The following is a 288,358-nucleotide window of genomic DNA, read 5'->3' on the forward strand; positions in this document are numbered from 1 at the left end:
TCTATCTTTCAGACTTCTTACACATTTCTCTCCTTTGATCAGTCTTGGTCCTGGCAAGTTGGTTTATTTGTTCATCACACAGTATGTTTAATCTCCTATCTCCAACACTGAACTGGTTGCCCCTCATGACTGGAATGGTCCTCCTTCTCACACTTCTGAGAATTTTTTGTTTCTTTAAAGATTAAACTCAAGGACCATCTCTGGCACAAGGTCTGTTATAGTCCCCTTGTTGCTACTGTCTTCTCCTTAAAAGTTATATGTCCATCTACTTTGCATGCACACATATATGAATATATTACCATTCCAATTAGAATATAAGCTTTTTGAAAGCTTTTTGCTGTTTGTTTGTTTGATTATTTATCCCCACATTTACCACCTTGTTGTTCACTAGCTGATTCATTTCCATCTCTGTAATCCCATGGACTATACTGTGCATAGGGTTGTCTTAGTAAAGATACTGGAATGGTTTGCCATTTCCTTCTCCAATGGATTAAGATAGAGATTAAAATATGTCTTGAAACAGCATCTGAATTCAGGTCTTCCTGATTCTTGGCCCAATATGTCCACTAAGCCATGTGGTGCCCTTAGCACAGTATCTAACAATAGTAAGAACTTTCTACCTTCTATAGGAAGTCAACCCCTCTTAATTCCAGTTCCTTCCCTTTGTTAATTATATTTTATTTAACCTATCTATAGCTTGCTTTATATATGTTTGTTTGCATGTTGGCTCTTGTATTGGGCTGCAACCTCTTTGAGGACAGGAACTGTCTTTTGCCTTATTTTGTATCCCCAGCACCTAGCACAGTGCCTGGCTCATAATAGGTGCTTGATAAATGTTTATTGATTGATTTGATTGATTAAATGTCTATTGACTGACTGACTTAAGTAACTAAGGGGGAATTAAGCTTCTTCTTTTTTTCTCCTTATCAGATGCCAATATTTTAAAAAAGATATTGTTTCATAACCCTAAGCACTAAGGACAATATATTCCATTTTTGAATAGCTGAGGATTCAAAATTCTGAAAAATTGCATTTTGTAACTGACAGAGAGACATAACTTAGTGTAGTACATCAAGAGTCAGGCTCTGAGTTAAAAGGACCTAGGTTAAAATATTGCTTCAAATATATATTAGTTATGTGACTCTTTGTCAGTCATTTAACCTCTGCAAGCAGTTCTTGATTACTAAGTTATAAAGTAGTTGCTGATCAGCATTAATAGAGGGAGTTAAAATTCACAGATCCAAACAAACCTGAGCCTTATCTTTCTTATCTGGAAAATGAAGACAACAAATTAGAAGATCTCTGACATTACATCTGATTCTGATCCTATAACTGTGGTCAGATCACTGGATGTGATCAAAGCCCAGAAGTGAATAATTAAGAAAATATCTGCAATCCTATATCTCTCAGCAACCAGAAAAAACAGCAGAACAACATCTGAGAATCACCAAAGGACCCTCAGATTCTACATTCTGGCACAGATGACATTCTACACTCTAGAAAATACTAGTTTTCCTAAACCTCTCCCATCTAAGATATATCGATCTTTCCTCGCAAACAAAAAGGGGAAAGAGGTGCAAAAATAAATACAAATAAGAAACCCAGGTGGAACTAGTATGAGGCATCCCTTTCTACATCAGTAACCCCAAACTCTCACCAAAATTAGAGAGTTATGATTGGCAGTAAACCTCCCATGTTTTGACCTCTCAAATAATTGAATTTTTTTTTTTGCTGTTAATAATGGATCATACTTTCAAAGTCACTTCTTCACAATAATCTTGTGAAGTAGGTAATACAAATAATATATACATTTACCAGACAGATTCATGGTCATAGAGCAAGGAAATGTTGGAGGTGGAATTTGACCCAGATCTTTTGATTCTCTAAGAACAATGCTTTTTACAGCTATCCTGTACTAATAAATAAAGCACAAAAATTAATTAATTTTTTCCCTCATGTGGGAGTAAGAATTTAAATAATGTACTAATATAGTTTCAATACATATTTAATTATGTTAATTATAGCAAATAACTCTACAATGGCCTGATTTTGCCCCAAGAGAGCTCTGACATTTATCTAATGACCTATGGAACAGCAAACAGTAATATCTAGTATTTATATAGAATTTTAAGTTTTGTAAAGTGCTTTATATGTATTATGTCACTTGATCCTCACAAGAACCCTGAGAGGTAAGGATTATTTTACATCTACATTTTACAACTAAAGAAATTGAGTCTGGGAGTTTTGTGACTTGTTCAGTTTCACATGAATAAACTATTAGGGAAAATTTGAATACAAGTCCTCCTAATTCCAAGTGCTACATTACATCTGCTTCCACTTTTTTGTATCTTTGTAATACAAAATGATGGGCATAGTGTTGACTTCCTATGGCGAGTCTGTTTGAGAGCCCAGATGCCTATAGTGTCTAGATAAAAAGTGATTGTGCCTATCATTCAATGCTTACTTCATTTAAAATTTCAGGGATCCATGACTCATCATTATGGGTACTTCACTGACCCCTTGTTCCTTAATAGAGAGATGTGGTGAGTTAGTAAGGTTAGAAAAATCAGTGTCTAATAATCAACCTTGAACCAATACAAATGCTGGCTCTTGGATAATGAAACAATCACCAAACTTGTACTTAAAAGCCTTCTTAAGTTGAGCTATTGGAGTGTGCAGGTCACCTCCACATCATTATAGGGCATTGGAATGGGACTTTGGTGAATATATCATTTAATATTTATCTATAAAATGATGAGGTTGGATTAGAGTTTCTCTAAATCTACTTCTAGCTTTAAATCCTATGATCCTAAAATAAAAAAGGATGTATTTTTTTTGATGAAATTATAAACTTTTGTGATGTAGCTTACAAACTTCAAAGAAACAAAACTGAATCCCACAAAGCAGTTTAGCTAAATAGGATAAAAGAATTGTTGTTACTCTAAAGGTTGTGTAAATGCTAAGAAAAAAGATATTATTTTATAATAAGCAATGATTAAGCCCCAAATATACGCTAGGGATAGAGATAATATATATACATGTAAGAATATATATAGTGTGTATATATATATATGTATATGTATATGTTTACATTTTTAAAAAATATTAAGGAATTTTGATTAAGGTTACGCTAAGCTATAAGAATCTAGGATTCCTATAGAAGTTGACAATTTGAATGGAACTTTGATAGTAACTGGGATTATAATTGGGCAGAACAGATTGAGCAAAGACATAGAGATCAAAGACAGACTTTCAATTGTGAAAAACAAGGGAAAGAAGTCAGTTTGATGAGAACAAAGGATGCATGAAGGAGTAGCTATATAATGTGAACTTTACATTACCAAACAAGAGTTTGTATTTGATCTTAGAAGTACTGGGGAGCTACTGGAATTTTTGAAGCAGTAGAATAATATGTTTAGATCTGTGATTTAGGAATATCTCTTGGCAGCTTGTGAAGGATGCATCTGAATGATGAGAGGCTTGAGGCAGGAAGATTAATTAGGAGTCTATTGTAATAATCCATGAGAAGATTTTAACTATGTGAGTAGAGAAAATAGGATGAGTGTGACAGATAATGTCAAGGAACATTTCAGGCTTTAGTAAATGATTGGCTATGTGGAGTAAGGGAAAGTGTATGATTCTGAAGTTGAAAACATTTAGGTGAATAAAAAATGTTGTACTGTGAGGAAAAAACCCAACAGAGAAGTTTGGAGGAGGCAAATAGTGAGTTTTATTTTGGACATGTTGACTTTGAGATACTGAGAGGATATCCAATTGAAATTCCCAATAGACAATTGGTATTGTAGAACTAGATTGAGTTTAAGAGAATGATTAGGACTGGGAATTCAGATTTCAGGATCATCAGCATTGAGTGAAATCTGAACTCATGAGAGCTGATGAATTGCCAAGAGGAGAATAGAAAGAAAAGAGTGCAGTACATCATTAGTTAAGGGAATAGATGAATGGATGGCAAAGGAGACTGAAAAATAACACTTAGGTAAGAAAGCAAGAATGAAAAGTTACTGAATAGAGGGAAAAGAATCCTTGGATTGGATTACATGTGTAAGATACCCCCCTTCCCACATCTCCTTCCCTACCTGCCATCCTTGTGTGTTCGGTCTCTTCAGAAAAAATGTCCTCCCCTTTTGTATTAATAACCTTCATCTCCTGTATTCTTTTCCATCTATTATAAAAACTGCTCTTATCCTCAGGGAGTTCATAGTCTAATCTCACTAATTTATTGTTTGGGTTTTGATGAGTGAGTGAAAATAGCAATTTTTTTTTTCTGCTGTGGCTAGAAACTCTTGAGATTCTTCTCCCCAAAAAGAATCTTTTGTCTCAATTCTTGTTTGTTCTTGGTTCTTGAAAAGGACTATGATATAAGAAGGAGATGCCATGACGTGCATGTGAATTGGATTTAAGTGAAGGAGGACTGTGCAAGGTCACTTACTTCAGTTTTGCCTCCAGAGCCTCTTGATCCAGTAGCCAGATATAGATCAGAACACCAGGAAATGGCTCTGGATGCAATGCAAAACCTGGGCCTTTTTTAACTAAGGTCTTCAACAGGTCTGAGTTTGACTGAGGTTGCACTCATTCAGTGTTTAAGGTCAGGTAGCAATTGAGGCAAAAACTGTCCTCTTTCACCTAGTCAAAAAAAAAAAAAATCTAAATAAAAGAATAAATAAATCGAGGAAGGGAGGACCCTCAGGTTTCTGACCAAAGTAGAAATTTTTGCTATTTATATTTTGAGTCAATCAGGACCCATTCCTTACCTTGTCTTTAATCACTGAATGTGGATGTTGCCTCAGACTAACCAAGACCTAGAAAAGACCTTAATTAAAAAAAAACCAAGTCTCCCACTGGGCAATAGGCACTCTTGACTTGTAACTGGCCACAGGAGCCCACTGACTTGGGAGGAGTGGGTCTGACGACTTTGCACAACTCTACCTCACTCGAACCAATTTGCTTGCAAGTCATAACATCCTCCTCCTGATGTCTTTGGTCCTCTTCAAGAACAAAAGATGAACAATAGCAAAGTACTAGACAATGTGCCATCTACCAGGGATACAAAGAGATAAAACTGCTCTTGTCCTCCGGGAGATTATATCCTAAAGGAATCCCATACTCATAGATATAGGCATAGGGACTATGATTCCCTTGCTACACTTAACACCTGGAAAAACTCACTCTAATAATTCAGGCTGGCACTTTCTCTTCACCTTATATAATCTTAGGGAGGTGTGGAAAACCTTGAGAGAATAAAAAAACTTGCCTAGGTTCTAATAGACTGTATGTGTCACAGGCAGTACTTGAACTCAGGTTTTATTGGCTCCCAGGCAATTTTCCATGATTCTTACTATACACGTTCTTAGAATATCTAATTAAATACAAGGTAATTTCAGGGAGGAAGTACTAGCAGTTTGAGGCAAGGGGAGACTCTCTGAATAGGTGCCTCCTTTCATGGTACCTTTAGGAAGGTTGTATTTTTTTTTTCACTTTGTGTGAAAAGGAAATGATTAATGACTTTACTAAATAAATCATTACTAAATACCTTGATTTGCATGAGCTCCCTTATTTTTGAGCAGAAATTGAACTAACCTGGGAATCAAAATCTGCCAATCAAGAGGCAGATTAAGGATTTCTCAAGGTTGACATTGGAGAGCCTTTGCAATGTCCATCAATTAGACATGGAAGCTCCTCTGTGTACAAGCAACCACAGATCTGGCTCAGACCAGCCTCTAACAGACAGAAGTCTTGCACAAACATCCTTGTCCAGGGTCTCTGGAAACTTACCATTCAGACCCACATCCTTATTCTGTGCCCTAAGGTGTCTTAGGATTTCTATGAAATGACCCTGTTCTCTGGTCAATGGAAATTGAACCTAAGAAACCATGCCAGTACCTGTTTGGGCCACTATGCGATCATCCCTAGCTAGCCTTGTGATCTTTTTATAATCCTTGCCACCTAAATCCCAGATAAGTTCAGTTCCAACTGCAGCTCTGCATATATACTGCTAGCTTGAGAGAAAATGAAGCACACATACAATCTAATAATTTTTCTCAGAACTCCGAGGTTGACATTTGCTATACTGTTTAATTAAATGCCATGCTGGTAAAGTATATACTTTGGTGGGAGCTTGTAAATCTTGTTTCTAGTGTATATTTACCCAGAGAATTCCTGACACCTGGAGTAGCTTTGAGCTACCTCAATACAATTCCCAGTTGTTCCCAATTCCCAACAAAGTTCCCAATACAAGTACCCATGTGGTACATTTTAATGAAGATTCATATTTTGGTACTTAATTTGGTATCCTCTGATTTAGAAATAATTGAGATTTTCAGAATTCTAATTAGTTGACATTTTACTTAATCATCAAATAGGAACATCAAGATTTTTTAGACAATTATTTCTCTGGGGAAAAATAATGTAGATGCAATGCTATCTGTGGTACAATGAAAAGAACACTGAATTTAGAGTCAAAAAATTTCAAATCCTGACTCATTTTTCTTTTCTGTAAAATGGAAGCATTCAAATATATGATATCTAAATTCCTTTTTGACTCTAAATCTATGACACCATGGATCTCTGGTCATCTTGGCAAACTTTAATCTATTACTGCTCCAGCATGTTAAACAGTGGAGCAGATTAGTTCAGTCACCCTTTAGAATGAGATCTAGGAATTCTAAAAATATGTCTATGTCAGATTTAAATGATGGAGCCTCTGTATTTTCAGTACTCACAGTTTGGAACTTAACAGCACTGTGGCAGGCACACAGCAGGTGCTCAATATATAGCTGATGATTACAAACTAAAAATATCACATTGCAATAAATCATCTTGTTACACGAGACAAGTTATTTCAGGCTTAGGAAAACAAGTTATATAGCAAGTGCCCTAATTTTTCATTTATAATGATAAGTGATAATTTTTTTACATGGAAAATACTTCAGGAAAACTTGGAAATAGTGAAAATTATAATTTAGGGGCTGTTCATATCTAACATTATAATAGCAAAAAAACATCTATCCAGTTTCTCAGGAATTTTCATTGCCTCCTTTAATGGGAATGGGGGTGGGAACAAATCTAAATACCTTGTGAGTGTATGATTGAATTTATTTCAGTCCTTCAACAGATTAGGGATCTCACTGGAAGGAATACTTCCTCCAACAGCACAGGTGCATTCTCATTCTTATTCATATCTCTACATACTCAGTGCTTTGAAAAACTTGAATTTTAAACAAATCTTTGGCAGAATGCTTGCAGTAAATTCCTCTAAATTATTATTTTAATGCCTTTTGACAAACAATGAGGTTCATTAAAAACATATATTCTGTTCATCTAGTATGCCTCAATCTTATTACATGATATAAGGCCCATCTTTTTTCTCAGCTATGTATTCTGGATGGTATTTTATATGTTGCTTCTTATTCTAACATATTAGAAATGGCAATAATCTTGGAGGCAATACAGTATAATGGAATTGTTTTATTCTTTGCATGTGTATTTATACAGTACTTGTCACATGGTAGATACTTAATATTTTTTTGTTTTTAAATCCTCTGCATTTCCAATGTGTCCCTCTTTCTTCCCTACCCAAAGATTTATCTCTTGCAAGAAGAAAAAAGGGAAGAAAAAACAAAAAGTTTGACAAAAGAAATATACCAGTCAATTTTGAAATTACATGTAGTGATTCTACATCCAGAATTCCTGACCTCTGAAAAGAAGGAAAGTTAGCTGTCATATCTCTTCTTTTGGGTCAAGCATGGTCATTACAATCTCCCAACTTCTTGCTCTTTTGTTGTTCTTTCAGTTGCATTATAGTAATTTTGTTTTCCTGGTCGATTTATATAAAGGTGGGGGATGAGTTAGAAAATCAACTCACCCCCTCTCACTAGAAACAACTGATAAAAGACCTGCCCTAAATCAATCAGTGAATAGTTTTAGACTAAGTGTCTTTGATTAATTAAGAAGTCCTTGATAATCATTGGATGAAACATTTGTTGATGCCCTAAAAGGCTTTTATGAAATCAAGAAGGTAGTTTAGATAGGATTTTTGTGTCTGAAAGCATAAAGGAGAGTCCTTCTAGGTAGGTCCCTAAGAAAGAATTGCTGGGAGGCATGAGAGGGAAGGGGAGACAAAGAAGTGGTACCAGGAGAATGACACCTTAGCCTTGGTCCTGGAATATCTTGTGAATTTCAGAGGGTAATTAAGTTTGGGCAATTCCCATTATAGTCCCGGTACCATCCCTGAAAAAGCTAACATGATTCCTAGACAACTAGAAACAAACTAGACAGACTTAATACAGACAGTCCAACAGAGGAGAGATATTACACTTAGGAACTTCACAAACACTCCACAAAAGGGAGAAAGGGATTTCCAGTAAATTGAACTCGGCATATAATGCTCTCTGAACATTAGTTCAGTCTGGACTCATTATATACTGGCAAAAGAGTATGTCTCATACTTTTGGGGTGATGTTTCATACCAATGCTTCTTTACCACCACTGTTAAAGTTACCACATCAGTAACTGTATTTTGTAATGCTATTTTATATACTGCTTCTTATTCTAACATATTGGAAATAGCAATACTCTTGGAAGCAATATGGTATAGTGGAATTGTTTTATTCTTTGCATGGTTGATGCAATTGATACTAAAATAATCAGTAAAGAAGCAAATTGTCAGTGGCCTGAGAACTTAAAAGCTTAAGCCCAGAATTCTGAGGGGAAATGTGGCATCGAGGTTCTGGTCACCCAATCAATCAGTCTGGAGCTTTGGAGTAAGATAATTCGTTTTAGAACTTGTGCTACAGTATCCTTTATTTTATTTATTTGGGTCATTCTTCTCTATTCATCATAGATATCATTTCTGAAAGAAAGACACTATTCCATAACTTATTTAGTGATTCATTTAATGAGTACATATATTTTTTTAAATAATTGTAATTATTAAAAAATGGTTTATACAAACTTTTTTTTGGTGTGTATGGGCATTTTAAAAAAATTATTGATCTTGGAGCAGCTAGGTGGCGCAGTGGATAGAGCACCAGCCCTGATGTCAGGAGGACCCGAGTTCAAATTTGACCTCAGACACTTAATACTTTCTAGCTGTGTGACCCTGGGGAAGTCACTTAACCCCAATTGCCTCAGCAAAAATAAATAAATAAATAAATAATTGATCTCTCTAGAATATGTAACTTGAATTCTAAGGTTTATTGGAATATAATTGTGTATATAAAGCTTTAGTACCTACACCCTATATAATGAAAAGCTAGAAAGCCAGAGTCAAAGCTGATACCAAGCAAGTTTTGACTTCCTTCTTCCTCACTGTAGGACATCACAGACTCCACAAAAGATACTTGGAGGGTCCAAGCTCTAGCTAGAACTTCTCTCTCATCTATCTTATAACCCACTTCTAATTTTTCTGTTAATCATTCCTTTCCTGTTTCTGGCCTGACACTGACCCCCACATCCCCACCCTTGCCAAAGGAACTCAGAACCCTCTCTATGATTGGTTTATTTTTGTAAGGCAGACACTCTGATTAAGTCCTTGAGGACTCCTGGGCCTTGCTGAACCCTTGGGAACTTCAAACCTTTCTATTATGCTAGCAGCTGAACTTATAAAGACATCTATTGTCTTCTCTAAACTGTCATTTCCTGTTTGCATCCTTGGTGCTTCATTGTTTGGCAATGATTAGCATTTAATACATACTTTTTTTTTTTTTGCTGAGGCAATTGAGGTTAAGTGACTTGCCCAGGGTCACACAGCTAGAAGTGTTAAATGTCTGAGGCCAAATTTGAACTCAGGTCCTGATTTCAGGGCTGGTGCTCTATCCACTGGCCACCTAGTTGCCCAATACATATTTTTTCATTCATTCATCATTCAAGGTCTGAGTATTCTAAAATGTGAATACCTTTTTTTTCTTTGTTTTTTTTTTTTTAAGTTTTCTATTCTAGCACAGAAATTCAATTTTTAAAAAAAATAAATCAGAAATAAGGATCATAGGCCTTTAGAGCCATAAAGGTATCCAGACAACATCAAAGCTGAGCATTTGTAATTCCTGATTTGCCATAATGACAATTTCATCCTTCAAAAGTTAGAGAAACTATGAGGAAATATTATTCTATATCTGATTTTCACCAATTAGGAGAAACTGGTTACTGGGGTAAAAATGATGGTAACCTACTAAGCTAGTAATTAATCCTATCTTTATGATAGAGAAAAGGAAAGCTGGGAACAATTTGAAATGCCCTAGATTTGTGGAAAGAAATCAGAGGGTTTAGATAAAGAATGGGTAAGATTGCATAGATTAATATTCTATGGATATAATATAGTCTGTTCAAAAAGCACGAGAAGTTATAAAGCAGGAGTATGGAACTTTTTTTTTTGCCATGGATCATTTGGATATTTATAACATCATACATAGGCCATATAAAATTATCAACTTATATAATTCAAGCAGTGGGAGGTTGTACCTAGCTTTCAGCTCATCATTGTCTGTGGTTGCCTTAGCAAATGATTTCATGGGCCTTATATAGTCTGTAGACCAGATATTCCCCACCTCTATTCTAAAGAGTGAAATTCTCTACACAGACAAAAAGAATCCTGATGAAAGAACAGGAATTGTGCAAAGAGACCTATTGAATGCACCAGGATCTCACCAATTTAGTTTTATAAACACACATATAAAATGGAAAGAGGGAATGTAACTAAGGGCGGAAAAAAACTGCTGTGCGAAAAATGTCAGAATTTTTAGAGCTAAGATTGGCAAAGGAAGCTAACGGTAACAAAATGGAGTGTTTTTTTTTTTTTTTTAAAGCAACATTGGATCAAAGAATCAAAGAAAAGATGACAAGACAAAAATGTCTGATGATGAAGAATTATTCAAGTTTTACTTTGTTTTTATTTTCTTATGACCTTTGGACAGGGAGAATAAATATGAAGTCGATACTTAAAATAAGTAAGAAGAAAGAGAACACAGAGCTACCCAGAAAGATTTCAAATTACCTAACCCAGATGAATTACATGCTTAAATACTGAAAGAACTGGTTTCTGAAGTACCATCTCATACCTCTCAGATTGGCTTAGATGAGAGAAAAAGATGATAAATGTTGGAGGAGATGAGGGGAAATAAACACTAATGCATTGTTGGTGGAGTTGGGAACTGATCTGGCTAATTCTGGAGAGTTATGCCTAAAGGGCTACCAAACTGCATACTCTTGGATCCAGCAGGGAGCAACAAAAAACAAAAAGTGTCACATATGAAGATGTCACCTAGGTGAAGCCCAATCTTTCAAATGCAGAGTCCAAGCTGAGTAGAAAGCAGAAACGTTTTTGTTTTTTGTAAAGGAAAAAGCCCCAAGCCGAGGAGAGGGAGGGGAGATCTATGCTTGAAAACTACAAAGTGGAAGTTTAGGGAGGGGCTGGGGAAAAAATGGACAATCTTTTCCATAAATAGGTAAGACACAGAAGGGGAATGTTTTACAGGAGTGAGTATCACAGCTCAGCAAGGTTAGCCAGTGAACACACAATTACCTGGGAGTCAAGACTTTGGCTCACTGCAGACTTGTGATTGGCTCTTTTCAGAAAAACAGGCTTATTTTGTGGTAAGGTAACAGAAAATAGATACTCTCTGGGGTACTTCCAAATTCTGCCCTTTTGATCAAGGTGGGTCTAGGGCCCACAGCTGATCAAGGAGGTATGTTCTGTTACTATCTTGTGTTATTTTCCCTTGCATAGATCTAACAAGATGTGAAGTTGCCAATTTTTGCTAGGGCTTGAAGTGAACTCTTGAGGAGGTGTGAGGTTACTTCCCCTCCCTTAGCAATAAGGAAGGCAGAAAGAAGGAAAAAAAAAAAAAGAAAAAAGGTGTTCCATGATAAAATTAACAGGGTCCAATTAGATTGGATCACAGACTATATAATGGGTAGAAATGTATGATAAAAAGTAGGTTAGGGCTGGATTGTAAAGAACTTTAGATGTCAGAGAGGATTGCTATTTGATCTTAGGTATGAATGAAGATTATTGACCAGGAGAGTGATATGGTCAGATTGTCTCTAACAAGTTCTGTGATCTTGGGCAAGTTGATTACTTCTTGAAGCACTTCAGGTCACTTCCTTCTGTAAATTCTACAATTCTTTTCCAATTTCAAATCCATTATCAACAAAACTAAGAGGGAGGGATCAGACAGCTTTTAAGAGCTCTTAACAGGACTGAAATGCTGTGAATCACAGGCATTGTCACTGAACCACTGTTATCTGAGCTCAGTCATCTAGACTTTTCAGAAGGTTGCTTTTAATTAATATTTATCAAGCATCAAATATATGGTGTCATGATTTTCCTTCAGAAAAAAGCCATGATTATGTGTCAACTTTAGAAATATGAACTTAACATATACATAGTTATTTTGTTTTATCTGTATGAGATCTGTATGAGTATGGCTGAAAGATTGTGAATTAGTGAGCTTAAGTAACTCTTTTAGATTTACAAAAGTCTTAAGCAGTATATTAATGATCTCATTTTATCAAAAACTAAGGTCCAGTGACTTTTTAAGGCAATTATCAAGAAATCTGAATCCATTCGCTGGATTCATTCTACTATATCATGCTGCATATAGCATTTAAACATGAAAGACCTGATTTAAACTTAAATCTATGAGAAACCATAACTCCATTTTACAAGTACCAAGAAAGCTACAACTGAGAGAGCATATAGATGCAAAGTTTGTCAAAAAAGACTTTAATGAAATCACAGAATGTATGCTTATATTTATACATAAAAATATTTCAAGGTCAATACTGAAAACTACTACAATATTGCCGTTAGGTTAACCAGTTAAATTATTTTTTTCTCTTCTACTTTACATACTTACAACTTATCTGATCAATGATCTATATTTTCAAAATATTTATTTATAAGTAGAAGGAAATGATTGTGTTTTCCAAATGACAACATTTCCTGATGGGGGAAAGAGTCATTCATAAATTATGAAATACTAATTTTAGGTGCAAAATAAAACAAAAAAATTTACCTTTTCCCATTAAAGATGTACATTTTTCACCCCATCCAACTTCCAATCAAACAAAAATGAAGCATAATCAATTCATCCCATTATTTGGAAGATTTTAATGAAGTGAAGGTGGCAGTGGACCCTCCCAGGCCCTTACAACTAACAAGTTCTACATAGGCCACATAATTCCTTTGAAAGTTAACAACAGGTTATAAACAGTGAAACTTATTTCTCTTATTAACAATGTATACACTTGAAAATAAATATACAGAGTGTTTCAAGACAAAATCTTCTGCAATACTCAAAACAATGGTTTTCTAGGAAACTAGATTCAAGCCCCTGGCATTTCTCAAAGATGAAGTTTTCTTTTCCATCAGCAGTTATCCAAGTCTTCACATCCTCTAGGTGTCTTCTAAGATAGTTTTCTTTTTTAACAAGTGAAATCTCTCGACATTCCAGTACAACTCACTTTCATTTTCTCCAATACTAGAAAAAAATTAAAAACAAAATAACAATGCACTTAGTTTAAATGTTTACATACAATTATGAGATGTGAATTTTAGAGTTCTAAAACAAAAGGTTTAAGGAAGATAAGGTAATACACACACGCCTGAAAAGACTGCATTTAATACAGCCTGTTAGCTGGTTGAGTTAATTGGGTTAATTTTAAAGTGCCTAAATTATGCTATGTGATGATAAATAATGGACCCCCCCCTTTTTTTTTTTTTGCTGAATGTAGAAACATATCTGCTTTGAACTAAAGCATTTGCTGGATTTCTAAGAGTTTTATCATTTAAATAAGGAAATTAAGGGAGAGGCCAGCCTTGATTTTCATGAGTTATCTTTTATATTCCAAAGTAATACCTTAATATCTTTGTTTACTGAACTAAAATGAAGTAGCAATGTATATGGAAAAGACCTGATAGTTCTGTGCCCCTTTAAACTAGTCAAAAACTAATGAAAATTTTCAGGGAGAAGAATCAACATGTCTGTATCACAAGAAGAACCAGTCTGTCATGGACCCTACCTCAATTTTTATTTCCTTGGAAAAACCTCTTTCTAACCATCACCTTCCTATACTGTTCTGAATCAGTCCTACTATATGGCTGGTATAGCACATAACCAAGTAGTATTCAGCTAGGGACTAGAGTATGATCTGATATAGCATCTGTTTTCCCTTTCATCCCAGAAACATGTTGCTGAGAAAAATGGATATACTGAAAAATAATCATTAAAGTTTTTACATCAGGGGCAGCTAGGTAGCATAGTGGATAGACCACTAGCCCCAAAGTCATAAGGACCAGAGTTCAAATCTGGCCACAGACACTTAATACTGCCTAGCTGTGTGATTCTGGGCAAGTCACTTAAGTCCAACTGCCTCAGCAAAAAAACAAAACAAAACAAAACAAAACAGGATACTTATCAAAACTGCATATCAATTAAATCAATTAATCAATGTTACAAGCCTATATATCAGAAATTGTACAAATATAATGAAAGAAATAATCTCTACTCTTAAGAATATGTCATTCTAACAGAGAAGACAAATCTAAATATAGGTATACACTGAATAAATAGAAAAGAGAGTAAAAGCAGTTGGGGTCCAGAAGGTGGGCATCAGGAAAGACTTCATGACAAAAGTGCTGGTGAAATTGTATTTTGAAGGGGAAGGGATTCTAAAAGGCTGACAGGAGAAAGGGTAATAATTCTAAGCAAGGATAGTGGCCAGTACAAAGGTAGAGAGACTGGGAAATGGACTATTATGTGCGAAGAACAGAAATGAGGCTAGTTGCATCAGAGATTGCAAGAGAAGGGGAGTTCAGTTCATTAGTTTTTCATTTAATGTTCGACTCTTCATGATCCCATTTGAAGTTTTCTTGGCAAAGCAGAAGAGGGCATTGTGAGGTGATTCTGGACAATCTTTTTTTTGGGGGGTGAGATGGAAGCAATGGGGTCAAGTGACTTGTCCAGGGTCATACAACTATTAGTTGTATGAGGCTGGATTTGAACTTAGGTCTTCCTAATTTCAGGGCAGGTGCTTTATCTACTGTATCACCTCACTTCCCCAATTCTGGAGAGTCTTGTAAATATTGCATATACTGAGGAGAAAGAGAGAGAGAAGAGAGGAGAAAGAGTGAGTGAGAGAGAGAGAGAGAGAGAGAGAGATAGAGAGAGAGAGAAAGAATGAGAATTAATTTCATGGATATATTTGGTTAATTTTCTGATACACATTTTACATATATTTCCTTTCCAATAAAAACAGATTGGGGAAAAAAACAACAGAAAGAAAATAAATAAATACTTGGCAGTTTGAGAGTATTGCAAATTCAATGAGTCATTAATAGTGTGTAGCATGAATGCCAGAAATAAAAACTTCATTGTACTAAAAGAAATATGAAATATAGACTCAGGGAAGATCACAACAGTCCCAATATACTACATTTGGTGGACTGCATTTAGTCTTATTCTTAGAGGGTTATGAGAACCAAATTACATAACATATAATGTCTTAGCACACCTAAGAGTATCATGTAAATGCTAGATATCATTATTATCTAAGGCAAAACTTCTTAAACTGTGAGTGTCATGACCCCATATAGTAACTCATAACTAAATGTGGAGGTTGTGAAATTACAATTTATTATCAGTAAATGTTTAATTTGAATATCTTTTATATAACATATTCCCATATAAAAAGGGGTCATGAATGGAAAAAGTTTAAGAAGCCCTGGTCTAGGGTACTAATCTTTTTTTTTTCTTCTTAATAGCTTTTTATTGACAAAACATATGCATGGATAATTTTTCGATATTGACCCTTGCAAAAACTTTTGTTCTAACTTTTCTCCTCCTTACCTTCACCTCCTCCCCTAAATGGCAGACAGTCCCATACAAGTTAAACATGTTAAAATATATGTTAAATACAATATATGTATACATATTTATACAGTTATCCTGTTGCACAAGAAAAATCGGATTTAGAAAGAAGGTACAAAATAACTTGGGGGAAAAAACAAAAATGCAAGCAAACAACAGAAAGAATGCAAATGCTATGTTGTGGTAGGATACTAATCTTAAGAAATACACAGACATCTTTTGGGAATTTCTGCAGAAGAAAATCTCCATCAGGTCTAGGTTGAATTAGATGGCTTCCTACATCTTCTAACACTGTCTACCCAATTAGAGAACTTTCAGAAAAAGCAACTAGGATGGTGAAGTGGCAAATCTTATGAAAAATATTTGAAAGAGTCGAGAAAACTTATCTTGAAAAAGAAGAAATGGGTAAAGAAACGGATGTCTTAAAATATTAGAAAGGCTGTCATTTAGGATTAAACTGTTTAGTTTCAGAGAGCAAAACTAGAACAAAAGAGTAAAAAGGCTTTAAATTATGCCCACATTTATTAGTTTATATCCATCTTAATTTTTTAGCAGAAAAAACTTCAAATCTTTTTCCAGCTAAAGGATCTTATTTGGAATTTTTTAAAGAAAATTGCAGAACTTCATCAGAGAATGTATTTACATTTACCAGAAGTTGTAAAATCATTATAGAATAATTTTAAATTATAATCCATTAAGAAAACGAAGCCTTTAGAAATGTAATTTGGAACATTTTCTTGTCCATCAAATGTGAAGATGATACCATTAATTTAAAACCACTACTACATGTATTTTAATATTTTTATAGTGCAAATAGAAGATATTCAATCACTACTTTTTTTTAAGTCTCCAAAAGTAATGGCTAATTTTGAGAAATTTAATAGGTGCTGAAAGTACTAAATATGTTAAATATTGCTTTGTTTTTATTAATGCTTTAATAACCAAATAAGAGAAAATTTGCTCAGACTTCACAGCATCAACAACTCCTCCCTTCTCTTTTCTTCTACAATCTTCCTCTTCTCTCACTTGACCCTCCTGCTGAAGGCCTCTATTCATATTTGACTAAAAGAAATAAGACCATTCACTGAGAGCTCCATTGTCAATTCTTGACAAAGGGGTGGTATTTCCTTTCATTTTCTCCAAAAAGATTACTCCCTCTGTATCTCTAGTTCTCATTTTTTCTCTGTTTACTAATTTTCTTACTAATGACTACAAAAAGGTCCAGCTCTACTATCCTCAAAACCAAACATGCCTCCTCTCACCCCATAATCTTATTTATTTATATCTCTTCACCTATTTGCAACTACACTTCCTTGAAAAATCTATTTATAGTTGTATCTCCTCTTGTAAACTCTCTGCAATCTGGTTTCCAATTCAACTGTTCAGCTGAAAGTGTTCTCTCCAAAGTTACCAATTTTCAATGATTTGCCAAATCTCAGCCTTTTCTTAATAGCTATCCATCTAGACCTTGTACAGCCATTGGATCTATTGATTATTATGCTCTCCTTCTGGATATTCTCATATCCAGGTTTTTGTAGCATTGTAATTTTTAAAAAATTTCCTTCTAACAATTTGACTGTTTCTTCTTAATTTGCTTTATAAGATATTCAATCACTACTTAGTCATTAACTATGGATATACTCCAAGGCTCTGTCTTGGGTCTTTTTATTTCTCATTTGATTGCATCGCTATATTCAACCATTCTCCCTCCCCACATCCCATACCACAAATTGCCTACTGAAAATTTCCAGTGAGTATCCTGGAAATATTTCAAACTCATCACATGCAAAATGAACTCATCATTTTCTCAGAAAATCCAGAAAGCATTGTTCCAACTTCTCCTGTAATGTTGAGGCCACCATCATTTTTCCAGTGACCCAGGTTCATCACTTCAGCATTATTCTCTCCTCCTTAATTTCATATCAGTCAAATAATAGATATTTATTAAATGCCTAATGTAAGACAGACAATGTACCAAGTTCTGGAGATACAAAAAGAGGCAAACAGTTACTGACCAAGGAATTTACAATCCAGTGCAGAAAAGAATAAGCAAACAAATATGTTCAAAAAAGCTATATTCAGGATGAATAGGGCATTGTTAAAAGAGAAAAGTCATTAGAATTGAAAAGTTGGGGAAAAATTCCTACAAAAGATAGGATTTTTAATTGGTATTTAAAGGAAGCCAGTAAGTTGAGATAAGCAGAGAGAGCATTCCAGGCATGGAAGAGCATTTCAGGCATGGGAGACAAAGAAAATGTCTGGAAGAGAAAGTTTTTCTTTGTGGGACACCCAAGAGGCCAAGGTCATTAGATCAAAGAATATGTGGTGGGAAGTAAGGGATAAGAAGCCTGGAATGGCTGCTTTAGGAAGGGCTCTGAATGCTAAACAAAACATTCTTTATTTTATTTTGGGGTTGATAGAGAACCAAAGAGATTTATTGAGTGGGGAGGATGATTTGATCAGAGCTGTGTTTAGAAAAAATCATTATGGTATCTTGAAAGAAGAAGGAATTTGAGTGAAGAGAGCCTTAAGCTATTATACAATAGGGATAAGATGATGAGGACCTGGACTAAAAAAGAGGAAGTGTCAGGAAATAAGGGGGCATATAAGAGAAATGTTACAAAAGTGAAATAAATAAGCCTGGGATGAGGGATAAGAGAATAAAGAATGAAACTTAGGTTGTGAGGCTGGCGGGATGGTGTTACCCTCAAAAATAATAAGTTGAGGAGATGAGGATTAGAGGAAAAGATCATGAGTTGTTTTTAAATTCTCAGTGGACAGCCAATTTGAGCTTCACAAGTGGCAGCTAGTGATGTGTGACTGAAGGTCAAGGGAGAGATTACAGCAGGATAGAGCAGGTAAATATGAGAATAGTCAATATAGATATAGTAAAATCTATGGGAGCTGATGAGATCACCAAATGCAGTAGTAGTAAAGAGGGAGAAGAGAAAAGAGCCTAAGACAGAGCTATGTGGGAAACCTATGGTTAGAGGGAGTGATATGAAGGATCCAACAAAGGAGACTAAGGAATGTTTTATATCAGTTGTCAAATCCAGATATTTCTACCCCAATAACTATTTATCTGATCTCTTCTCTCTGTTCACACAGCTATTATCTCCTTTATTTCTCACTTAAACTACAGATTGTGGAAAGACTTGAATGCTGTTAAGAATTCTAGAGAATATTTCCCTAATCAAAACTACATCATGATTTATTAAAACACTTCATTTTCTAATTTTGTATTCCATAAATTCAAATGAGCAGTTCAGAAAGCAAGAATCAAAATAACAGAAAAGTTGTGTCAAGTGTGATGAGCAGAAGAAAAAAGAGAAATCAGGATTTTAAGTTTATAAGGCTCACTTGGTAAAGTTTTATAGAAAGGTATGGGAAATAATGATAGAAATGGGAAATGATACAAATAACAAGAAATACCTGCAGATTTATGACCAGGGAAATAATTTTTAAAAGCCAAATATGTTTTTAGTGGTGGCAGCATGATATAAAGTATGCTAGATTTGTTTTCAGAGGATCCAGATTCATATCTTGGCTCTGTTATTTATTAGCCATGTGATCTTGGTCAAGACTCTTTACCTCTTTGGGAATGCCTTTTCCACAAATGAGGAGATAGACTAGATGATCACTAACTTTCCTTTCAGCTCTCCATCTATGATCCTGAATGGCATTAAACAAATCAAACAAAAATAAAAATGAATAAAATATCTTGTAAGCTTATTTTATAAGCTCAATAAGGAACATCATATATATATATATATATATGTCTTTGATAATTTCTGTGGTAATACTATCTAGTGGATGTATTAAAACTTCCAAATATCTAAAAATACCTATAAAAATGAAATTTGTATTTTTCAGCAGCCGAGAAAACCCCTACACTTTCTATCCTCTTAACAGCTTTGATAAGAAATATACACATACATACTGTAACAACTGACCATTACAAAAACTGTTAACTAAGTAGGTGCAAGACTCCTTGATGATTATGTTCAAGTATTTGCAAAAACTTCTTTTGCAGACATAAGAAAAATAAATGTATGTGGATGGATAATAAAATGAAGGGTATTGTAAGCTAAAAATTTCAGGGCATTCTGCTAACCAATGCTGTTCCAATAATCAACCAATCATACAGCCTCAACACATTTGTCATGTAACAAATGCCTGTTAAGAAAAAGGAAAAAAAAAACATTATGGGTTTAATTACTGTTTTTTGCAGCAGTACTGATTACGGACACTGAGAGAATATATGGGCAAAATGAAATTCAAGATTGGTTTTGGACAATGAGCAAAACAGTGACCCCCCTCTATCCACCAACTTTTCCTGGCTGTTTGTGTAGCTGATGGGTATTTTTATTGGATGGTCAGATGAAAGAGAGAGAAGAGAAACATTAAAATGTCATTTGTAAAAAAAAAAAAAAAAAAACCCAGTGCATGTAAAATCTTCTTGCTTGTACTCAAGAATATTAAAGTATGATAAACTGTACTTTAGATTTATGCTAAAAAAAAAAAAAGAATGCCAGTTCCAACTCAAATGGTTTATGGTGGACTAACTGCTAAATTATACAAAAGTGATTTTACAAAATCCTTTGGTGTTACCTGAATGTTTTTTTCTTTTTTTAACATGCTGTTGGAAAAACAAAACAAAACAAAACAAAAAAATCTCGACTATACGGACAACTGGCACAAAATAAAAGTGATATGAGAGGCTGTGGAATGAATTATTGACCTTGGACCAACTTAAGTTTACAGCCAAGCTATTTCTGCATGGTCTTTGGACTCAGTGCTCTGTTCAATAAAATACTGCAAAATACCTGCTGCCTTTTATTCTATATGATTCAAACCTGTATGAAGCCCACAGGACTTTTGGTCCAAACTAGTATTGGGTTTTTTTTCTTCATTGGGGTAACATTTTCAAATGTGAAGTGGGTATGATCTTACCAATCAAAGTGATATGATATCTGTATAAGGGGTAAGCAATGTTTGAAACAATACAAATGAGGGATGGATTTGGGAAAATACTAAAAATAGATCCTACTGAAGAAATAAAAATATGCCTTTCCCACATGACAATGAACAGTAAATATTATTCACATTAGGAAAATTTAGGCTCCATGTTGACTCTAGATAGATCTGAAGTAAATAGAGCAAAAGTAAAAACAGAAAAGAGGTTACATTTGTGAAAGAAATAAATTATATATGGATCCTATTTATAGAAATAGAAAGGCTTTCAGAAAGATGATTAATTATATGATTTGATTTGAAAAAATCAGAAAAAAGTTGTTAATCAGATACTTTGACAAAGCAAATAAAAATCCAATTAAACAGTCATTTGAAACTTTAGGAAGTTATGTATCATATCAGAAACAGCGATATAAAGTATATATGCACATACATATTCACATATTTCATATATATATATGTATGTATTACAATAGTATATGTCACATCTAAAAGTCAAATGAAAGCAGCAAGGGATAACAGCAAAATGTTAAATTGTGATTTTAATACCATTTGTGAAAAAGTACCTGCAATTTTCACAAATTTGGTATTTCATACCTGAGACACTCAGTAAATCCTTCATGGACTGATTTTGCTAGGAAAGGAATATGGCCTTATTGAAAGCAATAATAACTAAATTATTATTAATAATAGCAATTTACATTTTTATAATGCCTTGCAGATTACAATGCAATTTTATAGTCAATTTTATTTTATTCTTACAAAATTATGTGAAATTGGTAATATAGCTGTTATTACCATTGCCCTACAAATGAGAAAAACTGAAGCACAGAAGGAATGACAGGACTGAAACATGGTCCTCTGACTCTAAATTCTGTGCTTTCTACTGTTACCATGATAAGCTATATAATTCATGCTGTTGTTACTTCCTTCCTTACAAAATAATTTGACAGTATTTGATCTTTAGCATTACTATAGCACAAGTTGCTAGTAGAGACTGTGAGCTAATGTTCAGATACAACCTACAGAAATACATTTTAAAGCCACTGTGAAAAACTGATAAATATCCAACAATCATAAATAAATAAGTAGATTATAGATTGAAATTTCTACTTTCAACATATAAGGGATTTCAGAATCCATTCAATTCAACTCATACTTAAGGAACTCTTCTATAAGAACAATCAAAAAGCATTTAATAAAAAGTATCTACAATGTGCTAAGCAATGATGATAGTGACAAAAATCAAACAGTCTCTTGTCTTGAAATAGTTTGTTTTACAGTCTACCAATACCCTTGGCTTGAAGATTTTCACTGAGGAGACATAGTACCTTTTGAGAAAGCTCAATTCACTTTGAGAAATATCTAATTCATATGATTTTTTTTTCCCTCCAAATAACTCTTTGCAACCTCCACTCACCATTTCTAGTTTTTCCCCCTAGAGCCAAGAATCTTTCTTCCTATAGCTATCAAATTTTCCCTAAGCCATTTCTTTTTTTAAGGTAAAACATCTCCAGATCCTTCAATCCATTTTTAATATAATATGATATACCTCTGTCCTAGTTTCTCTTTTATAAATGCTCTTTAATTTGTCAATGTCCTTCTCAAAAATGTCCAGAACTGTTTGACTAGGTCAGGGGTGAGAAACCCTTTTTCTGCCAAGGATCATCTGCATATTTATAACACCATTTGAGGGATAGCCAAAAAAACTTAAGAACTCAAGCAGCGAGAGGTTGTTGTCTTCCTGCTTTGGCATGTCCATAGCAAATAATTTTGCAGGCTTTATATAGCCCGTGACCTGGACATTCCCCTCCTCTGGACTAGGGCAACACTGTACTGGACATCATATTCATTTCTTCTACAACTGATTTCCTGGACTTCTTATTCTGTAGAAACTCATTACTCTGTAAGATGAAATCAACTCTTCACTTCTTTTCAATACATCCTGCCCCTGGGGTCAATCCTTCATTCTGATGGGACAGAGTAAAGGTGGAAATAAAGGCACCTTTATTGATATTCCATCATATAAGGAGGGCTTTCTAGGAATTCACTCCATCATTTCCAATTCAGCTACTTTCTCAGACTTCATGATCTTCAGAAACGTATTCTGCAAGATGAAATCAATTCTGAAACTTTCATCTTTATCATGCTCCTTTACCTTCCCTATACCTTGCAAACTTACTCCTTCTAATAATGGTCAGAGGAGAAAAAGAATGTAGAAAAAATAGTAAATAAATAAATAAATAAATAAATAAATAAATAAATAAAAAAAAAAAAAAAAAAAAGACTGTTAAAAATCAGAAGATATTGTTTAACTTCTAATTTCAGGACTAATGACTCACGTAGAGTATGCCCTTTAAGAGCCGTCAGAAAACTATTGTTTCCCTAGGACCAAATTCTAGATTATGCAGTTTCAAGGCCTACAAACTTACAGAACATTTTACAAATGTTAACCCAGGTATTAGCTATATGCACACATTTAATAAGGTGGAAATCTTCATCTTTAACACATAGATTTGTTGCTAAGTAACTAAATAGGCCATTTAGTTCTCCACTTTACTTAGTGAATTGCTTGGTGTAAGAAAACAAGATCTTTTAAAATTTCAATCTAACAAAATCTTTCAAGCCTTTAGGAAGTATTGTTTTGGGAATAAATCTTTTTTAAAGTTACAGAATTTGAGAATTGGAAGAGACTTCTCACAGCAGTCACCTAGTTCGATCCATAAGCAAAGAATCTCCATTAACCAATAAGTAGTTATCCAGTCTCTGCCTGAAGATGTCAAGAGAGGGAGGGCTTAGTACCTTTCAAAACAGACCATTTTTGAACAGCTCCAATTATTAGAAGCTTTATCCTAATATCAAGTCTAAATTTGTCTCTTTGCAACTTCCATTCACTGAACCTGTTTGTTTCTGTCTTCTGGAAATCAAATAGAAAAAACCTAATACCTTTTCCTCAAAACAGCCTTTCAACTACTTAAAGTTAGTTGTCATGTTCCTTTTAAGTCTTTTCTAGTCAATAATATAATTAGATTGATTGCATTGACTGATTGGATAAACTGGGCTCAAATATAGTTGTTAATGATTCAATGTCACCTTGACAAGAAGTGTCCAGAAATTTACATACAAGTTGGATAATTTTTACTGATGTACTGGATAAAATCATTTATGGCACAGTCATTAAGTCTGTGAGTGACACTTTGCTGGGAAGGATAGTCAACACATTACATGATAGAGTTAAGAAAATCTTAACAGGTTAGAACATTGAGAAGGATTTGAGAAAATAAAAATTCATGATTACTTATGAAGCTATTTCAATTTTTTTTTAAGTATGTATGTGTATTTGTGTATGTTAAATTGATTTGTAAGTTATCTGTGCAAATTGGTTAGACCTTTTAGGCAAACAGCAGTTTTTCTTGTCACTGAAATTGTTTCCATTTGTGTCTAAAGAGTTTCATTCTTGAGCATCTTCTCTCTTTACTGAGCCTATCCTGTGGTACTTTTGTTCACTAGATCATACCTGTCTTTCTTCTCAACTCTTGAAATCTTCTTTCAAAAAAATCTAAGTTCATGTCAGATTATGCTGAGATTTTCTTTCCATTTTTATTACAAAACTCCAGAAGCTATTAGTCACTTCCCTCCAATGTGCTCATCATTTCTACTTTGATTACCAGTTTCCAATACTAAAAATCAAATAAAAAACAGAATTTAGGCTTGTTGATTACTCTGACTTTTGAAGGATGAAATTATGACTAAAGTAAATCACGAAATTATAAGCTGCTCTGCTTTTTGACAAACAAGGGAACACAAGCAGATGTCTGCAGTTAGTAATCAAAAATTATATATTGTGTTTACAGTGGAATACATTGCTTTTAAAAATCTTATTTTGATGAACTGTCAGCTTGTCTCTTTAAATTAACCTGAGTCAAATTAAAATAATCCATCAATAAATATCCACTGACTGACTGATGCTATTACATTCATAATGTTAAGAAGTTTTAAAAATGATTTTAAGGGTCTTAAAAACTTCTCTTTCTCTTATAGCTACAGGTATGGTATATTAAAATAGGCAAAAGGAAATTGAGGAAGCATATGAATATTAGCTTGACTACCAAAATAGATGGCCAACATCAAAATTTGAGAGTATATGATTTATTAGTATCATTGCTTAGCAAATATATTAACTAAATGTAAGACTGATAGTGTGGTAGTCATCAAAGAAAAATGAACTTCCTTTCAAGAGATTAGTCAAAAACCAACCACTGTCACATATCATAGTGGAATAAGATTAATGTGCAGCTAAGATCCTATTTAGCATTTCTAAGCTCAGGATCTAAGCAAGGTTTTACTAAATTTAATATCTTCATGTTATAGCCATATTAATTCCTATTTTTAGGTGCACACTCCTATAGACAAAATGAAAATGAAAAAGGAAGTTGTAATATATTATAATATAGTATATATGTGTATCTTTTTTGAGACTATATTTACCACTAAGGCTGTGTTTACTATGGCACAAAGAACTAAGCTCTAATATAGGGAAGGTAATCAATTGAGACAGCTGAGTTGCATACAATCAATTCAATTTTAATCAAAATTTACTAATTAAGCACCTAACTGACACAATGTGGTATGTGAAAGTAAGGATAAAAAGATGAACTATAATAGTCTCAGACTAAAAAACCCTTACATTTTAGCAGGCAATAAATAAGTGGTGTGCAAATAAAAACAACATGAGATGGATTGTCTAAGTGTCTCATCATCAGAGCAACTTACAAGACATTAGGAGACAATGAAAATTTTTAGTTGGGGTGAGGGATGGAGAATCAGGGAAAAAATGATGGAATAGGTGGCATCAGATCTGCATCTTATAGAGAAGAAAACAAACTGAACAAAAAGAAATGAAAGAAATAGGTTCCTAGTATAGGAGGCAGTATATAAAAGCCAAGGAAAGTGAGGATAATACAAATTGAACTTAAAGAAAGGTAGGTAAGCCAATTTTGCCGAAAGATAATGTTAAAAGGTGAATTATGAAACCAGTCCAGAAAAGTAGGCTAAAACAAAATTGTAGAGGGTCTTGGCTAAGGTTAAGGAAAACACATGCATATATACACAATTCGTTTTGTTTAAAGGTACATTGGGGAAAAAAAAAACAATAAAAGAATAGATGAGATTACTGTTACAAGTAAATAGGAATGTGACAACAGATGACAAAGAAAACTATTTTAACCTTTTGATATTTAAAAAAAAAAAATCTACCAAGCAAAGTACTGCTGTATGAGAAAGAACAGAACAAAAATGGCTAAAAGGGAGTTAAAACCCAAGATAAGAAGGTAGCAAAAAAAAAAAAAAAAAAAAACACCTAACTTGCCTTGATAAATTCATGCTCAGGTGAACTGAAATCCAAGTTACTTAAGAAATTAGAAGTTGGGACTGACAGCCAAGTAGATACTGAAGAATGAGGTTAGTATTAGAGGATTGCAGAAAGGGAATGATGCTTTTCCCAACTAGCCATAATTTTTTTTTAATGGAAGAGAATAAAAGTACATATTAGAAATTTGATTTCCAATTCCTGGCAAGATTCTGTGAAGTATTATTAAAGGGTATACTAATACCTCAGAATAAAAATGGTGATCTTGATTACATCAAATTAAAAAGCCTTTGTACAAATAAAACTAATGCAAACAAGATTAGAAGGGAAGCAACAAACTGGGAAAACATCTTCACAGTTAAAGGTTCTGATAAAGGCCTCATTTCCAAAATATATAGAGAACTGACTCAAATTTATAAGAAATCAAGCCATTCTCCAATTGATAAATGGTCAAAGTATATGAACAGACAATTTTCAGATGATGAAATTGAAACTATTACCACTCATATGAAAGAGTGTTCCAAATCATAATTGATCAGAGAAATGCAAATTAAGACAACTCTGAGATACCACTACACACCTGTCAGATTGGCTAAGATGACAGGAAAAAATGATGAATGTTGGAGGGGATGCGGGAAAACTGGGACACTAATGCATTGTTGGTGGAGTTGTGAACGAATCCAACCATTCTGGAGAGCAATCTGGAATTATGCCCAAAAAATTATCAAATTGTGCATACCCTTTGATCCAGCAGTGTTTCTATTGGGCTTATATCCCTAAGAAATACTAAAGAAGGGAAAGGGACCTGTATGTGCCAAAATGTTTGTAGCAGCCCTATTTGTAGTGGCTAGAAACTGGAAAATGAATGGATGCCCATCAATTGGAGAATGGCTGGGTAAATTGTGGTATATGAATGTTATGGAATATTATTGTTCTGTAAGAAATGACCAGCAGGATGAATACAGAGAGGACTGGCGAGACTTACATGAACTGATGCTAAGTGAAATGAGCAGAACCAGGAGATCATTATACACTTCGACAACAATACTGTATGAGGACATATTCTGATGGAAGTGGATTTCTTTGACAAAGAGACCTAACTGAGTTTCAATTGATAAATGATGGACAGAAGCAGCTACACCAAAGAAACAACACTGGGAAACGAATGTGAACTATCTGCATTTTTGTTTTTCTTCCCGGGTTATTTTTACCTTCTGAATCCAATTCTCCCTGTGCAACAAGAGAACTGTTCGGTTCTGCAAACATATATTGTATCTAGGATATACTGCAACATATCTAACATATATAAAACTGCTTGCCATCTAGGGGAGGGAGTGGAGGGAAGGAGGGGAAAAATCGGAACAGAAACGAGTGCAAGGGATAATGTTGTAAAAAAAATTATCCTGGCATGGATTCTGTCAATAAAAAGTAATTATTAAATAAAACTTAAAAATAAATAAAAAATAAAAATGGTGATCATAAAGAGGTAATTGGGTTTCATCAATTATGAGTCATGAGACAACTTTTATTTCCATTTCTGTCAGGATTGGGAAACTGGTAGATCATGGAAACACCACAGATAAAACTCATCTAGATTTTAGCAAAGCAATCTGATCCAGTTTTCCACATTATTCTTGTGGATAAGATTGAGCAATATAGACGATTTCACAACTAGCTGAATGGCAGGGTGTCCACAATAAACATAAAGATACAATGTCTACTTGGAAGGAGGTCTTTAGTGGCATGCCCAGGGCATGTGTTTAACATTTTTATCACCTGACTAGAATAAAGATACAGATGGATTGCTTATAATTTTTGTAGATGATAAAAAGTGGTGCCTGCTAACAGGCTGGAGACAAAATCAGTTTCTAAAAAAAGGAGAGACTAGAATATTAGGAACCTATTTCTTTTATTTTTCTTTTTGTTCAGTGTGATTTTTTTCTTCTTTAAAATATAATGGTTCTCTGGGAACAGGTTTCTTGGGGAGATTTTCTGGAGGCAGCCTTAATTTCAGTTAAAACTAATAACCACCTCAAATGCAGCCAGGGATTAAAGTACAGTCTTTTATTGTCTCTTCCAAAATCTTATCACCTTCATTTGGGGCTTGGCTAGTTTTCTGGAGGCCTTCTCTCTCCTTGGTTCCAAGAGCTCTTGCCACTAGTCCTTTGCCTCTGCTCTCTTCAGCCTCCAGCCAGCACAAAGGTAGAAAATGGAATGAATCTCTTGTCTCCTTGCCTGAGGCTGAGCAGCTTTCTGGAGAGCCTTTCCAGACCAGCCTTGGTCTCAGTGGGGGAAGTGCAGGAGCCCAGCCACCACAGTGGTGTGAGATGAAGTGAAACTGGTTGCGCCTCCGAGAGAGGGCTTCTCCTGAACTGACATGATGCTTCCCTCTCAATCTTTTCAGCTGAACTCAGCATTGTTCTTATGCTATCTTAAAGGTTGACTCCTCCTCCGAGAGTGGGATTATGGGTCTCCTCCCAGAGTGCTCTCTGGCCCTAAGAGCTTCTTGCTTATATAAGCTCTCTAAAGGTGTGAACACAAGCATTGTTTCTATCAGTTTCACTTAGTACCTTGTTTCTTCTGGCCCATAACATTTCCTAGTAAGATCAGATCAATCATACTGAACCATGCTAAATTAGATAATTATCATCTCTATCAACTCTAAAGAGTTAACACTTTGTAAGGATTCCAACAGTTCAGGTTGTTTCCTTCTCTATAAGACTGCTCAGTTGCAACGAATTCCATGAATTTTTCCCTGATTTTTCAGGGATTCTTCAACAAAGTTTTCATTCTGTCTTCTAATTTCTTGCAAGCTGTTCTGATGATGTGGCCTTTAGACAACTAATGATTTACTAATAATCTTACAATTTATGTTCACTTAAAGGGTGGTCAAAAACAACAAATATTGTAGGTGCTCTCTCTACTTCATAATACTGTAATATATGGGTGAAAACTTAGATGAGGGGATGAGATTTTCATGAAATGAGAAAACAGTAAGGACATCAGTCTCACTAGAACAGGGGATTTTATTTATATTCCCTATCACAATATTTTGCATATAAACAAATATTTGCTGAACTGAATTAAATTGTGTAGAAGAATGGATAAATACAGTAGAACTATAACAAATCTAAATGATGAATTAAGAAACTTGTAATGGGAAATAATAAAGTTTTGTAGGTTAAATAAATCGATTAATTAATAAACATTTTTTATGTATCAATTATGTCCCACAGACAGTGTTGGACATAAAAATAAATGGTTCCTGACCTCAAGGAACTTATTAAGGGAGACATTTTACATATATACAAAATATAAACAGAGATATAAGGTAACAACCTTAAGAACCTGTAGGAAATCAAGAAATTCTTCATGTAGAAGGAAGAGTATGAACTGTTATCTGAGAACCCAGTTGATAAGGTTGCATAACTTTCTCCAATTCCATTCAACAACACATGAATAAGGAAGGAGGAGGTGAATGGTGGGTATAATCAAGAACTGGAATTCAGCAAGGGAAGAACATCAAGAGGAAGAAAGCAAAGGATGTGAGAATAGAGGATAGCATGGTGTTACACTATTTAAGTAACATGTCCAAGTTGGGAAATGAAATAAATGTAGAGCAAGATTAATAACCTAGAAAAGTCCTGAAGAGTGAAGGTCTTAGTAGAGGTCTTAGTGAGATGAAAAAGGTTTAGAATGAGTAATGTTTAGGGAATGTAAGATGGAAAGGAAGTTACACTTCATTAAAAAAATTAGAATTATTTGACTGTGGAAATGGAAAAAAAAAAACTGTGAAAAATAGCAACATGATGCATGTGACCATTCCTATGAGTAGGTGAGATAGAATCAAGGAATAATTGGTAAGAGTTAAGTAAGTTGAGCAACTAGAAATTAAGGATGCTTGGAAGAACATTAACATATATGCAGATGTTCCCTAGTACAAGGGCAGAAATTTTGGTAAAGGGGAAGACTATAAATAATATACTGAACTTCTTAAGAAAGTATGTTAGGTAATAGTTACAAACATCTTATAGAGTGATAAATGTGGGTAAAAGGGAATCTCAAAAGGTAATACTAATAGTGGAACTGATAAAATAGTGGTGATACTAATGATATCTGGAGATGGTTTATTATCTAGTAGCAGTATACTGGATGGATCAAAGAGGGTAATGACTAAAGACAATTAAGACCAATTATGAGGCTATTGTAATCTTCCACACATGAAGTACATACTTCCATAGGAGTGTAGCTATATGTACAGAGAAAAGAATTAATATGTCTAAGTGACATTGTGAAGAAATGAGTGATGCTCTTGAAGTATAATACTTAAAGTGACAAGAAATGCTAATTTAAGCTATGGATACCTATTATTCATCACTACCTTTAAACTCATACTATTAATGACTATTCTCAATGGGAATTAATCTCTGATTTTATAATAGAAGTCAAACATGAAAGGTTTCCTTAATAGAAATAATGGCACTTTAAACCTAATCTTGCTAATAAGAATCTTTTTCACAAAGTAAGGTATATTGCACTATAAAAACATATATACACAACTTACATAAATAATTTATTAATACTGTTGAACAAATTTCTGAAAGTCAGTTAATTTTTGATTATTCCAGGGTTTTGTAACCAGGGGGGTGATTTTTTTTAAACATTGCATCTTACTGTTGTAATTTCTTCATCTGGATTATCCATTCCATTTTTCTTCCTTAATTCTTCACTTTCTATAGACTCCCTTATAGTATACTATGAAAAAGATATTCCTCAGCTCATGACATGAAATATTCTTATTTCACCAACCTTACCTGTTACCCTTCTATCTTGAAGGAAAAAAAGTTCTATAAACTTTGACTTCTAGATATTAATAAGCCTTTTATCAGTTTTCTAAGATTTTAACAGTGAAGAATCTTTCCTTTAGGCCACAAAGTTGATAAGGATCAATGACAAAAACAAAGAATATATTGTCTCAGTTTTGAACATAACTTTTCTAGTTATCTAAGCAAAAAAAAAAAAAGGTTTTGAAAGCTTCTAAAAGATACATTTCTCTACCTTTCTGTGTTTTGAGGGATGATTATAAAGTTCCTCGAGGTAGGGGTAGAGCTCCCAATAAATCACTATACAGTACCCAAACTCATGGTATCACATGGCCCTGGGTTTAATTGCTGTTCAAAGCTGGGGGTAGACAAGTGTTCTGGGACCAGGATTTCCCCTCATACTGGTCACCCAAGGTTGAGCTTTCTTTATTTTCATTACGCTTTTACATCAAAAATAGTATTTTTTGCATCTCAATGTAAAAGGCAGAGATAATTACCACTGCTTATTTCCATGCTATGCTACAGATGGCTTGGCTAGTAAAAAACAAGAAAGTACAAACTATCAGTGATAATAAGTTTTCAGAGCAGCTAAAGTGCTTAGTGAATAGAACAATGAGCCTAAATTTAGGAAGAACTGGTTTTAAATCTAGCCTCAGACACTTACTAGCTGTGTGACCCTGGCAAGTCACTTAACATTTGTTTGAGGTTAATCCCCTAGGGAAGGAAATGGCAAACCACTTTAGCATCATTGCCAAAAAAATTCAATGGGCAGTACTGGCATGCTATGATCCATGGGGTCATGTAGAGTCTGACATTGCTGACTAAGTTTTCATTCCTTCAGCTAAATATTTACTTAACCTGTGTTTGTGTGTGTGTGTGTGTGTGTCTTTATGTGTAAGAGGTTAGAAAGGACTTATAATAACAATAACTAGCATTTCTATAGCACCTACTGTGTACCAGGCATTATGTAAAGTGCTTTACAAACAGTTTCTCATTTGATTTTCACAACAACCCTGAGAAGTAGTTACTGTTATTACTCCCATTTTGCAGATGAGAAATCTCAGGTAAACAGAGATTAAATGATTTGCCAACACTACCCAGTTATGGACTGGGGCTAGATTTGTACTTAGGCTTTGTGACTTCAGACCTAGCACTCTGTGCTATGATACCACCTAGCTGCCTCAGGAAGAGGGAAAGAACAAGGAACTGAACAAAATTGCAACATAGTGCCATAGCTAACTGAGGACTGATTTTAAAATCAGAAGACCTCTGCTAAAACCATACCACTGACATATAGTAACTATGTGACCATGTACAAGATACCATATCCCAGGCAACTCTAAGACTAAGTTACAAGCAGTATCGATGACGACAATTTTTCTAAAATTAAAAATGTACAAGTCTTTAGGAGAAACTGTTTAGGGAGAAAGGGCACATGTAATGGGCTGAGGCTTGAGTTGATGCACTGAGGTCCCAAGCACATGAGGCTAAATAATAATTGGACCATACTCTATTAATATATATGCTTGGAGAAAGAATGCCCCCCCACGCCCCCCACTCTTTGTGCAAGTCCTGATGTCTTGTATAGGAAATGACAATTTTGGTGGGTGGAAGCAGGGGAGTAGAAAGGGAAGCAGAAAGAGAGACTGCTGGCTGGCTTCTTGACGCAGCTGCTCGTATTGCTATCACGACCCCCTTTCACCTGCAATCCCCCTTCACTTCTGCTGTCTGGCTTCCTGTCGCAGCTGCCCATATTGCTATCGCAATCCTTCTTCACTTCTACTGAGAATAAAGATTGAAGATTTTCCCCTTAACCTGAATTCCTGACTCCAGCTGATTTTTAAATACGCCATCATCACAGGTACATATTTCTTAGATTCCTTTGACTTTCCCAATCATTTCTACAAAAGCCACATTTGAAATAAGATGCAGTTTTATGTGTAGGGATTATCATCGAAAAAGCCTGTTAGTCTCTAAGTTACTTTTTAATTGGGATGGATAAACAGAGACCACCGTAAATTGTGTGTAAGTTGTGGTAATCTTTGAATTCTTTAGATTCCCAACTTTTCTAGCACCACATACACCTTGGGCACTGATGCATGATTCCACACTGAAATCAAGCTAATTATGTTCATCACTGAAAATAAAAAGCATGGATTGATAAGCAATAATGGTAGTTCAGGAGGATGGGGGACTGTAAGAAATAGCTGATGTTATAAGAAGAATGTGGTTTAATGGAAGAAAGCAGGATTAGTCCAAGCCTATGAAGTGGAAAGTGGTGATATAATTAACTATAGCCTTAAATGACAAACATACCTGAGCAAACTTGTGGATCTGTTCCACCACTGCAGCAAAAAGAGCATGGACACTTTCATCAATCAGACTCTGCATATAGTGTACTGCTTCTTCATCAGACAAGTCTAAACGAAACTTATCTTGCACCTAGAAAAAAAGTTTGATGGCATCTTATATGCTGAAAAACACAGATTTCTCTAACAAAAGAGTCAAACCAATGAAGGTATTGTTATAATATACAGCAAAGTATTTCCAGTAAAGAGTAATGACCCATAACTTACAAGATACAATTTTGAATGCAGTATAAGAGTATTCCTTTGAATAAACATACACACACACTTCTTTCTATAACTGTAAATAATTAAAAAGTTTTATGCTTAAGACAAAATATTTACATAAAAAAGTTAATAAAAATAAAATTCTGGTAGGCCCTTCTAATTTAAAAGTAAAGCAGATTAAATTAGTTCTTTGCAATACATATTTAAGGGCTTATAATTAAAAAAAAAAAAAAAAAACACAGACCCACCATGCAAAAAAAACTGCAAGTTGTTGATTATATTTGCTCATGTTTCCCTTTTTTTCTGACTTTTTATTATGCAACTGTTACATGAGTAGGAAATTATATAAGTGTCTGGTTCTTAGTCTTCAAGAACCTTCAGAGGCTATGCATGAATATATTTACAGAAGCAGTTTAAAGTTATTGCAAAGAATTTGAAACAAAGTGGGTTCTCATCAACTAGGGAAAGTAGTTGAACAAATTGAGGAAATTTGACAAAGGAATGAATACTCAGAATAAAGTTAGGATAAGAGGATGACATCAAGGACCTGAATGATTGGAATGGTGGTGGTGTTCTCAACAGTAATAGGAAAATTTATAAGGGGGAGGATTTAGGGAGAAAAAAAAATGAGTTCTGCTTTGGACATATTTAAGATGGCAAAAGAATATTCAGTTTAAGAAGCTTAAAAGGAGGTGATGATTGTGATTTTTAGCTCAGGAGAAACCAGGGACATACATGGAAATCTGGGAACCATCTGCCTAGAGATACTGATTCTATGGATTTTAATCTCACTAAGTGAAATGGCACAGAAGGAAATTGTGACATGACTAAAGAACCAGTAAAGGGAACTGAGAAGTGGTTAGTAAAACAAATACAGAAAGTAGTGCTATAAAAATCAAGACAAAAACTCTAATACAGGATGACTAACAAGTAGAATGCTGTACAAAGATCAAGAAAGATAAGGGGAAATGGCAAAACATAATAGCACCTGCCCTTATGCAATTCTTGAAAATGGCAAGTTAGTTTGTGCTTAGGAGTTCTGAGCTTCAATAGGCTAAGTGTATTGGATTTCTGCATTATTTTTGGCACCAATGTTGTGACCCCCTGGAAGCAGGAAATGAAGCAGCAGCCAGACTGGGAAAATGGAACAACTAAAATTTCTTTGATAAACTGTAGTGATATCGGGATCTAAGTAGCTGCCGTACTTTCAGCTTAAGCAATACAGGGGAAGGGAAGGAGGGAGGGAGGAAGAAAGGGAAGAAGGAAGAAAGGGAGGAAAAGCAAGGGAGGGAAAATTGGATTTAACAATTAAGTGATCATCTGAAACTTTGGAGAAAGCAGTTTTAGTTAACTGATGAGGTTAAAAGGATTTAGAAGACAGTGAGAAGAAAGAAAGAAGAGGTATTATTAGTATGGCTTTCTTGAGTAATTGAATAGAGAAAAAAAAAGTGATCATAGCATGTGTTGATTTATATTCCATCTCCGTAGTTCTTTTTCTGGATGCAGATGGCATTTTCTATCCAAATTCTATTGGGACTTGCTTTGGATCACCAAACCACTGAGAAGAACCAAACCTTTCATAGTTGATCATCACACATTCTTGCTATTATTGTGTACAATATATTTCTGATTCTGCTTATTTCACTCAGCATCAGTTCATGTAAATCTTTCCAGGCCTTTTTAAAATCAGCTCGTTCATCATTTTTTATAGAAAAATAATGTTCCATTACCTTTATATACCACAAATTGTTCACTATTCCCCAACTGGTGGACATCTACTCAATTTCCAATTCTTTGCTACCACAAAAAGAGCTGCTACAACTATTTTTCTGTGTGTGAGTCTTTTTCCCTTCTTTATGATTTGACCCAGTAATGTCACTGCTGGGTCAAAGAATATACACTGTTTGATAGCCCTTTGGGCATAGTTCCAGATTGCTCTCCAAAATGGTTGAATCACTTCACAACTCCATCAACACTGTATAAGTGTTCCAGTTTTCCCACATCCCCTCCAATATTTATCATTATCTTTTCCTGTCATCTTATCTAATCTGAGAAGTGTGAGTTCTGACTAACATCATTATCATACCCATTCACAACTTTGATTTCTTCCTGATTCTCTTCTTCCTGCTTACAAACATTCCTTGGTCTCCCTCATTCTTAAGAAATCCTCATTTGATTTCACCACACTCTCTAGCTATCACTCTATAATGTCGGTATGAGGTGATGAGGGCTTGCTATACACTGTGGCAGTATCCAAGGAGAGAAGGGGGTCTACATAAAGAGTCAAGAAGATAAAATGAGTAGGCTTTGACAAAGAGTTGGATATGAGAAAAGAGTCTTTGATGACTTGGAGGATGGTAATATTTTCAAGAATAATATAGAAGGTAAGAGGAAGGAAGTCTTTGAAGAGAAAAACAATGAGTTCACTTTTGGACCTCCTGAGTTTAAGATGGCTATGAGGATATCTGCTTTGAAATGTATAATAATCAGTTGGAGAAGTGAGAGAACTGAGATCTGAGAATCATTAGCATAGAGGTAAGTGAATCCATGGAAACTGATAAGATCACCAATTGAAGTAGTATGAAGGAAGAAGAGGAAAGGGGTCATTACAAAGTGCTGTGTCAGACACCCACACTGACAGGTGGAACCTGTTTGAAGATTTAGCAAAAGAAACTGGTTAGGCAGAAATAAAACCTAAAACCAAGATAGAATACTGTCATGAAAACTTAAGAAATAAAAAAGGATCAAGAAGGGGGTGATCCATGTGTCACATGGGTCAGGAAAGGATGGTGAGAATAGCTCATCAATTAGGAAGAAACAGAATGTTTGTTTTAGTACAGTAAAAATCCAGATGAGATTAGATAACACAAATCTGTAGAAGTTCATCATGGTTTCATGATTTTCTCTATTTTATAGTACATGAATAGGGGCAAAAAAGAAAACAGTGGTTTTACCAAAGGCTTAATCAGCAGAAGGAGAGATAAGGAGATAGGGGATGGATAATAGTATAGATTCAAGTTAGTTGGCCAAGGAGAGATAGGGAGAAGAGAAAGGAAATCAAGATGAATATGAAGAATAGGGTTGGGTCATAATGCATAAGGAAAGCAGAATGATAAAAGATTATGATAAGTAAAAGAAATTTAGGAATATATAAACAAGGAAGTGGTATGACTTCTAGGTGATATTAAGATGCATCCCAGAGCCGGAGGTAGCTCTGGCTGAAGGCCTGATGGGGACCAGACAGAAAAAGGATGGCACTCCATGTAGCAAAAGTCCCCTTCCACCCTCCAATCCCACCACCTTCTCAAGCCCACTCTTGGCTCAGAGTTGCTCAAATCCAAGTAAGTATACAAGCAATTAATAATTCTTCATTCATCCATTATACTACTGCTATCATTAAGAAATATTTTGCTAAGATTTCTTTTGGGACAAAATGTTAAAAGCAATTCTCTCTCTTTGTCTCTGGAAAACTAAAGAAAATGGTGATGTGTGTACTACTATCATTTGCTCTTGATTTCATATTAAATGAATGACAATTGAATTAATATTAAAATAATAATGCAAATGGGTAAAAATAGATATATGAAAAAGAATAAAGAGCAAAAAAAAAAAAAAAAAATCCTAGAGCTTCCTAAGGCTGTTTTGTTTATACCATTTTGGCCTGTGTGGGAAACTTCTACTTGTTGACTGTTTCATTCTTTATCTGTCCTATGGCTATGTTAGTTTGAATCTAGTATAGGATGGATAAGGGATTGTGATATGGAATTCAAACTCTAGTTATGATATATCTCATTTCATACCCATATTAGCAACAATACAAGCTTATAGGTCTTGTCAAACAGGAGAAGCATTTCATATGATGTCAATGATCCCATTCTAGCTATTACTAGGCTTGCAATGACTTGAATCTTTTGATAACTCCTAAAAACTCCTACAAAAAAAATTATAAACTGATTGTGATCTATTAGTATAACAAGTGTCTAATGTCAAAATCGCAGATACTTTAAACATTTAAGTTATACTGAATGGCAAAATTGGCTGGCAAAATAAACTTATTATTTCCTGGGTAGATAAGTCACCTACTCTGTCTTGCTTCAGTTTCCTATATATAAAAATTCAATGATGATATAAGAAATTCAACAGATGTTTCAATTGCTGTAAGAAAAAACAAAAAAACAAACATGCAAAGGATTTCTCTCAAGAGGATGTAATGAAGAAAAACTTGAAACACTATAATAACAATGGTTCTGAATATTTGTCACTTAATTTGAATGATACTAGAAGGGATATAATTAATGATAAACACAACTGGTGACAGCTCCACTTTGAGACATTCAAATCTTACTTAAGATGCCAATTTTATACATAATAGCTCTTTTGACTTGAAAGGAAAGAACATTCTGTTGATGAGTTCTATACTTCCTGCTTGAAGGAATTTTCACTAAAAACATTCCCTAGATAGTACAGCATTTCACATTAGAAGAATGTACTGTATCAGTAGACATTCTTGTAGCTAACCTTAGGTAATGAGAAGAGTGTGCTCTTTAATACTTACATAATTATTTATATATCAATGAATCATTTATTCCTATATGTCTAATTCAAAGGTTATATTTATAATGAAAAACAGAAGCAAACTTTTTTGGGGGGTTTAAATTCCAATTGAAAACAGGTCTTTTCAGAAGTAGCCAGATGGCAAGATGGATAGAACACTGGCCCTGAAGTCAGGAGGACCCCAGTTCAAAGCCTACCTGGAACACTTAATAGTTACTAGTTGTGTGACCCCGGGCAAGTCACTTAACCCCAACTGCCTCACCAAAACCAAAACAAAACAAAAAAGCAAATCTCTCTCTCTCTCTCTCTCTCTCTCTCTCTCTCTCTCTCTCTCTCTCTCTCTCTCTCTCTTTTTTTAATCAAATCTTCCAAATGTTCCTATTAAATCTAAAGGACCAATCCTCATTGCATTTAGTTTTGAATTTGACCACTTAGTTGAAATTCTAACTCTTAAATTCAGTTTCAACTACACTGGAAAGAAATGACATTTATTGAAGCTATTAAAAAAACAAGGGAGAAGTCTATTCTTTTTTTTTTTTTTTAATGCTTTTTAATTCAATGATCTTTTAAAATATATTCAACTGAATCTCAACTGAACTATTCACCAAAACAGCCAATTCTCAATTATTGTTATTTAATAGATTTTAGAACATGAATATATATTCTTGCATATACACATATTGTATATACACAAATGCATATTAAATATATCTGTATATATACACATGCATATATATGTATGTGTATGTATTTACATATCCATGTTATTTATGTAAATAATTTGGTATAGAGAACATTAGTCCAGCCTTTAAGACAGAAAAGTATGGGTTAAATTCCTGTTTTTGATACATACTAATCATATGTCTCTGGGTGAGCAAGATACCTAACTTTCAGGTATCTTAGGAAACTCCTTACAATTATTTGCAGAACATTTGTTGACCTACGTTTGTAGATAGAGCTTCCTATCTTCCTACCATACTTCTTGACTTTATGTTATCATCTATCAGAATATTTGGGTTGTAATAGTAACACATGTGACTAATCACAAAATGAATGACTATATGTGATGGAGATTAGAAATTTCTGACATTTCTAGCAAATGTTTGCAGTGATAATCATATTAGGCAGAGTATCTTATTGTGATCCCTGCCTATTATTCCATAGGGGTTGCCTACTTTGCTCAATTTTATTCTTAACTCTGACTCTCCAAAAAATTGGTTATTGAAAATGCAACATAATCTTTGTATAATCTCCACTCCTATTGTTGAATAGGCCTAGTAAATTGCAAAATTACATTCCCCCACCAACAAAAAAGTAGAAGAAAAAAAGAAAGAAGCAGGGAAAGACCAGGAAAAAAAAAATCCTGAAAATGAATAATCACAAATTGAGTGTACACACACACACACACACACACACACACGTGTTTTGAAATGTGGTGTGTTTAAAATAACTACAGCAAGACATAAGGTTAAATGCAATTAACAAATAATATAATTTCAAAGTTAAATATGAGTTTTAATTTAGTTACCTAAATTCCGGATTAAACATAACCTCAAACATGATTTTCTCATTTCTGGAAATGCAACAGTTACATTGCTACTAAGTACAGAATCTTTCTTATTGTGTAAGACATTTCTGTGACTACCAATTCACAAGGACAATCACTGGAAAACTAAAGAAATAATCTTCCTTAAAATCTCTAGTACTGATACTCTCTTAGTTAAGTAGTAAGGAGAAATAAAATATTCCAGAAGAAAAGGGATCCAGTGTGCTAAGAAAGAATATAATGAATTATTATTGTATAGATGTTATTTTTGGTTCATTTGCTATCAATACTAATTCATATTTACTGGGGATTGGAAAGTGTACAAGATGCTAAAGGAAAACTACTATTTCTGCATTGGTGGTAGTAGAGAATACAGAATCCAGAGCAGAGAAAGATACATTAAGGAGATTGATATTATCTCCCTCCCAAACTGCAAATATGCATTTAATAAATAAGCATAAAGCTAAAATGCCATTTCTGAATCATAGTCAATTCTCAACTTTTGCAAAGGTAAAGTTTCTAGAAAATGGCACAAAATCAAAACCACAAATATTGATATATATACTGAAACCATGGGAAATAGGAGTCATTAACTTCCAATGACAGCTAAAACAATACACTTTTGCTAGATATCTGAAAATACACTTTTATCCATACAATTTTTAATAATTTTGACAATATGTGCTTTTCCTAAAAATGTAACCAAGAAATAACCAATAAAATGCAGTATACAAAATAAAATTGTTCGTGTGCAAAACATTTTTTGTTAGTAATCCTTTAGAGTTCTGTAATGTCTAGTATTAATGTCTAAATTAAAAACCAAACATTAATTTCAGGCAAAATTAATTTTTTCATAACATATGAAATATATATATGTCCTACAATAGATTTTACGTGCAAGCATCTTGTCAAAAAATTTTCCTACTATGTTATGAAAATGCTTGTTTTATTCCATAAATTTAAAATAAATCAAAATTAAAGTAACAATTCTCTTAGACAAATGTATATTATTGCTTTTATATATTCTTCCTCATATTCTACCATAGTGCTTTAAAAAAAAACAAAAAAAACCACTTTGATTTGAGCTGGTCATGCACATTTCAAAGCTTTGATTCCCAAAGTTTGGGATAAATAAGATTACCTTTTCCTATACTATATACCATTTCATGATTTTAAAGATGATAAGTTGCATGTCTAGATACAATATACAAACACAAAAAACAGATGATATATTATGGTGTTAAACTTTTCCATTTTTCTTAATCATGACGTTAATTTTCTCTTATTTTAAAGAATTTTAAATTTAATATTATAGGCCATGGAGTCTTTGAAATAATATATTTCATGCATCATTTCTATTAGCAGTTATATAAAAATGTATTTTCGAAAATAAGCTACATCCCAAAATGTATTGCACATGGCCTAGTTACACAGTGCTGACAGAACTGAACCGCATAGCCACACACACACACACACACACACACGCACACGCACAAATTCTTCCTAAACTAATAGCTCTGTATCCTTGATCCTATCCCTCAATCCCTCAAACTTCCTTCAGGATTTTTCTCTCGTCAGCCTTTTCTCTCCTGAATCCTCAGTATCTTTCTCTTTACTGCTGCCTACATATAATGCTCAGGTTTCCTTATCCTGTGGATTATTTTTTGGAAACATTTCCCAAGCTGCCTCATCTTTTCCATTCCCAAATTATTATCTTAGTTCAGACTGTACCACTGATAAGTACTATTCTACAGCATCTTGATTAGTCTTTCTATTTTCACTCTCTCTGTCCCAACTTAGAACATTGCAGAATACCTTTCTTATGACTAGAGGTTGTCATGCCTTTGCTTAGTGTTACCAGTGACTCTCAAATAAATTCAAGATACTCTACAATATGGTATCAAATTACCTTCTCAGCTCTCTCTCATTTCCTTTTCTGTACCTTATTCTAAAACCAAAATGACCTATTCTGTCCTCAAAATACTCTGCATTCTGATTGTTCTGCATCTGTTCATCATACTCTCTATATTCCAGGAATGACTTCCTTTCTTCTATTTACCTGTTGAATTTCTAAACATATTTTAAAGTCTGACCCAAATTCTCTTTTCCAAAAAGCCTTGCCGATTTCCTATGATAGTTATTACTCCCTCCAAGTCTCATTTTACTCATCTGTAAAATGGGGATAAGTACCTATTATGTGTTCCTCAGAGAACTGTTGTGAAGCTCAAATAAGATAATATATGAATCATATTTTGCACACCTAATTGTCAGTTATCATTATAATTATAATTTCATTTTTATTTTTTAATGGAATTCAGATAAAAACCATCAAGGAAAAGTTACTTTCCTGCTATAATTTTTTTATACTTACTGTTCTATAGGTTACTTCACAAATCTACAAAATAGGGGCTATTTTAGTCAATGAATAAAAGCATTAAGACAAACTCATTTTCTGAAGGTTCACTGTAAGTTTCCTGATTACAATTCCAGTAATAGAGAGGAAAAAAGGAATGACATATACCTTACCCTATTCCCCTAGGATTTTGATTTCTTCTGCTAGGTTTTTGAAAGTTTTTCAATCCATGCAACTTAAAAACTGAATATTTGCTATGATGATGTCTATTAAAAATGCTGCTCGTGAGGTCTTATGAATCAATATTATGTCTGAGTAACGATGTTCTATGTAACAGTTCTGTCTGTGATAATGATTAGGTTCCAGTACAGTTACAGATTAAATTCTTAAGGGTATTTTGAGGTCTATTTTTCAACAGGGGGGATTTGAAATAGACAAGTCCATAGAAGATAGCAAGCCTCTGATATACAGTACCAGGTCTTATCTACTAAGTATTTGGTAGGTGATAAATTTTTACAGCTTGAATTCAGGTGTTAAATAGTTTACTATCTCCTTGTATAATATATATTAATTTTGGACTCCCAAAGAATATTCCTTATGCAATTTTTGGGAGTAATGACATGGACCCCTGCCACAACAAACCTCTCAAATTTCATAAGCAAATGCACATGATTTAGCCATTGATTTGAGTCATCTTTGTATGCAAAATGTGCATGTTGCCCATGGCTCATGAAGATCCTTTTTCATATTCAACAAATTCAATGGTATATACTTATCATTAGCTTGACTTTTTCCTGCTTTGAAAATATCTGTTAAAATTTTCTTCTTTTCTTTAACTGCCACAGATTGTTAATAGACTCTGTTTCATTAATTTTGTATTGCATTATATTAAGATATTTTTCAATCAATCAGATTTATTTTACAGCTTTCAAATCATATAAGATTTCTATTATGTAGGTGTTTTTAAGCTTCAATTTTAGGATGCATTAAGTTTTAAAAGATTTGAGCCAAAGTCTTCTTAAAAGCTGTGTACTGAGAAGAGATTTAAGTATTGATTAATCCACTGGTTCAATGTGATATCTGTTCAAACACTTCAGTTTCTCTCTTTTCTTAGCATATATTAAAGCATTGTACACTTGGCAATTTTGTATTAAATAAAAATTTATATGAGATGAGAGAGGTATTATTATTATTATAATGACAAGAATCATGCAAATTTAACTAAACTTTAGGTCGCAACTAGTGCTTAGTGAAATCCCTTATATAATGCCTTTTTTTCCCCCTGAGGCAAATGGGGTTAAGTGACTTGCCCAGGATCACACAGCTGGGAAATGTTAAGTGTCGGAGGACAGATTTGAAATATAGTGCTTTTAGTAAATATATCCTGTGACTATTTATTGTTAAATATGATAGAGAAACTTAAAAAAAAAATCTGAACTGATCTTTTTAAATGAAAATTTTTTTTGTAATATAATTTTGTTTAAGCATCAACAAACAAAAATCTGTCCAAAAAGTTTGAATTTTTCTAGATTGGGATTTCTTAAAGTAGACAAATAGGAGACACTACAATCAAATTAAAAATATATTCAGCACCCATTTTGAACCCAGTACTGAACTGTTTTCAAATTTCTAACATTTTTGTTTTTAGCTTTATAAACTTGAATTTACATGCTGTCCACATTATAGGCCAATTACTTCTCTTCTGTCTTACATTTATTTCACTTATAACATAACTAGTATATCCACACTTCTGTAACAAAAACAATTATAACTAAAAGTTATAACTAAAAAGACAACCACCCACACCCACACCCAGACATCTAACATTTAGTAGTTTTTCTACTTCCAAACTTAAATTAATCAACTACACAATCCAAAAGGACTTTATTCTTTTTGAAAATTTTTTTTTAAAAAATGAGTAAACAATGACGTTTTCTTATTATACAAACTGTCTAATCTGTACTTACTTTTGTAGGAATAACATGACAAAAACTGGTATTTTCCATTCATATACTTCAACTAGAATATTTTACAGGTATTAGACAGAAGTGATGACTAGGCAATATGTTTTCAGTTACATGTGGAGGTTGATAACTTTTTTTTTTTTTTTTTTTAAGAATTTTGTACTTCTGGCAATTAGAGATAATTCCATCTCAGATGACTCCCCTGGCCACCATATTCAGGTATTAGACATTATTTAATAAGTTGGGAAAGAAACAGCTTCATTTTCCTACAGACAATCTGTAACTACTTAATCCATGTCTAATGGTAGAGAGCCTAAGGCTCATATTTTCTTTGCCTCAGTCAGAACTGTCTACTGTCTTTTTTTCATTCTTAGGAATTTACCTTATTTCACTTTAAAGACAGAAAAAGTAGCTTGAAATTCGTGATCTGCCTCAGAAGTATGTAATTTTCTTGTTACTAAAAGACTGTACAAGGATAGACCCTTAGAAAAACATCTCTCTTATTTATATTGAATATTCAACCTGTCTTTGATAGCAGGACAATCTATAAATTTGCTCTCTCAAGTCTTACATACTCAATATATAAGGTTATTCACAACAAACAAAAAGCTGAAATTCATTTACAGAGCTAAATTCATTATCTTTCCTGAAAAGTTTAAATGCAATTTTTACTCTTTTGACTACAAAGCTCAAAGCAGCATTTGAAAACACTATTTAACATCTATTAATACAAAAGGAGTTAAGATTTTCACTCGAAATAATTTATTGTTTTGTATCTCTTAAGTAATAATGCCTTTTAATAACATAATTAAAGTCCCCTTAGAAATATCCATATTAACAAAAATTCTTTCCTTCTACACATTTCCTAAAGGCTTAATCACACAGACACACAAAATACAATAACAAAACACAATTTTGATTCCTCAAGTTAAAATGAAAAGTTTTAATCTAATCATCATTTTCTTGCTGAGTTCACTTGATTATTTTAGCAGAACTAGATAATTTTTTCTCTTGCCTTGAATAAAGCCTAGAATCAAAAATATAGAACATTTTAACAGAAGCAAATGATTATAATTGAAGCTTTCAATTACATAAAAAAAATTAAACAAAAGAAGTCTCTTACCTGTCATACAACATGGATACTAGTGAAACAAAAAAGAAATATATTGCTAATCTTTCCATGAATATGATATTATGGTCTGAATGGCTATTGAGTTTACAGACACCAAACAGAATTTAATTTTACAAGTCAGTCCAAAATGAATCTTTAGCTAATTTGGAGTTGTATGAAATATATAGAGATTTTTTTGTTTAAATTTAAGAAATATTGATTCAGAAGCTGAAAACATCTATTTAATTCTTCCACAAAAAGTATAGTATTATCTTATTAAATGACTTTGAACAATCTTGTCATGGTTGAAAGGCTCATTCCTTATGATTCAAATTTATTATAATCTATGTTCTACCTTTGTATTCCTATATGAAGCCTTTATAGGTATTTTTTTTTTAATTAGAGATAAATTTAAGCACACTGAGTCTGTCTTTAAAACATCTACTATTCATTTTGTTCACACACACATAGTAATTCTTTGAAAACTAGTACTCCATTTACAATCTCCTAAAAAGAATATCTGTTCTTAATGGTATCACTCACCAATCATACAAAATAACAGCTTAGCACTGCTACTAACCCACTGACATATTTATTTTTGCACATTTTACTAATATGGGGGAGAATATGAATGCTTCATAAGGTGAATAGGCATGGATAGGTTGTGATGTGCATTATCACTGAAATATCTGTATCAATGTTACAGATCTATTAAGAGAATTAAGTTTTACACAAATCAAAAGAGCAGGAAAAAAATTCCTTAACAGGATAATACTTTTTGAGTGTATTCCATCTCAGATTTATCTGTTTAAATACTCCCTCCTTAAATGAAAGGATGTCCATCCATTGGAGAATGGTTGAGTAAATTGTGGTATATGAATGTTATGGAATATTATTGTTCTGTAAGGAATGACCAGCAGGATGAATACAGAGAGGACTGGCGAGACTTACATGAACTGATGCTGAGTGAAATGAGCAGAACCAGGAGATCATTATATACCTCAACAACAATACTGTTTGAGGATGTATTCTGATGGAAGTGGATCTCTTCGATAAAGAGAGCCTTAATTGCCTAGCTGTACCAGATCTAAAATTATATTATAAAGCAGCAGTTACTAAAACCATCTGGTATTGGCTAAGAAATAGACTAGTTGATCAATGGAATAAGTTAGGTTCAAAGGACAAAACAGCCAATAACTTTAATAATATAGTGTTTGACAAACCCAAAGACACCAATTTCTGGGATAAGAATGCATTATTTGACAAAAATTGCTGGGAAAATTGGAAATCAGTATGGCAGAAACTAGGCATTGACCCACACTTAACACCGTACACCAAGATAAGGTCAAAATGGGTTCATGACCTAGGCATAAAGAATGAGATTATAAATAAATTGGAAGAGCATAGGATAGTTTACCTGTCAGACCTGTGGAAGAGGGAGGAATTTATGACCAAAGAAGAACTAGAGATCACTATTGACCACAACATAGAAAATTTTGATTATATCAAATTGAAAAGTTTTTGTACAAACAAAACAAATGCAAACAAGATTAGAAGGGAAACAATAAACTGGGAAAACATTTTTACAATCAAAGGTTCTGATAAAGGCCTCATTTCCAAAATATATAGAGAACTGACCCTAATCTATAAGAAATCAAACCATTCTCCAATTGATAAATAGTCAAAGGATATGAACAGACAATTCTCAGACGAAGAAATTGAAACTATTTATAGACATATGAAAATATGCTCCAAATCATTATTAATCAGAGAAATTCAAATTAAGACAACTCTGAGATACCACTATACACCTGTCAGATTGGCTAGAATGACAGGGAAAGATAATGGGGAATGTTGGAGGGGATGTGGGAAAACAGGGACACTGATACATTGTTGGTGGAATTGTGAACACATCCAGCCATTCTGGAGAGCAATTTGGAACTATGCTCAAAAAGTTTTCAAGCTGTGCATACCCTTTGATCCAGCAGTGTTTCTACTGGGCTTATACCCCAAAGAGATACTAAAGAAAGGAAAGGGACCTGTATGTGCCAAAATGTTTGTGGCAGCCCTGTTTGTAGTGGCTAGAAGCTGGAAAATGAATGGATGCCCATCAATTGGAGAATGGCTGGGTAAATTGTGGTATATGAATGTTATGGAATATTATTGTTCTGTAAGGAATGACCAGCAGGATGAATACAGAGAGGACTGGTGAGACTTACATGAACTGATGCTGAGTGAAATGAGCAGAACCAGGAGATCATTATATACCTAAACAATGTTACTGTTTGAGGATGTATTCTGATGGAAGTGGATCTCTTTGATAAAGAGAGCCTTAATTGATCAAAGATGGACAGAAGCAGCTACACCCAGAGAAAGAACACTGGAAATGAATATAAACTGCTTGCATTTATGTTTTTCCTCCCGGGTTATTTATACCTTCTGAATTCAATTCTCCCTGTGCAACAAGAAAACTGTTTGGTTCTGCATTCATATATTGTATCTAGGATATACTGCAACCCATTGAACATGTAAAGGACTCTTGCCATCTGGGGGGAAGGGGTGGAGGGAGGGAGGGGAAAATTCGGAACAGAAATGAATGCAAGGGATAATGCTGTAAAAAATTACCCTGGCATGCGTTCTAGCAATAAAAAATTATTTAAAAAAAAAAAAAAAAGAGAGCCTTAATTGATCAATGATGGACAGAAACAGCTACACCCAGAGAAAGAACACGGGGAGATGAATATAAACTGCTTGCATTTTTGTTTTTCTTCCCGGGTTATTTATACCTTCTGAATCCAATTCTCCCTGTGCAACAAGAAAACTGTTCGGTTCTGCACAATATATTGTATCTAGTATATACTGTAACTCATTCAACATGTAAAGGACTGCTTGCCATCTGGGGGAAGGGGTGGAGGGAGGGGAAAAATTGGAACAGAAGTGAATGCTGTAAAAAATTACCCTGGCATGCGTTCTATCAATAAAAAATTAAAAAAAAAAAAAGAAAGAAAAAAGAAAAAATAATAAATAAATGAATGAATGAATGAATGAATGAATAAATAAATAAATGCTCCCTCCTTACCTCATTTTATTCTTACTCCTGTCAAATGCCTAGAACCTTCTTTCTTCAACCCAGACTCCTAAGATGTCTCCTGGCTACCCTTAGATTAAGAAGAGAGTTGATAGTTTCTCCCCTGTACCTTATCTCCATATGGAATACTTCTGTTTCTAACATTACTTTACAGTTTTATAAAGTATGCTTTTATTTTTTACTCTTTTTTTTTTGACCTATTATTGTTGTCATTATCAATGACAATAGCAATGGCTAAAGTTCATTCACGGGCATATCCATCAAGGATCTGTAAATCAGTGGACTGTGATTATGTGCAAAACTTTTCAACCTAGTGGTTGATTTTACTTAAGTACCCTCATTAGAAAAGGTTTGTGAAAGTGTATGGGGAAGAAACCTCAATATAAAATACAATATATTATTTTGTTCAGTTCAATAAGTGTTGTCTTGATGGGCTGATGATAGTTTCTGTGGACAGCATTAAACAGCTAAATAGACTACATAAAAGAGATCTGAAGGATAGTTTCCAAAATAATTTGCTCATTTGCAAAGTAACAGATGTAAGCTATTTAATGGACCTTAGATATAATACAAAATACTTTGCTGTTTACTTAATTGTTGATTAGATTATTTGGATATCCTTTCTCCATATTACTCTAAATTATAAAGAAGGTAGGAATTATTTTTCTGTAATTTTCTTGATTAGGAAAAAAAAAAACTGGTGGAAAATGAACTGCCATTTATTTATATGACTAAAGTTGGAGGGAGAAAATAATCATTTAAAGTTGTTATTATTTTATGCTTAGCCATCCAGTGAAGTATTAAAATACTGATGATGATATTGTGCTAAAGCCAGAAATTCTGTGGGGAAAAGAAAATTCTAACAAATGAGTTTATTCTGATTATATATCAAATACCACATACCACAAAGATGAATTACAGCTTTATAAGGATTATATAAGAGTTAGAAAAATCAATACATAGAGAAAATAAGCAATATTTTTAAAAGGCAAAGAATCTTGACATACTTACATATGAACTCTGCAAATGTCCTAGACTGAAAATGATCTCTTAAAACTGTATATCACTCTATAGTTTACAGAGCACTTTTTTCATACATTTTTATTTGAAATTCATAACAATTGAAGGAAAGAAAGTAGTACTAAAACTACTATTATTTCCATTTTATGTATGAGAAAAGTGAAGTTCAGAAGTTAAGTGATTTTTTACAAGATCATTTTAACTAATATAATTTATGTTACTCAAGGAAGGACTTTCAAATAAACTTGTTATGTTGCTTCAAGTGATATGAATAATTTGCTTTTTTGCCCAAGGAACCATTAATGAAATTTAAGCAGCAAAACTTGTGACACTGGCCTGGGACTCTCAAACACTGTTAGGGTGTCTCATCCCTCAATAGGCTGATTAGGAATGCTAGGCCCAGCTGTGCTTTAGAAACATGGCTCTGGGTGAAAAGTAACCAACACACCCCTGAGTGCAGAGACTCTGGAGCAGGAACACTGCTGGCTGTGGGCTCTTGCAGGAGGGTACAGCTCTTGGTTTAGAGTTCCTGGTCAGAGGGGAGAGCAGAAGGGAAGCTTGAGGCACCAAAACTGCACCCTATGATTAGAGGTTCAGTAATACCTCTTATTAAAAATAATAATAAACTGGCTAAGAAGAAAGAATTCCACCATAGAAATTTACTATAGAATCAGGGAAGATTAGGGTTCATTTTCAGAGAAAGACACTGAAGTAAAAAAAGCTTCTACCCCATAAAAATAACATGAAATGTTCCCTGCCTAGAAAGAATTTATAGAAGAACTCAAAAAAGAATTTTAAAATCAAATGAGAGACATTGGGGAAAAACTAAAAAAAAAAAAAAAAAAATCCAGGAAAACAAGAAGATTACAGTTTTAACCAACAGAAAAAGGAGGTACAGAGTCTCAAGGATGAACATAATTCTTTGAAAACTAGAACTGGGCAAAAAGAATTCAGAGTAGTTATGAACAACCAAGAAATAGCAAAACACTATTAAAAATGGGAAAATAGAACAGAATGTGAAACATAAGAAAAACAATAGATCTGAAAAACAGATCAAGAAGAGTAAACATAAGAAAATTTGTATTGCTAGAAAGTTGGGACCAAAAAGAGAACCTAGACTCAATAATGCAGGAAATAAATCCAAGAAAATCATCCTACAGAGATAAAACATGAAAGGAAAATAAAAATAGAAAAAATTTACTGATCACCACTTCAAAGAGATCCTTTGTGGAAAACACACAGGAATACTATTGCCAAATTTTGAAACTGCCAGATCAAAGAGAAAATTTTGCAAGAAACAAGAAAAAAACAATTCAAATATGCTGGGGCTACAATTAGAATTGTACAAGTCATAACAGCAGCTACAATAAAAGCTCACAGGTCCTGGAACAAGGGTATCTATCAACAATCAAAAGAACTAGCCTGTGGCCAAAAATATCATATCCAGCAAAATTGTAGATAAAATACACATTTGCAGATTTCAAGATTTTCTATCAACCAAACCCAAACTTTTTTTTGTTTGTTTTTTGGTGAGGTAATTGGAATTAAGTGATCTGCCTAGATTCACACAACTAGGAAGTGTTAGGTGTCTGAGACCAGATTTGAACTCAGTATCTCTTGACTTCAGTGCTAGCGCTCTATCCACTGAACCATCTATCTGCCTTATAAACCCAAACTTAACACAAAAATTAACATATAAGAACCAATATTAAAAATCAATTTTAAAGAACTCAACATGGACATACTGTTTAAATATGAACAAATTGTTCATGGTCTTTTTACATGGGAAATGTATACTCCATGTTTAAGATTCACATCAACAATAGGATAGCTCATTGGCAGAGTTAACATAAAAATAGTAATCATGTTATTCAAATGAGATGCAGAGGAAGAATAGACACAGAGGCATGGTGTGGGGGGAGGAATCATAATTGTGAAAACCTTCTCACATCAGGAATGGATTCAATAGGCAACACTACATATATATCATGAAGGGGAATACCATTCTCTAAGATCTATAAAGAAATAAGGGGGGGAAGGATGGGTGGATGGGGAAGCAAATGGTGAGGGAAGAAGACAAAGGAGGACCCTTGGGTGGGGGTGGTTAAGTAATAGCAAGACAAGTTAAGGAACAGAATTGAGTCAGGAGGCATAGGAAAGGTACACGAGCATGCACGTGCATGCTCACACACGTACGTGTGTGTGTGTGTGTGTGTGTGTGTATGATGGGGACAAAAGGGGAAAAAAAGAATAAAGTAAATAAGGTGTGCAGCAGAGAACCAAAAAACAATTTACAAGGAAGTAAAGAAAAAATAGATATTCATGAATATAATTTCTTCTACTAATATATACACTTTATTGATCTGGTAATTTCTTGTTTTATATTTTGAATCCTCCCTGATATTCTGCTGGGCACATGACAATGTTCTCTTTTTGTTTTGCTTTATTTTGTTTTGTTTTCCTTTTCTGTTTTTCTTACTGTTTTTTTTTTCAAATAAAATAAATTTTAAAAAAACTCATTTTGTGATATGATACATTTTAAAATATTCTGTCACATTTTCTATAACATCATTTTGTTGGGAAAATTATAGGATTTTAGCTATTAACAAAATGTATATAATAGAAAACAATTGTTTTCTTGAAATGCCCTCTTTGAAAAAAAAATTGTTTTAAAATCCATTTAACTGAGCCAAAACCCCAGAGATATTAGTAGGATGTATAGCAATAGAAAAAGTGCGTGCTTCTTCTAAAAACTATCAATATATATTTTTAAAAATTCACAATAAAATATATAACTAATCAAATATCTGGGAAAAAAAGAATATTTTCAAATGAAAAGGTTTTTTTTTCCCCCAAATTGAAATAGATATGGACCTAATAAAGAAGAGTACTGTATCTTAATTGGCAGAAGAAATTGGATATTTCACTTGACAAATGCTGTCAAGATTTTCATAAAAGACCTCAAAAAAAAAAAAAAAAAGAATACAATCAATTCGAGGAACAATGAGGCTATGACAGAGATGAATGGGATGAAAATAAGCAATAAGATAGACTAAAAAGGCAGCAGATGCCAAAAGGACAGAAACTTTTGAAATCTGGTGTAACAGCTGAATATAGTAAAGGAAATTTATATCAGCCAATTATATTTTTTGATGGATGAGCTATAGTCAATGTCAAAAAATAAAATTACAAAAAACAAAACATGTCAAAAGCCAGTGTCATGAATCGTCTATATGGTCTTGGCAGGAACACGCTTCTCTACTTAAACATCCACAAGTTGGATAAAAGAATTTATGGAATTCTGTATCATAATCTTAACTATAAGACTAAGAAATAACAAAAAAACACATTCCCAAAGTTACTTTCTGTCGTGATAAAAATGAATGCTAAGATGAGATTATATGAAAATGATATGTAACATAAAGGCAAAGTAAACATATAGGCAAAACACATGGCTGGGATAATAAAAGAGAAAATGTCCACTTTTATTTTATTAGTATCTAATACAGAGACCTGGAAACTATTTAAGCAGTTATATTAGGACTTGTTGATTATTTGCAATGAGTTCCACAAGCATTCTACCCAGGCAGCTCCATTCCTAAAGTCATGCCATCTTCTTTTGTCAATTTTACCATTCAAATAATCTTATAAATTACAACATCTCCATGGCTTTATCTGTTAATATTTTCTGAAAAAAGAAGCTTCATAGTTTACCTTTTTTACAGTCTTATCTGGTTCAAGAGCAATATCTGGAATGTTGGCATCCACCATAAGAGAAAACAAGTTCAAAATTAGGTTGGAATACCTAAAAAGATCAGGAATAAGAGAAGAAAGGAAGAAAAAGGTAAAGTCAGTATTCTGCATTTCTCTCATATCAACAATTCATGACATAGAAATAAACATTTTCTTTTTTAAACAATAAATAAACAATTTCTTTTTTTCTGGCAACCATCATTTCAAGTAAATTAAAAGATTAAATGAGAAAATAACTTGCAAATCTCAATGCGCAATATAAATGTTAGCTAGATAGCACTATAATTATTATTAAGATATCTAGATCATTCATAAAATACCTTTACTCTATGACAGCTTGGTACAAGACATTAATTATACTGCTATTCTCTAACTCTCTGGTGAATTGGAACCTAAACTCCTGGAAGGAGTCTTAGACCAAACATTACCGGGATAAATCCTCTCCATTATGAAGTTTGTCAGCATTTCTGGCAATGCTTGTTATAAAGGATGAAACATAGCTAATACATTCTCATAAGGACAATATTTAATTTCAAATGCATATTTGACAGCTAGAGTACAATATCACTTATTCCTGCTGAAAAGGGCCTTCTATAATACCAGCTTTTACACAGTTGAATGTAACACTTATGGCTGAAGTATGTGTCTGATAAACACTTGTTGACTAATAGAGTGGTGGAGGGGAGAATACCTAGTAAATTTTTGTATGCAAAGTAGAACCAGACAAAATATGACCTGAAGACATTAATATAGTTGAAGTATAAGTTAGAGAAATCAGGAAACTAAAACTTAACCTAGTAATGCAAGGGGAAGGAGATGGAAGAGAAAGAAAGAATTTGATTTTTAAAATCAAATTAGACATTCTTTTACATAAATCCTTGGGGAGGAAAATATATATCTTTAAGCATGTGCTTCATATGGATGTCTGACAGTAAAGTGCCTCGTCCCTAGATAAAAGTAGTACAAATTTTAATTTTATTCTCCATTTCTCTAAACTAAAAGGAGTTGATCATTTGGAGATATCTATTTTATGGGCATTTTTCATTTGCAAACTCACTATTGTAATAGTAGGTTTGTATTGAACTTTTTTCTTCCTTTAATAAGGAAGTTTAAATATTCAAAGAATGAAAAGTACAAGATATATCATAGAAGACTCCATCATAAATTAGTACTAGCGGAGAAAATCACTAGTGTATGATAACGATACTTGGAATATAATGGTAATGTAAGTTCTAGTAACAAAATGACCATCTAAATCCTAAATTGCCCATTTAACATTTTCAAAAATTTATGTTACCTATGAAAGTCAGCAAAGCCTATATTAAATTTTTTTATCCTGATAAAGTCTTTTAGTCTTCACTAAAAATAAACCTTAGGCAATTAACTTTTCTCTTACAGAAGAAAACATTACTTAGTAAATTGGGTGTAGCTTAGAGAATTTGGATCTCAGAAAGTGATTGACAAAGGATTTCTGTGTGAGGTTAAACCAATCACTCAGTTAATCTGAAGTTCAATGGCCACAGCAGGTATTTAAAAAAAAAAAAAGTACACTTCAATTATTTCTCCTTTTAAAAAATAATATCTAATAGCTAATTGTTAAAACTAAAGATATATAAACACAAGTTTTTCACAAATAGATTGTAGGCATTCTAAGTAGATGGAAGGAGCAAAGTAGGCAGGGGCTGGCAGAAAAGGAATGAGAACTATGCTTGTCAACTCCAGTGGTACTTCCAACTAGAAGTTGTTATTCCTTCCAGTCCTGTTTCTTTATATATATTTTGCATATGTATGAATGTATGTATGGCTTTGTATCACCAACACTTATTGCCTGCCTTATATTAAGAAGATGTCCAATAAATACTTGTTGAATGGAGTAATGTTTGGAGGGAATGAGTGATTGAAAAAATTATTGCATATTATATGATTAATTTAAGTATAAATCTAAATGGATGTGTTGATATATAAAATTAAGTTGGCTATAGGGTTTCACTGTATTTAAAAGTAAATATATGGAAAGACATTAAAACCCTCACTTTATTTGATATCTAAAATTGCCCTATTTTTTTAACTAAGATAAAACCTGTCAAATCAGTTACATTTTTCCCTTTTCACATCTGTGTTTATACTTTATGCCACTGTGTAAGCATCCCATTCTATCTCCACCTTATTTTTATTGCTTAGAATTGCTCTATGCTGATAATGGCTTCAAAGATTTCTAATAACCTTTAAATCTGTTTTTCTGGCCATGGCTGCTCCATTTAATATGTACTTTCTATTCTGTATCACTGCCCTCTCACTTAATGCTTTTACATCTGTCAGCATTAACTTATACTTTCCATTTATTGGACCAGTCACCAGTGCAATCCTCAGTGAATCTGTTGGTCATACTGTCTTTCATCATTAACTATAAGTTTTTTTTTTTTTCTCCCTTAAGTTAGTATACAGTTTTTAAATGGATGCTTTTGTATTGGATTTAATCTTTATCTCAGGCACATTTTTGAAAAATGAAAATAGAGAAAATATCCTTTCAGATACTATACTGAGGAACTCAGCATAACTGAATGGGAGTTTTTAATCATCTTTTTTTCTTTTTTCCTTCATTTTCCAATATATTTTAGAATGAAGTTTAAACATTTTGTTAATTGAAGAGCTTAATTAATAAGCTCTGTCTATCAAGGGAGAGTAGTATACACACATTATGCATACACACATTAATTACCCGTTTTAATTCTTGGTCCATTATTTAGAAACACAACATTTTATTAGGCATGTTGTAGCAGTGTTGAAAGGTGGACTAGCTATTTGTAATCTGATGTGGTCATTTAGCAGATAATGCTAGTTTTCTTGAGACTGGTTCCCTGAGGAAATATGGGCTATCAATGCACATTTTAAACACAAAAGAAAAAAGTACTGGATAATTTAGAAGACCTGGTTTCTAGTCTGATACTAACTAGCTATATGACTATGGATAAGGAATTTACCTTTCTGGGCCAAAGTTTCTCCAACATATATCATCACATTTAAAAAAAAAGTTATTTATATAGAACATATTGGACTATTAGACTTGTAAGGGAAAAGGGAAGCCTGAAGGGGGTAAGAATCCGGCATGTTTCAGCTACACTTGGCATCACACCCAGATCTTATCCTACTGCTTCTAAGCCATAGTAATATATAAATGTCCAATTAAATTCAACTGAATTTTTTTTTTAATTTGGAATTCTTTTAAAAGGCTATCCATTTCTAAAATTATTTTCTACATCAGCTGATTGTGATATGCTTTATCATCATGATATGAAAAATTTGGGGACAGAATGAAAAAAAAAGTTCCACCAAAAAGAAAGACAATAAAAGAAAATTACTATCACACATTGTACTTAAAAAGATGTGTTTCCTCTATGCTCAAAAAGTTATCAAACTGTTGCATACCCTTTGATCCAGCAGTGTTACTACTGGGCTTATATCCCAAAGAGATCATAAAGAAGGGAAAGGGACCTGTATGTGCAAGAATGTTTGTAGCAGCCCTCTTTGTAGTGGCCAGAAACTAGAAACAGTAGATGCCCATCAATTGGAGAATGGCTGAATAAATTGTGGTATATGAATGTTATGGAATATTATTGTTCGGTAAAAAATGACCAACAGGATGATTTCAGAAAGGCCTGGAGAGACTTACAAGAACTGATGCTGAGTGAAACGAGCAGGGCCAGGAGATCATTATATACTTCAACAGCAATACTATATGATTATCAATTCTGATGGAAGTGGCCATCTTCAACAAGGAGATGAACCAAATCAGTTCCAATGGAGCAGTAATGAACTGAACCAGCTACACCCAGCGAAAGAATTCTGGGAGATGACACAGAATCATTACATTGATTTCCCAATCCCTATATTTTTGCCTGCCTACATTTTGGATTTGCTTCACAGGTTAATTGTACAATATTTTAGAGTCCGATTTTTTTGTACAGCAAAATAACTGTTTGGTCATGTATACTTATTGTGTATATTTAATTTATACTTTAATATATTTAACATCTACTGGTCATCCTGCCATCTAGGGGAGGGAGTGGGGAGAAGGAGGGGAAAAATTGGAACAAAAGGTTTGGCAACTGTCAATGCTGTAAAATTACCCATGCATATAACTTGTAAATAAAAAGCTACTTTAAAAAATGTGTTCCCAAGAACTATTTTAAATAATTGTTATAACTTCTTGCCTGGTAATAAAGTTAATTTATTAAGTTTAATTTGGGATACTATGTATATATTTAAAATTCCTTTCTCAAAAATCATATTATATACCAATAATTGCTTTTTCAATAATCATATTTAATGTGGATTGAAAAAACAAAGAAAAATTATTTTTCTCTTCAAAACAGTATATCAGTTAATTTTCAAATTGTAGTTAACAAGTTAACAGATCATTCACATTTGTATTCTGAAAGTATTGGAATTCATGTTTAAACATAAAGGTCTGAGTTACTGGGGTCAAAATAGTTTAAATAAATGAAAAGCACACTTAAGACAAAACTCAAAAGAAATTTCCCAGCTTTTTTTATACTGAAAAATATAGTCTAAGGGGTGTGTGTGTGTGTGTGTTCTTCATCTACCTAGGTTTTCTGGTATGAATTATTAAGCCTGTTTTTTTCTAATGACCATGGATTTCACTGAGAAGGCCGGTACCATTCTGGAGCTTGATGTAATAAGTACAACACCATGCACAAAAGAAATGTGGAGAACTTTACTTTTTAAAAGGAATTTCTCTTCTATTTAGGCTATATGAAAAGCATTATACATGACACTTGTTAACATCTTTGTTACACATTTTCCTGTTTTATATTTTGCACGATAGTGATATTCAGAGGACAAATGAATAAATATAGTTCTTTGACATTCATATAATTTTTAAAAATGATTTTAACAGATTCACTGTATAGGTGAATATGAAGAGAGTCCTCAGATCTACATTTGCTCTTTTATGTCAAATGCTTTGTAATAAGTAATAAACACATCAGAGTTATATATTCTCTACATAGTTATTCCATTTACATATCTTTATAAAGAATATCCTTGGTGAAAACCATATTCAAAAAATATTTTATAGAGATAGAGAGGAAATTTTTGGATTGGTAGCTGTAAATGCATTCTTGTTTGGCATTTTGATAATGCCTTTTTACCCCTATGTTTTAAAAATAATGTGCTCTTTGACATTGATGCATTCAAAAGAATACCAGCTCAAAAATAAGATATATGTTCTATTCCATTCTGTAATACTTAAAACCTGAATGATCTTTATCAAGTTATATAACATCTCTGGGTCTCAACCCAACAGACAAATCTACAAATGGATATCATGAGATGGTCAATATTGAAATCAGGCTTATTATATACATTAAAGCCAAAGGGTTCAAAGAAGCTCTATGTAGTCGATTTTAAAAAGTCCTGGGACTCAGATTATGTGCTTCTTATTGCAAATTTCATTCTTAAGAAAATGAAGAAAGTTAGGGAAGAAATGAAGAAAATGAGGAAAACTATAAGACCACCATAGGTATGATCTAAGTAACAACAATATGAATACGAAGTGGAAGTAATGAACAGATAGATTTAAGGAATTAAATCTGGCAGATAAGAGTGCCTGAAGAACTATGTTCACAATACTATAGAGGGTACAGCAATAAAAAAAGATTTCAAAGAAAAAGAAAAGCAAGAAAGCAAAGTAGCTATCTGGGGAGGCTTTACAAACTGCTGAAGAAAGAAGGAAAGTAAAAGGTAAAGGAGAAATGAAAATACCCAATGAATACAGAATTCCGAAGAATAGCAAAAAGATGAAAAGATTGTCTTTAATGAGCAATCCAAAGAATAAAAGGAAAACAAGATCTCTTTAAGAAAAGAGCTATTTCTTTGGGTGTAGCTGCTTTTGTCCGTCATTTATCAATTGAAACTCAGTTAGGTCTCTTTGTCAAAGAAATCCACTTCCATCAAAATATGTCCTCATACAATATCGTTGTCGAAGTGTATAATGATCTCCTGGTTCTGCTCATTTCACTTAGCATCAGTTCATGTAAGTCTCGCCAGTCCTCTCTGTATTCATCCTGCTGGTCATTCCTTACAGAACAATAATATTTCATAACATTCATATACCACAATTTACCCAGCCATTCTCCAATTGATGGGCATCCATTCATTTGACAAAGAGACCTAACTGAGTTTCAATTGATAAATGACGGACAAAAGCAGCTACACCCAAAGAAAGAACACTGGGAAACGAATGTGAACTATCTGCATTTTTGTTTTTCTTCCCGGGTTACTTATGCCTTCTGAATCCAATTCTCCCTGTGCAACAAGAGAACTGTTCGGTTCTGCAAACATATATTGTATCTAGGATATACTGCAACATATCCAACATATAAAGGACTGCTTGCCATCTAGGGGAGGGGGGCCATCTAAGGGAGGGGGTGGAGGGAGGGAGGGGAAAAAAATCGGAACAGAAACCAGTGCAAGGGATAATGTTGTAAAAAAAATTACCCTGGCATGGATTCTGTCAATATAAAGTAATTATTAAATAAAAATTAAAAAAAAAAAAAAGAAAGAAAAGAAAAGAGCTATTGGGGCAGCTAGGTGGTGGAGTGGATAGAGCACCAGCCCTGAAGTCAGAAGGACCTGAGTTCAGATCTGGCCTCAGACACTTAGACTTAAAAACTTCCTAGCTATGTGACTCTGGGCAAGTCACTTAACCTCAATTGCCTCAAGGGAAATAAAAGAAAGAAAAAAAAAAAAAAAAAAGAAGAGCTATCAAGCACAGAGTTTCATGCAAAATGGGCATGATAAAAGTCAAAAATAGTAGGGACTTAACAGAAGTAGAGATTAAGAAAGGGTAGAAAGAATAACAAAAGAACTATACAAGAAAGATCTTGATATCACCAACAACATAATGGTGCAATTATTGATTTAGGAGTCACACATGCAGAAGAATGAAATCAAGTGAGATTTTGGAAACATTATTAACAATAAAGCTAGACACAAATATGAACTAAAAGCAATAAAAAAATTAAATCGAAGGTTTTAGGTTAAGATATAACTTATCTGACATAACAGGTATGACTAGGAAATTGTAAGGTGGGAATCATGAACAGAAGAGGTAAAAGTAAAAGCAGGGTAGCAATACAAACTATGAAGATATATTTTGCAATAAAAAATTATTATAAAATAAAAATTAAAAAAAAAAGAAGATATACTTTGATATTACTATTACTGTGACTAACTTATTTCTAAGTCATACAACTCTCTGGTAACATCTTTTCTTTTGATTTAACAGCTAACGTAAAAAACAACACTTCACATATATGAAAATTATACTTTGAAAATTTTGTTTTTATATTAAATATACAGATAACAGAAAACAACTAGAAATTGGAGATGTTTCAAAAAGGAGGTAAAGGTAACGTGAAATTATAACAACAATAATAGCTAATGTTTTGTAGCACTGCAGGGTTTGTTAAGCACTTATTTCCTTATTTTATCCTCACAACAACTCTGATAGGTGCTATTTTGACCATTTTGTTTTGAGCTTTGTATATCTGAAGATATACGTATATGTATGTGTGTGAAAGTATATGTGTATGTATGTACATTTGGAAATATATGTATATATTATGCATGTACAACTGGAGATATATACATGTATATAAATGTATATACATATGTGTATAGTAATAATTCAAAAAATCTATCATTTTACTGATATAGCTATGCTACCTATCAGTTCAGACAGCAACCAAATTTTTATATTCATGTCATCAAATATCAATGCACATTTTGCCTTGATTTGGAGGATCTTGTCAAAATTTTAATAGAAATTTCTACCTCTTTATTGTCTGTAACAGATGTTAGAATATAAGCTATAATTATCCTTAGGGTTAATCTTTTTGCTTATGTTCATTGTGAACATTGACTAGCAAGATAACCAAATGCTCCATGAAATTATGTGTTTTAATTGCTTTGGGGCATATAATGAAAATTTCACTCTGCCAATGTTTGTCTGAGGAGAAGATAAGAGACGCCATTGTTTTTCATTGCAACTTCCTTTTATCTTCTAAATTTACTTAATGTACAAATGAATAAGAATGTTGATGTAGTTCAGTTCTAACACAGATTTACTGGCAACTGGATAAAGAGTTCATTTAGATTATAACAGTAATATTTATAAACAATCTAAAATTACTATTATTATGAGATGCTTCTCACACCATTGCTACTTCAACACCACTGAGGAATCAAAAGGTCCAAGAAGGGTAGAGGATCGTTTTGCATTTTTCTTTTCCTTAAAAATTTCCATGCACGTAGAATTAGTGGTAATATAATAGATATAAATAAGTTAATGTCCACTGGGAGAAAGATTCTTAGTTAACTGGTCCTAGGGAGTTATGATTGGTCCTAGCAAAATAACTGGCAGATATAATTATTGAGCTGCTGTCAGTGACCTGAGAGACCTGAGAGATAATGTAGAGCAAAAGTACTACAGGAATGGGGAAGGAATGATTATCTTAGTTTAAAAAAAAGAAAAAGAAAAATGGTGTTTTATATAAAAAACACGAGTCTAATTCAATTTCTGACCAAATTCTAATTTTTTTGTTTGTTCCTTGAAAGTAGGTTTCTTTACCTTGCCTACAAGGACTACTCATGAGTTTGATCCCACTAATGACCAATATGGAAAACTCAACCTACTCGATATCCACTTGGGCCAGTTTGCCCTTCCTTAGGCAACGCTTTTTTTTTTTTCTGGAGCTTATCATATTTGTGCTTGATTTTTTGATGATACTTGATCAGCTTTAGTTCAATGAAGCTCAGAGTACCGAAGCACAAGGAGTCCTCCAGTTTCATTCTCCCCATTAGGAGAAATTGTAGCCATGTACCACTATATTCAGCTTTAAATTATTTGTTAAAAAAGGATGGTTATTAATATCTACAAAAGGATTATGAAGATCATAGAGAGCTTTTTTGCAATATTATAAAACTGGTAGATATCCTTTGTCTAGATTATGCCAAAATATTTAAAATGTTATTTATATGGAAATGCTGGAGAATTGGAAAAAGACAACAGCATAATCTGGAAGTTGTTTAATGACAAAATCTTCCAAAATTAATGGTTTAATAACAACTTTTAAGAGTGTCTTAGTGGAATGCAGCAGGGTCTGTGCTTGGCTCTAAGTTATACAAGATTTTTATCAATAGCCTGGATAAAGGCATACGTGGCATATTTATAAAAACTAAAGATGACATAAAGATGACCAAAGGCATAGATAAAAAAGAACATGACACAGGACTTAAAAAGCAAAATCAAGCTCCATGAAGATAAATACTATTTTTATTTTTGTATTCCTAGTACCTGATACATAGTAGGTATTTAGTGAATGCTTATAGAATTTAACTGAAAAAAGATTGAGTATGTTTGAAAAAGATCTGGGTATGTAAATAGTTTTCAAGGTATAAAGTAAAGCCATGTTTAGAATCAGGCCTTTTGACACCAAATCTAGTACTATGAATATTGCTATTCAAACATTTTCTAATGAGATAAGAAATGTTGTCACCTAGGTCACTCAGGAAAAAGAAATACAAAGAAACCTGAAGACTGTGCATGTAGGACCTTACTTTGATCTCCATATTGAAGGAGGTCATGTATATATCATGTAATATGTATAAGATAAGATTTTCAAAATCATCAATAGCATGTAGCTAATTTTACCTTCGCAGGTGGAGAAAAGCTGTATAACACTGTTTTCGGAACTCTTGATATTGCTCACTTTGTGTTCCTCCCATCCCTTCTACCATTTCTTTATTCAGCTTCATTGGAGGAGGGAGAGGCTTTGGATCTCGACCCAAAATATATCCAAAGTCAATGTGGAAGAGTTTACCTACATTTGAAGAAAAGATTTATTTCTATTAATTCTTTAAAATTTAAGAATTAGAAGCTTAATTCATACAATACTTTCAAAAATATTTATCTGAATAGAACTTATACTCTTCTTTTTATAAGGCTAGCTAGCTCATGGTAAAGTACATAAAAATTTATTGCCAAATAATCATGGGGTTATGAATTATCTTCAAAATTTTTTCAATTCATATCTCTAACCTTTCAAGACCACAATTATACCATAAGACAAGTGACTACCTTTTACTTTTACAACAAAGTCAAACACCAAATTCAGTATTTTTTAATTGTATTTTTTTTTGTTTAATTAAAAACAAAACAATAAGGAAAAAAAGAAAAACAAAAAAGAAATATAAAACAACAACAACAAAAAACAAAACAAAACAAAACAAAACAAAAAAACCCAGAACATTGTCATGTGCCCAGAAGAAAACCAGGGAGGATTAAAAATATATAATAAATTTTATACACACACACACACACACACACACACACACACACACACACACACACAATAAATTAATAAATAATTAATTGTCATTTATTATTAATAGTAATTCTCTACAAGAAAAGACACATTATTATTAATAGTAATTCTCTACAAGAAAAGACACATCATAGTAGAAGAAATTATATTCATGAGTATCTGTCTTTACTTTCTTGTGGGTTGTTCTTTTGTTTTCTGTTACCAATCTTTTTTCTTTATTCTTTTCTCCCCTTTAATTCCCCACCCTTACTTCCCCCAAGCAGGCTATAGTTAAGAACAGATATATTTATATATACATATATAGATATACACATGCACATGACTATACTCCTCCAACTCCCACATGTATGTTCACATATACATACCTATATCTATATACACAAAGCAACATGCATACATCTTTCTCTCTCTTTCATACATACACACATACCCCTTTCCTATCGTTGTTTAACTTTCTTTAACTTCCTCTTACCCGTGAATTCCTCCCTTGTCTTCTTCCCTGACCCTTTGCTCTTCACCCTTTAATTCTTTGTAGATTTAAATATATATAGATATACACACAGTATTGCCTATATTCTGATGTAAGTAGGTTTTCGAACTTCAATCTCTCCTCCCCTCTCTAATGCTTCTGTGTCTATTCTTCCTTTGTCTATTCTACATCATTTGTATAATTTAAATATTACCTTTACCTTAACTCTGCGCCAGTATTTCTTTTGAGTTACCCTATTGCTGTTGTCAATCTTAAATATATGGTATACATTTACCATGTAAAAAAATATAAATAATTTGTCCATGAATTAAGGGACACAAAAATTAAATACTTCCTGGCCTCAAAAAAAAAAAAATAATTTGTCCATGTTAAATTGATCTTACATGTTAAAATTAGCTTTTTTATGTTAAATTTTCTACTGAGATCAGTTTACATTGATAGGAAGTCATGAAAATCTCCAAGTTCATTGAATGTCCATTTTTTCCACAGTCAATATTATGGATAATTTTGCTGGATACAATATTTTTGGCCATAGGACTAGTTCTTTTAATTGCTGGTAGATATGATTCCTGGATCTGCAGTCTTTTATTGTGATTGCCAATAAGTTCAGTACAATTCTAACTGTAGCTCCAGCATATTTGAATTGTGTTCCCCCCCCCCTTTTTGTTTGCAAAAATTTTTCTTTGATCTAGGGGTTTCAAAATTTGGCAATAATATTCCTATGTGATTTTTACAAAGGATCCCTTTGCGATAGTAATGAATGGATTTTTCCTATTTCTACTCTCCCCTCTTGTTCTATCATCCCAGAACCATTTTCTTGAATTATTTCTTGCATTATTATGTCACGGTTCTTTTTTTGGATCACAACTTTTAGATAGTCCAATTACTCTTATATTTTTTCTTTTTGATCTGTTCTCCAGATCTGTGATTTTTCTTATGATTCACATTCTAATCTACTTTTTCATTCTTTATAATTTCTGTTTTCTTATTTCTTGGTCTATCACAGCTTCCTTTTGCCTAATTTTAATTTTCAAAGAGTTTTTTCATCTTTCAAACTCTGTATCTTCTTTTTTAATTAGTTAATGTTTTTCATAATCTTCTTGTTTTTCTTGGATGGTTTTTATTTTATTGAGTTTAGTTTTTTTTTTTTTCATTGTTTCTCTTTTTTTAATTCTTTTTTTCAGTTCTATAAATTTTCTCTGGACAAACAGCCATTTTACATTACTCTTTGAGATAGAAGAAGCTTCTTTACTTCAAGGTTCTCCTCTGAAGATGAACCCCAGTCTTCCCTGTTCCCATAAAGTTTTCATGGTTCGATTCTTTCATCTTTGCGTGTTCTTTTAAAAATAAATAAATAAATAAAAGTATTAGTATAAGCTACTCTAATGGTGGGGGGTGAGAGGATTATTCCTCTAGCTTCACTTCAGCTCTCCCCTCTGACCTGGAACACCAAATCAAGAGGACCCCAATCCTGCAAGTGTCCATAGCCAGCAGTTTCCTTGACCACTCACTGCCCAGTTCCTTCTTGCCCAGGACTGCATCTTTGCAGCACAGCAAGGCCTAGCATTTCCAATCAACCAAGGTTCACTCAGTCTTCCAAGAGTAAAACCATGACTGGACAAACAGTCTGGGAAGTGAAAGTCTCTGTGGTTCCTGGAGCTAATCCCAGGGGTGCCCTGGTTGTACAGAGGTAGCCTGGAGATATGTTAATCTCTTTCCTGGGAATCTTTGTTTGGATCTTTCTGGGCTGTACCAGGAGAATCCCTGTTTTGTCCCAAATCTTGATTTTTCATCAGCCTATGTTCCCCCCTTAAGTACAAATGTGATCTGTTTGTGGGGGAATCTTAAAAATTTGAAATTTACTGAGCTACTTCTCCATCTTCTCAGAATTCTCCCCAAATCCAGTATTAAAGACTACTTGAGCGAGCTGGAGCCAAAATGAGGAGTAAAAGCAGGGATTCACCTGAGTTCTCCCCTAAATCTAAGCAAATACCTTAAAAAAATGACTCTAAACTTACTCTAGAGCAACAGAATCCACAAAATGATGGAATGGAACAATTTTCTAGCCCAAGACAACTTGGTCGGCAGGAAAGGTCCGTCTCATCAGGATGAGAATAAGGCACAGTCCAGGACAGGCCACACCCCAGAAAACCAAGCAAAAACCTTGGGAATCTCTGAATCAGTAGCAGCAGCAGTGACTTTCAGAGTTCTCAGCCCAGAGACAGTGAGGGTTCTGACAGCTGGTCAGAAGGATTATGTTGCTTTGCTCATACTTGGATCCAGGTTGCAGTGCTGGGTGGCAGTCCCAGGGGGAGGAGGAGCACCAGAACACTAAAATTTGCAATCACAAGTGACAAAAAGTCACTGAAAAAAATAATTCCTTAAAAATAAGAACTGAGCAAATGGAAGCTAATAAGAAATCAAAAAACAATAAAAACAAAACCAAAAGAATGAAAAAATAGAAAACAATGGAAATATTTCACTGGGAAAAAGAACTGACCTGAAAAATAGAAACAAAAGATATCATTTAAAAATTATTAGTGTACTATGATCAAAAAAGGAGCTTAGACATCATCTTTCAAAAAACTGTCAAGGAAAACTAATATTCTAGAACCAGAGGGTAAAATGGAAATGGAAAGAATCCACTGATCCCCTTCTTAAAGATATCCTTCTAGAGCTCTCCAGGCTGAAGAAAAAATATTGGAAACAGCAAAAAACAATTAAATTATACTGGAGCCACCATCAGGATAACACAAGATTAGTAAGTTGCTTTTTTAGGGATAAGAAGGCTTGGAATATAATATTCCAGAGGGCAAAGAAGCTAGAATTACAACCAAGAGTCATTACCCATCAAAACTGAGTATAATCCTTTTGGGAGGAAAAAAAGATATTTAATGAAATACAGGACTTTCAAGCATTCTTGAAAAGACCAGAGCTGAATAGAAAATTTAATTCTCAAATACAATACTCAAGAAAAGCAAAAAAGGAAATAGGAGGAACAGCTAGATGGTGCAGTAGATTGAGCACTAGCCCTGAAATCAGGAGAACTTGAGTTCAAATCTGGTCTCAGACACTTAACACTTCCTAGCTGTATGACCCTGGGCAAGTCACTTAACCCCAATTGGCTCAGAAAAAAAAAAAAAGGAAATAGGAAAGGGAAATCATAATGGACTTAATAAAGTAAAACTGTTTATATTCCTACATGGGAAGATGATACTTATAAGAGCTTTCTCATTATTAGGATAATTAGCAGAAGGCACATGTGTTATCTGAATCAGATGGGATGATATTTTTTAAAAAATAAAATAAAATTAAGGGGTAAGAGAGCAATTTACTGGGAGAAAGGGAAAAGAAGAGATAGGATGGGAATAAATTATTTCACATAAAAAAGCAAAGAAAAAGCTTTTACTGTAGAGGGGAAGGAGAGAGCATGAATGAACGTTATTCTCACCAGAACTGACTCAAAGAGGAGAGAAAATATACATTCACTTTGGTGCAGAAATCTATCTTACCCTTCAGGATAGGAGAAGGAGGAGATAAAAGAATGGGGAGATGGAAATAAAACAGAGGGCAGATTGAGGGAGGGGATAGTCAAAAGCAAAAAACTTTTGAGGAATGACAGGTGAAAGGAAAGAAAGAACAGAATAATAAGGAAGAAATACAGTTAACAAGAGTAATTGTGAAAAAAATTCAATTAAGTTTTTCTAATAAAGATCTCATTTCTTAAACATATAGAGAAATGAGTCAAATATATAAGGAAAAAAAAGGCATTCACCAGCTAGCTGGTGTAGTGGATAGAGGACCAGCCGTAAAGTCAAGAGGACCTGAGTTCAAATGTGGTCTCAGACACTTAATACTTCCTGACTGTGTGAGCCTGGGCAAGTCACTTAACCCCAATTGCCTCAGGGGGAAAAAAAAAATCAAAAGATATAAACAACTTTCAGATGAAGCAATTAGTTATCTATAACCATATTTTAAAAAATGCTCTAAATCACTTTGAGTGGAGAAATGGAAATTAAATTAATTCTAAAGTACTACATAATACTTATTAACTTGGCTAATAAGACAGAAAAAAAATGAAAAATATTGGAAGGGATATGGGAAAAATGAGACATTAATGCACTGTTGGTGGCATTGTGGACTGATCTAACCATTCTTTACAGCAATCTGGAACTACGCCTAAAGGACTATCATACCATCATACCAAAGGGTATGTCCTTTGGCTAAGTAATACCACTATTAAATCTATATTCCAAAAAAGATTTAAAAAAAAAAAAGAAAAAAAGAAAAGAATCTATATGTACAAAACACATTTGTAGCAATTCTTTTCTGGGGACAAAGAACTGACAATTGAGATCAATTGGGGAATGGCTGAATAGACTGTGATGGAATACTTTTGTGCTATAAGAAATGATGATCAGGATGCCCTCACAAAAACCTGGAAAAAATTTCATGAGCTGATACGAAGTGAAATGTTTTGTATATAAAATAATAGCAATTCTGTAAGGTGATCAGCTGTGAATGACATAATTCCACAGCCTTCCCTCACTTAAATCCAATTCACTTGCATGTTATGGCATCACCTCTCTAATGTCATGGTCAAAAATGAAGGACAAACAACAACAAGAACAACATTCTCAGTAGTACAATGATCCAAGACAATTATGAAGGACTTAATGTTATTCACACCCCAGAGAAAGAACTGATGGTGTCTGAATAAAGACTGAAGTATACTTTTGGGAGTAATTATAGCTGATGATATCAAAAATGGAGAGCATGTGTATGTCAATAAATACAGATCCATATACTTCCTCATTCATAATAATAGCTACATTTACATAGTACTTTAAGGCCCAAAACTCATAACTAATTATATTTCATTATATTCTAACAACCACTATGGAACGCAGAAGAGCTATATCATCAGCATTTTACAGATGAGGAAACTGAGTCAGATAACAGAGGATAGTTAACTTGCTCAGGATCACAAAGCTACTAAGTTCTGGGGCAAGCTCAGGTCTTCATGACTCCAAATCAAGCACTCTGCATTGCTCTAGCTGGTTGTCTATATCTTATCTCTATAATAACCTTTATGAAAATGACCTACACACATAATGAACAGAAATGTAGTGAATTATAATGAAGGAAATATAAGAAATGAAACTAAAAGGCATAAATAAAAGTGATAAAGAAGAAATATATTAGACTAGCTAGAGGAAGTAACTATCCATTTCCTGGAACAATTCACAAAACTAGTCTCTAGGAAAGAAACTTCAATTATCTAGAGATTTGCTGGAGTTAAGATTTCCTTTATGAAAAATGCGAAGCAACTAATATTATTTACTTGCCTTATTGATAGTTTCTTCTTCCAGAAAGCAAAGAAATAATGTAGGACAATATACTGATTACAATAATGTAAATAAAAACAATACTGAAAAACAACAGAAGTCCAAGAAAATTCAATTAGAAAGATGCATCCATCTTCTGGGTATAGAGGCAAAGGGTTATGGGGGGAAGAGAATGTTTTATGGGTTGTAAAACATGGTGACTTTGTTGGTTAGCTTTTCATATTATTGTGTTTTGTTGTAAAGGAGGGTTCAACGAGGGGAAGAAGGAGCATATCTTCAAAGGAAATACTTATAATAAAAAAAATTTGTTTAAAAGATTTCCAAGAATTAATCTTTAAAAATAGGGGGTAGGGTAGGAATTAGGTTATTACACTGACATTCTGAATTTGACTCTACCCAATGAGGACCCAGAGATTGAGGATGTAGAAATAATAGGTAATTTGGGAGGGGGGGAGGAGTGACATGTCATCTGACATATAAAAAGTTCAAGAGTTTATAGAATAAACAAGAATTTTCATAACATACTATATAAAAACACATGAAATTAAATCTACTCTGCACAATTTGCTCTTGTAAATGTAATAAATTAAGGGTTTCATTCTTTTTATGTAAGAAATCTTTTAAGATGTAGATTCAACTTACTCTGATTTATTCAATTCCCAATGGAAATAGAGAATGTCATTACAGCTTCAAATACAAAAAAATTTTATTAAATCACCTCTCATATTTCTCTTCTCTATGCTGAGTAACACTTTCAAAAACTGGGAGTTGATTGTTCCACTATACTCTGCACTTTATCCAAAGCCATCTGAAGTATTGCCTTCAGTCCTGGGCACCACACTTTAAGAAAAATGAGCAGCTGGGGAATGTTGAGAGTATGGCACCAGAATACTGAAGTATCTTGAGTCCATGCCATATGAGGATCTAATGAAGAAACCAGGCATATTTAGCCTGAATTTTTTTCCCTCAAAGGGGTTGAGGAAGCAGAGAGATCATTATAGTTATCTTTGAGTTTGTTAAAGGCTGTCAGGTGGACAAAAGATTAGATTTATTCTATATGTTCACCCAAGGCAAAACCAGAAACAAGATATAAAAGTCAAAAGAGAGAAACTGCATTTTGAGGTAGGAAAAATTAGCTAGCAATCAGAGTTGTCTAACGGTGAATAATAACAATAGTTGACATTATGTATGTATGTAGGGGGGTTAAAATATAAGAATTATCCCCTTTGAGCCTCATACCTGTGAGTCAGTTACTACAGGGTATTATATCTATTTTGCATATGAGGAAACAAAGGAGCTTAAAAGTTAAATGAATTTCAAATCTTTTTTCCCAGCAAATTTTGGGCACAGAATTCAAATCCCTTCTGACTCTAAACATTCTGCGCAGCTAAGACTAAGTTTCAGACAAAGTATGAATTGCATTGCTTGTTTCCTCATCTGACAGTTCTTTCTATCAAAGAAATCAATACTTCAGCCCTTTCTCTATCCCTAAACTGGCAGAATAAGAACTAAAGCAGGCTGTATCTCTGTCTGGAATGATGTTAACAAGTAACATAGTAGATAAAACTGTCGTCTTTATTTTGGTTCTGTTAGCACTTAAAATGATAGCATAAAAATGGCAAACAGGAAACGAATACCCGATATAAGAAGGGCCAAAAGAAGAGGCTTAGCTGCTCTTGTCAATGATGCTCTTAATTGTCCAGAAAAATTACATGCTCAAGGACTGAAAGAATAGACATATGTACCTAACCAGTCATTATCAGTAATATCTGAGAGATTACAGGAAATCAAAGGGATACAAGAAGACTGGAAAACAATAAAAAAAATTTTAAGTAGTCTATAAATTCAGATCAATAATTTGACTTCAATTTCTGAGAAAATTCTAAAATGTATCACTAAAGATATGGTAAACTGAATGTCTCAAATGCAGTACATTATATGTAACATGTGAGTAATAATGCTTATATACCTATATCACAGGGAATCTTATGAGAAAAGTGATCCCTGGGAACTGTTCCCAGAACCCATCTGTTCTATTTAACTGCTCATACTGGTAGATACAATGGGGATCATCAATGCTATTTCTTTTGGAAAGCTGGAAGCCCATTGAGCTTTAGCCTACACTCTGTTTCTAACTCTACTCCTTTGGTACTGTAATCAGACCTATTATAGCCTAAGGACTCCTGGGCTATTTGCCCTGATCTTGAACTTCTAGAACTTCCCAGTCTTTCTATTTACCTTGGAGCTGATTTCTTTCATGTGTTGCAACCCTTAATTAGAATTTAAACTTGTTGAAAGTATGGATTGCCTAGTCTTTTATATTTGTATTTCTATGCATGGTAGACTCTAATCAGGGGTCCTCAAACTTTTTAAATAGGAGGCCAGTTCACTGTCCCTCAGACTGTGGGAGGGCCAGATTATAATAAAAATAAAAACATTGTTTTGTGGGCCTTTAAATAAAGAAACTTCATAGGCCTGGGTGAGGTGGATAAACGTCCTCAGCTGCCACATCTGGCCCACGGGCCATAGTTTGAGGACCCCTGCAATGAATGAATTTTTCATTTTTAGGCAATTTACTTATTATGTCCTGATGTTAAATTCTGTTAAATACAATCATGTTAAATAAAAATCTTTGCAAACCAGTATCTTATCAATTTATCATTACAACATTTACATTTATGATGCTAAGGCTTTGTAAAATACTTTTTTTCAAAAGCAATTATATGTTGTTTTTCATATTTCTATCCTGAATATCTTATATTCTATTTAGTAAAATTTCAATTTCCAACTTTCATCAAACTTTATTTCATTCTATTTCTTTCAAATCTAGCAATATGCATACTATATGAAGAATGGTTACCGAGCACAGCCAATTCTCAACTTATAGCTCTTACTATGTACACACACACACACACACACACACACACACACTATATCAATGAAAATTAAATGGGGTTCATAAGAAGACTATATGAGAAGTTGCATTTGAAGCCTAGAATTAAATCCTACATGGGTCATGTTACAGGATACTTATCAACTTATTAAGTACTGATTGATCCAAAAAGACCAATTTAGCAGAGGCAATAAGGACACAGATTTATGATCTCACATTTGGGTTTCAAAAGGAAATTGATAAGAAAAGAGACAAGCTATGAAATGAGATTATCCCAAAATAGAAGCATGGTAACTTAAGATTGTATCTTTAAGTTTCTGTTCCCTATGAAAAATAACAGAAGGGAAGGTCACTTATTATGATAATCATTAAATGCTTAAAGTCAGTTATTACCACATTATTTTTCCAGGAAAAACTAATCCCAACTACTATAACTGTTCTTAGGAACACTTTTCCAGTTCTGAAAACTATATCTGTTGTTTTTCTCTGGATTAACTCCAATTTAAAAACATTTTTCTTAAAATGTGGAGAACAAAATGATCAAAGCCTTGGAAGAATTGTTTTAAAAACACACAAATTAAAATAACTATGTACAGTAAAAGCCAACTGAATGTTGAAATGGGATAATATGATAATTAGCTATAAAAAGCTTAAAGCATACATAGCAAAGGGGAAAACAGGCTTTGATCCTTATAAGAACATAAGAATTACTATAATTGGCTACACTTAAACAATCCACCAAATCTGTATTCTGTTTTGTAGTGTCAATACTTTGTGAGATATAACTGTTATTCTTCTTAAAATTGTTAGCAACATAGCACCAAACTTAATAATTTGCTATGGGTTTACTATGCATTCATTTAAGTCATAACTCAAATGGTTTCAGTATGTGCCACACTCTTATATACTAATCACTGTAACAAATTTAATAATAACCATGTAAAATGTAAAATCAGCTATTTGCCCTAAAAATACTTTCCCTAAAGTTCCAGGGATTGTTCTTTGTTATGGCTGATAAATGTCTGAGTGAGGATGTGAACTCGGGTCTTCCTGATCCCATGTTCAATGATCTATCTACTATGTTACTTAGTTGCCTCACCGTACTTGTCTGATCATCTTAGTTTGACTAGTTCCATATTTCTTCTTGAGGTACTATGACCAAAAACACTTTAATCCTTTCTGATCATTTCCAGCCCTACTGGCCTACAGCAATATATTAGGACAATTTCTACAAAAAAAGTCATGGTGATTCTTGGATCTTTTGTAGTCTAGTATAAAGAGAAGTGACCCAAAAGCTTGACGATTTAGCTTCTGATTCTTGTTCCATTATTTACTAGTAAAATCGAGAAGCCACTAGAATAATTAGAAAATTATATAGTCTAAGAATCGAAGATTATTTTTACAGGAAATTTTTTAACAAAGCCAACAAATGGTCATCTTCTAAGATAGCCTGCTCTTAAATATTATGAAATTTTCCTTTTAAAAGGTTTAAATATGACTTCTTATAATTTCTACTCATTGTTTCAAGTTCTGCTTTATGGATTTAAATAAAGGGTAATTTTTCTTCTTTGTGATATATCTTTAGATACTTGAAGCCCAGTATGAAGTTTTGCCTGTGTCTCAAGATTTCATTTTTTTCAGGTTAAGAATACTTTTTCAACAAGATTATGAGATAATCAGCCTAGGATAGACTCAACTCGTCTCAGCGATATAGTGATCAAAGATAATTCCAATAGACTTTGAATGGAACATGCCATATACATAGAGAGAGAGAGAGAGAACTATGGAGATGGAATAAGAATTAAAAGCATACCATTTTCACCTTTTTTGTTGTTGCTTATTATTTCTTTCTTATGGTTTTTCTCTTCTGATTTTTTCTTTCACAACATGACAATATGGAAATAAGTTTAAAATGACTGTACATGTATAACTTATATCAGATTGCTTCCTGTCTTGGGGAGGGGGATAGTAAGAGGAGGAGGTAAGGAGGCAGAGAGGGAGAAAAAATCTGGAACTCAAAATCTTATAAAAAATGAAGGTTGAAAATTACCTTTCCATACAAATAGAAAAATAAAATACTATTGAGAAGTTTAAAAAAAAAATTAGAATTCTTTCAATTGGCCCTCAAATGACATGATTTTGTGTCTCCTTCCTATTTTGGCCATTCTGTCCTACAGGCTCTTCTGTTATGAAAACTTTGATGATGCAGTGGTACCTCAGTATTCTTCTGCTTTGAAAGTCATCAAATTTGGAAAGTTACACATTTCTATGAGAAAAATATGGTTTAGCACTTCATGCTTGCTCAGCATTCATTGCACTTTGTTGTCTTGGTTGAGATTAAGGATGTGAGATTGGCCAGACACATTGCCCAGCCCCCACCACTGCTGCTACTGCCCTCTGCCATGTGCAGGTCCTCTCCAGGAAGGTTGTAGTGTGCAGAGTTGTCAAGATGGCGCCATGATGCAGAAGTCATGCACAGAAGCCAGCAAGTCATGGGGATTTCCTGCAGGGTGATGTGGCTGCAGTGTACAATTCCCTAGTTCCCAAAACATTAGTGGAGGAAGAGCACACAGTGGCAGATGTACTCAGCAGGAGAATCGGCAGGAGAAGCAGTGGTGGCTTGAACAGTAGCAATGGAAGCTGAGGTGAAGGTGGTGGCCACTGGTTGTACCTTCTGGAACCAATAAATGATGAGTATTAAGGTACCACAGCATTTCAATTAATCAACTACATAATGGAGAATATGGAAGATGACTGATAAAAATTTATAAATGAACAATGAAAGGAAGATAATTTCTGTAGTCTTTCAACAAGAAAAGTGGCTACAAGAAAAAGGGAGAAATTTCCATTTTAGACTTAATTTTGTTCTCTAACTTTTTTATTCATAAATTATTTACCTATCCACAAATCTGAAAAGTATTATATTCCATGTTCTTGTGATTTTCTTGGAAAATATCTCTTTATATCTAGATCATGAATTAATTTTAACCTTATATTTTGATAATGTGAGATATTGATCCATGTCCAATTTTTGCCATACTGCTTTCTAGTTTTCCCATAATTTTTACCAAATGATGAATTTTTATTCCAAAATTTTAAGTCTTTATACTTAACAAACACAATGTCACTTTATTTGCTGCTATAAATTGTCTATAATATCTATTCCACTGATTTACCTAATTGTATCTAGTGACAGCCATCTCTAGGGCTAGTGGGAGGCAGTGAAGAATTTACATGGTTTTCTTGTTGTATTATTTGAAAGGATTAGCATATTGTATATAGCCAATTTGCATTTTCATATCTATATATCTTCATCTTTTTACTGTACTATATTGTGGATAAGTTAAAAATAACATTTTTTTAAAATGTAAAAAAAAAAAATAGAAGAGATGGTAGAAGGAAGGTACTAAAATAGTGTGACAGTAATGGAAGATGATTATCTTATAATGGTTCTAATCTAGGGCAAGTTGGTAAACCACTTTCTGACAACCTCCAAAGATAGAATTCTACTTCAGAAAAAAGAAAATTAGACTTCTTAGAGGTAAGCATCACCCAGAAGAGTGAGGAGTTAGGACCCAAAGAGATTTCACTGAAAATATGAAGGGCCTGCAGGTGGCATAAGTGAGCTATATGATTTGAAATCGGCTATTTCCACTGTGTGGAAAGGCGTTTATTTTCACGAATTGATAAACTTCTTAGACTGAACTTATAAGACACAACAGAAAAAAAGGAATAATGAGACCAGAGCTACACATATAAGAATTAAATAAAAGAGGGAGTTCAAGCTTGGTAATTCAGAAGTTTTAACTGAATTGCTTTAAAAATATATATAAGTATTTAGACATGAAATAAAAAAATTTATAACTAAAAAAAGGCATAAGAACTAATGAAAACAACAAAGGAAATCCTTCTTAGAAAAAGGCACAGAAAGAAAAAATATCTAATAAAAATTAGAGGAAAAGGAGAGCTTTTGAATTAAACATCTCATTGAGATGGGAAAAAATGAAAGGAGTAAGAAGAATTAGATGAATAAAAGAAAAAGAAATCACTAAGTGAAATGAAATTCCCACGAACAAACAAGATCCCAAATTCATGGAAACATGATTATTAATAAGAAAAAAGTAATAATTATTGTCTTCAGCAAGGAAATTTCTCAAATGACTCATGAACTTTCTCTATTGTCCACCCATTGTATATAAGATAGGGTTATCTTATATGCACAATTATAATCTTAAACACAAATGTTTTGATTTTGATAAGTATGTTCACTTTCTAAAAATAAAGCTATTTGTTCTTATGCATTAAGTGGTACTACAATAGTCTGGATTAATGCACTCTTAAGACTGAGAAATTTACTACAACTACTCAGTTAACTCATGCTTTATTGCATGCTATATTGGAATTCAGAAGTTCATTGTTATTAGCTCCAAGCTAGAAATACGAAATTCCAATTCCACCACAGTCTGATTTCTTATAACAGTATCCACAAAGATCAGGATTACTGCCTAATTATAAGATATAAAAGAATCAGGGACTTGATAATGAAACAACTATTAAGCATTATAAGTTCTGAGCCTGTGTTTGTAAAGAGGCCATTAATGTTTCAAGAAAATTCATCTTCATACATACCAAAGAGAATGTCTTTTTAAAAGTCAATTTCTCTAAATGAAACTAATAGGACTTTAGGAATATACTGCATGAAGCTGAAAAAATGTTTAATTAAGAAGTTTGGGGAGTTTGGTTTTATTCAAATCCATCACCTTGAACATTCAAGAGCTAAAGTATGCATAAAACAAATCAATTCTAGTGACTATAATTACATTCTTTTGAATCAGATCCTCAATACACAGAGAATAAGAAGTGCTAATTAATTTTTCTATTATTTGCATAAGAAACATTGAGAAATTCTAAAATTTAGTTTAAGATAACTTAGCATACTTAGATAACTTGAAGGGAATGATGTGAAACTGGTGACATTTAATAGTGAATGTTTTTAAACCATTTAAAAATGGTGAATTTTAAAAACTCATTTTGGTATATTAATTTATTATTTACATAAAGTTTAAAACCCATCAATCTGAGAATTAGCTTATTCCACTTTCATAACTGAACTATTTATGTTATTAGATGCAACTAAATTCTTTCCTTGAATTAACTTTAAGCCCCTCCCTTGTACAGAGCAGTAGAAGTTGCAGAAATGGAGACGAGGAAGGGGGAGAGGGGAAGAGAGAGAAAGAAGATGTAACAGAGGTTCGAATATATTAAAGGTAAGAATGAGGCACATAGAAAATTTTGTATCACAGAAGTGTAAAGGGCTGAAACCCTTAAAGGTGTGCTTGAATTAGACAACTGAGCATGTAAGGCTAATTACCTATTGGACAATAACTCTATTAGCATATGTTTGGAATTTCTCTTTTCTCAGTTAATGCTGGTTCAATGTTTGGGGATAGCATAATTTTAAGTAAGGATTAGGAGGTGGAGTGTGAGAGGTGAGAGAACTTCACTTGGCCACAGAATGGGAAGGAGAAAAGTGTGGAGAATCTGGACTCTAGAATCAAGGAGGGATCCTTTGCAAAAGTCCTGGCAGTTTTGTCCATCCCTTTCACTTCTCCCCCTACAAACCAAGGACTTTTGCTTATCATGACTCTGGCTGATCCTGAGCCTTCCAGGGAGCTAGCCGAAACTTCACACAGAAGCCAGGAAATAATGTGACAACAGAGAGGTCACCTGTGGCTTTGAAATGTTTCAATGAATTGAGAGACTAAGAAACTCAACTGTGAGGAAGTGAAAAAAATTGAGTATTGATTACATTTTTAGAAGTTATATAGTGAATAACTATAACTCAAGGAAGTAGAAGGGACAAGTAGAGTATTTGTTTCGTTTTACACAGGTGAGTAATACTGTAGACCAAAAAAGACAAAAGAAAGGGAAGAAATTTAAGAAATAGCAATTAATGATGATGTCAGATCACAGATCAAATAGGGTGACACTAGCACAGACTTTGTGAATGGAAAAGACTTCAAGGCCATTGAGTCCTGTCTCCTCAAGAGCTCTGGTAGCATAGTTAGCTTAGAAGTAGAAGATTGGCACTTGATCCCTGAGAGTGGAGAGAAAGGAGGCCAAAGGAAGAAAAAAAGGTCTTTAAAAAAGACTCAATCCTTATACTAAAATTTCTTATACCATTGTTGTTCTCATGTTCCATATTTCAGCCAGACTAGACTAAAAACTATTAACTTAAAGAGCCATCAGAAGCCATAGAGAGAGCCATCCCATCCTTAAACAGGGATACTTTCTACAGCAGAGGTATCAAGTTTACAGAAGGGAGAGCAGGAAAGTATTATGAACCAGATTAAAGCATAATTGGAAAGTGGTTAACAAAGTAATGCAATACAATATAGAAAATGTAGTTTTTAGTTTTCTAAGTCACTATACAATCCAAACTCCATTGATCTTTTTTATACTTAACATGTCATCCTCCTGTTTCTATTGGAAAGCTTCCAGTGAGGGGGAACTCATTCCATCTTCAGGCAGACTGCTGACTTCTCAAGAGTTCTAATTTTAAGGAAATTTTCTCTTTCAGGTCTCTATTTTTTTCCCATTTCTTTTTTGTTCTATTCTTCTGAAACAGCCTGGATTTCTAGATTTTCAGAGATGTTCTTATTACACAATATTTTTAGAGAACACACATGTTAGAAGGCTGAAAATTGTTGTGGAGAAAGCTGGTTCAGTGAAAATGCAGTACAAATACACCTCTAAGTATCTCTTAGCTATTAGTTTATGTCAATTTAATAAACTAGAGTATTCCTTCCAAGAGGGTTCTTTGATGCATTACTTGTTTGAAATTTGTCAGACTCTCAACACAGACATGACAAATCATGAAAAATCACTTCTCCTAAAAAATCAGAGCAGCAAAAAATGCAAAGTTATTTAAGGAGGGGAAGCAATATCCTGCATCAGCGGCTGTCAGGTTTTTCATGCACTGAAACATATCCTATAAACACATTCAAAAAGTTGATGGAAGTTAGGTAATTAAGTTAGAAAAGAACTTAATCTTCAGTCATGTCTGAGTTTGACAATGTCATCTATTCAAGTGAAAAGAGACCAATCCCTAGACAGCCAATGCTGCTTACTATATCTTTTTTCATAATCGTAAAGAAATTGGTGTACTTGCAAGTACAATCTGAGATTTGATCACTGTTATGTACTGATGAGGGAAAAATGCAAAATAAAACATGCATAGATAAAAAGCTATTTCAGAATTAGACACTAAAAAATGATCCAATAAGCCAAATGGCACAAAGCCATAAACATTCATTGAACTTCACCAATTACGTTTTTTTAAATTAAAATTCGATTCTTATCCTCCACTGTGACACAAAGAGGGCAGAATGAACCTGGATTCTCAAGGGCACTGAATCACATCATACACTCTTTATTTCTTGCAAAACTTAAAATGTTCTGAGGATTTGTCTGTTCCACCATCAGAGGACCAAACAAATAAGCTCTAAGAAGCTTAGCATTATGCTAGTTTCACAGAACAAGAATATTTTGAGCATTAGTAAATCTAGAAATTACCAATTAAATTATAAAAGGGTTGCAATCTGGATTGATGAAAGTATATATGAGTAATATCTGTGTTTATCCTTTTTATGTTAATTTATGTTTACTTTCAGATAGCTCTAGTGACCAGGCTTCTAATATTTGGTTGGCCACTCAGCCAACAGGTTTATTTTTTATGGTCAAGTACTTTGGATAACAAAGCCAAAACAGTCCCTGCCCTCAAGGAACTTTCATAGAAGGAAGCAATATATGCACATTTAAAGAAATTAAAAACATGTACAAAAGAATAAAAGGTAATTTAAAGGAGGATACTAGTAGCAGGGAGGATGTGGAAAGACCTTATGGAAGAAAAGGCATCTGAAATGAATTCTGAAAGCATCTAGAGATTCTAAGAGGTAAAGGAGTGGAGGGAATACACTCTAAGTACTGAAAGCAGGAAGGGCCAAAATACTATAATATATTGTTTACAAGGAATACATTTGAAACAGAGAGATGCATAAAGAGAAAAGGTAAAAGGCTGGAGCATAATATACTTCAGCTGAAGCAAAAAAAAACAAAAAACAAAAAAAAAAAACAGGGGTAACAATTCTGATTTCAGACCAAATAAAAGCAAAATAGATCTAATTAAAAGAGATAAGGAAGGAAATGACTTAAATGTATTTAGAAAAATAAAATACTATTAAAAAAAAAGAATTGGAAGCAGGTCTAGGGGGAGGTGGGGACAGGGGTGTGTAACCTATACAAAGGCACAGACTTGGGAGATAAAATATTGTGTATGTTTTATATAATAGACCAATTTGGATGTAGCGTAGAGTGTATGAAACAGCACTGTGTAGGGAGATAGGAAAAGAAGTCTGGAATCAGATTATTTGGGGTTTTAATTGTCAAACAGAGGATTCTGCATGTTGCCCTAAAGGCAACAGAATGACACTAGAGCCAGGTCAGATTTGAATTTGGGGAATATCTCTTTAGAAGTATTGTGGAGGTGGGTCCATGACCTAGGCATAAAGAACGAGATTATAAATAAATTAGAGAACATAGGATAGTTTATCTCTCAGACTTGTGGAGGAGAAAGAAATTTGTGACCAAAGATGAACTAGAGACCATTACTGATCACAAAATAGAAAATTTTGATTATATCAAATTAAAAAGCCTTTGTACAAATAGAACGAATGCAAACAAGATCAGTAGGGAAGCAACAAACTGGGAAAACATCTTTACAATTAAAGGTTCTGATAAAGGCCTCATTTCCAAAATATATAGAGAACTGATTCAAATTTATAAAAAATCAAGCCATTCTCCAATTGATAAAAGGTCAAAGGATATGAACAGACAATTTTCAGATGATGAAATTGAAACTATTACCACTCACATGAAAGAGTGTTCCAAATCACTATTGATCAGAGAAATGCAAATTAAGACAACTCTGAGATATCACTACACACCTGTCAGATTGGCTAAGATGACAGGAAAAAATAATGATGAATGTTGGAGGGGATGCGGGAAAACTGGGACACTGATGCATTGTTGGTGGAGTTGTGAACAAATCCAACCATTCTGGAGAGCAATCTGGAATTATGCCCAAAAAGTTATCAAACTGTGCATACCCTTTGATCCAGCAGTGTTTCTATTGGGCTTATACCCCAAAGAGATACTAAAAAAGGGAAAGGGACCTGTATGTGCCAAAATGTTTGTAGCAGCCCTGTTTGTAGTGGCTAGAAACTGGAAAATGAATGGATGCCCATCAATTGGAGAATGGCTGGGTAAATTGTGGCATATGAATGTTATGGAATATTATTGCTCTGTAAGGAATGACCAGCAGGATGAATACAGAGAGGCTTGGAGAGACCTACATGGACTGATGCTAAGTGAGATGAGCAGAACCAGGAGATCATTATACACTTCGACAACGATATTGTATGAGGATGTATTCTGATGGAAGTTGATTTCTATGACAAAGAGACCTAACTGAGTTTCAATGGATAAATGATGGACAGAAACAGCTACACCCAAAGAAGGAACACTGGGAAACGAATGTGAACTATTTGCATTTTTGATTTTCTTCCCAAGTTATTTTTTACCTTCTGAATCCAATTCTCCCTGTGCAACAGGAGAACTGTTCAGTTTTGCAAATATGTATTGTATCTAGGATATACTGCAACATATTTAACATATATAGGACTGCTTGCCATCTGGGGGGGGGGAGGGAGGAGAGTGAAGGGAGGGTGGGGAAAAATCAAAACATAAGCAAGTGCAAGGGATAATGTAAAAAATTACCCTGGCATGGATTCTGTCAATACAAAGTTATTATTAAATAAAATAAAATAAAATTTAAATTTAAAAAAAAAAAAGTATTGTGGAGGATAGACAGGAAAGAGACTGAAAGAGGGGAAAAAAGCTCCTATATTAATCCAGGAAAGTGGTAATATGGGCCTTACATAAGGTGGTAATTATTTGGCTATTGAGATAAATGTGAGAAATATGATGGAACTAGAATTAATTTTGCCACATGGACATTGAAATGAGGGATTAGAAAGAGGAAAGAATCAATTGTAAAGTATGGGCTAGCTCTCTGGAGAGCCTCAGAGCAGAATAAATTAAAGTCCTTGGTCTCTAGGGGGAGAAGTGAAAGATCTCTCCTGGATTCTGGAGTTCCGGAGTCACCAACCTCAAGTCTCCTCCTCTTCCTGCTGCCAAGTGCCTCTGCCCTCTCTCCCTCCGCTCTCCAATCCTTGCCTTATGATTATCTTAACACCAAACATTCAACAAGCACCAACTAGGAGAAGTGCCATTTATCCAAATATATGTTAATAGAGTCATTGTCGCATGTTAAATAGTTAGCCTTAAGTGCTTGGTTATCTCATTCAAGCATACTTTTTGGAGTTTCAGCCCTCTACACTTAATAATGATACCAAAGACACACTGGAAATCTGGAAGGATAGTGATGACAAAAATGGGGGAAAGTTTTAAAAATTGTTATTTAGGGGAAAAAGAAGTTCTGTTTTAGATATATTGATTTAGAGATGCCTGTGGGACATCTTACTAAAAAGTTCTAAGAGGAATTGGTGACAAAAGCCAGAAGCTCTAAGGTCACCCCACAGTGAGAGGGAAAAATGTGAATGATATTTACCAGATGACATCCAGTTAAAGAGAACGAGTAGGAAAGGTCAGACAGGTAAATGAACCAAGAGCTAGTGGTGTCACAAAAACCCAGAGAGGAATATATTCAGAGATGAGGGAGTCGACAGTGGCAAATGTTATGAAGAGGTCAAGTGACATAAGGCCTGAGAAAGGCCATCACATTTGGCAGACTTTGAAGGTCACTTTGAAGAGAACAGTTTCAACTGAGCAACAAGGTTGAGCATAAGAGACTGAGAAATAAATGAAAGAAGAACTGGAGATAAAGAGTGAAGATTGCTTTTTTTAGTTGGGTTCTGAAAAAGAAGAGATATAAATGAGAAAAGAAGTAACAGGGCATATGAATTGGGACTTGGGAAACTTTTCTTTGGTAATACTAGTTCTAGTTCCTTCCCTATGTCTGGATTCTTTAAGGTCTCTATTTGGCCTTCTGCTATTTTGGATATTTTATATTTTTGAAGACAATCTTCTTACTTTGTCTCCTCAGTTTTGTTAACTTATAACGGAACACAATTGGTTCTTATAATTCTTTTTATTGCTTCTGGTTTTGCTGTTATTTTTATCTTGTTCATTTCTTCTTTTGTTGATGTGATTGTCTGTCCTTTTCATTTTAATCAGAATGATTCAATATTTATCAATTTATCAGTCTTTTAAAAGATCTAATTTTGAGTCTATCATTTCCAGAGATGTTTTATTCCCAATTTACCACTCTCTCAACTAATTTTTAAAAATTAGTTCTTATGTGAACTTTGGCTATTTATTGGGGTTCTGATTTTTAAAATGTACACTGAGTTCATTAATCCTGTCCTTTCTTATTTTGTTAATGTATGTTTTTTAAGAATATCATTTTCCCAATTTTAGCTTTGTTCAACATTTTGTTACGTTTTTAATCATTTAAGAAAACTTAGTAACAATAGTATGCAAATTATTCTCAAAAACTGAAAATGAAAACTCCTCATCAGATTTCTTTTCCGAGACAAACAGTTCTAGAGTGATGCATCCAAGAAATCAGTCATCATAACCAAATTGGATTTAAACCAGGGAGGCAAAGAAGGTTCAGCACTAGAAAAATAATCACCATAATTAATCACATGAAAACTAAAATATGCAAAAACATATTACTGTGGAATAATGTAGGTGTGGCAAATGATGTGGAGAAAATGTTGACGAAGAGTACTCAAAATGCTAAAAATCATATAGTGTAGAGCTATTTAATGATATTTTATGAAAAGTATATAAAACCAAAAGTAAGCATCACAGGAAACAGAAATATACTAAAATCTTCCCAAGTAAATACACGAGTAAAGCAAAGAAGCCCACTTCCCTCACTATTATCGGATGTTGTTACTGAAATGTTCACATATAGCAACCAGATAAGAAAAAACAATTCACAACCTAGAGATAAGAAAAAAATAAATTAAAACTATTCCTGTTTGCTGAAAATGACAGTTTATCTAGAGAATTTTAGGGAATTAGCAGAGATATTAAGTGAAGCAATAGGTTTAGCAATATTGCAGGCTACAAAATGACCCTTTACTAGAGTTTTATAAAATAAAAATCACCAGCATTCCTATATAATAACAAAATGCAAGTGGCCATAATAAGGTAATCCATTCCAAATTACTACAAAATGCATACATCAAGGGATCAATCTATCAAAAAAATACTTGCATAGACTCTATTATAGAATGTTCCTTAAAGGAACAAAGAATTTAAAGATAGTTGGAAGAATATTCACTGCCCATGTATGATATAGGGCTATATAGTAAAAATGACAGCATTATCAAAGTTAATTTACACTTTTAAAACTATACCAAAGCATACATCTTGTAAATAAAAAGCTATAATTAAAAAAAAAAAAACTATACCAAATAGTTATAGCAATAATTTTCAAAACTCCACAAAATAACAAAATTTGTTTGAAAAAAACAAAAGAATTATTATATCTAAAAAATAATGAAAAGAAATAAAGTTAAAGTAGGAATAGTACTTCAAGATCTCAAACTATGTTATACAGCTACAGGCCCAAAAATCTTCTGATATTTGTTAAAAAATAGAGAAGTAGAACAATGGAACAAATTAGACAAAGGAAAATCATAAACAACTGAACTAACAAAATGGTCAGGTCAATGAAACAGAAAATATATTGCTTGGGAAAGAACTCCCTATTTGATAAAATCTGCTAGGAAAACTGGAACGTGGTCTACCACAAATCAGACTAGATTAATACTTTGTGCCATATTCTATAATATACCTTAAATATGTGCCATTAATATTTAGAAAAGCAGATTATACCTCACTAAAAGTTATGAAAGACATATTCTTAACTAAGAAGAAAAAAAATTAAAGAAGACAAAATAACTAACTCTTATTACCTGCAAATGAACAGCTTTTGCATCAACAAATTTAATGCATCTAGGTTAAGAAATGAAATAGATGAATAAAGAAAAAATGTTTTTATCAAATTTATCTTTTAAAGATTCAGTGTAATAATTTACAACTATATGTGTGTACATATAAATAACAAAAATACTATTTTTTTTTTACATGGGCACGGCTCTTTTGGAGGGAAAGGGTAATTAGAGAAAATTATGGTGATATTAAAACAAGTAAAAAAAATTTTAAATAGCACATTATTTTAAAGAGAAAAGAGTTGAGAGGACAGCAAAATTAAGAGAAGATCTTTTATGGATGGAGTATATAGATAATGGGAAATGAATTAGTAAATAGTAAGAAATTGAAGAGTGAAATGTGACTTACTTAGGGTCAATAGCTACCATTTCAGAAGCAGTTCTTGAGTCTAAGCCTCCGAGACCGTGAAGGTGGCCTTCTATCTGTTATTATGCCAATAATCTCTTATATACAGATATACATACATATATAAATATTAATATGTTCATATTACACATTTATTTGGAGAAGAGAACAAGAGCAATGGCACACAGTAGAGTGCAAGATGGACTCAGAAAACACCTGGATTTAAATGTGTGGAAATCAGAAGATTGTTCCTGAATAGGCACTAATGTTTTATACATTCTTCAAGTCTTCAAGAGGGGCTTTGGAAACATAAAAAGAGATACTTAAAACAATTAGCTTAGGAGAGAAAATAAGTACTCCTTATCCAACCCAAATTGCCAGAAATTTAAGACACATTGCTGGGCCTGTTTCTGAGGGGACACCCATATGGTGGTTGGTTTGAGGCATTTTTTAAAGAATGGTTTTTATTTTTTTGAAAAGCAAAAAAAAAAAGGTAGCTACTATCTACATGATATATACTTTATATATCTTAATAATCATGTAATTCACGTATCCTGTCAACATTCAAAGAATAAAATAAATTTTATACCAAGAAAAGCATTTCTTTGAGAGAAAAATTAATCAATATTATTGTGAAAAATAGAGGCAAGAGGATTATCAATACTTTGGAAAAGGACATATAAAACTCCAAAGTGTCCTTTAAAAAAAAAAGGAGCAATATTTAAGAAGTCTTATAGTTTGTAAAGTATTTTACAAATGTTCTTATTTTATTCCCTCAACAACTTTTGAGAGATAGGTGCTTTAATCATTTCCATTTTACAGATAAAAATACTGATGCAAGCAAAAGTGACTAGTTCAAGATTACATTGCTAGGAACCATATGAGGCTACATTTTAACTTCATATTATTCTTTCCTTAGGTCTAGCACTTTATACATTTTATCCAAAGTATCATCTATCTAGCTGCCTCAGAGTAAACTGAACTTTGCTTTGATGATCAAAATATAGTACATATCCAAGTCTGAATATTAAATACCTGGTTTTAAAAAAAAAGAAAAGATCTTATTTTAAATTCTTTGTGCATTAATCCTCATGAATTCAAACTCAAAATAGGTCAATGGTAATGCTTTTTTTTATTTTTAGGGAAAAAAGCAGTATCTTGCTCATAATACATTATCAATCAATTAACCACTAAATATTTTTTAAGCTCTTATTATATGGTTCAGTTGATAAGAGTGTTTCAAAGAACAAAGATCTGTGTTCAAATACTGCTCTTGAGCATAATAGTTATTTAGCCGGAGATAATATCTAAATTAGTAACTTAAAACTCTCTGAAATTATAAATTGCACAGAGAGAGCGTCTGTATTAGTAGAAGGAATTATTTTCATTTAAGGTTTTCTTATATGAATGAAATCACATCCATCCCACCCACTTACATATAATTGTAAAGCACTTAGCATACTAAGCCTAGGGATTACAAAGAAAAGCTAAAAACAGTCCCAGACATCCTGGGTCTTACAATACCAAAAGGGAAAAAGAATTGAACAAATGCTTGTTGAATTGAATGCTGCTTCAATTAGTGCCTAAACAACTCAGAAAGTATGTGTGTCTAGCTAAAATGGGAGCAGGAGTTGGGGAGGAAGGAGGAAAGAAGATAGAAATAAAATACAGTAACCATTTTTAATAAAAACATCAAGTAAAATATAACTGGTAATCCTATCATTTTATAAATCATACTATAACTTAAAGATAAAAGTGGTTTGTTTGTTTTTCAACCTGAAAGAGATGTTAGAGACTTATATAAGGGTGGCTTTATTAGTCTAATATCTATTCATCCCGGTATTATAATAAGGAGTTTATACATCTTTAATCATCCTCCATTACAGTACTTGGAGCCTACCATAAATGAGATGGTGGGATCACCCCCACTTAAAAGCATATCTAGAAAAGACTGGCAGTTTGTACTAAATGACAAAATGAACCAGAAAGACCTTAATTCAAATCCTGAGGACATGTACAGTTGGCATAATTCTGAACAAGTAGCTTAACCTCTTAACTGAATCCAGACAATCCTGTAAAAGGCTGAAAGTTTCAGAAAAATTGAAAAAAGGTCTACACTGGAAGAGGGGTTTCTTAAAACAATTAAATCATAGGCAAAGAGCAAAAAAAAAAAAAAAAAAATGAGGGAGGACAGAGCCTGAATTAATGCTGCCACTTATCTTGGTTAAGCCCTACATGATGATTACACAAATTCAAAGCAATGAAGTGATTTGCTTAAGAATACAGACTCACTTAAAAGCACTGATTTAATGTACATAAGATGGATGAAAATTTTACTTATGCAATAGTTTATTGGCATGCAGATTATTTAAGTGACCTATAAAGTGGTTTTGGTCAAAATGATGGAAACTAAATTTTAAAAATAAACCAAGAAGGTATCAAAAGCCTTCTATCTTATGACACCAACTAATTTTTCACTCCCTTCCAGACTCTCTACTCTAACTGGGCCAACTTCTTGGGTGTTCCACACAAAACTAATACCCACTCTTGCTTTTTGGTTTTTGCTCATCGTTTCCATTGCAATGTTCAGCTTTTCCCCTTTCCACTTATCTAGATAACTCAAAAATCCCTTTCATCTCTCAGTCTTAAGTTCCAAATTCTATCCACATGACAATTTCCATTTCCTTGAAAAAGTCTTTTTTCAATTATTCCAATCCAAATTCATCTCTACTCTCTATGCAAAATTAACTTTTACTTTCCTTAGCTCAAGAAGTTTTGTCTTCCCAACCATAGTAAAGCTATAAGGACTAGGGTCATTTGACCTCCTTCAAGATGGGAGCTATTTTCACTCTTTCTAATGCTACGAACTCTGTTAAGGATTTTTAGACAACAAGCTTGCTGACTTGACTTAGTGAAGTTGTGAGAATTCAAGACATTCATAATAAGGAGTATCCTACTTAGCTGATAGAAAGCTATTCATAGAGAAGACAATTATCCTTGAAAGTTGTAAAATATTTAAAGGGCGTACTTAAATTAACTGAATGAATACGACTTTAAATTATTTGTGGCTGAAATGGAAAATTCTTTGGCATATTCTTTTATGTGTTCTAATTACTACAGAGATTATCTTCATTCAAAATAAGTTAAAACTGTTCAAAATCTCACTTTTTCTATGTGATCTGTTAGAAATGCTCCATAATATGGTTTAAAGTACTTAAGCAAAATGATTCAGCTAAAACATCTGAAAAAAAATTTTTTTTCCCTTAAGAACTTCAGCCACAGAATTCCCTATGAATTCTACAGAGGCAAGCTAGATAATTTAAATAGAAAACTTTATTATGCCTACAAATAGAACTCTGGATGGAATATAAAGCTAACCCTAGAAATCTGTTAAGCCCTAAAGACAGGTAAAACTGATATGAAAAACTCATTTCATTTATTCACTTAATAGGAATTCATTGGGTATCTACTGAGTATATAACACTATATGAGTCACCCTTACAATCATGGTAATAAAAAAATACATTATAAAGGCACGTCTGAGGCACATGATTTTCTATGAGAATATTCAATATACCATGATAGACTTAAATGCAAATATCTGATTTATTGTTGTTATCAAAACATTTATTAGTAGAAGATTATTTTCTTTTATATAAAACAAATACTTTGGACAAAAAATTAAGCTCGTATCAGTCTTTCTGAGAAAAAAAAATTACAACTGCTGTTATTTTTAAAACACTGCTCCTTGGCTTTTAATACAAAAAAGCTATACCTAAGTTAATGAACGAATGAGAAGCTTTTTCTGCTTTTTCCCCACTATATAGAAATAAAGGGTTACTGGAAACATGTTTAAGTCCAGAAATACCTTAAAATAAAGTGTCACACAAGTCAGTGTGGGACAAACTAGGTTAAAATGTAACTGGAAAATATTAAAAAAAAAAAAAAAACAGACAATGTTAATACGTAGTTTGTAAGTCAATATACAGCTACAGGAAATGGCCCCAATTTCTGTTTGAATTTGACACAGTAGTCTAAAAAGATTTCAAAGAATACTTTATTCAACCTCTTAAATAAAGCAACATTTTTGGAAGAGAAGTTTGAAAAAGTGATAGTGAAATCTAAATCTATTGCTATCTCTACAACTAAAAACAATTACTGTTCATTTAGCTCCATGGTAAGACTAGATAATAGGAATTTGAACCAATTCAAGAAAATTATAATGATCAGACTTAATAGAATGAAAAGATAAAAGATTGTCCAATATACTTTATTTTGTACTCTTCCAAAAGATTCGAAGAAATTAAATATGCAGCATCATTTTAGTCCTCACTATGAAGTTCAGAGAAAAAGAGCTTTCTTTTCATTTCAAAGACAAGAGTAATTGACAAGTAGGTAGGCTAAGTAGCCTTAGGCTACACAGTCAGTCAGTCCCACCTCACTCCAAGATCCATGTCTGACTCCTAACTCAGAGTCCAATTCCCTGGATATGTATGTTTTAGTACTTTATATTTTATCAAGGAGCTACATGCTAATTATACTATAAGCTTCACAAACAATGAGAATTAAATAGTTATTCCAAACACAGTGGGGACTGGGTTGAACTCCTTCCCAATTCTGTATTTTTCCTCATGAATACTTAATAATAACCTAGATACCTTCTCAAAAAAAAAAAAAAAAATCCAAATATATTTAAGTTGTGCTCCAGATTAATTGAGCCATAATACATCTTCCCAAGTGTTCTTTCTAAAACTACTTCCAAAGACTCCCTCAGTAAAACTCTGCTTTTTCTCCCAATTTGGAGATATGCCTGAAATGTTGTAAGATTTCTCCTACAAAGACACCATCTTAAAAGAAAAGCAAGAAGTTCTATTAATAATTGACATATTTATTCTCGTTAAATATACCTTCAAGACCAGAATGTTCAAAATGATGCACATACATTACTGTCTACTGACAAAGGAATTTATAAGCTTTGAATACTTAGTGGATGTATAGTGCCATCTGCTGTACCAGCTGATAGTTTCTTGGGAAATTTTTTCTCAGATATTATTCCCTTAAAATAGCCCCAAAAAAAAAAAAAATGAACTAGGAAAAAATTTAGATCTCAAAATTGAATCACAAACATTTCTTCATGCTTAGCTTTTTTGCATTACATTTTGGGAAAATTTGTAATTGTGGGAATTGGGTAGCAGTAACTATTGCCTGTTGAATCTACTGTTCTTAGGTTGATCCTTCTGTGTAAACCTTCTAGATAAACATAGTAAAAGAGGAAGAATAGAGGATATAAGCCCTCATCAGGCCACCCCCTCTACCACCAAAAAAAAACCAATGCAAAAACTCAAGTAGATTTTCATTTTTGTGTGTCCCAAGACCCAAAAAACTATACTCTCCTATTTACTACTGATACATAGAAATTGGAAGTTGGTGATCCTACCTTAAATTGGGATCATAGCTTAAACTTTAAAAATTATTTTTATCTGTTATTTCAGAAAAGTTCCTTCACTTCAAAATCACTAAATAAAAATGATAACCAGCAGAAGCAGAAGGAAAAGTAACAGGGTGAGCTGTGAGTACTAATTGGAAAGACAGGCAATGGTAGAGAAACAAAAGGGCTCCTTACCCTCAAAAATGCTTAGACAGCAGCAAAATAAAAAGAATCTGTGGTTTTTAAAAATTCTTGATCTAGTAAAATATCAACCTAATGTCACTAGAATTGGGATATAAACTAATTTAAAATGTGTGCCAAAGAAAGAAACAAATGAGGCTTAAAGCATTTAAAATTAATCAGTTACCGAAATGTATTGCCTATAATAGAATGCATTTCAAATTTCATTTAAATATCTAACAGTTGTCAAGACTCTCTGTACAATACCTTTGTAAAACATATATTTAATTAATAAATCTTGACCTTCATGGCTGCAAGAAACAATCATGAAGCAGATGGACAAATGTAACTTAAATCAAACTGCCTAGAAAAAGAAGGAAAAAAAAAGAAAAGAAAAAAAGGAAACCACTTATTTACAAGTACATCTGAGCTGACTGTAATGTCTTTGTCTTTAAAAACAAATTCAGAGCTCCCTCTAGTGGGAAACCATATCTGGATAATGGAACATGAAATTAAAGCTTCAGTTTGGAATATTAAAATACATTTTCAATAAGATAATCAAACAAATTTAGGTTAGTGTGTCAAAATATATTAGGTAATATCTACTTTACATACTTTAGAAATGTAATACAACTCTCATTCTCCTTCCTGCATAGCCATATATGACATAGCTTCTAGATTAAGATATTTTGTTCATAAAAATACAAAAAAAAAAAAAAAAATCAAGTATTTTATTAAATGCCTACAATATGTTGGATATGCTAGGCTATGAGAACACAAATTCAAAAGTGTTCTTTAAAAAAAATGCTCTTAAAGAGTGTTTGGCAAAACATATGTTGGGAGGTGGTTGAAAGAATAGTTAATTTCCAGTTATTTACTTTGTGCTAATAGTAGTGTGTTCATGAAAGTTTAAATTTGAATCATATGTGTGTATACACACATACACAACCATTTCTGCTGTGTGTGTATATGCATGTATGTATATATGTACACACATAAACATACAGTATGTATTTCAGTGGATCGATGATCTCAAAAATAATCTGGCTATTCTGGCCATACTATCCTGAACTAATTCTAACAAAGAGAAAACTGTTGCTGAAGAAGAGATATTGGAAGCTTTGGGGTAAGTGACTGTTCCACTTTAGAATATTGATAAGTTAGTCACAGTCTAACAATTACTCTAAATTTTGAGAGAATAGACTCTTTTAAAGAAAGCTAAAATTATTAGAGAAAATCAGTCCAGAAAGGAGAGACAAGTCTCAAAAATGAACTATTAAGACACAAAAATAAATAACTCCAAATGAGGAATGTCCAGAGTGAGATGGAGATGAATTCTAAAAACAACAAACACATACAAAGAGTTCTATGATTTTATTATCAAGGATATGTTAAGCTAAACCATCCCGACCTTCCTTCCCAAAGACAGTCCCAGGAAGATCTATCCCCCCAGTCCTGAAAACCTTGCCCTACATTTTCCTAAATTTCAATATCACTAAAGTACTTATGTGCTCTATTGGCTGTTCTGTGTTCTTAACAAAACAATATACTTCATAAAATTTTACAGAATATTTCTCTCTACAAAGAGAAAATCGTTGCTCCTTTTCTCTCTTTCCTTTGAAGGATCCTCTTCCATATCATTCCATCATTGTATGTCCCTTAGAGTTTTGTCCTTCACCCTCTTCTCTTCTTCCTCTAATTTATTTGATCTCATCAATTACCAAGATCTCATCGGTTAATTACCATCTCTACGCAGATGACTCTCAAATCTACCTTTCCAGCTTCAATCTCTCTGCTGAACTCCAATCATTCATTTCCAACAGCCATCCAACATTTTGAAATCAATGTCCAGCAAACATTTTAAACTTAACATGCCCATGACAGAACTCATTATCTTTTCTTCCAAATCCTCTGTTTCCTATCTTCCCTACTATATAGAAGGCAATATCATACTCCAAGTTCCTCAGACTCCCAACCTAGGGATCATCCTGGATTTCCCACATCTCTTATCCCCCATATTTCATTTTTACATATCTTGAACATGCCCCCTTCTCTCCTTTGACACTGCCTCCTCTGGTATTCTCCTTCCTTTCTTTTGTCTTTTTCCAGTTGAATGAAATGGATTTCTGTAACCAACTATGTATGTCTTTCTTTTGATCTGTTCAGATGACAGTAGGTTTCAAGTGTCAACCCTGTCCATCGACCCACTCATCCTTGTTTGCACAGATGATACTCATTACGTGAAGATAATTTTCCCTAATTTGCCTTTTTGTTCTCCTTCAGTATATTCCTTTCCCTCTCTTTCTACTCTTAATGATCACTTTAAAGATCTTTAAGACTACCTCCTGCCTTTGACTAACTGATTGATCTACCCCGAAGATACAATACAGGATACGTGTATCTTTTCCCCATACGTGAATACAGTTAATTCTTTAGTCCTTTATTTTTACTTATTTATATATTTATGTATATCCATTTTATTTATTTATTCATGCAAGTCTCCCTTTTTTTAATGTTTCTCTTCATTCCTACTTCAGAACTTAAAAGGTTTTTCATAGTTCAAGTCTTTTTATCAAGTTGTTTTTTTGTTTGTTTGGTTTTTATTTTTAATCAAGAAGTCCTTTATTTCATCTAAGATCTATTTTTCCTCCTTTAGAATTATACTGTTTTTCAAGTTATTCTTGTCTCTAAGTTCATATCCTTTGCCTTCTGGAAAAATATTCCAAGTTCTCTTCTTTATAGTTGTGATTGCTAAATAGTGTAGGGCCTTTATTGTGTATCCTTGGGATTTAAATTCCTTCTCTCTTAACATTTGCTATGTTTTTACTTTGATCAAGAAACTCTGGATTCTGGTTATGATGTTCCTGCGAATTTACATTTTCAGGTTTCACTGAAGAGGTAATCAATGGCTTCTTTGTATATCTGTTTTGCTCTCTGGTTCTAAGAGACTTGTGCATTTAGTATTGTATTTTTTGGTTAATCCTATCTTTTACTTGAGCATCCCTGTCCCCCTAATAGCTCATTAATATAAGGTTTGTGTTTTTGTTTGCCTATTCTGCTGGGCTTTATATTTGGGCCACGCTTGGTCATATTTCTGGAAAAGTCTGAGCTGGTGCTGATACTGCTTTTTTGGGATATTGAATGTTGTGCTATTTCACGATCTCAGAGACAATCTAGAGATCTGCAGTTTATTAGTGCTACCAAATGATCTATCCAGGACAATCTGACCTCTAGTCTGAGCAGTTTGCAACTTGGGTTTGATTCTAAGCAAACTGCAGCCACATTCTGTCAGTTTAGGAAGCTCTGCAAGTTCAGAGTGGCAGAATTGTAAGCTTCCCTTTGGTCTGGGACTTCTGCCCTGGTTATTCTTCTCTCTGCAGGCAGAGCTAGATACTAAAAATGAGACTCTGCTCGAAATTGGAATCTAATATACACCTCTGCTACTAGCTTCTGAGTTTCCTTTCTATAGTGTCCAGAGCTTTCCTCTCTAAGAATATAAAAACCAATCCAACATTAAGTCCCTTTGTCAGTCTGCTCGGGAGCTCTGCCTGGAATTGAGTAATTGGTGACAGAGATGTCAGTTCACACTTATCAATGGCTTGGTATGGATCCAATGAAGTCCTGTAAATGGGTATGGGATTTGCTCTTGTCCTGGTGCACAATCTTTCCCTGTGCACTTCTCCAAATTAGATGCCAGTGTACCCTTTGAATAGGAACAGTGGTATTAGGCTTTCACAATAAACCAAAAGCTTCACTTGCTCACTTCCTACCAGAAGGCACTCCAACACCTCTAATCCCTATACTAATCATCATCGAAACAATTAGCCTACTTATTCAACCACTAGCCTTAGCAGTACAGCTAATAGTCAATATCGCTGCTGGCCACTTTTTAATCCACCTTATTGGTTGGATGCCCTAGCACTTATATTATTTGTTTGGTGATGAGTCGGATAAATCAGATTTGTAGAATTTGGATTTGGTAGGGTAATCAACTCTTGGGCGCTGTAAAGACTAAACAAAGAAATAGTATAGTAACAGGTAGGGTAGAGATGCCTATAATTGTAGGGCATATGAAAGAGGCAAATAGATTTTTGTTCATTTTTTCTCTCAAAGGAATGAAATTTCTGGGAGTTTGAGGATCTCTTCTGGAGGATAAATATAGATTATTTCGATACCGATAAGTTGGAGTTGGAATAAACAGAAAATGTTGATGATGATTAGGCCTGCAATGTGAAATCAAGCTGATGTTTCTAATTGAAGCATATGCTTTGAGGAGATATTAAGCTCTGTTAATACTTAAGTATTATATTGATTTCTCAAAGATGTTTGCATTATATGGCACCAGTTTTCAAAATATTTTAGAGTTGATATTTCTAGTACAATGGGCATGAAGCTGTGACTGGAACCACAAATTTCTAAACATTGACCATAGTAAACTCCAGGGTGAGTGGCTCGATTCAGTCGCCCTGAGATAGCGCCTGCTTTCAACCCTAGAGAAGGTACTGCTCTTGTGTGAAGTACCTCCTCTGATGAGATTAACATTCAAACTAAAGTTCCATAAGAAGAACTACTCGATTGTCTACCTCTAGGAGTTGGAATTGTCCGGGAGTCAAATCTTGGGTTGATACTATCTATATACAAGTCGAATGACAGATCTTCATAGTCAGTATACTCGTAGCTTCAGTACCACTGAGACCTTTTTCTGTGTCTGTGTGCCTGTATGTTAAGCTAGGCTAGAAAAATGATTCACTGTGATTTTTTTTTTCCCCTGAATTTCTCCATCAGAATTCAACCTGGTGCATTTTTAGATAGTTTGGAAAAGCCTGTATGTAGGAACTCAATATACTGCTTCCTACTTTGGTTCCATATTCTACATCCTCTTTTAACTTTTTTAAAATCAGCCTTTCCATATTAACAAGACCAAAGTCATAATTCTATAACATTATATTTCCTTGGTATCTAAATTTTAAAGGGGTTGTTTGGTTTTTTTTTAGATAGCACTTAACATGAGTAAGGCACACAATCTTCTAAGTAGAATGAAAGTGAATTTTGTTGATAATGTGATTTTTGGTGTCAGATAGTGATTTAGAAGTTACTTCATGGAAACCAACAGTCTTTCCATACTTAGGTTGGTTGGAATGCACTTAAAAGTACTGTGTCAGTGTGTCTGGGTATCATAATTTGAGAGATTATAAAAAAAATAGTGTGTCCAGAGTAAAACTAGCAGAATGGTATGGTTTCCAACTCCAAAATTATAAATCTATGATCCCATACACTTTGAAAAATTATATAATATGAAGAATAATTAAGGGAATTATAGTTGTTTAGCTCTTAGTAAAAGAGACTCCAGTAAGATATAATTGTGTTTAAAAAGAAAGAAGTTTTGTTCTTTTATACCAAAGGGGGGAAAAAATGGTTAAAAAAAAAAAAAAAGTGGGGGGGGAAGCAGATTCAATGTTACAAAAGAAAAATTTTTTAAATAACCAGTGCTATATATAAGAATAGAGTAAGTTGCTCTATGACATACAGAAATTGAAGAATGACAAATATAATCGATTAGAGATTTCTCTATTAGATGGTAAGCTGAACTAGAAAGCCATTAAAGCATCAATTAATATGGTTTGTATTTTAAATAAGCAGCAATCCCACCTACCAAAATTAACCAACAATTTTGTATAGGAGAGCCTTCTCTATACACTTTTTATAAATTTATTCTTCTCCAAAGTTAAATCACAATTTTATTAATTGCCATGATTCATTACCTGTTTTTGTCAGTAAAAGATTATCCAAATGTCTATCTCCAACTCCAAGGATATATGTAATTACACAATAGCCAGCTGCAACGACAATTCAAAAAAAAAAAATTTAAAACACAATCACAATTTGTAAATTCAATTTGTGCTATTATGATGACAATATACGTACCACTATCCTGCTTCCAACACTTACTATGTAATCGTAGGCAAATCATTTAACTATTATAACCTCAGATTATCCAGTTATAAATACAATAATTATAATATGTGGCTTACTGACCTTGCCAGGTTATTCTGTGAACAAAATTAAATGCATGTCAAGGATTTGAAAATCTAAACGTCTTACATAAATGTCAGTAAGTTATTATCAAAATTATAATTTTTTAATACCACTGAAAAGTATACCATTTGGAAATAAGCAAAATCTGCTAAATTTGCAAGAAAAATATGATTTTGCAAAAGTATAGAACCGTTCAAAGATTAAATGACGTCAGAAAATTTAATTATAAAGAATGCCTGTGTTATATTTAAATATGAATACCAATTTACAACTCATTCTGAAAAGGAAAAAAGTACCTGTAGAAATACAAAAGATAGTTACCACCCTGATAAGATCAGAGGAAACTGTTATCTGCCAAGATTACAGTGATGGCTGAAGAGCTTTTTCTTTAAATTGTGAATCTTCTGAACTGACAGCAGGTGGGAAAATAGATGCACTCATTTTAGTGGTAATGGCTTTTAAGCACCATTGCTACGAACACCATCTAACCCATTAAGAAAAGTGACATGATAAGGGTTAGGTACAAAAAAAATCTTTGGATATAGTTTTCTTCCTGTCTTTCATACTTTTGTGTCTCTTCTACTGCAAAGAAAGACACTGAAAAACTAGAATTTGAGAATGACAGTGAATTAAAAATACAACTCATCATCTCTTTTGGATAAATCAGTTTTCCCCATTACTAAAATAATAATTATAAAATATAGTCAGCCTCCTATAATAATATTTCTTTCAATGGCTAGATCAATTCTGTCCAAATGCAAGAAACACTGAAAATGAACTTATGTGTCAATATGTTCTTTAAGCAATAGTCTGCTAGAAAATTAAAGTTATGATAAAGTAGAATAATATGCTCTTCTTCTCATATGAAATTCATTTAAAAATATTTGTTAAATATCAGGCTTTGAAAACTTAGAAAAGGAATTAGTTCCAACTAGTTTGGATGTAAATAGTGATTTATATGAAATTGGGTACAAAAATGACAGTATCTACCTTTCATATAGAATTTTATAATTCCCAAAGACCTTTTAGATGCATGACTTCACTCACCATCCCTCAGGTTGACAGGGCAGGAATTGCTATCCATTGGACCAATAAAGGAGAAGAGGCTTACTCAAAGTCACAAAGATTCTCAGTCTCAGGCCACTATATTGTTTTTGGTTTTTTAATTACACCACTATTTAATGACAATAAGGCAGTAAAAAAAGGGGATTTTATTGTGTTTTGTTTTTAAAACACATAAAGCAATTAGATCTTGGCCTTCAAGACTTAGAAGACAGGTTTAATCCAAGGCTCAAAATATTTTGCAATTCTTCTATAACTGCTTCAACAGTTTATGAATTACACAAGAAAATCAGACCCACTTCTCAACAATTCCAACTACCAATTTATTGATTGATTGGTTTTCAGAAAGTGTTTTAGATTTTTTAAAAAGGTCAAATTAGCTCTTGAAAGATTTGTTAGCAATGAGGTTATACAAAAGAATATTATGAAAGTTTTAAAAGCAATTTAAACAAGTTTCAAAAACATTTTGAGCAATGATTATTACTCTCTCAAGCTAACTAATTTGAATTGTTGAAATTTGGGTATGTTTGTTTAAAAAAAAAAAAAAAACACATTAGTTTAGTCCGAGCTCACACAATGAATAAATTCATATGTATAAATTAGAAATCAATCATATTTAATGTGATAGTGAAGAGTTTTGAAGCTTAAGAAGGTTGTGGTAGGAAAGCTTTTTAACAAAACAGGGAGTCTAGAACATTCCTTAGAGCGAACATGGCAAGAAGCAAGGAATATAAAGACGTTAGTCCTCGAAATTCTATTCAGCAATCACCAATATACTTTTTGTTCAAAAGAAGTTACAGAGTATTGTTTTTAAATTAGTATTCTAACTACTCTGATTAAGACTGGTGAAAGCATATTTAGATGGATTTAGTGCTTATTGAACAACTGGAAAGAATAGTGACTACTAAGTTGGTGTCAAGTTAGAAGGAGGTTTCAAGTATAATGGGCTTTATTCTGCTACACATGTTTATAGTGATGGAAAGGAAGGTCTAGATGTCATACTTATCCAGTTTGGAGATGATACAGGGCTAGAATTAATAGCTAATAGAGAAATGAAAGAACTGAGCTTCATTAAGTCTAATTTAACTTTTGAGATTTATGTTAACAAGATTTAAGTTAAGAGAAATCAGAATAACAGTTAAGATTAGGATGTAAAAAATTAAACTGAACACAAATTATAATGAGAGAAATACAGCAAGAAAGCAATTTATGTTCAAAAGACATGGGAGTTTAGTACCAATAAATAATAGTGCAAACTAAAAAAGTTAACGTAAAATTAGTCTTCCACAAGAAAAGTATAGAAGATAGAAGTCAGTATACCACTGGGTTTAGATCACATTTTGTGTCCTGTAATAATGAATGCCACAAAAATGAAAACTATAAATAAGCTAAAATAGAGCTACAAAAGGAATACTGTAATGGTGACAAGAATAAAGAAGATGTTTAATTTAGGGGAAAAGATGATGATTTTCATATATCTGAAGGAAACTGCTTGAATCAAGAGGAAAAATCAAGAACAATAGGCATGCATTTATAGAGGGAGATTTCTGTTACACATGAGAAGAAAAATTCCAGAGGTGAACAAAAAATGAAAAGAATCTTCCAGAAGTTCCTTAACATTGGAGATTTTCAGGTATAAGATAAACAATTAATGGTATATTTCATAGAGGAAATTCAGTGTTCTTTTCTAAATAATGGATAAATATATTTCTAAAATGGAGTTCACAGATCCCACCCCACAAGGGTCTTTTCAAAGGTAGAAAGATTTTTGGAGAGGAGAAAATCTGTGAAATTGAACAAGAAAAAAGTTCTATTTTTATTTCAATACAATGGGTTTCCTTTGCAATTATAGGTATTTTATTTGTTTAAAAGTATACTCTAGTGAAAAATTAAGAATATTTGGGGCAGAACAGAGATCCTCCAAGGTATAGGCACAGAACATCTGAAGATATACTTCATGCAGGGATTAATCACTGTGAAGTGCAAATTCCTCTGGGCTAGGTTCATAGAAACAGGGAGTAGGGACTCTCTCCCACCCCCTCAGGGTATGGCTGGAAGCTCAGCAGGAATCACAGAGATTTTCAGGGTTTGAGTCAAGAAAGACAGAGGAAACCTTGGATGATTGGGAACAGTGGGCCCAGTTGTGCCAATGAGATACAACCCTGGGTGAGAAGGAACCAGCACACCTCAGGGGGCAGAGGCTATGGAGTAGAGAGGCTGAGGGCAGTGGGCACTTGCAGAAAGAGGCACGTGATTTGGAGTTCCAGATCAGAGAGGAGAGTTGAAGTGAAGCTAGAGGCATCATCCTTCTAATACATATTAAGAGGTGTTTCCACTAATATCTCTTATTAAAAAAAAAAAAAATAGAAACTTACTATAGGAACAGGTAAGACCAGGATTCATGTTCAGAGGATACTAAAGTAAAAAAAGCTTCTACCCAAAGAGAAATATGAAATGGCTCCCTGCACAGTGAGAATTTATAAGAACTCAAAAAATAATTTAAAAATCAAATGAGAGACAGAAGAAAAACTAAAACTAAACTAAAATAAAAACCATCCAAGAAAAACAAGCTTATGAAAAAATAAATAAACCAACTCAAAGAGGAGATACAGTGCCTAAAAAAATGAAAATAATTCTTTGAAAATTAAAATTGGACAAAGGAAAGCCAGTATAGCTATGAGAGCAAGAAATGCCAAAAGAGATTATAAAGAATGAGAAAACAGAGCAGAATATGAAACATCTAATAAGAAAAATGATGGATCTGGAGAACAGATTAAGAAGAGAATATAAGAATAATTGGACTGCCTGGAAATTGTGACCAAAAAGAGAACTTTGACACAATAATGCAGGAAATAATCCAAGAAAATTGTCCTGAAGTGATAGTGATATGGTTTGAATGCTCTCAATTTCTGATGGTCAAGAGGTTAGTGGCAATAAGAGAGTTGTTAAATATCCCCTTTAAATCAACTGCAGGTTTAGAGTGAAAGAATTCACTCATTTCCAAATTATTAATGTAATGCCAGAGAAACTGAAGCAGGAGAGAGATTAGAGAATTTTTAATATTTTATTAATTGGAGAGCATAATTGACTGGACAGGACTCTCGTCTCAAATTATCCAGTGCTGAATGGGAGACTCATCTCCTTAAGTATCTTTTACAAACAGAGAAATGGAAAAGGCGCAAAAACTTCTGTCAGGATAGGGGAGGCCATAAATCCTAAAAACCAAAGACAGGATGTCTGAATACACAGAGATAAAGATGTCAGTGAGGTATCTTGGAATATTTTAGAGGGATATTGTAAATTCTTGAGGACACAAAAGAGTCTGGAAGTCTGCTCTCTTGTTTTATCTTGCTTGTATTAACAATTTATAACCTTAGAGCAAATGGTTCTCAGTTTTAATGGGCCAGAGTGGGGTTTTACAACTAAGAGGAATAGTTAAGGAGACAGACAAGGAAAACTAGTACAGGGAAACTGAGGTAGAACAGTTCAAAAGAGATTGTGGCATAACATTAGTTGCAAAATGAAAGTTTACTATTGGATCAATTTCTAGTGGGAAATGGAGTTTTGGCACTGAGAATGCTCAGTGGGCAGGGTCCTAGCAAAGTGCATGGGCCATCTACGAAGACCTTAGCTGACGGAAGCTGTTATATTGGGTATCTTAATAGGGGCTGGGACAGCCTAAGCTGATCAGGCCAGGATTCTTGATGGGGGCTTCAGGAGCCCAAGTTCCCAGGCTTAGATTCTTATCACTTTTCAGCCCAGATCTCCTATTGAAATTAACAACACTTCAAAGGGGTGCTTTTTAAGGAGGATTTCTAATTGAATCAAAGGCTCTGGCATCCTGGAAAGATAATTTATCTGGGGGGAGGGGGGGGGAGGGTAATATGCCTTCCCTAGGAGGGGCTGAGACTCAGAAAGGGATCACAGATCAAAAGGAAATACAGTTTCTTAAAGAGACTACAACAACAGTAAAGGAAATAGTTCCCTCCTGCTTCTATAGAATATGAGAGGAAAGTAGAAATGGAAAAAATCTACCAACCACCACCTGTGGTGGATCCCTTGTGGAAAACACACCGTATTATATTACTGTCAAATTTTGAAATCCTCAGCTCAACGAGAAAATTTTGCATAAAAAGAGGAAAAAAATACCTCAAATATGCCGGAGCTACAATTAGAAGTGTACAGAACTTATCAGCAACTACAATAAAAGAATGCAAGTCTTGGAATCATATCTACTGGCAATTAAAAAGAACTAGGCCTGCAGTCAAAAATATCATATATAGCAAAATTATCTACAATATTGAATTTTTAAAAATGGATGAATTCAACTAACTTGCAGATTTTCAGGACTTTCTATCAACCAAATCAGAACTTAACTGAAAATTTAACATATAAGAGCAAATATCAAAGATCAGTTTCAAGGAACTCAGCATCTATAAATTGTTGAAACATGGACAAATTATTATTTTTTCCAAATGAGAAATTTATACATTTAAGATAAAAGATAAAAATATGTTTAAGATTCATACCCATAATAAGGTAGCTCAAGATTGGCAGGGTTAAGGTTAAGATAAAAATCTTATTATACAAATAAGGTACAGAGGAAGAATAGGCACAGAGGCATGGAACAGGAAGAGGACAAATATTTGTGAAATTCTACTCAAATCAGGAATGAGTTCAATAGGCAACACTATATATTATGAAGGGTATAGCACCCTCCAAAATCTAAAAAAAAATAAGGGGGGAGGGATGGGAGGATAGGGAAGCAAAGGGTGAGGGAAGAAGACAAGGGAGAAATCCTTGGGTAGGGGGAGTTATAGCAAGTCAACGTATGAAGCAGAATTAAAGCCGAGCCAGCAAGGATAAGAAAGGGGTGTGTGTGTGTGTGTGTGTGTGTCTACATATGTATACATAAATATATCTTTTCCTAACTATAACTTGCTGCTTGGGGGTGGTGGGGATGAAAGGGGGAAAAAAGAATAAAATAAATAAAGTATGTAGTAGAGAACCAAAGAACAATTTACAAGGAAGTCAAAAAAAAAAAATAAACATTCATGAATATAATTTCTTCTACTAATATATATACTTTCTTGATCTGGTAATTTATTGTTATATATTTTCAATCCTCCCTGATGTTCAACGAGGCACATGACAGTGTTCTCTTTTGTTTGCTTTAATTTGTTTTGTATTCCTTTTCTGTTTTTCTTATTCTGTTTTTTCAAAATAAAATAAATTTTTAAAAAATAACCTAAATACCTTCTGCATACCTTGCAGAAATCTTGAAAAAAATGATCTGATTATTATAATCAATTCATTCATATATTCAACAAATATTTGTCATTACTTTTTAAAAAGTCATATTTAGTTCTTAAATATGTTTTAATTGTAAGGATATTAATAATTATTTTGAAATTTAGGATAGCAAGATTATTACTAAACATATATTAGGAAATGTACTAAGGTATTTTGAAGGTTTTTTTTTTTTTAAACCATGTCTATGATTTCAATGGTATTCCCTGTGAGGAGACTCTAAATCAATTCAAATCAGCAATTGTTTTATATGTGTGTGTGTGTGTGTGTGTGTGTGTGTGTGTGTGTGTGTGTGTGTGTGTGTATGGATTTAATAGTTAACTTCATCATTGAGAAATTAAGGGTCAAACAAAAATATATCAGAAGTGAAACTTGGACCCAGGTCTTTCTGGCTATAAAGAAGACTGTCTCTAAATCCTAATCATTTGAATCAAGGAAATATTTTCTTCTATATTAAATGATAATTTACATTCAGGATTTAGTTCATGATTTAAAAATCTGGGTTTCTTCTTAGTGAAGCCTAGAGTTAACAATTTCTTTTCAAAATAATTAGTGGATTCTATTTGCTATATACAAATGCAGCCTGCAATAACACATCTGGAATTCTGAGAGATCCCTAGAAAGCAATCTAATCATTGAACACTCATTCTAAATTATTTTTTGAGGCCATTTGGAAAACAATCTTTGAAATCACCTCCAGAATTCAACAAGAATCCTAAAGAAGTAACAAAAACATTCAGTCTCAAATGATATTTCCTAAATGTGAATATAATTTCATTTATATATAAGAGGTTTATGGATCCCTATTAGTTAAAAATTTCTAGCCAAAAATGCTTGTCTTTTTTTTCTTGGGGATAAACTTATTAATTAAGTTTGTTGCAGTTATAATTGGGTTCAAGTGACAGACTGCAAATTAGAACATCAGATCTCAGAGTCTTTCCAAGATGATTTAATCTATTGGATAATCATAGGAATTGTTTCTAAATAATAAATGCAGGGGCAACTAGGCCCTGGAACATTTTCTTTAAAAAGTTTAAGAAGTCAAATCAAATAAAAATGGGGCAAAACCAGCAGATCAAGAACATCACATTCAGAAAGAATTAAATTACATTAATGCTGTGTCATGATTGTTTTGGCAAAATACAATGGTTCTTATTCACTACTGCTTATAAGCATTATAAAGAATGCTTGGGCTTTTTGCTTTTACTCCTATAATTTCATGTAGCATTTAAAACTTAATGTGGTAAATTACTATGGATGTGGCAGCATGATCTCCCCCAAAAATTAATTTATGTCAATAATACATATGAATGCCATTATTCTCTAAGAACAAAGTAGTAACTTTCCTCCCTAAGAACATAAGTGTAAAGTAATCATTTGAAGACTTACCACAGCTTTTAACGTAAGTATCCATCACTTCAGCACTTATTCCATTAGGTCCATTCTCGCTTGGTGCATATCTTCTAAAAAAGTTCTGAAAGGATATTATTTACATGATTATTTATTTAATATAATCTTGAAACAAATGAAGGACACAACAAGAGAATTGCAAAGAAGTGTTTAAAAATGAGCAAAGAATATTTGGTTTATAATTTTTGTTAATCTAGTATTACACCGAGACAACAGACTCAGCAGCTGGTCATCTTATTTAGAGGACCCACGAGACTAATCATAAGAATATACACTATTTTGTTTTGTTTTTTTCTGTTTTTTGTTTTTTCCCTTCTTGATCTGATTTTTCTTGTGCAACCAGATAACTGTATAAATATGTATACACATCTAATCTGTGTATGGATCTAATATAACATGTATTGGACTACCTGCCAGATGGGAAAGAGGGTGGGGATAAGAAGGGGAAAATTTGCAACAAAAGGTTATGCTTCAATGTTGGAAAAATTACCCATACTTATGCTTTGCAAATAAAAAGCCTTAATAAAGGAAAAAAAAAAAAGAATATATACTGATATAATCATATTATGAGAAAACATTAAATAGGGCAAGGCAAAGTAAATTTGTTTTGATGTTATACTTCTCATCCAATTTTATCTTTGTTTTATTATTTTCTACAATATGAAGACAGAATTTTAAAATTACTTTTTAAACAGAAATATATTGAAAAGTTTTTCTTTTTTAAAAAATCAATAAAATGAAAGGTAAACATAAAAATAATCAAAACAAGTGCAAAATTTTAGCTGTTTAAAAAAAAAGGAATCACATGAGCAATTATATAAATGTTCCGAATCAAAACATATATTCCTGATTTCTTCAAAGTTTTTCAGAATGTAGAATTCTTACATCTTTGAAGTAAACCGCCATCTACATATAAGATCTTAAACCTTGTTCTAAATACCACAATCTATATTTTTTCTTTTTGATGACAAATGACAGTTCCTATCAAATTTAGGTTCTATAATTTATATCACGTGAAAAAAGAGCTGGTACTTTAGGCATGGAGAATTCTCCCCACTGATGCACACTGCAACTCCACATACTTGAACTCAAGTCTTCTTGAGGCCAAATCCAGCACTCTTTTTTTATAGATCTTTTTTAAAATGTTTTTTAGCTTTTTAGTTTCAAATCATATATATAGATAGTTGTCAACATTCATCCTTGCAAAACTTTGTGTTCCAAATTTCATCTCCCTCTCTTATGTGCAATTCTTCTATACATATTTCCACAATTATCATGCTGCAAAAGAAATATAAAATTAAAAAGGGAAAAAATGAGAAAGAAAACAAAAAGCAAACAAACAATATAAAAAGTGAAAATGCTATGTTATGATTCATTTTCAATCCACATAGTTTCCTTTATGGCTACAGATTCTCTTCATCACAAGTCTACTGGAATTGCCAGCACTATTAATCACTATAATATGCTAATTCAAGTCATATAATTAATTAAAAGGTTTTTTTTTTTTCTGTTAGCCTATCTCTTTTTCAGTTTCTGGGTAGGAAAAAAAAAAAAAGAACTAGGATCAAGAAAATCTGGGTTACAGTTTAGGTAAATCATCTCCTGGACCTGAGCTTTCTTACCTATAAAATTACAGTATTTGAAACAGATGATATCTAAGGTCAATAAGCATCTGTCAAATTCTAGGATTCTGGAACTTCAAAGTTAATTCCCTCATAATAATAATTTAATTTGTTTTTAATTCATTTTAAACAAAACAAAAAAGAAAAACAGCCATTGTATATACACAAAAGAACATGAGAGAAGTCAATATAAAACAATAAATTTTCAATTCAAGAAAATATGTAATAAATGCTATCCTTGGCTTTCAAAACTACTCAAGTTTTCCTTCTAGGTTTTCTTTCATTCTCTGTTATGTGCCTTTTATTTTTCCTTACCTATCCTCCTGCCCTAAAGAAGGCTAAGACTAAACATGCATAAATAAATATGTATATAAATACACACACACACACATACACACGTTAAGATCACTATTTATATTTCTATTTGTCAGTCCTTTTTTTTGGAGGCAAATAGTATCTTTCTTTATAGGTCTAAATCGATGTTATTCTAAACCAAGCAGCTTATCATTCTTTATAACATAGTAATATTTGACCAAAATAACGTACTCATACCTTATTTAGCCATTCCCTCACTGAAGGGCATCTATTATTCAAGTCAATTTGAGTCTAGGTGGTTTAATATACATTTATTAAGAGTATTTTTTCATAATTTTTATTTCTTCATCGAAAAACTACCTGTTCATACATCCAGCCATTCTGGAGAGCAATTTGGAACTATGCTCAAAAAGTTATCAAACTGTGCATATCCTTTGATCCAGCAGTGTTTCTACTGGGCTTATACCCCAAAGAGATACTAAAGAAGGGAAAGGGACCTGTATGTGTCAAAATGTTTGTGGTAGCCCTCTTTGTAGTGGCTAGAAACTGGAAAATCAATGGATGCCCATCAATTGGACAATGGTTAAGTAAATTGTGGTATATGAACATTATGGAATATTATTGTTCTGTAAGGAATAACCAGCAGGATGAATACAGAGAGGACTAGCGAGACTTACATGAACTGATGCTAAGTGAAATGAGCAGAACCAGGAGATCATTATATATCTCAACAACGATATTGTTTGAGGATGTATTCTGATGGAAGTGGATCTCTTCGATAAAGAGAGCTAATTCAGTTTCAATGGATCAAGGATGGACAGAAGCAGCTACACCCAAAGAAAGAACACTGGGAAATGAATATAAACTGCTTGCATTTTTGTTTTTCTTCCCGGGTTATTTATACCTTCTGAATCCAATTCTCCCTGTGCAACAAGAAAACTGTTTGGTTCTGCACACATATATTGATCTAGGATATACTGTAACCTATTCAACATGTAAAGGACTGCTTGCCATCTGGGGGAGGAGGTGGAGGGAGGGAGGGGAAAAATCAGAACAGAAGTGATGCAAGGAATAATGCTGTAAAAAAATTATCCTGGCATGGGTTCTATCAATAAAAAGTTATTTAAAAAAAAAAAAAAAGAAAGAAAAACTACCTATTCATATTCCTTGACCATTTATCATTTGGGCTATGACTCATATTCTCATAAATCTGACAACGTTCTTTATATATCTGAGAAATTAGACCTAAAGAATAATATTGAATAATATTGGTGCCATGTAGTGTATTTTTTCTAGTTTTCTCATTTAATTAAATCTATTTGAGCTTTAACTTTGTCTGAAATCATGATTACCACCCTGTTTTGTTTTGTTTTTTTTACATAGTAAATTCTGCTTCTGTACTTCATTTTAACTTTGTATTTTTAATTTTTATCCTGAAAACACTGTAGTGTTAAATTAAAAATGTTTAATCAATTTTACTATCTAGTTTTGTTTTATGGGTAAATTTATCCCATTCACATTCAAAGGTATAATTACTTATATATTTCCTTCTATTTTTCTCACTATCCTTTTTCACCCTATTTCCATTATCTCTCCACTCATTTGAATTACTTCCACTTGCTACTTTACCCTCTAATTCCTTATTTTACCCACTCTATTAAGTGGGTAGAATATCTTCTCCCCCTCCTCCACCTTAATCTATTTTTTTTAAGAGTTCCTCCCTTATCTTTTCCCCTCCTTCTAGATGTCCCTCCATTATCTTATCCCCTTGTCCTCATTTCATTCTAAATTTGGAAGACTTTTATAAATGTGTATGTTGCTTTCTCTTTAACATACTGCTGATTAGATTAAGATTCTAGCACTAACAGCCCTCTATTCCCATTTGTTTCTTCTGTATCAATCTTTCTTTTCATTTCATTTGTATGAAGTAATCATTCTTTTTTAGCTTTCCCTACAGTTTTATTTTTTGGAGCCAAGCCTTTCTTTCAAACTATCCAAATAAGGATGATAATCACAAGAGGATGGATAACATTTCTGAATGTAAGTAGTAAACATTTTGACCTTATTGAGTCCCTTATACTTGGTTTTTAATGTTTACCTTATATTTCTCCTGTATCTCCTTGAATTTACCATTAACTTCTGCTTTTTTTTTTGCTACAAATACCTGAAGTCTTTCAATTTGTTAAATATTTGTTTTTGTTTTTCATTGAAGTTTATGCTTAATTTTGCTGGTCAAGTTACCACTGGTCATAACTCCACTTCTTTTGCTCTATGAAATACAATATTCTAAGACTGAAGATCCTTTAAATTAGAAGATACTAGGTCTTATGTAATCCTAACTCCATGATATTCAAATTAAATTTTTTTCCCTTATTGTTTATAATATTTTCTCCTTCACCTGGGAATTTTAAAACTAATCTATGATATTCCCATAAGATTTCCTCCTAGGATCTCTTTCAGATGGTGATGGGTGGATTTTTATTGTTTATTGTTTCTGCTTTACCTTCTTGTCCTGGAACTTCAGGAAAATTTTTAAAAATAATTTATTAAGTAATGTATTAAGTATTTATTTAGTATTTATTAGTAATATAGTAAGAGTTTTTATATTATAATTTTGAAATAATCTAATTGTTGCTATACTGTATCCCATCTGTTCTCCATATAAGGTTTTTTTTTCTGTTATGTTTCACATTTTTTATTTTTTCATTCTGTTGATTTTGTTTTATTATTTCTTGGTAGTAATGTTATCATCTTCCCGTTGGCTATTGTAGTTTTCAAAAAATTATTTTGTTCTATTAGTTTTTAATTTCCAGTTGGTGGACTTTATTTATAGTTTTCTTGATTTTCTTGGATAGCTCTTATTTTTTCCCCCTAATTTTTTTTATTATAGCTTTTTATTGACAGAACATATGCATGGGTAATTTTTATACATTGACCCTTGCAAACACTTCTGTTCCAACTTTTCTCTTCCTTCCCTCTACCCCCTCCCCTAGCTGGCAGGCAGTCTCATATATGTTAAACATGTTAAAGTATATTTTAAATATAATATATGTATACATATTTGTATAGTTCTCTTGTTGCACAAGAAAAATTGGATTTAGAAAGGTAAAAATAACCTGGGAAGAAAAACAAAAATGCCAAGCAAACAATAACAGAGAGTAAATGCTATGTTGTGGTCCACACTCATTTCCCAGTATTCTTTCACTTGGTATAACTGATTCTGTTCATCACTGATCAATTGGAACTGAACTGGATTCTTTCATTGCCAAAGATAGCCACTTCCATCAGAATTGATCTTCATATAGTATTGTTATTGAAGTGTATAATGATCTCCTGGTTCTGCTCATTTCACTTAGCATCAGTTCATGTAAGTCTCTCCAAGCCTTTCTGTATTCATCTTGCTGGTCATTTCTTACAGAACAATAATATTCCATAACATTCATATGCCATAATTTACTCAGCCATTCTCCAATTGATGTTTTCCCCTTAATTTTTTGTTGATTTCTCTTAATTGATTTTTAAAGAGCATTTTAAATTCTTCCAAGGCCTCTTTTTGGCTTGTATTTATCACATTTTACCTTGAAAAAATAGTGGTTTTTTTAGCTCTACTATTTTCCGCTAAATATGAATCCAGATCATCTCGACACAATTGCTACAAATGTTCTTTCTCCCTAAACTTCCCCTAATAGTTACAAACTTCAATTGTCTCTATGCCCTGGAACTAAAACCAGGTACCTTGCTTTTCCACAGATAGCACTGTTCATGCCTTTCTGCCATTGCACTTATCAAGTGTGCGTCAGCTCCTTTGTTCCCATAGCCACATCCTGGGACCCCATTTGGTCAGCACACCTATGCTTGGTGTCCCTCAGCAGGGGAAGGTCCTTCAATCTTCCCCACTCAGCTGTAGGATACTTCCACAATGTCCTGAGGTAAAACTGCTTGAGATTACCTCCAAATCCAGCCGCCCCCAGGGCTTGTTGATTGTTGATTTGACACTTGGGGGCTAATTCAATTTAACTCAAGCACACCTTCACTCCTAGTGATTTAGTCTTTCCTGGGGGGTCTTTTCAGTTTTTCTAAGAAGGACAATTGCTTTAACTTTAAGCTTTTGTTTACTTCTGATGTTCTATGGTCTTAAATAAATTACATGACTTCTTAAAAACTTTTTAAAGTCTTCTATCTGATTTCAAATTCTTAGGAAAAAACAAATCACCCTATGTACTTTTAAAAGCCTTTATTGGCTTGCTCCATCTTCTCATAGCTTATTTAGTTTGCCTCTTATGAGTGGTGAAATATAGTCCATTAATAGTAAATGGAAAGTATTTATTCCACCTTTAATGGCATTACCACCATTATCACTCTTACCATCTATCCCATTATTACCTAATTTAAATGCCACCTTTGGCATGAATTTTTTGTGATCACACTTTCTAATAATTTCAAGAAATATATTCTATTTTACTTTATATTAACAGTGTCTGATACCCCTGATTTCAACCAAATATTCTGCAAAGCTTCCCTTTGTGTCTCCAATATGTAGTTTAAAATTTTAAATTTAGTTATCATTTCAGCAAAATAAGTGTATGAATAAACAAATTCATGAATTTAAGAATTTCTAAGAGAAATTTCTTTTAAAAAAAGACAAAATTATTTATAGATTACAGTAACATATCCATCAACTTAAAGATAACTATTGAAGTACTTTTAATGTTCATGGCACTTAAGCAATAGATAGAAAATGCCTAAAATAAATTGCTCATGAACTTTTCAGGAGGAGAGAAAAGACATGTGCATGTATGTGCAAATAAGTAATAATTGAGTATATTGGAAAATATACTATATTTTAGTTACATGTGCTCCTCATTAGCCATGAGACATTAGATAAATCACTTTATCTCTTTTAAGAGAATGAAAAAAACTACAGTCATATAAAGAATTATGAACATCCAAACTAGGTCAGATCATCATCCATTTAGCTTTGTCGTAGGTCTCTTAAAAGTGATGCCAGTGGTCACTTTTTGAAGATTATCAGTAATTGCCTTTTACAATCTCAACTTCAAAAAAGTTTGAATATACCAATCAAAGAAATAGTTTCACTTCTAAATCCAATTCATATTTTAAACATGTTCAATCTTTTTTCAGGGTAATAAGTTACAATCATGTTTACTATCTACTTTATAAAATATCACTTCATTCTATGTGCTTGCAAAATCAAATCTATGCTTTATGTCAAGAGTGATATCCTAGGTTTTTAAAGAATTTCCAAGTTCTAGAAGATTCTCTACCATGCTGAGATGGCCTAAAATAAACATGAATCACTTTCTGAATGAATGAAAAATGAATGTTAATTAGTTTCAAGAATTAGAAATGTCTTCATCTTTTATTCTATACAAAGAAATGGTAGTCATTAAAATAGAGACTGTACCTGAATACTTCCTTCAGTATCAAGAACTTCAGCAACAGGAACTGACTGAATAAACTGCATGAAGCCTGTAAATATATAAATTAAACATGAGTATCTACTGGATAATAGAAATAAAAATTTGACCAAGAAAATACAAGGAAATCTTATGTGCATAAGAATTTAAGATTGTAGTCTAAAATGTAAATTCTTAGAATTAATTTTCATAGCACAGTGGAAAGAATAATAACTAGATCAGAATATCTGGATATGAGAGAGAATAAGAGAGACACTATAAGATAAATCCAATGTAGGAATATGTATTGCCTGACTATGTCTATTTGTTACAAGGGCTGTTTTTTCTTTCTTTTCTGCCACCCCTATAAAAGAGGAAGGAGAGGGAAGAATCACTGAGGCATTTTTCTTAAATACAGATAAGAGAACAGAAGGGCAGGGGAAAAAAAGACAAGGAAGAAAACTTTAAAAGCTACTGAGTTTTTTACATTTAGTTTTTTTAAATAAAGCAAGCTTTACAAACATAGATGTGCAGTTTCATGTGCAATCTTCTTTTTTGGCTCTACTATGTATATAAAAATGCTATTCCATTTGGTGTTTGTTAAGTTCAGAATGAAAAAAAAAAATAATGTAAACCTTTGCAAGAAAGAATTATGTCATCCATGATCTCTGTATCTTATCATACAGCTTTATCAAAGCACTTAACCTAAAGCCTAGTATACAGAAAGGGCTTATTGACTAATTCTGAGTTTTAGTTCTCCCCCTCAATTAATTCCAAACTGATTTCATTCTACAAACACACTTGTCTCCTAGATTTATCAATCTTCAATAACCATGAGATAAATTTCCGTAATACTTCATCAGTCAACCACAGAAAAGGTTATATTTTGTATATCCTACACACTCAATACTGTACTATCTCTATGATTTCAAATTTTGAAATTCCTATATTTGATCATTACATTCTAACCTTTCATTTTTTCCTTAGCTATATATCCAATCATAATTTCAACTGTCACCATGACCCACAGTCCTTCAATCCTTCTCCATTTTGTAGATTTTGGTTTCATTTTCTTCTTTTTGACCTTATGATTGACCAGTTCAACTAATGATATTCTACCTTTGAAATCCTTTCAATTTTTTGTCCTATTGACACTTAGTCCCTCCCCCTTGCTAAACTCCGAATAAAGGTTAGCTCTATCATTTATTTTTTCTGTTGCTATTCTGTGCCACTGTACCACTGGAGAAAGTCAGGTAACTGTACCAAATTATCTAACATTTCCCAAATGTTTAGAATAAACTTTCAATATTTCCTGATTAATTCTCTATTAAATTTCCTATAATAACTACATCAAACCTTCTCTTCTCAAACCCTTGACATTCCTGGTTACCCTTCCTTTTGTAGAAGCAAAGAGAGAAAAACCTACCTATTTTCCTATTTATAATTAATATCTCCATCTTAGAAATTTCATTCCATCCATAATGAGGAATAACATATTGCTCTTTGCTTTGCTTCTCTAAAACAATCCTTGCTATTTAATTAACAATGATGAAGTTCTATACAAATAAAATACAGATAATCCCATCCATGTGGCAATATAAAAACTAGCTACTACTTTTTGGTATAAAAACACCTGAATGTTTCTAAGTGATAAGAGAAAAGAAAAATTGTCAGAAGTCTCCTATAACTATATACATATGTGTTTCCTGTGTCTTTAAAGACTGTCATTTAAAACCTGTGCATCTAACCATCATCTATCTTTCAATATTAATCTTATTTGTGTTCTTATTCATATATACAACATTCCAAGCAAACTGGCCTATTTCCTGAACTCATCACTTCCATGCCTATACAGAACATGCTTCTCAAATTCTTGTATTATACTCCTTGCTTAATTACATTTTTTCAGGATCTTCAGATTCCTTCTAGGTTAAAATATAATGTCATCTCCAATAGGAAGCACTCCTAATTCTCCAATTAGTACTTGCTCTCTTCCTCCTCAAATTATTTTGACTTTACTTATTTGTGTAGTAGTTCCCAATTAGAAAGTTCTTTAAAGGAAAGAAATGTTTCATTTTTACTCTTCCACTATAACATAGTATTTAATGATAGGTGCTTAATAAATGTTTGCTGCGTGGAATTTATTTCTAGTGAATATAGAGAAATCTAGACCTCAATCATTTGTAAGATGATCACCTACAATATAACAATATTTAAAATTTTCCAATTTTATAAAAAGAAAATATACTCATCAAATATTCAATTAAGCCCACATATGAAAATATGAAGTAAACTTACCATGTTTTGTACTAGTAGCTAATACCTTATAAGGTGTCAACTTCAAATCTAAATTCTCTTTCCGTAATAACTGCAAGGTAAATGACAAATATATTAGTCAAGTCCAAAGGAGTTATTTTATGAAATATATTTATTTGATGAGCAATAGAGAACTTTCATGTATGTGCCATCTTTAGGCAATTATCAACCATTACAATTATCAAAATGAAATTAATCTTCCACAGAAAACTGTTAAATGTTCTGACTTCAACTTAAATCAATCGCTTTTTTATCATTTAATTTTAGAATAATTTTCCATTAAGCCATAAGAATCCATGAGAAGTTATGAAAGGCTCAATTTAAATTAGATAACAAAGGAAAGAGAAAAACAAGCTAAGTATTTTTCTTAAGGAACATAGTAATGTTAGGAATAATATGGAGAAACATAGTATTTTCACTTCTTTTTTTTGTTTGGTTGCATTTTTTCTTTCTCATTTTTTCCTTATTTGATCTGATTTTTCTTGTGCAGCATGATAGTTGTGGAAAGTAGATTACTTCCCATCTAGGGGAGGGAATGGGAAAAGGAGGGGAAAAATTTGGAACACAAGGTTTTGAAAGGGTGAATATTAAAAATTATTTATGTCTATGTTTTGAAAATAAGAAGCTTTAATTTAAAAAAAAAAAAAAAAGGAATAAGGAGTAGAAAAGGAGCTTCATGTAACTGAAGCAGGAGAAAGAGGAAAGGGAAAATCCAGGCATGGACCATGCAAAAAAAGCAAAAAAGATAAAACTGAACATGAAATCTGGGAAATCTATGTTAAGAAAGCAAAAGGAGGGGCAGCCAGATGGTATAGTAGATAGAGCACCAACACTGAAGTCAGGGTAACCTGAGTTCAAATCTGGCCTCAGACATTAAAACTTCCTGGCTGTGTGATCCTGAGAAAGTCACTTAACCCCAATTGCCTCAGCCAAAAAAAAACCAAAAACCAAAAACCAAAAAAAAACCAGTTCTTCTACTAAAAATATGAAATTCTATTTTATTTTGAATATGTAGGGCTCCTTCTGACAAAAATAATAAAAAATGTTCCTAGTCAACATCTAAGTGAAGATGGCTGAGCTGATAATATCTCACCTTAATATAACAAATAACTATTTGCAAAGTTAACCTGTGTTCCAAATCTTAGTTTAGTTTTTTTTTTTTAAATGACTCTCCATCTTCCAAAATGATTACAATTACCTTATCCATGAGTGAAATGATTTGGAGAATAAGTTGGTCTTGGCGTAGATCATCTCCATGCTTAAATATAACAGGATATTTACCTCCATCTTCTGTTTTAAAGAACAACTGGGCAGGCATAAGAGCACTCTGAAAAAAGAAAATTTTTTTTTCAAAATTGGCTCTAAATTAATGACTAATAAAAACAAAGAAACAGTGGGAAAATGAAATGTAAAAAAATGACTGAAAAATACTAAAAAAAAAAAAAACCCGTAGAGATTGATAAATGGTGTTTAAACACTGGCAAACTGCATTGATGAACACTGTTTTTGAGAAATAAGAGTAGACTTATAGAAGTTCGTGACAATCCACAAAGGCAAACTGTTTCCTTTTTCTAAAGAAAGGAATTTCAAGTATATAATGAATTAAATTCATTCCTGATTAAATTAAATTAAATTCCTGAATCCCAGAAAGATACCAGATCAGGTAGGATTTTTTAAAAAAACAAATAATGCCAGACTCACAATTTTCTTTTTTCTTTTTCTTCTTTTTTTACTATAGCAGTTTTTTTCACTTTTAATACACATTGCTTTATGAATCATGTTGGGAGAGAAAAATCAGAGCAAAAAGGAAAAATCATGGTGGAGATTAAAAAACAGAAAAAAAGAAGTGAATATAGCATGTGTTGATTTACATTCAGTCTCCTTAGATCAGTTTCTGGATGCAGATGACATTTTCTGTCCAAGGTTATTGGGATTCCTTTGGATCACTGAACCACTGAGAAGAACTAAGCCTTTCATAATTGATCATTGCATATTCTTGCTGTTATTGTGTACAATGTATTCTTGGTTCTGCTCAGTATCAGTTCATATAAATCTTTCCAGGATTTTCTATAATCAGCTTGTTCATTATTTTTTATAGAACAATAATATTCCATTATTTTCATGTAAAACAGCTTATTCAGCCATTCCCTAATTGATGGGCATCCACTCCTTTTCCAATTCTTTCCTACCACAAAAAGAACTGCTACAAACATCTTTGCACATGTAGGTTCTTTTCCCACCTTTTAAGATTTCCTTGGGATACAGACCAAGTAATGGCCTGCTGAGACACATGCACAGTGCCTTGGGCACAGTACCCGATTGCTCTCCAAAATGACTGGATCATTTCACAATTATATTAGTGTCCCAGTTTTCCCACATCCTTCCCAACATTTATCATTATCATTTTCCTGTCATCTTAACCAATCTGAGAGGTGTGAAATGGTACTTCAGAGTTGTTTTAATTTGCATTTCTCTAATCAATAATTATTTAGAGCATTTTTTCATATAACTATAAGTGGCTTTAATTTCACCATTTGAAAATTGTCCCTTCATATACTTTAACCGTATATCACACAATTTTCTTCTTTGAGAAGTTGCAAATGATATAGACTAAAGAAATAGATAAAATATTGCAAGTGATTTGAAAGAAAGTATCCATAATTTTGAAGCAATACCTAACAAAGATCAATCTAATACTAAGGAAATGATAAAAGGATCTCACTGTATAAAGAGGGACAACCTATACTTTTAATCTGAGGGTTAGTAGCCATATTCATATCTGAGGGATGTGATGGAAGGAAAGAAGAGAGAAGAAAGAGGAGAGAGAGAGGAAGGAGGAAAAGAAGTAAGGAAGAAATAAAGAGAGAGGAACAGGGTGGAGGAAGCGAGGAAGAAGAGGCAAAAATGAGAGGAAAGAAGAAAGAGGGAGAAAGGAGAGGAGATAGAGATAAGATGAGACAGACAGACAGACAGAGACAGACAAGAGAAAGAGAAAGTTGATGATACTTGTTATCTTGGTACCTCCCCAAATCAATAAAGTCAAACAGGAATGTTTGAAACATTTATACTAATACCTTTTGTGGTATGCAAAACAATTGGAAACAAAGTTGATACCCTCTAATGAGGAAAGGGATCAAAAAACTGTGGTATATAAACTTAATGTAAATATTTATTATTATTGTATCAAGAGATATGACAAACAAAAGGAATTCTGAAAAACTTGAGAAGATTGAAAATGTTCTTTCCAAAGTTTTCAAATATCTCTTCACTACCAAATTTAATAGCCTTAAAAAAAAAAAAAATTCTTCTTGACCTCTCTCAACTATTGGATATTGTTGACTTACTTCTTTATCTGGACATTGGTCTCTAATGGTTACTCTCTTAGTTTTCTTATTGGTCTGAATACTCCTTTAATTTGCTTACCATCAAGTATGTAACACATTAAACCCAGGTGTCTATCAAAGCTCAGCCTTGGGTCTTGAGTTTGGTAAATTATGACCTGAGAGCCAAATCTGGCCACTGAACTAGGCCTATGAGCTGGGAAATTTTTTTTTTTAAACATTTTTTTATACATTCCTATCTAGTTTGCCAATCTCTGTTCTATACTCTTAAGTGGTTATTTCTTCAAATCCTATAGGTTTAATTATCATCTCTACACAGATGATTACAAGTCTATGTGTCCAATCTACCTACTGAGCTCTAGTCATTAAATCATGAACTGCCCATTGCTCTTTCAATTAGATGACCCATAAGGATCTCAGATTCAGAAGGCACAAAAGAGAACTTATCTTTCCCCCCAAACTATTCCTCTTCCAGACTTCCCTAATCCAGTTAAGGAACCACCATTCTTCTAGTCATTCATAGTGTCATTTATACTTATTCCACATATCCTATAAGTTGCTAAATCTTGGCATTTCTATATATCTCCAATGCATTTCTCCCATAAATTCCCTTTTCTCCACATATATAAATAGCATGGTATTTTAAGGTTTTTAGCACTTTTTGCTTAAACTACTACAATGGTCTCCTAATGGTCCCTTATCCTTGAAAATCTTCCCAATTAAATACTACCATACACAGCTATCAAATTTATATTCCTAGAACTCAAGTCTGATCATGTTAACTCTATGCCATTCCCTCTCTCCCATCTCTCAATAAACCCAATGGCTCCCCATTATCTCTATAATCAAATAAAATATTGTCATTTAAATCTCAACACAATCTTGTCTGATCTTACATGTCTTCACATGTCTTTCACCTTCACATAATCCATGACTTAAGATACCCATCTACTGGTTTCTATACTGTTTCAATACATGATGCTATGTTTCCTAGCTCTATGTCTTTCTATTGAATGTCCACCCCCTTACTACCTCTACTCCTGCCTAGAACGAAATCTTACTTTTTTCTCTTAGAAACTTTTTTTAAGTTCAAGACTAAACTCAAACACCAATCATGATCACATAATTTTTCATGAAACCTCTTCTCAGCCAAAAAGTACGGGAGCTAGACTCCTTTTCCAGATTTAAATCTATAATTCTATAATCTCCCAAACTGTTAGGATACTCCCCCCTAAAATTATTTTGCAAATATTCTGTATTGTTTTAAGTGCATGTTTATGTATAGGAGTATTGAAATATAAACAAGAAATATTTCACTTTTGCCTTTGTTGCGCAAGCATTTAATACAGTGCTCCCCAAATAGTAGGTGCATAATAAATGCTTATTAATTAGATTGACTGAAGTGAATCAAAGTGTAGTAAGCCAAACCAAGAGAACACTATAAAACCAAATCAAAATAAATTAAAGAAAAGCAACAGTATAAATTTTGGAACTGAGATCAATATAATAACCAGTCCTGATTCTAGGATGGTAATAATGAAATATATTTCCCTCCTTTCTGGGGAAAAAAGTGTTGAATATTTAGACAAAGGCTTTAAGCCATGGATAATTTATCAGTTTCATTTACTTAACTGTATTTTTTGTTAGAAAGGCTCTATTGAGGATAAAGGAATTAGTAGGAAATTAAATTGATATTTTAAAAACATCAAATAAATTTAAAAGCATCAAATAAAACATGCCTTTAAAAATTCATTCCTCAAATTACATTAAATTAAGGTTTTACACATTAAAACCAAGACAGTCAAGATTAGAAGGGGAGCAAAAAGCCGGAGGAAAAAAAATTATAGCCAATATTTCTGATAAAGGCCTCATTTCTAAAGTATATAAAGAACTGAGTCAAATTTTTAAAAATACAGGTCATTGCCCAATTAATCAAATTGGTCAAAGGATATGAACAAACAATTTTCAGGTGAAGAAATTAGAGACACCTATATTCATATGAAAAAAATGCTCTAAATAATTATTGATTAGAGAAATGCAAATTAAAATAACTTTGAGGTATCACCTCTTACTTCTCAGATTGGCTAAGATGACAAGAAAAGATAATGATAAATGTTGGAGGGAATATGGGAAAACTGGGACACTAATGCATTGTTGGTGAAGTTGTGAAATGATCCAACCATTCTGGAGAACAATTTGGAGTTATGTCCTACGGGCTCTAAATCTATTCAAAAACTTTTAATCCAGCAATGTCACTACTAGGTCTGTATTCCAAAGAAATCAGAAAAAAGGGAAAAGGATTAACATGTACAAAAATGTTTGTAGTAGCTCTTTTTGGGGTGGCAAAGAATTGGAAAATGAGTAGATGCCTATCAATTGATGAATGGCTGAATAAATTATGGCACATGAAAGTAATAGAATATTATTTTCTATGAAAAATTATGAACAGGCTAATTTTAGAAAGGCCTGGAAAGATCTACATGAACTGATGCTAAGCTAAACAAGCAGAATCAGGAAAATGTACACAGCAACAGTAAGACTATAAAATGATCAACTCTGATAGACTTGTTTTCTCTCAGCATTTCAAGGCAATCCCAATAAGCTTTGGAGGGAAACACCATCCCCGTCCAGAAAGAAAACTATGGATACTGAATGTAAATCAATACATACTATGTTTACTTTTTTTTTTCTTTTTCTTCTTTTATTCTCCCTCATGGTTTCCCCTTTTGTTCTGATTTTTTTTCCCAATATGATCCATAAGGAAATATGTTAATAAATAAATAAAAGGAATGTAAATGTTGTGATGACCGCTTACTTTAAAATTCAGGAATTCAGGTTAAGGGAAAATCCTTGATCTTTATTCTCTGTGGAAGTGAAGGGGGATGGTGATAGGAATGTGAAAGGGGATGGTGATAGGAATGTGAGTGGCTGCAACACAAACCTGGCCAGCAGTCTCTCTGCCTCTCTCCCCGCCCCCACCAAAATCATCTCTCCGTCATTTCCTATACAACACATCAAAACTTGCACAAAGAGTGGGCGGGGGCCATTCTTTCTCCAAGCATATATTAATAGAGAATGGTCCAATTACTATTTAGCCTCACGTGCTTGGGAACTCAGTGTATCAACTCAAGCTTCAGCCCATTACAACATGTATAATTAAAAAAAAAAAAAAACTTTTACATGTAATTGGGAAAAATAAAAATTAAGAAACCTCATTCCCCATACCATAACTCCCTTTCTTATCATGGTTTCTAAATATTCTATGGCTTTTCCTTCCATTTAAAATAATATTTTAAAAAATATAATATAGCTTTTTATTTACAAGTTATATGCATGGGTAATTTTACAGCATTGACAATTGCCAAATCTTTTGTTACAATAAAATAACATTTATTAATGAAAATTTGCAAAGTGTTTAAATATTCTAGAATGGATGGTTCTACCAGAAAGAAATTTATAAAACTCTTAAAAACATCTATAATAATATATTATATACAATAAATATATTATATAACATATATAATAATGAAAAATTGTTACAAAACAGAACAGTTAATTGAAGTCATTTGTTCAATCTATGAAGTGCTATACTTCCTTAGTTTTCTTTAACAACTTCCTACATTTCCATTTGACCCAGGAATATTACTATTAGCCACTAATACAAAGAGACAAAAAATAAATTAAAAATACTGAATTGAAGGTCAGTATAGATTTATCCAGGTAGTTAACATCAGGTAGATATACTGGCAAAACAACTAGAATCTGATGGCAAGGCCTTATTAGAGGTCCCAATTAAGTCTGGTCTAAGTTTCAATATTTTATAAGAAAAGGACAAGGACCAGAATCTTGTAAGGTTATCGCATTTCTGATTTCCCACCGGAATGAATATGATTTACACAGCATTTAATTTAAACATTCAATAAAAGTCTAGACAAAAATAAAGAAAATCAGGATTGACACCTATCATATTGTATATAAGGATTAACATAAAACTACAGGTAGGTCAAAGAACCACAAAGAAAATCAGAATAAAAAGCAAGAAGGAGGGAGTTCCAAGTACTGCAATTAGAAATATTTCTCTTTTCAAAAATCTTCATCACTTTAATAAAAACAGTCTTCAAGATGTAGTCATACAAAATGCTAGACAATACTTTATTTTTTAGTTCCTTTTCATGGATTTCAAGAAATACTTGGATTCTACCTCTCAGCCAATTTATAGATTTTTCATGTGTCACAAGTTGTTTGTGCCAAATCTTAAAGGCACTGTTTTATGTTTCTTAAGAAAAGTTCTTTATAGAAATGTGCAACCTAAAAATCAGATCATTGATAATAAAGAAATCGCTAAACTTTTTTTGATTTACATACACTTTTGAAATATTTTTATTGAAATATCTGAAATATATATATATTAAAATATATATATCTGAAGTATTTAAGAGTTGGTAGGATCGGCAGCATATTCCAATCTATTAGACATTTGGAATATAGGCACTATGTGCTGAAATAGCAACAAAGAAGCCACTGTTCTACAGAGATTTGAAAATGATCAACTCTTCAGAATCTTTTAGACTTTGGAAACTTCCAGTAATAAAGTATAACCAGAAGGTTATATATATGATATATATATAACATATACAAATATTATATAAGTATTACATATTGCAATATATATGATACATAACATATAAAGAAATATATAAAATACAATATAATAAAAATAAAAATACATTTCTCTAAGTGGAAATATGATGTCACATGTGAAAAATCTGAAGGAAAGTGACATAGATTTGCTGTATTAGTCTATGAGCCTGTCAAATTTCTGACAAAATGTCACTGAAGCATTTATAATGACTTAAAACAAATTAAACATCTCTAGTTCTTTAGCTAAATTTTTCCAGGGGTTTTGTATTAAGAATAAATAGTCTTCTTTTACTACTCAACTCCATAAACTTTATCAATTTGCCTTTAAATGTGTTTACTTCCTTTGTTGCAAAACTGAAGTTGTCTTCTGTCTACAAAGATATTGATTAAAATTATTACTAGAATGAATAATGTTCTAAATAGATCTCATCAATAGTTATTTTCTTTTCTATAAATAAAGCTGTAACCTCAAAATCTAGAGGGAAAAGAAAAAGCTTTTACTCTTACAATTAAGCCCCATCTCAAACTTTTGGCCTCATCTTGGAACTTCTTCTAGGTAACACTTTACTTAGCTAGACCTCCACATTTGTTCATGTATCATTAACAAAGTCACAGGGCAGGTAAGCATCTGAGATCAGAACCTAAATTTAGGTCTTCCTGATTCCAGATAGAACATTTTATCCAGTGAACTATCTAGATCTTTCTCACCTATAAAATACTATTAAAGCACCTACATTATAGTAGAATTGTTGTGAGAATTAAATAAGAAGACATATAAAAAGCATTTTATAAATTAAAAAAAACTATGAATGTCAACTATTACTATAGCTATATTGTATACACAATAGCCTCAACAAATTCTATTTTTATATATTGCACTCAATTTTCATACTATTGCTATAGAAATAAGTGGAGAGATATGAACTAAATAATGATAACCAGAATTCAGGATTCAGAAATGGTGGGATTATAGGACACAAAGGACACAAAGTTAATGGTTTAATGCAGGGATCCTCAAACTTTTTAAATGGGGGGGCCAGTTCATTGTCCCTCAGACTGTTGGAGGGCCGGACTATAATAAAAACAAAAACTTTGTTTTGTGGGCCTTTAAATAAAGAAACTTCATAGCCTTGAGTGAGAGGGATAAACATCCTCAGCTGTCACATCTGGCCCGTGGGCTGTAGTCTGAGGATCCCTGGAATATATACAGGGCAGGAAGTCTAGCAGTACCATAACCCATGGACTTGTGGGTGGTTCAGTGTTATTTAACATTTTTTAATTATCTGAATAAAGGAATAGATGATGTGTTTATCAAATATGCATAAAATGAAAAGCAAAGTAACGTAACAGATTCAGGATCCAAAAGATCTTGACTAGCTAGAGACTCAGTTGAATCTAATAAAATGAAATTCAATAAGGAAAAAGGTCTTATACTCAGGTACAAAAAAAAGAAAAAATCAATGTTACAAGTACAAAACAGTTAGCAATTCCAAAAAATATCTGAGGGTGTTAGTGGACTACAAGCTCAACAATCAGTGGTATGATATGGTAGCCAAAGAAGCTAATGAGATCTTGTTCTTTATTAAGGAAGGCACAGCTCCCCCCAAAAAGGAGGTAATAATCCCATTACAGGCTGTCCTCAACAGACTCCATCTTGAGTACTATATTTATTTCTGTGCATGACATTTTAAAAATGACACTGATCAGCTGGAACCTGACTGGAAAAGAAAAGCCCAGAGCTACATGAGGAATAGTTTAAAAAAACAAAAAACAAAGCTGGGTATATTCAGCTTGGCAAAAAACCATTCAGAAGAGCCATGATAACTGTCTTTACATACATGAGAGGCTGTCATATAGAAGATAGATAAGAAATGTCCTTTTTAGACCCAGAATGCAAAATAAGAAACAATGCAAAAAAGTTGAAAAGAGACAAATTCACATTTCATGTTAGACAAGGCAAATTTCCTAACAATCGAGTTATAGAAAAATGAAAAAAAAAAAATAATAATAACATCCCTTAAGAAGTAGGAAGTGCCCTCTTCTTGAAATGTTTAAGCAGATGGCAGAAAACTATGCCTGACTAGAGTGTATTGGATGAGAATTCCTGCTTTGTGGCTGCTGAGGTTTCTTTGAACTCTCAAATCCTATGCTTCTATGAAATATCTGTACTTTGAATGTGTTTCAACAAAAGAAAATAAGTTTATCTTCTATAGATTACTTTAAAGTTGTTTAAATCACTCTTGGTTTCTTTGTCAATCTTTTGTACTTTACTATGTTCTTTTCTAGATTCTTGAGAGTCTAATTACCCACTAAATCCTTAAACTAGACTAATTCAATCCTGCCCCTTTGAATCATACATTCTGGGAACCATCATATGATGGTGTAGTGATATGCACTACTCTGATGCCATCATGTTTGCAAAGTCAGCTTTCCATTTCCAATACCACATCAATTTCCAAGGCAACCAAAGAGCTGGGAACATTAAAGACTAAAGGGAACTGCGACTCTGAAATATTAGGCATGATCCAGACTTCACTAAGCATATATGGAGATGGGATGATATTAAAATGCCCAACTGCGAGTCATACTCACCCATTTAAAGATGTACCTGAATGTATAATGCACAAGTTTTTGCAAATTTAAAGTAATTTTTAATGTCCTGTGTTACAGGGGCAAGTATGGCTTAGATTATTAATTTGCTCTGGGCATTTAAAATTTTTAAATAAGTAAACAAGGACATAAAAAGATATTTCAATATACTACAAATATTAATGCAGAGACATGACAAAAAGATATAAAGACTAAAATGCATGAATAATTAAAGTTTCCCTTCTTTGTTTTTAACTATATCTTGTTAAATTATATCAAATCATTAATAATTTAATCATTAATCATTACTAATGATTAAATTATTAAACTGTAGTCCCTATACTGTAATAATTTTCCCAAAATTTTGGAGAATCAAATTAGTCTCACACAAATTAAAGCCTATGCATCTATCATTACCTTAAATAGTGTAGCTGTTTCTGGGATTATTCCTTTAATTTTCACCTGTGGTTCTAAAGGCAATGGGATGAGTTCCACATCTGATAAATTCATCTTTTCGTTGTCTCCCAGCAAGGCCTGCAGCCTTTCATTCTAGGGAACAAACCAATAAAAGCTTGATTAAAATTAAAAGGAATAGCTTAAATGTTGAAACTATTAAGTATTACTGACTCTTCACTATTAGTTAAGGGGCATTCTATTTTGTGTAAAAATATAAAAACAGGACATCTAGGTGATGAAATGAATACAACCTTAAACCTGGCTTCAGACACTTATTAGTTGTGTAATCCAGAACATATCACTTAACACTGTTTACCTCAGTTTTCTCACCTGCAAAATCAACTGGAGAAGGAAATGGCAAACTGTTCCTTATCTTTGCCAAGAAAACCCCAAATGGGGGTCACAAAGAATTAGACATGACAGTAACAATTCAATGACAATATATAAAAACAACAAAAAACAAACAGAATGAATATGTATATAAGCAAATATGTCACATACAAGGTATATATGATGTTCATTGTCCTTCATTTTAAAGACCAATGACATCAAGAAGGTGATGCCATGACATGCAAGTGAAATGGAATTAAGTGAGGAAGGGCTGTGCAAAGTAAACAACCACACTCTCTCCTCCAAAGTTGCAAGACATAATTCAGAAAGACTAGTGCTGGCTCTGGATGAAGTGGGAAACCTTGGTCTTTTTAAGTTAAGGTCTTTGCCAGCTCTCAATCTGATCGGGCTAATGCTCGATGAGTGATTAAGTTTAGGTAAGAAATGAGGCAGTACAGCCTATTTTACCTAGCCAAAAAAAAAAAAAAAAAAAAAAATCTAGAAAAGGAATTTCTAAGGGTTTCTGAATAAAACAGAAAAAAAACAAAAAACCTGTAATTACTTTGAGCCATCCTAGTCCAAACAATGATCCACTGAGGCTTGGCTTGGACCTACTATTAGCCAATCATTGAGAGTCACAGTGATTTGGGTCATTAAAAGAAATCCAGCCAATAAACCTCAAGATATCTTGTGAGCCAAAGTTTATAGTTCTTTGGACAGAGCACCCACAGGGAAGGTTATAATTCCCTATGTGGACAGAAACAGAGGAGGGAGGGAAGAGAGGGAAAGGAAGAAGGTAAGGAAGGATGAAGGGACAGAAAGATGAAGGGAAGAAAAAAAGGTATATGAGATACATTTGACTAACTTCAGGGCTACTCATGTGGTTTAACTCTCTTAAGAGATCAAAGCCTTAAAAGCATAGTAGCTGAGAAATAGGTTTTATAAAATTCAGGTGTGATTTATATTGCTATACTTTATATTGTTATACTTAAAGATATAATCATGATCACACTTACACAAAGTTAAAGAGTTAAATTTCTGTTTCAAAGGATATGAAAAATTATTCTCCAAAGTTTCCCTTTTGGAATTCACTTCAAATTATGTCTTAGACACCATACAAGTGAGAATGTCATCATGTTGTTTCTATGCATTCTCTGTGAATATATCATTACCATTTGATTTATGGGATACCTGGTCCCTTAGCTATCCCTCCTTTTTACCTTACTGTTCATTTTCTCCTTGCTCCCATATCGCTTCTATTCTCTCCTCAATTCGAGTTTAGATAAGAGGAAGGTTAAACTCATATTATTTATGAAAAAAAAGTTAAATTAATAAGAACTGGTAGCAGTCTTCAAAAGCTAAGAAATAATACTCATTTCTTTTGACTGCTAGGTAACATGCAAAGTCACATAATGAATAAGTTTGAGAATAATTATTTTTAGAGACACAGAAAAGTGACATCATCACAATGAAGTCAAAGTAAAAAAAAAACTCAATTGAGTAGAAACAATGTAATACTGAAATTGGATCATGAGTAAAAAGACAAGTTTTTTAGTCTCAATTTTGTTATTAACTTGTGTGATCCCAATAAGTCACTTGACTTGCCTAAGCCTCAATTCCCTTATCTATGAAATGAGGTGCTTTGATATTGGGTATACTAAGATCATGTCTGGTTCTAAAATTTTATCATCCTAAAGTATGATATTTTAATTTCACAACATCAACAAACCTAAGTAGTTAATAGATAAAACTAACTTTTTTGCCACAAAGAGTCCCAAATTAGAAACAGAAAAAACAAAGGGTTTACCTTTTTCTTACGATTTCCACTTTCCCTTTGCACAGCTTTCATTAAACAAACCAGTCGATCTACAAATGTCTGTTGTGCAGCCAGCAAAGAACGCATAACTCTTACAGACTTATCACCCTGAGGGAATTAAAAAAAAAAAAGAAAAAAAAATCTCTTTTCTATACAGTATTGATAGAGGTTTTCTTTAGAAACTTGGGTCATCTTTATTTATTCTTCTTGATAACCATAAACTCCAAGATAAAGCTGAATTGAAAAAGATTAATTACCTGGATTCAAAGATAATGAGCAAAAAAAAAACAAAGATAATGAGCAGTAAGAAGTCTTATCCATCACATCTAAGTTGAAAACTTAGTAATCTTCATTGAAGATTAGTTTGTCAACAATACACTTCAAATAGCATAATTCATGTAATAAGATACAGTTAACATTTATTCAAAAAACGTATTAAAGTGCCTACAATATACCAGAAACTGGTTGCACTCAAAGAAATGCAAATTTTTAGACAAAAAAAAAGCTATCTTCCTTCAAGGGCTAACATAATGGTAGATAGATATAGTATTCTAAAAGTCTAAGACTGCTGAGACAGCTTGTATATTTGTACAATAAATGGAATTCTTTGGGATATGGAAGATGGAGAAATAACTTCCACCGAAACTAAAAACAAAGGCATGATGGCTGAACAGGTATTGAAGCTAAGCTTTTAATTTAAATAAGTGACAATGACAGAAGAGTGTGAAGTGAATTAATCAAGAGGAGAATTTAACAATCAACCAGATCCTTTACAACCAGGAAGTGTCACGCCATAATACAAATGTACAATTTTAATTATCTTGAGAGTTAAATTAGAATTGAATGTATTTAAAATGAGAATTTTTGCTAGATATTGCTAGATAAAGCAATAGAGTTAAGCAGAAAAAAACAATTCTTTCTTATTACTTGTACGCCCTCTACTGGCAAACTAGTGACATGATTTCAAGAATCAATGTCAAGTAGAAAAGAAAATCAATTATTTTTGAAAAGTGCTGCAAGGGAAAGGACTCTATTTACAAATGAACTATAAATAAATCAGAAAATTAAATCTCATAGAAAGCATATGGGAAAGCATATTTTCTTGTTTTCTTATATTTAAGTAAAGTCTTATTATTACCTTCAGTAATGCCTGGCTGAATCTTCTCATTACATTCAGGTACATTTCATGTGTCTTTGGATCTCTCTGCTGGGTATCTTGATCTTCACATTCTACTATAACATACCTTTAAAAAGTAGGTAAGAGCTTTTTATTGGTTGAAATAAAAATGAAGCTGATTTACCTCATGTTGCATAAATAAAAGGTCCTTGGCAAACTTTAGAACTAATAATGTCAGCTTCTCTTACTGGCATTAACATCATAATTTTATACCTGTCTTTTTTTCCCCAAACACACAATAATTGAAATTCACAATGTAACTATGAAATGCAACACTGCATAACAGAGAAAACCAAATTTCCAAATCAGGAAGATCTGATTTCAAGTCCTATTCCTTACACATTCTGGCAATGGGAGCCATGACAAGTTATTAAACCTGTTAGTGCCGCAAATAATTTTTTTAAGAGTTGCTGAATAGGTGTTCAATAGTATCACCAAGAGTTTTCCTTTTCTAATAGTGGCGTGCACAAACACACACACACACACACACACACACACACACACACACACACCCCAATGAAATCAGATTTAAATAAGCAAAAAAAAAAAAAATCTTAAGAAAACATTTTTATTGATGAAAAATTAATCTGGTAATCTGCCACTTTTGCTAAAAAGTACTCTAAGGATAGGGATATCTATGTTGTATATGTCATGCTTTATGAAATATCTTCGAACTTATTATACCATTTGAAATTCATTAACAGTTCAGCAAGTACCAAGAGAAGGATTGCATTTTCCATTTTACATAGCAAAGTTTTTTTCTGGATGTTTTGGATAATATATGGAAAATTTTTCCTTATATTCAGCCAAAATTTCCCATTCTACGATATCCAGATACTATTCTCAGTTTTACTCTTTGAAATCTAAAAGACCAAATTCCTCACCTACATAAAAGTTTTCAATTCATAAAAGTTGTCATCATGTTTTCTATATAGTCTCTTCTACAAGCTAAACATGCCCAGTTCATTCAGGTGATTTTCATATAGTACAGTTTTCAGTCTTTTTACCAGAACCAAATCAAATATACCAGATGTGGTCTAACCACAATAGACTATACTGTCACTATGAACTTTCATAATGTTGTCTAAAACATTTAAGCCATCTACCATTCGATGTTAGTGTCGTATTGAATCTGCAGACTAGTACCACTCCTATTTCTTTTTCACAATGATATTTAGCATTTCCTCTCTTCTATATTTACACAATTAAATTTTTACATTCAAGTATATGGCTGTGTATTTCTATTAAATTTCAACTTTTAAAATTCGATCGAGATGCTTACATGTCAAAGTCTTTTGGGATTCTAATTTTGAAACCAAACATCTTTGCTTCCAACTGGTGTGATAGTCAAATCTGATAGCTTAGCACCCTAGCCAATAATTAAAAATTATGAATAATGCAAATTAAAACAACTCTGATACCACTACACACCTCTCAGATTGGCTAAGATGACAGGAAAAGATAATGACAAATGTTGGAGGGGATGTGGGAAAAATGGGACACTGATGCGTCGTTGGTGGAATTATGAATGGATCCAACCATTCTGGAGAGCAATTTGGAACTATGTTCAAAAAGTTATCAAACTGTGCATAGCCATTGATCCAGCAGTGTTTCTACTGGGCCTATATCCCAAAGAGACCTTAAAGGAGGGAAAGGGACCCACATGTGCTAAAATGTTTGTGGCAGCTCTTTTTGCAGTGGCAAGAAACTGGAATCTGAGTGAAGACCCATCAGCTGGAGAATGGCTGAATAAACTGTGGTATATGAATGTTATGGAATATTATCGTTCTGTAAGAAATGACTAGCAGGATCAGAAAGGCTTGGGAAAGACCTTCATGAAGTGATGCTAAGTGAAATGAGCAGAAGCATGAGATCATTAAATGCAGCAACAACAAGACTATATGATGATCAATTCTGACAAACGTGACTCTCTTCAACAATGAGATGATCCAAATAAGTTCCTATTGTTCAGTAAGGAAGAGAATAGTACACCCAGAGAGAGGACTATGGGAAAGGAGTGTAGACCACAACATAGTATTTCCACTCTTTCTTATTGTTTGCTTGCATTTTTGTTTTCCTTCTCAGGTTTTGTTACCACCTTTATAGATCTGATTTTTAATGTGCAGCAATATAACTGTATAAATATGTATACATGTATTCTATTTAATATATACTTTAACATGTATTAGACTCCTTGCCACCTATGGGAGGGGGTAAGGGAAAGGAGGGGAAAAGTTGGAACAGAAAGTTTAGCAAGGGTCAACGTTGAAAAATTACCCATGCATATGTTTTATAAATTAAAAACCATATTATAAAGAAAATTTTGATTATATCAAGTTGAAAAGTTTTTGTACAAATAAAACTAATGCAGACAACATTAGAAGGGAAACAATAAACTGGGAAAACATTTTTACAGTCAAAGGTTCTGATAAAGGCCTCATTTCCAAAATATATAGAGAATTGACTCTAATTCATAAGAAATCAAGCCATTCTCCAATTGATAAATGGCCAAAGAAGATGAACAGACAATTCTCAGACAAAGAAATTTAAACTATTTCTAGCCAGATGAAAAGAAATGCAAATTAAGACAATTCCCTGTCAGATTGGCTAGAATGACAGGGAAAGATAATGTGGAATGTTGGAGGGTATGTGGGAAAACTGGGACACTGATACATTGTTGGTGGAATTGTGAATACTTCCAACCATTCTGGAGAACAATTTGCAACTATGCTCAAAAAGTTATCAAACTGTGCATACCCGTTGATCCAGCAGTGTTACTACTGGGCTTATATCCCCAAGAGATTTTAAAGAAGGGAAAGGGACCTGTATGTGCAAGAATGTTTATGGCAGCCCTCTTTGTAGTGGCCAGAAACTGAAAACTGAGTGGATGCCCATCAACTGGAAAATGGCTGAATAAATTGTGGTATATGAATATTATGGAATATTATTGTTCGGTAAGAAATGACCAACAAGATGATTTCAGAAAGGCCTGGAGAGACTTACATGAACTGATGCTGAGTGAAATGAGCAGGACCAGGAGATCATTATATACTTCAACAACAATACTATATGATGATCAATTCTGATGGATGTGGCCCATTTCAACAATGAGATGAACCAAATCAGTTCCAATAGAGCAATAATGAATTGAACCAGCTACACCCAGTGAAAGAACTCTGACAGATGAATATGAACCACTACATAGAATTCCCAATCCCTCTATTTTTTATCCACCTGCATTTTTTATTTCCTTCACAGGCTAATTGTATACTATTTCAAAGTCCGATTCTTTTTGTACAGCAAAATAACTGTATGGACATGCATACATATATTGTATTTAACTTATACTTTAGTATTGGTCAACCTGCCTTCTGGGGGAAGGGGTGGGGGGAAGAAGGGGAGAAGTTGGAACAAAAGCAACTGTAAATGCTGAAAAACTACCCATGTATATATCTTGTAAATAAAAAGCTATATAAAAGCAAAGCTATAATAAAAAAAAAAAATTATGAATAAAACAAAACAAGGGTCAAATGCCTGGAGAACACTGTTAAGAGTCTTTTCCCAAAATGATATCTATTCACTAATCACTTTTTTTTTTGGATATGGTCATCCAATCAATTGTGACCTCACTTAATATTATTATTCAATCTTCATCTCTCCATCTTGCCCACAAATTTGTCATGACAAACTCTGTCAGATGCCTTGCTGACATGCATTGACCATAGTATTCCCTGATCTACAAGCCTAGCAACCCTGTCAAAAAGAGAAATGAAATTAGTCTGATGTGACCTCTTCTTGATGACCAAAACTTAGCTCCCAATAACTGTTTCCTTTTTAAATGCTCATAAACCAACTCTCTAATAACATATTTTAGAATTTTGTGAGGAAAAAAAATCACAGGGAAGATCTATGTGAGAAATAAAGGGTTTTCTGCTGCATTCTCTTCACTCAACCATATTCAAAATTCTAGTACAGGTAATTCCCTAGTTTTTCTGAGCTATGATGAACACAATTTAGGGATGGGGATTTTGGAGTTTGGATGTGTTTTGATCTATATAGCAGCTCCTTACTAAAATAATTATCTCTAACAATGCTGCCCATCGTCTAATTTATAATGTACAATCTTGTAAAGTTGTTAGGTCATGGAGCGATAAAGTGACTTATCCAGGAACAGAGTATGTGTGTGCATGAGGGGTGTGCGTGCAAGAGAAAGAGAAAGAGAAAGAGAAAGAGAGAGAGAGAGTGAGAGAGAGAGAGAGAAACAGATAGAGAGAGAGAGAGACAGACAGACAGAGAGATTCCTACTGTATCCAGGATCATCCCTAGTCATTCTGGCAGAACTTGAAAGCAAACCCATCTTGATTTACAGACACAGCTTTCTATCCAATTCTCCATGATATTATTAGGAGAACAGTTTATATACCTTAGTAAAGTGACACCTTATTTCTGCCTCCTTCATTTTACAAACTATAATCTTATAAACAATTAAGATATTTACTTATTAATTTTCAAGTATATGAGAGTTTTTTTTAGAAGCTTGGGTGAACTGCACTTATTCTTCTTAATAGCCATAAACTCCAAGATAAAGACAAATTGAAAAAAGACTAATTATCTTGTTTTAAAGATAATGAGAAACACTGGGTCCAGTTAAAGTCCTATCATTGCATCTAAGTTAAAACTTTATGATTCTTCATTGAAGAATATAAGTCACTTAGCAATTTTTTGCCATGTGCCAAGAACTATGCTGGAGACACAAAGAGTGACAAATAGTACCGCTGAACTAAAAGAATTCACTTTCTGATGGAGAGATGACATATAAATTAATTATATACACAGGAGATGAATATATTGTAAATGGAAGACAATGTCATAAAGTAAGTCCCAGCAGCTGGAGCAATTGGGACAGATCCCAAAAGATGCCAAAAGAAGGAGGGATTCAACTTGAGGCTAGAAAAGAGCCATGAATCCAGGAAACAGAAATGAGGAGGGAGAGGTGGAGGAGAAAAAACATCCATATATAGAGGATTAGCTACACATGCATGGAGTCAGAAGATCACATTGTTCCCTATGAGGAACAGCCACGAGGCCAATGTCACTGGATTGTAGAGTCTATGGAAAGGAAAAGAATATAGCCAGACAGGAAAAGGGTCAGGTGAAGGGATTGAATGAAATAGGTTTTGTTGTTATTATTTTAATATTTGATCCTGGAGGTAAAAAAGAACCACTAGAGACTAATAAGAAAGAAGGTGACATGGTCAAACTTGCACATAAGGAAAATTATTTTGGCAATTTAGTGAAAAATGAAAGTCATACTTGAGGCAGGAAAATTGTTTAAAAGGCTATTATAACAGTCTTAGAAAAAGAAAAGAAATGGCAGTAATGTGAATGGAGAGAAGAAACTTGTTACATCTCAAGGCAGTCAGTTTCACTTTTAAACAGCTGAGATTATAAGGAAATTTTTTCTTGATATCCCATCTAAAGTGGCCTTTTGGAAACATTATTCTTTGTTCCACCTTTGGAAGCAAAAAAGAAAAATCTATTCCCTTTTTTACATGAGAGCCCTTCAAATACTTCAAGATTGCTATTATGTGCCTTTGTATCATCTCTTCTCTAGGTAAAACATGCCTAATTATTTCAGTCTCTTCATAGGATATAGATTCAAGATTCTTTGCCACTCATGCTGCCATGCTCAAGACACTTTCCAACAATATGGGAGCCACAATCTCAGAACTGTACAGCTAAGTGATACAGGGGATAGAGCACCAAGCCTGGAGTCAGAGCCCAAGTTAAAATCCAGCCTCAGGCATTTAATAGTTGTGTGACCATCAGCAACTTGACCCCGTTTGTCTCAGTTTCCTAATCTGTAAAATGAACTAGAGAAGAAAATGGCAAACCACAAAAATGGCAAGAAAACTCCAAATAGGGTTAGACATAATAACAAAAACTATGGGTAAGGTTTGGTGAAGGCAGAAGACCGAGGAATTATCACTTGCCTATCCCAGGAAGTTGTATCCCTCTTACTACAGCCCAAGCTCTCATTATTTTTTTGGCAGTCAGATTATTCTTTTGATTCACAATTATAGATAACTAAAACCCTAGCTTCTATCCTGGTTCTACTTCTAATTCTTAACTTTTCCACTTCATCAATAGGAGTATCCATAGCTTGACTCTACTTCTAGCACTACACCCTCCACCTCTGACTAGTGATTACCTGTCTGGGACACCATTTCATGTCTAGGTTATTCCTGTTCCCTCTTCTTCTTGCTAAACTCACTTCACGCCCTTCATCTACCTTCCACCTCTTTTACACTTAAGGGAAGGAATTGTTTTTGTTTTGTTCTTGTTTCTTTTATTTGTATTCCATTGTGCCCCATACAAAGTAGACATCTAATAAATGCTCTATTATTTTTTTTAAAACCACTGTTTATTCAAATGGCTCCCCATCTTATATTTCTAAAGTTTATTTTTTTTGTATTCTAGAGAAAGATTTTACATTTATATTAATTGAATTTGTTATTAGTTCCAGCTCAATGCTCTTACCAGTCAAGACCTTTTCTTCAGATCTTGACTATCTATTGTCACTGATAAAGTTTTCAACAGCATAAAGCCAAGGACAATTCTGTAGAATATTCTCCTGGAGACATCTTGTCATGGTGACATTAACAACTACTTTGAATCTAGTCATTCAACCAGTTCTATATACATGTGATTCTATTACTGTTTAATTCATTTTTCTACTTTCTCCACAAGACCATTATGAAATACTTTTATCAAAAACTTTCAAAAAATCTCAGTCAACTCCATCCCAAAAATTCTCATCTACTATTTATTCATCCTGACAAAAGTCATCTGTCACAACCTGATTTTGATGGAGTATTTCTGGCTCTTTCTAATGACCATTTTCCTTTTTAGAAATTTTCCAATCATTTCTTTAATAATCAATTCTAGAATTTTCCCCCCCCAAAAAAAAAAAAAAGTCAAAATCAAATTTGAGTATCTCAATTTTGAGGAAGTCGATCCTATAATTTGCAAACTTTTTCCTTTTCTAAAATAATGAAACCATGTTTGTCCTGCATTTTAATAGTCCATCACTCACTTTTCTTCCCAATTATCATTGATAAAACACAGGCACTATACATGTATGCACACGTTCAATATATTACTGACACTCAGCAATCACACCTGCCACTTTTTTTTTTTTTTTTTTAAGACTCAAGGATATAGTTTATCTTGGCCAGGTGACCTTGAATTCATCAAGGGTAGCATAATATTCTCTTACTCTTTCTTTACTTATCTTGCATGTCAATTTATATTACTCATTTTTGTTTTGTCATTTTCAGCAGAAAGGTCATCTTCCTTTGAGGAGAAAAAGAACAAAATAATAATTGAGCAATTCTGCCTTCTCTATGGCCAGTTCCGTTCGTCTCCTCCTCCTAATTTGGCAGAGAGGACAAGCAAGGGGATCCTCTTTCTTGTCCTTAGCCTTCCTTGCCAAATCTAGCCCACTGTGAGATTAAGTATTGTTGAAATTGTTTTTAAAGGAACATGCTACACCTATATCCATTTTCTGTTAGCAGGCTTATTTTCATTTTCTATACATTTCTTTTTTAAAATCTGAATTGGTTGGTGAATTTTCTATGCATCTTTAGGCAAATTCTACTGTTCTGCCTCATAAAAATTATTTTCACTTTTTCCCTCACTCTATGCCATGGGATTCTACATATCTTTCCTACACTTTTTAAAAACTATCTCTACAGTCTTTAAAATTTGATTTCTAAAATCTAGAGTAATTTCAGAATATGGCAAGGTATTTTTCTTTGCTATCACCAACTCCAGGATGGAGACTTCTCTTCAAGGTTCTCATCATTTCCAGTTCAGCAAAAAGTTCTTCTCTTTTAATAAAGAATCAAATTCAGCATCCCTTTACCTTTAGAAGAACTAAATTATCTTGAGGGGATGCCCTTTAGTTGGAGAATGGCTGAATAAGTTATGGTATATGAATATAATGGGATATTATTGTTTTATAAGAAATGATGAACAGACTTTCAGAAAGGCCTGGAGAAACTTACATGAACTGATGCTGAGTGAAGTGAGCAGAACCAGGAGAACATTGTACATAGTAACAACAAGATTATGTGAGGATTAACATGATGGATATGGCTCTTTTCAGCAATGAGGTAATTCAGAACAATTCCAGTGGTCTTGTGATGGAGAGAGTCATCTGCACTCAGAGAGGACTGTGGGGACTAAGTGTAGGTCACAATATGGTGTTTTTACCTTTTTTGTTGTTAGATTGCTTTATTTTTTTTTTCATTTTTTTTCCATTTTTGATCTTTTTTTTTCCTATGAAGAATGATAGATGTAGAGGTTTAGAAGAGGTGAACATTTTAACCTATGTTGGATTGCTTGCTGTCTATAAAAGGGGTAGGGGAGGAGAGGAGAAAAGTTTGGAGCATGGGATTTACAGGGATGAATGTTGAAAACCATCTTTGCATGTATTTTAAAAATAGAAAGCTTTCATTAAAAAAAAACTGACTTAGAAGAAAATAAATTTGACTATACATGTAATTGAAAAAAATAAAATTCTATTAAAAAAATTTTTTTTTTAAAAAAGCTCTTCTGGCTAGGAAAAAAAAAGCAAAAAAACTAAATCATCATTAAAGTAAGTCAAGCCAAGTTAAGAGAGCCCCAATAGGTTAGTTTAGGCCCATAGGAACTTTAATCATTTAAAGTTATTTGACATTAGCACATCTCTCCTTATTCAGAATGACCAGTAAATTCAATTCAGCAGTGAAATCATAGCATTTTAGAATTAGAAAGGTACTTTAGAAGTTATCCAGCCCATTCCTTCCTTGAAGTAAAAATTCTTTATACAAAAATTTTTGCAAGAGGTGACTTATCTCCTGCCTGAACATCTCTAGTCTTTCTGCAACAAACAGGCAGAAAATTGTAATTCAAGGAGGCAAATATGATCTCATAGATATCTAATATTAAATGGGATGACATCCAAGACTAAAGCATGATTTCTGGATAAGTATACCTAATTCATGAGAAACAGGGCAGGTTAAAAGAGTGTGGGAGATAACAATTCTATATATTAAGAATCCATACATTAGAAAATTCAGAAACCTTAGAGTAAAAACATAATGGACAGAATTTGGACAAAAGTGAAATGCGGGAGAAACAGAGGGTTACTTTCATTGCCATATGCTGTAGACTGGTCACACACAGGAAAAAGATGTGAATCTAAGAATAGATCACAAACATGGCAGTGAAGCTTGATAGAATGTATATAAAATTGATAAATATGGCTTCATCTTTTTTAAAATCTACATAAAAAAAAACCCCAATACTTTCTTGAAACAACAAGAAGTCTTCAGTAACCTTGTGAAGGCTAATAATCTATGACTTTTCCTATTATTTTTGATTCCTTTCATGTGAATGGAAAATTCTCCATATTTCAGATAAGAAATGAAAGAGGTATAAAAGTTAAAGGTTACTGCAAAGGATGCTTCTGAGCTTTCAATGACAAAGCCACTTAATTTCAAAAACATTATGAAGTGAAAATATGTAAAACTAAGTTCTAATCAAGTTTCTAATGAAATGCCACAAGACCTTCCTTTAACACATGGAAGGAGATTATATGCTTATGAAATTTAAGATCGAGATTAAGTTAGAAGGGACAGCTAATACAATAGAAGACAGAATGAGGATTCAAAAAAGATTCCAACAAGTAAGATCTTGTATTGCCATCCACACTAATACTTCAGTACTTCCAACAAACACAGGAAAATATAGACCTCATGGGAGAGAAGTAAAGTTTGATTACTAAATTACAAACTGTTTTTGCTATGACAGGAGGTTTAAAAATAAAATTATTTAACAACTACAAAGGAATGTAAATCAAATTAACTTAATGTGTGCATTTTTGTAAAAGATGTGAACAGTTAAAACACAAATGTCACTTAAGAAAAAAACAAAACTATTCACTAAATGCAGCAATTAATTTAAAATGTGCTTTAAATACAGAATTGTAGCTCGCTTGAGTCTATTGAATAGAAATAAAAATTCAGAAAAGGACAGAGAATAAGAACAAAGGAAAGAAAAAGAGGAAAAAGGGGGAAAATAGATTAGAGAGTTATAGAAAATAAAGCATAAGAATGGAAAAGAAGACATTAAGAAGTAAGTAGGAGAGAAATAAGAAAATGGATGTTTAGTAGACTCTAGCTACAAAAAAGCATCAAATGATTCTCTGTACTATTAACAGTCTCACCTCCCTCTTGTCTTCCTTTATTTTCTCCCTCTCTGTCCATATCAAAACATGCTCCTAAAAAAATTAGTTATATCCAATTTGTTGTGAATTTAAGGCTATTATATTTCCTTTCAAAGTGCTAACTGAAGTTCAAATTCTCAAACTGTGTAGGGCTACTTCTAAAAGAAATTTTACCATCAACAAGCAGAATCAGTAGGAAGTTTGGAGAAAGTTTAAGGAGAATGTCTATTCCTAAAATTTAAAAATGTAGGCACTTGACCATGAATCTTAGAATCCCCTGCAAAACACCTATTGGTGCTTTTGTTAGAATTAAGAAAACAGACAAAAACAAAGGTCAGATTTTTTTGGATGATAAATGATAGAGCCTTAGGAGAGGTATAGCTAAAATGGACATTTAGTCTTATACTCGAGATAGTTAAGTCCACTTGGAGAAATCTAACATTTGTCTTGAGAAAAACAAAGAAAGAAAGAAATAGCTCTACAAAATCCTAAAAACCCTCCATTAGAGTGCCAAGGGAAAGATACTGAAGAAGAAGGGAAAAGAAAAAGAGGCCTTATAGTAAAAAACAATTATTTTTTCAATGGCTAAGAGAGGAAGAGAGGGAAAGAATCTGGAGAAGAATATAAAAATGTTAAATAAAATATAATTTATATCCAGTTGTAGACTCAAACTGAAGTATAACTAATTAATCACACTGATTTCACTATCATGTTACAGTAACTGCCATATTTTCCCAAGCCAGGAAAAGAATTCTGAAGTGAAACCCTGAAAATTTAGTTCAAGAGAATAAAGCATATTTTGCTAAGTGATAATTCAGACTTTGTTATATAGTTTTTATTTATTATTTTTCTTTTCTTTTTTTTTTTTTTTTTTTTTTTGCTGAGGCAATTGAGGTTAAGTGAGTTGTCCAAGGTCACGTAGCCAGGAAATGTTAAGTGTTTGAACTTAGGTCCTCCTGACTTCAGAGCTGGCGCTCTATCCACTACACCACCTAGCTGGCCCAATACCACATCTTTTAAAAGAAGGAAACATAAATGCAAAAAAGAAATATATGAACTATACTGTCAATTCTTTAATTGTATCTACAGTCTGAAAAGTGAGGGATAAAGGGTAAAATTAGACATATCTTTATGCCCACAGGTGACATATGGTTTTCAATGACTATGCATACTTTTTTTTTTCTTTTGAGATTGCACAATTCACTTGATAGTACATGTATTACAGGTATATTTTATATAGGAAAAAATATGACCCTGAGAAGTCAATGAACACAAATGAAAACAATGAACTTATTTCACATACCAATATAAATAGTTCGCCAGTGTAGAATTTTTGCAGGCTCTTGATATCAAGAAAGTGCAGAGATCTTGCTGAAAGAAATAAAAAGAAAAATATGATTTCATATTGCCATTTATTTATTGCTACTATTTGGGAAATAAAGAGAGACTCCATGTTTACCTAATAGTTTTTCTTTAAAGTTCTGACAGTACCTTATAAAAACTTTACCCTTAATAAAGAATGAATTCAACTATTCAAGAGGATCATATTTTAAATATCCAGGCAAACAAATAAATATATTCTTTGATCAAATGCAGAAACACAATCTAATAGTTAATTTACTTTGTTTCAAAGGCCAATTCAAATTATCTTTAAGCATAAATTTGTATCTAGAAACAGTAACAACATAGTTGAGACCGTAAACTACAAATGGAATAATTCTGAGTTTACAAAGAACTTTAATGGATTTATGTGAATTTTATTAAAGATACATGTTGTTCACATTACATTTTACTACTTTGACCCATATTTTTATAAACACAGCAATCTATCCATGCATAATAAAAGAATTTTATGCCAGAAAACTACCACAAATTGCCTATTTAAAATATACATCTACAAATGCATGTATTTACATACAATTTAGATAAAGTAAAACATATTTGTGAAATATTAGAGAATAAGACTGTATAATTTTCTTAATGGTGTCTCATAATAAAGAGAAAAAAAACTTCTGCAAACAAATGCAATTTCTGGAAGAGTATAGAATAAGATTGCTTATTTAATAATAATCCATTTGTAAGTGTTATTTTCTGATAAAACTGCTTCTCCAATCAACTCCTATCTGCTTTACAAACACGCATGCAAACATACTCATGCACACATATACTCTCATGCCTTTTCAATCAACAGCTATCATTTACCAGTTAAAACATGATTTTCTTCTTTGTTAAACATTGAAATAAACTGAAGGAAAAATATAATTATGATTGGATTCTCTGTAATTGGAGTTCTTTCAAAAAGTTATATGCAGTACTTTTTATATGACAAATAGGTTAATACTGTCAAACAACAAATCTTTATTAATCATTTAATATAGTGCCAGACATTATGATAAATGCTGGGGATATATAAAGAAGGACACAGCTCCTGGATTCAAGGAACTCACATTCAAATGAGAGAGACACAGAAAAACAATATCCTAACAAGATATATACACTATACATAGAAGGTAATCTTACAGGAAAGATATTTCTTGCAGAAGCTGAGATTTGACAAGTTGAGTCTTAAAGGAAGCCAGAAGTTGAAGTTGAAGAAGACAATATAGCCATTATGCCAGTGAAAAAGGCCTAGAATCTAGAGAAAATATTTCATTTGCAAGAACCACCAAAACCTGTGTCCTTAGATCACAGAATACTTGGAGGGAGTAAAGTGTAAGAAGACTGGAAAAGGTACAAAGGGACTAGAGCATGAAGGCTTTTAAAGGTCAAAGATACATTTTGTGTATGAAGAAAATGTAAGAAGCATTGCTCCAATGGCCACACAATAAAATTTACCTCAAGATGCCAAAATGATTATTTTATTAAAATTTCTTATAACATCTAATTGGAACTTGGAGTATATCAGCTTTTAATTACTACAGCATACAGCTTGCTTTTTCTCTGTTTTTATCCTTCCAAATGACCCTAAAAGAAATAGAACAGGTATAATAAAAGATACTATGCAGAACTTAGTATTTTTCACAGGTATAATGTGAAAAATACTAAGTTCTGAATAGTATCTTTTCAATAAGGAGGAAGAGATGGGCAGAAGGAGAAAGATCTAAAACAAACTTTAAAAGTGATTATTAATTTTTTCATGCAATTAGGAAAGACTTAAAGAAATAAGTACAAATGATTTTTTTATACCAAGTTCTGGTTTACACATAATGAATTTACTATATTAATGGCATATCTAAAAGTAGGCATCTATAAAACAGTTAATGATGTTGGACTGGAATTCTTAAAAAAGATTAGTGCTAGATATGTGCTGAAGAGCATCACTAAGAAACAAAAATGTAAAGAGAAAAGAGGAATTCAGTTCATAAATGAATTCAGTTCAGAATTCTGAAGGACAACTATTATAAAGGAATAGATGACTAATGATACCTCAGTATAGGAAAATTATACAGAGAAGGAGGAATGAGGGTTAGAAGGAAAACCAGGAGAGAGCAAAAAAAATGAGCAACATACATGCTAATTTCACCTAGAACAATTTAATATCAAATTATTTTTTGGCCTAAAAACAGCCATGCCAACATGCTATTCCTTGTACAAGATTTGGAATTTAAGGAATAATTGACTTTAAGTGATTTTCAGGATAATCTACAAAAATCATTTCATAAATATTTAAGTGTAGTACTAATAAGATAAAAAAAAAAAAATCAAACCATCATTTGTAGACAGTTTCAAAGACAGTCTGAATTCCAAATAAGAAGGCCAGAGATCATCTTTGATATAATCCTAGTAATTCAGTAAAAATTACTCCTTCCTTAAACAATCTATCAGCGTCAGCACTAAATATGAGACTGAAGACATAAGAATAATAGCAGAGTAATAAATTAAGTTTTTTATATTAATAGCTGGCATTTATTGTCATTTTTACTACTATTATTTCAAAAATCAAAGTTTGAGATTCATTTCAGCCTAAAGGTAGCAAGGAAATAGATACACTAGTCAGTAGTTCTCAGGTCACTTTGGAAGAGATTCTACAATGTATAAAGTACTTCCAAACACGTATGCTCAGCAACTATTACTAGCAATGGCAATTGCTATAACAATTGGGATTCAATGAAAAAATAGTTTATTGTCTTGGTAATTATCTTTGGGTTCCCAACATAATGCTTTGAACATAGTAGGTACTTAATACATATTTAATGAACTAAACAGCCTACAAAAACGAGCTTATCTATTTAATAGGACCTGGCCTAATATTCGGTATGAGCTATGCCAAGCTGCCATTTATTGTAGTTACTATAATTCCAAAGTCATAGTTCTCTAAAATATAATCACAGAACATTGACAACAATTACAGTAATATTCATGAATACCTTATATTAAATATCTTGGCTTTTCTTAATAAAATATTTACATCCAGTTCATTTGTACATTGCTTATGAATCCATTTATATGCCCAAAGCTCCAGGAAAATGCTTTATTTTAAGGTCTATCTGGCAATTTATGCTGATGGGAAAAGTCATAAGCATGCATCATAAAACAAGTTATTTAACGAACTTGTAATATTTAGTTTATTAATCAAAACCAGTGTTGTAAGGACCAACATTAAAATGTACATCTATTAAGAACCTTTTAACACAACACCCTCTTATAAGAAGCTATAAACTCTCTTATCTCACCTCCAGATTTTCACCATCTGCAGATTCTTTTGTTTTTGATGCAGGGGGAGGAGAAGACACTGGAGGAAGAGGACTAGTTATGATCTGAGAACTAAAAACAAAACAAAACAAGAAAAGTTAATATATAAATAAGAGTTCTGCTGAGTAATTTAGCATATAATAAATTTTGTCTATAAGAGGAATTCATTTTTATAGAATTAAAATTAGTCCTTTTAGCTTAGAGATTCTATTTTCAAAACTTAAATATAATGCTAATATATTATAATAATTATATCATAATAATCTAATAATGCTATGAGGCAGAATACAATAAAGATCTTAAAAGACTAGAGGATAGAAAAAGAAGACATATAGGAAAAATAAATCTCTTGAGATATTTACAAATCCCTTCCCTATCGCTCTCTCAAAAATATTAAAAAATGAACATTCCTAAGGTTTTCTAGTCCTCTTCTAATTCAAATACAGAAGACACTACAACTATGAAGAAAAATATAAAACATTCAATTAAATAAAAATTTATTGGCTGTCTACTGCATACCAGGCACTGGGAACTCAAAGACAAAAACAGAACAATTCTTTCCCCTTAAGAAGCTTACATTCTACTGATAAGAATCTAATCAAAAGTCAATAGTGCAGAAAAAAAAAGAATACTAGAATAGCAATTAAGAGCTCTGGGTTCTAACCCCCTTTCTGCCATTATTACATGTGTAAAGCTGGGCAAGGAACTTAGTTCAATTTCTGGGGCCCAGAGTTTTGTTTTTTGTTTTTTTTTAAATCAATAAAATGCTTCTATGAATTCAAAATATCCCAAAATATGATCTCCTATAATGGCAGAAACTTCAAAGGAGAAAAGAAAATATATTTGCCTGCCTAGCTGCCAACACAAAATCTTAATGAAACTGTACAAACATAATGTATGTTTTCATTTATTCTTCTAACAGCAAGGCCTAAACTGACTTAGTAATTAGTTCCCTACTGACATATTCATAATATATACTAATAACATTTTAAACTCCAAACACAGATTAGGCACATTTGAGGGCAAAGACAGAACAAACACAAATTAAGTATAACAATGAAATGTGATGATTTTTAAAATGTAGTTTTGTTCCTGAAAATATATACCTATCTATTTCTGCAGTGTTTGTTCCAGAACTTGATACACTCTCCGATACAGATCCTTGACACTCTTTCTTATTAGGTTCCAATCCATTCTTTATGTCATCAAAGTTTTCATACTTGAGGGCCTGAACCAACTGCAACAAGTACATCAATAAATCCTAGGAAATATGGAGAAAGAAAAAGAAACTTTAGTACAAGTTTTCACAAAGATCATGATGATTTAACTTTTCTATATCTAAAGCTATAACAATGTTTTAAATCTTTCTGAGGAGAAAGAAGAAAAAACTGTATTAATTACCAATTTAAGAAATCTGGGATGGATATTAATTAGTTAGATATTAGTTAAGACCAAATTAGATAATCTTGTGTCTCTTCACAATACCATACAAATAAAATCTAACAGCAGTCTTAAACATTCAAAACATCTCTCACTCCTTTTTCTGCTCGAAGACAAAACCCTAATTTATCAAAATGCCACTTTTGGGGAATTGAGACAGACAGGTGACCACAAGAGCCCAGGGAACAATAGACATTTTAATGTTCATGGCCAATGCAACATTTTTTTTTTTTTCTTGTTAGCTTCCAAGACAGTCTGAATGAAATAGCCCTAAGCAGCCACAAAGTATATTAGAAAGAAAAAAAATCTCGGTGATGACTAACAGGCAAATTAGGACCAAAAAAAAGTCAACAAAGTGCCCAGGGGAAAGAGCACTTCAAGCATGGGGATAGTTAGTGTGCAAAGGCAGAGTCAGAAGATGGCGTGTCACATGTGAGTACCATGAAGCAGGCCAATGAAGCCAAATCATAAAATACATGGAAGGAAGGTAAGTATAAGATGACTAGAAAATTAGAAAAAGACTGAGCTTTTAAATGTAAAACAAAGATCTTTATATTTGATCCTTGAGGCAAAAAAGAAGCCACTTGGGGTTATTATGTTTTAGGGGAGCTTTAGAAAAATCACTCTGGCAGATTAATAATGAATGGATTAGAATGAGAGAGACTTGAAGCAAAAAGACTATGAGAAAATTATGAGACTAATCTAGGAAAGAGTCAGTGATATGGGTCTGCCCTAGGCTTATGGCTATATGAATAGAGAGATGGGGACACATAAGAGAGATGTTGTAAAGGAAATAAAAATGACATGACTGGACAATACAGAGAATATGTAAGAATGAGAAGACAAGGATGGTACTATTTGCAAGTTCGGATTACTGAAATGTTGGTGGCCTGGTTAGTAACACAAACACCAGAAAGAAAACAGATCTGATGTTGGGAAGACCTGAGTTCAAATCTGGCCTCAAACACTTTAGCTCTGTGACCCAGGCAAGTCATTTAACCCTGAAAGCCTCAGTTTCTTCATCTGTAAAATGATCTAGAAAAGGAAGTAGCAAAGGAAATAGCAAGCTACTCCAGTAATTCTGCCAAGAAAAGCCCAAATGGAGTCACATGGCATCAGACATGACTGAACAAAAATAACAAATGAATTCCATTATGAGCATTTAAAATTTGAGATGCCTATGAGGACAATAGACTCAAGGTATCTGAAGACTGGTTGGAAATAAGGGACTAAAGTTCTAGAGACTGGGATAGATATGGAAATTACTTTCACAGAAATAATTGTACTGATGGTAACTGATGATATCACCAACTGAAATACTGCATAGAGAAGAAAACCAATGGAGGTTTAGGAGACATCTAGATTTAGAGAACTTGATCTAAATAACAAGAAAGGAAACTGAGAAAAGTTAGATAGGTAAAGAAGACAATCAAGAGACAGGACAGGGTCATGAAAACCTACAGAGAAACAAATATCCAACATAAACCAAAGAATAATACTTAGTATCAAATGTTATATCTATATCTCCAACTATTATAATTTTGGAGAGAACAGTTATATTGAATGATAAAATCCACATTGCTAAAAGCCACATGCTAAAAGAATTAGAAGATAATGGACAACAAACATTTTGGCAGCAGAGAATTGTCCAATATATGGAAAGAGACAGAACACTAAAGAAAATGATGAAAGAAGGAGCAATCTGCAGATGAGAGGAGGCAATGTCATCAATAATACACAGGAGAGTTGACCATAGCAAGTAGTAACCTCTTCATCAGAGATCACTGAAAGAAGAAATAATGGGGGAAAGATGTTTGAATGAGATGAGGAAGGACAAAAAAAAGGTCACTTGGCAAATCTTTTTTTTCAATGAAGTGTGAGCAAAGTTCTCAGCTGAAAGAGTAGGGATATGGAGTGCTGTGAGAGGCCTGAGGGAAAAAACATTCAAACAGCTGCTATGGTGAATGACATCATGAATCAATTAAGGAAATATAAAAGGACTACATTGGTGCACATAAGCCCAGGTGAAACTATGCAACAAATCTGAGTTGCTCCAATCAGCACTATTTTATGCAGTTTTGTTCAATAACTAGGAACTAGTTACTGTAATTAGGAACTAAAGTAGATTGTGGAAGTTATCTAGGGTTGGAGTCTGATAAAGCATTCTGATAACAGAATGGATTTAAAGGCAGAAGACAGTATAGAATTGTACTAGTTTAATGATGGGTATAAATGTGAAAAAAATTAGTACAGCCAGAGTAAAAGCAAAAGAACTAAGAATAATACAAATGAAAATTGTGGTTAAAAATATGAATAAAGGGTTCTGCACACATATATTGTATCTAGGATATACTGCAACCCATTCAACATGTAAAGGACTCTTGCCATCTGGGGGAAGGGGTGGAGGGAGGGAGGGGAAAAATCGGAACAGAAATGAATGCAAGGGATAATGCTGTAAAAAATTACCGTGGCATGCGTTCTATCAATAAAAAATTATTAAAAAAAAATATGAATAAAGACTAGGGAAGGTATGATAAGGCATAGAGAAAGGCAGAATGATAAAAAGTTTATGATTACATACAAGAATTGTGGAATTCATGACATACAAGTTGTAAGAAATGTCAAGAGGCTATCTGTGAATACAGCTTAAGTGGAATAACGGGGTAGGTCATGAGAACTAAGTAGAATGAAAAACTAGGAAATTAAGAGCCTTTGAGGAAGCATCAATATTCATGTTGAAGTTCACAAGTATGAGGGCAGAAGTTGGGGAAGAGAAGAAATCTCTAGTCAGACATTAAACTAATTCAGAAGCAGGGAGAATGCCCTGGGGATTCCAGATAGCTGCTATTAGGATCTGCATTGAGTGATAAATTTGGATTGATTGAACTTCAAATGAGGAAAATTTGAAGAATAAGGGAGAGTTGGGAGAAACTAAAAGTGGTATTAAGAAGCAAGGAATATTCCAACTCTCTCAACCCAACCAGGATTTGAGGGAGAGAAAAGGGTATGGGCAAGGAGTACAGTACAAGTGGCCAGGGATACAGTATTATCAGTAGGGAGCCAGGTTTCAGTGAGTGCCAAAAGAGGAGGGAAAGAGAATGGGTAAAGGTATAAATTTGGGGCATTGGGATATTGGGAGGGTACCAAGTAGCTGCACTGAGAGGATGAGAGTAAGGATATATAAGCAGTTATAGTTGGGTAATGGGGATTGTATACTGGGGCAGTCAGGAGTTTGGAATCATCGGGATACAGAAAGCATGGGAGAAAGTATGCTAACATCTAACAAATTATTCCAAGCTCAAAGTTTTACAAACCTTAAAATTCTACATAAGTATTAGTCATTATCATTCCAAAAACTCTGAAATTTCTACTGATTTGAATATTCCCTCTATAGTACAAACTACAACTAATCTATACCTTCTAATTCAGTACAGTTATTGTCTATGTTCCTTTGTAGGTTCTGCACAAAGAACCTAAACCCCAAGCCTTCAATTAGATCTTTTCAACATTTCAAAGAAAGCAATCAAGCTGTGAACCTGTTACTTCTGGCTTACATGATCCTAGGTCTTCTCTATTCCAAGATTAGCACTTATCTCCAGAGTACAGGAATATATCAAATTCCAACTTACAAGCTTGGATATTAAAGCATATTAAAGTGCCATTTTTTTTAGTATTATTTTAAATTATAAAGGAAGACAAAAGCAGTTTTAAAACTTGAAAACAACTGGATAACTAATTACCTGTAACATTTACAATTCTCAATAAATGTGTAGGATTCACATTACTAGTAAAAAGTTCATCTCATAATACTAAACTTATCTACACATTTAATAGGAATTAAGCTTTACTGATAGTATATACTACTTTTAAACTTACTACAAACTTTTCTGTTAAATATATGATCTGGTATTTGGCATCTTAATTAAAGATGAAATTCAAAACAAGTGCATTATTAAGTTCTATAGGAAAATAAGTAATTCATTAGAGCAACCACCTTTTCAATTTAAGTCCTTTGTTGCCTTATCATTTTTACATTCTATTTGGACAATCTATGTACTCTCTCCTTCACTTATATGAAAACTTTTGTTAACTATAATAATTGAAGATTCAGACCTTCCCATTACATAGTTCAATTCGGGAAAAAAATTGTTTCTTTAAGCATGAAAGTCAGTCATTAAAATACTGAATTTCAATGTCAATATAACTAGAAATCTCCCTAAGAGCTTTAAAATTATCTATAAGTAACAACTATAAAAATCTGCCAGGAATGAATCGAGTGCATCAAAACCATCTTAAGATAGCAGTATGTGTATATATATATATATACCTCAGCTAACACAATAGCATTTATAACAAATTTATAGATGACATAAATCTAGAACAGACAACTCACATAAGATGATAAAATACTGGAAAATGTGCCATCGTAGAAAAAGCACCAGTCCTACAACTAAAAGAGCAAGTCATCAGTTATAGCTAGACTTGTATTTTGCTACAAGATTATAGGCAAGTCTTTTAATCTCTCCTTTTATAGAATAAGGATAAAAATACTTGCATTCACTACAAGGTTTTTGAGAGAAAAGTGACTTATAAATTCTAAAGTATGCTATAAGTATGAATTATCTATGCTTAATATCATGACTTTTCAGACTGTTAATGAAACTTATATAAGGCTATTAGATTGTATGTGTATGTATACTATGTATCATAAATTTATAACGAGTTTTCCCTGAACATTTTTTCAGTGGGGGAATGTGAGCCACATTTCATCCCTTGAACTTAAGAGAAGTGGAACCTAATATGTGAAAAAAGATTAATAATGCCTGGAAACAATGATTTCAGAAATGTATGAGAAGAGGAATGCTGGTTTCAAAGGAAAAAAAAAGGAGAAGGATCTGTCCCAAAGTTAATGTCATATAATCACAGATCAGAGTCAAATCTGTTGTTCTGTTGCTGTTCAGTCCGTGTAATTCTGCATGGTCTTTGATCTTGGGAAGTTTTCTTGGCAAATATACTAGAATGGTTGACCACTTTCTTTTCCTATGTCTCCATTTTACAGATGAGGAACTGAGGCAGACGGGGATTAAGTGATTGGCTCTGGGTCACAGAGCTAGTAATTGTCTTGAAGCTGGATTTAAACTATGATCATTCTGACTCCAGACCTGGTGTTCTATCCACTGCACTGCCTGCCTGCCCCAGGGTCAAAACTATAGACTTCTTAAAAAGAAATGAGATTTATGTCAATGAAATTCATCATCTTTTCCTGAACAAGATCTGGGAGTTTTGGAAGAGAGTAAGCATGACTGGGATGCAACACCATGACGTGGCAGTTTTAAAAATTATTACATCCTTCAACTGCACTAAGAGAATTATAGCTTCCAAAAATAAGAGGTGATGAGCTCTTGGCTCAGAGCACATTTCAGTTATTATGCTGTTTCATATTCCACACTTTAAGAAGAATACTAAATAAAAGATGACACAAATAGAATTGAGTGGCCTTGGATTCCTACCATATGAGGATCTGCTGAAAAAGTGTGCATGTTTAATGTAGAAAAGAAAAGACTCAGATACATCAAGAAAGGTATTCCCAAGTTTCTGAAGTGGTATCAGGAGAAAGAAAGATTAGATATTTCTTTGGCTCTAGAGGGCAGAACTAAGAAGAAAAGATTTGGAGATAACAAAATATTGTGATTTAATGTCAGGAAACAAACTTCCTAGCAAATAATGTAATGGGTTACCTCAGGAAGCAGTGAAGCCCCAATCACTAGAAGTCTTGCATAATATGTTAGAGATTACTTTACTAGGCTATCACCAACTCTAAAATGCTATTTAATACTGTATGAGTTTTAGAATGTGAATGCAGTTCTATCTATGTCTATCATGTTAGTTCTACACTGTAAATTTGGAAGGTTGTGACCGTTTTTGTTTTTAATTGTACTGAAGTCATGGCTAAAATTTGAGGGAAGCAGGTGGCACCTATGTACAATGAACAATGGTGATTACAAGAGAAATTCACATCCAAGCCTTCAAGCCAAACTGGAAATTACCAGCAGATAAGGATGAGTGACAACAGTAGAAAGATAGGAAACATTGTCATCTTGCCTTACTTCTTCCATCTCCATCACAATCTCTATAAGCTCAATAAGATCAACAGATCCAGTACATCAAAACAGAAGCATGGCATTTCAGAGTTCTATGATAACTCAGAGGCTACACAATCCAATTTGTCCAATTTGTATCTCAGAAATAAATCTTCTCTACAAACAAAACACTTAAAATGCAGTCAACAAGTTTTTGCTTGAAGACATCTAGTTGGATGGAAGGAGAGGACTCCTTACTTCCTAAGTTAGTATATTCTCTCTTCTGATAGCTTTACTTATTGGGAAGTGTTCCCTTACAGTGACCTTAACTCTGCCTCTTTGCATATTTCACACTCCGGTCCTAATTCTCTCTTCTGGAGTAAGCACGAAAATGGCTAATTTCTCACTTGAGTATTCCTCAAAGACTGAAAGAGAACTACTATGTGTTTCCTTTGTAAGATTAAACTAAGCTATTCAATTAATAGTTTTTGTGTTCAATTGTTCCAGTTATGTCTGACTCTGTGACCCCACACCCCATATGTGACCCAAGTTTTCTTGGCAAAGATACTGGAGTGATTTGCCATCTCCTTCTCCAACTCATTTTACAGATGAGGAAAACAAGGCAATTAGGGTTAAGTGACTTGCCCAGGGTCACAAAGATACTAAGAAAAAGAAGATGTTTCCCCACTGGGCTAAGACAGCATAATCTCCTAAAAGCTATTTCCCTAAAGAAAAGACACCTGAAGGATATTAAACAAACAAAGCATTCATTTTACTTTACTCCAGAAACCCCAATAGGCTAGCAAGGCTCTAGGAACATAGTCACACTGGAAAAACTGAGAGAGAAGAATTGCTGAGGAAGTCAATATTATTGAAAACTCCTAAAATTTGAAAGCTAGCAATGACCTGTGTCAACAGAAGAAACAATCTTTCCCCAGTGATCTTGTAATCTACATAAATAGCAATCATAAAGTTTGCTGTCTCTGCTTTCCAGAAGGATTTAGAACTACTTTCTGGAAACCTACACATATACATAATGGTGAGCTACTGTAAGTTTAAAGAAGCAAGGGGTCGGGGTAGGTGGTGGGGGAGGGTTGTAGGCAGCATGGCCAAGCAGTTCTATGCTTTGAAGACCCTGGAGACTTTTCAAGGCTACAATTAAATGTGGCTTGTTGTATTCTGACTGATGGAGGAGACCTGAATTATTCCCTAGCTGGTGCTACATTAAACCATTTTTCATTAGAATTCCTTTTTCCAGACAGTACAGTACAAGTTGTGCTGCCAGGTAAATGTCCTGGGAGGAATTGTCATGTCAGGTAACAGTTCAGGGAGTAAATTTTCATTTCACTGAAGAGTCCTTGGAGGAATATTTTAATTTACTTCTGATGGCACCTCCCCACCCCAGTTCAACATACATCCTGCTGAATCTCTATCTCTCCTGCTGAATCTCTGTCTCCCTCAGTCTCTCTTTTCCCCCTCTCTCCCTATTTTGCTATCTCTCTTTCCTCTGTCTCTCTCTTTTCACTCTCATTTTCTCTCTCCTCCTATCTCTTTTCTTCTCAGCATCATTCTCTTCCCTCTCTGCCTCCTTCTTGGTGTCTGTTCCCTCTTCCTTTCTCTGTCAACCCCAAACATGATTAGTTTCTAGGAAGATATACCGAGAAAACAGAAATAAACAATACCTCATCATCTGCTTGCTGCAATCGAGCAACAGCATAGCGCCTCACTGTTGGATTAGTGAAATGTGAAGACAACAGCTCCAAGGAATCTTCCACATCCATTGGCTTCCATTTTCCCAGTAGTTCTAATGCCTGTTTGGCCTCCTGAGGAAGATCCCAGTTGACACACTTTAAGAACTTTGTCAAAGCCTAAAACCAAAACAAACAAAAATAGAAACAAAACCAAAAATTGTTAAGGCTAGCAACAATCATTTCCCAGAACCATGAAACATCATGACAGCCTGCATATAGTCTAGACTAATTGACTCATTTGATTCTCTAGCCCTTGCCCCTACGTAATAAACAAATCTATTTCTAATCAACTGCATTAATGTGAATATGCCTAGATTTTGTATCTAAATACAAAACTAGGCATTCAAATAATGATGTTAAGAGAATATAAACATATATATATATACATATACACATATATACATCTTCATTTGAAGCATAAAAAATGTTAAAGTAAAGATAATAGTAAGCATCTTACAACTTAATTTTTGATTCATCCTTAAGACAGGTAGTAAACACTCAGCAAGATCACTGGAAGTATATAGTACCTTATAATAATGTCAGTGGGAGTATAGTTGTACTAGCATTTTTAGACCCAATATTCTCTGCTGACTTATCTTACACTTCAATCCAATTCACTTACATAGTATGTCCTTATCTCCCTGTTGCCATGGTCTATTCTGAGAAGAAAAGACAAATGACATCATCTTTGTAGAGGAGTAAGATCTGTCGCATGGGGAACCCAAGTGGAACAGGCCAGGTAGGCAGTATAGTTCCTTTTTTTTCTTCTTTAGTTTTCTTTCCCTTTGCCCACACAGGGTAACATAAATTTAGCTGTGGGTGCTTTGCCCAAAAGAATGTAGATTTTCACAAGATATCTTGGGATTATTGGGCTAGGACCAGATTTTAAACACAAATCATTCTGGCCTTCATTAATTGACCAACAATATTGTTTGGACCCAGATTGACTGGAGTGAATGTAAATAGAAATTATGTTTAGGCCAGAGACCCTGAGGGATTTCCCCCCACAGACTAAACTTTTTTTTTTTTTGGACTAGGTAAAAGAGGCCATTCTCTGCCTCCTTTCTTACCTAGGCTTAATCACTGATTAGGTTCAGCCTCAGTCAAAATGAGATTAAAGACTTTAACTTAAAGAGGCCAAGATTTCCCAATGCATCCAGAACCATTTCCATTTCTACTCATCCTGATTTCTATCTTGCCACCGGATCCAGATGGCTCCTGAGAAGAAAGTGAGACTGGTGACTTTCCATATTACTCCACTTCAGTTTACCTGCATGTCATAGCTCTATGATGCTATGGTTTTTTTAAAGAATGAAGAACAAACAGCATCTTACAAAACATCTAATCTCTGAGTTAGGAGAGACTTTGGAGACCCACCTAGTTTAACTCATATCTGAAAATCAATTTCCTCTATAATGTACCTAATTACTCATCAAATCTTTGCTTTAAGACCCTACAAGATAATGAGCCCCATTTGTGGGCAATTCTAATTGTTCAGTTGCCCCTTAGGGTAAATGCAAATTCCCCATTATGCAATTTCCAACCAAAATTCTTTATTTGCTCTCTAGGTTCAAGAAGAACAAATCCCACCCATCTTCTATAGATGTATCCTAACCCCAGAAATCTTTTGTCTTTGGGTTAAATATACCCTGATTTTCTTCAACTGATCATCTTCTTTCTAGGCTCAGGGCTATACTCTGTAATCTTATTATTTCTTTAGCAATTTATCTCTTCATTATTACCTCAACATGATTTCCAAGATTACTTCCAAATAGTCAATTGTGTCTTCATCTCCCTTTTACCAGTCCTTTGATTATCAGAAAGCAAACAAAGGTATAGGTTTCTAAAAATCTGAAATATAAAAAACTAAACTCCCAGCCAATTATTCCCATTTCCCAAATCATTTTCCTCTATTATTCTAGGTTTGCAACACTGGAGTTACTTCTGCTTATCTTTCACTATAAATCCACATAAATTCCCATCAATTCCTTGGGATCTCTCTTTATCACTTAATATGCACATTTCCATTGCTAGATCAAGCCCCTGTTATCTCCTACAGCATTATTTGAATAACTCCCTAAATATTCTCCCTGACTAAAGATTATATTAGCTATACAAGGGTTCAATAAATGCAGCCAACTGATCCTCAATGCATGCATTTTCATTTCCAAAAAATATTCCTAAGATGGACATGGAAGCAAAACAATGCTTCATAAATATCTAGAGCAAATATTCCCTCATTTCATAGAAAGTCGTTTTAATAGAAATACATTGTTCTGTACTTATTTTAAATAAATCCGTCAGCAGACCACCATATTTAAGTCAATAACTAAAGATGCATAAATCCAGATTTATAGATTTATTAGTAAGCTACATAGTGCTTTGTCGGCAAAGAGCTCAAGGCACAACTTTACAAATTTATGTTAAATTTCATAAATGTAAACAGAAAAGACAAGGGAAGAGGGCAGATAAGCGAAAGGGAAAGATATATGAACTAGAGAACAAGTGAAATTTATGAAAAAATATTTAATAATAAATAATAAACTTTAGCTTTCCTGAGTTTCCAGCACAGGGCAAAATCATGATATGAGTAGGATTCAGTTTGTTTCAAGTTATACCATTGATTTAAAAAAAAACAATTTTTATAATAGCAAGGCTGTTGTGGATCCCTAATTGAGGACAGATTTCAGAGAGTCTATGAACTCAAAGAATTAAAAAAAAAATTAATTTCCTCTGCAAGCCTATATATTTATGTTGCATTTAAAAGCATCACTTGGAGGTATCTGTTGCCAAATAGATTCATAACACAAAAAAAGTTAAGAATACCTGAATTAGAGGGAAAAAAATCAGATTCTTTCGAATTATTAACTATCAGGCTTGAAATGTTAACCTATGCAGTTTGTAATAGCATGGTGTTTTGTAAGGAGTAGACCTGAATAAATATTTGTTTCCTTGACTGTGTTTATTAATTTCTTATTATCTTCCCCAGAAAGATCCTCTATGTTTCTCATCAATTACCCACTCCATAATAAAAATGTCCCAACAGTGATTAACAAAATAAGCTCCAGTTAGTTACTACTTCCAAAATGCACATGAAAGTAATCTACTTAGATTTTTAACAACTTTACAATATGACATTGAAAACCCTTTACAATATGGTTGCAGTCTACCTTTCTAAACAATTCTTATTGTTTGCCTTCATGATGTAATAATATAACTGAACTACTTGCTATTCCACAAACTCAGTATTACATCTCCTGGCTCCAGGACTTTGCATAGTCTCTTTCTCACACCTGAAATGTACTCCTTCCTGATTGCCACCTCTTGAAATCCTTAGTTTCCTTCAAGATTCACTTCAGGGATAACAGCTCTAGAGTCAGGAGGATCTGAGTTCAAATCCAGCTTAGATACTTACTAGCTGTGTGATCTTAGGCCAAGTCATTTAACCCCAACTGTCTCCCCCCAAAAAAGATTCACTTTAGGCAACCTCTCCTGTAAAGAGCCTTATTTGAACTCTCCAATTCTAAGAGCTTTTTACTTCTTCCACAGTCCCTGGCATAAAAAGGAATTGGTGAACTAAACTGAGTACCTCAAATTAAACATACCTCCAAATGAACTCTCTCTCCAAAAACATCCAATACAAAACTAAGAATCTCCCCCCTGAAAAAAGGCTCCTCTAAATGGAAATCTATTGCCTATATAATCCAACTCTAAAGCAGATAACTATAACAAAGTTTGCCTGTGTACTTAAAACAGGAAAAAGTGATGTTTATCAACTAGTGAAAAGTGCTAAAAGTATAAGTTTAAGTAATCAGCCTCCACAGTCTATTTATGGATTTGAAGTATTTTTTTAAAATAATGTCTCTTACAACAAGTAATTTAAATTAAATTAAGTAATTTAAGGGCCTACGATTTGCAAGTCACTTCAGGAGTTGAGAGGATACAAGAATTCAAAAAATTTTATCCTTTTTGTCTAAAGGTCACTAGGGAGGAAAGAAAGAAAAAAAGAAAGGACAAAGATAGGTACTTTTTTCATCAGGTAACAGTGGATTTGAATTCTTTAAAACAGTGTTGTCAAACTCAAATAGAAATAGATCCCTGCCAGCAACATAATGACTTAGAAAACCATATATTAACATTATCTATGTTCAATTGTACTTTTTTATTTTGCTAAATATTTCCCAACTATATCTTATTCTGGTCTGGGCCCCAACAGAAGTTTTACCTATAATATAGAAGAATCTGACACTTCAGCTTTAATACGTCAGTTCCCAAAGTTCTACAAAAACAAACTGCACTTTATGGTGACAAAATCAAGAAAAGCAGATGGATCAGAACAAGGAAAAAAAAAGATCCACACCAAAAACAGCATAATATTGAAAACAGAAGGATCTATTTTTTAAGATAATGGAGAATTAGATACTAAATTGGAAAAAAATCACAACTATTTGTACTCTTCACAGGGTGAGTTATAAAACTCCTTTCTCATCCCTATAAAATGTTTATGAGAATAATCTTCATACAATAAGAATATACACGATGAAAACATGAAAAGCTGACAGTTTGGCTTTTGTAAGCAATTATATATTGAAAAACTTACCTTCATTTAGAGGACTAAAAGAAAGATTTTCATTATTTTTAATTTTTGTTGTTAAAAAATCAAAAACAAAAAACAATCCTGAAATGAAAGGTGCCTCTCATGCATATCTGAAGCATTAAAGATTTAGGTAAATAAAATTAATAGAATTTATTTAGAGATAAACATTCCATTAATATCAAGACATTAAAGAGGAAGTCAAATATTAGCTTGGGGGGAGGGGCTGCCTTCCTTAAGGAAAATGTCCTCCAGAATACAAACAGAAGGCAAATTTAATTACTGAATGCCATGAGACTTTTTTCTTTACAATAGAGAAGAATCTTTGTGCTATAAACAACAGAACAAAAATGATCATTTCAGAGTTGAAACAATTTAAGTACAGATATAGCAAACAAGAAGACGAATCTTAGGCAGCAAGCCCAGAAGTACTACATAGATGGTTACTGAGAATTGGCAAATATAACTGCTGAGTAAATCTATGATCTCTGAAAGAAACTGAGAAAGTATGAAGGGCTACAGAAATCGAATTCCTGTCCCCCTTCCTTCCCCCAGCCCCATTCCCCACAAAGAGAGATAGAAGAGAGGGGGAAGAAAAGAGTCTGTGAATTATAAGTCTATGAGCTTGGCTTTAATTACTTTGATAGATACTCTAAAGATAATATCAATATAAATTAAAAATTATATAGCAGCCAAAAACTGTTTAGGCTACATTTTTTTTAAAAATGTAAAGTGTGTTTAGGCTACATTTTTTTTAAAAAAAAAAAAGGCAGACCACATACTGTGACACTAAAGTTTCAGTTGTGTCCAATTTTTCATGACCTTGTCTGAGATTTTCTTGGCTAAGATACTGGAGTGGTTTATCATTTCCCTCTCCAATTCACTTAGCTGCCCCAGATATGGAATATTACATGTAATATAAGAAATTTTTTAAAAATATGCTGGCAGGGCAGCTAAGTGGCGTAGTGGATAGAGCACCAATCCTGAAGTCAGGAAGACTTGAGTTCAAATCTGGTCTCAGACACTTTAACACTTCCTAATTGTGTGACCCTGGGCAGGTCATTTAACCCCAATTGTCTCAGAGGGAAAAAAATATGCTGGCCAATTTTAAAGAGCTTCCCCCCTCCTTTTTTTCCCCTCCTCTTTTTTCTTCTTTGTAATAGATGGCTTCTTAGTAGAAGGTGGGAATCGAGATTAAAAAAAAAAGATATCAATACAATCTGTTTTATAAGAGATTTATGAACAGAAATGGAAATGTGTCAAATGGAATGAAAAAGCATTTGGTGTGCTTCAATCTGAGTGATCACACTGACAAGATTATAGATATGCTAAGCAATATTAGTTGTTCTGCAAAAAACATAGCTGTCCTGATACCTTTTGACCATAATAAATACAACAGAACTATAGTCTGAAAAGAAATAGGTGCAGAAATGGAAGGAGGAAGAACTGAAGCACAAAGATAAGAAGAAGAGGGACAGGAAAAGGAGGAAAAAGAGGAAAGGGAGGAAAGAGGGAAGGAGGAACGGACAGGAAGATGAAGATGGAGAGAAAGAAAGAGGAAAATAGAAAAGAAAGAAAATGACATACAGAAAGAAAGAGGGGAGAGGGAAGAGTAAACAAAAAAGAGAGAAAGGGAGATGGGGAGAAAGAATATGATAGGAAAGATTTTGTTTCAATAAAAAACTCTTTTTAAACTATCAAAGAATAAAAACATGGCCATATAAATAATTCTTCTAGACACTTCAAACTGGATATTTATTTAGCTTACTTGAAAAGGTTTCAAGAGTAATAGGAAATACAGTTCAGTCTGCACTAGTCATTCTAAGAATCCTATATTATGCCCTAGGATTTGAAGTTTCATTGCCCACCTTTCCAAAATGTGAAAAAGCAACTAATTAAATGAAACATATAACACATTTTCTACCACTTGCATATTTTATTTCTCACATTTCTGGATATAATTAAATTTGTGTAAGAAATAACTATTAGTTTAAATGTACTTCTTTTTGCAAAAGTTTCTGCATGTGACAATTACTTCTACCCTGTAAATGTTTGAGCTTTTTTTTTTTTTTTTTTTTTTTGATATTTTCATTTAAAGCTTTGAATTCCAAATTCTATCCCTTCCCATCCCTGAGATGGCAAGCAATCAGATATAGCTTATACATGTGCAAATATGTAAAACATTTCTGTATTAATCATTTTATAGACTCAAAAGGAAAATAAAATGAAAAAGTTAAAATAGCATGCTTTCATCTACATTCACTCAATATCACTTCTTTCTTTGGAGCATATAGTATGTTTCATCAATAGATTTTGGGATTATCTTGGATCACTGTAATGATGAGAATAGCTGAATCATTCACAATTCTTCAATGAATTGTATACAACATTCTCCTAATTCTCTTCACTTCACTCTGCATCAGTTCATCTAAGGCTTTACAGGTTTTTCTGAAATTAGGCTACTTGTCATTTCTTACACCATAATATTTCTTTACAATCATTTACCAACACTTGTTTAGGCATCCCCTAATTCCTAGCCACCACAAAAAGAGCAACTATAAACAGCCAAGTATAAATAGGTCCTTTTCCCCTTTTTTTGAATGTCTTTGGAATATAGACCCAGCAATAGGATTGCTAGGTGAAAGAGTATGCAATTTTATAGACCTTCAGCATAATTCCAAATTGCTCTCCAAAATTGTTAGATCAGTTCACAATTCACAAACAGTGCCTTAGTGCCCCAGTTTTCTTACACTCCTCCAACTGTCGATATTTTTGTTTTTTGTCATATTTCTCAATGTGATACTTATGAGGTAGTATCACAGAGTTGTTTTAATTTGCATTTCTCTGATCGATAGTGTTTTAGAGCTTTTTTCATATGACTAAAGAGAGCTTTGATTTCGTTATCTGAAAACTGCCTATTTATATACTCTGATCACTATATTTTCTATATAGCTGAGAAATGATGCCTTTTCAGGAATACCTGTTATAAAAATTTCCCCAGTTTTCTGCTTTCCTTATAATTTTGCCTGAATTGGTTTTATTTCTTCAAGAACTTTTATAATGTATATAGTCAAAATTATTTTACATATTAGAATGTTCTCTATTATCTTTTGTCCTAAATTCTTCTCTTATTCCTGAATTTGACAAGTAAATTATTGCATGCTCTCTTAATCTACTTATAGTATCATCCTTTATGTGTGAATCATGTCTCCATTTTGATTTTATCTTGGTATAATGTGAGGTGTGGCTCTATACATAGTTTCTGCCATACTGTCTTCTACTTTTCCTAGTAGTTTTGTTACAAAAGCTTGGATCTTTGGGTTTATATATACTAGATAATCATGGTCACTTACTATAATGTAATTTGTACCCAATCTATTTCACTGCTCCATCACTCCATTTCTTCACCAGTACCAGACTGTTTTGAGAATTACTACTTAATAATACATTTTGAAATCTGGTATGGCTAAGCTATCTACTTTCATTTTTTTTTTTCATTGATCCCCTTGATATTCTTGAGTTTTTTGTGCTTCCAAATGAATTTTGTTATTTTTTTCCCAGATTTAATAATTTTTCATAGTTTGATTGGTATGGCCCTGAAATAGATTTATTTAGGTAGAATTGTCATTTTATTATACTGGCTCATCCTAAACAGGAACAATTAATATTTTTTCCAATTATTTAGACCTAACTTTATTTGTTTAAAAAAAAAGTGTTTTATATTTGTGTTCGCATAGTTCCTGGATTTACCCTGTCGGGTAGACTTGCAAGTACTCTATATTGTCTACAATAATTTCATTTTTTTTTTAATACAATCATTTTAAATGGAATTTTTCTATTTCTTGGTGCTGGGTTTTGTTTGAAAGATATAGAAATGTTGATGATTTCTATGGAATTATTTTGTATCTTGCAAGTCTGCTAAAGTTGTTAATAATTCCAACTAATTTTTTGGTTGCTCTACAATTTTCTAAACATAACATCTTATAGCTGCAAAGAATGATAGTTTTGTTTCCTCACTGCTTATTCTAGTTGCCTTCTAACTTGTTCTGATTTAGTATTTTAAAGTTAATCGTGTGGATGTTTTGTTAAAAAGTTTTTTTTTTTCCCCTAAGTATAAAATGCTTCATGGGAGGAAGGGGAAAAGGAGGACATTGTGATCAAACATAATTTCTTGGTTGCTGTCAAAACAAGTTATTTAAATTGAAATTTTCCTTTTTTTGTAAATGAATAACTTTTTTAAAATATGAAATTTGTTCTCTTAATGATTTAACTGACATTTTTACTATAAGATGATAGACTTAATAATGGGCATCCTTGCTTTGCCTCTAATTGTACTGGGAAGGGTTCCAGCTTATGCTCATTATAAATAATGCCTGCTGATGGTTTTAGATAAATATTAGTTACCATTTTAGTGTAAGTTCCATTTATTCCTATGCTCTAGTGTTTTTGAAAGAAAAGGTGTTCTATTTTGTCAAAAGCTTTTTCTGCATCTATTGAGATAATCATATGATTTCTGTTGGTTTTGTTACTGATATGGTCAATTATACTAACAGCTTTCCTAATATTGAATGACCCCTGCATTTCTGGTATAATATTCCTAGTATATCTATTATCTGGTTATAATGCATAATCCTTGTGATGTATTGTTATAATTTCTGTGCTTGTATTTTATTTATAATTTTTGCATTAGAAAAACTGATCAATAACTTTCTGTTCTGGCTCTTTCTTGTTTAAGCATCAATACTCTATCTGTGTCATAAAAGGAATTTGGTAAAAACTCCTTCTTTACCTATTTTTCGAAACAGTTTATATAGTATTAAGATTAAATGTTTGGTAGAATTCACTTGTGAATCCATCTGGTCTAGGGATTTTTTTTTTTTAGGAAATTCATTGATTGCTTGTTCAACTTCTTTTTCTAAGATTAGGTTATATAAATATTTTATTTCTTATCAATCTGGATAATTCACATTTTTGTGAATAACTATGCATTTCATTTGGACTGTCTAATTTATTAGCATGTAACTGAGCAAAATAGGTTCTAACAATTATTTTAATTTTGTCTTCATTGATGGTGAATTCATCCTTTTAATTTTTTATACCAGTATTTTGGCTAATCAATGGTTTATCTATTTTATTGGGTTTTTTTCTCCATAAAATTTGCTTCTAGTTTTATTCAATGATTTTTTTTCAATTTTCAATTTTATTATCTCCTAATTTTCAAAAATTTCAATTTGGTATTAAACAGGAGATTTTCAATTTGTTCTGTTTTCTAGCTTCTTTTTTTTTTTTTTTACTTGCAAGCCCAATTCATTAATCTGATTTTTCTCTATTTTACTGATGTACACAATTAGAGATATAAATTTTCTCCTAACAACTATCCTATAGGATGCATAGCATAAATTTTGGCATGTTGTCTCATTATTTTCATTTTCTTTAATGAAATTATCAGTTTCTATGATTTGTTCTTTGACACACCTGTTTTTAGAGATTATTTAATTTCCAATTAATTTTTAATCTCTTTTTTCATTGTCCATGTTTGAATGTAATTTTTATTTTATTATGACCTGAAACAGATATGTTAACTATTTTTGCTTTTCTGTCTTTGGTTGTAAAATTTTTAGGTCCAAATACATGAAATTTTTATGTAGGTGCCACATGGAGCTGAGGAAAAAAGTATATTTCTTTCTATTCCTATTTAGTTTTCTCCAGAGATCTATCACATCTAACTATTACAGGATTATGTTTACCTCATTAACTTCTTTTCTGTTTATTTTTTGGTTAGATTAATTTATTTTTGAAAGGAAGAGCTGAGGTTCCCCATTAGCATAATTTTATTTCTTGAATCTGTACATTCCAGCTGGTTTAATCTTGTAGTGCAATTTGGATTAGATTATATTGCATTGAAAATATTATTTCTCATGCAAATTTAGAAAACTCTGAAGTACCACTTCATACCTCTCAGATTAGCTTAAATGACAGGAAAAGATAATGATAAATGTTGGAGGAGATATGGGAAACCAGGACACTAATGCACTGTCAGTGGAGTTGTGAAATGATTCAAACTCCAAAAATTCTGAAAAGTAATTTGGAACTAGCCTAAAAAGCTATCAAACTCTGCATACCTTTTGATCCAGCAGTGTTTCTAATGGGGAATTAGTTGGGGAAAGGCTAAATAAGTTATGGCATATGAACATAATGGAATACTGTTGTTCTATAAGAAATAATGAGCAACTTGATTTCAGAAAAGCCTGGAAAACCTTATATGAACTGATACTAAATGAAGTGAGCATAGTACACAGTAACAGGAGAACATTATACATAGTTACAACAAGATTATGTAATGCTCAATTATGATGGATTTGGCTTTTTTCACAATGAGATGCTACATCCAGAGAAAGAACTATGGAGACTGAATGTAGATCAAAGCACTGTTTATATTCACCTTTTTATTATTGTTGTTTTTTGTTTGCTTGTTTTTTCTTTTTTGTGTTTTTTTTCCTTTTGATCTGATATTTCTTGGTCAGCATGATGAACATAGAAATATGTTTACAAGAGTTACACATGTTTAAACTACATTAGAATGCTTGCTGTCTTAGGGAGGGCAGGTAAGGGGAGAGGGGAAGAAAAATTTGGAGCAAGTTTTGCAAATATGAATGTTAAAACCTATCTCTGCATGTATTTAAAAAAAAAGAAAGAAAATAATATTTCTTGAAACCCAGCTTATATGAAACCGTGCGACTAAAGTTATTTTATTTTATTTTTTTTGGCTAAACAAACAAACGAAACCTGTCAAATGTGGGGGGGAAATCTGGAACACAAAGTTTTATAAGGGCAAATATTGAAAAATTATCCATGCATATGTTTTGATTAGAAAGCTTCTAATAATAATAATAACAAAATTAAAAACCTTCAGATCCTTTGGATATAAAATTCTGACTACAGAATTCAAGACTCCACAGAAGTTAGTTTCAGCCATACCTATCATTTTATTTTTCTTACCCTGAATCTTTCCCATCTCATCTGCTTCTTTCTACCTGCTATATTATGAATCATCTTATTCCTGGCGCAAAGATATGGAATGGATAAAAAGTATGCTGATATAAATCTATGCTGATTACTTGGTCATCCAGATAATAAGTATACACCCTGAGTTTACATTATCCATCAATCGGTCTAGGACCATATCTGAAAGTCCTCATTTCTAATCTGACAGAAATAAAATTTTTATCCTTCACCTGAAGTTAAAAAACAAAGCCTTAACTAAATAAAGAGAGAGTCCAGGGACTAGACTAAAATTTAAAATAAAATCTAAAGACACAAAGAACCCAGAAGAGAGGTGAGAAGAATCGACAAATATTTTGGCTAGAAACACAGATTCAAAGCTGCAAGTATTATCTCCCCTTTCACTTCCTGGATTCCTCTCCTCTCATTTTTTGACTCTTGAACTAAGAAGCCTTAGGACCTACCTGTGAGACATTATTAATCTGCCCCAAGTCCTACCACTCAATCAGGCATTAGTGCCTCATAAATTCTAAGAGAACAGATTCACCTTCTACCACTGATAGGACTATTGAGATTTGGAGTCTCCTAAAACGATACTATGTATCCTTTAATTAGCAAAACAAGCACTCAAAGTGGATCCCTTGCCTGATCACTTCTTAAACTTGTCAGACTAACTACAAACCTGCAATCATGAAGATTAATTCAAGCATCAGAATAGACCAAAAGGAAGGGAACTAGTTAAAAGGCTATTATAATCTTATAATCGTTTCAACAAATACTAAATGCATTATTTAAGATAAATTGCTCTAAAATGGAAACAAGGGAAAAACATGAAAGGCAGGGAAAAATATGAATAAATAAAACTGGCTAAAAATTGAAGATGATTTTAGTTAATTAACAAACAATTAAGTGTCTACTATATGCTGGGCATATAATAGGAAATGTTTAAAAATGTTTAAAAAAAGGCAAAAGACAATCCTCCATTATGAGGTGCTCAGGGTGCAACATGTAAGGAACTATGTACAAAAAAAAAAAAACTATACGCAGGATAAATCAGAAAAAAATCAATAGGTAGGCACTAGAATTAAGAGGGATCAGAAAAAGCTTCCTATAGAAGATGATTTAGCTGAGCACTGAAGGAAAACAGAGAAGATAGGAGGAAAAGATAAAGATGGAGAGCGTTCCAGGTATGAGGGTCAGCCCAGCAACAAAAGCCTAAATTTAGAAATGAAACATCTTATTCAAGTAATAGCATGAAGGGAAGTGTCACTGGATGAAAAAGTGTTGTGCAGTAGGAGAGGAAAGAAGAGCTGTGTAAGGTATAAGAAGCCCAGAATGTTGGGAGCTGTAAATGAGGGGAGGTATGTTATAAAGGGTTTTGAATGTAAAACAGGGGATTTTATAGATTCTGTAGGTCAGAGCCTCTGGAGTTTTATTAAGTAAGAAAGGGTGATTTGTCAGATCTGCACTTAAGGAAAAACCCTTTGAAACTACTATGGAAGACAGACCAAAGCAAGGATTAAGGCAGTATCAGAGGAGAAATGAGAGCACATTTAAGAAATAGCAGGAAGGTGAAGTGGACAGATTGGATATGGGGATAAGAATGAGGAGTTAAGGATGACCAAAAGGTTATGAGGCTGAGGGTATGGGAAGATAGTAAATGTCCTTGACAAAGGTAGGAAAACTGCAAATAAGGAGAGTTTGAGGAAAAAAGAAAATATTGAGCTGGCTTTTGGACATGGTGAGTTTATGATGTCTACAGAATATCCATTTAGAGATGTCTATATTAAGTGGAGATGGGAGACTGGAGATCAGGAGGGAGGATGGATTAAATAAGTAGATTTGAGAATCATCACCATCAAGACAATAACTGAATCCATGATAAAAGATAAGATAATCAAATAAAAAAATACTGACAAAGACGGGAAGAGGGCCTAATTTCAAGATTTATGGTCTCATTAACAGAAAGAATAAAAACATAAGGAGAAATAGCTAGTGGAGGTGGGTAGTAGATCAGATTAGTACAATTTATTTGTATGAATAGTTTATTCAGTTCTTTCTCTAAGCTCTCTCTTATGAACTCAACTTTTAATGGTACTTTACATTAAGTGTAATTTTAATATAACTGAATAGTTAGTACACTGAATTTTGATTTTGCCTTACAAGAAATTATGTGTTCCACAGAAGTTTTAAGAATTTTTATATTATTGGTATAGAAATAGACATAAGCTTACCTTTTCTTGATTAGTAAGATAATATCTAAACTTCCAAACTAGATCTTGTTCTTCATATGTAAGCTGCTTCGTTGGTGGATAACTTACTATGATCTATTAAAAATAATGAAATGTATTTCATTTGTTAAAAACTGGATTTCAGATTTGTTTTTACCTTAATGATAAACTCTTTGAATAAATGCCTCCCAAAATAAGGAGGATGCACAAGCATTTAAGATTCAAATATATTCCTCACATTTAAAAGAATCAGATTAATATGGAACCAGAAGGAACCACAGAGATTATATGGTTTAACCTTATTTTAGAAATTGGTAAACTAAGGCCTAAAGAGATGAAATGACTAATCTAAAGGCAGATAACAGAGGAAGGATTCAAACTTGATGTCATGGATCCTAGACTAATAATTTATATCAAAATGTCTTTTTGATTTCACAAAATTAATGTGTAAGATTAATAAATATAGGTAATCGCTGATTTTTGCTGTTTGGAAAATATGCTCTGATCCTTAGAGGCTTCTCACAGCTTTCACTCATTCATTCAAAAGAGTACATATGTATGCTTCAGAGAAATCCACCAAATGAGGCATATTTCTTCATAATGAGGCAAAAAATTCAGTAATATTTTCCAATACATGAGAAAAAAATCAACTACAGATTCCATCTAACTGAATTTCCAATTCAATGGACCTTCAAAAATGATCTGGGAGGCAGAGGAAAAATAAAAGAGAAATTTTAAAAGTTTAAACAGGCCATGATACTAAAATTACACTTATTTAAAATGAGAAGTTGTATAAGAGAATCACTTTCATTTCTCAAATTCTCTGTTAAAAAATTCAAAACTAACAAAATTTACAAAATATTAATTAGTACATAAGAAAATCAATATTAACTTACATTTAGCTGGTCTCTAGTGGCAGCATTAGGTTTGAGATCATGGTCAGATGGTCCACTTCTTAAACTTCGAGCAAGTTTGTGATGTTTGCTTTCAACTAAATTCTCCTAAAATAAGTTTGAATTATTATAAAGAATGTATAAGCTATAATAACCAAGTTGGAAGGAGAATAACAGAACAATTTATTATAAATATGACAATTTTATAAGAATAGAATATTGTATATTGAATAGTCTTTTAGTTTTTAATGTACTCATTTAATATGTATTATCAACTTGAAAATAAGGAAACAGGAAGAAAATTTTAAATTATAGAAGAATCACAATGATTAGATATCATTCAGTGTAAACATAATTTACAAATGAGGGAACTAAGCTTTAAGGAGATTAAGATTACAAACTTCATATGGCTAGTAAACAGAAAATCTACAATTATAATCAATGTCTCTTGTTGTCCCAAAGAAACTGCGTACAACAAGCTTCCATACTACTTCCAGATTTATAATAGCACAGAATTAGATCTGAAAGGCAGTTCAGAGTTCATCTAGCCCATTCAGTACACAAAAGTATCCCCCTAAAACTTCACCTTAAAAATTTCCAAAAAGAGAGAAGCCACTATCACTCAAGATAATCCATTTCTCTTTTAGATAGTTTTGACCAGGAAGTTTTTCTGCTGTTGACCTTAAATTGCAATTTAGGCTCTTTGCAATTTTTACTTCCTGGTTCAGAGACTGCCCTCTAAAGAATTAGAACAAGTCTAGCCCTTCCTCCACATAACAGTACTTCAAGTACTAGAATTAGTCAGCCAACAAGCACTTATTAAGCACCTACTGTGTACTAGGCAGGATGTGGAGTTCTGGAGGTACAAGGATTAGTTAAAAAAAACAAACAAACAAAACAGTACAGGGTGACCTCCAAACTACAATAAGGCACCAGACTACTATGCTATATATTTCTTTAGTCAATGTTTTTCATCATCATCAGTGATAAGAAATACATCTGTACCCTAAGAAACCCAGAGTCCAAATACTCACTCTTGTTCTCAGTGTACCCTTATATATTCTTTCTTACTCTAAATAGTTCAATTCCTAGAACACCCAAAATTATAATCACCTCCTGCAAGATTTCTCTTTTAATCCATTGACCTTGATATGAACTACTTAATCTTCAAAAAGTTTCAAAAATGTTAGTGCTAGTAAAGCTTAAAACTACAAGCCTCTTGGGACACTGTTTTAAAAGTCCAAAAGGAAATCAGTAAAAAATACTCAATAGGATATATTCCCTAAGATGGAAAGAGTAAGGGATGAAGACATACATAAATTAGTAACAATATGAACATCTAATTGCTATTCTGGAAATATAAAAGAAAACAATAGCAAAAGAACAGATACATAAACACTCTCCATCTCTCTCTTTTTCTTTCTCTCTCTCTTACAGATATTTTGAAATTGCATTGCTTGGCACAGTTAAGAAAGAGGCTGCACATAAGTAAATTATAGTTTTCCTCTTTAAATGTCAGATCTTATTTTTTTTTTTTTTACATTTTGGATAGCTATTTTTCTAATATAGATTACACACCTCCCTGCCTCCCTAAGCAGAATGTACTGAAAATAATTTAACCTTTTTTTTTGATGACTCAGGGTCATTATTATGAACATCAATTATTGTACCATGGTTATATGGTTATACCCTGAGGGCTATTGAAATATATAGGGTAGTTTGCTTCTACATTAAATGGCTCTAAGAGAGCTATTCTTTTTTAGTTCATGTATGCTTTTTATGGTTTGAGGAGCCTTTTTTTTGGTCTTCAATATTACTGTCAAGTTGTCAGTTGTGATTTCTTGTTCCTGTAAATGTGCCCGCTTACAACAGCCCCACCTACTCCTTTATTTATAATTTGCTGATTATAAGTAAGCCAGCTCTAAGCAAGGCCCTACTGAGGTTTAGTGAGGCTCTGTGACATCTATATGTTGGCTACTGCTAAGAGACTTTTTTCCCCCAACTTAAAATCAGAGACATAAAGTTGACAGGATTCTCTAAAATCATCTAATTCTCCCTAAAATATTTGAAACAGATCAAATCCTCTGAATAATATTTCTAACAGAGAGATGAAGTACCTCCAAAAGATGCTCATTTTATCCCTGGAAAATTCTAATGTCCTGTCAATTTTCTTTCTATAGAGTGAAAATCCTGTATACATTGGTTTATTTCTGCTGTACTATAGTGAATTCTACCCTCTACAGCTATTAAGAAAAAAGTCAATTTGTATTTCATAACTGCTTATCAAATTTTTGGGAAAAGATAACATATCCCATTCAAATTTCTCTTACCCTCCCTAGTTTCTTCAATCATTTGGGTATTCTAATATAACTGAGTTTGCTAGCACAGTAGATTCAAAGGCAAAGTGATATAGCTATATATTTTGAAAACCGTATAAGGGGGGAAAAACCATCAACCTAGGAAATATAACTGCATAGTAACTCACCATAGACATTTGGGGGTCAGGCACTTTCACTATCTCAAAACTTGTTAAAATTGGGGATGACTCATCACCATCCTAGAAGCCACAGAAAAAGAGAGAAAATTTAAGAATGAAGGGAAAAAAAAAGGAAGAAAAACCAATAGCACTTTTAAATATTCTAGAAACAGTAAAGAACAAAAAATGGGTTTGGACCCAATTACATCATTATATTTCTTGCTGATGATTATGAAAATCTCTATTTCAATAAGAAGTCTTCTAAGAAAAAGATCTAATATGTTTCTTACTCCTTTGTGGGGTACAGATACAAGGTAATGATTTAAGGAAAAAATTAAAGCCTATAAATGAAAATGCACGACACATTTCAGAGAGTTGAGATCCATGGGCAATGATGTTTTATTTATTTCTGAAACTTTCGTAAGGACAAAAAAAAGTACTAGAAAAGAAAAAGAACCACGTGCCAACTATATTATATTTGAAAAGAACTACAACTAAAATGATATACTTGTTTTGTTACATTTATCTACACAAATCACCCAAATAGATGAGGTGAGTTCAACTAAACATAGCTCCCAGTTCAAGATTCAGCAACAATATTACTCAAAGTATATTGACTCAAGAGCATGTAAATCTTAATAAGAATTTATGAATTAATTCTAAAGAAAAAAATTATCTTTTAACTCAAAATAGTCTTTGCTTTTTAATCCTTAATAACACGAAAGTAAAGCAGCATAACAAACAGTATGTCTACATAAAGGATTAATGATATTAAGATTAGTTATTTGTGAACAATTCTGGAGTTTATGCCAATCTGTTAAGATTAAGTTTCCAAACATTGATATATTTTCCTCTTTAAACAGTCTGTAATAAAATTGGGAAAAGCTGAAAAAGAGAACTATTATAGTTTTCTTCAATACAGTAACTGAGTCTTACAGAAAGCCACAAACTCCCATAGCCATTGTTTAACAGACTGGGTTTTCAGTCACAACACCAGAAAACACATTTATCAACCCAACTGTGACAAGTAATCTTCACTTAGACTATCTGTCACAAAAGACAGGTGACAAGAAAGTCTATTTCCATTAGATTCAATACACTGGACCAGCAATCTTTACACTAAGTGGAAGTGTGACATGCTAGATAGACAGCCACTAATTTATTAACAATTTTTAGGGAGCAGTAGAAAGGGGTCAAGAATTTGTTGAAGTATGCTTTCAAAAAAGTACCCCTAAAATTTTTTTTTTGGCTATTTTATCTAATAATTCTATTCTATCTAATAATCATTAAATTCTTTTAAGTAAATTTAGAATTTTGACCTTGTTTCTAAATATATGGCTACCATATCATTTTTATTACCTTTGCTTGGAATCCATGCCCCACAAAATCAAGAAATGTATTTTTCAAATCTAATTCCATAGAGTATAGTAAATACATAGGAACATGACATTATTATATAATGCTGTAAGTTAGTTCCACCTTAACAGTTAACTCTTTAGGGTGGACTTTGTTTATAAAACATTAAATATTAGCCACTCTATCTTACTTCACCTCAACTATCATTGAAAATGGTTCAAATGGGTCTATTATTCAGATTCTTTAATTTAAAAGCAAGAATTCAAAGTAAACCACAAAAAAAGATGAAAAGAGAAATAAAAAGTATGATTTTAATTCCAAAATATCACTAAAAAAGATCATCAGCTAATGAAACAAAAAAACTTCCTGATTTTATATCACAAAATTCTGTTAAAGAAATTGGAAAAGGACACCACTATTTATTCATAATATTTAAGGAAAAATATTATCAAAATATATAGCTAATTTGCCATTTCTAAAGCAAGATACATTGTAATTTTTCTGCATTGTTTTATACCTACAGCAAAATAAAATTATTATCATTATTATATCGTTAGCTATTTCAAAAAGTGGGGCACATTTCTACTAATTTTGCATAGAGATTTTATAGAATACAAAAAGCCATATCAATAAATTGAAAAAAGATAAAGAGAAATTATTTTCCATAATGGAAAGAAATAGTACCTTGTTCTCATTAAATTAGCCATTCAAAAAAACTATGTATAAAAAAACTTTTAACGAATCATTAGTATTTAATTTTATGAGTATTACTGATGTCTTCTTTGCCAATTTGAAGAACAATAAATCAAAAAGTTTTAATCATTTACATTCTTATTGAATTCTGTAATCTAGAACTACTTTACATGAATGATTGGCTTTTGTAATCTTGTTGTAGCTATACTATTTGATTTGTATGTATATAAACAGCTGTTGCTGACAGCTGTCTGCTGCTAGATTGCAACCAAATAATTCATCTCAGCAGGAATGTCAGTAATTTTTTTAATGCTTTCCCCCTACCTGTTTTAGAGAAGCCATTAAATAGGTCTAAGGCACATACCTTCTCATAGTAAACTATACCATATTCTTTATCTTCACATTTGACACATCGAAACTCAACCATCAGGTACATAAAATTAGAACTTCGTTTTTCACTCTAAAGAAAAAAGAGAAACTATATAAAATAAAGGTTGATAACTTTATAATTTGCATTAATGGAAAGTATGGATTAGGATATCAAGTAAAAAAAATACTTCCTGGTAAGATTATAATTTTTATTTATATTACCATACTTATGTCTGTTATTTTAAAAACTTCTTTTTCAAATCTCACTTCAAAGGTATTTTACATAAATACTGACACAAAGAAAACTTGTGTTTTCTATAGTAAACATCTCTTCACATTAGTATTTAAAGCAAAAATATTTAATAGTTCAATCACAAGGGTAATTTCTAAGTGAAACTGAATATTGTTTAAATTTAAGAAAGCCTAGTGACTTAAAGTAAACTATAAATAAAAGAGCATTTGTAGGTAAGTATGTTGAATAAAGAAAAACAAGAAAAAAGAAATTCCAAAATTCAACATTTAAAATCACATAGAAAACTGAAAATAAATTAGTTCTTACAAAAAGTCTGTTGCTAATAAATTTTCAAAACAACTAGGAAAGAAAATTCCCTATTTTCAAATTTCAAATAAGTAATATCTGAGACCATAGTTATTTTTTTAAAAATTACAATAGTGACCTTGGAGTAAAACAGAGCAACGTATCAGTAAATAGGGAAAAAAAAACCCTAAATAAGAGTTCACTGTAAAAAAAGAATACTTAAAGCCACTATCTTCTCCTTTTCCAAGTGATGATCTAACTGCTCAGAGACTCTAAATTAAGTCTGTATGTACCCTGTGGTGCTCATTATAGGCTGGGCCATATTACAAAACTGATATTCCTCCCTCCTAATTTGATTAATATAATTGTTATTTCCATTCTCCAGACACAAAATGTTAAGCTTAACATCTGGTACATGCAAAACATTGTATTCAAAAGTAAATCTGTTATTTAAAAAAAAAAAAAAAAAAAACTTCTGAAAATAACTGCACTAATTCCATCCTTTGATAAGACTTTCTGATGCTATTTTCATTCACACAAATCTGGAATATAGATAAGCCCACTTTACTTTGTAATATTCTAAGGATTGCTATATTAAAAAGTATAGAAAACAGACAGCATCTTATTTCTGCAGAAAGTATACTTGGATCAAAACACTGGAAATGAATAGGATCACAAAGGCCTATTCAAAGAGCAAACAAAGGATAAAAGGGATAAAAACTAAACTTTATAGACATAACAACTGTGATGTGAGATACCTATGACAGATATTATTCCCTTCCTGGTTCTAAAGCCAAACAGAGAAGCCACAGGTATGCTAAAAAGGTTCCCAGTTACAAGTACTAAAAGGACAACACAGAACATCTTCACGTGTGCAAGGTATCTAGCAACCCAAAACTCCTAAAAGATGCCTGAATAGAAAAATTATCAAAAAAAATTTTTAAATAAGATAATAATCTATTATGAATGTAAGCTGCTTAACCTAAACTTTCATGAAAAGATTGCAAGAAAAAAAGTATGTATATATGTGTATATTCATATGTACACACTTACAGATGTCTCTTTAAATACACAGAACCATTTCTATTTTAAATATAAGAAACAAAGTTTTATTGGTTTTGTTGTTTAAAATTTAATAAGTTAGTTACTATTAAAAATATAAGGAGAATGACTCACCTCATTAATCATTTCTATTTCTCTAAATGTCAATCTATCCAGCCAATCCACTTTTACCATGTGGCCCTGTCGATGAGCCTTAGTGAGCTACAAAAGAAAAACAAAAGAATTTTAAAAGATAATTTTTTTACATATATAAAAAAATGATTCTGGGAGAAAATAAGTTGCAACATTTTGAAAATGAATTAGGTATTATGAAAATAAAGTAACTAAAATTTCCAGAGCATTTGGCTCATATATTCCACTACTAGGCATATATCTCAAGGGAATCACCAGTAAAAAGGAAAAAAACTCTAAACTCTTAACACATCAAAATATTTATAGCACTGGTTTTTGTGGTAGCAAAGAATTAGAAACAAAGTAGATGTTCATTGACTGAGGAATAGTCAAAACAAACATACATGGACATAATGGAATATTATTGAGATTTTAGAAATGACAAATGTGAAAATACAAAAAAATGTGAAAAGACTTCACAAAACTGATGCAAAGGGAAGCAAAGCCAAGAAAATTATATATTATATATGTACATGACATATGTAATATGTAACATAATTTGCACATATTATGTAGGTAGATGGCATGTATAACATATTCACACACTAATATTATATATATATGGTGATATTTTATATATATGCGTGTGTGTGTATATATATATATATATATATATATATATATGACTGCAAAATATAATGAAAATTGTAGAGAACAATAGCCACAAACAATGAAAGTTGCCAAATTAACTAGGAAGAAGCACAGCTTCAAAGACAAGGGATGAGAAGATACCTCCTCTTACTCCTTTCCAGATGTAGGAAATTGAGGTTAAGATTGTTGAAAACTACATTATTTTTCTTTGTTTTACTTTATTTATTTATTTATTTTAAACAAATACAAAATAGGAAAAGGAAAAATTTGCCATGTGCACAGCAAAACATAAGAATTCAAAATATCAAGCAATACATTTTCATTTCAAGAAAGCCCATATAATAAATACTATATGTTGAATTCAAAGCTATTCTTCTTTGCTTCTGTATAGATTTTTTACTCCCTACTATGCACTTTTGGCTTTACTTTTTTTTTTCCATTTTTTTATTTGAAACTTTTTATTTTCAAAACATATACAAGGATAATTTTTCAACATTGACCCTTGCAAAACCTTGTGTTCCAATTCCCCGCCTCCATGATAGCAAGTAATCCAATATATGAAAATTATATTATTTTTAAAATTTTTTCAAGATATCAGTCAATTCTGTTCATTGTTTTTTTTTTCTTTTTTCTTTTGTTTTCTTGAAAGTCTGTATGTTTTATATGATAGCTCTCTGGAAGGTAGGGAAGAAAAGGGGCACAGAAAAATTGAGGGCATGCAAAAATAAAAGCTATAAATAAAAATTTATTTTAAAAAAAGAAGCAACTTTATATTAAAGGTCTCCAAATTTTTTTCCTCTTCACATATAATTCATTAAAAAGCAAACTGGATACCTCCATGCCTTTATTTGTGCTGTTCCTCTGCATGTCTACTACTACTACAGAACTTATAGTCCATCCTATACTAAAATTATGCATGTATTTTTATCTTACAACCCATAAGAAACTACAAGTTCTCTAAATGAAGGAATTATTTTACTTATTTCTATCACCTCTTTATTGCCTAACACTACTTTAAACATAGGAGACAGCCAATAAATAATAAAGTAAATGTAATCATGAAAAGAACAATGGACTAGGGGTCAAGTATTTTATAGTGCTGGCTTTACCAGTGATTACCTATGAGATTTTTGGACAAGTCACTTAACCTCTCTCAAGTTTTCCAACTGATAAAATAGGTATAAAAATAATTCCTCTACTTCACAGAATTATTGTGAAATTACAAATCAAATGAGATTAATACTTTAAAAAATAAAAGTATTTAAAAAGTACATATGTAAGAGTTTATATCCTTTCATTGACTTCACTACACATATTGCCAAACTTGCCCAAAGAATTATGATAAAGACCATGACAGTTCATTTCATTAAAATTTGAAACAGGCACTGGTCATTTTCAGTATAGTCATCTTTCCATGAAACTAACAGCTACCATCAAATGTAAAACTCATGAGAGACTATTGATGTGTAATTTATTCCTGTAATGACAACTTCTATTTCTTTATAATCTAAAAATGTCAGTGACCTAGATCTTTCCAGACTGAAAATCTGCATTCTGCTAAACAGCAGGATAATGGTACTACAATCTGTTTTGAAATTGGCTCTGAAGAATAATACTCACTAGGGTGCCTATCCCAAGAAAGAGATAGGTCAAGAAAGTAGCAAATGCCTCATTCTTTTCTTTCTGGGCTCAGGGATTTATTTCTACCGAATTCACAAACAGTCATAACATAAAGCACTGAAGGGCAGCATACTGTCACAGAAATAATGACATAATTATTGAGCCTCCATCCCCGAAGTCTACAAGAATTAAACAGTATGGGGTTTGAAAAGCTATTAAATCGAAAGAATCCCTAAGAACCAAATAATAAGTTCACGAAACTGCTTAGGGAATTAATCATGTATTATCAGATTTAATGGGAGGACACACACATTTTCAAGGGACAAGGGGAGGTAGGGAAAGATTATCAAATCTGCACTTTACAAGTGGTCAAATTTGATTCCAGCATATGCTGGAAAGGTAAAGTGACGGTAGATGAAAGAGAAAGAAAAATTTTTTTTTAATTTTGAGTTTTCAACTATTTCCATTACTTTACTTCACCTTTAAAATCAGTATTTTTGGTGTGGTATAAAAAAGCACAGGATCTGAAGTTGGACGAACTAGACTACTTGTGACTGAGCAATTCACAATTAACTCTATTTGCTCCACAATTTCCTTATATGTAAAATAAGAGTTAGACTAGATGTCATCTGAAGTCCCATTATTCCCATATGAAAATGTTTGAACTAAGTGAGCCGTGAAGAAATGTTGACTCAGAATGGTTAAACCACTTAATCATGGTTAGAAAATTAGTCACTAGGGAGCAAGCACAAGATCCCAGATACTCTGATTTCTAGATCAGTGCTATTTCTAAAATACTTGTCTTGTCAGACAAGTATTTAACTAGTGTCTAAAAATGAATAAATAAATACTAAGAATACAGTGCTTGATATCTATAATACTGACTATACCACTAAAAAAAGGTAAAATCTTTTCTCTTAAATTTAGTCTCTTTCTGACATAACTTCTGTGAGAGAGGAATAAATAAGAATTCTACAAGATGGCTGACTCTTTAAAAAGCCATGTATACACACACACACACACACAACACACACACACACACACACACACACATTCCCTCAAAAATACTACTTTGTAGGCTTACAACCTAGATTTCAACTGCACAAAACAATGTCTGAGCTTCAAAGAGCCCTAAAAACCTATTATTATTATTATGTGCTTCAGAAAAATGTTTCTTATTCCTGGTTCCTGTCTTCCCAAAAGTATTTAAACTATATGGTTCATGACTGATGCTAAATGAAATGAGCAGAACCAGGAGAGATCATTATACACTTCAACAACAATACTATATGAGGATCAGTTCTGATGGAAGTGGATATCTTTGACAATGAGAAGATCCAATTTAGTTCCAAATGACCAGTGATGAGCAGAACCAGCTATACCCACAAAAAGAACACTGGGAAATAAGTGTGGACTGCTTGCATTTTTGTTTTTCTTCCCAGGTTATTTTTAATCTTTCTAAATCTGATTTTTCTTGTGTAACAAAAGAACCGTATAAATATGTACACATATATTGTATTTAAGATATACTTCAACATGTTTAACATGTATGAGCCTGCCTACCTAGATCTATGGGGAGGGGATGGAGGAAAGAAAAGGAAAAGTTGGAACAGAAGTGATTGCAAGGGACAATGTTGAAAAATTACCCATGCATATGTTCTGTCAATAAAAAGTTATAATAAAAAAAAAACTATATGTTCATGAAAGTGGAGATATCATGGAATAGTCCTATAGATAGATGATGTTGTTGGTTCATATAACAAGATTAGAACATAAATCAATAGACTTTTAGGGCTCAATATGAAACTGGCAAAAACTCATTTAGTCCACTTGTAACAGTGGACAGAACTAAAAGTTTTTGACAAAAGTAATTCAATAGTGATAAAGGTTCAACCATTTGGCATTGGTATAAAGTGCTTCCAAAAAATTCTCATATGTCCATCATTATGCAAATAGTAAACAAAAACCAAATCAAGTGCATATTACCAGCCTATACATAGTATAAAATTCAGGCAATTTGAAAGCTCTGTGATGCTTTTTTGATGAAAATGATGATGCCAATTCCTTTTTACTGACCTCAAACATCCCATGAAAGCAAAGACCCATCCATTTTATCAATACTAACATTTTATTGGTGCTGCTTATTGCAGCAAAATATGGAATATCATGCCTCCAACACCCTCAAGAGCTTCCTCTCAAGAGAACAAGTAAGGTGCGTGGTAGACACGAATAGGCTTCAATGTGTCACCAAGGCGAATTCTAAAGAACAGGCAATAAGTATGCCATCCAGGATGACTCAAAAGGATATGAATCTAGATTTCCAAAAGGATAGTGCTCTCAAAAAGAAATGGAAAAGGACTAAATGAGGTCAAATATTAAGACTTCATTTTGAACATGTTGAAGTTTAATATCTAGCAAAAAGTTCTGACAATCTTATCCAAAAAAAAAATAATAATAATAATCCTTTAATGGAAAATTGGACAGAAACAAAAGCATATGTAGAGCTATCAAGCATATTTACCAGTAGACAAAAGCCCTTACTGATAGATAAAAGTTGGCACAAAGACAATGGCAGACTTCAAGGATGATTATCTGAGTTTTGTTTTTCTTTCCCAGTAAGTTTAGTTGACTTTTAAATACTAGAATTAATTTTCCAATGATACCTCTTTCCCACTGAATAGCCTCATGTAACATAAAAATCTTAGCAAAGCCCAAATGTAAGTTACTACAAATCATTGTGCAGCCACAGAGCCTACCATACTAGCAAGGAGATGAGGCATGATTCCTCCTCCACTCTCTGGAATCAATATTAGTCATTGCAATCATTTTGAATGTGTATGTTAGTGTTGCTTCTAGTTTCTTGAAATGCAATGAAACTTTGAATCATATTCTATATTTTGTTTAGCCCAACTGATGGGTACTCACTGTTTCAGCTTTTTAGCCTCTACAATAAATGCTGTGACTATTCTGTCATATGTTAGACTGTTCCTTTTTTTTTTTTTTTTGGCCAATTTTTGCCTTTTCTTAAGATATATGCATAGTATGGGTGGGTCAAAGATGAGCAATTTAGTCACTTTTCTTGTAGATTTCCAAATGATTTTTTCAATACAATTAGACCAATTTACAAAACCAACTTACAAAATATACATATTTCCTGACTGACTTTCTAGTAAACATATTTCTGAAAGGAAAATTAAAGTTAAAGGATCATAAGTTAGAGATGGAAAATGGCTTTAAAGGTTATCTCATCCTACTCTTGCATTTTACCGATAAAGAAACTGAGGTTTTGAGGAGGAACTTATTAATAATAGTTGATACTTACAGAGGACTTAAGTGTTCAATAAAAGTTCTATATGCATTACTGTATTTGAGCTCACAACTCTCTGCGGTAAATGCTAGTTATTATTACCAATCTCTTTCTAAGGATGAGAAAGTAAAAATGAAAGAGGTTAAGTAAAGAGGTTTAAATTACTTGCCAGAGTTACACTGATAATAATAATGAAGTAGTCTCCCCTTTTCTTTCTCCAGCTCATTTTACAGAACCTGAGGCAAATAGGGTTAAGTGACTTGCCCAAGATCACACTGCTAATAAGTGTCTGAGGGAGGCCAGATTTGAATTCCAGGTCCAGAACTCTTATCCATTAAGCCACCTAGCTGCCAAAGAATTGGAAAGACCTGAATTCAAAACCAGCTTCAGATAAAAACCAGCTTATTATGACCCTGGGTAAATTACTTAGTCTCTGCTAACCTCAGTTCCCTCATTTGTAAGAAGGCAAGAACAGCAACATCTACTTCTCAGGATTGCTGTAGGATATAAAGAGAGAATATTTCTAAGATGCTTCAGAAACTGTAAAGGACTCTAAAAGTGCTATTAGCAGTAGTGGTGGTGGTGGCAGTGGTAGTAACATTAACTAGGACTTTCTAACTTCAAGCCCAGGACTAATACTTGTTTATTGTGAAAATCAAATGAGACCACATATTTAAAAGCACAGAGAAAACTGTGAAAAACCAGTTTCCTTTCCTGGGAGAGAGGAAAAGTGAAAAGTGAAATGCTGTAAATTCTCTACAAGAGGCAAGAAAAAGCTTTTCCAGTAGGGACGGGGGTAGTGGTGGGGGACAGGGAAGAGAAGGAGAATGAGTAAACTTACTCTCATCAGAATTGGCTCAAAGAAGAAGTAACATACACACTCAATTATATACAAAAATATATTGTATAAAAAATCTATCTTACCTTGCAAGAAAGTAGTAGGGTATGGGGATGTGAGAAGGGGGAAGGACAACAGAAAAGAAGGCAGATTGAGGTAAGGTTGATTAGAAGCAAAACACTTTTAAAAAGGGACAGAGGGAAAGGAGAGAGAAAATAAATGGGAGGGAATAAATTAGCAATAGTAATTGTAAAGAAAAATTCAAATCAAGTTTCTCTGATGAAGGCCTCATTTCTCAAGGGTGTAGAGAACCGAGTCAAATTTATTAAAGAAAAAAAAAAAAAGAACCATTACTCAATTGATAAATGATCAAAAGAAATGAACTATGGTTAAAGGGCTGTAAAATCATACAAACTTTTTGACTTAGGCAAGTATTCCAAATGAGATGTTTTTTAAAAGGAGAAAATAAACCTACACACACAAAAATATTTATAGCAGCTTTTTTTCTCAGGCAAAAGAATTAGAAATTGAGGGGATGGCCATCAATTGAGGAACAGTTAAATAAATTGTGACATGTGATTATAATGGAATTTATTATGCTATTGTGCTATAGAAATGATGATCAAGATGCTCTTAGAAAAACCTCAAAAGTCTTCCATGTGCTCATACAAAGTAAAATGTACTGTGTATAAAGTAATAGCAATGTTATGGGATGATCAACTATGAATGACTTTGCTAGTCTTGGCAATACAGTGATCCAAGACAACTATGAAGGACTTATAAAGAAAAATGCTACCTATACCTAGAGAAAGAAATTATTGTGTCTTACTATATTGAAATACCTTTTTTAAATTTTATTGTTCTTTGAGTTTTTTTTTTTTTTTTTTTTTTTTTTGTGGAGGAGGAGGGAATCTATGGGTTTTTTTTTCTGTCCCATGACTTTTATAGAAATGTTTTGCATAAACATATCTAATATATATAGGACTGCTTGCCATCTAGGGGAGGGGGTGGAGGGAGGGAGGGGAAAAATAGAAACAGAAGCGAGTGCAAGGGATAATATTGTAAAAAATTACCCTGGCATGGATTCTGTCAATATAAAGTTATTATTAAATAAAATTAAATTAAAAAAAAAATAAGAAATGTTTTGCATAAGTTTGCATGTGCTTCTCAATGCAGGTAGGAGATGGAGAGGAAGGGAGAGAATTTGAAATTCAAAGTTATTAAAAAAAAAAAAAAAGGAAAAAAAACTGCTTCACATGTAACTGGTAAAAAAAAAAATACATATACATATATATACATATATATATATATTTTTTTTTTTTTAAAAAGAACCAATGAAACTGTTGGTCAAAAATGTCAAGAAATATTCCTCAAATAAAGAGAGCAAGTCTTTCTGTCATGCTGCATTCATGAAATTTTTTCCCCTAAAAATGTAATTACTGAGGGGCAGCTAGGTGCACAGTGGATAGAAAACCAGCCCTGAAGTCAAGAAGACCTGAGTTCAAATCTTCCCTCAGCCACTTAACACTTCCTAGCTGTGTGACCCTGGGCAAGTAACTTAACCCCAATTGCCTCAGCCAAAAAAAAAAAAAAAAAAAAAAAGCAAATTTTTGATAGTCTCAAATTTATACTCTAGAGTACATCATTCAATAGTAATGAAGGGCAAAACACTATAGCATAATCAAAAAATTCCAGTCAGTTTATAAATTTTTAAAAAGCATACTACAAGTAGGAGAATAAGGTATATTGACATGTACATGACTTCAATCAGCACCAGAAAATGTGGGTGTGTATTCATTCCCATTTTATAGATTTATAATAAAATGAAGTATAAGATTACCTAATGATCACTGAAGGATTCTGAGATAATCAAGAGTATTAATTCAAGTATTATACATGTTCTCTTACAACACCGGCACCTGACAATATCCAGTATAAAATTCAGACTATTAATGATTTAGGAAACATGGGTAAATTTCCCAAAGGTCTTCAGGAGTTAGCCAGTTCTAATTATTTTTTATATATCATTTGTAATAATTCTAATGCACCATTGTACATAAAAATAAGACTATTTCTAAGTATAATAAGTATTAAGCTACTATACAAACTTTAATATAATACATAAAATAAGAATATTTGTAAGTATAATAATAATAATTAAACAAGCTACCATACAAACTTCAGAGTCAAAATTTTGAAGTCTGATTATATATTGTTAAAACTCCATTAACAAATAAAAAAATCTGTACATACAATAGAACCATGTCAAAAACATAAACATTTGCATTCTGTAAATAAAGCTGGAAGGGAAAAAGTCACATCGTTGGTTGTTAGAACATTTTATGCAAGAGCTTAAATAATTCTTTTAATATAGAAACAAAATGGATTAATAGGGCAATTATAAAGCAATCTATTTCTCTTCCTTGTCCTTTTCCCCCAAAAGACCTGAACTTTGCCCATATCATGGATCACAGTGCTGATCTCTAGAAACAATTTAAGAGATTTTGTTTCAACATAAACTATACTCTCATTGTACTTGAGAATCAACCTTGTTCACACTGTAGTGGCTGAAGGCAATAAATGAGCTGATTCTAATGAGTTTTCTATTAGAAACTCAAGGTTAGCTAGCTTGATAAAAGACTCATAGAATAGCTTAAATGAAAAGTTATTTTACTGCCATGATAAATCCCTCAAAGAGAAGATGGACATGTTTATAGCTTCACAACTTTCAATCCCCCTTATTCAAGAATGAACAAAATCTCAAAATGCTTGTCTCGAACAGGCAAGCTGACAACCAAATTTTTAAAACTGACAACAGTATATTAAATAAAATGTTCAATCATTAGGTAGCTGTGGTATCATTTTCTATAAAAGAGAAATGCAATTAAGAAGAGTAGTCAACAAAAATTTTAAGATGAAGCACAAATACTAACCAATTCAAGTTTTCATTCTTCATGATTAAGGCTTCTTCCATATAAACCTTGAAGCACCAGGTTGAAAAACTACTTTAACAACACCTGGTATAGAAATTTTCTCTAGACAAAGAGAGTCATCCATACCAATGACAGGGTATAAAAATAACATGCTAGCAGATTAGTCTGTGGAAATTTTCTTCCCAAACAAAAGTTAAGAGCATTTATTTCACAATGACTTACATACATGGAGTAAACACTAAGTAAATATTTAATCAATATTTGATTCAAAATCATTTCAACAAATAATAAATTCCTATTATGTACAAGATACTGTACTAGGTGCTAGGGATACACATATTTAAAATCTAGAATCCTAGAGCTAGAAGATATTTAATAATCCCTTTCCTCTAATTTTGAAGAGTAATGATGAGATGCAGTATTAAATATACAATTTACTACAAGTAATTTAGCATCTAATTATTTGTTTAAAGAAATACATCTTTGGAAGGGAAAAAGGAGTTTTCTTTAATTTCTAAAACCAAAATGAGTATCTATCCAGGGGTCCTCAAACTTTTTAAATAGGGGGCCAGTTCACTGTCCCTCAGACTGTTGGAGGGCTGGATTATAGTAAAAACAAAAACTTTATTTTGTGGGCCTTTAAATAAAGAAACTTCATAGCCCTGGATGAGGGGGATAATCATCCTTAGCTGCCGCATCTGGCCTGTGGGCTGTAGTTTGAGGACCCTTCTCTAATCTCTAACATTTGCATCTTTAAAGGTACAGTAAAAAATAAGGAAGAGGACTCTAATGTGTAATTCTTGATTACCAAAAGTTTTCTCACATTTGCCCACATTTTCAAGAGTGTCTTAGAATTAATAATATTCCTTGAAGCAAGACATAGTAAAAAGCTTCCCACCTGCTCTAATTATTTCTTCTTTACCTTAGCTAATCGACTCATCTGGTCCTCTGAGAGAGTGCTGCTTGTCCTGCCAGGAGTTTTTGTAGGTTCAGATCCATCTGCTTCAACATTAGGCCAGACTTTCAAGTCGTGCATTCCCTGGCGGAACATGCTAAGGGAAGGGGGTATGTATCAGTAAAGGAAATAAATGAATGCAGCTGATTATGGCAAAGTTTAGATTCCTAAGCACACAGAAGAAAGGAGCATCTCTACTGCCAAGCTTTTAGGTTCACAGTGAGTTGTAAAGCAATTAACAAAGCAATCACAAATCATGTAACAGTCATAGTTTTTCACATGCCATTTTCCCCCTCTATGGGCACTGATATTTCATTTAAAAACTAAAGACGTGGATAATACAAAAAAGAATACATGTGTGTATATGTGACAGAAAGGGTATTTTTATGCATTTTACCACAGAGAAATCCTTTAGTCTAAATTATCTAAACTCCTTTTTAGAAATGGGTAAATTAAGGCCCAATGAAATTAGGGATTTGGCCTAGATTACACAGATAACAGACTTGGGATTCAAACCAGATTCTGATTCCAAATCCAGTTCTTTCTATACAATTACAGCATCATACAGCAGGAAAGGATTTTAAGCGTCATCTAGTTCAACATTTTTTCCCAATGGAGAAGCACCATGGTTAAAGGAGATAAAATGAAAATTCAAAATATTTGCCCATTAGTTACATTCTAAGGAAATTCATGACAACAGGGATCTTGACTCCTTTTGCAACTAAACAACAATGCTCTGAAAATATAAGGTGCTTAATATATAGCTATTTGTGAAAAAATAAATTCTCTCACTAAATAAAGAGCTTTCTTTTTCTTCTGCAGCAAGGAAGTATTCACCAAAGCAGACCATTAAATAATGATTTTTTTTTTTTAGTTATTGCAGCTAATGAAAAATATCTACGTTCAGATGCAAAAGTTTTGTGAACTTTGTGAGCAAAGGAAAAATCCATTCAGATGAAATCATGGATCTTCTGAAATATCACTGTGGTAAGTTTTTGAAGGAAATAAATATGAAATTAGGGTCATTTAAACATATTTCTTCCAACTCCTCAAACAAAAGATGTTGCATCTTATCAAACTTCACCCCAATCTAAGGGTAAATACATATGACTAGAAGTCTGGGGCCACTCATGTACCATGAATGAAGGATAACAGACAACCCAAGTATTAAGTCTGATATCTACAAAATATTTTTAAAAATCTATCCAGAAGGCTCCTAATGTATCATCCCATAAATCCTCAGAGGACATAAAAATAGATAAGAACCAAAAGGGATTTTTAAAAAGCCATAGTTGGCTTGTATTTCAACATCTATGAATGGAATGCCAGAGATGAGGTTACAGTTATAATAAAATAATAAAATATCTATTAAATTCAGAATGTTTATTTTAAAATGAAATATAGCTACTCCATTCTAATTGTCATTTTCCACTTGGGAAGCTACACCAAAACTAGACTTACCAATGGAATAAGCTGGTAAACAGAATTCAAAGGACTTTGGATGATTATTAGACTGCTACATTATACTACTAACTTAACACTGGTTTGCTTTCCTTTTCAACCACTGATAACTTATAAATGTATCTCAATTTAAAGTTGTAAATCACCTTAAATAAATACTAGAAAAATTTCAGTCTGGTACATATGTGATTTCTATTCCTCAAAGCCCTTGTAAATGCTAGATAGGTTGAAAATGGCATCTTTTATGTTTATATCTTGTACTTTGAAAAAAAAATACATATTCCCAAAAAGATACATTACATACTATTAAATAATTAAAATTTATTTTATCCTACATCCAAAAGAATATCTACTGCTATTACTACAGAAAAAAAAAATCATTTATATAGTGGTTTCCAACAACTCAGTGAATTAGCTCAAGTGGGTATTACTTTATCACCATTTTATAATTCAGAAAACTAAGCAATCGGCAAAATTAACTGCTTTGTCCAGTTACAAAGCTAATAGGTAGCAAAACTAAGATTCTAATCTAAGTTTTCTGACTTGAAATGTAGTATTTTTTCCACTAAAACATTTTGCCTCTCTTAAAAAGACACTGTCATGGATATAAATATATGTACCTTGCATTTTAACTATTGTTACAATGGAACAATAATTTATTTATGTATTTTCCAAAGAGTACTAAAATGGTTTCATTGGAATCTTTTAGATGTGAAAAAAATGTTCAAGTAATAATGCTCTTAGGTAGCAAGTTCTAAAAACAAATGAGCATCTAACATTTGATTTCCACAAGAAAAAGAACCATATCTGGTCCTACAAAAGTTTCTGTATAGTGACTATCTCAGAGAGCTTAAAAGGTCCAACATAGAAAGTAGTGATAATGAGGATTCTAACTTTTGAATATATAACCTTAGTTAAAATCTAAAAAAAAAAAGGAGAAGAAACAAGAACTGTGATTTACATAAATGTTTCCTTGATGTTTTGCAATAGCATACAATAAACAGGATTTGCTATTTTACCTGAAATTAAAACCTATCAATGCCATATAAAACAGAAATAAAGAATACCAGTAAATGTAACTACAATAACAAAGAGTTCTCAAAACTGAGTACTCTGACTAGCTAAACTCAATGAACAAGAAATACACATATTTGGCAGCAAGCTGATTTACCAAGTGATTTAAGGGTCACCTATATTGAGGAGGGAAGGGGCTATGCCAAGTGACTGAAAATGATCAACTCAAATCATCTCCATTCTTGTGACACTAATGGAGCCTCAGCTCAGAGCTTCCCAGCTTCCAGGTGGCATGCCAGAAGAAGAACACAGCAATGTGACCATTTGGGAAATTAAATTTACCAGGCAGGACAGAAAAACGGGCACAGCAGGCGGGCTCTCCTCCAGACTCAGGCCCAGCCTCCAGCAACAGCTGCTGCTGCTGCTCCAATTCTTAGTGCCAAGTTGTCCTATGGTAGCAACAGCTCTAACTTCAAAATTCACATTTGGAAGCAACATCTGCAGGAGAAATCTTCTGCAGATTGCCTCTGGTCCTAGGCCAACTCAACTGAAAGATCAATCTATTCTTTGGCTGCTTAGAGATAATCCAAGCTATCATTTCACATTCAGGGCAAATAAGTTATCCTGCCTTATTTTGATAAATTAGACTCGTAATTCTTAAACTGTTCACTGAGAAGCTCTGTTTCAGCTTGAACACTCAGCCATGGAAGAAAAACTGCTAAAGTCAAAGTGGTTGAACTGTGAAGAAATAAATATTAATAAAGGAAACCAGCTTTTAAAAAAGAAGCACAATGTATCTCTCTCTCTCTCTCTCTCTCTCACACACACACACTCACACACTCACACACACACACACACACACACACACACACACACATACACACACACACACACACACACACACACACTAGCAAAAAAATGTTCCTAAATTCTCTTAGATTGTTTGATAGTGTCCTGAATGTTTTAGGGACATTTTTTAAAAGAAATTTATAAGAAACTATGCTACCCAAACTTATATATGGCATTGTAATTAAATACCAATCCCAGTGTAGCACTGGTTATGAGATAGCACCCGCACTGTCATAATGTCACACAAAAGCAATGTCAATATTGACGATGTCATGCAAGAGCATGACAGTCCTAATGGTCAGGAATAAAGAGGAGGGAATATGATGCAAACATTTCTGAATTAGTACAGCGGCCAAAGGTATCATTTGAATCTGTAGGTTGAGTTGTTCAGCATCCTTTATACAAATATTAGGAACTGTTCAACTGTTCCTCACACTACCTCTGCCAGGCAAGAGAAAAGGCAAATTTGATTTAGAAAGCCTCAATGACTTAATTTACTTAATTTCTTTACATTAAGTTAACTTAACTGTAATGGGTAGGTTCAGTTTGTCTAATATCAACTTCTTTCATTTCTTTAGTTCTTATGACGGAGTTACATCTCTATGAAAAACAAAAAATGCATTCTCCTATTTTAGAGATATCCTTAAATGGGATAATAAAATGCTTTGGTTTAATTATCTGGAAGATAAAGTAGTTTTTCTTTTCAATAAAATCATTTGCCCCATACCAACTGTCCAAAGTCACTCTAACATTGAATAAATATGAATAAATCTTGAAATAAGAGACTAATACTGCTTTTAAAAAATGAAAAAAGTTCTAAAATAATGTCCTTGTGCAAGAACCACAATATGATATACATAGCTTACTGATCACACAAAGATTGAAAAGGCAAAATGTTTTTCTTCTAAAAAGTTAGGGTGGGGAAAATACAGAGAGATGGTTACTACTGCTGCCAAAATCTTTTTAGCCTGTTCTAAAGGACTGTTTATCAGTTTCTCAAGGGCTGTCAGTCAATAAGATATAGAAAGTAATATAGGGTTTTGCATTTGTTTTTCCATGGCAACCAAAGCCCTCCTGAGTAGGAGAAAATGGGAAACAATGACACTCTGGAGGAGGCATACCTCTGGCTCAGTAATTTCTCATTCTCGTGAATAACGAGGAAATGCACTGAGCCTGAATCCATTTCCCAGCATGCATGTAACTAAAGCACATGCTGGGCCTTAAAGTACCATTCCCCTCCAAAGACTGTGACAGGAGAGCCAAAATTTTGACAGAGGGTGAGGCAAAGAAAGCACTTACCCATATTTTCCAAAAAGTGAGACTGTTGTCCCTCCTACAGGGACTGCTTTTCCAGGTCCATATACATCCCATATTGTCAGAGCCACCTGAGCATTCCTAGGCAAGTCAGGATATTTCACTGGTAACTTTAACCATTCATTCCAACTATAAAATGAAAGTGAATAGTTAGTTTTTGAGTTCTCTCTTAAACTGTCTATAAATAGGAAAAGATGCAAAGAACTGGCCTTCAAAAAGAAACCAGGCCAAGGCTAAAAAGAATCAAACTTAAGACAAATTAAAACAAATAAATAAAAACAAAACCAACAAAATAAAAAACAGAGAAAATATAAATACAATAAAAAATAATCTTTCTTAAGGTAAATGATTACCAGGATATTTTATGATTCACAGCACTTTCACAAAGATGTAGGAAACACCATAAAAGGGAAAAAAAAAAGATCTTTCTCCTTCATAATATGTAGGGTGTTGCTTTATTAATTACTTAAATTTTACAGAAGGACAAGAACTGTTCCTTTAACTGAGAAATGTTCTTTTCTTAAATGTTCATTTAATTAACATTAATAACTTTATTTATATCTTTTATTTTCAAAGCACTTTCACATATATTAATCTTACCAAGGATTCTTATTCTTAAAAATGCAAAGAAAAAAAAGATGTCTTTTCTTACCTTCTATTCTTCCCTTTAATAACTGACATTTATATACTGCTTTATAATTTACAAAGTGCTTTACATACATTATTTCATTTGCCTTTTACAATAATCCAATCACTCATGGCAGGCACTGTGATTGCCAATTTAAAGGTAAGAAAATGGACATCAGAGAAAATACAAAGTTAGTACAGACCTGGAATTCAAATCCAAGTCCTCTGACTCCAAATTTAATGTTTTTTCTCTCTGACAAGTTTCCTTTTACATTAAAGCTTCACACTGGAATCATTTGATAATTAGAACTCCCCTAATCAGCAGAAGCTTTCCACAATCCCAAAAGGACACCATGCAAGTGATTACTATAATCACAAAGTAATACACAGAAGACACACTCAATGATTTGGGAAAAAAGCTTCTGTTCACACAAAATTATTCTCATAGGGGCATATCCCAATGCTACGCAATGAATACAAAGGAAATTTGGCTCACAGTCAGAACTGGTAAGAAAAGAAAATATCCTGCAATTTATTTAAATGCAAATGGAATTTAAAACAACAACAACAACAACAAACTACTAATTGCTGTATATACCACCAGCCTTTGAAAAACATCAGAAATAATAATAGGTACCTATCAATTTTATGGAGAATTCTTAAAGTTGCTAAATATCTTAAATGGTCTCTGAGCAGTTCTTTAAAAATAATGCACATACTTTCAGAAAATCATTCAAAGTTACAGATAAGCTTAAATAATTAAGTGAATTCATTTAATTTCTACCTACACAGTAAGCCAGGCTGAAAAGGTAATAATAGGCATTATTCTCTTTTTCCAATGAGACAAACTGCAGAGAGGTTAATTAACTAGACTAGAGTCAAAGAACACATCAGCAACAAAGCCAAGAAGTGAAACCTCCTTATTCAACTCTTAGGTTATACCCATTAAAAACTACAGAACAGAGCTTCTGGAAATCAGAAGGGCAGAACTAGATGATAAATATGCAACCTATTGTATTTAATCACTAGAAAATCTGGGAATTTTTGATATTCTTAAACTAAAAATTACCTTCTAATGGGAAAAATCATAAAGTATGCATAATGTTTTAGTTTCCCCACCTCCACCATCCCTCCTAATAAGTGTTTACAGAGTATGGATTCCCTACAAATGGCACCATGGAAAGATTGTTAAGATTTCAGTCCTGACTGCCATAAATTGCTATTGAGATCTTAGACAAACTTCTCATTTGTAAAATGAAGGAAGGGGTTGACCTGCAAGTATCAAACATGCTGCTTGGGCAGTGTACCCACAATAAGATTAGAAGATATTTTGGAAATATTTAACAAAAAAATTTCAATAAAATACAGATAATGCTAACATGTGGTTTTCTGTCTTCTCATGAATCAGCAAAGTATATTAAAGGACAGAATGAATTTTCAAAGAATAAAATTTTAAAAATTCATTTCAGTTTGCTAAAATATTTATTGCCCCTTCATAATTTAAAGTACAATCATTCTACAGCATACAATTTTATCCTGATTGTAATTACATCAGATAAAACATCTTACTGGACTAAGTCCCATTAATCGTTCATCATTCCCTAAATTGTTACTTCTACATGCCTATTACTACTTTTTAAATAGAAGGGAAAGGGCAGATAAAAAATGATGGCAATTTTCATTGTCTTTTCTTAATCTTTCTGAAAGCCAAAGAATTCCTTGCCTTTTTGACCATGTATTATTGCACACTGACCATGATTATTGCACAACTGAGTTTTCAAAAGTACTCGTTCAAACTATGAGTACATTGAACTTTTTTTTTAACTTTCTCTGGGCTCAAATATAAGGCAGAATCATAAAAGCAGAAGGATGCTAGAGAATCACAGATTTAAGGTACCATCATATGCAACCTCAGCATTATACAGATGAGGAAACTAAGACAGAGAGAATCAAGTGATTCACTAAGACTCATTGGCTGTATAAGGCATGAACTGAACCCAAGTTTTCTTTAATATAAGCCCTGTGTGCCATCTACTATACCACTATTTTACTTTTTCCACAACTACACTCTTATACAAAAGAAATGGCACTTTCAGAATGATAAAGGTCCTTGAACTTTAAAAAAAAAAAGAGAGAACTATAACAAAAATGGATAGAAAGAGATCTAATACCACATATATAAGTTTAATACCTGACTGAGACAGATACAGGCTAGGTTTTTGCTGTTCCAAGGTGGTGTTCGACAATATGGATTAGGCACAAAAAAATCTACCTGAAGGATGAATGCTTCTGAATTGTTTTAACAAAATCAAGAGTGCTTAGCTCCTTATTTTAATACATTCAACACTAAATATACTGAAATATCAATTTTTAAGACAGTTCTAATATAACTAAAATATTATCCTATCATGGTAAGAAAGTGTTTGAATTTCTAGACCATAAAAAGTCAAGGGACATCCAATTAAGAATTTCCTCTCCATAGGTCAGCTAAAAATACGTCTAACAAGTAAAAGAAAAATCTCACAACATAAAAAAACAGATACTTACTTCCATCTTGTACTAAAAGCCTTATAGGAGGTTCTCACTGGCAAAGCCAAAGGTTTCCCTTCAGCAAAAACTTGACAAGTAACATAAAGATCAGAACAGGTCTCCTGGTACAATCCTGAAAACTTCAACATAGGGTCTTCTAGGACAGCTTTGTAACTCTTTTGTTCTCTCTTTCCTTCCAGGCTTCCTCTGAAAGCAAAAGAATCATAACAATGCATTAGGAATGTGATGAACATTTAAAAAAAAAAAGCTATTAACATTAATGAGAAGTGACTTAGGGCAAAGGGACTTATTAAAACATGTGAAATTGGTTTAATAAAAATTCCTCCTCTGCAAAGTGGCTATATTTATATGCTTAAAACACAGCTCTGACCAGTAATCACCTACTAGTAAGTAACAGTGGCTCCCTAATGCCATTATAAGAAAATACAAAATACCTTTTTGGCATTTAAAGCTTTTCAAATCTATCATGTTCTGATCAAACTTGCCTGCCTGCTGTCTACCTACATAGCTTTTCTCTTGCTTTCTTCTCACAGGTTGTTCCCTGTCATTGGAGTATTTTTCCTCCTCTTATCTACTGCTCAGAATCTCTAGTTTCCTTCAAAGCTCAGTTCAGGATCAACTATAGGATCTATTCTGATTTACTCCTTTTCCTCAGAATTGCTAATACTCTCCTAGAAAATGATTTTGCATTTATTTTAAATTTATTTATGTGAATACATGCTGTTTTTCCCTAAAAGAATTATGCTTCTTGAAAGCAAATATTTTTGGGATGTTAGGGAGGGGGAAGTGTCTCAGTGCTTTTATTATACAGAGCAAATGTTCAATAATTGCTTGTCAGGTAAACCAATTTAAAGACCTTTTAACTTCTAACAGCAGAAGAGAACAGAATGTAAACTCCCTGAAGGCAGTTTTGTTGTGTCTGGTTCCCCATTGCATAAGACTGAATTCCTCATACATTGCTGTCAATAAATGCTTAAAATATAAATCAAGTTTTAAAAGTTTCTTTTTTTTTTTTTCAATTTCTAATCGTAGGGTATCTCCAAATCCCAACCCAACATGAATGACTTTTTCAAAGGCCAGGAAATTTTTACATTTCATGTGATCTGTAACTTCTTCCATAAAAAAGAAATCACTAAGTCATTATTATACTAAGTCACAAAACCTATCTAACTTCAGTTTCTTCATCTGCAAAACAAAGTGTTTCAATGATTACTAAGAGTCATTCCAAACCCATAATTAAATAATCTTGTTATTTGGATATTCTTCACAAGCAATCTTGTTAGCTTGGATAAGACTCCTAAACAACAAATCTCTATTCAACCTACACTCATTTCCAAATACCACAAAAAGGAAGGGAAAATGATGAAAAATATTTAGAAATTATAAAAGATATGTTCACTGTGCCTGACAGCATTTATATAGTATTGTTGTCAAGGAAATAGGAAGGAGGGGAAAGGTAACTAAACTGTTCATACTAAAATTATTTTAATATTTCTTGAAAAAGAGTAGTAAGTATGCATTAAGAACAAGACAGGAAGCAAGAGCTAAATTACCTATGTGTTGCTCTAGCAATGTCTTACATATTAATTATTGATTAATTAAAAACTGCCTTGATGTTAAGAAGTAATAATAGATGGCATGATTTAATAACGAGAGTTAGCTTAATAGTAATTTCTCTATAATATCTCAAAATATATCTCGAAAAACGTTTTCAATTTCAAACTAAATCTATGTATTCTCATCTTGTAAATTCAAATCTTTTACATCTACTTCAATTCAACACACATTTATCAAATTTAGCAAATTATTTATACAGGACAGCTGTATATAATGCATATAAAAAGTTGGCTACATAATGAGGAAGAGCTGATCCCATCTTAAAGAGGTCCCATCTTAATAAAACTCCCAATTATCTCTAGTATAAATATAAGCTCCCATTCAGCATTAAAAAGGTCTTCCCAAACTGCTCTGATGTTCTTTTCCACTCTCATTAAAAATTATCCCCCTTTAAAATCTCAATGATACTGTTCTTCTTATTTCTTCTTACTGTTTGTTCATAATATACCACATTGGATCTCCCATTTTTATGTCTTAGAGATGGGTACTCCCAATACTTGGGATTCCCCCTCCCTTCTCTGCCTATTGAAATCCCTGGACTCCTCTGTGAATGAGTTCAAATAACATGATTCCAGTCCCCTCCATTCCTCCTAGAATGTTTATCTGTTTTGTATTTATCTATATTCGAATAGATTTCTTGAAGCCAGTGACCATTTTACCTTTATTTTTGTATCCTCAGAATTTAGCAAAGTATCCAATGCCTGGTAGGCACTCAATACACAATTAACTGATTTTTTTTGCTCAATATCTTAACCTTTCAAAGCATCCAGCCAATTCTACGAATTAATTAGCAAAGTGGTAACTGGTCTACATTGACAGAAGTAGTACTTCTCTACACCAATTAAATCATAGTCTATATTTAAGAAAAAGTGTACATGATATTTAACAAATATTGGATTATTTGCTGTCTAGGGGAGAGGGTGGAGAGAAGTGAGAAAAATATAGGCATAAGATTTTGCAAGGATGAATGTTGAAAGCTATCTTTGCATGTATTTTGAAAAATAAAAAGCTATTATTTAAAAAAAAAGTGTACATGGCACTATACTAAGTATAGGATATAGAGACAAAAAACAGATGACATCATACAGTCTACTTACGTGGGGAAGGGGGTAGCATATAAAGTAATCTAAACTAACAAAAAGTTATATATCCTAAGGGAATGAGAACTGCTGAGCCAAGAGAAGGGATCAGGAAAGGGTTCCCATAGAAGACGGTACCAAAGCCTTTTAAGTTTTGTTTTTAATAATAGCTTTAGTTCACTTCAAAGATAGCTAGGTGGCAAAGTATGAAGTGCCGCATTTGGCGTCAGCCCGAGTTGCAATAGTGTCTCAGACTCACTAGCTGTGTGACGCTGCGCGAGTCACTTCACCTCTCTTATTCTCAGTTTCATCTGCCAATGTGATTAATAATAACACCTTTCTCCCAGGGCTGTTCTGAGAGTCAGACGAGATAACAAATGCAGAGCACTTTCCAAACACCAATACTAGCTACTGACAGTGAGGACGTTGACATCAGCAGAATGAACTCTTCCTCTCGGTGCACAGAACCCAGTCTCACCTCTTCCCCCTAAGATGCCTCTCCAGGCCTGCTCGTTCCCCGCCTGAAGCTTGCAGGGTATGCAAGCGACATTCGGGCCGCTGATCCCGGGGAATGCCCCCCTCCTCCCCTGGGATCCCGGCTGTAATTCGGCCCGGCCCAGCCCAACCACTCAGGCCTATCCCAAGCCCTGCCCACCGCTGCCCTCACATCTTCAGCTGCACGTTGATGTCCAGCTCACAGCTGTAGATGTAGTAAAACTTCTCCGCCTCCCCCATGGCGCCGAAAGTCAGACCCGAGCAGGCAGGATCCAACAAGCCACCGTACCACAACACTGTAGGCTCTTCCGGTTCCGCCCCCTGGGACGACTCTAACCAATCATAGCTCAGAGAACCTGAGGCCCCCCCCACCCCCGGTAGCAGGGATGGTTCGCGGGGAGCAGAAGTACGCAAGCGTCTGTGTTCGGTTGTCATTTTGCTTAAGGGAAAGCAGCGTCCCGGAAGTTGTCATATGGATTCGCGCGTGGGGATGGGGATGAGCATAGATTGGGAGGGGGATTGCCTTTTCTAGGTCTATGATGTGCTATCCTGCCTTCTCAGAGAGAAAGAGAGACTTTGCTCTGCAAAGTCAATCTGCAAGCATTTATTAAGCGTTTACTATATACCAGGTACCCTGCCAAGTATTAGGGATACAAACCAAGGCAAAAGACAGGACCTGCGTTCAAGGAGCTCACAGTCAAATCGGGGAAACAACATGCAAACAGCTATATCCAAACAAGGATACATTGCAAATATTCAATAAAAGGAAGACACCCGCATTAAAGGGGAATAAGGAAAGGCTTCGTGTAGATGGAGGGACTTTAGCTGACACAAGAGCATTCCAGGAATCTGCGCAGGATCAGAAGTATCCCTACGGTAATAACTCAAGGAGGCCAAGATCACTACATCTCCTTGGGGTGAAAAGTAAAATGCAAAAAGTCTAATGGACTGGAACCTGGAAGATAGGAGGTTAGATTATTAAGTGTTTTAGAAGCAAATAATAGTAATAATAATTAAAATCGATAACAAAGGTATTAAGGCTCAGCAGTTCTCATTTCCTTAGGATATATCCTTTTTGTTAGTTTAGATTACTTTATATACCTACTCCCTACCCCACGTGAGTAGAATATATGATGTCATCTTAATGACTGGCTCTTTTTTGTCTCTATAAGGGGACGGGAATATTCCCTATAATAACCCCGCTTTAGGAAGATGGGTGAGTCTGGAATGTGTTGAATTTAAGATAGACAATCAAATGTACCAGCTGTTTTCCCTAAATGAAGGCTAAAAATGGAATTTCAGACACCCATATATCAAACAGGAAGATAAGTAGATTCTATTTTCAGAGATTACAGGTTTGCCCTTTGAATTTGTTTACACACTCCCAGAAAGGTAGCTTCACTTTTTTAGAAACAGGATAGACATGAGATTAAAAATATGTTTTCTTACATTTGAATCTGGGCTCTACCACTTGCTAACTGCGTAAGTTCAGGAAATAACAGAACCATTAAAGTCCTTAAAAAATCATCTATCTCAACTTCCATTCATTTGACAAATAAAAAAATTGAGGTTCAGATAAGGGAAATTATTTTCCCAAATTATTATTAGTTAATAATATTTAATTAAATAATAATTAATAAGTATTTAAAAATTAAGTACAGACTTAGGACTTATGATCCCAGGTTCAGTACTGCATTCTTTTAGATAGACTAGGTACAGAAAATATGGGGGAAATTATTCTAATGATTTGGTCCTCCGTTTTATCATTTATGAAATGGAAATAATAATACTCCTTTACTATATGCTGAAGTTGTTATGAAATTCAAACTGGATTAAAATACTAGAGTGTACTTTAAAAAACCTAATGTAATATAATAATGTATTATCACATTTTGTTTCACCTTAGAAGGCCTGAATATAATCTCTTTTCAGGGCAGGGACTTCATTATATTTATAAATGTATGTATTACTCACTCACAGGCCTGGAACATAACCCCTTTCTCCCTTACTTCTCTTCCACAGAGTCCTTCTCTTGCTTGAGATGAAACTCAAACACAAAAAGAAATGGTGATTAGAAAATTTCATTTGTTATTTAATTCAGAAACAAATTGGAAGATGGGACTAGAGTTTACACTGAAGTATCCACTTAATTCTATAGAAGAAGCTGGAATAGCCAGATTAACACAGCTATGAAATATGATCTATAACTGAGGGGCTTTATTCTATCCTTTTCAGTTATAATCAGTATCAAGTCTAATAAGTCATTCACTGTTTGGGTCTTACTCCCCTCAAGTGTGAATAGGAGCAATATATAACTTTCTCCTGGGGATACTTAGGAAGATTGGGGGGGAAGAGGAAGAGTAGATGGGATAACTTACAATAGTATAATGCTTTGATGTTTATAGATGAAAGATATTACAAGAATCTGATATCAAAACAAAACGCAAAACCATTTAAGGTCTCTTAAAAAAAAATTATGCAAGCACATTCTTCAACATAAAGCCTTTCCTGATCTCAATAACTAGTATCCTCCCAAATTACTTTGTATTTAACTATTTTGTATGTATTAGTATTTATTCACTTTATAGTTATGCTTTATACATAGATAAACATGGACACACTTCATATACACTTGTCTTTTCCATTAGAATGTAAGCTTCTTCAGAATAAAAGTTTTTTTGTTATTTGTACTTGTATTCTCAGTCTATTCACTTCCTGGTATGTAATAAGCATACTCAATAAGAATTAGTGAAATTCTCGCTGTGAGGAACTCAAATGAAGAGAGTAAACTATTTTCCATATTTTAATTTTAAAACAGTTGCCTAGAAACACAAAAGGATTAGTCACTTGCCTTCAGTCCAGGTATTATGAGAGGCTGGATTGGAATCCAGGTTACCCTGACTTTTATCTCTTCTGCCTTTCTTCAAATGGATCCTTGACTTAAAAATAAAAGGTCACACACTTTTTTTTTTTTTAATGGAAGAAAATGAATGGAAATTGGGCTTATTTACAAGTAGGGCTCACACTGGCCTTAATTTTCTTAATGAAGTAGGAGCTAAGTAATTTACTGGGTGAGAGAAGAATTATAGTAAAAGCTCAGTCAGGGATTCAAGGGAGAGGAGAAAGTTTAAAACAGGCAGTGTAAAGCATATAATAAAGCCATCAGAGTTAATAAAGGGATAGAAGCAGCATGATGCAGTGGAAAGAACACTAGATTTGTAATCAGAGAAACAATTTAAATGTAAGTTTTTACACTTAGTAACCATATGACTTTGAGTAAGTCATTTAAAAGATCCTTCTATGTAATGACCGCGTATTTAAAATCAGCTGGAGTCAGGAATTCAGGTTAAGGGAAAAATCTTCAATCTTGATTGAAGTGAAAAGGTGAATAAGGATTGCAATAGAAATATGGGCAAGAAAGATTGCTATAGCAATATGGGCAGCTGCGACAGGAAGCCAGCTAACAGAGGGGGATCTGAGCTGAAAAGCCATCGCAATGGCAATGCAAGCAGTCTCTCCTTCCCCTTCCTTTTCCACTCCCTTGTCTCCACCCACCAAAATTGTCATTTCCTATATAACACATCAGGACTTGCACAAAGAATGAGCAGGGGCCATTCTTTCTCCAAGCTTATATATTAATAGAGTATGGTCCAATTACTATTTAGCCTCATGTGCTTGGGACCTCAGTGCATCAACTCAAGCCTCAGCCCATTACACTTCTACAGTCTCCTTATCTGTTAAAAGGAGGGATTAGATTAGATGACTTCTAAAATGGACTTCTAAAAGTCTTTGATTGATTGTAGTCCAACCATGAGAATCCTGATGAGACTGGATAATGTAAGTTTTCAGTTGGCTTAGTTTGTGTGATCTCATGATGTCTTCCAGACTTAAGTGACAGGGAAGACTAAAGAAGGGAGATTGTGGGAGAGACCTGGGGTTGAGAATTTATTAAACATAAACAATGCAAGATTACAGGAGGTGCTATGGTATTGAAGATCACAATAAAGATGAAGAACAAATTTTAACAAGAGTAAGCCATCTGCATGTAAAGGGTTGAAACTCTGAATAGGTGCACTTGAATCAGCCAACCGAGCACTTAAGGCTAATTACCTATTGGACAATAACTCTATTAGTATGTTTGGAATTTCTTTTCTCACAGCTAATGCTAGCTTAATGCTTGGGGTTAAGAGAATTGTAGAAAAGGATTAAGGGGGGGGGGGGAAAGAACTTGGCCTCAGGAGAAGGAAAAGTGTGGAGATTTGTGGAGATTCTGAACTCTATAATCAAGAAAGGACCCTTGGCAAAACTCCTGGCAGTTTTGTCCATCTCCTTCACTTCTCCCCCTAAAGACCAAGGACTTTTGCTTATCCTGACTTTGGCTGATTCTGAGGCCTCCAGGGAGCTACCCCGAACTTCACATCCACAGTGGAAGAAGGGAGGAATTTATGATCAAAGAAAAACTAGAGAATATTATGAAAGGTAAAATGGGCAATTTTGATTACATTAAATTAAAAAGGTTTTGCACAAATATAACCAACAGAAACAAAATTAAAAGGGAAGGACAAAGCTAAGGAAAAATCTTTACAGCCAGTATTTCTGATAAAGATCTCATTTCTAAAATATATAAAGAACAGTGTCAAATTTATAATACAAGTCATTCTCCAATTGATAAATGGTCAAAGGACAGGAACAGACAATTTTCAGATGAAGCTAAAGGAGGATGAAGAGATGAAAAAATGCTCTAAATCACTGTTGATTAGAGAAATGTAAATTAAAGCAATTTATCACCTTATATCTTTCAGATTAGCTAAGATGACAAGAAAAGATAATGATAAATATTGGAGGGGATATGAGAAAATTGAGGCACTAATGCATTGTTGGTGGAGTTACAAAATGATCCAACCATTCTTAAGAGCAATTTGGAACTGTACTCAAAGGATTATAAAACTGCATACCCTGTGACCCAACAGTGTCATTAGTGGGTCTGTGTCCCAAGGAAATCATCAAGGAGGGAAAAGGGACCCACATGAGCAAAAATGTTTGTAGCAACTCTTTTTGTAGAAGCAAAGAATTGGAAAAAGAGCAGATATTCATCACTTGGGGAATGACCGAACAAGTTTTAGTATATGAAAATAATGGAATATTATTGTTCTATAAAAAATGATGAACAAGCTGAATACAGAAAGGCCTGGAAAGATTTACATGAACTGATGCTGAGAAAAAACAAGCAGAACCAAAAATACATTGTACACAATAGTAGCAGAAATGTGCAATGATCAGCTATGAGAGAGACTTGGTTCTCCTCAGTAGTTTCAGTGATCCAAAGCAATCCCAATAGACTTTGGACAGAAAATTCCATCTGCATCCAGAAAAAGAACTATGGAGACTGAATGCAAATCATCACATACTATGTTCACTTCTTTTTTGTGGTTTTTTTTTTTTTTTCGTCTCTTCTATGATTTTTCCCTTTTGTTCTGATTTTTCTCTCCCAACATGATACATAAAGCAGTGTGTACTAACAATAAATAATTTAAAAAAAAGTAAGGTGTCAGGCGATATGGAAGAACAGTAGGTTGTGATCGAAGAGAACAATTTGAGGATTCAAAAGTCTGGAGGCAGAGTTTTGAGTAGATGGTGAGAGCTAAAGTGATCACTCTCCCCAATGGGGAGATAGAATGAAAAAAAGAAATCATGTAATAGAGGAAAATTGAATAATTGGAAGGTTAAGGTACTCAAAGTATGAATGTTGAAATTTTAAAAATTGAGAGTAAGAGATGAGATTCAATTTAAAGGAATTTAATTAAGTGGAGAGATGAATGATTAAACATGTAGAATGTGACTTTTTTAATGTGGCTAATATAGAAATTTGTTTTGTTTGTGCATATTTTTTAAGTTTATTTTTTATTTATTTTTAACACAATGCTTTATGAATCATGGTGGTAGAGAAAAATCAGAGCAAAATGGAAAAACATGGGCGAGATTTAAAAAAACAGAAAAAAGAAGTGAACATAGCATGTGTTGATTTACATTCAGTCTTATTTTTTTTTCTGGATGCAGATGTCATTTTCTGTCCAAAGTCTGTTGGGATTGCTTTTGATCACTGAAGCACTAAGAAGACCCAAGTCTTTCATAGCTGATCATCAAACATTCTTGCTGTTATTGTGTACAATGTATTCCTGGTTTTGCTTGTTTCACTCAGCATCAATTCATGTAAACCTTTCCAGGGCTTTCTAAAATAAGCTTGTTCAACATTTTTTATAGAACATTCCATTACCTTTATATACCAGAACTTCTTCAGCCACTCTCCAATTGGGCATATTTGTTATGTTTTGTTTTTCTTTTTTCAGTGCAGGGAAAAAAATAAATGTTTGTTAATTTTCTTTTAAAAAATTCATTTAAAATTAGTATTATTTACTATGTGACATTTGTAATGCTGGAGAAACTGAGGCAAGACAGAAATTGGTTTTTAATATTTTAATTGTGGAGAGTTTAGACTAACTGATCTAATGGGATTCATGTTCAAAAATCATTCAACCCTGAGCAATTGAGGCAAGGACTTTTTATAGGGTTTCTTTTGTTTTTGTTTTTGTTTTTGTTTTAGTGACACAGGATATATGGCCTGGGTAAGGCAGTTAAAGGGGTTAGGACACTGGGTGGGCAGACAAGCCATAATTCGAGGAAAGGATCATAACTTAGTCCTGACAGGATGGGGGTCAAGATAAGGAGGTCGAGGGCAGAAGACAGCAAGGTGAGGGGCAATACTCAAAAGAAGGGGGAATTATCTTAGCAAGCTTATGAGATAAGGCACTTGCAGTTTTATGACTCAGGGGTATTTCAAAACCTCAGTCCTAATGGAAAGGAACAAAGGAATGGGGTTATAATAATTTTATTTAGGGCATAATAACTCAGGGAAATTGAGACATAGCATGTTTGGTACTGAGAATCTTTTTTAGAATCTCATTTTAGTACTTTGTTCAAAGTTTTGTCTGGTATCAATCTTACCTGGTTCCCTATTGTCTGTAAGACAGTTAAAGATCTTCACAATTTGGTTCCAGACTATATTTCCATATTTAATAAATATTTCTTCCCCCCTACCTCATATACTCTCTGTACCAGGCAAATTAACCTTACTATTCAAGCATTTCATTTCTAGCCAGGATGCCTTTTCACAAACATTCCCCTAATATTTGAAATATACTCTTATCCTATCTGCCTCTTAGAATCTTCAGCTTCACTTAAAGATCAGTTTTGAAAATTGAAAAATCAATTTTGAAACTTTTCTTGATTCTTAGTTTTTAGTTTAGTGTTTTGCATTTATTTATTTACTTACTTATATGGTGTTTTAAAAGTACATAAAATAAAATATATAGGATTATAAAAATAACCATATAGTAATATATATATATTTTTTTTTAATTCACAAATTAAGACTTCTGGTTTCAGGGGAATGATAATGAATTCAATTTTAAATTTTAAATATATTGAATTTAAAATGACTCCTAGACAGTTTGAAATGTTGACTGGTCAATTGATAACAGACTGAAGCTCAGGGGAGAGACTGAATATTTAGATCTAAGAATCATCTGCATAGTGATAAGAATTAAACTCATAGGATGTGCTGAAGTTACCATAAGAGAAAGTATAGAAGAAAAAGAGAAAAGACCTGGGGCAAAACCTTGGGGAACACCTACAGATGGAGGTAATGATGTGGTTGATGTGTCAGTAAAGGAGCCTGAGAAGGAGTGATCAGACAGGGAAAAAAAGTCAGAGAGAGTAGTGTCAGGAAAACCCAGAGGGTATCTAAGAGGAGAAGGTGGTCAATAGTGTCAAATATTGTAAGAAGTTGAGAAGGATGAAGACTGAAGAAAACAAAAAAGCAGATCTGGTGATTAAGAAACCATTGATAATTTTGGAGAATACAATTTCAGTTAAATGATGAGGTCAGAAACTATATTAAGTAGTGAGAAAAGTAAAGGCAGCAAGTATAGATAACTTTTTCAAGGAATTTGGCTAAGAAAGGAAAAAAGATGTAATTATAACTTAAAGGGGACTGTAGTTTCTAATGAAGGTTTTTTTGAAAATGGGTTATTTGGGAGAGCATATAAATGACACGTTCCTTAGTGGAACTCATAATTACCCAGTAGAAAGGGAGCACCCCAAGGGGTTTGGGCATTCTCTTAAATGGCAAGCTAAATCCTAAAAGGCATTTAGGATCCTAAAAGAGTAAGTTAGTTATAAGGAGAAGTGGGGTTGATAAACATAGTGAAATTAGGAGAGATATGGTGTGGCATGGAAGAGGGATAAAGGTAAAAACACCAAGAGGCAAACTGCCCCAGAGGAAAGCAGTAGCAAAGGCATGAACCATATGTTTTTAATGGGGAAAATTTAGCTTCAGGCGCTTGACATAATTTGTATTTCTGACTGGATTACCTCCAGAGGGTGGGACTACAGAACCAAACTGAACTCAATTATCAGAGCCTTCTCCTTGCAGGTCCTAGAGAATAATTTTATCAGTTCTGATGGGGATGAACCCTGAAACTGTGTCCCCTTTAATCTGTAAAAAAAAAAAAAAAAAAAAAAGGGTTTTCAGGCTCTCCCCTGGGGAAAAACATACCTTTCCCAGATGAGCCCTTCCCAAGGTAAGTGGCTTCATGGAGATCTTGGTCAAATCACCCTCCATTGAAACAGAGATCTTTTGGGGGTGGCCCAAAGTTCTGTCAGGGAGTTTCCCAGACTCTGGGGAAAAGCCTTCAAACTCTCAGTTAAGCGATTTTATTCAATTAGAGATCTCTGTCTGATGGTTCTTTATTGATTAGTCCAGATAGCTCCCCAGGCCAACATTTGCCCATATGACCTGTTAACATACCTTTCCCAAATTGCTATTGAAGAGTTTTGCCCACTAAGAGAGCTTCTTCTTAGTGAACAATAAACTTCCCTTTTCTTGCCACAAACAGATTTCGGGTTTGTGAATTCTTTCACATTGGACCTGTGACAACCAGAGGGGGATTCCCCACCCCAGTTCTCACATCTCTTCACTACCACTAGCCTCATCATCAGTTCTAGTTTCTCTAGGCTTATCACACCCACCATTCAGGACCTCATCAAACTGATTACTTTCCTCATAAACACTGCCTGTAATAGAGAATATATTCTCTATTACTATAGAGGGCAGCATCAACCTCCTAGTTTCTCAGGCTTCCAAGGAAACATTACCATCTTTCACTCCATTAATTCAATTTGTTGCCAAGACCAGCCAATTTCACCTTCACAACATCTTTTGAATATGTCTCTGACAGTTATAGTACTCTAATATAGATGCTCAGCACCTGAAACCTGAATTACTACTGTTATGGGTCAGAACTCTGAACTTGAAACAAAGGATTCTTACAAAGTACTAAGTCAAGTGGAATTGATAAAGACAATGGTTATCTAGTTTAGCATGGTTCAGTATGATTGATTTAATCTTATAACAAGTAATGGTTTCCTAGTGATATAATGATGGTTTATACTCAGTGTAGAGCATATAAGCTAGGAGCCTCAGCCAGGACTCATTCAGAGAGACTTCGAGGGGAGAGAAGAAGGCAGGAGCTCAAGCTCTCAGAATCAGAGAGAGAGATAGGCCTTGAAGAAAGCTAACCAGGCCCCAGGAAAGGAGATAAGATTTTGAAAGAGACAATAAAGGATTTGGACTTTAACCCCTGGCTACTGGTGTGGGGGCCAGAGACCCCAAGGAAACTGAACAAGAGAACATTACAACTGCAGTAGTCTGCTGCTGGGTCTGCCTGCCTCTCATCTATTCTTTGTTCAGCTACTAAAATAAGTACTTATTGTAAAGTACTTAGTAAATGATAACTGACTTATTCATTGATCAGTAATTTGTAAGGTTCATTTTTGACTCGTTTTCTATTTTCTACTTATTTCTTTTTTAAAATTTTTCTTCTCTAAGAAACATGGAGATATTTTTAAAGATATGAATCCAGGGTACTAAATGGCATAGTGGTTAAAGTGCTAGATCTGGAGTCAGAAAGACCTCAGTTCAAATCTGGCCTCAGATATCAACAAGCTGTGTGACCCTTGCCAAGTCATGCCTTAGTTTTCTCATCTGTAAAATGGTGATAGTAAGTAGTACTGAAGAGGTCCTTGTCCTTGGAAGCTAGCTGAATTATTGTAAATAATCTGGAAGCCAAGCTACTCCCAGAGGTAAGCAGGGAGAAATACTGACACTATTATCTTTTTTAAAAGGACCTTTTGATTTTGATTATGCCTTTTTGTTATCTTAAGTAGGCTTTTATTGCAGTAGACTGGAATTCCCAGTTCAATTCCTTGCATTGACAAACTCTACAATTACTGTAGCCAATCAGAAAGCCAAATTATGATTGTCAACGCCCTTAGTTATTTCTCTGCTATAAAAGAACCTACCTGTACCTTAGTATTTTCCTTTATCCACTTTCCCCTTTACACCCATTGGTTATCCTGCCATTCTATTATATGATTCCCAGTTAAACTCTTTTTAAGGAATTTTTCCTGCCTTTATATCAGTATGTGGGACAGTAACCCTTACCCAAATTAAAATCAGGGACTCAAGGTAAAAAAAGTTTCTCAGTTTAACATTTTCCTTTTCCTAATGCCCATCTATCCTAATCCTGCCATTCTATAATATAATTCCCAGATAAACTCTTTTTTAGGAATTTTTCCTGCCTTTATATCAGTATGTGGGACAGTGACTCTTACTCAAATTAAAATCAGGAACTCTCAAGGTAAAAAAAAAAAAAAGTTTCTCAGTTTAACATTCTCCTTTTCCTAATGCCCATCTATTCTAACCCTACATTTCCTGAGTCCTTATCTTACTCTGCCTTCCAGTTCTGTTGTGCCTTCTGCTGTTATAAATGATCCTCCCTTTCACTTTTTTTGTGCTCACCAAAACCCTAAAAGATATAGCATCCCAATCCACTCTATCTCCTCTCAAGATTTAGACAAATGGGATTTAGAAGAGAAGTAGACATTCTTTACTTCACTACCACCTTTAGATCCTTATACTTTTGATAATAATGAGCAACCCCTTATCCTTTGAGGCTTACCGTCATTGTATATATATTTTTGTTTTTCTTAAGTCTTTTATAGAACTGTTAACTGTCCATTCTACCTGAGTTTCCAATGCAGACACTGCCAAGAAGCAGATGCAGTGAAATTAATAGTACAATAAGTAGAAAATGAAATATCCAACATTCTCTAGACACTGGAAGATGAAACTTGAAGGATTCTTTTCAGACCAAAAAAGGAAGAGGGAGGTGAAGGAGATCCAGATGAGAACAAAACTTCTTCCTTTTAAGATTCTAGAGTCAGTTCCTTTATAATTTGCTTTGCTTTTTTATCATAAATAATAATTTATTTTAGCTTATTCAAACATGATTTTTGGATGCAAAGTCATTCCAGTTTAAAGGTCTATTCATTATTAGTCTGGGCTTGTGATCTTTAATTAAGGTTTCATGGCTAAAATGGGAGGCAGTTGTCATGATTTTGACCATATCCTTAAAATTGCAGATGCTCCTTGATAATCAAGGAATTGTTGTAAAAATTTATTTATGATTTATTATCAGTAAATGTTTGATTTGCATTACCTATTTTATATACCTGTATACCCAGAGTCACATAAAAATTTCTTGTGGGAAAAGGTATCCTGAGTGGAAAAAAATTAAGAAGCCCTGTTCTATCAGAATCGCCACTTGATTCTAGTACCTTCCTTCTTTTATTTCCTTTTTTTATGTATATAGTTTGTACACATTTGTTTACATGTTGTTTTTCCCATTAGTTTATAAGCTTCTTGAAGGCAAGTCTTTAGACTCTTTTTATATATCCTTAGAACTTAGCACAAAGCCCTTGCATGTGCAGGGTTAGGCCCGGGGTGATCCCAGAGGAGAGCAAATATAAATGGCCAGCTTTGTCATAGGCGAAAAAGAAGGATGTGGAGAGAGGCTAAGATGTAGAGAGATTCAGGGATGCAGATAGAGAAATGCAGAGACAATATATCACTTGTTCTTGCTTCCTGCTAACCCCTGCTGAGATTACCAATAAAGAAAGGCTGTTTGGTACCTTAACATCATCTTGTCTTCATGTCTATTGGGGACAATTGGTATGTATGACCCTGGCAATCAGTAGCCTTGGAGTGGGAAGTTACAAATGTCCCGAACAGGGACAGGATTGGCCAGGGACTTCATGAGTTCAGCTGGTCCGATCATGGGAAGGGAGAGGAGACTCTAAGACTGATAAAGTGACCAAAAGTAAATGTGACATAGGAAGAGGCAGTGGGGAAAGAAGCAGGAAGTAGACAGATTTACAGACAGAATTAGAATGTATGTTACAGAGGGCAGCAGACGAAGGGAACCAGGAAGCAAGGATTTGGCGTATTTGATGGCCCCCAAGAAAGACCATGGGCCCCATTAGGTGGAAGAAATTTTAGGAATTGAAAGAGGCAGTTAACACTTACAGGGTTGATTCTCCATATGTTAAGGAGCTGCAGGTTCTCCTAGCCTCCAGCAGTAGAACCTTTCCCTGATTTTGTGGTTCTTCTACAGGTGGCTGTTGAGAGGTTAGTAGGTAAAGGAGAAACAGCTGCTCTTCTTATCGGGAAATAAGCTAGAGAGAATACTAAGGCCCATGGCCAGAAAGCCATGTTCTCCTTGGATAAGGATGCAAGCCTTGAGGAGATGATAAAAAGATGTGAGAATGTTGGCCCCAGTGTCTTTCAAGTTTGAGCTCACAAGCTCCTGTGTCCAGTGCTATGCTGAACAAGAACCACTGCTTCATGAGGCAGTGGCTGGAGACATCCGAAGGCCTGGAATTAATCATGCCGGCAATCAGTGATGTCTGAGGGAGAGGTTACAAGTAAGGATTGCCAGGCCCTGCAAGGGAAGGTTCAACAGCCTCGTTGAGAGACGGGAAGACAGGAATGTCTAAATGGGTCAGGGTATAAGTTTGCCTGTGATCATGAGTGACACAGCTATAGTATATGTTAGAGAGCCAGATGGGTGGATGTGAATAAAGCCTTAAAACAGGATTTTAAGCATCAGAACGTCAACAAGGTCCTATGAAAGGACAAGGAAGAACATTGGCAAGGTCTAACTTTAATACTTTGGAGATATTTATGTCTTGCAGGTCTCGATGGGGAAGGCCACTGGATTTCAGAAGGATTCTAGAAATACCAATCATTTGGTCAACCTGAAATCACCTTAGACCTGATCTTGACATTTGGTATAGAATGCTGCTGCTGCTGCCTACAAGTCACTCCTTTCCCCTCTTCAGTCCAGACCCCATTGGGTAGGACCAGCTATATGCCCCTTGTCAGCCTGAAGTATCTACAGAAGATGAGACCTTCATTCCTTTGCCACAGATAAATCTCGAACATACTTCCCTTCTCATCTCCTTTATTGCATCTTTGTACTTTTTTTTAAACTCTAAGCCTATGTCTTATATGTAGATATATTTTTATATTTTTAATATCAAAGCTGTTTTTATTAGTGGTCCCTGCTAAACAGAAAGGGGGATATGTTAGAGACTTTCCTTCTGAGAATTGCATTTATGCCATGTCAGAGAGTAAGGTGGACCCAGGAGGTAGAAGGGGGTTTGGCCTCTGAGGCAGGAGGTTGTGTCTTACAGGTGTTTCCTTGAGATGCGAGGAGTGTGTCCTCTTGCTAGATTTTTTCTTAGAATGCAGCACTAACTCCAGGTGTCTCCCTTCTTTGGATCCACCTGCACAGTGCTGAGTGGGTTAGGCATGGAGTAATCCCAGAGGAGAGTAAACATGAATGGCCAGCTTTGCTATAGGCATAAGAGAAGAATGCGCAGAGAAATAGAGAGAAGCAGAGATGTAGAGAGATTCAGAGATGCAGAGAAAGAGATGGAGACATACATACCCTTGCTCTTGCTTCCTGCTAACCCCTGCTGAGATTACCAATAAATAAAGACTGTTTGGCACCTTAACATTGGCTTGTCTCCATGTCTGTCTGGGGAGGATTGGTATGTATGGCCCTGGCAATTAGTAGTTCTGGAGTGGGAGATTACAAAGGCTCAAAGACTCTTTGATAGAAGATTTATGGTAAATATGGTTAAAAATTTCACGGTGAATGAAAGACTGTGTGACCTGTGTTTTTGAAAGAAATCACAGACTGACTGGAGCACCCCCTTTAAAAGTCACCAGTCTTTAGTATGTAGTACATACTATCTTTTTTAATTCATAGGTGACTCTTGATTAACAAATTGAATCAGGATTATTAAATTAAGGATCTCTGACACTTCCATATCATGTTATAATTTTCTGATGAATTAACAGCTCTGACCAGGACCCTTCAGGATCCTGAATAAACTTCTTCATCTAGAATTCATCTCTCAGTATCATATTTCCAATCTATACCTATTGTCCTTCATATTCTTCAATGTTCCAAATAAATTGCATCACTCACCAACCTATAAACTTTTCCTTCTCTCATCTGCCTTCACATATATGTGTTTTTTCCCCATACCTCACATCAAATAAAAGAATAAATATTTAGTGTCTTTTACTTGCAATGTACTCCTACATAAATCCAAAAACAAAATCAAAAGTCTCTGACTTCAAGAAAGTTATATTCTACTGGAGGATTAGACTTAAAAACAGAAAAGCAAATATAAGACAATTTAAAGTGAAGAAGAGCATTGAGTTGTTATTAAGGGATCAGAGAATATTTCTTTTAAATGGTAGCTGAGTTGATTCTTAAAGAAAGCCAAGAATTTTAGAAGATGGAGTTGAAAAAGGACTTCATTCCTGGGGTGTAGTGCAATCTGTGCAAAGAGAAGGGAATGCCAATTTTGGAACATAGAGGAGGACAATTTGACTTGAATGTAGAGTTCTTTAAAGGGATAATGTGCAATAAAGCTGGAAAAGGAGGATAGAACCATTTTGCGAAAAACTTTCCTACTGGCAATAAGGATCCACCAAAGACTGATAAAATCATACTCAATCAAGTGCCACTTTCTCCATATAGACTTCTCCATTCTCCCCAGTCAGAAACTGTCTTTTCCTCCTCTTGAATACTGAGGCCCATTTTTGTATTTAGCATTCCTATGGCTTCTTGCTGCAGAACAATGAGAATTTTGGATGTCTGGGAGCTAGATGAATTCTACTGGAGGTCTGTGGGCATTTGATTTGGACTAATGTTTAGTTTGCTCTGGGGAGAACTTGGTAAAAGTCCTCATTGGTCTTGGCCTTGAAAAGAGTGAAGAATAGCAGATGTAGAGATAAGATAGTGGCCTAAAAAAAGTCCTTATGGTGTGAGCTGAGTTGTGTCCTGAACAGTTTTCAATTTATCATGACAAGGACTCTGAAAAGAAATCTTCAAACTTGGAGCACTGGAAAGTGGAAGCCACAATCCAGCCTCTGCCTGCATCCAACTGGTTTCCGGGCACACACATTGCTAAGACTGAGGTGGAAATTCTCCTCTATGCTCCCTTGTCATCAGGAACCTGTACCGCAGAACTTGCTCTCGGCCTCTCTTCCATCCCAAGTTTCTCCAATGGAGGATAGGATCAAAGGGAAAACAACTGTAGTGTTTTTGTTTTTTTCCCCCAACCAGTTGTCATGTGGAAAGGAGTGGCCAGCCCCTTTAGAACTCTTATCTCTTGTAGCAGTATTGATTTAAGTTTTCTCATTATATGTGTGACATTCTATTAAAAGCCAGATAGCCATCCGGATTTGTGCCAATTCTGTTTACTTGAGTGCATCCAGTAGATTGGGAAGAGAGGAAACTTAAATTACTGAGAATTTATAAATCTGAGGCAACGAGGTAACTTTACTGTGTAGAATGCTGGGTTTGGAGTCAGGATTTTTGCTGAATTGAACTCACCCCAATCACTTTCTTGCTCTGTGTGTGACCCTGAGTAAGACAATTTAACCTTTTCAAACTCAAGTTCCTCATTTGTAAAATGAGGAGATTGGATTCAGCAGTCTCTAAGTTCTTCTCTGTGATTTTAACGTATGTAATGATGCCATAGCAAATTCGAGTTGGAGTTATCAAAGCTTTATGTCTGTGAGTTTCAAGCTATTCATTTAACTAATATAAAAATGCCCTAAAGGGAAAAGAAAAAAAATATAGCCAGATTCCTTTGAGATGTATGACAGAAAAAAAAAATACCCCAGAGGTTATTAAGCAAGTACTATAACTATAACTAAGAGATAACTATTTAGGCACAACACCAGGTTTGAAAGGAAACCATACAATGAAAGGAAAGTGAGTTTTTAAGAAAGTTTCTGAGAAAGAAAAAAGTTTCTAATAGAAGAAAGGAATTGTTTTCTGGGGTGGGGGGAAGAAGCCTTGTTTTTATGAAGGGAAGAGTTTAGCTTTTACTAGCTACTCAGGAACTCATCACTGTGCATTTATGTGTTCATATATAATATAATTTATTGTACTGTACTATGTACAAGTTGGAACTATGTACTGCCCTAGCCTTCCTCCAATGAATCAGGGACTCCATAATTTATTTTTCTATCTCTTGCAGTGCTTTGAATTGTGCTTTTCACATGGTAGATACTCAATAAAAATATGCTGAATTTGAATTTGGTTATCCTATTCACTTTACATTCTGGGAATCCATAGAGTTTGATCATGTTTAATATTCTCTTCCCACTATGTCTCATGTCTCCTTTTTTTGTGCAATTCTTTTATTATTATTATAGCTTTTTGTTGACAAAACATATGTATGGATAATTTTTCAACATTGACCCTTGCAAACACTTCTGTTCCAGCTTTTCCCCTCCTTCCCTCCACACCCTTCCCTAGATGGCAGGCAGTCTCATACATGTAAAACATGTTAAAGTATATGTTAAAAACAATATATGTATACATATTTATACAGTTATCTTGTTGCACAAGAAAAATTGGATTTAGAAAGAAGGTAAAAATAATCTGGTTAGAAAAACAAAAATGTAAACAGACAATAACAGAAAAAATGCAAATGCTATGTTGTGGTCCACACTCATTTCCCAGTGTTCTTTCTCTGGGTGTAGCTGGCTCTGTTCATTACTGATCAATTGGAATTTATTTGGATCCTCTCATTGTTGAAGACAGCCACTTCCATCAGAATTGATCCTCATGTAATATTGTTGTTGAAGTATATAATGATCTCCTGGTTCTGCTCATTTCACTTAGCATCAGTTCATGTAAGTCTCTCCAAGCCTCTTCCTTCATCCTGCTGGTCATTTCTTACAGAACATTAATATTCCATAACATTCATATATCATAATCTACTTAGCCATTCTCCAAATTATGTGCATCCATTCAATTTCCAGTTTCTAGCCACTATAAAAAATCGGGCTACCATAAACATTCTTGCACATACAGGTCCTTTTCCCTCCTTTAAGATCTCTTTGGGATATAAGTCCAATAGTAACACTGCTGGATCAAAGGATATGCATAGTTTGGTAACTTTTTGAGTATAGTTACAAATTGCTCTTCAGAATGGTTGGATCCATTCACAACTCCAATCAATAATACATCAATATCCCAGTTTTCCCACACCCCATCCAACATTCATACACCAAGATAAGATCAAAATGGATTCATGATTTAGGCATAAAGAATGAGATTATAAATAAATTAGAAGAACGTAGGATAGTTTACCTCTCAGACTTGTGGAGAGGGAAGGAATTTGTGACCAAAGAAAAACTAGAGATCATTATTGGTCACAAAATAGAAAATTTTGATTATATCAAGTTAAAAAGCTTTTGTACAAACAAAACTAATGCAGACAAGATTAGAAGGGAAGCAATAAATTGGGAAAATATTTTTTACAGTTAAAGGTTCTGATAAAGGCCTCATTTCCAAAATATATAGAGAATTGACTCTAAATTATAAGAAATCAAGCCATTCTCCAATTGAAAAATAGACAATTTTCAGATGAAGAAATTGAAACTATTTCTACTCATATGAAAAGGTGTTCCAAATCATTATTGATCAGAGAAATGAAAATTAAGACAACTCTGAGATACCACTACATACCTCTTAGACTGGCCAAGATGACAAGAAAAGATAATTTCTCATATCTCTTCCTTCAGTGCCTCGGCCTTCCTCTAGTTCAGTCCCTGTGCAGAATAATGCCTACTTGTCTCCCAGATAATAGGATGAAACGATGAAACTCAGGAAAAATTGTCTCAGGTAATATACTTGCTTTTTTTATGCCATCAACATCACTTTCCTTTTCTATATTATCATCACTGATACTCATCTCCATTACCACCATCAATAATTGTTTCCTAAAGTAACTATTTTTTTCCCTCTATTTCATGGCTTTTTAATGGATCCTTATTACCTACTGAATAAAATACAATTTTCTTAGCCTAATGCTTAAGGCCTTCCACAATCTCATCCCAACCTTCCTTTCTTTGCCTAGTACTTTTAGCTCCTATGCTTTTGCTCATGCTGTTCCTTGTAATTTATAGTCCCATTAGAATGTAAGTTCATTGAGAGCAGGGACTATGTTATTTATTTATTTATTTTACTTTTTGAACTATCAGTACTTAGAAATCATGACTGACATACAGCAACTACTTAATGAATGCTTGTTGACTGACTGGACTACTATTTGTCAAATCTGATAATAAAACCCAACCCGTTCTTCAATGTTCCAATAATATGAAAGGAATTTTTCATGGAACAAATGTTAAAAATATAGTCTAATTTCTTGGTTTTTTAGATGAAAAAACTGAGGCCTAGAAAGGTGAATGGACTTGCCTAAGGACTACGCCTAACGTTATATACAAGTAACAAATGGTGGAGAATCAAGATTTGGACCTAAGATTTGAAGTCTCCTGATTCCAAATTCCATGTTCTCTATATTATTGTGTCTTTAGAGTCTTTTCCCTCAACTTTTGCATCCATTTGTGATATTCCTATCACTTGCTACCATGAATTTGTGCCATTTGTTTTTTAAATGTCCTATTTTATCTATTTGTAAAAAAACTAGAATATGTCAAAGGAAGGAAAATAAAGAGAAAACAATTCCTGAATAAAATTTAGCTGATAGTAAAATTATAAGAATGTAAAAAAAAAAATTAATGGCAAAATATATTATCAGTAGTTTCAATTCTGAGTACATTTTAGCCTGTATGATTCCAAAAGACTTCTGGGTTACCGAATTTATTTCACATTGTACTTTAGAAAATCTGTTTTTCCCAAAAGAAATCTTTTGGTTAATATCAGCTCTCAATTACCAAATTTTTCTAAGTCTGTTGAAGTTCTCATAGTGCTCCAAGGTACATTATAGTTGACCCATCTCAACTCCTCTATTGTCTCTGTAGAGATTTAGTTGTCTCATACACACACAAATATTAATTTAAAACTGAATTTAAAAAATTTTACTTTTTTTTGTCTTTAGCTAAATCACTGCTTTTTCAGTAAAGAATCTATAGTCCAATATTTCTTTTGTCTTAATTAGTATGCTAAGTAGTTGACATTATTAAAGATCATGATGTATTTTCTGATATAACTATTTATACAATAGAAACTTTCATTTATTCATTATTTCATCCAGTGAATGCTTATTGTACAAAATTTTGGGAGATCTTCTAGGGTGAATACCAAACATCTTTAATATGGCTGGTGGTTTAAAAAAAAAATCTACTCAAATTTTTTGGTGCCTTTTGTTTTTGTTATGTGGATGTGTTTGCTTTTTGTTCATGTAAGTTCTCATGGCTCAAAGGGAGGTTAAAAAAAAAAAAGTATTTATTTCCATTGTCTCCTCCTCCTGCTATTCTCCAAAGGAAATTTTGATTTTTGCCAGGAGGGAAAGTAGGATTTGGTGGGGGATAGGCTGATCACTCTATTCTCCTCAGAGAAAGAGTAGTAAAATAAAAAGAATTATGTCTACCTCCTCCCATAAATATTGTTAGTCTAGCAGAAATTGTTAGGTTCAAGCTCTGCTCTTATTACTATTCCTTAATGTGGAAGAAGTATACCAACCTCTATCTTCAAGGATTGACGCACCTTTTCTGCCAAATGTTAATTCCACAGTGAACATATGCAATGAAAAGTGAATAAAACTAGTTATCCAAGTAAAATAGTATTAAATAATAAAATAGAACTCAGAAAAGATATATCTATGTCTATAGATATATATAAATATATAGTTATATATACATTATATATACATGTATCCATCTATATGTATGTGTGTATAATATATATATATATATGTATGTATATATATATATCCAGACGATACATGTAAATGTATCTTTCCCATTAGGAGTAAGGTAACCACTCAACTAAGAGAATCAGATCTTACTAAAGGAAAAATTTCTCATAGCTTCAGTAAACTAAGGGATAGGACATGATTGGATTGCCAGATCCTTTATATTTTGCCTCTTAGAATCTCCTTTTAGGGATCTGAATTCAGTTTGGAATTGTATGGCTTCTCTCTTGAATCCAGAAACAAGATGACTAGACTCTCCTAATCTCTTGCCAATTCCATCTTGAATTGAAGGTATGGAGTACTCAGTCACCCCAAAGAGGAGAATTTTATGCAAATAGACTTTGTGATACAGATTACATTCATATAGCATTCAATTTCAAATATGCCCTTTCCTAATCCTCTACCCAGGAAGTCTTTAATTTTTAACAAAAAATTAAAAAGAAAGAAGAAATGTAACTGAGTAAAACCAGAGAATATAACAACTGCATATAACAGCATATATAATATTTTGCATTCATCCTCCTCATTTCTTCAAAAAAAAAAAAAAAAAAAAAAAAAGGAGAGTGGGGTAATAGATAGAGTACTAACCCTGAAGTCAGGAGGACTTGAATTCAAATGTAACTTCAGGCACTTAATACTTCCTAGCTGTGTGACCCTGGGCAAGTCACTTAACCCCAACTGCCTCAGCAAAAAAAAAAAAAAAAAAAAAAAAAAGGCGGGGGGTTGAGGGGAAGTACATTATCTCAACTCTAGTTCAAATCTAGGTTTGGCCATTACAATTACACTGCACTCAGTTTTAGAGTTGTTTGTTTTTGTCATTACTGTTCTTTCTTTCTTTCTTTTTTTTAATGTTTTATACAAAATAGAAAAAGAGAACAGCAGCTAAGTGGTGCAGTGGATAGAGCACCAGTCCTGAAGTCAAAAGGACCTGAGTGCAAATGTGGTCTCAGACACATCACTTCCTAGCTGTGTGACCCTGGGCAAGTCACTTAACCCCCATTGCCTCAACCAAAAAAAAAAAAAAAAAAAAAAGAGAGAGAGAGAGAAAATTGCACAGCAGATCACAAAAGAGTATTCAATATAAAACAATAAAATTCTATTTCAAGGAAACCTAAATAATAAATACTACATATTGTTTTCAATGACCTTTCTTCCTTCATGAACTTTTAAAATTTATTTTCTCTCTTAGTATCTATAAATATGCACATATACACACATATACAATATATACACATATATACTCATACACACATCTGTATATACTTACTTCCTCCTCTCATCTGTTTCTCTGAAGGTGGATAATATCTTCCATCATAAGTCCAATCTTTCCAAATTAATCAGCTCAATTATTTCTATATAAAGTAATATTCGTTTCTGGATTCAAACAGTATTTTCTTTCAAGGGACCTTTGAGATTAATTTGGTTATTTATAATAGAATGACTTGTTCTCTAAAATGTTCTTAAAACAATCCTGCTGTTACTTTATGCAATGTACTCTTGATTCTGTTCATTTCACTCTTCATTGTTTCATGGAGGTCTCTTCATAGTTTTCTAACATCATTAAATTCATCATTTCTTATAGCAGAATAATATTCAAACATGAATTTATACCACAATTCGTTTAGTCATTTTCTAATTATTGGGCATTCTCATAGTTTTTAGCTCTTTGCCAATACAAAGAGAGATGAATATTTTAGAACATGTAGGTTCTTTCATATTTTCCATAATTATCATGGAAAACAGACCTCATAATAATATTTCTGGATCTAAAAGTATAGGTAGTTTAATAACTCTTTGGACATAATTCCAAATCTGTCTCCAAAATGTTGAGTCAGCTAACAAATCTACCAATAATAAATTAAAGTCCCAATTTTTCTAAATCCCTTTCAGCATTTGCACTTTCCCCTTCTATCATTTTAGCCAATTGGATAGATGTAAAATTATATTTCAAGGTTGTTTTAATTTCCAATTCTCTAATCAATAATGAGTTAGAGCATTTTTTTCATATAACTATAAATTGTTTTGATTTCTTCATTGGAAAACTACCTGTTCATATTCTTTGGCCATTTATCTATTGGGAAATGACATCATTCTTAAAGATTTGACAAAATTCTTTATATATTTGAGATATGAAATCTTTATCTGAAGATCTGTCTATAAAAATATTTTCCCCCAGTTTTCTACTTTCCTTCTAATATTGGCTACATTTGTTTTATTTGTACAAAACCATTTTAATTTAATGTAATCAGAATTATGCATTTTATATCTCACAATGGTCTTTGTCTATTGCTTATTCATAAATTGTTCACCTATCCATAAGTCTGATGAGCAATATGTTCTACATTCTTCATATTTTGTGGTAATATCTCCCTTTATATCTAACTAATATATCTATTTTGATCTTATCTTAATAAATGTTTAAGATATTGGTTAATACCCAATTTTTGCCAGACTGCTTTCCAGCTTTCCCAACAAATTTTTGCCAAATAATGAATTCTTGTCCCAAAGACTTAAATCTTTATACTTGTCAAACATTGAGTAATTATATTTGTTTGCTGCTATAGAGTGTATGTCTACTTTGTTACAATGATCTCTAGCTTTCTATTAGCCAGTATCAGATAGTTTTGATAATTACTGCCCTATAATATAGTTTAAGATCTGTTACTGCTAATCCTCTTTCCTTTATGTTTTTTTCCCATTAGTTTCTTTGATATTTTTGACCTTTTGTTTTTCAAATGAATTTTGTTATGACTTTTTTCTAGCTCTATAAAATAATTTTTGAGAAATTTAATTGAAATGGCATTGAATATGTAAATTCATGTATATTTCTAACTTTTTAGTTGAGTTTTTAGGATTTTCTAAATATATTATGTCATCTGCAAAAAAAAAAAAAAAAAAAAAAAAGTAGTTTTCTTATCTCATTCCCTAGTCTGATTAGTTCTATTTCTTTTTCTTCTTTTATTGCTATTGCTAGGACTTCTAATACATTACTGAATAATATTGGTAATAGTGGATATTCTTGTTTCACATTTGATTGTACTGGGAAGACTTCTAACTTATTCTTAGTACAAATAATGCTTGCTAATGGTTTTAGGTAAATGCTTCTTTTCAATTTTAGGAAAAATTAATTTATGCTTATGCTTTCAATAAAAAAAAAGTTTTACTTTGTCAAATGCTTTTTTCTGCATCTATTGATATTAGCATATGATTTGTGTAATTTTTATTATTAGTATAATCAATTATGTTAATAGATTTCCTTATGTTAAACTATCCCTGCATTCCTGGTATGAATCTTGCTTGGTCATAATGTATAATCTTTATAATATATTGTTGTAATCTTTTACCTAGAAATTTATTTAGGATTTTTGCATCCATGCTTATTAGTGAAATTGGTCTGTAATTTTCTTTCTTTGATTTTATTTTTCCTAGTTTAGGTATCAGTATCCTATTTGTTACATAAAAGGAGGTTGGTAGTACCTCTTCTTTGACTATTAGTTCACATAATTTATTTAATGTTGGAATTACTTGGTCATTGAATGTTTGATAAAATTCACTAATAAATTTGTCTGGTTCTGGTGCTTTTTTTCTTAAGAAGTTCATTTGTGATCTGTTTAATTTCTTTTTCTAAAATAGGTCTATTTAGATATTTAGATATGCAGTGATTTTCCATTACATTCAGAGACTCCACAATAATTTGTTTAGCTATATCTCAATGTCTGCTTGTTTTGTTTTCAGTTCTTTACTAGCACAAAAGAGTTTTGCTCTTAATACTTCCAAACATGTGGAAACTTTCTTTTACTGCTTCCTTCATATGCCTCGTAGTGGGATCTCTGAATCATAAAGTATGGACATAATTGTCATTTTTTTTACCACCACCCTCTCAATGTGCCACCTCCCCCTCCCAATTTAACATAATTCAAAAGACTTTCTGGGATGTTTAGTCCACTTTAAATATCTATTAACACTAATGTGTATCTAACTAAAATGGGAATGGAATTATTATTATTACTATTGCCAAGAGCTTTTTAGATATTTATTTTAGATTTTTTAAATTATAACTTTTTATTGACAAAACATATTCATGGGTAATTTTTCAACACTGACCCTTGCAAAAACTTTTGTTCCAACTTTTCCCCTCCTTTCCTCTACCCACTCCCCTAGATGGCAGGTAGTCCCATACATGTTAAATATGTTAAAGTATATGTTAAATACAATATATGTATACATATTTATACAGTTGTCTTGCTACACAAGAAAAATTGGATTTAGAAAGAAGGTAAAAATAACTTGGGAAGAAAAACAAAAATGCAATCAAACAATAACAGAAAGTGGAAATGCTATGTTGTCGTTCACAATCATTTCCCATAGTTCTTTCTCTGGGTGTAACTGGTTCTATTCATTACTGATCAATTGGAATTTATTTGGGTCCTCTCGTTATTGAAGAGGGCCACTTCCATCAGAATTGATCCTTATAATATTGTGGTTGAAGTATATAATGATCTCCTGGTTCTGCTTATTTCACTCAGCATCAGTTCATGTAAGTCTCTCTAAGTCTCTCTGTATTCATCCTGCTGGTCATTCCTTTCAGAACAATAATATTCCATAAACATTCATATGCCATAATTTATTCAGCCATTCTCCAACTGATGGGCATCTATTCATTTTCCAGTTTCTAGCCACTACAAACAGTGCTGCCACAAACATTTTGGCACACATAGGTCCCTTTCCCTCCTTTAAGATCTAAGCTAAAGTGGATGTGGTCAAAGAGGAGATGAAAAGTTTAAAAATCTATATTTTGGATGTCAGTGAACTTAAATGGTCAAGAACAAATGAATCCCTTCATAATAGGCAATAATCCCTTAGAAAAAGTAGAGTAGTCCTAATAGTCAATAAAAAGGTGAGAAAAGCAGTATTGGGATATAATTTCAAAAATGAATATCTATTTGAATCTAAGACAAACTACTTAATATCACAGTAATACAAATCTATGCTCCAACTCCTAATGCCAAGGAAGCCAAAGTTGCTCAGTTCTATGATGACCTACAATATTTTCTAGAAATAATGCACACACACACACACACACACACACACACACACACGATGTCATATTCATCATAGGGGATTGAAATGCTAAAGTAAGAAATCAAAAGATAATTGGAATAACAGGCAAGTTTGGCAGTGGAGTACAGAATTTAGGGCAGGGCAAAGATTAATAGAGTTTTGTCAAGATAACTCATTAATCATAACAAACACTCTTTTTTAGCCATCCAAAAGACAATTCTACACATGGATGTCCCCAGATGGTACTATGAAAATCAGATTGACTATATATTTTGCATCTAAACGTGAAGAAGTTCTATGTTGTCAATTAAAATAGGGCTTGAAGCTGATGGTGGCTCTGCTCATGAGCTTCTTATAGCAAAATCTAGACTTAAATTGAATAAAGGAAGGAAAACTTAAATAACATTCTTGTGAATATGAAATGGAAGTGATGAATTATATTTAAGAGATTAGATGCGGCAGATTGAGTTTATACAGAAGGCAGAAACAAAAAACATTCCAAAGAAAAAGAAGAGTAAGTAGGCAAAATAATGCTTAATGAGATTTTACACATAGCTAAGGGAAAAAAAAGAAAGCAAAAGGCAAAGGAGAAAGAAAAAGATATGTCCAACTGAATCCAGGATCCCAGATTATAATGAGAGATAAGAAAGTTTTCTTAAATGAGCAATGTAAAGACATAAAAGAAAAAAAAAAAATGAAATGAGAAAGACAGGAGAGCTCTTCTAGAAAATTAGAGATTTCCAGGGAAGGTTTCAAGTCAAAATGGCCTGACAAAAGACAGAAATAGTTGGGATGTAACAGAAGTAGAAGATATTAAGAAAAGGTAGAAAGGATATACAAAAGAACTATACAAGAAAGATTTTAACAAAATCCATATTAATGATATTATGGTTACTGATCTAGTTCTATACAACCTAGAGAATGAAGTCGAGGAGTTGGGAAGTATAGCTAACAATAAAGCAAGTAGGGATGACAATTCCAAAAGAGATATTTCAAAATCTTAAAAGATGATGCGTTAAAATGCTGTACTAAAAATGCCAGCAAATTTGGAAAACTTAATATTGATTGCTATATTAGAAAAGATAATTTTATATCTCACTTCTAGAGAAGGACAATGCCAAAAAATGTTTAAATTACTGTGCAATTGTGATAATTTCACACACAGCAAGGTTATTATTATTAAGATTCTGCAAAATAGGTTTCAACAATATGTAGACTGAGAATTACTAGAAATATAGGTTTGTTTTTGAACAAGTAGAAGAATAAGGGATCAAATTTCTGACATTCTTTGGATTATGGAAAAAGTAAGGCAGTTCCAGAAAAAAACAGAAAACAAAACATGCAAAACAAACAAACTGTCATATACTTCTGCTTTATTGTCTGTACTACAGTCTCTGAATTGTATGCATCACAAAAAATGTGGCAAGTCTACAAAGAAATGGGAATAACAGATTGTCTTACTTGTCTCCTGAGGAACCTGTGTGTTGATCAAGAGGCAACAGTTAGACCCAAACATGGAACAACTAATTGGTTTAACTTTGGGAAAAGAGTATAACAAGGCTGTATGCTGTCACTTTAATTATTTAACTTATATATAGAGTACATTATATGAAATAGCAGGCTGGCTGAATCAAAAGTCAGAATTAATGTTGCCAAGAGAAATATCAACAATCTCATATATGAAGATTATATCGCTCTGGTGGCAGAAAGTGAAGAATTAAGAACACTTTTTATGAATATGAAATAGGAGACGATAAAATCTGACTTGAAGCTTAACATCAAGAAAAACTAACATCATGGCAACTGGTCCTATCATTTCCTGGCAAATAGAGGGAAAAAAAGATGGAATTAGTGTCAGATTTTATTCCCTTGGTCTCAAAAAGCAATGCAGACAGCAATGGTAGCCATGATATTAAAAGACACTTGCTCTTGGAAGGAAAAATATGGCAAATCTGGACAGTATACTAAAAAGTAGACATGTCACCTAGTTGACAAAGGTCTGCATAGCCAAAATTATATATATTTGTGAGAGTTGGATTGTAAGAAAAACTGAATACCACAAAATCTGTGCTTCCAAATTTTGGTGCTAGAGAAGGCTTTTGAGAGTCTTTTGAACAGCAAGGAAGTCAAATCAGTAAATATTTTAAAAAATTAATTCAAACTATTCAACGGGAAGTCAAAGCTGAAGCTTAAATTCTTTGGCCACATTATGAGAAGATGGGACTCATTAGAAAAGATCCTGATACTGGAAAAGGTTGAAGGCAAAAAGAAAAAGGGATAGCAGAAGGTGAGGATATTAAGGGTCATGGAAGCAAGAAATATGAATGTGGATAGACTTTGGGAGATAATGTAGGATAAAAAGGTTTGGTTTGCTATGGTCCATAGGATCATAAAGAGTCTGACATGACTGAGCAACTGAATAAGAAAACAAAAATAACTGGGGGATAGATGGGGATAAATATAATAGATACAGATTCTCCCATTTGAAGGTTACGGAGCATAAGGATTGCTTCCCTGTTAGTGTTTCAGGAAAATGGAGATACATCTAGGGAGTAGAGAGACAGGTATACATTAAGCAAGTCTTAGAAATGTCTAGCTTTGCAAGGCCTTCTAGCTGATGTATCATTGCTTTGGGGCAAATGTTCAAAATGGGGAAAGAGTACTTTGAGCTATAGAAATCCACGTCTGAGTGTCAAATGGAGGTTTTTAATTCTTAGGGTACACACAGATTGGGCCAACCTGAAAAGATACTTTTAACAAAGAGGATTGGGGTCAATCAGTCCATTGATACTCTCAGTTTTGTCTCTAATACAACATAAAGGATTCAGTAGCACGACTTCCTTGGATTGGGAAGAGAGGGGTAAGACTGAACCAACTGATCTCAAGCTAATACAGAGCAAAAAGAGTCACCAAAGTAAGTGAAGGATTTCTTGTCAATAATGTTTCTTCTCTGAAGAAGCAGCAGACCAAAATAACCATAAAACTGCAGAACTGGAAGAAGTATTTGGTGAGAAATGCCATACAAATAGGAGAAAGAATATGTACTTCCTCTATCCAAAATGTGGAAACTCAAACTCAGAAGAAATAGGATATAAAATGAAAGAAGCTCAAGTTAAATAGGACTAGAAGCAAGAAAAGTTCATAGTGAGTATAGCTATGGCAATAAGAGCTTCCCCTTTATTAAGCAAGGGGAGTGATAGGCAAACTGAAAAATAAGAGAGTACTAGGAAGTAAAAGCCCACTATCTTTATTTACCTGGATAGATTGAAAGTACATCAGATCCTAATGACCATCCAATTCAAGTGAGTGGGGATTGCAATGACAAAGCTTGGCAAATAAAATTATCTGACTAACATGGTTCTAAGTCTCAAGCAGAGTTTTCATAGGAAAACAAATGCTGGGTCAACCAGATTAAGAGGTGTGAGCATGAGAGGAAGGAAAGAAGGGAACCTATGTTTTACAGAATCAATTCTATAAAGAAACTAAGGATCATGGAAATTTGTGGAGTTTTGCTAGATTATGGAGTAACTCCCTTAACAATATTGATGGAGAATGAGGATGCTTGTCATGGAATATGAACAATCCTGGTAACATCTACCTTCTCAATTTCATTGGAACCATTTTAAAGGGCTGGAATCAGGTCTTCTTTTAACTTTGTTTCCCATAGCACTTAGTAACAATGGGGTTTCACAGACCATAGACAGTCAAACTTATTGAACTAAATTACATTGAAGTAAGACCTTTTTAATAGTTTCTTCCAATTATTTATTTTAATATACTAATTTCTTTTTTTTTTTTTTTATCCATTGCGAGTATTTAAAATCATTTTATTAAATAATCTTGGGACATATCATGGAAGGATGGGAGAAAGTAGGCAAATAAGTCTAGTTTCAGCTGTGGCTCAATAGAACAGCTGTGATTAAAAAAGCTAAGATTTCCATTTCTCTGTTGCTTTATGTCACAGAATTTGAATTAAGGTGGGGGGAGGGGAGTAGTCAGATTTTTGCAAGTTCAGTAGATTGTTAACAGAGTAAGCAAAGATATAATGAAAAGAGTAAGCAACTGAAACATCAACAAATACAGTGCCTATCTCCATCTAGTGCAATTTTATGCCTAAGGAGACTAGCAGAGCCCCTGTTGTGATTTGAATCTTATGGCAAATTCATAAACTCTCTTGCCTCTCACTCTCCTTCTCTTTCTATGTCCCATCAATCAGAGATTACATCTACACAAAGGATAGATACATCATTAAGAAACTGGCCTGAATCCTGGTATAAACTTGGACTTCAAAAGAGAGAGAGGCAGGCTTGCCTTGGGGCAGGGTCATTATCTGACCCCAGGCAATCTTCCTCCCCATCCCTGCCTGGCCCTTACTTCACAAAGCCACATTTAAAATAAACACATCTGCCTGTATAAGCTACAAACTTTTTTGCTGCCTTTTTTTTGAAGGTGTCTTACTTCCCAACTAGTGCTGGCTGCCACTCTCAGACTGCCTTTTAAAATGTGAGCAGCTCCTCTGCATGATTTGAGCTTCTTTGTCTATTTTGCACTTCAAGAGCTCAAGAAGCTTCAGGGGAAATAAAGATTCAGGATTTTTCTCCATTTTGATGAGCATTTGCTTTCCCCACAGAATATGCTGAAGCACCTTGAAAATTAGCAGGTGGCTCTTGGGGAAATAGTGAGCTCAGAGGAGCAGTATCTGACTTATTCTGCCTAGACTTCAGAAATAATTCAAACTGGGAATTAACCAAAGAAGCTGGTGTATGAATTGAGGGTCCCTCCTTCCTTTTAGTATCCCTCTCCATTCCCCACTCTCCACCATGCTCAAAAGAGTCATAAGTGGCCAATGATATTATGTGGAAGAGAGTAGACTCAGTTGAGGCAATTGATAATTGAAAAAGTGAAGATTCCTCATGCCCAGTATCAACATACTGATACTCGACTAACATTTCTTTTTTTAAACAATATTTTGTTTTCTACAAATTTCATGTGAAGACAATTTTAAGCATTCTCTCTTTTTCTAAATTTTGAGTTCCAAATTTTCTCCCTTCCTTCCTCACTCTCCCCCTTTCCTTGAGATAGTAAGCAATTTAACATAGGTTATACATCTTCAATCACGTAAAACACATCACCATGTAGTCATATTTTCGTGTTTTTTTCCCCCTAAGGCAATTAGGGTTAAGTGACTTGCCCAGGGTCACACAGCTAGGAAGTGTTTAGGGTCTGAGGACAGATTTGAACTCAGGTCTTCCTGACTTCAGGGCTGGTGCTCTATCCACTACACCAACTAGCTACCCCTGCTAGTCATAATGTGAAGAAGACACAGACTCAAAGGAAAAAAAAATACAGGAAGTGAAAAATAGTATGTTTTGATCTGTATTCAGAATTCATTAATTCTTTCTCTAGATCTTTTGGAATAGTCTTGAATCATTATGCTGCTGAGAATAACTAAGTCATTCACAGTTAATCATGGTAAAGTATTGCTGATACTGTATATGATATTTTCCTGGTTCTGCTCACTTCACTCTGCATCGGTTCATATAAGTCTTTCCAGGTTTTTCAGAAATCAGACAATTCATCATTTCTTATAGCACTATAATATTCCATGACAATCACACACCATGACTTGTTCAGCTGTTCCCTGATTAATAGGCACTCCAAGTTTTTACTACTACAAATAGAGCTGCTACAAATATTTTTGTAAAAATATGTCCTTTCCCCACTTTTTTCTTTTAATCTCTTTGGGATACAGACCTAATAGTGGCATTGCTGGATCAGAGAATATGCAAATTTTATAGCTCTTTGGACATAGCTCCAAATTGCTTTACAAAATGGTTGGATAAATTCACAATTCCACTTAATTCCATTAATGTCCTAGTTCTCTATATTCCCTTCAACATTCCCTTTTTCTGTCATATTTAGCCAATCTGATAGGTATGAGTTGTTTTAATATGCATTTCTCTAATCAATAGTGATTTAAAATGTTTTTTCATATGACTATACTTTAATTTCTTTATCTGAAAATTGCCTGTTCATATGCTTTGACCATTTCTCAATTGGAAAATGACTAGTATTCTCATAAATTTGATTCAATTCTTTATATATTTGATAAATGAGGACTTTATTAGAGATACTTACTATAAAAATCATTTCTCTGACTAGCATTATTAAGCACTTATATATACCATGTGACAACTACTTTACAAATATTATTTCATTCATTCAATTCTCATAATAACTCCAGGAAGTAGAGGCTATTATGCTACCTATTTTACAGTTGAGAAAACTGAGGTAGATAAAGGGGAAGTTATTTGCTCAGAATTACACAGCCAGAAAGTGTCTGAAATTAAATTTGAACTCAGATCTTCCTGACACCATGCAAAATGTTCTATTAATTTCATATCCTAACAGTCTAGACCAAAGACTTGAAGCAGTAGCACTTCTTCTTCATATGTCATCACTTTTCATTAGGCTTTAGATAAATTGGAAATACATCCACTTCTGCAAGAGGCTTGAGACCACTGTTATAATTTATAGTACTGCACCAAACCTTCAGCACCACTAGGTAAATACTTTACAACAATATTTGTTTTATATTAAGTTAATAGTTTTATTGGCTCCCTCTACTTCCTATGATTCTATATTTGGATGTGTGTATGACTTTATAATTGTAGACTGCTGAAATCATATAATTTCAGAGCTAAAAGGAACTTCAGTCTAAATCATAGCTGCACAGGAATCCACTCTACAACATCCCAGAGACATAGCCATTCAGTTTCTTTTTGAAGGCCTCCAATGATTTGGATCTAATTGATAGGAAGGTTATCTTTAAATTGAGTTGAAGTTTGCCTCTCTGCAATTTTATCCCATTGCTCCTAGGGGCCAACAGAACATGTCAGAGTCCTCTTCCAAGTAACAGCTCTCCAATATTTGAAGACAGTTATTATACCTTCCCTAAGTTTTATCTTCTCTAGGCTAAATAGCCCCAGTTTCTTCAACTGATCCTCTTAGGCATGGCCTCCAGTCCCTTCACTTATACCAGTTTCTCTTCTTTGGAAGCTTTTTACTTTATTAATGTACTACCTAAAATATGGCAACTGGAACATATTTCAGATATGGTCTGATCAGGGAAGAGATAAGGGAAAAGTAATTTACTTTACTATTAACAATCTATTTCTCAGTGTAGCTTCAGTTTGAATTAGCTTTTTGGCAGCTGTATCATGAATGTTGAGTTTGAAGTCAAGTAAAAGCCCCCTGTGCATAAGCATGTAAATAGAGTATGAAGAGAAGGAGATGATATGGATATTTCCCACCTCTCCCCCATCCCAGATATGTCAGCAGTCCTAGCTCTATACATACCAATGTATATCCTTTTGGAAGTATAGTATTATTCAACCAGAACTTTCCTATCCTGTCCTTGTGCCATTGATTCTTTTGAACCCATTTGAAGGACTTTACATCTTTGCCCATTAAATATCTATTGCTAAATTCAACACATCATTATTTCTTTCAAGGGGTTTTTGCATCCTGTCTGTCATTCAACATTATTATCAGCCACGGATCTGTGAGGACCTTTAATAAATGATTCATGATGATTATGATAGATGATATGGAATAGATAATATATGACCTCAAGGCTAGTTTGAGTTTTGGAGAGAGAGGGAACAGTTAGAAAAAATCTTGGCTGAGCATTACATAATCAAAGTTGCAAATAGAATGAATTTATTTCTAATGTGTTGAAGTATTGAAATATTGAAATTTATCACCTTGTTTTCGTTGCTCCCTTCTCTATTCAAGGTTCTCTCCCTGAACTGATGCATATAGGGATCTCATATTCATTCTCTTGCTGTTTTAGAAGCCAGTGATCACACAGAGCAGAGATAGGCAAACATTCTTCACTTGTAGCAGTATAAAAATAAAGGGTGGGCTGGATTTGGCCCACAAACCATAGCTCATCAGTCCTCTGTACAGAATAATTTACATTGAGGTATGAATGACAATCTCATTCTTTGGGCAAGTTTTGCTTTTAAACAGGACATTTGGAAAGGCACATTTTAATTCAAAATAATGAATCTTGAATAGTCTAACTTCAAGCAATTTCTCAGATTGGAAAGAAGATTTGCAAGGCAGGTGACTCAGGACTCCCTTGTTCATGCTACATGCTACTGTATTTTTTTTTCCAAGACATTATTTCTAATAGAGGTAGGTATCTTGCATCTTAAATATTTTCAACCCTGAAAATATTGAAAACTATAGAGAACTTCTATTTAAAACAATATTCTATTTAATCTTGTATTTAAATTTTAGAAAAAAAAGGAGAACTTTAAAACAGAGAAAAATAATTTGGAAGAGTAGTTATTTAGATTGGCATGAATGAAGAGAAATTAATGTAGGAAATAATAAAATCAGACTGGTAGTTCCTGAGCAAAACCTTGAATAAAAGAGTCAGACAGAAAGTTAAATAGCTCTTTTTATTTTTTATATCAAGAATGAATATACCATAGACAAAAGCATATTTATATATTACTCAGTTTCTGACATAAAGGTGATAGGGTCAGACTGCAGACTGGAACTGATTATTAATATTTTACATGGCTAATAAGGAACATTCTTTTGTTTGACTGTGCATACTTGTTATAAAGGTTTTAAAGGAAAAATGGCAAGTGAGAGGGTAATAAAATTTTTAATTGAAAAAATTTAAAGTTTAAAAAGACATATGCATGTTTGTCTTATGTCTATTTAAGTAAAAAAATCAAGGAAAAAATATGATCAGTTTTAGGGGAAAAAATTCTGTTGGATAGACTAATCACCTAAAAAATAATAATAATAACTTTATTTTTTTAGAATCTGACTTAAAACAGATTCTTTTAGTTTACTTTTATTCTGTTTAAAATGATATTTTCCTTTCAGAACTAATATAATATAATTTTGTAACTTGCTAATAGACTCATAATATTTACCAGATTAAAGTTCCATTACAAGTAAGCTCTATGAGGGTAGAGATCACTTTCTTTTTCCCTGAGGTAATTGGGGCTAAGTGACTTGCCCAGGGTCACACAGCTAGGACACATTAAGTGTCTGAGTTCAGATTTGAACTCAAGTCCTCCTGACTTCAGGGCTGAAGCCCTGAAGCTGCCCCATGATCACTTTTTATTTAAACTTCTCCAGTACCTAGCAGAGGAATGTGTACACAGTAAGTGGTTAGGAAATGTTTTCTACAATATTGTACTTCTATTTTTTGGCCCATTTCTTAAAATGATAAATGTGCATAGGAAGAGATGGATTATATGGCCTGTTATTGAGACTGAGATTATTATTTAAAGCAAGTTTATGTTGTGCTATAATATAAAATCATGTTTGTTTGTTTTAAGTTCAATTGCAAAATTAGTAAAATGTAAAATTATTTCACTGAAAGGCAGAGAGGACATCCAGTGCTAAGATGGTGAACTAATGAAGTCATCTGAAGCTCTCCTAATTCCCCTTAAAACAATTAGAAAACATGTCAGAATTAGTCTAAGACTGGGGAAGCTGGTTACTAGCCAAGCATGAAAGGATGAGAGGGAAGTAAGAGTCCAGAGTAGTGGTGGCAGCAGCCAGCTTCATAGCAAGGGGTCTTGGTAAGGACTCTGAACCTGGAGCAATCCAATAATGAGACTCCTATAAACCAGAGGACCTTAAGCAAGTGAGCTGTCTGTATAGTGAAGCAAATTCCTGCCCCAGCTATCCTATTGCCACTCCAACCAACACCAACAATGAGGCTTGATCTTATTGCTGACCACTAGTGAATCTCTGCCCCAAGTCTGGCCAAAAAGACCCATCCTTGGGGCCTACTAGCAGAGAGACCCAGAAGCAAGGCCCTATCCCCAGGCAGAGCAGCAACAAGATCTTTTCTACAGGGCCAGCCACCACAATGACTCTGTTACTATTATTTTTATGGCCCGATGCCCCCCAAAACAAAATAAAGGTGTGAGAAAGAAAACTGTATTGCAAGAAAAAGGAGGGGGGAGGGAATTGAATGATGCAATGGGATCCCACATAAAAGAGGCTGGAAAAAGCTATTGTAATATAGGGGAGGTGGGGTGATAGTGAGGCAAATATTACTATCATCAAAATTGACTCAAAGAGGGAATAACTTACATACTCATTTGGATATAGAAGTCTGTTCTACCCTATAAGGAAGTAAAAAAGGATGGGAACAATAGAAGGCATAGGGACTGAAAAAAGGAAGAGTATATGGGGGAAGACAGCAATTAGAAGTAAAACACTTGTGATCATGGAAAGAGTTGGGACTAAGAGAGATAGAGAGGGATATAAAAGCAAAAATAATATGGAGGGGAAACACAATTAGTCATCATAACTATAAATGGGAATGAGATGAATTCATGGATAAAATGGAATCGGAGAAAAGAATGGATTCACTAGCAGAATCCTACAATATTGTTGTTTACAGGAAACATTTAAAGCAGAGAGATATACATAGGGTAAAGGTAAGGGGCTGGAGGAAAATCTATTATATTTCAGCTGAAGCAGAGAAAGCCAGAGTAGCAATCATGATTCCAGACAAAACAAAAGCAAAAATAGATCTAATTAAAAAAGATAAAGAAGGAAACGATATATTGCTAAAAAGTACCATAGACAATGAAGTCCTATCAGTACTAAATATATATGCGCCAAATGGTAGAGCATCTAAATTTATGAAGAAGTTGAATGAATTATAGGAGGAAATAGATATTAAAAACTATACTAGTAAGGGACCTCAACTTTCCCTTCTCAGAATTAAATAAATCTAACCAAAAAAATAAACATGAAAAACATTAAGGACAGAATTATGAAACAGAATTATACAAAAGTTAGGTATGATAGAGCTCTGGAGAAAACTGAATGGGAACAAAAAGGAATATACCTTTTTTTTTTTCAGCAGAATTTGGCATATACACAAAAACTATTCTTGTATTAGAGCATAAAAATTTCACAATCAAATGCAGAAAAGTATTTTTCATCTTCAGATTATAATGCAACAAAATTACATTATTACAATTAAAATTACATTCAATACGGACAATGGAAAGAGGGATTAAAATTAATTAAACTAAACAATTAATTCTAAAAAAAAAAGAGGGTCAAAGAACAAATCATAGAAAAGAACAATAATTTCATTTAAAAAAACTACAACAATGAGACAATCACCAAAATTTATGGGGTGCAGCCAAAGTGGTGCTCAGGGGAAAATTTATCTCTAAATGCTTACATGAATAAAATAGAGAAAGCAGATCAATGAATTGGGCATGAAAGTTAAAAAAAATTAAAAATAACAAATTGAAAATCCCCACTTAAACATCAAATTGAAAATCTTGAAAATCAAAGAAGAAATGAATAAAAATGAAAGTAAGACAACAATTGAAAATAAATAAAACTAGAAACTGATTTTATGGGGGAAAACTCAACAAAATAGATAAACCATTGGTTAATTTGATTTAAAAAAGGAAAAAAAGAAAACCAAGATATTAATTTCAAAAAATGAAAGAAGTGAACTCACTCCTAATAAAGAGGAAATTAAGATAATTGTTAGGATTTATTTTGGTCAGTTAAATGACAATAAATTTGACAATTTAAATTAAATGGATGAATATCTACAACAATATGAATTACTCGGATTAAGAGAAAATGAAATAAACTACTCAAATAACCCAATCTTAGAAAAGGAAATTGAACATCATCAATTAATTAAAAAAAAATCTTTAGGACAAGATAGATTCATAAGCGAATTTCTCCCAAATATTTAAAAGACAATTAATCCCAACATTGTCATGATACAAATAGGGTACTTATACTTAAACCAGAAAGAACCAAAACATAGAAAGAAAATTATAGACCAATTTCACAAATACCAATACAAAAAATTTAAATAAAATGCTAGCAAAAAGATTAATGCAATTATAACCATGATCACTTGGGATTTATACCAGGAATTCAAAGTTGGTTCACTATTTTGAAAACTATAAGCTCGTTAGCTTTATCAATAAGAAAAAAAAAAGAAATTAAAGGCAGTATGGGAGAGGAAAGATTTTAGAAGAGATTTTAGACTCACTATCAACTGAAGGTCTACAGAGCCCTTGTTCTGACCTCATTGTTGTATACCTGTGAAACCTGGACAGTATATCAGTACCATGCCAGGAAACTGAATTGCTTCCATTTGAATTGTTGTAGGAAGATTCTCAAGATCACTTGGCAGAATAAGGACCAGATATTGAGGTCCCTTTTTCAAACTAAACTTCCAAGCATTTAAACTCTACTGCAGAGAATGCAACTTTGTTGGACTGACCACATTGTTTGAATGCCAAATGTCATCTTACCAAAAAAATTCATATAGGACAAGCACTTACAAGGTGATCAGAAAAGAGTTACAAAGACTCTCTCAACATCTCTCTTAATAATTTGAGAATTGATTGTATGATATGGGAGACACTGGCATAGGATTGCCTAACATGGTATGCTTTCATCAAAGAAGATGCTGTGCCCTGTGAGCAAAGCAGAATTGAATTATCTCTGAAAAAAATGCCAGATGCATAAAGTTAAAGAACCCACCGCAAATGTTTATAGGGATTATTTGTGTCCCACCTATGACAAAGCATTTTAAGCTCACATTGGTCTGATCAGTCACAGTTGGATCTACTAACTTACCTCTAACACAGTAATATCATTTTGGTCTTTATTTTTATAAAGGAAATAAACAACTAACCAATCAACCAATCCCAAAGATATTTTGAAAAGAAGATAGGACTTTTTTTTTTTCTTTTGTATTTGTCCAATTGAATTTTTAAATGAGTTGTTTTGCTCTATGGAATTTTTTTTCCCATTTCACTAAATTCTGTTTTTTAAGGAGCTATTTCCTTTTTCCATTCCACAAATTCTGTTTTTCTGAGTTTTTTTTTTCTCTTTCCATTTTGTCAAATCTATCTTTTAATGAGCTATATGCTTTTTCCATTTCACTAAGTCTATTTTGTGTTGTTTTTTCCAAATCCTCTTGCAAAGTTTTCATTTTCTTTCCCCATTTTTTCCCTAGCTCTCTTTTAAGATCCTTTTAAATTTCTTCTAGAAGAATCTTGTGTGATGGAGACTAACTTATATTCCCTTTTGGAGATTCATCTGGAAATAATCTGTTTTTAGTCTCTTCCAGGTTTGAAATGTTTTTCTCTTTCACCATAAAAACTATCTATGGTCAGAGTTCTTTTTGCTTTTGTTAATTCATTTTTTTTTAAAGTTAAGATCTGTTTTTAGGGCAAGGGAAGTTGTCCAAGTTTCCTTTACAAACAGGGGCAGCAGCTGTGTTGAGTCAGTGCTGGCTGCATTGAATCCATGCCAACTCACTCTAGGTGGTAGATGGGTATGGCCAGATCCTGTGAGATTCTGGCAATTTAGGGTTTACTATTTTTTGTGTTCGTGTTGGATGTTTTATAACTACTCTGCTGATCTACTGGCTTGCAGCCAGGGAAGAGTGGCCATCGCTGTAGATTCCTCCTGTAGATTCTCTGCTATGCACTGCCCTGGGACTACACTACTAGCACTCGGAGTCTATGCTTGGCCTGCTTGCGCTTGGCCAGCCTCCCTCTGTGACTGATTGAAACAGATCTTTTCTGGCCATCTTTGAAATTATCGTCTGCTGGTAATTTGTAATACTCCCAATATTTGTGAATTCCTTCAGTCCAGAGCTAATTCAGAGGCTGAATTTGCTAATTAGTCTGAAGGTCATAGGAGAAAGTCAGAAGGAAACATGTGTCCTCTCTACCATCTTGGCTCTGTCTGAAAGGATTTATTTGTACAAAAAATATTTATTGCAGCTCTTTTGTGGTAGCTAAAAATTGGAAATCAACAAGATGCTCATCAATTGGGGAATTGTTAAACAAGCTGCAGAATATGATTATAAAGGCATAGTATTATGTTATGAGAATCATAAACTGGATGATTTCAGAAACGATCTGGAAGGACTTACATGAATTGATATAGTGAACAGAATCAGGAAAACATTAACACCAATGTTGTTCAGTGAAGAATTGTGTACAGCTTAGTTATTCTCAACAATACAATGATCCTAGACAATCCAAAAAATTAATGATGAACCAACTATCTGCCTCCAGAGATAGAACTGATATTGACTGAAAACATGCTGAACTGTGTTATTTTTCATTTATTTCTTTCATTTTTTCCCTTTTACTTGAGTCTTTTTATATAAAATGACTAATTTGGGAATGAATATAATTGCACATGTATTACCTATATCTGATTACTTACAGTCTCAAGAAGGATGCAGAGGGATAGCATTTGGAACTCAAAACTTTAAAGTTGTTTAATACAATTTAAAAAGAAAAGAAAACCAGACAATTTCTTAGAACTCTTTTATATGATTCTTTGACTTTTAAAATATTTCAAGGAATTTGGGGGTCTCTGTATTTTATCTGTTTAGGCAACTGCTTTGGGTTTTACATTGTTCCAAATGAATCTAAAACTTAGCTGAAGTGTTTGATGAATAGCTTAGTTGGCCTAAATAGTATCTCCTCTTTATCTATCAAAACCTCCAAAATATTCCTCAGTTTCTACCTCTTCAAATTAAGTCTTCTTTAATTACCTAGCTCATACCAGAACACTACTTTTATTGAATTATACTAATCACCTGTATTATATAGTTTAGCAATTAATATTTCCCCATTGTTTTCTGAGTGGTATTTTGTCTGCCTAGTTTTGTGATATCACAAGCTCCATTAAGACAAAAGACTCTCTCCTTCTACTTCTTTGTCTCTTCTCCCCCTCCCCCCCACACTCCCTTTCTTCCTTCCTCTTCCCCTCTCCCTGTCTCTTCTTTCTGTTCCCCTACTCCTCTCCCTCTCTTCCTTCCTCTCTATCTTTCCCTCTCCTATTCTGTCTCCTTCTTTCCCTCTCCCCTTCTTCTCTTCCTATCCTTTTCCCCTGTCTCTCTCCCTCTCTTCTCCTTTCTCTTTTTCTTCTCCCTCTTCCTTTTCCTTCTCCTTCTTTCTCTCTTCTTCCCTCTCTCTCTCTCTCTCATCCTGAATAAATGGACTGAGAACAAAACAGAAATTTGAGTATATTATATTTATTTGCATTTGCTTATTCATGCATTCATTTATTTATTTATGGTGAAGCAATTGGTGACTTGTCCAGGGTCACACAGTTAGTAAATGTCAAGTATCTGAGGCTGGATTTGAACACAAGTCCTCCTGTCTCTAGGATCAATGCTCTATTTATTAGGCCACCTAGCAGTTTCTATGCGCCTATATTTTAGCAGAAGTAGATGAGTAAGTGATAGTATTTTTTTCTTTTCCCAGGGAGATTGGTGGAACAAATATGGAAGCATAAAAGGAAATCATTCAGAAAAGAACCAAGTAATATATTATGTTTGTGAAGACCATGTGACCACCAGTGGCAGCAGAAAGTTACAAAATCTTAAATTCCCTAATCCAAGCTATAAGAAGTTGTTTGTCCTTTATTTTTGAAGAGACTAATGACATCATAGGATGATATCTTGACTCATGTGTGAATTGTATTTAATTAAGACAGATTTATACAGTCATCAGTCCTACTTTCTCTTCCAGTCATAGAAATCTAGAGGCAAGACAAAAGTCAGATGACTGGTGTGATGATCCAGGATGTGGTGGATGACCTCATCTTCCATGTCTGACCAAATTCTAATACTCCAAAATGCATGCTTTATCCACCTCCATGGCCATTGGAACAAATTATTCTCATCTCATTCTACAGGGAGAAATCTTCATATGCTTGGGATGGACATCTCCCTGACTTGCCAACTGGTTTGAGACCTGTCATTTGTGTCCATCCTGATCAAGATAGTTTTACTGAATGGGCCCTCATTTATGCCCATCCTGGTCAAGATAATTTTACTAGTTGGGCTCCTTCAGCATATGTGGAATCACAGGTAAGAGTTGAGTTATAGATGGATACCCAAACAGATGAGCAAAAGGACTTGGCAAGCTCTTACACCAAAGGTATTGGTCCTCCTTGAGCACCCATACCATCTTACTAAAAGTTAATTACTAATTCAAAACAAATGTGTGATTGGGTAAACTGGGTGGGTGGCTTATAAATTCAAATAATAGTATAATGGTGAAGGCTGTCTTGGAAGCTTATAGAGAGGGTAATGAATCAAAGCCTGAGAAGTTCAGGCCTACATGCTCTGCCCTGCCTTTTCTGACCAACTCCTTTGGATTTGAAGGACATGTATTGCTTTCTAACTCACTTCTTATCATTAATCTCTGGTATGGTACCTCTGTTAGATAGATAGAGAAACCTAGAGGGGAAAAAAAAAAAAACAGTAAATGTCTTTAGCATTAAAGAAACTCAGATCCCAAGCTTTTATTCTTCCCTTCCCTCTTACCATTGCTTTCATCCTCTAATGGCTTAGTATAGGCTTCATCTCACTGATGCATAAGGCCCTGAGGGGAAAAAATGTTAATTAAGTCAGGTAGTTTTTTGCTCCTGAAAAGTAGGAATTGTGTATCCCTAGACACTAGACCCATAAGGAAAGGGTATTGTTTATAATTTGGTTGCAGTTATTTTTTTTTGGTTCTCTCTCAACTATTAGAGGTCTTTCTACAATGCTGATGCTCAGTTTTCAGCTATGTTTGCTTTCTAATGTTAGTTCTGAATGTTTTCATAATATTCTCTTGGTAGTTAGAAGCAGAAAAAGATTTATTTAAAAGAGAAAAAAAGATCATTATTTCAGCCAGAGTCACACATTAAGCAAGAAAAGTTGGAGATTGTAAATGCAGTACTCTGCTCAAAACCCCAAACTACCTCTGGTTTTACCCAGTCCTATCTATTTATCATTTCAATTACTAGAAGACATCTAGCTTTATGGTGCTCCCCAGTAGTTTCCCCTTCTAAAAGAAATAACTAAACAAAGGTGCAATTTCATCTTTGGACTAGTCTATCATGTTATTTCTCTATCAGGTTTTCTTTTCTTTTTCTTTTTCTTTTTTATTTTTAAGATATGCAGGATTTCATGTGCAAAAATTTTTTTAGCTCCAGTTTAATTACAGTCTAGACTCACCCAATTTCTGTTTTTCAACCTGATTTGTAATACCACATGTACTTCCACTGGACTGCAACTGATTACAAAGATAAACAGAAATACTTCAAGGCATAACCAAATGCAAGTGTTGATTTAAAAGTTTCACATGGATGCACTTTCAAATAAATGATGTGGCTATCAGTATTTTCCTACATACCTGCCAAGACCAGCTCACAGATGAATACTTTCCCTCCTAGACTCTCAAACACTTTAAACCATGCGATGAACATGGTGTGGGTTCCTTGCAAGTATTTGTGATGCTGTCAACTATTTTAAAGTGAAGCAGACTCCTAAAACTTCATTTAAGAAGAAGCCAGGAGACAGAGAAATAAGAGTTTATATTTACTAGTTTAAAGAGTTGGAAGAAGAGCAACAAAGAACAAAATAATTCAACACAATAATAGTTTTCATTTCTTCATACTTAAATCTCAAACTCACCCACAACTCACTAATTGATATTAATTGGAAAGGTCATTTGGAAGAAATGCAATTTATAATTATTTTTTATTCATTATAGTAACTCAATAATAGGCTAACTGATTAGAAATTAACAGAAATTTGGCTCAAAAATAGAGAAAAAAATTGTATTTGTAATAAGACACCAGCTTTAAAAAGTGATGATTTTTCCTTATTAGCTATGTTATAGAGCTAGATATGAACGAGATAAAATGAGATCTTTCAAGACAGTTGTGAAAATCGAGTAAGGCTTCATCTATTTCAAAGTTTGAGTAGGCCTGAAGGACTTTAAGGTCAAGGGCATACTTAGTGTCTCCTCCCTGCAAAGTGTCTCCTCCCTGCTATCTTAAGGACATACTTAAAGTCTTCCTGCTATCCCCTCCTTGTTAGCCCCCTAAGGGCATACTTACATCCCCTTCTTGTTATCCTCCCTATTTCAGCCAAATATGGGCAACTATGTACTTGTTGGCCAAGTTCAATTTCTTGGATAGTTCCCGCGTTTAGAATGTAAGATCCTCAGCCAATAAGGATGAGGGTCAGTGGTGGGAGGGGGAATTTGCGTTAGGGATAAAAGCGCCGACCCTACCCCCTACGGTGCTTCCTCCCTTCGATAGTCTGCTCGATTCTTGTGATGCCCGTTCTGGAGAACGTAAATAAACTTGGCTATGCTTCTAGAGATCTATCCAGTTTCTGACCCACACAGATAAATATTAACTTTGTTCTTTTAACCAGATAAACTTTCTCCTTTAAATAGTAGGCATTCCTTCTTGTGACTTTGTTTACAACATTTTCAGCACTTTTTTTTTTCAGATTTAGAACAATAATATAATTTAACCCAGTTTCACTTTAGAGGCTCATACATTACAAATTAATGAGATGTTTATTTTGTTTTGCTTTTGTATTTGTATTTTGCATATTATAAACTCTCAAGAACTTTGAAAATCTTTTTTAAAAATTATATTCTGATATAAGCTTGAATTGGTAACTGAAAAGTATGCAATAGAATGGAATCTAAAGCAGTTTGAAAAATGTGTTTTGAAGCTACTTGTTGCTAAGGGCAACTTTGAGAATTTTAATGCATTTAAATTTAAACAATCTTGCATCAACATTTATCACTGTATACAATTTTTCCTTTTGAGAGAGACAATGTTTCTGTGTTCTTTAAGAGTTGTAAAATTGCTCCCCTCTGGTTGGGAATAGACTATCATACTGTTTCTGTCTATTTGAAGGTATAATTACATTGTAGTATGTATGCTTTTCTTTAGGATTTGGACAGAAGCCCAGAAATCAAATGGTACAGAAAACCTAGGGATTTCAGACTAGAAAGACAAAATAAGGCTTCCCCTTTTAAATAATCTTAATTAAATTAATTTCAACAAATATTTATATGGAAGCTTTAAAGAGGTTAAGAAAATAGCCCAAAATCACAGAGTAAATTAATGGTATTCTCCAATATATTGGGATTTCAGACTAATGTCTTGAGTTTTCTGAAATGAATTTGTAGGCTTAGACCATTTCCTAATCAAGAGGCAAAAATTTTATTATGTCATTGACAGGCAGGCTAAATTCCAAAAGGGATTTTGGAGATTAACAAGGGGAAAGACAAGGGCTAAATTTCATAGCGGAAGGCACCATTAAGAAGGGGGAAAATGCCATAAGAAGAGTTTAGTTTCTAAGCAATTACCAACATAATAAGGAGGGCAAGTTTCTAATTCACTAATTATAATAAGGAGAAAAATGCCATAAAGTAGGGGAAGTTCCTAGAGAACTTGTTGTCATAAGGTGGGCAGTTCCTAATGAACTATTATGATGCTGAGTAAGTGGACTAAATTCCTAATGAACCAGTCATTGTGATGCTTAGTAAGCAGACTAAGTTCCTAAAAGGAATTCATAAAGAAGTAGGGTATCAGTAAGTTCCTTTATACAAGAAAAATTACTTCAGAAGTTATTGACATCTATAACTTGGCCTTTTGGTTGAATAAAATAAGTGTGGGGTAACAATAATTTTGTCAATTCAGGAAATTTGACAAGGAATTCGACAAGAGCCCACTGCAACAAAGACCCAACTTTGTTGGACAAGATTGTCACTGTCCCTTCCCCTTCTTGCTTGTCTCAGGAAGTAGCTGTGGGAATTATACTAGGACCCACTGCAACAAAAGCCTACTTAATCATCTTAAAAGAAGACTAGGAAGGCAGATGGGGAAAAGACACATTTAAATTCAACAAAAACCCTCTCCAGTCAATCCCTCTCCCTATGACTCAATCCCATCAGCATCTCTCTCCAGTATCTAGATATTGTCATTGTTTTGTTTATCACTTAGTTAACTTGGTTTTTGCATTGATTTCAAAATTTGCTGATGCAAGTTGGTTTTAAATACCTTTTAATATTTGTATAATATTGCAATTTACCAGTGGACTGATATCAAAAAGTTGTCACATTTTTGATGATATTAAGTTACTACCCTAAAGCATGGTCACTCTCCCAATTTAAGTATCTTCTAATCAGGTCATATATATGACCTAATTAGACATATCTAATGATGTCATATCTCTATCATGTCATATCTATATCATATACATGATAAACATATCTAATCATGTCATTACATCACAATGTAATAGTTGCTAATTTAATGTGGTTTTGGAAAGTGGTTTTAAACAAATATAATGTTTTAGAATAAGGAAAGAATTAGCTTGCATTTAAAATATTATTTTATTATTATATAAAGCAATTAAATACAGTTTGTATCCATATTAAATTAGAGAGTATAGTGAGACAATATAAATCAAATTATACATAGAGATATTTTTGTTTGACTGATTTTTAACTAGTCTTATTTTTAAGTTTTTCCCTAATTTGAAACCTACATATTTATCTACTTAGGTTTAGTATTAAACTCCCCTATATATTTGTTACTAAGTAAGAGTTCTTACTTTTTTTATATTGGCATCTTTCCCCCTCAGTAGATTTTAGGTTCCTTGAGGGTGGCAATCTCTATCTTTTAAAATCTTAACTAGCAACTCGTATAGTACTCTATGGTGAAATAGACATTCAATAAATATTATACTTTCTGGGACATTATCTCCATACTCATTTGTCCCACCATAATTATCTCTCTACTGGTCTTTCTTTTTTCTTTCAGATAAAAATATCTGAATCTTTATTTCCAATATCTTCTATATCATTAATTGAGGACATAGGACATCTGCTAAAGCAACAACAGAAATAATTCTACTTGCATTTGTAATCCTTTAACCTACTGAGTTTTAGCATGTATATCAGGAGAAAAAACAGATACTGAAATATAAAAAATAGGAAACACCCTATTCTTTAGGAGCCTGAAGTTTTAATAGTTCTATTACTTTTAAAGAAGGCAGAGAGATAATGAATTTGTCTCAAAACACAAATAATTTCTTTGTCCCAACTACTTAACTTTAAAAAACCTAATTGGAACCTGTACCTACTTACCCACTTTACTTATTTCACAATAAAGAAAAGGTGTAATTCCTCACTGAGGAAAGTCACTTCTGATCCAGGAGGAATGTTGAAAAGGACAGGAGCTCTGAAGCAGAGAAAAGCAAGTTTGCTATTATATAGAGCACAGGGGCCTGTAGTCAGGAAGACCTAAGTTCAGACTCACAATCAGATACTTAGCTGTGTGACTTTGGCAGATCCCTTCACCTTTTTGACTTAGTTTTCTAATCTGTAAAATGGGGATAACAATAGCCACCTACCTCATAATGTTGTTGTGAGGATTAAAGGAGATAATAATTATAAAAAAGCTTTTAGCCCTGTCCTGGCATAGAGTAAGCACTGTGTAATGTGAGTTTTTATTTTCAGTCTTAGGCTAAGACATTATTGAACTTCCTGAGAAAAGCATGGTAACATTACAGTTGAAAAAGATCTGTAATATGCAGCTGGAGTCTGGAGCTTGATGAAGACAGCAACTGTCAATTTGAAGAAGTAATTCAGGGAGTCCTCAGGATTGGTCCATCCTACAAACAATCTGTACCTTGTGAAAAAGCAAGGGGCCGAATAATTTGCCTGGTAGTAGCTTTTTGATGCCAGAATAATTTGCCTGTCCAATTCAGTAGTGACTGTCTGAACATAAAAATGACCTGCCTAACCCAATATGATATAAATAGTACTCAAGAATTGATCAAACTTCTTTGCCCAACATAGAAGCAGTTGAGGTTTCTAAGGAGCCAGCTCTGCAGCATAGTGACCTGCTTGACCTAGGCTAATAGCTAATTGACCTATCCAGTTGAAACGGAATATTCTTTGAGGAGCAAGCCAAGCTGAGCAGTAGATGGACAACTACATCTATTACCTACAATTATACAGGAAAAATACTTCAAGAAGAATCTCCAGAAAAAGAAAGGACATCAAAGCCATGTGTTTCCAGAGTTGTTGTTACAATATAAATTATTCTCCTGATTTCTGCTCATTTCACTTAATGTCAGAGAGGTTTAAATAATGTCTACTTTCTTCACCCGTTTTTATTTGTACAAACTTCTACTTGAAACAATAAATTCTACCTGTTTGTTCCCCCTTTTCTTCCCTAATGTAGCTTTTCCTTATCTGCCTTCCTATTCTTCTGTTGAGTTTATGAAATTATAACAAGATATATCTTGGCCCTCTTAATTTATTTGACCCCATCTGTGACTCTTGTTGACTTCATAGTTCTGAAGAGATGCTTATATCAATTGTTTCCTGTCTCATTAGAATTCACATACTTTATTATTACAAAGTCCCTAGTCAGCTCCAGTTCTCCTTCCCCTCCCCCCCCCCCCCCAATCAGGAATGCTTGAAAATCTCCTGTTTTACTAAAGATTCAATTTTCTCCCTTTAGGATTATACTCAGTTTAGGTAAATTATTTTTGGTTGTAGGCTTATATAATTTTCCTTTTGGAATATTCTTGGGAGTTTTCATTTTGAACTTTCTTTCAAAAGATTATGGATGGATTCTTTGTTTTCATTTTGTTATTTGATTCTAAGAGATGTGGGTAATTTTCTTTTGTGATTCCCAAAACATGCTATGTAGGCTTTTTTAATTTTAATTTTTTATTTTTGATCATAGCTGAGTTTCAAAGATAGTTCTTAAAGATTTATTATTGGCACTAGGTTTGCTGTCCACAAAACACTTCATGGATTCTCTTCCTGGATCTGGGGTGACTCATTTTCTTAAACTTTTGATGTTCACAAGGTCTTGGTCATCTTTAATTTCCTTTACCTAGAATCAAGAAAGAATGGACTCAATAGTGAAAATAGCAATAATAGATTCATGCACACACTCTTAATTTCTTATTGGCTCACAGTAAGAAAGAGACCAGACCATTCTACCTGGAGTCCCTAATGAGCTATTTTTCCTACTTCAAAGAAAACAGGTCTCTTTTAAGACTCCATTCAGTATGTGTTCATACTTAAAGTCTGTCCATCTTACTAGGACCTGCTAAAGCTTGGCCTCTCTTAACTATGTTCTTTGAGAACTTAGGTTCACCTCTCTACCAAAATGAGGTGTCCAAAGAAAACTTGGTTGAAGGAAGGTTCTTTGCTCTATATATTTTCCTAATATTATTAAAGCTCTTAAGTATTAGCAAGGAAAACAATTATTAGTTGTAGATTTATGCAGATTTTCCCTCATGTATGTGCTCTTTTATACAATGAAATCTCTTTTATTTGGTGAATGTTTATGAGATTCTTTCTCTTTCAATCCATCCTATATAATATGGTCATACTAATTTTCCCAAAGCATCATGCCATTCTTCTTCTTTAGAACATATTTTGGCTCCCAAATGTTTTCTGAATTCTTGAATTTTTCAGCCTTTGTTTGTTTGTTTGTTTTTGTTTTGTTTTGTTTTGTTTTGCTGAGGCAATTAGGGTTAAGTGACTTGCCCAGGAGCACACTGCTAGGAAATATTAAATGTCTGAGACCAAATTTGAACTTGGGTCCTCCTGACTTCAGGGCTGGTGCTCTATTACTGCTCTCCCCTAGCTGCCCCCTTACCTATTACTCTTCAACATAGGCTCTCTATTCTGGTTACTTGTATCCTAACTCTATCCTAAATTCAACATGCTATTTCTCTGTTCCTGTGCCTTGGTTCATATTTAATCTGAATCCTAATTATTCTTCTGGGCCCTATTAGAATCCTAACTCCTATATGAAGTCTTAAAAAAATTAGCCAAACGTATTCCTACTTTTTTTTTTTTTTTATTTTTTGAATTCCTATTACATTCATTCATACACATGTATTATATCAGAAAGAGCACTGAGTTTGGAATAAGAAAACAAAAAAAATAACTTGATTCTTTTTTTTAGTTATGTTTTTACCTCTGTTACCCTGGAAAAGTCACTTACATGCTTTAAAAGTCTTATTTATTTAAGTCAAAGATATGTAATCTTTTTTGTATCACATATTCTTTTAGTTCTCCTAGAGGGCCCTTCTCAGAAAGATGTTTTGAAAAGTGTAAAACAAAATGCAAATTATAAAGAAAACTAATTATACTACTGAAAAACAAAGAAAGAAAGAAATTCACAAACATTGGGTTTAAGTAGGGATTGGTGCAGAAAATGTATTTAATAAATGCTAGTTTCCTTCCTTCCTTCCTTCCTTCCTTCCTCTCTCCCTCCTTTTCTCTCTCCCTTCTTCCCTCCATCTCTTCCTCAGGGCTGGTGCTCTATCACTGCTTTATTACTCTTCAACATAGGCTCTCTACTCTGGTTACTTGTATCCTAACTCCTTTCTAAGCTCAACATTGCTGCTAATACTAGATAAATACAAGCAAACTTGCTATCTATAGATAAGTTCATTTGGAAGGCAAAAGTATAATTCTGCAGATGAGATATTATCTGATTCTTCAGATTTGCAATTAAATCTTTAATTCATATCTTCTGTAGCCTTTGGAAAACTCCACCCTATACTTAAGAGAGAATGAGAATGAAATGAAAAAGGAATTTTCAAATGAAAAAAGGAAAATAGTGTCTGGATATTATTATAAAAATACCTCTAGCCTTTTGGACCCCCTGAAAGTCTCTTAAGGATCCCCAAGGGTTTACAGACCACCCTGAGTTTATAGGGACCTCCATATAAAATAAGACTTAAAAATCATGGAGGAATCCAGGTTTAGAGATCTGTTTTTCACCACAAAACACACCTGAAATGTTCTTCCCATTTGTTATTGCTGTTGTTCAATAGTTTTTCTTGTCTGGTCCTCTGTAGCACTTCTAAGTGTGATCATCATGGAGAGAAAGTACGCATGGGTGTTCTGGATCAAGGCCATTCTTGCTACATGATGATTATTGTTTTGATCCTTGCTTTGTTCTATTGAGTAGCTACTAGGTATCTAGAATTGAATTTATAGATTCTTACTCTTCTGGGATAGGGACTTAAGAAAACTGGGTGTGGTTATAATAATATCCTTCACTGAACTTAAGTAACATGATTCCAGTTGAATGGGATACATGATGCTCTTCTAACACCTACCATGGAACTGCATGTGTTCTGCACAATAGATTTTCCAGAAATACTTGTTTTTAATTTGATTTATGTAATTTGAAACAAAATCCTAAGAGCATTATTCCCCAGATATAACATGATAAGTTATCTTATATCCTTGGAAAGTAATACAAAGAATTTCTAATGATTGGAGAAGATATTTTTCATTAAGGACCAAATCTCAAAAGATCATTTTGAACAAAAACATTACCACCTAAGTGTCATCTAAACTAATGGAATGAATGCATGCCTTAATAATTCCTTTTGCACTGTCAGAAATAAATAACTTCTCTCAAGGATCAGCAAATTACTATTGCTCCAGTGTTGACACTTCTATTTTCAATCTAACAGCCACTAGGGACTATATGAGCACATTATAACTCCCTATAGAAAATACACATAGTAACAGTCCACTTATTCAGAGGTCAGACTTCTAGGAACTTCGGCCCTCTGGAACATAGTCTTCAGAACTGGAAATATGTGAGAAAGGTCTTTGAATACTAGAAAATGTTGTGCTTCCCTACTCCCTCCCCAGTCTAGGCCCTCAGGCCATTACTCTATTGACTTTTTTTTTTTTTTTTTTGGTATGAAATTCTTAACAAATTCAATTTCTGGTTTCACAGTCCACAGCAGATTAGAAACAATAAACAAGAAGAAAGTGAGTGCTGGGATAAAGGCAAAAACAGAATGACAAAAGAACTAATAGCTGACAGACTGACAGTGAGGGAGGAGAGAAAAAAGTTCAAAAAATTCAGGGCTAGACTATACAAAACATGGAGGTTTATAATGTTGAAACTGATTCATCAAAAAAGATTATATTATGCTTAATATCCTCTCCTCAAGAAGGCAGAAAATGTATCATATTTTAGAAAATTTCCATCAAAAGCAAAAACAGATTTTGGTTATTGAGCAAATTAACTTCAATTATCAGGAATATTCCTTATATTGAATATTTCTCCTTTGATGTTGACTACATGAGGGTTTTGCCATGTCATGCTTTCCATTAGTCATTATTGTTCCTTAAGTCCATTCTTTATAGAAATAAATGAGAGCAATCACCCATTGTACATTATACATAATGGAAACATACTGGAAGGAGTCCTAAAATGTCATTTATTTCAGACTTACTAGATAAGCATAGCTCTTAATTTAGCTCCCTCATCTTTATAGAGCTATATGTGTGGGGGTGTATGTGTATGTGTATAGTGTTGATAATCCATCCTTTGGTATAAACAAAATCGCTGTGGCTTAAATGTAAGCCTATTTTCTTTGTTGTTAAACTTCTTGGACATGGAGAATAATTGATTAGATGTTCAGGAACATTATCATGTAATTCTTCATATTATAAAATGTTATCAACAAGATTTTAGGGTTTCAAGGATCCTTTAAAAATCTCTGCTCCTTTGTTTTTGGATTGAAGAACTTCAGGTTTAAAGAGATTATGGAACTTGACCAATGTCAACACTGAAGCCAACCTATAGACAGCAATGTTTTATTTACATTGGAACCATTCATTCTTAACACTTAATAACATTATTTCATTTTTCTTAACAATACTTCTTCTGACCTATTTTAGATGTTCTTTGTCATTTTAAGTTACTCTTTTCCAAAATTTCCCAAATTTCTCCTTGTACTTTTGTTATTGTTGTGTGTATGACTTGTCCAGGGTCACAAAGCTGGTAAATGTTGAGGAGCTGATGCAGATATAAACTCAGGTCCTCTTGACTCCAGGTCCAGTGCTCTATCTAGTTTCTCCTTTATAAATTTTAAACATGTATCCAGAAAAGCTGTATATGTTTTTTTTAAGATAAAGGCTTGTATAATACAGAGATTAAAGGATGGTTTTTACTTTCCCTTTTTAAAATATGTTCAAATGACATTGATAATTTTGCTGATTCATATATGGTTGGTGGTCAAGCCACAGACCTGAGAATATTTTTTCCTATCATTCTGCCTCCCCCAATTCATTTTCCCTCATTCTTGCTCTAAGTGTATTATCTTGCCCTTGTCTCTATTGAATTGTACAGAATCCCAAAGGGCCATTTTTTTAATTTGTCAAGCTCATGTTACATTTTATTCCTGTCTTCTCAAGGTATTAACATCACCTAATTTAGTGTCATCTTCAAATATGATGAACATATTCTTAGTTCCTTCATCAAGGTTATCAATAAAGATAAATAGAAAGGGGGCCAAGAATGAATCCCCTTGGGGGTACTATTGAGCTGCTCAGTAAACAGCATTATTGTGACAACCATCCATTCCTCATCTGTCTGTGAGAGTGTCAACTGGGACAGAGTCTAAAGCCTCCTGAAAATCAAGATCAATCACCTCTATCTCTTTTTCCCTTTCCTATGTAATCTGCCACTCTATCATAAAATTAAATTGATCTGAAATGATTTGCTCTTCTCCAAACTCTGTTGATGGCTTAGTATCTCATGTTCTTTTAAATGGTTCAAATTGATTGATGGCTTTTATATCATCTTTGTAGGTATTAATAATGAGCTTACTATTCTCTAATTTACTGAATTATCCTCTGATTATCCAAAACCTATCGGTTCTCCAAAGTTAGACTTAAGTCCCATTTCCTCCATTAAAACCTTCCCTGACCACTTACATAGCAATCTCTTCTCCAAATTCTTTGTACCAATTGCTATACCATTTTCTTGGCATGACATCATGAATTTGACATTATAGACTACAGATGAAGTAACTCTAGTACTATAGTCTTCTATTGTTATTTAATTTATATGTCATTGAACTCTTTATCTACCTCTGTCTCCTAACCTTAACTGCTAGCTCCGGTTGGGATCTATATCATATACTTCTTTGTCCCATGGTATCTTACTGTGATATGAAGTAGCAGATACTCAATAAAAATATATTGATTTTTAATTATTCCCTTTAAATGATGGCCATTTAATGTTTGATCTTTTTCAATCATCTGTCAAGATTTATGTCAATCATTATTTTCTTTTAAAAGAGTGAGTTCTGTCTCCACAAAAATAGCTGTTTATTTCTTAATTACCAAGGGTGCGCATCATCAGATTCTAATGATATGAGTACTTGCATTTGTCTCAGTATTAGCTGACATGCCCTTTGCTATTTTGGTTTGGCTTCCAATACTCTACTCACATCTTAGATTTGTACCCATCTGAATTTTTTTCTGAAAAGACAAAAGTGGAAAATATATTAAAAGTTTTAGCCTTCTCACATCTATTATTAGTTTTCTCTATATCAAGGGACCCCATTTTTTCTGGTTCCATCAGTTGATTCCTCTGTTTTCTGCTCTAGGTAATTATCTCAATTGAAGTTCAACAACTTGCCAGATATTTTTGAAATTGATTGCTACATAGTCCTACCCATTTGACAATTCTTTTTTTTTTTCTTTTATTTTTTGATTATGGTTTCTATGTTCCTCTGCCTTTTCTAGTTCTTAAGCAGAAGTTCAAGTGGAAAGTATAACAGAAAACTCAGGGTTAGTCTTGTACAAAGGCCATAGTCAAACTAGCAATTAGCTTAATATTGTACACTAGAACATGAAAAGCTACATTTCCCCAAAATATAGCCATGAAGCTGATACTGTGCCAGAATTTCTACCACTAGATAATCTTTTTTTTTTTTTTTAGTAACTTTTTATTGACAGAATCCATGCCAGGGTAATTTTTTACAGCATTATCCCTTGCACTCACTTGTGTTCCGATTTTTCCTCTCCCTCACTCCACCCCCTCCCTCAGATAGCAAGCAGTCCTTTACATGTTAAATAGGTTACAGTATATCTTAGATACTCTACCACTAGATAATCAATGTTTGGGCTAAAGTAAGTGAATTTATAGGAATCTCTGGTTAGAAATCCTTTAACTAATCAATTAGATTGTTCTTCATTATTAAAACTTTAGCTTTAACTACCCAAATAGCTAGTTCATTTCAGACATATTGATTAGCAATAAAATAAGAAAGAAATGAGTCAAATCAAGAAATGACTTCCAAGGTACAAGTCACTGAGAACTTTCAGGAGAATGAATAAAATAGCTGGGAAAAATGCCTCCTGGAACCAAAGTAAGATTTTTCAAGAGTCTCATCCTCTAGAACTTCAAGGAGAAGGAAAAAAAAAACTGAAAACTCAGGTGAAGCTTGAGCCTCACAAGTGGATTTTTTGGGAGCCAGGTAGAAAAAAAATTGCTTCCTTTCCACTTGCAGATAAGACTAAGACTAGGAAACAGTTTCCAGATATGGCTGAATAAAATATCAACTTGGAAAAATGAATTTATATATAAAGAAAAAAATGGACTCTAAAAGAATAGGTCCTAGGAATCCTTGGGCATTGAAGGCTGTTGAGTAGGGAGAGTACCTGAAAAGTAGAAATAGGTACAGAAGAAAAGTTGCAAGGATTCTAATGATTCCTCTTACATTTTTCTTTTTTGCTACTCCTATTAGTACTTTTATTTTGGAGGTGCAAAGATGCTGGTTGCCTCTTAAGGAACGGATGATAGAAAGGATTTTTGAATCTTTTTTGTTTGTACTATTTAATGTTCATATATAGGATATCCCAAAAATCTTAATCTGGTTTTAAGCTTTTAAAGACAATTGGAATCTTGTATTATTTAATGATAGATTTTTTACAAAGAGAAAGATTTCCCTAGAATCAGAGGGATAGGATCTAGGAATAAGAACAGTTGGTTCTTTTCTTAACATGATCAGCAGATTGGTAGTTATTTCACCTGCTGCTTTTCTCCATCGCTTAGAAACACATTGTGAGTGTGCTACAAAGGGATATCATTATCACTACCAGCATTATTATGATTAAAGGGAAGACAAACATCAATGATGGTTCATGCTCATCAATAAGGCTGCTTAACACCTCATGTTTCTTTTTTTCAAAAGAGTAAAAATATTAGCTAACCAAATAATTCTCCAGGAACATGAATGGAAGCCTCACAGTCATATCTCCACAGACTCCACTGAATCTGGTCCCTCTATGTCTATTAATTTTGCCTCCTGAAGCATATTCTTTTGTATATAGTTTCATCCATGCTGGGAGTTCTTCCTGGAATTGGGGATATGCTTAAATAGTTACAAAAGCTCAATTTAAAACAATAACAAAATATATACCCTGACAATTCTCCAGGAAAATGGAATGAATCCAGATCTCAGAATCAGTTTTCTTTCCCATTTCTATGCTCTTATTTATATTGTAAATTAATCACCCCTTTCCCACCCTCTGATAAGAATGGCCTAGTGCACTCTATTAACCCCAGGCTCAGGGAGAGAGGCCATTTTCTGACTGGTGAATTAGCACTAGATGGAATTACCCCAAATACCAAGCCATTTAACTTATAATTGGAATGTTTGGAGGGGCAGCTTAACTTTTTCTACATTATGAAAGATCTTTACAAAATAACTCCAGAATCCCAACGTGCCCTAAAATGATTTGCCTATTAACAAAGCTCATGAACAACTCCTGCCACCCCCACATAGTGAAATAGCCTACCAATTTCCAATTACTTTTGCCACTGACAGTTCACTGGACTGTTAAGACATATTCTGTACCATGCTGTTAATGTGGTGAAGTCAGGCAGCTATTTGCTGCTCACTTTTTTTGATTATGCAGTAATTAGAGTGTTCCACTAATGGAAAGGGAAAAAAAAAGCTTCTTAGAGGAAATGACATCCAGTGAAGCTCACTTTAAAAAAAAACATATATATATATATAATGTGTGTATGTGTGTATATGTGTGAGTGTGTGTGCACGTGTGTGTTTGCAGAAAAAAGATAAAGAACCCTTTTGTGATGCGGCATACTGTAAAAGGTTCTCTGGGAGGACTAAAGCCCTGCTGGAATGAAAAGCTGAAATCTCCCAATTAGCTCAGGAATAATTGTATGTTTGCTTGCAAATAATCAGACAAATAGGTGATTCACACAGGAGCCTTAGTCAATAATCACACCTTAGTGAGATGCACCCTTTTCTGGATGTTGATGAGGCCCTCTTAGTAATATGGACCCTAAGTTTCTGTGTAGTGAGGTTATTAAAGATCCCATGTGTATATTAGAAGGAAGCCTACCTCTTTGTCCTTGAACTAGGCTCCACCTCAGCTCTTCTTGTAAGTTATTAATGTATTAGTCACCCTATAAAAGTACTTTTGATTTATTTTTCTTGTGGAGAATTTAAATTTTTCTCCTCTTAAAATTAAAAACTCATTTTCATACACTGTCTTTTCAATGTCACATCTTTCCCTTATTCTCTTTGTTTTTCCTTCCTCCTTTTCTTTCTACTCACTTTTTTTCTTATTTCACTCAATGATTTTGTGAATGTGAAATTTTTCTCTGGATCCATAAAATGTGTCTCTTTCTTGTGCTGCACAAATGAGTATTGTTGTTCTTTCTCTTGGGCCCTGAATGGGGAGAGTGAGAAATGTGTGGCATAAAATGGAAGTGGAGCACAGTGCTGCTTTCTTAAGAGATCGTATAATTTGTAAGCACCTTGAATCATTTTAATCCTTTAAAAAAAAATCATTACTGACAAATTTAAGAGAAAATAGTTTGAGAGAAGGTTTTATAATAATAATAAAAAAAACTTTAATTTGGTGAGAGATCATGGGTTCAAATCTTTATTCTGCCACTTACTACCCACATGACCTTAAGCAATTCATTTTTCAAGGGACCTCAGTTTCTTTATCTGCACAATGAAGAATGTGAGAGATCCTTGGAGAAAATAAAGGTCAGCAAAAATACTCATTCTCTTCTATGTGTTCATAAAGATGAGATTATGGGAATAAACAAAATGACCTAGAAATCTTAATGAAAAAAGTAAATATTACCTTACAAATAAAACTTGGAGTTAATGAGGTATAACTCATTACTGGGATGTAGCAATGAAAGGGCATAACCTTATTCCAAAGGAATAGAGCAGATAAAAAGGATGGAGTAGCATCGTAAAGCATATATTTTTGTTAGGAAGACCATGAATAAGCAGATTACAGGGTAAGGGATTGAAAAGCAGTAGAGGAAGAAGTGCTTTTGTGCTGAGACCACAGACTACCTGACCAGAAGGAGGAAATGGGTAATGATTCAAAGAAGCAGATAAAATTGACAAGTGATGGAGGAAATCTACCATCTGGATATCTCCTGGAGGTTTCTCTCTGCTTTAAGCAGAATTACTGAAAAATTCTTATCCTGCCTTGTTGATAATTTCATTCTCAAAAACAAAACAAAACAAAAAAAAAAAAACTAGGGGAGATGCTACTTTGAACCTGGTACTGAATACTGAAAAGTAACTGTTTGATAAGGTATAAATTAAAGAAAGCCTTAGAATAAATTAATATACCAGCTTAGATACTCAATAAGAAAGAGAATATTATATATAATGCATTCTGCTTTAGGACAACTGATTTCTTCAGGGAAAGAATAAAGAAAATTCCATGTTGTAAAATTCTACATGGGAAGTTGGCCCAAATAACTTGGGATGTTCTGAAGAACAAAATAAAGCATAGGAGTTAAAGGGTAAAGAAAGGGTTCTCTAAAGAAAACAACATAGCTATATAGGGAACTCATGGATGACTTCAATATTTAAAAAAAAGATGTTTTCTCCCTTCCTCCCATTCTCCCTCCTTCCTTCCCTCCCTCCCTCCCTCCCTCCTTCCTTCCTTCCTTTTTGCTTCCGTCTTTCTTTCTTCTTGTTTTTTGCTTCTTCTTATTCTTTTTTTCCTTTCTCTCTTAGAGAGTCAATAGTTTGTGGACTCTTAGAAATGGAAATGGTGATTTATTATAGAAGAAATTGTGATCTAGTAAAAAAGCACATTAGATTTGATGTTCAAAGACTTGGGTTTGAGTCTTAGCCTTGCTCTGCATGAACTCTCCGTCCACAGGCAAGTTGCTTTCTCATCCTGACTGTTTCCTCATCTGTAAAATGAAAGAGTTAGATTAAATGATCTCTAAGGTTCCTTTTAGCTGTAACATGTTGTGGTTCTGTGTCTCAGAGCCAGCATAGATCAGGCCATGTTGAAATAACCTTATTTTCTTTCTTGATAGGTTTACTAGGCTTCTAGATTGATAGATTATGGAAATGCTATAAACATAGTATTCTTGCATTCCAGCAAGTCAATGAAAAAGTCTCTTATATTATCCTTGTGTACAAGAAAAGCAGGTTCAGGCTATACTATAACAAAGGTGAATTTTTAGTTGGTTTAATGATTACATAAGAATAGTTGTGATTAGTTGACTCATGTCAAATTAAAGTGATGTCAACTTGGAAGGAGGTTTCCAGAGGAATGCCCCAGAGATCTCTATTTGGCTCTATGCTGTTTAACATTTTTGTCACTTACTTGGATAAAGGAATGGGTAGAATGCTTATTAAATTTTCATATGATATAAAACTGAGATAGGTGACATACCAGATAACAGATTAAAAATTTAAACATATCATTGATAGACTAAGAGATTGGACTGAGTCAACCAAGACTAAATTAATATAGAAAAATGTAAAGTCTCACCTTGAGTTAAAAAGTCAACTTCATAATCTGGGGAAGATATGGCCAGTTAAAATAGTCTGAAAAAGATCTGAGGCTTTTAGTAGTCTTAAAACTTAGCAATACAATAATGTAGCTAGGAGAATTATCTTAGGTTTCCTGAAGAGGGACATAGTATTCAAGACTTAGAAGGTGATAGTATAACTATACTCTGCCATAGTTAGATTGAATTTTGAATATTGGGTTTATTTTGGGTAAAAATAATGTAGAAAAGATATTGGTTGACTTGGGAGGATCTGGAATAGGGTAATCAGGATAATGTAGAACTTCAAGTTCATGTTATATGGGTATTAATTGAAGGCCCTGAATATGTTTAGGTTGAAACAGAATAGATCTCTATGTTGTGGAGGATAGAGAGAAAGGATTTAGTTGTCCAAAAATACTCAGAGAGTTGTTACAAAGAATAGAAAAGTTAAATGCTTATACTCATTGACAGAAAACAAAACTAGGTATAAAGGTGACATAAGGAAAATCTTCTTAGTAATTAGAATTATCTAAAAACTACAGTATGGGCTTTGAGACATAGTGAATTATCTTTTACCAAGAAAAAACTAGGTGATTACTAATTGGGTTGTAGAAGAAACTCTTGTTCATTTATGAGTTGGATTAAATGATCTCTGAAGTGTCTTATAACTCTGAGATTCTATAATTCTTCCTTCATTGGACTGCTACAAGGATTTTCCTTGGTCCTATTTGTTTCTACATCTATATCAAGATAGGTATAGATAGATAAGAAATGAACTGGCTGAAATCATAAATAACATACTTTATCACATTTGTAGATGACATAAAGCTGTGGAAGAGGTTAGATGCTAAAAAGCATTGGATGGCTGAATCAATAACTAAGGTCTCAATGGCTGAATGATAGATTATTTTTAATGAGTTGAAATTAGATAAGGAACAAATATGAAATTCTATGTTTAAGTTTAAAAAATCAACTATATAAATGCAGAAGAATAGAGATATGCTAGAGACTTGGGACAGTGGTTCAGTGGGTAGAGCTCTGGGGTTTACTTAGGAAGATGAGTTCAAATCCAGCCTCAGACACTTATAAGCTGTGTGACCCTTGACCAAGTCATTTAACATCTATTTACCTTAATCTATTGGAGAAGGAAATGACAACCATTTCAATATCTTTGCCAAGAAACCTCTATTGAACATGGGGTCATGAAAAGTTGTACATGACTGAATAAAAATAACACAAATAGAGAAGTGGTTAAGGAAAAAAAAATACTTGGGGTTTTAGTGGACATTAAGTTGAATGAGTTAGCAGCACAATCCCCAAAAGCTGTTATCTTCCTTGTTTTGTGTCCAAATTTCTTATTTCATTGGTTTAGGTTCCTTAGGAGGGAATTCTTACTACTAGTATCTCTGCTTGGAAGGGTGGAGAATTGAGTATTAAATTCTCCTAAAAATTTTCCTTTATAGAGGGAAGCATTTGAACTTTGCAACTTGCTCCAATTTTTAATTGCAGCCCTTCTTGTTTTTAACTTCAAATAACAAGATGAACCCCTTCCCTTCCCTTTTCCATTTTGTGTCACCCTATTCCCTTTCCAGCTTCATTTTATGTGCTGTCTTCTTCTTTAGAAGGGAAAGAACTGTCTTTTACATTTTTTTTTCTTATTTGTACCCCTAGCACTTAACATAGTGCCTGGCACATAGAAGGTGCTTAATGCATGTTTATTAAATTAAATTGCAACTTGTATTCTTTAAGAGTTGTCTGGGCATCATCTTTAAGACAATGATAATTCATGGTATATTCAAAAGAAGGTAGCCACCACAATGAAGAACCTCAAATAGATCATAAAATTAAAGGGAATGTAGATCCTTAGCCAAGAGAAGAGAAGAAATAGGACTCTTAAAAACTGTCTTTCAGTGTTTCAGAGAATGCCACATAGAAGGTAGATTGGATTAGACTTTCTGCCTTCACCCAGAAAGCAAAATTATAAGTAATTCACTGAAATTGGGTATATTTCAGCTCAATTTAGGAAAAATTTCCTAACAATTAGAGTTATCCAGAAATAGTATGGGCTATCTCATAACACTGAAGCTTTTCCATTATTGAAAGTCTCCATTTGGAAGATGATGGATTATCTGTCAGAGATGTTCTATCAAGGGTATTCATACTCTTGGTCTTCAAGACCCTTTCTTCTTATTCAATACAATTAGTTACTAAAAGGAGTCTTTTGGATTATCAGTGGACTTTGCTTACCCAGAATACCATATTATTTTCACTAGGAGAGTATGGTGGGGTTGGAAAAAATTAGCTATGAAATTGAGAGAGACTAGAGTACAACCCCTTTTCTCACAGTTACTCGCTGTGCATTCATGGACAAGGATTTAAATATCTGTGATCCTCAATTTTCTTCTTTGTAAAATTGGAATAATAGTACCTGTTATAAAAGTCAAAGTGGTTAAGAAACAGACTAGTTGATCAGTGGAATAGTTAGGTTTACAGGACAAAATAGTCAATAACTATAACAATCTAGTGTCTGATAAACCCAAAGACCCAAGCTTTTGGGATAAGAATTCACTGTTTGATAAAAACTGCTGGGAAAATTGGAAAATAGTATGGCAGAAACCAGACATTGACCCACACTTAACACCATACACAAAGATAAGATCAAAATGGGTTCATGATCTAGGTATAAAGAATGAGATTATAAATAAATTAGAAGACCATAGGATAGCTTACCTCTTAGACCTGTGGAGGAGGAAGAAATTTGTGACCAAAGAAGAACTAGAGATCATTATTGATCACAAAATAGGAAATTTTGGTTATATCAAGTTAAAAAGTTTTTATACAAACAAAACTAATGCAGACAAGATTAGAAGAGAAGCAATAAACTGGAAAAACATTTTTACAGTCAAAGGTTCTGATAAAAACCTCATTTCCAAAATATATAGAGAATTGATTCTAATTTATAAGAAATCAAGCCATTCTCCAATTAATTAATGGTCAAAGGATATGAATAGACAATTTTTAGATAAAAGAAATTGAAACTATTTCTAGCCATATGAAAAGATGCTGCAAATCGTTATTGATCAGAGAAATGCAAATTAAGACAACTGAAATACCACTACACACCTCTCAGATTGGCTAGGACTGACAGGAAAAGATAATGCTGAATGTTGGAGGGAATGGAGGGGAAATGGGACACTGATGCATTGTTGGTGGAGTTGTGAATTCATCCAACCATTCTGGAAAGTAATTTGGAACTATGCTCAATAAGTTATCAAACTGTGCATACTCTTTAATCCAACAGTAGTACTGCTAGGCTTATATCCCAAAGAGATATTAAAGAAGGGAAAGGGACCCACATGTGCAAAAATATTTGTGGCAGCCCTTTTTGTAGTGGCAAGAAACTGGAAATTGAATGGATGCCCATCAATTGGAGAATGGCTGAATAAATTGTGGTATATGAATGTTATGAAATATTATTGTTCTGTTAGAAATGACTAGCAGGATGAATACAGAGAGGCTTGTAGAGACTTCCATAAACTGATGCTGAGTGAAGTGAGCAGAACCAGTAGATCATTATACACTTCAACAATAATACCATGATGATCAATTCTGATATATGTGGCTCTCTTCAACAATGAGATGAACCAAATCAGTTCTAATTGTTCAGTAATGAAGAGAACCAGCTATACCCAGCAAGAGAACTAGGGAAATGAGTGTGTACCACAACATAGCTCTTCTACTCCTTCTGTTATTGTTTGCTTGCATTTTTGTTTTCTTTCTCAGGTTATTTTTACCTTATTTCTAAATCTAATTTTTCTTGTGCAGCAAGATAATTGTATAAATATGTATACATATATTGCATTTAACGTATACTTTAACATATTTAACATGTATGGGACTACCTGCTATCTAGGGGAATGGGTGGGGGGAAGGAGGCAAAAGTTGGAACAGAAGGGTCAATGCTGAAAAATTACCCATGCATATGTCTTGTAAATAAAAAAGCTATAATAGGAAAAAAAAAAAAAAGCCAAAGCAGTATTATAGATACTGGTTTCTGAATCAGGAAAATGTTACCTGGGTTCAGTAATTGACTCTGAAATATAAAGGCCATGTCACTGGACAAGTCAATTAATCTCACAGTCCCTAGGTAATTCTCTAACATTGGTCAGTTAGCATTAGTAGAGGGAAGTTTGGTAAAAATTACTTATATAAAATCACAAAAATGTACTGGACCATCACCACCACTAACACCATCACCACCACCACTACCACCACCATCAATCCAGAACAAGAATTACAAAAACTCCTGTGCTACCTTGTGGGAGTTTTATGACAATAAAATGAAATAATGTAGGTAAAATACTCTATAAACCTCATTGTGCTATATAAATGTAAGTCATTATTTCTAGAAAAGTAGGACCATATAGACATATTTTTGTTTGGGAGAAAATATTCTGACTTAATTCTCTATTATAGAAACCAACGAAGTATACCTGAATTAAACCCACTTATTTTAAAAATGTTTTCTGTCTAGAGGAAGTGGCAAGATGAAAGTATCACATAATAGAAATTATCCTCCCCAAAGCAGACATGCAGCCAAGACATTAGACTTGGGATCTAGGTCTGTTATATTTATTAGCTAGGTTTCCTTGGGGAAAATTTCTTAATCTGACAAATCCTCAGTTTCCTTGTCTGTAAAATGATGATTAAATAATATTTGTGCTATGAACTAGTTTATTGGAAGCATCACATATAATTAGGTATGTAATGTGCATTGTAGCTGTAAAGCACCATGCAAATATTAGCCATTTTTTATTCCAACTAGAATGACATCTCTTTGGAGGCCCCAAAAATATTGTTTAATTTGTGCAGAAAAAGGAAATACTTGTCATTTTCTTTGGTTGTTTGAGAACTGAAAAGAATGCCAATGGCTTATCTTCTTTGCTCCTAGGAGAATACAAAGCTTCGAGAAGACAGAACACCCTCTATTTTGTTGCCAGAGGCTGAGATCCCACTCTCCTGATTGGTGGCTGCCACCTACCACCCCTATGCAGTAAATAAGTGAAATACTAAGCTGTCTAAATGAGGCTGTCCTGGGTCAACGGACTGGGGGTGTCAATAAAGGATGGGTTGAGCTTTCTTCCCCATTTGTTTTTGTAGTCAACCTCTAGAGGCTTTTAGCACTGTCACTTTGAATTTCTCAGAACTTGCTAAGGGGTTGTTAGTGTAAAGTGTGATTATGTGCTACAGCTAGGAGAGAAATTTTTCTTTTCTTTTAGTGGGCACTAGCTACTATGGGAGTTAGGTGGGATTTGTTCAGGCTCTGGGAGTTTTGAATGGCCCAAGAACTCCTGATAGAAAAGATGCTTTCTAAAGATTAGATAGATTTTATTAGAGACTATGAAGGGATCATTTTGAGAAAATAGGAGTTGTGGTATATGAGGTTATAGCAAGAGTCAAAATCCTAATGGGCTAGAAGTAGAAGAATGAAAGATTCAGATGGATATAGCAGTGATCATTCCAGCCATGAAGATCTCTCTACTAATTTTTAAGCATTTTAGCCTTTTCTTTCACCTCTGTGACCTTGTCTATATTCCTGAATGACCTGCCTACTTAGATAAATTCGTAAAAAGCTTACTCATCCTTCAAGGCCCAGCTTAAGTACTTCTTTCTCCTTGAAATTTCCATATACTATTCCAATCCATAAATTTTTCCCCCCTCTAAATTCCAGAGTATTTATTGTCTATACTACTCATATATCATTGTATACATGTATGTATATATGTGCACATATCTATATAGGTATATACACGTGTGTGTGTGTAATTTTTTTTCTTGGCCAAATGCTGGACTATCAAAAGATTAATAACGCAAAACTAAACTTGCACTGAGTTCAATAGCTGATCACTATGTGAGGGTTATATAAGAAATATGAGCATATAGGAAGAGTGTTAATAATAGTTAACATTTACATAGCACTTGATGTTTGCAAAGTGTTATACATATATACTCTCATTTGATCTCACAACTCTGTGAAGTAGATGATATTATTATGCTTAGGTTATAGATGGGAAAACTGAGGCTAAGAGAGATTAAGTGTCTTATTCACAACCACAGTTAATAAGTCTTAAGGACTTATATAAGAAAGCTGTCTTCCTGATTCCAAGTTCAGTGCTCCACCTATCAAAAGGAATTAATATGTGATTCCTGCCCCTAAAAATCTGAAAGTCTAGTTAGAAATTAACTGTAATTCTAGAAACAAGTCAATAATTATTTATGGAACTCTTCCTTTGTGATAGTTACTTAATTAAGTACCAAGAATACAAATAAAAAAAAAAGATATCTACTGTTCTCAAGTTGCTTATAAAAGAGAGCTAAAAAGCAGGGGTAAAGGTATTGACAGAACTCATGATGATATATATGGTAGTGATTATTCAATTCAGTTGGTATTATTAATATATTTGAGTTGAAATCTCAGGATGTCAACACCAAAAGCTTTCATTATAAAAAAAGAAAAATTGCACATCTGTGCACTAAAGCACATTAAAATGGAAAAGTTTTTGTGTGATAGTGAGGAACAGATCATTTATTTGGCATTGTTACTACCAGACAATTGGTAATCAATTCAGAATACATCCTTATTCCCTTGGATAAATAACAAAACTCTATATTTTACTAGTACATTGTTCATTAGGAGAAATACACACATAGTATTGAGTCCAAAGTCAATCTTGTTGCCAATGGATAGCCAACTTGAACTCCTAAAATGACTGTAACCCAATTTATTCTCCTAGAATAATTTTTGTAGACCAATGTTCACATATTATCAAATCTTCTTTATATGTTACTTTATTACTTTACCTGTTTACCAAATAAAATCTTGATAAGCATATGTGTTATTCTAAATACAGTTGCATTTGAGTTTATAAAATAAGATAGCAGCTTCTTATCTTGCATTATTTTGTAACTGAATATTGACATTTTATTGGTGGCTAGGGCTTGGAGAAAACAAACAAACAAAGAGATTGTCATTTTTACTTACTCTTGACAGTGGCTATTCCCATTTATTTTGGGAGCAAACTCAGCATCTGACCATCTCAAGTCACCAAACATTTGGAAAGAAAAAAAAAATCATCCAGTCATCCAGAAGGCTCATCTACACAAGGCCAAATATCCATTTATCTGGAAATGACTGGATGTTTACCACTAGTAGACAAAACATCTAGGTGATTTACTGCATTTTTCATTTTTCAATGAGATCTGACAATTTTAAGACATATAGGAATAACCCATCCTAGCTTTGAAGGAAACTGTAAAAAGTGTGACCTTAGTAGAAATTCTCCAGTAAAGGAAATTTGAGCTTGATTTCACTGATTAAATTGTTCTCTTGCAGGGTACTCTTAGATCCATTCTTTTATTCTTAGAGGTTGTCATCCTATCATGGTGTATCCATAGATATTGATCTTCAGTGTCTAGTCCTATTAGAAAATGGCTGAGTCTTTTTGTCTTTGTATGGTTAAACAAACAAAAAGACACTGATCATCCCTAGTGACCTAAGTATTCAACTACAGAGATTTCAAATACACAGCCTACAACATTCTAGAACATGGTTCAAACAGATTAAAATGTAAATGGGAATTATTTAACAAAATAAATAAAATTTTATCAAAATTAATAAAAATATAATAAAACAAAGATATTACTTTTTAAACTTAAGTCAATGTCACAGGGATCTTTACAGTTTGGTGATTTCTATTTCTCTTTGAGTCTGAGCCCATGGAGCTAGTGCACAAAGCATTTCTTAAAGTCCCAATCCTTCAAAATCCTTCAAAACAGAACCTTTTATTAATCTGCACAGTTTCTTTGGGAAACAAACAAAATGCAAAGATGGGTATTTTCCTTTTGGACAGTTTAAAACACAAAAGCATTAGGTTAGGGACTTAATCAAAGTACTCCATTTTTGGAAGAATATTAACAAAGGAAGTGCTTCTGGGACATAAGGAGGACAATGAACAAATTGGTCCATAAGATAGATCAAAGATACATGAGAAGACTTTTATGGATGAACTTATATGAGGCAGCAAATTGATGCAATGAATAATAGCTTGCTGGATCTGAAGTCAAGAATCCCTGAGTTCAAATCTGGTTTGATGTTAGTTAGCTATGTGACTTTGGGCAAGTCACTTAGAGAAAACCAACAACAAATGACAAATCTCTGTCTCAGTTTCCTCATCTGTAAAATTAGAATAACAATATTACCTTTCTCTCAGGGTTGTTTTGGGGATCAAATGTGATAGTTTTTATAAGGTACTTTTGTAAGCCTTTGTTGTACTACAATTCCCTTTTAATGTCCTGACCCAGTTTCTCTAATTGTCCTATTTAGTTACTCTGCCTCAGGTTATAACCTTTCCCTCTTAATGTTTGATGAGATAAAGGTTTTATATCTTTAGATTATAATCATTCCTTCTTAATGTTTGACAGGATAAAGGTCTATCCATTTTAGACATCATTAGAATATCAGTTACCTTTGCAGTATCTCCCTCATTATGTCATCCTAGGTGCCTCTCCCCATTAGGTTATCCCCATCCAGGTACCTTCCCCATTATGTCATTGTTCTTGTTATCCTATAAAAGAGTCTTGCTGTTCAACATTCAGGGCTGGATTCTTTGACACCATAATCTTGTTCAGCCCTGGGACCAAACATGGATCATTTGGTCCCAGTAAATCTCTCCATTTAATAAACTATTAAATTGTTCTCTAATCTCTGTCTTGCTCAGTTTCTCCAGCATTATGTCTTAAAGCTCTATATAAATTCTAACTATTATATCAGGCGAGACATGGGAAATTGAGTACAGCATTTTATATACTGTAATTGTTAGTTGTAATTACTTATTGCTTAATGATATTTTTTCTTTGTTACTAGTATGGCATATTTGATAGTTGAAGGTAATAGTGGCACATTCAGAAATGAATTGTATAAAAACAAAAGCATCAATGAAATATTTAAACATTTAAGATGATCATTAAAATCTGGCATAAGTAGGGAATTTACCAATTAGCACAGGTTTTTTTAAGACCTGTAGTTTTAAAAATCTAAATAAAGTATATTTATATACCTTTAAAAATGAGGTAATCAAGTCTGTACATGAAAGTCTACCATAGTACTGGTAGAATATTCAGAATACTAAAATTTAGAATGAACTGAGGCAGGGTAGGAATATTTAGAACCAAAAAAAAAAAAGATATTCTAAAAAGCTCTATCAATGGCAAGAGCAAGACCTACTGACACATAATAGACAACAAATATCTGATTAATGAAAAAAGGGAGAAGATCACTGCTTAGTGCTAATATATTGATGTTAAAAGAAGAGAAAGAAGGGAGAACTACTTGATTCTTATTTTGCTTTCTTTCTTCCTGCCAAGGAAAAAAGTCTTTGGCATAAATGAAATGGCTAATAAGGAGCTGAGACCAAAATAAGTAGAGAGATTATGTCTATCTGCTCTTGATGAATTAAAGTAATCAGGCTTGGATGATTTATATGCCAGGGTACTAAAACAAGATCAATAAAAGCAACAAGAACAACAAGTACTGGTGAATGTGATGTCTGATGTATTTTTAATGATCTTTGAGATGATAGAGATTAGAAGTCTGAAGGGTAAAGGTAAGTATGCTGATTTTGAAGGAAAGACATGACCATTCTCCAACTGATAAATGATTAAAGAATATGAACAGAAAACTTTGAGATAAAGAAATTAAAACCATTTCTAGTCATATGAAAAAAATGCTCTAAATCACTATTGATAAGAGAGACAAATTAAGACAACTCTGAGGTATTACTATATACCTCTAAGATTGGCTAAATGGACAGGAAAAGAAAATGATAAATGTTGGAGGAGATGTGGGAAAACTGGGACATTACTACATTGTTGATGGAGTTATGAACTGATCCAACCATCCTGGGGAGCAATTTGGAACTATGCCCAAAAGGCTATCAAAATAGTCATGCCCTTTGATACATTAGTGTCTCTATTGAGCCTGTATCCCAAAGAGATCTTAAAGGTGGGAAAAGAAAGGTGGGAAACAAAATGTTTGTAGCAGCCTTTTTTGTTGTGGCAAGAAATTGGAAACTGAGTGGATGCCCATCAGTGAATAAGTTATGGTATATGAATGTTATGGAATATTATTGTTCTATAAGAAATGATCAGCAGGATGATTTCAGAGAGGCCTGGAGAGACTTACATGAACTGATGCTGAGTGAAATGAGCAGAACCAGGAGATCATTGTACATGACAAAAACAAGATCATGTGATTATCGATTCTGATGAATGTGGTTTTTTGCAACAATGAGATGATTCAGGCCACTTCAAATGGTCTTTTGATGGAGAGAACGAACTATCTGCACCCAGAGGGAGGACTGTGAGGACTGAGTGTGGATCACAACATAATATTTTCATCTTGTTTTGTTATGTTATGTTATGTTGCTTTTTTCCTTCTTCATTTTTCTTCTTTTTAATCTGATTTTTCTTGTGCAGCATAATAATGATCGCTGAAATATGTATAGAAGAACTGCATATGTTTAACATATATTGGATTGCTTAATATTTGGGGGAGGTGAAAGGAGAGGGAAGGGAGAGGAATTTAAAACACAGGGTTTTGTGGGATGAATGTTGAAAACTATCTTTGCATGTATTTTAAAAATAAAAGGGTATTATTAAAAAAAAAAAAGAAAGAAACAAAGGCATGAGAGTGGAGTTGTGATTTGTAGATTTGTGACCAAGATTCTTAGAATGCATTTTATTAAGGATGCTTAGTGTACATCTAGAAAAGGAAGAAATGATCACTGTGGCTTCATCAATAACAATCATTCAATCAAGTTTCTATTATTAATATGTTTTAGTTGACAACAACAAATGATGCCAAACTAAATTCATTTTCTTTTTGGACAGTTAATAGATTGATAAATAAAGGGAATGCTATAGGCACAACAGTCTCTAGAAAAACATTTTTCAAATTCTCTCATGAGATTTTTATGGTTAAGATGGCTAGATGATAGCATAAGTGGGTAAATTTAGTTAGACCTAGTGAATGAATAGATATTTATGTTTGTTTTTGTCATTTTGGATGGAATTCATACACATACATACATATGCATATACATAAATGAAGTGGACACTTGAATTTAAGAAATTAGTTTCATAAAGATAATATAGGGGAGGAATGGATAGCTAACAGTTCATTAGAAAAATATCTAGGGCTCAGACTACCAGCTCAGTGGAAGTTAGCAGCATAATATGGCAGTTGAAAAAATAAGATTAATGTAATCATGCTGCATTTAGAGAAATTTAGTTTTCTGCATTAGTCATTTGAAAGATCCATTGTATTATACCCTCATCAGACCACATTTGGAGTACCAGGTTCAATTCTGCCATAATCTCTCTTGAGCTCCAATCCTGTATTTAACAACTACCTATTGATATTGAACATTTCTAACAGGATGGGTAATGGATATTTTAAACTCTACATATCCAAAGAAAAACAAATTATCTTCTAAAAATCTCTATTTCTGTCAAGGGCACCACCATCTTTCATCTGAATCAGATTCTCTTTATTGGCCATATTTAATTCCTTGTACTCTTTTACCAACATATATTCAATCAGTTGCCAGTTCTATCTCCACATCCTCTTTCATATCTGTCCTCTTCACTTTTCTCACATGGTCACTAATCTAATTCGGTCTCGATTACCTCATTCCCATACTATTTCAGTAGACTCTTAATTGGTCTCTTTGACTCAGGGGTCGTCAATGTCTCCACACAGGTGCCAATTAATTTTCCTAAAGAACAAGTGCAAACATGTTGCTTTCCTATCCAATAAACTCCATTGGCTCCCTATTACATCTAGTATCAATTATTAACTCCTCTGGCATATTTTAAATTAAAGTTTTTTAATTAACAGAAATCTCTGTTTTCTCGATTCCACTCCAAATCCCATTAAAGAAAGAAAAGCAAAATTTTTGTAATATATGCATAATCAAGCAAAAGAAATTATTTCAGTAGCCATGTTAAAAAAAAAAACAAAAAAAAAACTCATTCTGCATTCTGAATGCATCACTTCTCTGTCATTTGAATAATATGCTTCATTGTCAATTCTCTAGAATCATGGAAGTGATCATTGTATAGATCAAAGTTCTTACAACTTTCAAAGTTTGTCTTTATTATATTGCTATTATTGTTTAAATTATGCTTCTGGTTCTGCTCATTTTATTCTTCATCAGCTCATCACTGTCATCATTAGCTCAACCTGGCTTCAACCTATTTTTCTATTTTTATAATATATAATAAAATATATTACTTACCCTCACACATTCTAAGATACAGCTAAATTGATCTTTCTACTGTTATTCCTTACACATGACACTCAATTCTCCATCTCTGTGCCTTTGCCCTGGCCATCTCCTATACCTAGAAAGCATTGCTTTCTCTCTTTTGGCTCCCTGAACTCCTTATTTCCTTCACTCTGCTTAAACTAGGTTTTCTATACTTGCCTTTCCCAGTTCTCCCTTTACCTAACTAGTATCTTTTGCCTCTCCCCAATTTCCTTATAGTTATTTCATATAAATTTTGTATGAGCTGAGTTGCACACTAGATAGATAGCCAGCCTTAGAACCAGAGATTTGATTCAAATCTTTCTTTTGTCTGTGTAACCCTTGGCAAATTCCATAACCTCTTAATATTCTAGGCATTTCTATAAGAATTTAAATAATAGATATGAGACCAATCTGCATTAGTAAAGAGACTTTCCTTGTCTGGGAGCTCCTTATGCTGACCACTATTTCTGTATTTTGTATATTCTTATATTTATACCTCTTTTCTCTCTCACTAAAAGTTATGTTCTTTGGGGACACAATTCCACTTTCATCTTTGCTTGCCAATTAAATTGTTGATTTTTTTTTTTTTTTTTTTTTTTTTGTGTGTGCAAGATAGACAACTTGAATTCTTGAGGAGTATCAGGTACTATATTTTCTTTTTGCCTTTTCACTTGCATTGGGTTTCAATGTCTATTATTCATTTTTGGTGTTTTAGTAGTCTGAAGACTGGTAGAGAAAACAAATAAGATAATTAATAGTGTTTTCTTCTTACCATTGTTAATTATTATCTACCTATGCATGAGGAGCATATTTAGCTCTTATTTGAACTTTCTCTTGGCCCTTTCATTACTATACACTCCTTTGTGGTGGTGGTGGTGGTGATGGTGATGATGATCACCCTTAACATTTATTGCCAAAATAAACATGTTCTGTCTTTTAACACCCTTAGATACTCTTATTATACAGTACCATACTACTTTTTTATACTTACCCTCAAATGTTATGGGCCTGAACTTGAAACAAAGGATTGAAACAAGGTGCTAAGTCAGTGGAATTGATAGAGACAATGATTATTTAGCATGGTATTTTACAGTTTTCTATTTCAGTATATGTACTTAGTACTTACTATAGTTCTACAAGATTCACACTTTTGATAAGAGCCCATATAAGCTGGGACAAGCTCCACCAAAATCAGAACTAGGGAAGACCAGAGAAGTGGTGCCAGTCCTCCTGCCTCCCCAACAGAAACCAAGACACCTTCAGAAGGACCTCAAGAAGCTGGCAGAAGCAGAGAAGACAAAGCTCAATCACCTACTCTTGCTTTCTAAGAGGTAGACATCTATTTCCAAAGCCTCAATTAACAAAATATTCTTTTCTCTGACTCTTTTTGTGAGTTGAAAATGCCTCTTTAAGTTACAAAATTAATTAATAAGTTGATATGGTGGGTAAACAAGATTGCTTTATTTACTGGGTCAGGAAGAGAAAAAATAGTGATTGACTAGCTAAACAGGTTATTCACACCTCCTGAAGCTTTAAAATGGAAGAATTTAATCAGGTCTCCATTTCTTAAGGGACCATATCAGTTATGGAGTTGAAGATTCTAGTACAGCAAACCCTGAGAGGTACTTATTCTTGGGAAGAGAAGAGAATTTCTTCCTCTTTCTCCTCTCTTATATTTTCCATTGAAAATATCATCAGAGAAATGAGACCATTAAGATACAGAGAGAAACACGTTAAGGACAAACATAGAAAACGCAGACAAATATGATATCCACCTTAAGGAAAAAGTAGCTCTAGGGAGTGACTCTCCTTGGCAGAGAAAATGTTGACTATCAACTTTAGAAAGGCAGTGATCCTCAGAGCCTAGTGGACAGTGATATTTCGGGATACCAAGGGCTTCCAGCAACAGATTGAATTAATTCAAGAGTAATGGAAAGCTGTCAAGAATGAAATTATCAAACCCAATATACTTCACTGAGATAGAGAAGGAACTATTGTTTAAAGCAAATAATGTGAATTCACAGGACACTTTCCCACAAATATCTATCTATATTTATTGTTATATAATTATCACAATAATCAGAGGTAAGTACATTGGTGGGGGCTCATGGGTAATAGCATTAGAAATCTTGGCCCCTCGGAAATATCTTAGGAACCCTGAGATGGAATCATCAGCTTTTTTTTTTTTTTGCTAAATGGGATCTATTTAGGCATTATGAGTAAGAATTAGGAAAGTATTCCTGGTACTTCTGTTATTTGCATATTTATAGATAGATAGATAGATAGATAGATAGATGGATAGGTGGATGGATGGATGTGGATATAGGTATAGTTGTAGCAATAAAGAATAAGATAAATAGATATATGTACATGTGAACATGTGTATATGTATATGAATGTGTATATGAGTGTACATAGTGTGTATATCTTCCTTATGTATAGAGCATGTATATGTGTATACATATAGGCATATAAGCACATGTATATGCCTATGTGTATGCTATAGATATACATATGTATTTATGTATATGTATGTGTATACATAAACACACACACACATAAATTAGAGGCAATTCTCTAAACTTTACTCACAATGGATAGGACCAGGTCATTGGAAAGTGGTCTTTGAAATATGCTCTTTCAAAATCTAGGATTTGTGATGACCTTTGAATGTCTTTTCATTTCATGTATATGACAATCCTAAAATGGGTTTCTTACTTCTTCCTAAGTTTTATATTATTTATATGTCACCAACCACTTTCTCCTTGGTGTTTAAAAAAAAAAAGTTGCTTCTACATTTTAAAAAAGTAGTTTTCAGAAAAAGAAGTAAATAATTTGTCAGCTGCCTTAATTTTAGAACAATGATTTAGAATGTGTTTTGAACTGAAATTTCTCATCACTATTATATCATACTTCTGTGAGTTTTGTAATAATCTTTCACAAGTTCATTATTTATATTCTACTTCTGCTTGAATGGTCCATATTTTACTCTTCTCACAATATCATACCTGTTTCCCCCTCTATTATTTCTCCTTCATTTAAATGCTTTCCCTCATGCCCCTCAAATTTATTGATTTCCTTATATCAACTTATGTTCTCAATATGTCCTAGACTTTTTTAACTAATCTATTTTAATAATGCATATTCTTATACATTGTATTCCTATCTTAGCTTCCAGAATTCTATTCCATTTAAATATGACATTGCATCAAGTTACAATACACCTATCTGTATACCTTTGTGAGGGGAGAAGAAGGGTACTGGCCTAGTGATTTAATTGAAAGAAACTTTTAGGGAAGAAAGTCTCTTTACCAAGGCAGATTAGTTATAATTCTGAAATGTGTAGCCTTAGAATTTTGTCTGAAGCACTTAGAGGTTAAGTGACTGGCCTAGGATTACGTAATCAATACATTTTAAAAGTAGGATTTGAACACAATTTATTCAGACTCAAAAGTTGGATTTATATCTAATATCTCACAGTCTTCTACATTTATAGAATGTTATAAAATATCTCCAATTTTCATTCTATAAAATAATAGATGTCATATATACAGTTCTCCATTTATGTAATTAGTACCTACATAATCTTTTCTTTGGAAGAGACATTTCTGAACTGTCCTTAGTAAGAAATGATACAAATAGCAGATTAGCAGACTGATAGGTTATAGCAATTATTGTAGATTTCAACCATTTTGGTTGATGACTTTATGGATTTTTGTACATAACTCTAGAGTTTGAAGTACTCTCTGATTATATGGTAATTACAAGTGTGAAAAATTACACACACACACACAATAAAAGTGTGACTTTTCCCTCTACTCTTTGATACTATAGTATACTTTCTATACTTAGAGTTGACTAAAGTTTTGGTGATAATTTTTTTTTTTTTTTGCTAGTCCACAGACAGTTTTTCAAACTTGGTAGTTAGAACTTTTGGGTTTATATTCTTCTAGTATTGTCTTTGAAGATCTAATGATCTCCTATATGTCATGATGAAGCAATGGAATAGAACTTTTACAAAGATTTTACTTATGTGATGAATGGATTTTTTTTTATGGAGAATTAAAAAACGTACATAGATAAGCATGAGATAGGATGAAATAGCTGAGATGAGTTGTAACCAGCAAATATTTCATGTAGAAGAGGGATTAAAGTTATTCTGATTAGTTCAAGAATATAGAAATTGGAACAGTGAATATAAGATACAAATAAATAAATTTAGTATTGATAGAAGGAAATACTTGCTACAGAAGAGATCTGTTCAAGAGTGGTATGGTATTGATCACCTCAAGAAGTCATAGTTTCCCCTGCATTGCTAAATTTTCTAGCAAGGATGAAGTTCTACTTGAAGGACATATTGTTGAAAGGGTTTTTGGTCAGGTACAAGTTATGCTAGTTGGCTTCTGAAGTCCTTCCCAGCTCTGAGATTCAGTCCTTCTGTGAAGATTTCATGATTTCTTTTAAGATCGATTTTTTAAAATTTGTGTGAAGACAATTTCTGCAAACTGTTCTCATTTCTTATTCTGTAACTAATACAAGCATATTATATAGATAATCCATTATTATTATGGTATCTCCAAATTGTGATTTCATCTTTGTTTTCAAGTAGGAAATTTTTCCCCAAGTACAATTAAAAATACAAGAAAATATTATAAACACTCATTTATTCAATCAACAAGCATTTTATGTACTCTGCTTTGGAGATACAAAGCAAAAATGAAATAGTTTTAATTACGATTAGATAAGTAATAACACAAAAAGAAATATTTTTTATTAACAAAAATAATAAAAAGCTATTGCTTATATTTATTTCATTAAGTGATTTATATAACTAATTATATATATGAAGTTCAGCATTTGTATTTTCAAATAGTAGTAGAGTTAAACTTGGGAAGCCTTTAATTAAATCCCATCTTTATATTAGTGGCATGATCAATGGCAAATTATTTTATTTTTATGAGTCTCAGTTTCCTTATTTAGAAAATGGAAATGTTAATATATATGCTGCTTATTTTAATGGTTCTTCCCTCACATGGTTTCAACTTGGAACATTGGCCACAAATCATGAGCTTGAAATCCCATGCTTTACTTTGAAGATGCCAAGACAATGGTTGCTAAAAAAAAAAAAAAAGTGGGAGAAGAATGAAGGCATGATTGGTTTGAGTATATTTCTTAAAATGGATCTGGGAGGAATCAATCAATCAGAGGAAGTAAGTGCAGGCCTAGGATGAACTTACAAGTGGAGAAGGGTGCTGATATGGAGGAAAAAGTTCAGTGTGTCAGGAGTGAAGCCTTGCAAAATATGAAAGATACACTGAAAAAAAGTCTTGCTGAGTTCCATATTTTATTAACTCCTACTTTTGCTTTAAAATATGTTTGCCAAGCAAAGGTGATTTGGTTTCCCAGTGATTCCTTTTACAAGATTTTTTTTTTCTCTTCTAAGAAATTGATTTACTGCAACAGCTGAATGTGATGATAACCTGCCTAAAACCAGGTTATATGAACTAGTAGTTTTGAATAACTCTCAAATAAATTAAAAGAAAATTCAGAAATGTAAGAAAACTGGTTGTTTCAGTTTAACCCAATATAAAGGATTTTCATAGTTTATAAAATGTTCCCCATTTCCCCCCCAGAATCTAATCCATATTAAACTAGCATATTGAGTATGATTAAAGCAAACACAAATTTGATCTATTTTGAGATTCAATAAGGTTAGATAGTAAAAAAAAAAAATTATATCTATATAACTGGAGTTGTTATGAGAATCCATGAATTTCATATAATTTCCAGAGCTCCTTGTCACCATATTCAAAAATCAGTTTCTGTGTTTTCTTAAGATTGCAATCAATGCATTAAAAAAGGCATAGCATTCAGGATTAAGGAACTAGATTGTTGTACTGTGTCCTTCTCAGATAAAGTCAGTGTTGTATAAGATACTGACCTCACATTTTAGGAAGTTTAGGTAACCTGGAGTTGTGGAGAGGAGAGTGATCAAAATGTTGAAGACTTAATATGATGTATGAAGATTCACTAAAGTTTAGAAGAGAAAAAAAATGTGGATAGTTGAACAGGGGCATAATTGCTTTCCCTAAATATTTGACAAACTATCTTGTGGATGAGGGGTTTGACTGAGTTATCCCAAAGTGGAGTGTATACCTTAGGGAATTGATGGGTTTCCTGTCACTCAAAATCTTTGAGTAAATGAAGGATTATTACTTGTTAGATATATATAAATATGTATATATATAATTGTATAAGATATATTATATAATTGTCAGATATTTGAAAGGACTAGGTAATCTCTCAGTTACTTCCAACTCTGCAATTCTGAAAGGTCTTCAAACATTCCTGTACAGGTAGGGTTTGTGATTATTAGCATCTCTCATTCTCTGACTCTCAATTTCTTTTCATTATGAGAGCCCTATCTTATGAGAGCACAATATAAATACAACCAGAAATTATAAATATTAGCTAGAACAAGAAAAAAGATCTCCAAAGTTGAAATGTAATGATTGCATATGAAATCACTGAAGAAGTTATAACAGTGAAAAAGTGCATGATTTTGTACCTGACCTTCTCCTTTAAATCATTTTTAAAATGGTAACTTGGACAAAATCATGTTTCTTAAATTTGTAGCTGGCCCAAAGCTTTGAGAGATAATTAATCCACTTAGCATTAGAAATAAGATTTTGTAAGATATCAACAGGCAAGAATGATGACCTGAAGCTAACAAGATGAAATGGATTTATAAATATAAAGTTCAGTTTTGAATATAGGTTTTAAAATTGCTTTGCCATAATAGTATTCTTGGATATAGCTCTTTAAATCCATTTCTAAATTTTGAACCTCAGTACAACCCTGTGAAGTAAGCACAATTTGGAGGGAGATTTCACTTAATAGTATGTGAAAAAAGACTGGGGGAATTCAGTTGACCACAAATTCAATATAAACCAAGAGTGTGATATGGTTGCTGAAAAAGTTAATGCAATTTTAGGTTACATAAATAGAAGCATAGAGTTACTGGTCTCACTGTGGTCTGCAGGGGTCAGAACACATCTAAAATATTCTGTTCAGTTATGGGTTCTATATTTCAAGAGGAACATTAACAAATTGAACTACATCCAGAAAACATCTGGGATGGTAAAGAGTCTATAAAACATATATATGAGATGGGTGGAAGAATTAATCATGTTTAACCTGAAAAAAAAAAGACTTAGCATGGTATCTGTCTTTAAAGAGCTCTATGGAACAGGGATTAGCATTAAAAATCTAAATGACTGGACAAAGCAAACCCAGAACCAAAGGATGGAAAGCATAGGTGAACCATTTTTTCAAGAATTTTCTAATACTTAAAGCTGGTCTCTTCAAAATGGTGAATTTTTTGCTTTTGGAAATAGTTAAGCAAAGGTTAATGGCCTTCTTTTTGTGCTTGATTCAGGCATAGTTTATGTTCCAACTCTTGTGGCACAATATATTTCTGCCTAATACCCTTTGATCCAGCAGTGTTTCTATTGGGCTTATACCCCAAAGAGATGCTAAAAAAGGGAAAGGGACCTGTATGTGCCAAAATGTTTGTAGCAGCCCTGTTTGTAGTGGCTAGAAACTGGAAAATGAATGGATGCCCATCAATTGGAAAATGGCTGGGTAAATTGTGGTATATGAATGTTATGGAATATTATTGCTCTGTAAGGAATGACCAGCAGGATGAATACAGAGAGGCTTGGAGAGACCTACATGGACTGATGCTAAGTGAGATGAGCAGAACCAGGAGATCATTATACACTTCGACAACAATATTGTATGAGGACATATTCTGATGGAAGTTGATTTCTATGACAAAGAGACCTAACTGAGTTTCAATGGATACGTGATGGACAGAAACAGCTACACCCAAAGAAGGAACACTGGGAAACGAATGTGAACTATTTGCATTTTTGATTTTCTTCCCGAGTTATTTTTACCTTCTGAATCCAATTCTCCCTGTGCAACAGGAGAACTGTTCGGTTCTGCAAATATGTATTGTATCTAGGATATACTGCAACATATTTAACATATATAGGACTGCTTGCCATCTTGGGGGGGGGGTGGAGGGAGGGAGGGGAAAAATCGAAACATAAGCGAGTGCAAGGGATAATGTTGTAAAAAATTACCCTGGCATGGATTCTGTCAATACAAAGTTATTATTAAATAAAATAAAATTAAAATTAAAAATATATATATATTTCTGCCTTTACAAAACAGATGTACAATTAACAATGATAGCACAGTGCTTATAAAGAAGAATTAGAACTTATTCTATCTAATATGCTATTTTATGTAACTACTTGGAGTTTTTGTTTTTAAAATTTAAAAGAGTAAAACAGTGAAAACTGAGAGATACAAACCCCACCAGAAACTAAGGGAAACTTATAAATATGAAAAACAAACAGGTATTGGTATGTGCAAATTTTATTACATGAAATATTTTTTAACTGAATTTGAATAGTATATTTAAAATAAAATTTATTCTTTTTAAAATTGTTATTTTTTTTAAAAATTAAAGAATGAATCAAGAAATAAAATGTTGCAACATTGGAATAATTTAGTATTTATCTAAGTTATTCCTTTTATGGATGTTTGAATTATAGTAAAATTCACTAATGAAATGGGACTTTTAAGATTTTTTCCAAGTTTATTTTTATGTTTAAGACTTTTTCTATTGTAGATCTGGTATTCATGTGAAAGAGACTTCAAAATTAAAATTAAAAAATTATTTTTCAATCAATTCTGAACAAAGATAGATGGACAAAGCTGGCTGTACTGTCTATTAAGCATAAATATGTGAAGAGGATCAATTCTTATGAAGTCATTGACAAATGTGCAGACATTAAGTCTCAGATACAGATAATGTAATATTATTTTACATTGTGTCAAACCAATAAGTAGATATAATTTTTCACTTTTTCAATAAATGCATTAATATAATTAAAATATTAATTCATTACTTCTCTCACCTTCTTGTATAACAGTATTTTTTAAGTTGGCATCATTATTGATAGACATACACATTTATCTGTCTCTATATGTCTATATCTATGAAGTTTAATAAAAGAAAACTTTCATTGGCTATGTTTCTTTTCTATCCATTATTATTATTCTTTGTTTCATTTTTAATTATTAATTTATATAATTATGAAATGAGGCAGGCATATTTTTTTGAGTACTCGCTGCTAAAAAACATTATGACAGCAGGAAATGAGGTTGTATTTATACTTTAATAATTAGGCATGGAGGGCAAATGGCATAGATGGTATAGGACAAGGGATGAAGGGGTTTACAGAAACAAGCAGTGTGGGGTTGGGAATGGTGTGGTGAAAGAAGGCAGGTGGCATGGGGAGAAAAAGAATGATGATGAGGAGAGACACAATCACTTATATAACCATAGATTAGATTTAGGATCATTAGGCAACATAGAACCAATGAAGATGGAAATGTTTTTGGGAAGGGTGCACAAGTTTGAGGTATAATATTTATAGATTTTTTTTGGAAGGGGTACAGAATAATTCTTATCTGTACCACCAGGGTTAGTTTAGTAACATCTGAATTATCTCAAAGTTGTCAGTAAAACTTTAAAGTTAACATGTCCATATCATTTTAAAATTATTAGCACCATTTGACACAATATCATGATTAGTAATGATAATATACTTGTATAGAAGGAGGGGAGGTGTTAAAAATTAGCTGCTTTGGGTGTGAAATATGCTAAGGATCATTGATTCAAAGTCCTCTAAAGTCTCTTTCAACTTTTTCTACAAATTTTGAGTTTTTTCTATTTCCCTTCTTTTATTAACAATCTCTGGGAAGAATTTTTTGCTATGGTACCAAACTAGGTCCTTTCATATCTCTTAGGTCTGTGGCAAAGAAGACTGAAACTTGGCAGTCTTTCACTCTGCAAATGTTTTGACTTGTTCCAGGTTGCTCCTACCCCTTCTTTCCTTTGCTCTGATAATTTGGATGATTCTATCCTCTACCCTATTCTCTTCAATTCCCTTAATTTCCTACAACCACATAAAGCTTTCTTATTAATTCCAGACTTTATCCAACTTGGGCTTTAAATAGGAGCATTTATTTTCAGAGCAAGAGAGAATAAATCCATAAATTATACAGATGATATAAGAAAAGCAGAGTGTGACTAACAGGGCAGGTCCTAAATCTGTGCTAGTTTTCCCTGAACCTATGAAATGTCTTAGTGTCCCTTGTGGCCTAATCAGGACCCTGGCAGCCCACAAAAAACATATGCACTTCCCTCATGGATAAGGTATTTCTCAGCCTGAGGGCACTTTGGCTCCAATCAATTTATACTTCCTATAGTTTGCACCATTAGTGGGCTTATAATCAGCAGTGGCCTGGCTGTGAGACTCAGCCTCCCCATGTGCTCACTACTTTATAACAAAATAATTCATCTCTCAAAGATAAATTCAACTCTCTGAGCATCATCACATTCTAAAGTTCACAACCACACGTAAGTATCATTCCTTTCAAGGTTGCATATGACATAAAACTGGGAATGGTAGCTAAGCAGGTGAATGATAAGAGTAGGATTTGGAAAGATTTTAATGGGCTGAAGTGGGCTACAATCAACAAGATGAAGAATTTTGGTAGCTGTAAACAAAAGTGCAATATTCAGAGATAAGATCATGATAATTCCATTAAATTCTGCCTTAGAATGTATATGGAGTGCTGGGTTTAGTTTTGGATGTCATGTTTTATAAGGGGACTGCAACTCTGTAATATAATTAGAAGGCGACAACCAGGATCATGAGCAGATTCAATATCATGCTATCTAAGAATTTATTGATACTACTTTAGGTGTTTAGTATGGAGAAGAGAAGACTGAAAGACTTAGGTCAAAAAAATCTAAAGGATTGCCACATGAAAGAAAGTTTTAATTTATTCTTGTTGACCCAGAAAATAAAACTAGAAATAACGTGTAGAAGTTACAAGGAAACAGATTTAGGTTTAATATGAGAACAACTTGTCTAAATATGAGAATCTTGAGAAATTATGGAAGGAACAGTAGCAAAATCTAAGGAAGCTTCAACAGTAAAGATTAGACAGATACACAAATTAAGAAAATATAAGGCTGATAAGGACATTGGAAAAGATCAATTTTTAGAGAAAATTTGATGATAGAGATATCACTTTCATCTGGTATTATTAAGGAAAACTTCATGGAAAAGATGACATTTAAGCTGAGCCTTGAATAGAGAGATTTCAGCGGGTGAAGATGATAAAAGATTGTGTTTCAGGTAGGGGAGATGGCTTATTTGAATGCATAGATGTAAGATAAAAGCATGGTAAAATCAAGAAACAACCTAGTGTGTATGGAAGCTATAATGTATGAAGAAGAATAAAGTAGATTAAAGTCATATGTTTTGGGAACATGATGATCTTTAAATTCCCTTCCAACTAGCTTTATTATTTTATAATGTAAGTATTTCTTCCCTCTGCTTAAGTTTGATTCCAGGGAGTCAAGGTTGGTTTTCTCATTATACTATTATAGAATATTAAAGTTGGAAATACCTCAGTTGTCATCCTGAAAAACAAAATAAAACTTTGCAGCATAACCAATATGTAAGGTACCCCAATAGACTTTTATATGGTTTTAATCATTAGGAAATTTTTACAAGCCAAATTTACCTCATTGAAACTTCTATCTGCTGTTCCCTGTTTTGTCATCTGGAACAAATGGAATAATCAAATTTTTCTTATTTTAGATAATTATCTTTACAATTTCTGACAGATACCATGTCTCCCCCCCCCTTCCCTATCTCTTTAGTTTTCTCCAAGTCAAAAATCTCTGTTTCCTTCATCTTATCCTCGTTTAATATAAAATCAAGGTCCTTCACCATCCTAGATAACTTCCTCTACTCTCCAGTTTATCAATGAATAGTATGAGGAAAAAGCAAACAAACAAAATTTTACTGCCTAGATTGTTCCCACCATGCTTGAAGTTATGTTAATCTTCATTTCTGTCTGCTTGTTTTTTGATATGAGATCAGCCAGGCATTAGCCACTTTACTAGATCCATCAACCCAAGGAACAAGGATTGTTCTGTTTTTGTCAGCTATAGATGTCTCTGACCACATTCTGTATATTAATGATTATGTCTGGCAAAGGATGAGAATGTGTAGTCTACAGACAGTATTCTATAGCAAGGAACTTCAATCAATTCAGCTTTTTCTGCCTACAAAGAACCTTCTTTGACTACAGCTCCACAAATTTAAACTACTTCAGAATGCAGATTGATGAAGTTATACCTAATACCTTGGATGATTTTACTCTCCACCCTATTCTCTTTAATTCCCCTAATTTCCCACAACCACATAAAGCTTTCTTACTGATTCCAAACCTTATCCAACTTGGGCTTTCAGCAGGATAATTTATTTTCAGAGCAAGAATAAATAAATCCACAAAATTATACAGAAAATATAAGAAAAAGCAAATTAGATGGTAACAGTGGATGGTGAGCTGAACCTGAATTCAGGAGGACCTGAGTTCAAATTTGACTTTTGGACACTTAACATTTCTTAGCTGTGTAACCTGGGCAAGTCACTTAACCCTAATTGTCTCAAAAAAAAAAAAAAAGCAGGTGTGACTAACAGGGAAGGTCCTAAATAACTTAAACCTTTGTCAAATATGGTAACCTTAAGTTAGTATAGAACTTTTGTATTTTTCAAAACATTTACACATTCACTATTTCATTATAGCTTCACAATGAGCCTAGTATATAAGTCAAGAGACTTTTCCCTATGTCAAAGTTTCTTAAACTCTGGGTTGTGACTCAACATAGGGTCCCCTAACTGCATATGGGGGCTGTGAAATTATGATTTATTGTCAGTTAATATTTGATTTGTGTATTTATTTTATATATGTATATGCCCAAAGTTATATAAAAATTTCTGGGATCAAAAGAAGTCACAAGAAGAAAAAATTTAAGAAACCCTGTTCTATACTATAAAATGTTCTAAGATAATTTTCTTCTAATTAAGAGAGATTCTCTAATAGTTTTAGAATCATAGATTTGGAATGGGAAGAAACCACAGGTTCAAAAAGATTCCAGTGAAGAAACTGAAGTCCTGGGGAAGTATGTGAATCTGTCCAAATAGAGAGTAGCAGGACTAGGATTGAAACTCAGACTTTCACCATAATATATACACACATCTTAAATGTTATAGTTTTCCTTATGATCCAGAAAGGAGGAATTTATTTGTTCAACAATGATTTTTTGAACTCCTACTCTCTAACCCAACATTATTTTAGGCTTTGTGGAACATATAGTTATATGCTATCTTTATTTTCAAAGAACTCAAGATCTTCTCTTGCTGGAAAAATTAACACATATGAAAAACTAAATACTAATGTAATAGGCAACAATAAAAAATACTATAAGATTACACATGCTTATGCTGCAAATGATTGGTATAAACGAATTCAGAGGAGAGATAAATCACTGTAGGCTAGAGTAGCAGTTGAGATTTGATATGACCTCAAAGAAAGAAGGCATCTGTGTAGACTGGGAAGTATGGAATAGATTTTTCACTAGATGTTATAATAGCCTTAGGAAAGATGTGAAGGTAGGAATGTATAGCATGTGTTTCACAGATAGTGAGTAGAGCATTTGATAGGATTGTAAGTTTTGTACAGAATATAGTGGGAGATAAAGTTAGAAAATTTGGTTGGCACAATTCCAGAGGACTGATGATGAAACATTCTGCCCACCTTCTCATAGAAAGATGAAGTGCATCATGAGATTAGTTTTGCTTGACTACATTTTTTTTAAACAAAGATTTTGTTTTTCTTTTGTTCTCAGTGGGAAAAGGGAATGTCAAGGTGAGAGGATGATGAGGTAGATTTTTACTACTTGAAAAAAGTAAAATATAATTAAAAAAAGGAAAATTAGATTGCAGTAAGATTCTGGAGTGCCTTAAATGCTAGGCTAAGGAATGTATTTTATAGGTAATTGGTAAGTCATTAAAGGACTCTAACTTTCATTCAGTGTCTGCCACTGTGACCTTATTTCCTTTTCTTAGTCCTGCCAATGGTTTTTCAAATCAGAAGTACACACAGACAAAAGAAACTAGATTCCATTTAACAAAGAGTATATAAGCTAATCTAGTTCTCTCCTGATCAAAGAGAAATAAATGGAAGAAAGAATTGGTATCCTCCCAAAAGGCAAATATGAAACATTACCTGTTTAAAATAAGAAAAATATTTTTAAACGAGCAACAGTATCTTCCTACTGTTCTCACTTTGATTACATTAGAACTCTGTTAAAAACAAACAAACAAAACCTGCAGTGGTCCCCCATTTTATTAAGAATAAAGTAAATGCTCTCTTTCATTTAAAACCTTCTCAAATCCTGCCTCTCATTTACCTTTTCAACCTTATCTCACATTGCTCATATATTTTGCATCCCAAAAAACTGCACTTTTCCTGGTGCTTTAACCTCAGTTTGACTCTCTTCATGCCTTTGTGCATACATCCTGCATCCTAGGAGTAGACCTTAGTTACCCAGCCCTCATCTCTATCCATTGAAATCCGCCCCTTCTTTTAGATCCAATTTTGATGTTATTTCCTTTATGAAAATTTTCTTGATTCTCTTTTCCCTCACTACTTCTATCCCTAAGCTAGAAGTGATTTTTTCCTTCCTAGTATTTGATATTTCTTTCCTGGTACAAAGGAAAGGTGCAGACAATACCACTTTCTTTATAATTCTCCTTTGTAGTCTACATTTTGCATTATATTAGTTATTTTTATATGTATCTGGTCACTCTTTTTCATTAAGCTAAAATTTTTTTGAGGGTAGAATTTACATATTAATTTGAATTTGTATTCTTAGCACTTAGCATAATATCTTGCAAATAATAGGCATTTAATAGATATTTGTTGAGTTGAAACAAAATCTTAAATCATGAATGCTGCATTTCCTTAATGCTACTTGCAAATATACTTAAGATCACTAGATGGCACTTGCGTACAGCATTTGAAATTAACCACTGGGAAATGGTATGTCTGGGTGGCAGGTCAGAAAGGAATCTCAGGTTTTTCTATGTTCCATTCCCTCTCTCTACATCCCCAAAACATCAAGAGGGGTGGAAGGGAGAAGTACTGGCTCTTTTCTGAGGCTTAAAAAGAAAAATGGACACAGCAAACGTGTTCCTGATTAGATCGGTAGAAAAAGATGATACATTCTTTCTAGATGAATCAGGAGAGATGATGTTCTGTCATTCTTTAGATATAGACCTGAAATACTAACTTTAAATTTATGGTTACTTGTATGAACCAAGGATCTCTGTTTACTCAGCCAGTGCGACTGGGTGAAGTTTGAACAGTCAGTCTTCCCACTGGTTATTTTATCACAGAGATGATTTTGGAAGATACAGTAACTCTCTTTGTGGGCTTAGGGTAGGATGGATTTTACAAGTTTCCTTATCAGATCTCCTTAGTTTGATTCATCTTTATGAGGGTTGGCTGGCTGACTGGTGATTCACTGTTCTCTTACCCATCCTGATGTTTTAGAGGAAATTGAAGGTAAAAACGGGGGTGAACTCATCCTACTCTTATTATGCATGATACTAGTTCATTCACTCTGTGTTTAAGATGCACTGAATTACTGGCTATTTTCTGATCTTGTCCTGCTTTCCCCCATCTCCCTGAATTCAGACAGGATACCATTATCCCAGGATGCCCTATTGATGTCATCACAAAAGAAAACTAAGATTTTTCTTCTAATAGGTGAAATATCAAGGAGCTGCCAATGATGATGTCATCAACTGTGTGTAACTTGCTCTTACCCATTGTATCCATGTATTCTAGTGCTAGCTTAATACAGCATTTCAGTAATACTTTACTATTTTATATATTTTTCTATTTATTATATTTTCTATTGTTAATTGCAAAGTGATATAATTTCTCATATGAAAGCAAAAGAAAAAGTTATGAAAAAAAGAGTTAGGCTATTAGTGGAAAGGACCCAAAAGAAATAGCCATTTTAAACCAAGTTTGAGTACTATTTGGAATCTTGTTTGTACATAATTTCAGTAGCACAAAAAAGAAGTTGATCAGGTTAATTGAAAGCACTATCAGAAAGAAGGATCTCAGAGGAGAAAATTGAAGATAAAAATTAATCACAGATGATAGGCATTGATTCTTTTAGGTAATCTTTAACCAGTTCATTCTGCTCCCTTTTCTTCTGGGATTGTACTCCCCAGGAACTTACCTTTTCTTATTAGAGAAAATATTTAAGAAAAATATTTGAGTGTCCCTCATTAGTGTATAACGTAACACAAACAGTAATATACAGTTATGGCAGTATATATTTCTAATCAATATTAGGGGAAATTCCTTCCTGCCTAAAGGATTATAGGAATATAGATACAGGAATCCTTTCAAGTAATTCATGGCAAAATTAATGCCAGAACTGAAATCTCTTAATTCTCTATTTTGTACTGTATTTACTATATTAATGTAACACCAAATCCATAACACTAGAAGAAAAATAGGCCACTTCTCCCTGTATATAATAACTGTGATTGGTGGAGAACTTTATTCTTCTTCAAAGAACTTTCTAATCCATATCTTATTTAAATGTTCTTCTTTAAGAACTGGAAACAAAGTAAATGCTCATTAATTGGAGAATGATTAAACATATTCTGGCACATGAATGTAATTGAATGTAACTTCACTATTAAAAAATAGTGATTATGAAGAACTTGCAAAAGTATGGGAAGATAAGACACAGAGTAAAACAAAACTAGGAAAAACAATATTGACAGTGATTACAAATATAGGAATGGAAACATCACCACCAACAAAACCCCATGAAACTGAATGCTATGTAATCATAATGACCAAGCCTGATCTGAAGAAAAGCTGAGCAAATGTACTTCCCTCTTTTTAATAGAAGAGGTGGGAGACTATGAATATGGAATATTCCATATGCTTTGAAACACAATTGATATGTTAATTAGTTTTGCTTTTATATATTTTTATATATATTATCTATACTCATATGTGTATATGTTATAAATATATATTTACAAGTGATGGCTTTCTGAATAAGAGATGGAAAGGATATATTTAGAAATGAAGGAAGTGTAAAAAATCTATAAAACTAGATAAAATATTTGGTTCTTATAGGTCTCTTTATTATGCCACCAATACACTATCAACTTCCCCCTCTCTGGGTATATACTTCTAATATTTAAGCTATCTGGATTGATCTACCCTTTTCTATTCACCTATCACTTCACAAGCAAGTAATTTTTAAAAGATCATTCTTTTTATATTCCTGACCACTTTTAGCTTAGCATTAGTCCATACTTAGCTAGAATTCTATAGCATGTATTTTCTTTTGAATTAACATATGACTGCCTTACATCTTTTCCTACATATTTGTATTAACTTTTCAACTAGTCTCTGAACACTTTGAAGGCAAGCCAGTTTATTTAGTCCAATAAGCATTTATTAAGCTCCTACTTTCTATTTAGTCCAATAAGCATTTATTAAGCACTATGTTAGGCCCTGGGAATAGATAAGTAAGTACTAAAAACTGAAGATATTTGGAAAGACATTCTTAGAACATGGCACATGAACTAAGTCATGAAGGGAGCTAAGGATTCTAAGAGTTAGAAGGGAGGAGGGGATACATTACAGACATGGAACATACTGGATTAAGGCACAGAAGCAGGATATAGAATGCCAAGTTTGTTTAAGGGCAAGGACTTACCCCATCAGATCAAGACTCAAAAATAACCCTTTAAATGATGGAGCAGAGCCTCAGAACAAATATCAGAACAGAAATGCAGTCAAAGCCATCTCTAAGAAAACATTATAGACTTAGCTATTTGCAGAACACGTCTGATTTTTACTCTATGAACAATTTATTTTCCCCAAATGTACAACGATGGATCAATCTAATTAAATTTACCAGCCAGCCAACAACCATTCCTTTCCTTTAAATATTACTAGTAAGATTGCCCCAAGAGCAGCATGATGCTGTGAGGCATGGTATTATCCTTCAACACAGGACCGAACTACTGTTCTACTTTCAGCTTTTTAAACTGTTCATTGTGGTGTAACCATAGTAGCACACACAACATCTTGGACAGTTCTTTCAAGGAACATTAATTAGTTTGATCTACACAACAATTCTGGAAATATTTATATATTGCATATAACTTGCACAAGGAAGTCCAATACAGATAAAACAGCAATAGATTAAAAGTTAGGAGACCTGACCTAAATTATGCTACTAACTAAAAATGTGGCCTCTTGCAAATCATTTAACCTCTCTAAAGAATTAGTTTATATCACTAAAGTAATGGAATTGACCAAATAATCTTTAGGATCCATTTCAACTTAAAATTTTAGAAGTTAGTGAGAAAAAACACAGATAGAATATGACATGCCCAACGTCACACAATTAAATGAAAGCTGGAACTAGAATCTAGATCCTGGTCCAGTGCTCTCTTACTTTTTCTATCATTTTTCTCAAACATACACTACTGAATGTAATTGAGAATTTGGAAAGTGATGATCCTTGTGTTCTAGAATTTATGTGATGATCTTGGACCTGTATTGGTCAGAAATTTTTGTAGCCATATATAGTAGCTGCCTTATCTATGAGGGTTTATGATGGGTTTAGGGTCCTAGATATAAAAGGAACACAGTAGACTATTTACTTTCCTACCACATTTACTACTAAAAGAACCCCATACTGTCCACTGTGGGTCCTTCTAGAAGATTTCTGTATGTATATGTAGATTCAGGCATCAGTTTTTCTGTATTGCTCCATGTCCAATTTCAGGAAATAATTGGGTATATATTAAGATGCTACTTTGTATATAGTTTTATATGAAATTCTAAGAGAATAGCCGGAGAAGATATTGTCCCTGGCTTTGAGTATCTTACAACCCAAATGGGGATCTGAGATGAGCACATATGAAACAACAAAACAATAATGCAAGATAGATATAATCAAAGTTAATGACATGATTTATTTTATTTTTTAATTGTTAAACAAAATACAAATTCTTAAAAAGAAATGATTTGTGTGCATGTGTGTGTGCATGTGAGAGGGGGTGTCAGATTGGTCAAAATGCTACATTGGAGAGATGGGACAGCTCACTATCAGTACTACTATATGTGTGTGTCATAAATTCATTCTTAGATGTCTTTTAGTTGATCTGAATCTTCCCTATAATTAAGGAAGTAATTGAACTTAACATTTAAATTTTAATATAGGTGTTATTGATATAGAGATTTGTCAGCATAATGCAAGCAAAGTGGCAGTTGGCTAGATTTTCATATGCTTTGAGATATAGTATTTTATTGTTAGTTTCCAGAACCAGTCTTCATTGTATTTTACATACCAATAAATATAGATCAATTAAAAAAGCAAAATGAACATTAAAGTGCTCCAGTAACTGGAAAAGTAGATAAAAATTATACACAGTGAAACAGCTATCATCTTAAACAGCAATGGGAAATAATTTCTGATATTTTTTAGTCTTTTGATTTTTTTCCTCTTCCTATTATATTTTATAAAACTTGCCTCTATAGATATCCATAGATATGCATAGGTAATTATAATTTGTTACAATATGACCTCATTTCTGCTTTGTTGTATATTTGATTTCTTTTTGCCATTGATTCTTTTTTAATAAAACTGATATAGATTTGATTGTTGTTTATTTGGGTCCAGTTATTGAAGGGGAAAGGCCATTAAAGCTATATAGACAGTGATCAACATTGTTTTTTTTTTTTTTTTTTTTTTTTTTGCCTGTCAAAGACGCCTTTGAGTACAATGTAGAGTCTGATTCAAGCTGATCAGGAATGGGAAAGACTGGCTTTTTTTGAAAATTGTTTTTATTTTCCCATCCTAAAATCTTTTTCTCCTTATCCCTTGTCCCCTAATCCCTGAGGCCTTTAGTGGAATGAGACCAGTCTGTAGTCTCCATGCTAAATTTTATTCATTAGAATGTACTTGGAACAAGATGAAATTGAATGATGCACCTTTGTTTTTGTTTTCCTTATTCTACTTCAACCATCTCAAGTCAGATGTGCTAGAAGGTTTGGGGTCCTTTTCTTCAATACTGTTTTCCAATATTGGTTTCATTTGTTGTTTCTTGCTATTGGCAAATATTTATTCATAAACAAAGAATATAAGAATGATTTTATTGAATGCATAATAGTATTCTAGAAACAATGGGAATTTAGTATGATGACAAGAAGAGTTTATTACTTTACCACAAATTTAAAAGTTTTTACACATATAATATGTGTTCTGCAATTTCCTTTTTTCAAGGCCATTTATTGTTTATCATGAGGTATAGTGGTGCAAAATTTTGAGATATGAGACCAAGAGATTTAAATCCATCTCAGATATAATTTGTGTTTCTGTGGGCAAGTCATTTAATCTTTTAGTGTCTCAGTTTCCCAATATGGATAAGTATGTTCAAATTGTCATTACTGATATGATTATGGAAATCCACTGTTGATAACATTAAAATGTTATTGAATATTAAATTAGACTACTTATATTGAATCAGACTACATAGCTGCCATTCTAATTCTCATAGGAACATCAAAAAACAGGTTATATTGAAGACCATTGATGGTTTCCTTCAAGTCAACTTCATCCTATAGATGTTTTTACTTTTCTCCATAACCTATTATGGGACATGTCATCCATGAATTTATTTAACCTTTTTGATTGCCATTTACCTTTTCAAACTATACTGATGTCAACTAAGTTGACTGTATGAAGTAGAAAATAATTTTATTTTACTTCTCTTAAGTTTTAAGAATTTCCTTACTTCTAATATTCCAGGATTTAATGATTAAATTCATGTTGAATTGGTCTCTATCTCGTTTGTTCATAAATCTAGTCATATTCCCATAGATTTTTTCTTTTGACATGGATATGTGTTTATTTTTTGTAGGCTATAATTTAATTGTAACTTCCAATTCTAACAAAGAGAGTCTGGATTCTCTTGAGATTAAGAAACAAACACAGCAAATATCATACTTATTCTAGAGACAAACATGCTAGTTGATCTGATGACAAAACCATATTTTCAGCTTTGTCTTTGTAATAATGTTTATTTAAAACATTAATTTAAAGAAATTTAAATTCTGAAATACTTCTTTCTGAGTCCCTCTCACTCTCACTGAGAAAAAATGCAACAGAATATCAATTATACA

At 33.3% G+C, this 288,358-nt stretch overlaps 1 protein-coding gene across 1 annotated transcript; it reads right to left on the bottom strand.

Annotated features, from left to right (window-relative positions):
• Positions 1-12,712: 12,712 nt before the first annotated feature.
• Positions 12,713-196,219, bottom strand: PIK3C3 (phosphatidylinositol 3-kinase catalytic subunit type 3). The gene is made up of 25 exons (XM_051969692.1): positions 196,096-196,219; positions 192,730-192,918; positions 189,541-189,684; positions 184,885-185,014; positions 174,617-174,703; positions 172,898-172,993; positions 170,494-170,565; positions 168,012-168,116; positions 167,119-167,211; positions 153,220-153,405; positions 145,124-145,278; positions 143,999-144,089; positions 140,629-140,696; positions 129,014-129,119; positions 127,867-127,983; positions 125,691-125,822; positions 115,901-116,029; positions 114,685-114,754; positions 112,395-112,459; positions 105,012-105,096; positions 96,977-97,051; positions 62,748-62,916; positions 52,973-53,063; positions 33,366-33,491; positions 12,713-13,496 (listed from the first exon to the last, which is right to left on the bottom strand). The coding sequence occupies exons 1-25, from the start codon at positions 196,161-196,163 to the stop codon at positions 13,482-13,484; spliced, it is 2,664 nt and encodes an 887-aa protein (XP_051825652.1). The 5' UTR covers positions 196,164-196,219; the 3' UTR covers positions 12,713-13,481.
• Positions 196,220-288,358: the final 92,139 nt, after the last annotated feature.

The sequence above is a fragment of the Antechinus flavipes genome, chromosome 1 (genome assembly GCF_016432865.1).
Source record: "Antechinus flavipes isolate AdamAnt ecotype Samford, QLD, Australia chromosome 1, AdamAnt_v2, whole genome shotgun sequence".
NCBI classification, from domain to species: Eukaryota; Metazoa; Chordata; class Mammalia; order Dasyuromorphia; family Dasyuridae; genus Antechinus; species Antechinus flavipes.

Coding starts and splice junctions, on each gene's coding strand:
- PIK3C3 (XM_051969692.1), bottom strand. CDS start 196,163: ATGGGGGAGGCGGAGAAGTTTTACTACATCTACAGCTGTGAGCTGGAC. Junction 185,015..189,540: donor TCACTTTTTGGAAAATATGG/GTAAGTGCTTTC, acceptor CCCTTCCCTTAG/CATGTTCCGCCAGGGAATGC. Junction 129,120..140,628: donor CTGGCGAACTATTTATATTG/GTATGTGAAATA, acceptor TACTTTTTAAAG/GTATGTTATAGTAGAATGTG.